The 206,951-nt window shown below is 46.1% G+C and overlaps 2 protein-coding genes and 1 long non-coding RNA gene across 4 annotated transcripts; 1 reads left to right on the forward strand and 2 right to left on the reverse strand.

Moving 5' to 3' along the window:
* Positions 1-7,727: 7,727 nt before the first annotated feature.
* On the reverse strand, positions 7,728-13,032 carry LOC129208345 (uncharacterized). Of its 2 annotated transcripts, none has more exons than XR_008577786.1 (6): positions 11,974-13,032; positions 11,763-11,892; positions 11,328-11,482; positions 10,091-10,542; positions 9,868-10,018; positions 7,728-9,604 (listed from the first exon to the last, which is right to left on the reverse strand). It is a non-coding gene; the product is annotated as an uncharacterized LOC129208345 (long non-coding RNA). The 2 variants fall into 2 exon arrangements; XR_008577787.1 differs by having other exon boundaries at positions 9,860-10,018.
* Positions 13,033-19,950: 6,918 nt separating this feature from the next.
* On the reverse strand, positions 19,951-156,159 carry GALNT13 (polypeptide N-acetylgalactosaminyltransferase 13). Its single transcript, XM_054829171.1, has 13 exons — positions 155,349-156,159; positions 143,608-143,700; positions 142,645-142,892; positions 105,620-105,788; positions 85,777-85,943; positions 84,313-84,520; positions 82,593-82,763; positions 75,091-75,208; positions 66,247-66,427; positions 49,084-49,223; positions 44,981-45,079; positions 32,505-32,639; positions 19,951-21,512 (listed from the first exon to the last, which is right to left on the reverse strand). The coding sequence occupies exons 3-13, from the start codon at positions 142,784-142,786 to the stop codon at positions 21,372-21,374; spliced, it is 1,671 nt and encodes a 556-aa protein (XP_054685146.1). The 5' UTR covers positions 142,787-142,892; positions 143,608-143,700; positions 155,349-156,159; the 3' UTR covers positions 19,951-21,371.
* LOC129207837 (uncharacterized) lies at positions 155,563-188,221 on the forward strand. The gene is made up of 5 exons (XM_054829376.1): positions 155,563-155,638; positions 156,350-156,425; positions 171,062-171,179; positions 178,939-179,031; positions 187,934-188,221. Exons 1-5 carry the CDS (start codon positions 155,563-155,565, stop codon positions 188,219-188,221), a joined length of 651 nt encoding a protein of 216 aa, XP_054685351.1.
* Positions 188,222-206,951: the final 18,730 nt, after the last annotated feature.

Below are 206,951 nucleotides of genomic sequence, written 5' to 3' on the forward strand. Positions count from 1 at the left end.
TCAACGGGGAGATGAGCCAGCCTGCTGGCTTACCTCCGCCCTGGCCCGAGGGGCCGGGACTTCCTAAGCTGATTTTAAATCCGTGGAATTGAGTCTCTCAGCATTTCTTTGACCACAGGAGGAACTTTCACCTGGCTTGGTATGATGGCATAGCCACAGGAAGGTCTGTAAGCTCTCGGGAGCAACTAAACTGAGCAGGACGTGGGCACTCAGCCGTTAGAGACTTTAGGACTGTCGCAAAATCACTTGCAAATAAAATGGAAGAGAAAAAAAAAAAAAGCCTCTTTGCACGATCTCCACACAAATGAGGGGAATATAGTTTAGAATGTACCGATTTGTTGCAAGAATAGTTTTGGAGTATTATCTGCTGAGACAGCGCTTTTCATAAGAAGCATTTAGAAGAACACCACTGCAGTGAATAAGCTCACCTGCAAGACGGAGGGCGAATTGTTACCGAAACAGTCTTCAACTAAAGCGCCAGAGTTCTGCAAATCACGAGCTGATTCCTTTTTAAAATGCAATTTGCTCAAACGCAGGAAAAACGGGCCGATGCCCTCCAGCCTACGCTATATTAGCTGGCCTGACCTTTACTAGAACGATCCCCCCTTGCCTAAAAATCTGCGCGTCCCTATGGGAAGGCAGCGCTACCGTCTGCTTCCGACGGCCGGGCAAACGGCCAGAGCCACCCAGGGTGCTGCTCAGGCTCAACCCGGCAGCTGCAGAGCCGGACCCAGCGCCGGAGGGTCTGTACCCAAAGCCTGGCTGCCGCCCAGCGCCCGCAGCGCTAACGCGAAACCCTCGGATGCCAAGAGCGATAGTTAATGGGAATTTGAGAGCTGGTGCCAAAGCAAACAGGTAATTTATTTCTCTTCATTAATACTGCACTACAGGCCTAAATGGAAAGTAAACAGCTGAAAGTCGAACGCCGACAGACGAGAGCGTGCGACCAGCACCGCCGCTGCGCTCCGGACTGCTGGTCTTCATATCCCGAGTCCTGCACACCCGGCACGACTCTTCACACGTTAGCAGCTCTTTCCTTGGACGGGAAAGGCTTGCTGGAGCGGTGAATCCTTATCCGGGGATGGGGATGGCGAAGCCCCCGGTGACGAGCAGCTGGTCCCACGGGGAGGGATGCTCTGCTGTACCCCCTGCGTCCAGGGCGCTGCTGAGCTGCAGGGTCCTGCGCTGCTGAGCTGGCTTCCTCGGTAGGTAACACTGTTCTTCTGCTAAACTCTGCTGTTTTTTCAAAATTAAATCATTTAAAAGCCATTACTAGAGATGTTTTCATGCAATATTCATAAGACCACTTATCTCTGAATTCGCTGAAAGCAAAGCAAGTCACCTGCAACGGTTACATTAGCAGATTCCCTCAGCTTTAGTTTGACCTTCAAAATAAATTCCAGTGAATCATACCAGTGTGTATAAAGAATAAAATACGACTACAAAGCATAATTAATGCTCTGACTCCCATGAGGAAGAGTTAAAGGACCCTGGGCCCATGGAGGCCGTTTCTATTGCAACCAGGGGTGAGGTGATACAAAAGACAAATCCTGCTCCACCTCACTTGGCTCCTTCAACTTTTTTCTTTTGTTTACATTACACTGGGCTAAGCTACTTTAATTCTCATGCACATCCTATTTCTTTTTCCAGGTCCTAGGAAAGCACAATGGGAGTACCACAAAGGGAGTAAAATTGTCTTCACAGTCGTTTCTGACCATCTGAGTTGGATGGTCCAACTGATGCAGAAACCCCTTCAAACCAGGGAGGGTTGAACGTGCAAACTGTCCGATAGCCCTCGGCACCATCGGTCCCAGAGTCACCGCGCCTTGGGGAGACCCCGAGGGAGGAAGGGAAATGAAAACCAGCTATTTTGTTGCATGGACCCACACCATAAGTGAAGCCAGCCCACAGTGAGTCCATGCCTGGGTTTGTTCCAGAGTGCCCAGGGTTTGAGCTGAGTGGTGGGACTCCATCCTTCATCCATCCATCCATCCATCCATCCTTCATCCATCCATCCTTCATCCATCCTTCATCCATCCATCCATCCATCCATCCATCCATCCATCCATCCATCCTTCATCCATCCATCCACTCATCCCTCAGGGATGGTTTCACTCATTTACTCTCCAGAGACATATAATTCCTCTCTTTAATATTCAGGCTGTCTGTGCAAAGAGATAACACCTTTCAGACAAAACAAATGGCCACCAGCTGATATAGCGAGGCAGGAACGGGGAATGCGTGCACCGATCAGATGAGAGGATAACGGCTGTGAAAACCAAACGCCAGCCCCGAGGCCATCTATCCATCTGCACTGCTGACCACCGAGCAACGCACGCGCCTTGGGGGAAGGGGGTTCCTCACTCGCACGTCTTACCCGCCAGCCCAGGGACGTACTCTGGAAACCTCAAATTAACGTGTGCAACCACCTCCTTGGCTCTACCGGCTTTCTCTCACTAAATGTCTCCCTTTTCCTTTCAAACTTACTGAGAATATGGGGGTTAGGGGGGGGGGGTTGGTTTTGGTTTTATTTTTAACACGCTCAGATTTATGCATATTCACATTTATTCAAAACCTGCGTTACACGTTGAACTACTGACTCCAGGGTGAAACGCTCACCAGTTCAAGGGTTTTGGTCTGCCTGGGAAGGAGGACAAGAGACCACCGGTGGCCAGGACAGCTTTGCATTTTTTTAAAAGCCAGGCAACTTTACACTTGTACATACTAAGGATACTCTGCTGCACCATGGAGCCGCAGCCCTCCCAAACCGAGCTGAGCTCTTGGTGACTCATGACACAACAGCAAAGGACGTGTAGGACAGAGAGAGTGGAGAGGAGATGCAAAAAATAATAAAATAAAATAAAATAAAATAAAATAAAATAAAATAAAATAAAATAATACAAACCAAACCAAAACATAACAAAATATTAAAACTACAAACATGAAAAATCCTCCATCGCTTATCTTTGCTAATTAAATCCTCTAAGTCTGATTGGTGCCAGCACTGTTGCAAAATTTGGTTAGGGAAATGCTTGCCCTTTGGTATTGATCTTTTCCCAACCGTTGCTGCAGCGTCCGATTTCCGCCGTACCAAGCATGCTGGCAACGCTGCTTCCTCGCATCAAATTCAGTGCCACAGAGTTGTTCTGAACACAGCCGACCTTGTATTTTCTGCAGAATTATAACGACAGTCAGTATTTTTAAGTATCCTTTATTTATAAGTCCACTTGATGTTACACAGCGAGCAGTTTCATACTGGTCCACGGGGAGAGCTTAACTTTGCACGAGAGAGCATCTCATCACGACAGGCAACGGATTTGCTGGCACTTGTGGGCAACGAAGACAACCAGGGCAATTGAAAGATGGCCAAGGAGGTGGTAAATGGGGTCTTATCTTACATGAAGCTGTACAAGCAGAAATGCAAATTCTAATCCCCGCTGGTTTTCAGCCAAGTTAGTGGAAACTCTGCTTTCCCGTGGAGCGTGAGCCGAGCCAGGGGCTGGCCGGGGAAGGGGAACAGGAGGAGATGGGGTGGCAAGGCCAGGCAGCGCGGGTGGGAACGACGGCAACCCAGGGAAGCCTCGCTTCCTTAGGAAAACAGGCTGTAGAGAAATTCATAAATACTCACGTCAGACTTTGAACAACAGCCCAGTGTAGATGGCTTACTTTCCAGAGAGCAAACAATCTTCAGGAAAGAAGCTTTTGGTACATCATCACGTCAGCACAAAAATCACCTTACGCTCCTCGGGCCCCACAAAACGCTTCTATCCATCACAAACACAGAGGGTTGTCCCAGCACCCCACCTCCTGCACCTTCACGTCCAGACCTCACCCTCCCGCCACACTTCCAGCACCTTTCGTGCTCGTCGTGCCGCGCGGCCGCCAGAACCCGCTGCCACCGCCCCATCCATCCCGCTCCCGTGTGGCCGTCACCCAGGAGTGACAGCAGGGTTTGAGTTTAGTCCTACGTTTTCAGCATATGCAAATTACATAGCCAGCTTCAGTAACAGATTAAAAGGGCAATTCTGTCTCAGACAGATCTCATTAAATCCAGGGATAAAACGATAAATCTTCCCGCGACTTCAGCGAGACCAGCGCTGGGCCAACAGACCTCATTCAACAGGAAGCGAAAACCAGCACCCACGCTCCTTTAACTACAGCTTTACATCCAGAATTACGTGTAAATAGAAAGTAAACATATTAATGCGATCTTTTTTCTTGGGAACTGCATAGGGAAAAGGGGTACTTCAGCCTGTCAGGCGCACGAGCAGTGACGGGAATACTGCTCCGCGTTCTGCAAACCAAGGGTTACGCAACGAAGGAAGTCATTAAGCAATCGTCTCTCAGCTGCTGCTCAGCCTGGGGAGGCATATTGCCTTTGGCACGCCTGCATTCCCCAGCAGCGCTTTCGCACACGTGGAAGCCGCAGCCGGAGCGGCAGCGAGGGCGGTCAGGGACGGCGGAGGCTCCGGCAGCCCCGCCGCGGGGCAGGGAATGGCGATGCCCGCGCCAGCCCCCGTGGCCTCCTGCAGCGGCGCGCCGGGAGGGCTTTCCGGAGAACGCGGGAGTCTGCGCGGCTGCATCCGTGGAAGCGCGCTGTGTTTTGCTCCTGAAGGTAGCTGCTCACTGTTCTCTGTTATAGCCTCTGAGTAACTCAGAAGAGACCCGTGGTTAGCTGCTGAAGATGTGCACAAGTATTGATGGAAATAGCGACAGCAATCAGACGGGGCAGACAGCAAACCAAACCGACCGGGTTAAACTCCTCGAGGGGAGCTCAGCCACCCGGAGACGGGAGGGCAGCAGGCAGAGCAGGCTCGCCTCGGGAAAGGGAAACCCGCGAGAAGGGAAGAAAGAGCGTTCTGCTGCCACAACAAAGCCGCATTTGTGCAAAACATGCATGCCTCTTTGCTTGTACGTGCTTATAATCCTCCTTTTTATTCAAAACGTTCCCTCTGAGGCAGCACCAAGGGATTAGGATCCATTTCTATTTTTAGGAGAGACAATAACGATGACATTGTTAATACGCATACAAAGTCTTAATTTACCTAAGGCACGCCTCTTGTTTCCTTGCCTTATCACAATCATACTAGACGCATGAAGCATTATCAGGGGCCTAGCCAGTACATCGTATAAAATAACAAAAAGAAATGTAATAATGCAAAAAACATTTAAAAATCAAACCTTGTCAACATTACAAAGCCACGACGGGGACGTCGAGGGCTGCTCCCAAGCTGTTACTCCACGGAGATGAGGCAGAACTGCGAACGCCCCGTGCGACAGCTCCCTGGAAGGCAAACACAGGGTGTGCACACGTGCACACGTACGTAAATAAAAATGCGTCAGGAGAAGGGAAATAAAGGAAAAGTCTATTGGCATGCTAGGAGCTTGCGCGTGAGTTAAAGCTGGCTTTGGAGACAGCTCCTGTCGTATCGAACATATAACAGATCAAAAGAGGAAAAATCACCTCCCAGCTTCTGCTTCAGCTTCTCTCCCCGTCACCAAGCGCAGGCGTCCGTCACTCTCACTCGGGCGTTCGGCACGTTTTTCCTGAAACTCATCCCTCCAGCTACCAAGAGAGCCTCCAGTCGCGTGCCTCCTTATAAACACGTTAGTGGCGTCTGCATCTCTTACTCCTTAATTTACCAGATGTCACTGTATCGTCTTGCCGCCTGTGTAAGCAGGGGCAGCCCGAGGTTGGCTGGGTGCTCGGCCAGCACACGGGGAGCCCCTCACCTTGGCCTCGGGCAGCCCACAGCGCTGCGAGCGAGAAGTAATGGCCACGGGGATGAAAATGGTGATTGCAGAGGAGTCGCCCAAGGGACAGATTAACTGCAGGAAAGCCTGCGAGGTGCCGATCTTGCCGATCGGCGAGAATCAGCGGCAGCCCGGGCGAGTTTTGGCAGCTAATGGCTTTTAACGCTGGCGACAGCGGCAGGAGGGAGCGGAGCAGGGGAGAGGTACCAGCACCACGGAAACCAAACCCAAAGGACACGTCAGCGGGAGCAACGTTCTGCAAACCTGGCGCTTACCCAACCTTCGGGAGGGCACAGCGCAACGCCCCCCGTGCCCCAGCAGTCATCTCACACCTAAAACGCTGTGTAAAGCCAGTTTCTCCTAAGAGAGGGTGTTTGGCCTCCAGAGCCCTTCCTGCCAACCCGTGCTTCCGCACCGTGATGCTCCCAAGCACTGCAAGGCCATTTTCGGGAGGTGACCCCCCCTGACCATCCATTCCCTGCGAGGTGCTGGCGGGGGACCGGTGCCCGAGCAGCGTGGGGAAGGAAGCCAGCGCCGGGGCTGGCAGCGTTAGAAATAGCGACCGGTGTCACTTTTGGGTCTTTTTACAGTTAATGAACATAATCCATCAGTGTCTAGATAAACCTTCCCACGCCTCGCCTGTTCTCAGCCGGTCCACTAACATTTTCGAAGTTAGGACTGCGCTAAATCTATTTCCCAAACAAGATCTCCAAGAGCGACCCTCAGCCGAGGAAAAGCCCCAAATCCGCGTGGTGCTAAATCCTGAGCTAAACCCAGCGCAGCTCTGAACGCCCCCTGCTCCTGCTCGTGGCCAGTGACCAACGCATCCGATGAGTAATGCACTGCGAGCAAACCGGAGACAACTGCTAGCTACTCAAGGATCGACTGCAAACAAGCAAATAGTTTGGGTGACTTCAGCAATTTTATTTCCTAAAAGTGATTGCCTTGCCTCTAGGAGGGACTGGGTTTATTCGTGCTGGAGGCAGAGGTGAGCAGGACAGAGCCGTGGAGGTGAGCAGGACAGCGCTTTAGCACGTGTCGCTTCGTTAGGGGAACCCCAAGGTCTGACCGAGCATCACGGCGGGCAGACGTCCTACAGCCGCAGGACGGGGGGTGGCGGAGGGTCCCCAGTGAACCCATCTGTGGGAGGAGAGGGAGCTCCCCCGGGCACCTGGCATCGCCACGAGAGCATCAATGCTCCTTGCCCTGCCACCCCAGGAAGGTTTCTTGCAGCGCTGCCTGGAGCAGAGGCCGCCTGCCCCGGCGCTGCCCGGCACTCACCGCACGCCGGCTCGCAGCCGGTGCAATGGAGCGGCCGTGCGCAAGGAGCTCCCGTCTCCCTGAAATCGCCCACGCAGGACCGCAGTGGGAACCCTCGCTCCGCGCTGGGAAAGCCGTGTTAGGTGCAGCCCCAGGCTGCCGTACGTGAGGATGCTGCGAAGGGCCGTGGTAACTCACGCACGGCAGCAAAGCGGGGGCACCCGCAGCCGGGGAGATGCTTACGAGCCAAAATGGATAAAAATCAGCTAGATGATTGGCTTCAATTAATTAATGGCTTATCAATGGTCCTGAGAGGACCCGGGATCACAGGCTCATAGCCACTGCCTGGTTGGGCTTTCTGCTGCTTTACAATTTCATACGCTGGCCAGTATCAGCTGAGTTTCTGCTCCCCAGCGCCCCGCGGTAGCTCTCCCACCACCCCCCCGCCTCGTGCCTTCGCCCACTCTTAGCCCCGGATTTCTACTCGAGGCATCTGCGGCCGCAAAGAGACCGCAATGGCTCCGAAAGGGGCGCGTGGCCTGGGGAAGAGAGACGTGCGTGTGCACGTGCGTGTGCACGCTGGGCGTTCCCTTTAGGCCGGTGTGCTTTGCGGCAGGACGCGGGCTGCAGCGTACGAACCTGGAGAAGAAGTTTCCACCCAGCGGTGCCTGCGGGAGCGCAGCCCCATGCAGCATCCCCTCTCCCCGGCTCCTGGAGCAGCGCTGGGTTTTCACTCTCTTCTCTCAAAAGCGCTTACCGAGCTGGCAGAGGTTCAAAGGCGAGAGATAAAAGTGACCAACAGACGGGTGTTCTGATCAGCCTGGTTCTGATCTTATTTCTACGAGCCGTTTATTGGTGTAATTACGTGCACTTTAGCTGTTCCCGTACCACGCCTCGCTTGCTTTGGCATTAAGGACTGATATCAGCGTGAGCGTGGTGAGACTGGGATGAAGCACCCAGCTTGTCCGAGTCTTGCGGGGGAGACGACCGTGAGACCCCAGATTACAGAATGCAGGAGGATGGAAAGATCTGAGCCAGCCCCGCAGCCCTGAGGAGCTCACGCAGAAAGGGTAACCACCACCATCTACAATGTTAAATGCAGGTGCGTAACGATACCAGTAAAGGCTAGCGTCGCTTTCCACAATATAGCTATATCTATATCATCTGTTTTATACATAATCTCTTTATCATGTCCATTTTATTTAATAATAAATCATATTCCATATTCCCCGACAGAATGAAGAGCGCCATCGGTGAAGCAGAATTCATTAAGGTGAAAAAAATCAATCTTGATTCACAAGGATGATCAATAGCTATATGGATATCAGGAATATATAGCATTAAATATGCTGTAACAATGGTATCTTTTAGAGGAAATACAGTTTGTGCACTAGGATGTGTGCTACGTGGAAGTTCCCTTTCTCACCTGTACCTAATGCAGGATTTCTGAGACACTGATGGAGTGATTTCTTACACCCATGGGAAGAAGGAAGAGCTCAATTAGCAGAGTTTTCTCTTTTTCCTTTTAGCTTAAAATTAAGAGTAAGCACTGAAATGCAAAAGCACAAGGAAAGGAACACGTACTTTGTTAGCTCCTTTTGGTACTCATAACTTCAGAGCTTTCAAAACCATTTGTTCGGTTGTTCTGAATGCATAGGATGTAAATCCTGCCCTGCTTGCTGCTGCTGCATCTATGAAATGCCAAAAATTTGTTACCGTACTTCAAAGAGGAATGATTTAAAATACGTTTTTCTCACATTTCAAACGTGTTCTAGAAACGCATAGTTCACATTACAGCTCCTGGGATTTCATAATCACAATAAATTTTCATTCCTGCATCCGCAGGTTTGATTAAAAGCAAGGAAGTCAGGACCCGCTATTTCCCCTGCTGGGGAGGCAGCCGACGGTACGAACAGAAAACGTTCCAGAAGTAGCAAACAACCCTCAAGCCCGGCTCCTTCCCTCTTGAAGAACGAAAAGGAAGAAACCCAAGGTCATACACAATATTCTTTCTAGCCGCTCCGCGCAGCGGGCTCTGCGAAGGGCTGAGGAGCCGTAACCGTTCCCAAAGCCTCTTGTCACGGCCGCTGCGTAAAGCAGCCCCCGGGGACGGGGCTGACGGGAGATGCTGGAGGAGCTTTTGTGCTGCTGTGGGAACCGCCGTGCAGCTGAAGCGGGACCGACGTCGCTGCCCCCCGCCCGCGGCCCCAGCCTCCCCAGGACCGCGGACACACGGAGCGTTCCGCCTCGTCTCGCCCACGCCTCCCTCCCCGAGGTCTGCTGGCAGAGGCGGAGCAGCGTGCCCAGCGCAGCCGGGTACCCGCGTCCCCCCCAGCGCCCTTCCACCCGGGACGCGCTCAGCCAGCAGCGCTGGTACCGCAGCCTGGCTCGTGTCTCTGGAAACGTGGTGCTGAGCGAGGAGGCCAGGGACAGCACCGAGGTCAGGCTGGGGGTACCTGCTCACGCACGGGGAGCTCAGCGCCGCCCAGGGACACCTGTGACATCACTTGCTCTTCTGCTGCGATTCCCGTGCTGGACGCCGGCTCCTTTGACGTGTTTGTGCTAAATTGTCAGAAGAAATTACAGCCAGCTTTGGAGGTTAAAAAAAAAAAAAAAGGTAGCGTTGGGTCTCGGTTGTTCTCCCCATGGGGAACCTCGCCGTCACGCGGAGGTGCCAGCCCCGGGGTCCCACTGCCCCCCTGCCCCCCAGGGACCCCGCACACACACCACCCACCCCCTTCCTCCAGACCCCTGTATAAGGGTTTAACAAAACCATGCGTTTAAAGCCAGGGGAATTAAAAAAGGACATTTGCAGACAAATAGCCTCAAAGATTCAGTAATTTACTTTCTCACTTGGGAGGCTTTCATGCCCGCTGGTCCAGGTTTCGGTGTCGCTCGCCCCGAGAGCTGGCTCTAGCGTGACCGAGGTCGCACTCCTGACGTCAAAGGCACTTTATTACGCAGTCGCAGCTCTAACCGCTGCTGTTTGGGGAACAACACTGAGCTGTTGAGAAACAACTAGCATCATCATAAAAGCTGACAAAAACCGTATGGCTTTACCAAAATATAAACTTACCTACGCAGGGCAAGCTGCACTTGAGCTGTTCGAGGGGTGTTGCACATTCATAGGGGTTTCCTGCCCCGTGAGATTCCTTTTCGATACAGAAAAGATCCTTCGGTGGAGAGGAGCCCCATCCAGCCCTAGGGGTGAGGTTACAACCCACGCGCTGCTTCGCAAGACCGCCCTTCTGCAGCCAAATCCTGCCAGAGCCCCGCCTGGCGCGTCGAAGTCCCGCACCAGCTCTTGCACGGGGAGACGGAGGCCCGGGGCATCTCACGAACCTCGACGCGCGTTTACTTGCAGGAGAGTGGCAAGGGTCCAGCGAGAGGTACCCGCTTCTCCACCCCAGCCCCAAGCGGAGGCGTTTGAAGTGCGATGATGACAAACACTGCTGTTTGCACGTCTCAATTCCATCCTGTCTTAGGCGGTGAAGAAACGCCAGGGTATTACAAAACCCCCACCAGATTCTGTAAGATTAAGCACACGACCCCTCTGCGAACGAGATTTCCCATTGAATATTACTTTCCAATACATTTCACATCCTAAAGACTGCAATTTACCGGGATATAAATCTGATAATAGTCTTCATTAAGCAATATTGTAAGGATTAAGAGGTTAATGAACATGTCACTAATCCTTCCAAGTAGCTAGCCATCCTAATCTCTTCTTTATACATGACACGTATAAAGAAAAGAGATTTAAAAAAAAAATCTCAAAACGAACTCGCTAATCTTAACAATGTGGCAGTACCTTGCGCTTTCTCCCCTTTGTAACAACAATATAAAAGGTTACGAGCTGTAACTCTGTGAAGAGCAGATGTTCTTTCTTTTCCTGGACTGAAAACATCTTCAGGCAAGCTTTAGCCTGAAGCAATTTGCAACAGGGCCATTAGAATCTGCTCAAAAATAGCATCGGTTAAATATACAGACATATATGTACACATACACATATATAGAGGCATACAGATAATCTATATCTATATGCACATTTATTAGAGACAGAGAGCTCTATCAGGTGATCCAATTCATCTACTCAACAAATTTAAAGCTCCCTGCAGTATATTTTTCCAGCCCAGTTTTCAAAGCCTTTCCATATTTTTGGCCAGAAGATGATGCCATTCTACAAAACTCACCAGGCGTTTTCCAACCTTCGCACCTCCTCAGTATTTTTTTTTCCCTTTTCTCAACATTTTCTGTATTTCTGTCTTTTTCCATATGCCCAGCAGGTACAGAGAACTGAGTGAAGCACTTACCTGGTAAAATGGGCTTTTCAGCTTCCCTGGAGAGCGCCTCGCCCCCTCGCTGCAGCCACGGAGCCTTCTCCACGGTGTGGTGGGACGCTTTCATATTTCCAAATTAACCCACGTCACCTGATGATCCAGCAGCTCTGCTGCTTCTTGGGTTTGGCCTGCGTCACAGAAAGGTATTTCAGAATTAGAGAAGTGGTAAATAAACCAAAGCATGCTCTTATTCACGGACTACGCAAAATGTTATGTTCGCGGTTTTTGGCTAGAAATCATTGAAGTAGAGATAAAATATGCGGTTGTAATTAGCGTATTTTTTAACGTCCTGCTTGGGCACGTGAAGACTCGGATTTTTGGTGACAACGTAATGAGCAGAGACAGATACTGATTTTTTCGGGGGGGGGGGGAAAAACCGTAACGTGTGGGAGCGGAGGCAGGACTTACAAACGTAGTGAAACCCAGGTGTGCAACGCTGTCCGGCAGCAGGAACGTCCCATGCAGGCACGATGCCACCTCCTACCCGCTGCAGCGTGGCAGAGCACACGAAAGGCCGAGAGTGAAATGGTCTTCACTTCTGAAGGAAATCAACGGTAAGTACAGCTCCCTGGGGAAGAACAGCAATTTGGGACAAATAAGCCACGTCCCTCTTTCTTACCAAGGTCCTGTGTTTTCAAGGTTTTGCCTCGTGCAGGATGAAGAGCGATGCTCTGGCCTCTCCCCGGCTGCCGGCTGGGTCCTGGCGCGGTCTCAGCACAAGGCACCACGAGAGATTAAAGACACGGCAAATACGAAGGCTAATCTAATGAGACACCTTTCCGTCACCTTTAATTACGCGATTGTTTAACATCCACCGCGGAGCACGTTGGGACGGTGCTGGGAGATCTTTCTGTTCCAAGCGCGAAGCTCAGCAAACTCGGGGAGCAGAAACCTCCGCGGCCGCTCCTCAGCCAGCCCCTGCTCCGCGGCGGCGAGGGCGGGGGGACGGGCGCACCCCTCCTCCGACACGCTGCAGCACCCAAACGCTGCGGCATCAGCCCGTGCCACGCCGGGAGGGAACGGGGCGAGACCCCCGCTCCTGTTCGAGGGGCCCCCAAAATACCTCCCGGTACTGCGGGAAATTGTGTCTATTCTTCCTGATTTGGGGAAAAGAAACTTTGAATACCAGAATTTTGACAATTGAGTGCTCAGGGTTTAAACTAAGCGCTGTTTAAAAGAGACCGCGGTTCCCATTTCGTGTCTGAAATCCGGATCTTGGACCTCAACGCTGCCCAGACACTCTGGACCAGGGAGATGGGAAGCAGTCCTCAGAAGATGCTGAGCAGGTTTATCCTCTGCCCACGGACAAAAATACCTCATTGTCTGTTTGGAGAGCAACAAACCGCAACGCTGCACGAGCGAGGGGTCAGAAACGCTCCTCTGGCGCTGGCAAGCCCCGGTGCCGGCGGTTCCCTGCTGACGTGCGGAGCAGCAGTGGCTGACCTGTGCACAGCTCCCCCCCCCCAAATTCAGCTATTTCCCTGCAGAAATTAGCACGCAGCCTCTCTGTTTTGGAGAACAATCTGTCATTACTCAACGCCGTATGTTCCTGGCCACGACACAGCTCTCCGGTGATACCGCGCGTCCTGCAGCGCCATCGCTCCTCGCTGGTATTGCGTCTCGAGCCTCCCACTCTTCTCTGGGCAACCTGTGCCAGGGCCTCACCGGGAAGAATTTCTTCCCACGATCTCCTCTCCATCTCCCCCCCTTCCCCTGGTCCTGCACTCCCTGCCCTCGCCAACAGGTCCTCTCCAGCGTGCAGCACGCACGTCCTTCTCGGAGAAGGAACCCCCACGCTCTCCAAGGCAGCCTCTCGCTTGGGAAACGGGGTGCGCGGATTCGAATGAGGTCCCTCGGGGTGCCCCCACCGTGCGGCTGCTGGGGACACAGGGGACGTCCCCCGACCCCGCACCCCGGGGGTGGGCGCGGGCACCTCGCCGGGGCTGGAAGAGCTGCAGGATTGGGTAAAGGCACGCGTTTACAGGCAGGCACGCACGCACGCGGAAAAAATGCGCGGGGGGGCTGCAATGCTCTGCTAGCTCCTGCCCAGCCTCTCCGGGCTCACGTCGTTATTTCAAGTTGATCAATTAAAGACATAACGCTGACAACACTGAGCAGCTGCAATAAGCAGTAAGTTGCTAGCAAGAGCAGCTTTTTGTTGGTAATAAACCCAGCCTCCCTTGACACCACTTTTGGAGGCTTTTTTTACAGGCTCGTACAAGTCGGACGGGACCTCGGGAAGTCGCTGAGTCTAACCTCCTGCTCGCCCTGGATTTATCTCCCTCTACATTTTTATACCCTAGGTGAGAAGATTTGTGGGTTTAATAATACAAAATTTGGTATAATCCTTGCCAAGTAGGAAAATTAAAACGCTTTTCAGTAATAGCACCCCACCAAAGCGACCTGACCCGATTTCCAGCTACCCCGGACCGCCGGTACGCGCGAGTTCTGCCTGAAGCCCACCGGGTGCTGCGTGTGCCTGCAGGGTAAGCAACAGGCTTTGGAGCAAACCCAATAAATACTGACACCAGCAGGAAAAAACCTGTTAGCAAACTTAGATGCACGTGCCTGTCGGGAACTAACCTCTATTACTCTTCTGCTACTAAGTCCTCTCTTGTTCGCATTGTGCGGCGACCGGACCGAGCCGGGGGGGTCTGCCAGGGGCGGGAGAGCTTGGCCGTGGGCATGGAGAGCAGAAAGGGGACGGGATGGGGCACTGAAATCCCCCCCGGGGCTGCGGTGCCCCTGCCTGTCCCCAGACACATCTCCTAAAGATGCTCTGGCGTCTCACCTCATCTCCAGCTCATCGGCAGAAACAGGTGAAACGCACAAATACACTTCTTACAGCTCCTCGCACGTCCAAATCCATAGAAAGGTCATAAAGTCAGTATCTGCCCCTTAAATGTGAGGGTTCTCACCAAAATTAGGACCTTAATATGCACAGGGCAGAACACGTTACTCCATTTTGCTTTGTAACTGAAGCCGACAAATATCAATCTTATTTGAAACGCGATGTTCCCTGGGCTGGAGGCTGAATTCCACTTTTTGTTTTCCTCCCAGCACTTCCTGGGACTTCAACACACAAAACTTAAATAATTCTCGTAGCGAGAGAAAGGGCTTGGAACCAGTACGAAACGTCCGTTCAGCCGGGAGCGAGACTCGTGGCGCTTGTCGCTGACCCACCGCAGACTTGTCGGGGGGACGACCCGCTCGCAGGAGTTTGCTCCGTCACCGTGGCTCTGCTTCCCGCGCCATCGCAACTCCCCGGTGGAAGCACCACGCCAACGCCCCCGTTCCCTCAGCGTGCTGTCTGGGTCCGTTTATACTGCGAGGGGTAACGGTTAAAGGAAAAACTGCGCAGTTCCAGTGAAAGCAGGGCTGCAGAGCAGCAATTCCATCCGTCCAGGTGAGACTCAAGCCTTGCGGCAGACACAGCCCTGCAGACCACGAGGGCGATATCTTACCGCGATAACGGCAGAGCTGACCGGAATTGTTCCTGTTCAACGCCTGGCACCTTCGAGTAGATAAAATACGCTGGCTGTGCAGGGCTGACCCTATTACTGATGCACTCCTAGCCAACGAAACGCCCGCCGTTATCAGCGTTTGTGGCAAAAAGAGGCAAACCCATACGGGCCAGCCTCCTCCGCAGACCCTGGACTCCCTCGCCCTGCCCCAGCTCAGTGGGCGTCCGTCCTCACGAGAGCCTGGGCCATCGCACGGGCAGTCAAGGCAAGTTCTGCACCGACGTCCCCTTTTAACAACATACCTGTGCCGCCGACTTACTGCCAACGAGCTTTGTAGCTGAGCTTGGATTTAACGAACGCTGCCAGCCGAGGGGGCTGCGGGGACCCCCCCGCGTTCCCCGGAGCGGGGAACCCTTGCTCTTTCTCGGCAGCTCGCCTGATTTTCCAGCAGAAGAAAGCCCGGCTGCCGACACGCACCTTGCGGCGGTGCCGGTGGTGCCTCCCAGTGCCATTTGGTGGTGCCTCCCAGTGCCATTTGCTCTCCTTTTCTCTGCTGGTTTCTTGGAAATTAAAAAAAAAAATGGTTAAAATCTACAGCGCTTGGAGATACGTTTCACTTTTCCATCATCTCTGGTGCGGTGACCGGCGGTACCCCGACAGACCGTGGGTACACCCGACTGTACACAGGCTTTCCTCCCGCTGCCTCCCCAGCCCCGCTCCGGGGGGGGGTCCCGGGGCGAGCAAGGGCACCCCACGAGCAGCCCCAAAGCGAAGAACCGTGGTGCTGCCGAGCGCTCCGGCAATTCATCAGCTGCCCAGAAGGTCCCAGGGTGCGAGGCCGTGAGGGTGCACATTATGCGGGAATAACGAGCTGCAACGTGGAGAGATTAATCTAATTAACTCACAAATCTGAACTTCTTGTATCTGCTTGACTTCATATTCCCTGCAAAGAAAATGCTTCATCTGCGTGTGGGGGGGGCGGCTCCACAAAACCCTTAAACAGAGTTCAAAAGGAGAGAAGAACACGTACCGTTTTTAAGGAAAATGAGATGTAGGTTGTTCCCCTCACTGTAATTTCAGCTCTACAATCAGTCCTAATTATTAACATCTCTGGGAAATGCAAAAAAAAGAGAAAAATACCTCTATGTCTGCATTCATTACTCACAAATACATTATTTTATGATTCATTTAAACGATTCACATACTATAATTAACATGAGCTCTACAGTTAATTGCATCTTTGCAAAACAGTTTAATAATCAGAGTAGAAACTTAACAGTCATTTTTTTAATCGCATCTATGCGATGAATGTTTTATATACACTGCAGCTCGTCAGAAACAAATACACAAATACATATTTCTCTGAAGACAACCTGAAGCACGTAAACCTCGATAAAAAGGATTTAATTTTTCTTCTCTGTAGTTGCATGAGCGAGGATGATACTCTGGAAGGGCATCAGCTTGTTAAATGAGACATTAACTGGTAGCACTTCCGTAAATTAGTTGATCAAAGGACACTGTAACAGCACAGAAGGCTGAATTAGGAAATTAAAATTGCTATTATAAAAAAATATCTTTTTTATCACCTTCACTGCTATCATTTCTTTGTCAGTAACTCTAAAGTAATGCAGATGAAGGCTACATTATCTTCTACCACTTGTAACACTCTGAGCACTTTGCTTAAGTCTTTGTAGGGCTAGTAACAAAAAGCCTCCATTTGTGCAGCAATTAACAGAAAAATCTGAAATAATTCAACACTGGCACACTATTATCTGTGCTACAACTTCTCAGCAACCACATCCACTACAGCGCCGACACGAACTGATCTCTCCCTCTGTGTCTCCTGAGGGTTAATTTTCATTTGCGTTTATAGATCCTTTGTTTTTAAAATACTCTCCCCACCCCCGCTTCTTACCAGCACTCCTCCAGCCGCTTCAGGATTCAAGATGCCACTAAAAAAAAAAAAAAAAAAAAGAATCCCCCAGCCCCCCAAGCAAGAGAAAAAGAGGAGAAAAGCTCCGTTACTGACAGCCCCCGTTACCTCCCTGCAGAACCAGACCCTGCATTTCCTTGCAGCTCTGCGACGGGGGCGAACGCGACACGACGGCCCGTCCCCTGCCCCGCCGCGGGGAGAACCGAAGCAGTATTTCTCTGGAAACTACTCCCTTCCCACTGCGTTATTCTCTTTTTTTCCCCCAAACGCGGGCGGTTAACGCAGCCTTCGGGCAATATCTAGCGCAGCAGGGCAAAATCCCGGGGTTCAAGCGTGAGCCGCGGACCCTGCCGCGCTTCCCCAGGCTGGGTGTTCCGGCGTGACGATGCTCTCCGAGGGGGGTTGGAAAATTGAGCCTGAAACGCCAGCGGAGGGTCAGCCACAGCCGCCCGCGTCGACCTGCCCGGCTGCACTCGCGTGCGGCCACCTCTCCATCCCTCGCATCACCGCGGGAACAGCTCTTCTGCTGTCTCCGAAGTTCTGCGTGTAAATAAAGGATCTACGAGTATAGGGGGTGTAGTGCAAAGTCCGGATTTTTTTTACCATATAAAAAGGAAGTACGTACAGAAAAAGACGAACGCACCAGGAGAAAACTAAACCAGTGTATTTTAATTCTACAAAAGTGTATAAATATTTAAATGTACAGCAAAGAGTGCCAGTGTACCATTTAATAACCGTTATAACATTTTAAATGCGTAATTCTTTATCCACAACCTACTTTTATAAATTTAATTTAAATTTGTGTTCCCGGCACTTATCCAGGAGCCTCTGTAAGCGTCTCCTCCACACCACCACACCCCAGGCTTTTTTTCCTGCTCTGGAAAATACCAAGCAGAATTCCAACATTTTTCAAATAACCCTTTTTATTATCTCAGAGCACCGCGGCCTTTTCGCAAGGCACCGCTTACCGAGCTGTCCCGAGTAGGTGCTCGCAGAGGAGAAATAAGTTCAAAGGAAGCGGGGGTGCAGCAATGGTTCTGGCTGGACGTTACTACACGTTGGAGAGGAAGCAGGGACACAGAAAGCCACGGAAGCAAGAAAACACATCCCTGGTGCTCGTTCAGCACCGTCGGCCATACAGCAGCTTGTAGTTACTAGCAGGTTACGTGTGGTGTAGTCTCAGCAGCCGTGTGAGCTGCGGGGACGGGGGCAGGCGTGCGGCTACCCCGAGCAGTGCAAACTGTGTCGGTGCTGCCCAGCTGCCCTCACCTCCCAAACCGTCCCCATCCTCTCACAGCTCCGGCCTGAGAGCCGCCTCGTGCCAGGCTCAGCCCAGCACCCGATGCAGCCCGAGGGCGTGGGATCGGGGAAGATCTCTGCTTTCAAATAAAAAAAATAAAAAAAAATCAGAACATGGAGTTTTGCAGCTTTTCTTCAACGCGCTATTCGTACTGGAGAGCAACGAATGAGCCAGCCCTCCTAGCGATGGGAAACACGCATCCGCAGAGAAACCCACCCGCACCGCTCCAAACGCCCGTTTCAGCTGGGGGCTGTACCTGGCCTCCCCGACCTCCGCGGGTCGCGGAAGGTGCCAGGAGACCAAAAGCCACGCGGCGTTTTGCAGCGTTTGTGGTTCAACTCACTCTCCGAAACGTTCGCTTCGCTGATGCCACCCAGCATTACAGCTCGCTCTCACGGCATCAAAGCCCTTCTTAACAAACGGGAGAACCAGCAACGCTTTTCCAGGGAAAGCAACAAATATTCAGCGTTTGCAAGGTTCTTCGTATTTTAAACACGTGGTGCAAATAGCAGTCAATCCTCCCGACACCTTTCTGACATATTTCTAAATGGGGAAACAAAGATCAACCGATGGTTTTCGGCTAGGCTCCGTTTGCGGGTCCTGAACTTCAGGCACTGACCACCAGAGGCAGCCGACTGAGCCATTTTAAATGATTTTAGCCCAAAAGACTTGTCAAGGCAACGCCTGAATTCAGTGGCCGGAGGAAGGGCTGGGGCGCAGCAGCTTGCGTTCACTCGCTACACCCCACCACTGATGGTCCCCGACGCCGTACCGGCATTTAAGGCGCCCTCGCCATCACCACCTCACTCTCCGTAAACGAGGTTTTGTGTGAAATTCCTCCGGAACGAGACTCGCGGGGTTTCTGCATCCTTACCGAGGAGGTAAAGCCAGGATCCGGCCCCTCCAAGCCCAGGGAAATACTCACCGCGACTGAAGTTAAACAGGTACTGCAGCGCTTCCTCCTGGGGCTGAGCATTATCTCTAGACGCCAGCGTGCCGAAGACCTACAGCAACACTTCTCCGGCCGCGAGGGATGCGCGTACTCGCTCCTAAGCGAGCACAACCCAACGCGGAGGCATTTCCCATCTCTTCTCCCCCAGGCTGGGACGCAGCAGTGCGGGCACCCACCGTACCCAAACGCTGCGAGCTCGCTGGCTTAGCCAAGGGATTATACGCTTTACGATAAGGTTAACCTTTATAGCAATTCTAAGGAGAAAAACATTCTTTTCTTCATCTGTTTGTGAGATCGCACCTGAAGCCTAGAGAGCCGCACGCCGGCTGCTCCCTGCCATCGCCTTCCGGCAGCGACACTAAGAAAAGCCCCCGGTCGGAACAGGGCGGCGGGGGAGGCTCGGCAGCCTTCGCCCTCGGCAGCCACGTGGCAGGTGACGCCGCCCGCCACCCTCTCCTGATGCTCCTGGATGCCGTCGGACCTTCCACACCATTTACTTCTGCAAGGACGTGCAAAAGCCAAGTGCCTGGATGCGTCATCCACCAGCGCGAGTGGCTGCTCACGTGGCAAAAGCCCTCGGACGGGAGATGAAGGAACGATTTAGTAATTGTTTTCTGCATGGAGGTTGGCGTTTAAATCTGTTCATGATGTTTGCATGCTCTTTCTGTGAGGTGGAATGACGGCCTTCTCCTGTTTTGCTAGCTTTTAAGCCACGTTGTGTACTTTTGTGGTGATTTGGAGAGGAGAACTGGAAGTGTTTGACCCTACTTTGAGCTTCCACTCTGAGTGAATCCGTGATACTCCAGCTCCCACGCATGCACAGCAATCACTTTTCCAATTTAATATCCTTCTATTTTTCATTTAATGATGTGTATCAAGAAAATATGGTCTATAAATTTATAATACATACATATATATGACACTATTAATCCATAACGACCAGAGCTTTATACAGAAAATATTGTCGTTTTTTAATGGCCTAGTGCATAAACAGACCTTTTGCAGAATTGTGAGTGAAATAAAGGGAACCCATCTGACCGCTTACCCGCGCTGTACCACGTGGCTGCTGCCGCCCCGTGATTTAGGGCTCTTGAACCCTCCAGGCAATGGGAAGTTACAGATTACTGCCGAAACCCCAGCCCGTCGCGCAGCAGATGCATTTTGGGGAGCGCGTGCCGCTGGGGTCACCACGAGAAACGTCACCAATACGTATAGGAAACGCCACCCGTACGTATAGGACCCTTCCACGCGTCGCGCCGCGGGCCGGCGCGGCATCAGTTCCTGCGATGCCTCCGACACGACTGCATGCCATCAGCATGTTTTTAATAACCACGCTAACAAAATGATTAAGCCACGACATTATTAAAAATCTAAATAAGCATCTGTCATTGCTATCGAAGCAAGAACACCTGGAGCCAGAACTCAGAGTCGATCCAGTTTCACCCTCTGGGCGTAGGGGATCCACGGATGAAGCTCCCGTCTGTGCCTGATGCAGGATGCAGTGTTATATACTAACGCTTAAGGGTGGCAGCTATAGGGATCGTGGTCAGAGCAACTCGCAGTCTCCGGCGGTCTCAGGGTTTGGTACCTCCACCTGCACCCCCCTGCAGCTCCCCAGGTGCCAGCCCCAGCCGGTTCTCTTCCCATCGCAGAGGACACTTCAATCTGAGCTGGTCTGAGCGACTCACGCGCGTCATTCCTCCTTCTTAACGCTGTTCCCACGTCTTTTGCCGTTGCCTCATTTGATTTAATTTCAATTTCTGAGTGCAGTCTTTGCTCACTTTTGCTGCTTTTCCAAACACCGGATCTCATTTGTCTCCCAGCACAAAGCACGAAGCTTTTGCTCTGACTGGTGACTTTGCTACTCAGCGCGGTTCTGCACCGAGTCCCACTCGACACGAGAACAGCAAATATCCCCACCGCGTGCCGGGACAGACCAGCACCAACACATCCAGCTCAGGAGATGCCTGCCAGGATGGTTCCCAGTGCCACTGAGTGTCATAAGGCATTCTGTACCGGGTCACTTCTCGGCAGTGGTGCGCGACAGGCAGAACACCCTCCATCCCAACCTCTTTGCTGTAGGGTTCATAGAGGTTTCCCTGGAACCTTTTCTGAGCACGTTTGTGTTGACAACAGCACGTGTTTTGACATTCATAGGCTCAGACGAGCTGCTTTGGAACAGTCACAGGCTTCGAAGGGGCACGTGGAGACCCGCCTCATCAAGGAACAGCCCCCGTGACTTTGCTCTGACAGTTGGGATTTGGAGAGGGCTTCAGCACCGCTGGCCTCAGCAAGGAGGAGGGGAGGAGGAAGAGGAGGAGGAGGAGGAGGAGGACATCCCAGCCGAGGCAGCGGGTCTGCGCCGACTTCAGGCACCCAGGGTCATGTTGCGCAGCAGCCACTGCTGGGAACGGCCGTCACCGCACTCCCTCATGGTGGGAACCATCTTGTCCTCCTCCGACGGCTCATCCAGACACTGGTTGCTGTTGACGTGCCTCAGGGTGAGCTTCTGCAATAGAGAAGGGTAAGAGCTGCAGCAAGATAGTTACTGCTGAGAACCAGTGAATGCGTTTTCGGTCTTATTTCAGTATTATGCTAGGCACTACACAAGGCACGAGACAGGTACTCATCCCTGGCCGTCCCTCGTACGGCTCTACGGGACCTCTCCCACGCTGCTTGCTGCTCCACGGGGTGCCCAGCTCACCTCCTCACGCGTGGCCAGGCAGCCCGGGGGGCCTCTGCTGAACCCAGCAGCAAATAAACGCAACAGAAATAAAAAAGCACAAAATAAGTGCAAAGAAATATTATTTGAAAGCAACAGTATTTTGGATTAAGGACCTTAGACTCCAGCAACCTGAACACACGTGCGCACCAGACCAGTGGAAATACGTTTGCTAAGTATTATGTGAACAGCAGCAACACACAGATGAAAACTCCTCTGTTTCCCATACATATTTTCTTACTTTGGGACACTTTTCTATTCCTACTACATGACACCCTATTTCTGAGGAATGGGAGAGCCGGAAAGGGACAACAGGAAATAGAACTTATTTTGAAGAAATAAATCATCTTCTGCTGAAAGCATTGGGAGAACACGTTCACAAAGAGCTCCAGGAAAGTTAAACACGGAGTTGTGCACTTGGATAAAACAAGCAGGCACATTCGCAGCTGAGCAGCGGGTGTTCTCTCCATCACTCCTCCGGGGTTGATCTAGGGGTTTTACACACAAAATCACAGCAATTAAGCACACAGCTTAAGCACCCTTGCTACGAAGCGTTGCATTTACCGATTTCCTATTTCCTAGAAGGTCTTTTGGTTCCTGAAGAAAGAATTAGAACCGTATTATATGCAAACCTGCGCACGCCCCTGGATGCACGTTAGGTCAGCGGCTGTACGCCTGCGACAGAGCTGCGTAACTCCCCCCAAACAGGCAGGGCCTCTGAGACCAAGAGCTGTGCTCAGAGGCTTCGGTTCCCTGCGCAGACCCGCTCCTCCTCTCCGCGGTGTCTGCTAGTGCAGACGTCTGCTGCCCGCTGCCGGACCTGCACCGGCTTCGCTGCCCACGGGACTGTACGGACTCTGTCCTTCCACTGCTTTTAAAAACAGCCACGCAACCCACACAGGAAGGTTTAAAACACTCCAGGTAAAGCGGCCAAAGAAGGTCTGAGGTGCTGTACAGCAGCTCCCTAGGGACTGGAACCCTGCCCCTGCAAGAACGACCAAGGGAATAATTGATTTTAGGACCGAAGTCCTGTTTGCAGATCCTCCGCTGGAGCAGAGACCGATGTCATGTCAATCCCCCCGCAAAGGAACAACCGGGGAACAAGGATGGGCGGCAAAATTCTGCAGCCTGGGGAGGAAGGATGAATCCACCGACAGCAGCCTTGGAGCAGCAGCACTGCTGAGCTCTCCTTCAGGAGAGCAGCTACGGGGCGGTGGAGGCTGCTTGCTCCCTCGCACACACCTGCGAGTATAAGTACTACAGTAAAATAAAAACAATACTACTGTCACTGAAGTTATGCAAATAAGCAGTCATTTTAGGAACGAGTGTCTCTGATGCGGTCTCAATGCTAATAAATATCATTTCTGTATCTTCATAAAAAAAAAAAGAAAAAGACTGTTAATTTGGTGTTTCAACTCAACTGCTGGGAAATGCTGACCCTGCCAACAAGCGATGCGGTTTTATTATCCAAACACATACCTGCGCTACCGCACTGTAGAATTTTAGGCTGCAGTTCATACCGGATTGCCATGTCACATATTAACACTCCTAATTTGTATTATGAATATTCTTTCAATAGCTCCTCCCCAGAGATTCACTGCTCGGTTTACAACAAACTATTACGCAATTCTCAAAGAAAAGCCTGCAGATATTGTAACAAATCACCGAGGGGCCATTTGATATGCATTCAATGATGAATGTAAGGCTTTTTTTCCTCTAATTATGAGAGGAAAGAATTAGTAGTGCTAACAGAAGTAGCTTGTTTACTAAATAGCACTGCTCAAAGCATCACTGATTCTTCACTTACATTGTTTTAAGTGCAATTAAGCTGCTATCATTTTCTACTATAACCAGAAATGCAAACAAGTCTAAAAATGCTGCTGCTGCCTTCATCAGCTGTTCCCTTTTATTCAGTGCATAATTTCATGCTAGACTACCGTATCATTGGGATTTTCAACTGTCTCATACATTTTTTTCTTTCTGTGTTCTATCATTATTTATGCTATTACAAAAAAGGTCTCGTTTGCTTGGAAAACAATTAATTACTAGGCGATACGATACTCATACAAGCCAGGCTAAAATTTCTGTTTTACTCAAACGTGAGAACAGAGGCACGGGTGCAGAGCTAGCTGTACAGACACGCAGATGCACAGGAGCGAGCTACGTAGTTTCCTGCTTACCAAATGTATGCAAATGATAGCTCTGATGAGCGAAGGCTCTGAACGCGTTACGGCACAACGACGGAGCACAGATCCTTTACTCTGCGGTCATTATAGATATCAGCAATATCGGCAACCGTGGTAGTTCTGTTTGAGAAAGTGACTTTTGCCAGTGAAAGGCACCAGCAAAATGTTGTTCGCAGCAGAAGAGGTACTCGGAAAATGAGAAAAAGCCGTTCCTGGAAACAGGCTCTGTGAGGAGTGCTTGAGCAGGGCAGGGCGTCCCCCGGGATCGGCTCTGTGGGCTGCGATGCACAGGCTGAAACTCTGCGCCGCCTGCCAAGACCCTCCCGCTTCAGGGGTCTGCCACTAACGAGAGAGGCTTTCACCCGATTCCAACTCAGAGATGAAGGGAAAAGCGTTCGACTGGGGAGCAGGTAAGAAATGAGAGCAAACCCCAGCTCGTATCCCTGGGCGCGCGCTGCCCCATCGCCATCCGTGACGTTACCCAGCCAAACTGGCCAGGACAGAACCACGGTGGTGGGCACAATCTTTTGATTCCTTCAAGGGTTAATGTTTCACAATTACCTGTTGACGATTTGAAATTATCTGTGACTGATTACTCTAGGATTGAAATATGTAAAATTGGGAATTTTCAAAGTGAACATTTCTGAAAAATATTACACAATTGGCATTATTTGTGTGTCTTGGAATAGGGACCGAATCTTCAGCTAGTGCAGACAGTAACGATCACGTTGATGTCAATAGGTCAAGGCAGTTGAATTCACCTAAAATTAGTTATAATTAATAGTAACTACTACTAACTAACATGAAACATATATATTATCAAATATCTATATAACCATCTAAGAAAGCAAGAAAGGACCTCATTTGAGTTTAACAGGCAGAGAATGGAGAAGCATTTTTCTGGGAATAGCTGAAATCATTACATGTTATCTTTGCTTTTTAATACCAACCTCCAACCGTTCGTTAAAGGAAATAGTCAGTGGGGCTGTAAAAAATGTTTCTAAAGACTTCCAGCCTTGTGTAGTTTCTTAGCATCCATGTTTGCAAGGGGCTGCCATCGCAAGCCTCCACGGTGGGACCGTGGGTGCCATCCTCTATCCTGCTTAGGGTCAGGCACGACTGGGTGATTATATGAAGAAATGTATGGGTCTGCGTGACAGAAAAATGGTAAAAGTAAACAAAACCGGCAAAGACAAAGACAAACGAAGGAAAAAGCAACAGAGTGTTTGATGAGACATCCCCAGCAGTGAACCAGCTAAAGCAGAGAGCCCTCTTCTGGGAACATCTAAAGGATAACTGTGCCTCTGAAGACGCCGGGGGCAAACCGTAGGCAAATTGTGTTAGCTTACGCCGTCCCCCCCCATACATACATGGGAGTATTCATGAACTCAGCTTTAGTTTCACAGAAACTGTCCTCACTGCTCTGCTCTGAGGGACCGCTCCTCACGAGACCCATCCCCTTTACAGTTTCAGTTCTGTTCCTGTCCTAAACATCCTGAAGCTTACTCGGGCATTAATAAATTAAAAATACGAGAAATTAAACATTTACATATAAGGAGAGAAGAATTTTTTTGCCAAGCACAATTTCAGCTCTTCCTTCCCCGTGCCACGCCAGGCAGACAGAGATGGAGGGGAGCTTTTATCTCCCTGAATTCCTGCAGCGCTACCCCATCGCCTCGGGTACCCCATCGCTCCTCCCGCATCCCGCCCTGGCTGCTGCCCCCTCGCCCGCTCCTGCTCTGCGGCTTTGGCTTGGTAAGGGAAAAAATAACGTACTTATAAAGAGGCCACTAAAAATATCAAGAACAAATGTCCTTATAAAGTCACTTTGAGTAACCAGCGCCAACATCAATGCTTGTTTTGGTTTCATTATGTATTATTGCTTCGTGTTCACTCCTGTCTGCTCTTCTTTTTAAGGGAAAACAGAGGTACATAAAGAAATAAATTTGAAATGTAACAATCTCTCTATATTATTAATGTTTATATTATATTAAATGCCTGAATTTAGTAGATTCTTCACATGGGTATAAATAGTACTAAGCATTGTTTTGCTAACCTGACCAGACTCTTTTCTCTGGTACTTTCTAAGAAGGTAATAAAAAAAACCCTGCAATGTTTTCCCTACTCATTTTTAAAGGACTAAGTCCTTTCAAGTACATAGTAATAAGACCACAATTTATAGCTATATTCAGATTATTGGCCATAATCTCTTAGGGTAGAAGTTACTTTGATTACACCACGGCCAGCTGGTCCCATATGAGAAACAGTCACAAAGTCCGTAATTGCCTGAAGGATGCAGCCCAGTAGCTGAGATACGGATGCTGCAAGGTGTACTGACATTATTACCTTCTTAGACAGCCACGATTAGTAAAAGGAGCAAAGGGGCCAAGCGATCTCGTGCTTCCATTGCTGTCGATTTTCTAGAGGCAGTGCAGCCTCGCTGATTTACGTACGTTAAACTCGTGGTCTGGTACTTGGATCTGACACGATGTCCCCGAGTGACCAGGCTGGCACATACATTCTGTGTATAGCACTGGCAGCCCGAGACTGTACAGCGACTATTGGAATAACTAAGGTTTGGCGTGTCGGAGTAGTACCTACGGAAAGGCACTAAGTCACGTCGCGTTTACACAGCACTGCTAGAGGAGCGAGCAAGATGCGCTATTCTAGGGTTTGGTGCAGGGGTTGTGGTTGTTACCAGACTTACCTCAAAGCTATATTCCCATTTACCAGCGTACTGATGGGGGGGAAGAAAGGAAATTGGGTCAAACAGTGACTCGAGAAACATTTCTGAAGACCCTCATCTCTCCGCGAATGCAAATTCAACAGCTGTACACAGACACCGTGTTTAGTGACAACAGTAAGTATGCAAGATGAAACCCTGACGTCATTATTCATGCATGATGAAATGAAACTATTTTCTATCAGACACTGACAGCCTCATTTTTTCCCACGTGTTACACGTCATCAGATTTCATCACACCGCACATTCAGAAATTTGCCTGGACGCCACTGGGTGACATGATGGGAGCCGCCAGGTACACAAGCACAAACCCGGACACGCTCCGCACGGCTCCCGACCTCAACCCGAGGGATCTCTTTGGCACCGAACGCCAGCCGTACGGAACTCCCGCAAAAACACCTCCACCAAGACCAGTGCCCCAGTACAGGGGGAAAAGAAACGCACAAAACTGCTTAGCAAAATCGGAAAAATTAGTTCCGTTAGATAAGCAAGATGACACGCTGAGGGAGCAACTCTGGCTCCAGCCCATCATAATTCCTGGAGCTTTTTCTGCTGATCCACCACCTCGTTTCCAACCCCCATTCCAAAGCAAACAGCGTTTATGCATTACAAATATGTTATAAAGACATGCTGATAGGAAGCCTTTGAAAGCTGGGAAATTCTAACTTGGCACGTCCCATCGATACCGCTGATTTAGGGACCTGCCCTTGCAAGGTAATGGGCAGCTTGAGAAAGGGCCAGGAATCTTAATGTGCTGCTCAAGAAGTAGGAAAGAAAAGCATTAAAATTCAATAATGGAAGGTGATGGATTAAAAAAAAAAAAAAAGAGAAGAAAAAAAAAGAATGTCCTGTCAAGATGTAAAAACATTCAGAAAAAAAAAAATGTTTAAAAATGCTGCAACCTGCGAGTGCCTGAAGTGTTAAAAGCCATTTTGCATTCGACATGGAGAGAGGAGCTGCGGAGGCTGGGGCGCCCTTCCCGACACAGCCGCGGGGGTGAGCTGAGGCTGAAGCTCGCTGCTGCTCCTGGTGACAGCAGGTTTATGTACTTAGCGTTCCCTCAAAGCCAGGCTATACCATCAACGTCTCGTGCTAGAAGGGCTTCTTTTTAGACCATATAAATACTATGTACCAACACTGGACTCTCTTTTTTTCTTCCACAAGTAGTATCTAAAGTAAGCTATCCTAGCGGGTAAAGACAAAGAGGCAGCGCAGTGAAAACAGTGATGGAATCGAAGGTTTGGCAACCCCCCGCAACGCACGGGGCCAGACCCGGCAGCCCCGGAGCCGCAGCCAGCGCCCGCCACGCTTTAGGCAAAATGCAAACCAGAATGATGGAATGATCTATTTGAATAACAAAAAAAAAAAAAATCACTTCTTGATTGCAAATGATTTTGTCTCAACATGGATTTCCATCTTACGTAGGCATTAAAAGAGAATGCTTTATTTGATTCTTTCAATTTTGGGCTTTGCAAAAGAAAAAACCAACCCCTTCAATCTCCTTTTTAAGCTCGATTCAAAATATTTTCCATATTGCAGATGAAATAACAAGCAAGCAACAGGTTACTGACAGAAAGTTACTCGAATAGCTTTCCCTCCTACGCCAACCCTCTCCATCAGCCCAGTGACTGGTTTCTAGCTGTGCCCGTCACTCGGCACGGACACGGCCGAGCTGCCACCGGAGCCACGGCACATCCCTCCTGCCCGCGGCAGCTCCCAGACCGTACCGCGTGACTTAGCGGAAACTGCTCGCGGCAGAAAAGCAGGACTCGTGCCACATCGTTTTCAGTAAGTTTTTTGATGCGGACGGGAAGCATTTCTGTGTTTCTATTCTATTGTCCTATCACTACGCAGAAAGTTCATAAAACTAATTTTTAAGTTTTTTTCAGGGAAAGACTCAAGAATAAGTTAGCTCTCTGACCATTCATCTAGTTACGTGACACGACCACAATCCCGGCAAATACCAACTTAAATGTTTGTTTTCTTCCAGGTGAGAGCAATCATCTGGGAATTAGGATGTTCCTTCCATAATGTGCGATTCACCTACCTTTTTTAATTTTTAAAACAACGTTCTCTTCTTCCAGGATGTTTTTCAGCGACAAGACCCGTGGCAATCTGCTAAAATTTAGTATCTCCTCATTAAGCTTTTGCTTAACGAAAAAGTAATTAAACTCAGTTCTGCAGTGTTTTGGGGTTTCCCACGAGGCGTACAAACCCCGACAAGTACTGCGTTGTTTATGGGCTATGAAGACACCGGCATCGTTTTAACTCCGTAAGACGTAACGCAAAATGCTCTGCTTCCATGCGATAACCCTGCTGCCACGCAGTGACCAACCGATCTGTCATCTCAGTTATCAGCCGATTGATTCATCTCAGTTATCAGCTGATAATCCAACAGGATCATCGCAATCTGAAGCGACGCAATTCACACGGGCAGACTTTTTGAAGGGGTGAGGCACTTTGGAAAGCCTTACTACACACCTGTACGCCTGCCTGACCCAATTTTGACCCAAAATACAAATGTCAATTCTTGTCCTCTCCCCCAGCAAGCGATTTTCTGTTCTGACAAACCGACTGACACCTTTTGATCGCTATTTTCTTCCGTTCGTTCAAGTTAACTTTGCATCTCAAGCGCACGTAAAAATGTATTAATAATTCCGAGTGTTAAAAGCATTTCGCACAAATCCAGACACTTTTGGTACGAGAAAATGAGAAAAGGGGCTTTTTGAATAGCCTGCTTCAAACCTATTAAATCTGATACTTTCACAAACATGTATGAAACTGATATTTACCTCTTACCACCACAAAATCTTCCCAGCTCCTTGTTTATTGTTGAAAAAATAAAAATGCTAGGAAAATCTTACAGAACTGTAATATTATTAAGGTACATGTAAATTCTTTAAAAAGACTTTCTGTGATTTTTAGTATATTATCTATTTAAATACCTCAATTTAAACTAAACTAGAGCATTCTAGAAAATTTAATAACAGTATGTAAATCAAAGAAAATTGTCTGAAAATCTCTATTGAGAAATCCCTTTTTATGATTCTTTACATCTCTCTCTGTCCCCCCAGATGTGCCCAAGGCACTGCTCTCCATTACCAAGCCTCAAGGCCTAATCACCTTTAACCGGAGCAGGGATGTGGTCTGTAACCACCGCGCGACACCCAGAAATCTCCTTAATTCAAGTTCTGAATAACAAAAGCAATGTAAAACTGAGAGCAGTTTCGCTGGAAAAACAAATGAATGGATAAAAGGGATTCAGGCAGCGTGCTGCAACTGCTTCTCTGGAAAAAAATTAATTAAAATTATCACAAGCCTGTTGCTTTCTCAGGAAGAAATACTGCATATTGTGATATGTATACATATATATACGCACACCGCCTATAGGTATGTATCTGGAGGCTTCCTGCAACACTCGGACATCACCAGGCAGCAAAGCGAAGGGGAGCAGGGCTCAGCACCGCGGCATGGTGCCCCCCCGCTCGGCCAGTTAATAGACTCATAAATAGAAGATAAATACCAATGCTGTCATCAAAGGGAAGCTTGCAAGCCGAGTCTGAACGTTTACAGGGTAAAACTGTTAACAAAGCGATTCCTGTCAATAAATGGAAAGGTAGGTAATGCTGTGGGCTCTGGTTTAGACGTAGAATAAACAGCAAACCGTTGTCTCAGAGATCCCTTATATAAAAAAAAAAATGGTGTATTTCTTTTTTATGAGCTCCACCTAATGGTTGATTTTGTTTTTACACAGCTACTTAGAAATTTGCCATCATGGATCTCTTATGCTAAACTTAAGAGAAAAAAGACGGCATGTTTCCAGTGTTAAAGGTAAAGGAGAGTGAATTTGGTTGGAAGAAATTTAGCTTTCCATGCAAAAGGCGAAAGCAGCTATTTCTATGAAATGTTGGAAATACTTTTTAAAAGACGACACGTCTCTTAAATACATCAGTATTTTTCTAGCTTTGCAGTGCCAACGCTAATCTGGCTTTTCTAAACCAGCAGAGCCGGGTAAGCGCAGACCGTGGGGCAGCCGGTGTTAAAGCCCTGCTCCAAGGGGAGATTCCTTTTCAGTTGCCTGCACCCAAAATATTCAAAGGAATGCGACAGTATAATATTCTTTTAATCAGGAAAGATTGCTCTTTATGCTTCTGGTAGAGAAAAAGGCTGTGGTGAGGACCCTTGCCTCGGGCCGCGTGCAGGGCGATGGAACAGCCGCCGATGCTTGGGCAAGGTGAGAAAGAGCGAGAGCAGCCCCCGCGCGCGGAGTCCAGCGCAGAGCAGAGACACAGCCTTGCTTTCTGCGCTGGTTGTGTTAGCTAGGACGGGGCTGTAGAAGCTTAAAAATAATATTAAAAACATGCATTTTTAAAATTAGTATTTATTCAATATTCAAAATCTATCCTTTAAGGCATTGCTGAAGTAAGCTTGAAATATTCCAGCTCAATAGTCTGACAACCTGGTATTTTAAGGTGTTACAGCTGAAAACCGATCTGTGCACACCGGTGGGCAGAGGATGCTACTGCTGTGCTACGAGCAGGAGGCGAAAGGGCATCTGCCTCAGCGGGTGTCAGACCAGACAGACCCCCCATGAGCTCTCCAAACTTCACCCAAAAGCCTCCCTGGGCCCAAGCAGAGACCTGCCTGGACGTGCTCGGGGCACCCGAGCACAAGGAGACATCGCTGCCGGCACAGGCTGGGTGCACCGTGCCCGCTGGGTTTGGGGACGTGTCATTTCCTACGGAGAAATTTAAACCTGCGACACCCACTCCTGGTCCTCGGCCACCGGTCAGCACTACGCTCCTTAGCTTCCCTTTCAAACAACCTCAAACTGATTAAAAATCGATTATCATCTGCTTGCAGGAACAAAACCAAGGAGGATATAAGATCTGAAATCCCAGGTGTTAAGTGCAGGCATGAACATCCTCAACACCACCTAACAATTATCAAAACATGCATGCAGTTTGTGTGAGAAGAAAAAGAATCTTTACTAAAGAGAAAAATGGTTTAAATTCACATGTTAAACTCAAGAATGGATCAAACGTTACCAAATAAGTTGCACCTCAACAGTAAGTATCGTCATCGTTGTTCTACTCGGCAGTTCGGTGGCAGGATCACATGCTTTTGTCTTACCATAACATGTTAGAAAGGCCCTACCCTGAAGAAAATGCTAATACCTCTGTGTGACTTTCACTGTGCAAAACTGCACATTCACATTTCAAAGCAAAAGCTTAAACCGAATGTTTTAATTTTCATCTGCTGTTTCTTGCCTCATTTAAAAAGAAGAATTATTCGGCCATAAAATCGTGAGATATTTGCACATAATTTGTAATAATTTCACAACCTCTCTATAAGCTATCCAATTTCGTCAGCCTGCGCCCTCTCAAAGCCCAGGAAAAGCCACCTTCCATCCCATGGCAGCGTCAAACGGAACAGGGGATGGGGATACGGAAAATGGTTAAGCACAATTTATAATCCAGAGTCAATAAGAGCCAGCAGAAATAAACTGGAAAAACTGTAACTGAAAAACAAATAAATCTTGTTTTCTACTTCATTGGTATAAAAAAAGCAGAATACTTCTTTAAGTTTGTAAGAATGCAAGACAACGCCAGCTACTAGAAATGGGCTTTTTTAAACTATAATTGACTTTTTCACCCCTCTAAAAATCAGATTTGTTGGAAACTGAATTTAAAACCCGGAGATGAGCTGAATTACTGTGCAGTGCCGAGCCCGTGCTCGGGCAGCCCGTGCCACAAGCTCCCCGCCCCGTGCCACACCGCGGCCGGTAAGCCCAGACTCGTGGCTGCGGGTGCCCGGCAAGCACGGGTGCTCTCCCTGGCGCCGCGGTACCTCGGCATCGTACTCCCAGAGCTGGTTCCCCCTCATGTGGTGGCACTTGAGCATGATGACGGGGCCGTTCAGCCTCGAGACGTCCAGGCACAAGTCGTCCGTCCGGATCTCTTTGTCAGCAGTGTAAGAAAACACCTGGAAAGAGAAAACCATTGCAGTGACAAAGAATTAGCAAAAGTCCTAACCCATGGCTGATTCCGAATATACAGAATTTTTACTCCAGCGGAGCAGAACTAGGTTCTTCTCCAAATATTGAAGTGGTGCCTTGGATTTCACGAGGGTTTCATGCAGGTCTCTCCACTGGTGAATGTCTGTTGTATGTAAGAGAAGGAATATCATGTTTAGGAAAAGAAATTTTATGGGACTGAGCCCAGGAACCACCCAGGCACACACTCAGTTTTAACTCCTGGGAATCCTACAGAAGCATGTGATTGTGGTGGCTGGCTTCAGGAGAACTATCACAGACCTTTTAATACAACAGACAAACCGAGCCCATCATTGGAAGAATCCAAACTTGCCTAAACTAAGTCTTCCTCCTAGTATCTGCCTTAACTTTGGGTACCAAGGATGATCTATGTGAAAGATTCACATACGTGAATATTTCAGAAATACGGTGTCTCTCAATCAAATTAGGAAATAAATGAAGACACAAGAGAATATTTCACAACAAACTCCTCTCAAACCAGTTATAAGTTTCAGAGGATCTGTATTGCTCCATGCTTTCCTTGCAGAAAACCCTTTTCTTAGCAAAAAGTGAATTATTTCTGTTCTCTGGTCCCCCCTCCTCAGCCTGTCCAGCAGGATCCTCCACCCCACTGCAAGGAGCAGCTGGTCTGCTGCTGGGGCTCACACCGCCGTGGAAATAGGAGCATGAGAAAATCCACGGTTAATAAAATAATGTCAAGACCACGACAAATGATGGAATTATGATGTCCCATTCAGGTTTTGATGGGTATAAATATGTACCTACATTTGCAATGGAGGAACAGTCCTGTCAATAATACGCAAAACATTCATTTTTGTGGCAATGCTTAAATTAACAAAGACTTATCATCAAAGCACAGACAAATACAGCATGTGGACATACTCCTCAACTACTCGGTGGCTTCCGAGTTCCTTTACAACCTATTCCTCTTGTAAAAGGACTACAGTATAATTAAGAGAGCTGAGACTGAGATCTGAACCACAAATAACACAGTGCCCCAGGGGATGTGGATCCACTGAGACTTCCAGCAAAACATTAAACTGCACTCAAGGAAGAAGAATCAATCGAGCATCAAACAAAAACTTCATCAGTGGATTAACGAGAGGGTGGGAGACACCACGTCCCTTGGGAACACGATGTTTGGCAGTGCTGCTCTAGGACAGGTAACTCTCCCCACGTAACTCTCACAAGCCATCTGCTGCACAAAGCAGCCAAGGGAATAAAGGCAAAGGGTTTGAGGCTGGAGGTTCAGCCCAGTCTTTCAGAGCAATCACGGAGTACGAAACCAGGTCCAGATCGAAGCCAGAGAGCAAGAGCTGCTCGGATCGGCAGTTCTCCCATTTTCCAAATTTCTTATTCACCGCCTGCCAGCCACTTGTCTGGGTGAAAATCTGGGATCCAAAGGGACGGCAAAGCACCAGCCGCCCTTTGCATTTATTGATCCAGTGATAAATCCCTGAGATCAAATCTGAGGGTCTCAAAGCGTTGCTTTCACTTGAAAACACATCGGCCACAGGCCAATACTCAGCAAGAGAGATGTTTAAACATCAACCTGCCAGTGCTCTGCCGAGATCGCACCCCGAAGCACGCTGTCCTTTTGGAAGAAGGTGAAATGGGTCCACGGCACATCAAAAATGCCACTTTGTGTTCATATGGATATTTTCTACATTTTCCCTCCCCACTTTTATATGTTCAAAGCCTTAAAAAGCCCACCCCATATAACCTCAGCTGAGGTGCTGGAAACTCCGTATACGTACGAGGTCGCTCGGTTACGTTCTGTAAGTATTTAGAGAAGAGAATTTATAGGTGAGGGCTGACCAACGAGGAGACACGGGTGTCATTTTGAAAAGCAGCTTCAACCACGTCCATCTCCAGCAAATCTCAGCAAGAACTAAAGCATTCACAGGTACTCGAGCATGTTAAACGCATGGCAGGAGAAGCAGATTTTTCAGATTTTCAAATTTGTACAAGCTGTCACACTCATGCACTTCCCAAGTTTCAGTTTGTGTCCTGAATCTGTGTGGTTTTTCCCAACTGTCCTTTTTTATAGTAAGATGTTTGCCTACACCTTGTCCCCGGTAAGTAAAAAACAAACACTGATGAAAAAGGTCTACGTTTGATCAGACCGATGACCGGGTTTTTTTGTAGAGGTCCAACAGATGTATGCTCTCTTGATCGGACGAGCTGACATGAGCACATCAGGCTAAGTTCATGGAAGTGCATAAGGTTACAAAAAAAAAAAAATCAGGATCATTTGTGAAGTTTCATCAAAAATTGTACAAGAACAGTCCAAGTTCTGGACCAAACTCAAGTCTGAAGGTTTTATAAAAAATTATTCAACTGTTTACGACCTTCTCATTTATATTAACATCTGAAAATTCTTCTCAAAATAAAACAATATAACAACAAAATCAACCTTTTTCAATCATTCCTCAAGACTTCTGAAAATCCCCTTCCAGTACACTGTTTTGAAATTATTTTTGGAATAATAAGCACAGAAGTCAAGGAGGAAGAAAATTTGGGAGAAATTAATAGACTACCTAAAATAGGTCCAAAAGACTATTGGCACTATAACATTAAGCTGCGATCTCTATAAATATCTCTATAAATATGTACCTATTTGTTGGGAGGGATATAGATCTCTCCCATAGACATTTTTATTTCATTTATAAGTAAAACACGCCCTATGTGTCCAGCAGTGCTACTCATACTAAGCGCACTGCTCAGTATTCAGACTCCCAAGTGTCGCGTCCTTAAAATTATCCATGGTCAAAACTATCCTACGGCTGGATCGGGGAGAGGAAGATGCCACGTAGTCGAGGTGCTGAAGACCTGGGCTGAAACAACCATTATTCAAACCCAGATACTGTAATAACATTCAGCTACCAAGCTACCATAATTAATATTCAACCAAAAAACTTTTTTGGGAGGGCTTCGGTTTTTCCTTTAAACAGCTTCAGCCAAAAATCTTTCTTACTTGTAGAATACTGGACTTATTTGCCTGCTCTCATGCCAGAACTGGAACAAGAAACACAGGCAAGTAATCTAATAACCTGAAAATCACAGATATAATTTGTAGCACAAACTATCTCTCGCTCGAAGTAGCAGTTTGGGTTCAAGAATCACTCCGATGACTATACCGTACAGATATTTCATCTCTTCCAATGTTCATTATTAAGAGATTTATCCACTACCATTTATCCTGAAGCGACTTCTAATTTTCAACTTATTTGTGTCGGTTTTTTACAATGAACATAGTGGCATCAGGCATTTTCTTCTAGTCTCAGAGAGATGTTTTTAGCCTCAGAGACATGTTTTCTTCTGTGTTTTACAGAAAGCAAATACTTATATTTTGAAATGTATTTCCATTTGCATATTTCTTTTTCCTCTCATCTTTGATAATTGCCATACAGTGTTCCATTATATCTTTTGAAAGAATAAGTGATGTCTGAATTAACAACCACAGAAGATGGGTTTGAAAAACACGCCGTCTTAAGGAAGAAAAATGAATGCTAATTAAGACGACGTAAAATTATCAGGCTAGCTTTTTGCTACCATCCATATTAATTATAGATATAATTATATTAATGACATAAAAATAGAGGGTGAAGAACAACATGTTGCATTTCATAGCTAATTAAATAGCGTATTTCACACCACACATTGCAGCGCAAGACAGGAGAGGACCTCCCGAGCAGGAGCCCAGTCTGCTGCGGCCGTAAGCGCCCACGTGTTGGGGACGCGACCGACCTCCCCGCTGAGCGGCGGCGGGGAGCACAGGCTGAATAAAGTTCTGTCCGGTCTTCCCTTGCTTTTCTTCCGCAGCTGTCCCCAAGGGCTGGTGGCTCTCGCCGTGGCCAGCCTTCCCCTGCAGCCGCGGGAGCTTTGGGTCTGGCCGGAGCAGAGCGGTCCTGCCGGGCAGGAGAAGGGGATGCTCCATCACCACGAGCAAGTTCCTGGGCAGGAGCTGCTCCCCCAGACCCGCGGGTGTTTGCCGGGTTGCTTAATCCCAATTCATTTTCCAAAAGGGGTTCGAGTAGTCCCTAACGCATGTGAGGTAGATACTAGTAAAGCAGACACTAATAAAGTCTCCAGAATGACAAAATACAAAATATTGTCACAACCCGTGCAGCACTTTCCTATACGGACACAGAAATACTTTCACGCCCTTCTGCTTTTCGTGGAGCTGATCAAAACAAAAAGGAACCACGTGTTTTCCACCAACACCTTGGCTTTCATAATGCTTGCAATCCTGATAGAGACAGATTTACTGCCTATGCGCAGCAGCAGGTTTTTATAGGAGTTACTGTACTGTGTATTTATTTTTGCTAATATCCTTTATGAATGCATTTCCATACAGCAGGTTTAGAGGCAGAAGTAAGCCCTATAAAGCCAAAGGTCCATTAAAGCCAACCCCTGAGACTGAGCCATCGGCCAGACTGAACTGAGGGACACTGATAACTTCATTACTACTTTCACAGAAAAAGCAGCTAACGAAGTATTCCTCCTGATAAAAGTCTGAGAAACTAATCAGTTTGTTCAGCACCAACAAAACGCCAAGCAACATCATGAACTGGAAATCAGTTGAGCGGTCTACACAAATCGGTAGCTATTTTTATATATACTTATATATATATATATATTTGGGCTGCAACAGCCCACGGCCCGAATTTTCCTTTGCCATTATCTGGTTGTCCTTTTCTTTGGAAAACAGTTAGTCAGGGTGTTTTGTCAACTCATAAGAGGTTTAATACTGAGAATACTGTTCATAAACCCTTATTTTATGCTTCATTATGTGGAACTAAATCTTAAGGATGCATCTGTACAATCGAGGCAGAAGTCCACCATGCAACAAAGACAGTTATAAACTGGACATGACTAAGGACAGAGAAATCTAATTTATTCTGACAACCACTTTAATTATCTACGGAACTCCCAAAGGGAAATTTCGAATTCACCTTCCCTAATGGAATTAAAATATTCTAATAAAGGCTGCAAGGAAAGCACTTTTCCTCTCCTCCTGAAGTTGTTTACACATTAAATGTTGAAAGTCACCTTAGGCAAAACAGGTGAATTGAAGCCGATTCCCCTGCCACCCAACAAAGATCCAGGTCTCGCCAGGTAAGTCACTTTTGGGGGCAAGGACTTGCATATTTTGCCTCTTCCCTGACATCTTGCCTTTCCCAAGGTCACTTAAGCATTTTAGCACCTGAACCGATCCAGAACTGCCACGTGGAAAAGGCACCTCACGACTCAGTCTCAGCATTTCCACCAAAGAGGACTTTTTGGAAGATGGGTGTTCAACAGGCAAGTCCATCCCCTATCAGAGAACAACTACACTAACTCTTTGGAGGAAAAAATACCCAGTTCTGACACTCCACTATGCAAAGAACAGCTCTTTAGGAAAAGAAAAAAATAAAATAAAATCTGATTTCCATTCCTGCTTGTGTAGTATGCAATCTAATCATACGAGAAGAAACGCACGCGTGCTTTCTTCACCTCCCCAGAAGCTCCTGTAGCATCCAGCCCTGCTGGGGCCTGGATGCTCATTAGGCTGACTTGGGTGGAGAGGAGCAATTGCTGTGGCTACAGTCCTTCAGAGCTCCAGCCCTTCATCCGGAGCCTTTGGGATGGGCCGTAGCCAGCCCTGGTTTAATTCCAGCTGATTTATAGAACAGGTTTTAGGTTTTGCTACTCCAACAGTTTCTTTTCACCCTGAAGGAAGAGATTTAAACTAAACCCAACAAACCCACCAAGACAGTGGGTCCCACAGGAGGACATTAAATCTGATCAAGGGTCAACCTTCAGTTTATTAGATGACCTGAAGACGTGCCCAGCTTGGAGCCCCCGAATAGCTCATGGGTTTCCCTGCGGCCCCTCCGGCAGTAGGGATCAGATTTATTTCTAAAGAAGAGGTTATGCCGAGACCTGTAACGCCGTGAAAGCGACAGTCGTACGAACCAGTGAATGGTACAGACACCGCCAAGCCAGAACCGGCTTTCGCATCTTGGAAAGTTCATATAAAACTTGTTTTCAGCCTCTAACCACCAGTGCCAAGAATTCATTTATCCCGGTGCTCAGCCCACGGAGAGAAACACTGTAATTCAGAGCGATTCACCGTAATCCAGAGAAACACTGTAATTACCACCAGCTACCACAGATCGAAGTCACTAGTCAGAACTATACTAAATGGGCAACGTAATACAAATAAAATAAAATAGAAGAAAAGAAAACCGGCTGGCAGCATCTCCTGGGGACACGCACAGTACCAGCAGCAGGGATCTGAGGAAACACCCCGGTTTAGCGAGGTTTGCGAGGGCTGCCGAGGAACTCGGGTTAGCGCAGTCAGACCACGGCACTGGGAAACAGGCTGGCGCCAGCCCTTTGTGCAAAGCGCGAGCACACTCTGTGCCCGGGGCGAGCACACCTTTGTGCAAAGCACGAGCACACCTTTGTGCAAAGCGCGAGCACACCTCCCTGATATTCAAACCTTTGCCTTCCACCGCAGAATCCTTTGTCCTTTTCAAAACCACTGTTGTTCTATCTGGATTTCAGATGCATTTAACATTTTGCACAGAAACAAAAAAACCCCTGATTTTTTGGGTCCACAGGGGTGGGGGATTGTGGGGGTTTTGTGTGTGTCTGTGTTTTGTTTTGACTTGGTGGAGTTTTTTTGGGTTTTGGTGGTTTTTCTTCCCCAGATAGCCATCACTTCATAAAGGATGGCTCCCTACACACCTACAACAAGAAGCTGTCGTTGCTTCCAGGATCTCATGGTGTTCATTACGCCGTGCCAAATTCACATGCCTTAGAGCAGGTACAGCAAACACTCAGATTCTGCACTTTATCTGCCCAGGCTTCATTACCGCAAGGTTACACATCTAATGTTAGCCTCCCCGCATTCCCCGGTGACCATTTCTGCCAATTTAAAGCAGCAGCAATTCAGTGTTTCCATAGACTCTATAAAGAAGGCATTATTCCTATTCTGACTGTGCTAAATAAGAGATACTATTATTTAACGTGCAGGCATGGCTCCTTTGTTCCCCATTAATCACAGTTATTTTAACGGTGCTGAAGATCACCCAGGGCTCCTTTGTGCTGCATCCCGAGCAAATCCAGAGTATTAGACAGTTTCAGCCCCAAAGGTTCATCACCTCAACCCATAAGAATGATGTAAGTCTGCAAGGGGAATCATATATCAGCAAAATAGACTAACAAAATATAAGCAATAACTAGTTTTATTCATAATGGGTCTGTTCAGAAGATGAAAAGCTACACAGAAAGTCAAGTTAGGGAAAACGGGAGATTGCACAAGTTGGAAAAGGCAGAAAGAGCTCAGAAGGGCTAAGTCGCTTTCTGGTGATCACTCAGGAAATCTAGTATTTACCCAAGATACCACAAGTAACAAATCCAAGCACTGAACTCCAAGTCTGCAATGGGTGCCGTGTCTCCTTATCCAGCGAGCTCTCTAAGGAGAGACTGGAGATTATTGGGTTCCAGATCAGCTGCACGAGTACTGCTCAACTCCTCTTTTCTGCGGAACTTCTATCCGTCGCACAAATAAACGTCCAATTGTCACTAAACTAGCGGATTTGTTCTGTTCAATCCTGTACATAAAATGCTTTTAGATAACTTACTGAACAGTAAGTCGATAACGAGCTCACTAAAAATGTAAAACGTGACTCCTGCATTAGTGTTCCGTGGCCAAAGTGCCAGCTGTGATCGGATGGCTCTGCCGGCATCAACAGCAAGTTCACTTCAATCGCCTGTCGTCCGGTACCCAGGGCACGCCTGCCTCTCCTTCGCATCTGGCAGCGGTATTAACAGAGGAAAAAGGACTCGTTATAACCTCCTGAAAACGGAGGCCTTCCGTTACAGAAACGTCTCACGAGTCAGGCAGCTCACGCATTTCCATCCATTCCCAGCCGTAAGCAAGTTATCATAGCGTACCGATAAATTCTTACAAAGCGAGAGATTATAAATTATTTTTCTACATACCACTACACAGAAAGCGCTCGTGTTTGGAAGGCATTTGAAAATATACACATTTAGTCTGAATGGGGAAAAAACGGAAACTCTATGAAACAGAATAGTTTCTGAAAGACCCATTCTGTAGAGCTAACTGGGGAAAACCCAACCCGCTAACAACCCCTATTGTGTGTGCTGGGGTTCTTTTTGGACTGTGAGTACTGAGCCTGAATTTTCTGTATAAAAGATCACCAGAAGGGAGCCACGTTCCCTTGCACATCTACACAGACACACCGTTCAAACGTTACGGGCTCGCCCTCCAACAGCTGCCCCAGGTAAGCTCCTACCCAGCAAACCCTGGCTGATGCAATTCCACCGTCCCTCAAACTGAGAACTGACAAAACACTCCCCATCCTGCGGGAACCACAATGGCCCTTCCAAAAATTCCTAAATCCTTCTCCCATGCAGAACTGCCACGCAGACACGATGCCATCAGCCTGGGCAGCCAGTAAACGAGGCCAGGAGCTCCAACCTGCCCAGGGAGAGGTTTTGCATGAAGCAACATTCCCTCCGTGCTCAGGGAATTGGGGCAGGCTGTAAAATTGCGGAAAATGCCCCAGACGTGGCCTCTGCCGGGGCTCTGAGCGCCCGCCGGGATCCTGCTGAGAAACAGCCACACCACTGCTGACGCTCCGCTCTTCTTATCGGTATGGAAAAACCAGCATGGTATTTACCTGGAGGAAACATCTCAGAAGGAACAAGCAGCCCCTTTCAGCTACTGCTCTCATCAGCCTCAGGCTTGCAGCCACCTTCGCACCCACCAGCCTCCTCGCTGGGGAAACACAGGGAGCGCGCCCCAACAACGGAGCTGACCTCCGCGCCGCTAACCGAGAGCTCCTGCCGCTCCGGATTGCCCACGGCTGCTCTCTCGGGCACAGCGAGACCAAACCGAGAAGCAGATGGCAGCGCACGATGGCACAGCTCACCCGGCGAAGCAGGGAGCACCGCGGGACCCTTCCCAGGGCTTTGCGGCCGTGTGCCCACAACCACGGTGTGCTTGCTTCTTTCCTGGTGATTTTTTTCCTGACAAAAAGCAGGTTCACCACTGTACCTGGAGCAACTGAAGCTCCAGACGGGAGAAAAGGCATAGGGTGCTAAAGAGAAAATTAATAAGCAATTGCGATGTGTTTGCTGTTTCGTTTGCTCTGCAGCAGCCGAGAGGAGAGCGGCTGCTGTCCCCCGCTCTGCCCCTGCAGCACACCTCCAGTGCAACCGTCAGCCTGCACGAATCCCCAGCCCTTCTTCTTAATCCTATCCCCCTCCTGCCCGCGTGGGATCCTGTGATCTGCTTATTGGTGTGAACATTGGCCCGACGCTCCCGGTAACTGCAGAAACGGACAGCATTCCCATGGTAACGCGGTAGAAGCCTAACCGGTGTGCCCATCCGGATGGCTGTAGGCAGGAGAAACAAACCACTGCTTCACCCTCTACCAGGCCACCCAAAGGAACGAGTTTCCTCTAAAATACTGCAAAACCAGAAGTCAGTTGTGGGGAAAAAAAAAAAGTGTGAGATTGATGGGTCATCCCCTCTGTCTGAGGCTGGAAAGGAGGATAATAGGGGTTTTTTTTCCACAATTCACACATGGTCAGGGCTTTCTTTAAGCAGGTACCTTCCTCCTGAAGAACATCACTACAGAAGTAACACACTGCCCAGGAGACATATGCACAGCGCTGGTACTCCAGCCACTAAAGCCATATCCCCACCGTAGCTCATCTGAGGACAGGCTTTGCTTTTTTTCTTTTTTCTATATAAAGCAAAGCAAACAGTTCTAAGATTGTATTTGACTGTATTAGGAGATTTGTGGCTTTTCTTTTAAAGATCCTTAGCAGCCACCAGGTCCTAACTGAGTTAGGATACTCTGAAATACCCATGGCCAACATAACAACAAATCCTCCCCAGTTTTATACTCTGAAAACAATTCTCAAATAAAGAACCTCAGTTAATGTATTTCATTTTTCTTAATTTCTGGAAGAAATTCTTATTTTTTAGAATCTTGTCATCTTTAAGTCCTTTAAAACACTTCAATAGCTGCGAGATATTTGCCTCTGCCTCAAGCTGGATCGCGCCGATGCATCTTGCTCGGCTCTAATGAGCTAGGTATTATTCTTGCTTCGTTTTCATTCTGCAGTACTTTTGTTCCTCAGCTATTTCTGTAACCACACAGTCCCCCCACCCCCAGCATCCACACGTCTCATTAGAACAGAATTTAATAAAGATAACTTGTAATGGGAGTTGTGCGTGAGCACTAAAGGATGACTAATGTTCTGCATGTAGGTCAGGTATTCCTACCAAACCCCAGCAGATGACGGGTACCGCTCTTTGCTCACGCAAGGGCACGGCCGTGGAGCCTCTGCGTCCTGCAGGTGCACACAACAGCTGGGTCTCTGCTTTCTGGCTGATGGGAGAGGTATAGAGGAGACTGCAACCAAAGTTTCTTTGGGTTTGAACTAGGTTAGGAAGGCTCAGAAAGAATGGCTATATTTAATAGCAGTTAGGGTTTCTATAGGAGACATGGTCCATATAGATATTCACAACCCATGTGTCCATCTCAGAGCCTTACAGTCCTAACCTCACACCTGGTACTTCAGAGGAACTGAGGGCTTGGAGACGTGACAGTCGTCTGGGATTCTTCTCCTCTCTCAAGAAAAAGAGAAAGGTCTTCCCACCATGTACAGAAAGAAGGGGAAACACGCCAAACGCCCAAGGTGTAAAGAGAATCTTCAACCTTGGTCATATGCAGTCTTGTTAAAACACTAACACTTCCATCTCCGAAGGCAAGTTTGGAAAGATAGCAAAGTTTGGGATAAATACGATGGACAACCTTACCTCTGAAAGAAACACAGGAACTCGCTCTCAGGTCCTGCATCTTCTCATCTGTTTTTAGCAGGAACAGCCACCCTCCCCAAGCATTGCCCTGTAGGTATATGGGCAAAGCCCCTCCTGGGGAGAGATGCCAGCACTAACTTAAGGTCTAACTGAGGGAGCTGAATGAAGGGACCTGGAGTCTTTACTTTGAGAAAGCCACCGGAATTAAGGGGAAGAAGAGAAGAAAGGTTTTCCAAAGGAAAAACAACTCGGAAAGTAGAGAAACAAGGCTAAACTACATTCAGGAAGCTGAAAATAAAAGGAGGAGATTGCAGCGAGTTCTGACGAATTTCCGGGTCAGATCAGCGATGGGGGGATGGAGACGGTGCGGGAGCATCCCGCCTGCGCACGCCATCTCTGGTGCACCGCGGCAGGCAGCAGCAGCGCACGCCCCCCGTCCTGCAGCCGTACCTCCCTGAGTCACATCCCCTAATTAGAGGTTGATATTGCAAACCCCAGCTAAACCCCAATGAAGCAGCTCTGCTAACTTGAATCCGAGGCATCAGAACACGCAAAGTTTGCTGTTATTCAGGCAGAGCGCACGTACAGTCAGCAGTGGTACAATGAGCTGAACGATTGCCTCTTACCTTTTCACTCCTTTCAAACATACCCAAGACACAAGTGAGACACCCCACGCCCCCACTATCTGAATTTCCACTCATGAAAAAAGCTCAACCCGCAGGAATATTCTGCAGGTTTATTTTTCACATACACATTTTGGAAACAGATGAATTCAGCCACAAGTCACGCCAATTCTTACTCGTTTCATTTTTAAAAAGATTTTTCCCCCCCAATGCCAAAAAATAAATTCGAATTCATGATCTAATTTTCTGATGTTAGCATCTGAAACTTTAAATGCATTTCTCTGCACTCTGAACAGCAGGAATATATTCAATATATTCACTTGGATACTTTGCTGGACCTATGGATATGTACCAGTATGTTTTCAAAATTCGCAGCTGTTCCTCGAGCAAACAGCTTTCTGAGTACTCCTAAAAGCTCAAAATCTCAAATATTTTGGAACTTTCATTAATATCATTGCTAATTGCTGCTGTTGATTTTTACAGTGAACCAAGACACCTCCATCAGAGCCGCAGTGAGGGAGGACAGCTGAGGGGACCCCTTTTTGTCCTGACACCCGCAGCGCGTCCCACCGAGCCCCCGCCGTCCCTCCTGGCTCAGCCCCCCCCAGGACCCCCCATTTTCTGCAGCAGGAGGAACCATGGGCAGGTGAAGCTGCAGCTCCTGCATCGCTCTGGGGGAATTCAAATCCATCTTTCCTGATAGCTGTTGTGCCCGTGGTTACACAGCAGCAGATGGAAGCAATTATTGTACAAATAATACTTTTTTTCCCCCCTATTTTTTATTTTACCTTACCTGATTTCCTCCCATGCCGTGGCAGTTGAAAATGCCCACTTTTTCATTTTCCTTGCGGCCCATGTTGTCTAAACACTGGTTGGTTTCAACGTTCCTGATCTGAAGAAAGAGAGAGATGAAAATATTCCTTAAAAAAAAATCCTGTAAATGTCTTATTTGTGCGGAAAAAAATACGTCACTGTAAGAGAAAGTACATTATCCGTGCATTCAACCGTATGAATATATTTTAACTTGCAATTTGTAAATATGTCACACTCCCAAAAGAAAATGAAAATAATTACAAAGAGTGTAATGAGATTTTAAATTACATATTAAATCTAAGCATGAACAGCGTTCAAGGAAGATCTCATTCGATGCCCTGCTTTGTTTTGTTTAACAAGCAGGAGGCACTTTTACTTCTAAACAATGCAAAACTAACGGCTCGCCCAAGAGAGGCACTTTTATTTTCTCCCAGCAGGGCTGACTCCACTCCAAGAGAGAAAAACTGAGTCGGAGCAGCGCCTGGCGTCTGACTCGTTCAGGGCAGAGGCTGCTGGACGGCTTTGTGACCAAACACGTGCTTCTTACAAGTTCTGAAATAAAACATTCCCCTCGGAATCTGCCCATCCTCAGAGAAGACCACACACACTTAGTGCACATCTCTGCTTAAACAAACCATTTTGACGTAATTTGTGCGCAGCGCGGCGAGAAGGAGGCGGCTTTACAAGCACATCGCCTGCGACACAGGCTGCGATGACGCGGTGAGCTCCCTCCAGCCACGCTCAGCTCGTGCAATTGTGGCCAAAGACCATCGGGGCAAGAAGCCAGGAGGAGCAGCAGTACCAGAGCATCGCTCCCCAGAACGTATGTTTAGAACATACATTTATCCAGGAGAACGGCTGAGTACAAAAGCCATCAACCAGCTTCAGCTGCACGCGAGAGGAGATGCCACGGTCCCCCCGAAGCTCTCCTGCACCGCGGTCTCCACGACAGCGTGTGCATTCAGCCTGCCCAAAGCCCCGCACGTGCACGTGGCACCTTTCCTGTCAGCCCCCCCACGCCTCTGTCAGCGCAGCGGTACGAACACCGCTCCCCCCGCTCCCAGCAGCACGGGCTGATTTTAACTTGGGCAAAGCAAAAACACATCTCCGCGTTCCCTCATTCCTTTGGCAAAACCGTTGTGAAACCCTGTAACGTGAAATATTTCCATGGCGCTTAGCGCAGCTCCCAGCCGCCTGCACCCCCCGTGCCACCCGCCGAGGCGCAGCAGCCAACCACGGCCACCAGCCTGGCCTTAACGCGGCAAGGCAAGCAAAACGAGACGGAGCAATCCGATTAACGACGCTGGGGAAGAGTGGCTCAGCAAAGCCCACGTGGTCTCTTCTTAATCCGCTCTAACGTCGTTAACCACACGGACAGAAGTCGCCCTGCCTCGTGCTGGTGAGCCATCTCCCAGAGGCTCGTGCTCCAAACCCTTAATCCCCCCGGAGCTGCCGAGGTGCGGAGAGAGGCCGCGGCCACCCGGTCTGATGCCCCCTGATAACCGCACTGCTGGCTTCCACCGTTTCCAGCGGCTTGTAAACCAACCGGCCCTTCTTCAGAGCCCAGCAAACGGCTTCACGTGGCTGCGGCAGTACGGGGCTCGCTGCCCTAACTCGCTGCACGTGGTCACGACCAGCTGGAGCAGAAACGCTGCAGCTCAGGGGGGACGAGGCAGCTCATGGACAACCCTCCTCCTCCTCCTCCTCTCCCTGCTCTCCTCCAGCACGTGCCCCTCTGCTGACCACCAAAGCCACTGCAGGACCTAAACTCTGTCTGAATGATTAGCTCAAATGGTGATCCCAGCCTTTTTTCCTAATTCACCTTTTTGAAGAAATAGAGCTTCGAAGAAGTAGAGTACCAAGAAAGGTAATTTTTTTTTGCAATCTCTTGATTCATTAAAACAGAAGACTAAAACAAAAAGTGACTTGAAAACTCACCTATGATTATTATGTCTCGGGTTTAAAAAATAATTTTTGTCTTGCATTTATTTTGTGTTCACTTTCAATGTTACACGATTAAAATGTAAAAAAGAATATCCAGTATTCACCACATTTTGCACATTTAATGCCCATTCTTTTGTCCATCTAGGACATTCAAATCTAATATAGTCACTGTATATAAGTTATGTTCTAACTGAATGGAAAATTTGGTTGCAAATAAAGGCTTGGCAATCTTCAGGATCTGCCTATTAAGTGCACAATGAATAAACTTTATAAGCTACTAACAAACCTCAGCTCCATACAACTCCACATTTTTGAAATTTCGTTTTAAAACTACGCACTTCATTTATAAAAGCAACAGGCATGTATAAATTAGTTGTGCAAGAGCCAAATAAAATCCAAATTAAAATGTAATACAATGCTGACTATTATTTCCAACATGTGCGAGTGGACCATGCATGGACATTGTCCGAATTTAGGACAAAAGGCAACAGCCTCAAGCTGTGCCAGGGGAGGTTCAGGTTGGATATTAGGAAAGATTTCTTCACTGAAAGGGCTGTCAAGCACTGGAACAGGCTGCCCAGAGAAGTGGTTGATGCAGCACTTAGGGACGTGGTTTAGTGGTGGGCTTGGCAGTGCTGGGTTTAGGGTTGGACCTGATGATCTTAAAGGTCTTTTCCAACCAAAATGATTCTATGATTCTATTCCATGATTTAAATCACACCTGCACTGTCTTGCAGGAGGCCATAGGTAAATTAAGGATGATTATCCCCAATCTGTCAAAATTATTTGCTCTTTATCACTGTTTATGCTAGAAAAGAACACAATACGCACTTGCACAGTATAAATGCGAGGCTCAATGTTGAACACTTGTTACATTTAGATTGCACTGCATTAGAGAATAATTTTCCCGGATTTATTATCCAATCTGGTTCTTAGCAGCCAGCAAACCCACGGCTCCCACCCGAGGGCTGCTGAGCACGGTTTTCTCTCCGACTGGAGCGGAGGAGCAGGTCACCTCCCGACCGAGCCCCTCAACGCACAGCGCAGCCCGCACCGGGTGCGGCACGTGTGGACTGATGATCTTGGCTGCACCGAGAAGTCAGATGGGGAAAAAGAGAGGAAAATGACACACTTCCGATGTTTTAAAAATTGTCCAATTACTGCTGATGGTGGTACCTGAGCTCTAGGTCTAACAATCCACTTTACCGCTCAACTGGCAGTCAGCAGCTGTAATAGTCAAGTATGAGTTTTAATTCATAGATCCTGCCTGAACTGCTGTTTCCATAGAAACTGAGGCTGTGTTGGTAAAAATAAGGTGTTTTAATAACTATTTTATTACTTTCTCATACTTTTATTTTCCAGTCTGACAATATCGTACAAAACCTTATTATTTGACACTTGTTAGGTGAGTTCTTTCCTTGCTGTAAAACTACATTTCACCTCATTTTGTCATAGTTAAACTGGAAAACCTACTGTGGCTTTTAGTTTTCACTCCAATTGCAAGTTTCAATAGTAAATTACTTTCCTGGATGTAAAAGCCATTTGCTCATTTGATTGCTATTCTATTTGTAGCTATCTTTACATCAAACCATTCAAGAGCTTTTAAAAGTCAGCGCAGGTATAACTCAATAGAATATTTTTAACAGTGAATTATCTGAATTTTAAAGAGACTTCAGTTCTTGGTGGTACTGGAATCACCAGGTTATTAGGAATGTCTGTGATGCTCAGCTCCAGGCAGCCTTGCTGGGAACCACAGCATCAGTGAACAAACACATTTCTTGAAAAGAAAAAAAAGTAAAAAAGCTTTTTCTACTCTACGTGTAACTGATATGCGATGATGGAAAGTTTCCTTCCACTACTGCATGTTATGTAATATTCGTCACAAACCTCACTTTTCCAATATTCTACTCAATTGAAAAGAGAAATTTTTAATGGTGAACATACACAGTCAGAATAGCAATACCCCTTATGAAAGATTTAGAGAAAAAATAACCTGCTCAAAATAAAGGATAAAAAAGATACAGGGAAGGCACACAAGCACTTTTTTCCTTTCTCCAAAACCACTTCATCTTCTTAGAGATGCCTCCATGTGCACCACGTACTTATTGTTCTCATTTAGCCAAAGGAAATGGTTCGTACCTCACCGAGCGAGTAATAGCGCCGTGGAATCTGGGAGTCGGGATAGATGTTTTCCAAGTACCATGAGAAGGGTTTACACTTCAAGTTTTCTCTTAGAGCTTTTCTGACGGATACATCGCCATAATCCACCTTAACGACACCTGGAATTGTTAAGAGAACGGATGATCAAAGCACAGTTTTTGTAAAGCTCAAAGCATAACTCACGGATCCTTCTCCAGTTGTCGTGATTTCCTTTTTATCAATATCCACTTGCTGGAATTATGGTACAGCATACGTGAACGTATGTGCAGCTGCTACACTATAGAGCTTTACAGGCATTAAATAATTAATTTAGCAAATTGAAATGCTTGGAAAATTACGTTTCTTCTTTTCAGATAATTTATCAATCCGGAAAGGCAGGACCACTGAACTCCTTGATTTCTTCGTATTACAAAATATGAAAGAAAGGAAAACCATATCTGTTCACATTTTTACAAACCATTTTTCCAAAGCATCTTGCTGTTTTCCAGCACTCTGTTCTGAGAGAACCATGTCAGACGAGGCATGGCTATTTTGCTCATGTCATCTAGATCACCCCTCGGGTGAGTTCACCGCAAAGGACACGTTCTCCACCATTACTCCTAACAGGGGCAGATGTCACATCATGCCACAGCTAAATTGTCACCGTGTCCGGCAGTGCCGTTCCTACTGCTAGCCTATACGTCAGAGAGCGGAGCCAGCAGCATCCCGCTGGCCATCAGGAGCGGTGCGTGGGCCACAAGCCAGAAATACGGGTCATGAAGAGAGGAAAAACCCCACAACAACAATCAAGGAGAGGGGAAATCAGTTAGAGTCCCCCCGTACAGCGTATACCCACGCCGTACAGCGTATACCCACGCCGTACAGCGTAACGCACTCGCCCCGCGCCGGGTCCAGCTCCGGCAGAGGGGATGTCCCCAGCACCGAAGGGCAGCAGAGGTGAGCGCTGCTGGAGACCCGACCAGCACACACCAGCCCACGGCTGCCCAGCACACCTTCCCCACCGCACCCTGGGAAGAAACCCATCACGCTGAGAAGAAATGTCGGACATCGAATTTTAGAGCCAAAGAAAGGGAGACTTCATACATTCAACTTCTCAACCTTCTGCATGAAGAAAGTGTAACAGGAAAATGCCATTTCCTCTCACCACGGAAACTGGTTACCTCTTACCCAGCTGACTTTTGCAGGTGTGTGCATGACTTTCAGAGTTTAAAATAATATTGAACCAGCAACCCAGAACATCCTTTTCAATGCCAACGTACTCCAGGAAGGGGACAGATCAGGAGGGAACTGTGCGCAGAACCCCAGCCTGGTTTGGGTTGGAAGGGACCTCCCAGCCCATCCAGTGCCGCCCCTGCCATAGGCAGGGACACCCTCCACTAGCCCAGGTTGCCCAAAGCCCCATCCAACCTGGCCTTGAACACTGCCAGGGAGGGGAAGTGAGGCATCACAGATAGAAACAAAGACCAGTCTCAAGGTGCTCGGCCAACTTAGAAACATAAAATTGTTTTGGTTAGAAAAGACCTGTAAGATCATCAAGTCCAACCGTTAACCCAGCACTGCCAGACCAACCACTAATCCATGTCCTGCAGCACCACATCTACACGTCTTCTAAAGACCTCCAGGGATGGTGACACCACCGCTTCCTTGGGGTAACTTGAGTTAAAACAGATAACCAAAAACCAAAAAGCAGGTCAAATATGCTCTGTAGCCTACTTTAATTTCAGACAAGAACTACAGTCCAAAGAAACAGTGGCAGACAAAGCACTAGCAACTGCCAGCACTCAGCTGAAATAGTTTGAAAGACACTCTAGACTTATATCTGAAATGCACGCTGCGTTTCCATCATCTTCTGTTTTCCATTATTTATGGGATCTTATTTTGAAATTATCACAGAGGTGAAGCTCCAAGGCTATCAGCATATTCTGCTATGAAATCATGCCCTAAAGCACAATACGGTACCAATTTTTAAAGAAATTCAGTACACAACAACAGTAAAACAATTAATTAACAAAAAAATTAACTTATTTTGGATAACCACTCTTATCCACATTTCCAAATCTCTACTGGTTACGTCTTTAACAAATTATGTTTACATATCATTATGTAATTGTAGGATATGATGTCATTCTAGATAATTAACTAAAATACAGGATACTCTGCAAATTATTGCTACAGGATAAAATCAGGGTTGGTGCTCCTGGGAAGCACTTCACCCTCACCACAGTGGCTGGGCACGACTGATGCTCCGGATCAGCAAAACCTCCTCAGAAACCAAATGTTCTTGGTTGGTGCCAAGAAATTAAGTGGCATTAGGAAAGCATGAAATTTTAAACTTCAGTAAACAGAAGAACTCAAATAAAACCTTCAATCATAACCCATATAGAGAACTTAAACCATAATAACTGAGGGGATGGCAGAAAAGTGAAGACAAATCAAATCCAGGTGCCAGGAGCCTTTGTCTGCTCAGCAGCTCTCAGAACATCTTCTGGGCTACAGTGTGCTCAGTGAGGCATTTGGGGAGGTTTTATAAAATTCCTAAAGTACTCCAAGATTCCCCCCCCCGCCCCGCAAGAAACAGAGGTAATTTATCAGCTGTTCTGCAATCAAGGAGTTTCATTTGACTCTGTTTAGGGGAAGGAAAGTATCAAAAGGTCGGTATTACAGTTGTTGTTTAATATTTTATTTTTTCAAATGGCAATTTTCTCTAAGTACAGCTCCTGCAGTCACTACTTTAACTTACACTACCCAAAACACCTAGGTGCCTAACCCCTCTGCTTCCACTACGGAGCATCTTACGGCTGTTCTGTTGCTCTGCGCCTATCTGTATCCCCCCAAAGGACCGCAGGGAACAGGCACCGAAGGGCACACGCCTCTGCGTCTGGTCAGGCAGGAACATGACTGTGGCACGAGTTTTGCCGCAGAGTATTTGTACGTACCGGTGGTGGAAGACCAAGAACACCTGCCTGACTTCGAAAGCTAGCTGTGCAATGAGTGCTACACAGGACTGAGCTGAAAACATCTTTGCTTTCAGAAAAAAAGAGACTTTATTAAAAATAAAAATTACGTTTTCTGGGCAAGGGGAAGTGGGGGTCTGTGATTGCTGCCTCTTCTGGAGGAAGAGATGTGCATTACTGCTATTATTTGTGCTACTCAATCTTTACCTACGATTAAGCTAATCTTCCTCATGGGAAGGCAGTGGAAGTGTTTGGAGAAAAGCAGTATCTGTGTTTCGCAGTGCTTTGTACTGTGGGGATCTGAAGAAGCTGAACACGAGGAAAAAGGATATTAACGCTGTTATAGCCTGAGATCGCAAACAACACAGCCTTCCCCCACCGCACGCACACGCTTTGGTATTTGAGTTACAAACCAAATCAGAAACGCCATCTCGCAATGAAAATACCCTGTGGACTCACCAAACACCTTGTTCCTATATTTTGCTTTACAATTCTTACAGGGATTTCTATTTCCACACTTGGTTCAGCTCTGCTGGGACAGAAAAAGCAAGAAACCTTTTTCCACTCAATCTGACTCAACTTCATACTTGAGTTTTCTGTAGTTAAACAAACTCCAGAAAGGTGAACTCCAGTTTTGCATTTATCAAAACTTAGCAGTAGAGATGGGGAGTCTTTGGTGGGTTTGGCACGCTCACCTCACGGGGTAGGTTTAACTTAAGGCTCTTCGGGTCTTGGGATCCCACCAGCACGGTGGTGCCCCAAGTCTCTGGCATCAGTCTGCCCTTCAGTTCAAGCTGTCTCTTCCCTTTCTCTCCACGGGGTCCTCATACGCCCCCCCACTACCACCCTGACAGGTTCTCCCTTCCCAAAGCTCCTCTACCACATATTGTCTTCAAGCAAGGACCTCATTTGTATGGCTCTCCAGTAAACCTTTATATTCCCTTCTGCTCAATTTAAAACCAAACTATTATGAATCAATACCTATTTATTGTCACTACTTGCTAAATAAATCGATGGGACACAGAGGAAATATAGAAATAATTAACGACTAATAAGTCTGCTTATGCTTAAATAAGAAAGCGTAAGTAAAATGTCCTTGGGTGCAAAAAAGAAATGAAACGTCACAAAAAGCTACGTGAAGTGTAGCATGCAAATGAATGGATTAAAAATACCTCAGGAAAGAAGCAGATTGTTTTAACAGAGCAGCAGGTATGTTCCAAGTAGAACAAATCAAACGGCTGCAGCATCGCATTACACCTGCAATTTTCCTAATGAGCATGTCCTGCAAATTGCCACACAAGGACAGTGTTTCAAAACTGGCTAACCGTGCCATCCCTGCACAACAAGACATCAATTCATGATGACAAAGATGAAAAAAATAATTCACCTGGAATGAAACAGAAATTGCAGAACTGAGAATAATTTTCTTTGTGTAAGCATAACAATTTGAACACTTAATCCAAATCAGGCTTTTGCTATCCTTCACTGACTCGAGAAGCCTCAGAGAAAACTGGTGTTTGATTGAGCCGATATTCCAGCGCACTCAAAGGGCGAGCAACGCGACCAGGGAAGCCGGTCTATGCACATCCCTCTGTGATTCAGTTCTGAAAACCTGCATCGCGTTGCTCGGTAGCCAGCTCGTTATCCGAGGTGCCCCCTTTAAATGAGAAAGCTAAGAACCAAGTCAGTGACCACCGGGAACCTCCAGCCATGGAGACTGTTTAGTTTGATTTTTTGCTTTTTTTTTTTTTTACTGCCAAAGCAGCGTTCAAAAATGATATTATGTTTCAGAGGATTAAAGATGGCAAAGTGCTAAATTAAAAATGAGTTTGCAACACCAGGATGCCTGGTATGGCACATGTTACAGAGACGCAATGAGAACGCTTGCTAATAAATTTGGAAAAATACCAGTTTCTGTCTCTGCCTGGTTCAACCGGTGCCTGGAAGGATGCTTCTCTCCAGCACGCTCTGCTGCCTGTTCCCTCAAGCTTGGGAAACTCGTGTACTGGTAACCAGGGGCTTACAGTCTGCGTCGTCGCTTTGCCGATGCGAGAGAAGCGATCCATCCCTCCCAGCTGCCCCAGACGACGGCTGAACACCAGGCAGCTCTGGCAGGGTTTACCAGCTCCTTACAGTGCCATTCAGAAAATAACACACGTAATGCTGTATGCTTCTAAAATCCAGGGACTTGTATGTTATATCTGTATCAAACCCAGACATATTAATTGATAACACATGCATTTGCTCATTAGCCAAAACATTAAGTTCTTGACATGTCTTATTTGTATTGCCAAAACACACATGTAACTCATTAAAAAGTAAAACAAACAAAAAAATGTGCTAACAAAAAAAAAACCCACCACCCACCCTCGCCCCTATTCCTGAGAAGTCCTATATCAATTCATGAGTGATCCAAGGTAAATATAGGTAGTGGCTTTGTAATATAAAACATGGTATGGAATGAAGCTTCTGAGCTTTTCATGGGAAAAGATAGATATAGATATATGGTGGGAGAAAATAAGCTTACAATTTCTAACATAAAAAAATCCTGTCACTCCAGAAAATGAGCTAATATTGTCAATATTTATGCAAATAAAGCTTTGCATGATAGCATGTTACACTTTTAAAGCTTTTTTTATGGCAAAGGATTAAGACTTTAAATGTTGGTTTACCCTATAAACATACCTGTAACGTATGATACTTATTTTCAAGAGAAAGACAGAGGCTAATTAACTCTTACATTGCCAGTTGTGTCCAGACGCTAAAGAAACACTTATCGATCTTACCGAAATAGATATCAATGGGAACATTGGATGGTATTAATCCTGCATTAAGATGTTTCTCCATCCATATCTCAGGAAAGCTTCTAAAGGAAGGCGGTGTTGAAAAGAAACCTCTGACTTTAGCTTTAAATTTTTACTCTTTGGTGTTGAGTGTCAAGTAGCAAAATCACTGAGGTACCAGAAGAATTTTGACAGTGAAAACGTTTTTCCTGTGAAAAACACAAACCCCTGCTACATTACAGCTCTTCTTTGGCACAAAAAATATGGAAAATTAAGTGTTCCTGGGAAGTGGCATCTTTTTTAATAACGTGTAAGAGTAACAGGAGCAAAACCTGCGCTACTGGGACTAGAGCAAGGCCAGAGCTGATTTAAGTTACAAGAGTGTGCATGTAAAAAAAAAAAAAAAAAATTTTTTTTTTTGTAGCTGGAAAAATTCCCCAACACCTTCATAAAAGACCATTGGATTTGTGCTGTTTTCAAATTTAACCATTTGTATCCCCTTGACACTCATGGCGTTAGGACTAGACAAGTGGCTGAGCCATCAATCTCTATTCCGTAGGTACCTGACGAGCCTCATTTGGAAGGTCCATGCAACACTAAACCACAGGATTGTTTCCCAATTATCATCAGGGTGATAACTTCAGAGATAAAATACAAAGCCAGCCTCCCTCCCCAATATATTCACATATATGTTTTGTATTACCAGGTGTTTTAATATTGGGCACGGTATGCAGCATCCATGAGCATATTATTTTTCCTACTCTGTTTCTATTACATGTGAAGTAATGAACGTTTTCTTTCTACTCTTCCCTATCAGCTGAAAAGCTACATTAGGTCATTAGAGATTTGTAACACGCCCCACAACGGATACCTTCAGCCAAAAATAAGCTAAGGCAGCCCTGGCTGGCTGGCAATGATCTGCCAACCCACTCTTTACGCTCCCTTTTATTACAAATTTAATAAAATGCTCTTTGCAAATATCAGTGCTATAAATGACACAAAAGATAAACCAGGAATTTGATCAGTCTCGATTCGTGTATGTTAATTACACGGGAGCACTTCTGTGTTTGTTGATCTACAAATGTCACCTTTCCTCTGCAAAAACCCCAAGGATATCCACCACAGAGGGATCCCATCTGGGAAGAATGGCTTAAACAGGGGTTTGGGCTCCCTGTTCACTGCAGCTTTAGCTTAGGGCAGCATTAACGAGTCAAGACCTTTGGAACAACTGCCAGACAGGAAAACCCAAATTCCCACGCCCCCTCTCGTAAGTACCTTTGAATTAAATCAAGATAGATGACCCCAAAACCTAAGTCAAACACCATTAATTCTCAAGGCAGTCGCTGGTTTCAATAACGCAGCGTCCAGCTGAACACTGGGGTGCTGCACGTCGAACACTGGGGTGCTGCACGTCCTGCCCTTTCTTCCTACAGACGCTCCGCGTGGGAAAGCATCCAGGGTGCCAGGAAAGCCCTGGGGGAAGGGGGCTGGTAGGTGGGAGATGGGTACCTGCCGGGGGAAGCAGGGGTAACCTCTTTGAAATTCCAGCGCTGCATAAGGGGAAGGCTGCTGCCGTACCTGCCCGCTGGTCCCGACCCGTGGCAGCCACATTCAAAACACCAGCATGGATTCGCTCCGCTCCCCCTTCCCCGTACCCTTTTGAAACCAAGGTCAAGTTTGTTATTATTAAACCCCAGAGTTTAATAACACCAGCCAAATCTTCATTCAAGCGGGGACAGCAGGACCTCCCTGGACGTTCCGAGCGCCCGCCCCACCGTCCTCCCATCCCTGCAGCATCCCCCTCCGCACAGCACAGGCACGCAGCCTCGGGCACAGCCCCCAGCTCTGGCACCGCTCTCACCTACGTGTGCAAAAAACCTATCTGTGTACATACAGACACGTGTAGTTTTTACTTTAGAAGTTAGAAAAACAGTGAATAACACTATAAAGGTAAGTATCTTGCAATACAATTGCTTTTGTTCACTATTGGTTTTGGCTGTTTTTCCTATCAGAGAAACGCAATAAGCAAGGACTATCGGTATGATTCACATTTTCAACATTAGTGTCAAATATAACCAAACAACAGAAAAAGGGGTTTTCGATTCAGGAAGCAACAGCTTAGGTGCCCCCGCACTGCGTTTCCTCCTAGAGGTACCCCAGCACGGCCCGTACGAGTGGACTCTTACACATACAGAGTCAAAGAACATTTTTGGCACTGAGGAGTGCCCAGAGGAACGCCTTCGCATCTGTCTGGGGCAGAACTAATTCCTAGCCCGAGACTGACCGTGAGAAATTTCATCCCCCGTTCATGATGCGTTCAGCCCTACAGCTGAATTTGGTTGAGTAAGGAACCAAGACAGGACCTTTGGTAACTATGATGCTGGGAAAGTTGTATGAAATTTTGTACTTGCTTGCTTTTTTTTTTTTCTCCTTTCTTTTTTCCCTCTCGTTTTTCGTTTTTTCCTTTTTTATCCCTAGCACACGCATTCGCATCCGTGGCAGACACGGGAGGACCAGCTCAATGCTGCCGTGCAGCGTTTTTCTCCCCTGGAAAATCCTCCTCGCTCTGGGCGAGCACTTTCCTACTGAGCTCTCGTGCAGGTGCCCAGGGCAGCCACGTGCATTTCATAATGGCACTGGTTAAACGAACTTATTTTGGAACTAGTGCACTTGTACCTCTGGCAGTCCTCTAGCACCAAAATGCTAAACAGGTAAGGGAACAGTGAAAATGTTTATCAAGAGCTCTTACTTCCTAAATTGATAGAGTCATTATCAACTTAATTATGTAATTACACTTGAAAGGAGGATTGCACATCATCTGCTGAGTAAATCCAAGTAAAACACAAGCACTTATCTTGTAATCCCAAATTAAAACTATAAAGTACCATATTTAAATTCTCAACAAGGCTTTAAACAAAGTGCTCAAAAAATAACATAACTTTGCATTTCAGCCTTACTTTAACAGACTAGGTAGGACATGGGAATTGAATACTAGCTGATTATTAAGAAGATAAAGTGGTTGAGCAATGCACTAAGTGTACAAACTGAACTACTACGTGCATTATCTTTTTCAGCTGACACTGCAAACGCAGGCCTGCTCCGAGCATGTAATTTTTCCACTCAATGATTAGATACAGTATTTTAATGCATAAAGTGCCATAACTGCCTACATTTAGGAATACGCAGGCTGAGCGGAACGAGATACGCTGCAACAATTTGACAAAGATGTGAACAAGGCTGCTAGGAATAGCGTGCTGGGTGCCTGGAACAGGCGGAGAGGGTACGTACATTCAAATCCATCTGGGTACACAGACGTATGTGCTTACATGTGTTGGAAACAATAAAATAAAACGCACGTTTTTGCATATGAGAGAGAAGGGTGTTGGTATAACAGTGAAGAACTCCCTGGTGTGTAATCCTGCACTGTTGATTTGCACCAATTACACTGAGAATTTAATGGATGATAGTGAAAATAATGGAAAGCTGACTGCTAAACATACTAGCAGAGATTAGTTAGTATTAAGCTATTAGGTTTTTTCTGAGTGATGCCAATAAGAGATGGCTACAGAGGGAAGGAGAGAGAACTGCTGAAAACAAAGGGCGATGCGGCACTTGGCTTCGCAGCTGGCGTTGCACCGGGCATGGCGTGCCTCACCGGGGTGAGGTCGGCCATCCTGCTTTTTGGGTGCTGTGCAGTCCCCGGGAGCCAGGGAAGAATGCTTTTTGCGGTCACAAAGTTGCAAGGACCTGTAGGGATCGAGGAGGAAAGTCTCACCTTCAGCTCAGTTACCGGCATCACTTTAACCTCATCAGAAACGAGACGGCTGCAGAGCGCTGCGGACGCCAGCTGTAACCTGGGCAATATGCAGCAGCTTCTCCGCTTCTCAGAACAAATTCATACATTTCTTTTCTTTCATAAGAAAGGGACTTCCTTTAATCCCCGTGGAAGTCAATCCAGCATTTCTGAGATTTTTTTAAACTCTCCTGAATCACTCGGCTCTCTCAGCTTCAGGCTGCAATCCCGCTGCAGGCTCCCGCCAAGTATAACGCAAGCCCCCTTGTCAAACGCAGTATTTATAGTAAACCAGAAAGGTAAGCGTTCCTCACCACCGTTATATCTTTTGGGATCCTACTCTCAGTTTGCAAGCCCGGCCCAGCCTCAGCAAACCAAGCTTTCAGAGCCCTGCTCCAGGCAGAGAGCAAAGCCGCTCTCCCCTCCAAAACACACCGTGAAAATAAACTGCGCTGTTTCCCCACACACCAATGCCAAATGACACAAAGAGAGTATTTTTTTCCACAAGAACTGCTCCTCTCACCAGGTGACAAATTAAGCCTTTTTTTTCAACTCAAAATATTATGCACAGAATTTAATCTAGACAGTTTTCTCTCTTCTTTTTTTTTTTTTTTTAAATCTCGGTTGGGTATATTAACGATTCTGGTTCCTAACTCATCTGAGCACGTGGCACGAACAAACAAGCAACACAGGATGGCCAAATTCAAGGGCAGCAGAAATAAAAGATTTTGTTCTTACCCACACACAACTTCCACAAAGACGGGGGAAGGCAGCGATTTTAAATATGTCTAAGACTTCCACTCTTCTTCAGCAGAGTTACATTTTCACAAGCAGCCAGCCTCAAGAAAACAATTCATAACTGGATTGATCAAGACTTTTACCTTGAAATATAATTACTAGGTGTGCAGCCCAATTATGCCAAGGATATATTTAACACAATGCCACTGTGAACAACCATTGGTTCCTCTTTCTCTTAGGGCATCATCTAAGAAATCAAATTAATCGGGTCCCAGAGGAGAAGAGGGTAGATGAGCGTGCCGTGACAGATAATAGCTTCAGAGACCTAATTACCAAAAGGCAACTTGCTTTGTTCTCTAACAGAATTATCTAGAGATCTGTATTTTTCAGATTAATAAACTAAGAGAAATGCGTGCCAGTAAAAAGGATGAAAAAGCAGCTTAAGAATATTGGGAACAATTTCTGACATTTAGAAATGACCTATTAAAAAAAGAAATCTATCTCCTGTGCGCTTTTATTGAGAAGATTTTTCAGTTAAAATGTTAACAACTTTATTTTCTAAAACCTCTAAGTACCTTTCTTCTCCATTTCCTTCTTAATGCTGGGGAACATCATCATAACATTTTAATCATCAGCTGATATCGCATATTCGTAAATAACTTCAAAAAAGATCAGAAAATGTAAAGGAGACCTTTATGGAAATTCTTTCCAGTGACTGAAACAGCAACAGACATCAAGATTTGAATTAAACAAATCCTCTCCTGCCAATATTACCATTACTGACCCAATTTCACCCTGTTTCAATAAAATTTTGTCCGTAGGCTCTATATTTGAATTTTGTATCAAAATCTGGTGCAAATATGCAAATGCATAACTGCGTATAGAAGAGGGAGCACATTTAGAAGCCCTAAACTTCTGCTGGTCTGTGCTCATTCCAGACGTGAATAGCAGCTTTGCTCATAGAAAGACAAGTAATAACCTAACAATAAATACAAAACGTGCACTGGCATTTCACCCTAACTTTTCTAATAAAAAGAAACAGTTTCATTAAAACTTGTCGTGACAAAAAACCCGAATCATTTTATCCTGCGTTGGCTCCGGAGTTGTACCTATACCTAACAACTGCAAGCAACGACCTGGAAATTATTAACTCGCACCACAGAGCTGAGGTTTGGAAGAACTCAAGCTGAGCCATCCCGACCAAGCACACGTCTTGTGTGCGCCCTTTGCGTGCCAAAAGCTCCCCGGAGCCGTTTGCCATCGCTGGGCTAACGCGTTTGAAGGTGGGATGCCGGTCCCACCGGGATGCTCCTGGGCAAGGAGCTCCCCAAGGCTTCGTGGAGACCAAAGGGTGAAGCCCATCAGGTGGGACAGGGAAGGAATGGGGTCAGGACCGCAGCACCATTCAGCAGACAGGATGATCCCCCTGCCTGGCTCAGGGGCTGACGAGAAGGGCAGACGTGGTAATTTATGGCCTTACGAGGGGCTCAGCGATTGCGCGAGGGCTCCTCAAGGGACGCCCGGCATAACCCCAACGTTGTGCTGCAAGCCACCGCCAGTGTACAGAGCAATTGAAATCGGTTGAAAACACGGTCGCCTTCCTCCCCCTCCCCAGGCAGCAGAATCCACACGTATTTAAACGCTGGCAAGATAAACCCCTTCCGCTTCATCTAACTGAGGTCTTATTTTTATCAGCAGAAGCCAAAGGCACGCTCAAACCCGGCTACCCTGGGCGCAGAGGGAAAGTCGCCCTGTACAGTCCTGCCCCTAGAGCTGACATACTGCAGGGTGGGTTTGATTTCTTACTATCTCCCCACCTTTTCGGATGCAAACTGCGTTTTTAGAGCCACCTTGGCATCACACCGGTATAAAAGAAAGGGAAAAAGGACCCCAGCCCTCTGCCAACCCAGGGAAATGTTGATAGGGGAATTGATAGAGAAATGTCCTCCCTAGGAGGAAGGAGGAAAATGATGTCTCCGCCAGCAGCTTTTCCTTCCCAAAGGGCTGACTCTGGGAAGCGGTGTTTGCAAGGCATGGTATCCCACTGGATGTCAGACTGCTGAAAAATGGTTCGTTAAAGACAGCCTTGCACTGCTATCTGTGCTTAAGAGCCTAAATTATAATGGCCTACGGCTAGAATCAGTCTTTTCAATGAGAGAAGGGATGTCTTCTTACCTCGGAAACCAGCTGATGAAACGCAGGCTAGCAAGTCTAATATTGGACATCCAAGTTAAAAAATGTTGCTGACAAAATCCTCCCCCGCTGCGTGCTGAGACCTAGGAAATTGTAAAGGTAGCCGCAAAACTGAGTATCCAAAGTGATTTTAGAAGCTCCTCCCTAATGTAACAGGAAATAACGTGTACTTCCTGTCCAAGATACAAGTGATAACGAGGAAACTTCAAAATGCACATTCATTTGATCTCTTACATGGCAGGTGCTCTTCTAGATAGAGCTTCACAAAGGCTTCTGCCGTCAAAAACGCATCTGCATGTTTCCAAACATCCATACTGGGCACTTTCTACCCAGCTGAACCACGGGATACTGGCCAGTTCAGAGGATGACACATTGGTATTCCCCCCTCCTCCAAACCTGGAGAGCATCCCTCCCTCCCTCCCCTTGGCTGAAGATGGCCACACCAAGTAACGCCCCAGGACAGCAGCATCACACGGATAGGTTCAGGCTGGAACCAGCAGCAGAAAGGATTAAGGTCCTGAGTTACATCATCCAACATGCTCCTCATCATCCACTTTTGAAACTAAATCTCAGATTGAAAATACGCACATCTGCAGCGGTATGACTTCATCGCTCAAATTCCATGGCATTCTGCAGCGAGTGCACTCCGACAGCTGGAAATAGGTATTTCTTGTTGCCGCTTTCCTGAGCTTCATTTTCTTCTAATTGGGTGGTTCCAAATTGATCTACTGCATTGGAGGTCTGACGTGTCAAACCAGGGAGGGGCATTGCTCTGGGTTTTACAGATGTGCTGGAGAAACAGTCAAGCTGGTCAAAGGTAGGCTTAAATTAGATATATTTTTTCCATGGCCTTTTTATTTTTATTTCTACATCTACAACCAAATTTAACCTTTTGCTGAGCACTAAATTCCTCGCTCCAACAACTCGGAATATCTCAGCAGAAATTCTGTGGAAAAAAGGATTAAAAAACCCTCAAAACCTATAGGGGAGTCCTGCTGTAACTGAAGGGACTCTTGCTTGGAAGATCCCAAAACAAAAAGAAAAGCAACGGAAGAGAGAGGGGACGGGGAAAAAGAGTTCTGATCCAGGATTTGGAGTTTCGCATTTGGGAATTTTAAAATTAAACCATGACCAGTTTGGGAGCATTTTTAAACTGAAATATTAACACATTTTAGAAAACTACACAGCAGCAATTTCATCTGGAGCTCTTTTTGAAACTGGATTTTTTTAAAGCACTCCACCATGCATACAACTATTCTAGTCACCTTTAAATGCATTTTGCTAATATCTCATTTAAAACGTATTGTATTTTAAATAGTCCTTAGTATGATATTTTTAGAGCTTGAGCTCATCTAAATGCTTTAAAGCAACTAACTCCTAATCAGCCTGGAAAAACTTGCTGTCAAGGCAGAATATAAAAGCACAGAGCGCACACTGCATTCTTCACATACGCTGTGTGGTGAATATACACTGTTAGTACGTGCATGCGTCACACTCGTAACAAAATGCACGCTTTCAGGGTGAATTATTAGAAACGTATTTAGTTCAACACAAGTGCAATGGGAACTTGGTATTAGGAGACTGCTCAAAAAAAGAGCTTAAGGGACAATTCAAGAATGGCTAATCCCATGGGGTATATTTATGGTTTGAACTTGGCCATCTTACATGGGTTGTGAATTCACTTTTATATCATATTAGACAGTCATTTGTCAGCATCGTATTTAGTTTTTCCAATTTTTTCCCGTTCCTCTTGCAGGAGAACAGAGATTAATTACGTTAGAAACAGTCAACCACAGTTTCTGTCATGCACCCTATTCCTTCAGCATTAATTGGGCAGATGTAATTACCGATTACAAAGGGACACAATCCTGCCTGCCTTGCACGAAGTTCCACTTCCATCTTTAAGAAGACCCTGTCAATGTGGTGGTTTTTCCCTCACGGTATGTTTATCCTCCGCATTTTGTTCAATCCAGTACAAGTGAAACCCACAGCGCACTCCCACGAGACGTGGCACGTGGGGTCCGTATAGTCAGCGCTGCAGGCGATGGCAAACAGCAGCAGCTTTACTAGCAGACCTGTTCCTCCCGACGACGGCACAGCTCATCCTCGCAGCCACTCAGGAGAACCACAGACAGCAGAGGACGAACAGGATCGGAAGGTACCGATGGCTTCTGGAGCCCTGCTCTCCAGCAATCCCCCTGCCACCCGTACGAAGGTGGAGAGGGATGGTGGGTCACTTCATCGGCTACTTTGGCCGCTACCAGTCCTGAAGTCAGGAATGCTTAGTCTTCTTCCATCCCTCCTACCGGATCAAGAAACCTTTCTTCATGGGCTGCTCCCTGGAGAGGACAGGCTCTCTTTTTCCAGAGGAGACCAAGCGTTCCCCCCTAGACATTCCACTCTGAGCCCCGCTGCCAGAGCGCCACGAGAAGATGCACCCCAGAAGGTATTACATGAACGCTTCCCAGAAACGCTGGGTGCCAACCCAAACCTCTGGCCTATGGGGACCACCAGTCTGTCAACATTTTTTTAAAGATTTCTTTCATGCTTGCATCTTTTGGTTATATGCACATTTATATACATTTATATTTAGTGTCTATGCAAGGTACAGATATACAAATATCTTTTTTACACCATTATCGGGGCACTTAAGATGCACATGGACTTTTTGTTATGGTGCTTTAAATTTTTTGGCTTGATAAGGATTTTCCAGGACAGACTCAGAATATTTTATGAGCACATACTGTGACAGCCACAGGACACGTACGATAACCCACGCACGTTTTCCAACTTCACAGCTTGTGATTACATGTTGGCACCTGGTGATTGACTGAGATGTCCTGAACCCCTGGAAAAATCAAAGCACCAGAAGAGCTTGTGGAAACAAGCAGGTTTGCAGTCGGAATGGCCTGAGATATAATAACAGTAAATTGTGCTGGAGATGAAACACAAAACTCATACGGATAATAATACGGTCCAGGGTTTACTTCTTGGCGATAGTGAAAATTTAAACTGATTCTGTTGCTCCAGAATTTAAATTGGAAGAAAGTTTAAAGATGGACGAATGGGAAGATAATACACAATAAAAAAGTAACAATAGCTTACATAGTCTATGGCTACTCTCTACTGCAGGCATTTTAAGTAATAATTTATAAATACTATGAAAAATATATTTATAAATACTATGAAAGTATAAAGACCATGAAAAATAACTGGCTTTCATACGTGAGACGTAGTATGATCTGGCTTTTGAGCTGAAGCATTTTAGTTTTTATTAACTGTATAATTTTGAGGTATCGGTAAAACTGTTTGGAGTAAATAAAACCACCCAGAATACTTTTCCATTTTATATACAAATCTTTAAAAGAAAATTAACATTATAAAGAATATTAACCTTATTTTTTTGTTTATTTCAGCCAAATCAAATTAAATAAACCTACTGGTCCTGATTTATAGAAAGAAAAAGCTTAGCTCAAAATGCCTGCGTTGGGAGGTTGGCTGTGACTGAGGGACTGCTTGAAATACCGGTGCAGAACAGCCTTTATACTAGAGAGCCAGAACTCAAGGTACATACTCTTTTTTTTCCTGACCATGGCGACTCATTACAGGTTTTGATTCTCATGTTTGTTCAGGGAAAAAAAAAGGTCTAAACAAAACTATACGTTTGATAAAAATGGAATTGTCTCCAAGTCTAATTTTTCCCATGAACAGGTCAGTTTTAAATGACGAAAGTAAAAGCATGAAAACTGTGTAAGACTTGGGGGCAGTTATTACATTATTCTACAGACCAAGATTTATTTAAGAGTTATCTCCATGAAGTAAACCTCAGAGAGAGGCCTCAGAGAGCGGCATGGACACTAACGAAACCCTGGCATCCCACTCCATTTTTAATGTATCTACTCCATTAAGCTCACTCATACAGAAGCCGTAATTATCTTCAGATAAAAATGTCCCCAGCTTTAATACAACAACATTAGGGTTTTTTCATCAAAATATTTACCCACAAGATAACCCTTAACAACTGTTCTAAGATCAAATAAGAAAATGTCTTATCTCATATAACTGTGTGTGATACATGTGATTACATAATTTGTACATGCTGCGTGCGCTATACTGAAATATAAATGAAAATCATCAATAAAAAGGAAGAGGAATCTGTATGTTTACAAGAGCGTTTCTCCTGAGGACTGATGCTGGGCAGTGGTGGGGCAGAAGGACGTGGTGAAGGAACATCACGGCACCAAGCCCTGTGCTCCAAAGGGTTCCTGCTGTCCCCGCCATGACCCAGAGCACCGCTGCTGTCGCTCCCATTGACACCTTCTGCAGGGACCTTCAGGAATCTTAAGGACAATCTGGCCAAATTCCACAATGGGTCAGAGAGCCTTCCTACCTGGTTGCAAACTAACATTATGAGAACAGCGTTCTGAGATAAAACCTTATGGTCTTTGGGCGAGGTGGAGCCTTAACCAACACTTTTACCTTGGGAATAGACTACAGAAGGTTTGGACACATGGAAAGGACGTTCCCTTGAATTTTGAATGCACTTTTGCTGTTACAGCTCAACTCTTCGTACATACACACGCATACATGTCTACACTTACCTGTACGCACCTTACATTTATACTTTCCTCTTTTCAGGCAGCTTTACAAATCGTAATATGATCAGAAAAGAACTTCTTACCTGGGGAAATTATATAGAAGAAGTCCTTAAACTCATCCATCCACACCTCAGCCAGCCTCCTGTTGTTCTTGTTGATGACGTGTCCAGTGCCGCCAGGGAAGGTGTAAGGTGTTGCCTTTCGGAAAACGTGGCCGACGTGCGAGCAGGTGACAATCTCAAGGGAGCCGCCGCACTGCCAAATCTGAAATTAAAACATGCAGAAAACGTTGACCAAACCAAACACAAACCACACCGAGTTTATAGCAGGAGGGACTCTGACAGACAGGCTAGCAACTCAACAGGGAATTTCAAGCAAAAGTTGAAGGGAAATAGCAGGGGCACAGCTCTTGGTAGCAATGGAAGTGCACAGACCTTAGTGCAACGTGAAAGCTTGTGTGAACAGTTCACCTGGTCCTGTGTCCTTACTGCATGAACACACACAAACCATCGTCTTGGAAAGGTGTCATGCTATAGTGGACTAAGGGTAGGGTATGGATGTCACCTGTGCATTTGAATCTTCCAGGATTTCAAAATATTTAAAGAAACAGAGAAGAACTCTTACTTTTATATCTATCTTTTTTTTTTTTTTCAAAGCAGAATCCTGTTCATGACCATCCCAAGTAAAGGCACAGCACATCTTGGTTGACATCCCAGACAGCAATAGAAAGCAGCAAGCACAGGTACTTTGAACACCACAGAAGTGAAACACAGATGCAAAAAGGATGTTCTCTGGTTCATATGCTGGTGAGTACCATGATCAACTCAAAAAACAAAAAAAAAAAAGAAAAAAGCTATAGACAAAGAAGAGAATTTGATGAGCTTCTAAATGCAAACTGTCCCTTTCCACTGCTGGAGCCAATCTATACTCTCAGGTAAGCGCAGTGCCTTCACTAAGACTGCGCAGGTATAAAAAAAAAAAAATATGATATAATCCCGGACTTTAACCCCTGCTGTTAGAAGAAGTAACATATTTTTCTGTCGGATCACTAGTCCTGCCCTGACAGACATCAGTTTGTGTATTAACGCTGTTCTGCAATCTCCCATCTTTCCAGGCTCTGAAAAGAACTAGAAAAGAAACTAAGGCAAGCTGAAGGTCCAAGTTTGCAGGACCGGAGGCCTAACATCAGCAGAGGGCGAACAACAGCGGCTAACGAAGATTTCCACCGGATGGTAACAGGGTTACAGAGCTTTGCTGTTCTGCCAGACAATATCGAGTCCTGGGGATTCACTCGTCACTAAGGTTCACTGACATTTCTGGCACCCACAAAGGCATCACCAACTGCCCGGTTCTTTAGTTAGGCTCGTCCCACCCGTTGCTTTAGTCTCCTCCTAAGCAGCCAGCAGGACTCAAATTTACAATACCTCCTGGTATTAAAACAGGGAGTTTAAGAAGCGCTGGGTGTTTTAAACAGGAACACTGGTACAGTCTTGTAATTAGAGCTCCTCACCACAGACTTAAGTTACCATAGTAACTTAATGCAGATTTTATTTAATTAGGGCTAAATCCTTTTATATAATTTCATTAGTATGCTAAGTGATGTACTCTGTTGGGATAAGCAATGACAACATCAAAATATTCTTGTGTTTAACATCTTGTGTTTTGCAGCTCAGTGACAACCAGTCAGCTCAGGTGCAACTTCAAGCTGATGGATGCCAAGGACCCCGCGGCCGTACCGACAGGGGAGCGCGATTCAAACCGCAGCACGCGCTCCTGGTGTGTACAGCGCAACCCGGGGGGAACTCACTGGACAGGACAGCAGTGAGCATGTGCAATTGTAGGTGTGCTTTAACCCACGGTCTCCCCGCCTCCGACTACTCTCCGTGGCAAGAAATTCCTCCCACACTACCATTTTTTTTTTAAAACGTGTGTTTCTGTACGTTTTTTTAAGCAGATTTTTGGCTGTCCTTGGTACAATCTGCTATTACAGTTGTCATAGGAATTGCAGAGGAACCTGCGCTCTGTTCAGAAGAAAAGGACATTTATCTTTTCAGTATTATTAAAAAAGCAAACCGACATTCCTGAATATTCCCTGGTAAAATGACTACTTTCCAAAAGTTCACTGAATGGCTAAGGATGGTGGGATTCCAGAGATCTGATCACCACACAGACAAGATACACTACAGTAACGCATTTCATCGCTCTCCATCCCAGCCCCGGGGAATGCCAGAATGGTCCCTGGCACCGCGCTGCTGAAGAGCTCTTTGTAGACGACACCTCAATTCAGGTAATTCCATACCTGCCAGCAGCTTCTTCCTGACACTGCTGCTAAATTTTACTGCAGTCTTTTTCATTTTAACATTCATTATATTTTTTTTTAATCCAGAAAACTTTCCAGGGAACTAATTTACTTGATCTTGGGAATCAGATATTTCCAATGAATGGTATCTTTCCTTCACCCTGCCTAGTTTTTTACAACCTAGTTTTTTACAACATGGCCACGATTTTATGAATTATTGCTTTACTACAGCCCTTCTAGTCATCTCTTTCCAGAAAGAGAGCCACAAATGGAGCCACCGCCTCACCCCAGACTACTGCAGCGAGACTTTCTGCCCACCAAACCCTGCAAACCTCCGCAAACAGGTGGGGACTGCAGCCCCTCGCTCAGCAATATTCCAGTTTACTGACCTCCCACACGTCGTAACAGGCAATAAGGGCCCTGACGGCGACTAAAAGCACCGAGGGACTAAAGACAGCCAGATTGCAAATATTCCTGTACAAGACTGATGTATGTCATTTAAAAAAAAAAAACAAAAAAACAAACCAAAAACCTAACTCTAATTTGCACATTGAATTATTTATAAACCAGTCACTGTCACATCATAATTTTTAAGGTTGAAGGTGTCTTCCTTTGATTCTCCTCTGAAGTTTAACCCCTCTCCTTCCACCTGACTGAATTCCCCAAAATCAGATATTCTTCCAACCGTGGTACTTCAATCCTACAAGTCCCTCGGTGCATCTTCCAACCCAGCACGTCCCACAGGTTTGTTTCCCACCTTTCGCAAGAAAGGTATTTAGTAAAAATAAACCAATCCAGCCGCGACTGTCCAGTGAAGAAGCCCCAACGGTGACCCGTCCCCAGGCTGCGACCTCATCCTTCAGCACTGCCCATTCGCCCACCCGCCAGCTCACATTTATCTCCACCTTCTCCTGACTCAGGAGGTAATTCCCAGAGAGCCCCTCACTGAAATCTGCCACATCCCCTTGCTCTGGAAAAGGAGCTGTCAAAGCCAGCATGTTATCATTTACCTTCTATAGAGCCAGGCGAGACTAACCCACGCTCTGTTTATCTTTTTGCTTACCGATATGAATTCATTCAAAATTTGGGGTAAGACACTGCACGCCATGGAATTAAAACCAAGGCTTGTATTTGCCTACATAATTTATCCCTTTTTAAACATAGGCATTAATTATTTAGAACTACCTTTGATTTCACGGACATTTTAAAACCATTCCTATTATTGCATAAAACGAGGGCGTTAAACTCCATCTGATCTCTGTGCAGCCTGCTGTCAGGATTTTTTTTTTCTCTTCCACCATTTTTGAACACTAAGTCAAAGTCAGTTCCTGCAGAACTCGGAGGTCAATCAGCAATATTTAAGGCTCATAATAATTTGTATGCAAATAAAAATAAAACAACTTCAAGGCTTTACTACAAATCTTAAAATAAGTAGAAAAAAATACTCCTGTAGGAGTAGGGCTTCTTTGGGTACACGTGTGTGTTTATTGATGATGCTGTAAGATTAAACATCTCATGTATATGCATGGATCAAAGCTATGGTAAAAAAAATCCCCAAAGATTACTGCAGTCGTAAGCAAGTAAAGTAAGTTAACATGTAATCACTATGCAGTGATGCGAAAGTAACAATTAGGAAAAAAAAAAATCCCCAAAACTCTAATACCAAAGATCTCTATAATGAAATCAACTGAACTGGTGTATCTTGCGTATTTTCCCTATAGAAACATAAGAATCCTGACATACAGAAAAATTAATGCAGTCCAAAGAAAGGGAAAAACGTTGTATGCTTTAAACGTAAGCACACAAACATAATTTTGAGTACATTTGTGAGCAAATTGTGCTCCTAGAATTAGTTAATGTAGCCAAACAGCTAAGGAATATTGAAAAGCAGAGAGATAGATTTTTAATCTGTTTGCCAGGTGATTAGGGATTTACATACCCCAAATTCCACTCACCAACATGCAGAATTAATTTCAATGTCACAGTGTACTTCTGAAAATAATCCCACACGCACGCGACCTTCCCAGCCTCGCTGGGAGTTACACGCCGTCGTGCCCGTAATTACACGGCGCCGGTCTTCCCGTCATCCAGATCAGCGATCCCGCGAAAACCCTTCACTCGAACATGTTTATCTGCTCTCTTACACCTATAATTTTGCAGCTGGAAGTTGAGACCTCGCATACAGTCAGGCTGAAAAATTGCTTATTAATACCCTTTGCGCATAGCTGGCGAAGCTTCGTCGCTAGCCTTCGGCCTCATCAGTATTTACAGCAAGAGAGCAGCGGCCGTGGGACGTTACTCCTGGTCCGTGCCGGGGGGCTGCGGCTTGGCCGTGCCCGTTTCCTCGCACCGAGACTTGTTGCACGATGCGGTGGCCTGTAATAGCTATATTAGAGGGGCTATAATAGCAGTATCTCTATAGATCAGCTACTACGCTAAGGTACAAGGGAATTAAACATCCTCGCTCCTCCTTCATTTACTGTAAGATTTCCTACAACAGTAAAACCAGAAATTTCAGAGGCTGAGAACAACGTATTAATCCATCACGCTACTTGAGAGATACACATGGAAGCATTTGCACACCCTCTTCTGCACTTCTAACAGCTGCCAGAAAACCAAAAGTAAACAGCATCTCATTCCTCTTAGAGTACACACTTGCTTTCTCTAGCGTTGCGTTGGCCTATTTGGATTATTCTGAAAAATAATCTTTTTGTTTTGTTTTCTGACGGACAGATTATTTTTAATACCCTTTCCAAAGCTTTATGAGCTCCATTCTGACCACCAAGTTTTCAGGGCATTCCCTGATTGGGGAAAAAACACTTACAGCATTTAACAGGAAATTAAAAATGTGTAAGGAATTCTATAAATAAAAATATGGTAAATATTTATGAATAAATGGGGTTTTCATAAATGAGATTCCTGCCAGGATGATGATGATGATGATTATTTTCCCAGTTGCCATTATGAAAAGACATCCTCCAAAAGGCGTCAGTAAAGCAAGGAGCAGCAGCACAGCTAAAAGATGAAATACTGATTTACCCAGAAATACGGGAAGTTGTACACAGCCGCACACATCCCCACGCTAAAGGGCACTTCATAACAGGTTTTGAGGATGCAGGGATGAACAAGACGGGGCGGGGGGGGGGGTTGGTTTTGTTTTCTGAATACCAGACCAACACCAAAGCTAGCCCGCTCCTGCCTGATGATAAAAACACGCAATGCACCAAGAGCCCTCTGGCTGACTCCCATCAGTCACTTTCCAGAACAAGGCTTAGTCTCCGTGTTTTCCTGACTGCAACGAGGCATTCTGGAATCTCGCCGGCTAATTGCAGCTTTGCAAGGCAGCTGCTGGCAGAACCTCCCCAGCCCCTGGGCACTCTCTGCTACCAATTTTCTGCAGCTGTTTTACATCAGGTGGGGATTTAGAATCACAGAATATCCTGAGTTGGAAGGGACCCATGAGGATCATCGAGTCCAACTCCTGGCCCCACACAGGCCCAGCCGAATCAGAGCATATGACTGAGAGCGTTAGCCAGACACTTCCTGAACTCAGTCAAGCTCGGTGCTGTGACCACTTCCCTGGGGAGCCTGTTCCAGTGCCTGACCACCCTCTCAGTGAAGAACCTTTGCCTGATATCCAACCTAAACCTCCCCCATCGCAGCTTCATGCCATTCCCTCAGGTTCTATCACTGGTCAGCAGAGGGAGGAGATCAGCGCTTGCCCTCTCGCTCCCCCTCGTGAGGGAGCTGCTGCAGGCCGTGGTGAGGCCTCCCCTCAGTCTCCTCTTCTCTAGGCTGAACAAACCAAGGGACTTCAGCCTCTCCTCATAAGTCTTCCCCTCTAGACCCTTCACCACCTTTGCTGCCCTCCTTTGGACACTCTCCAATAGTTTTATGTCCTTTTTGTACCGTGGCGCCCAAACCTGCACGCAGCACTCGAGGTGAGGCCGCACCAGCGCAGAGTGGGACAATCCCTTCCCCAGACCGGCTAGCGATGCAGCCCAGGGTACGGCTGGCCTTCCTGGCAGCCTGGGCACGCTGTCTGGATTCAGAGGCCTCTGTATTTTATTGCCCCAGCCGTACCTGAGGTACTCGGCTATTCGGTGGGTTTTCTTCACAGACGAGGGCTCTATACACCAGGAAGGAGCAGGGCAGGGCTGCCGGGCATTGCCGGGGTAATCTCCCGGCACTGGAAGCGCATCGTTGCATTTCTGTTCTTCACGCCGTGCCCTCTTACCAGGCCGATGCACGTGTGCCAGGCTGGTAACGCTTCTTGAACTTTAAGCAGGAGATTCTTCCAAAGACATAAAATGACATTCTCTAGTATGACGCCCAAAGAGTTCTGCAGAAAATTCACGCACTTCCATTCCTTGCTTCCCCCGCCTCAGTCTTAATGAGTAAAACGAGAATAACGGCAGAGCTTTTATCACCAGGGCTTTCTGCGGAGAGCATGGCTACTGTTGGTCTTTGTCGTTCCACAAATTCTAATTTAAAGCTGACACTAGGATCTCAAACAGTATTCTCATAAAATTTATATAAGTTAAGCCCATTGCTGGCTTACATAAACATTGAATAGAACTCAAGTCCAGTTTGAAACAGGACTCAATAAATAATTATTTAGGGGGAAAAAAAAAAAAAGACCAACAAAACCTCAAAGTATTTTTTTTATAGATATATTTTTTTTTTTTTTACATGAATTTTGGAAGTGCCCAGGAAGCAGAACCAGCAAAACCGTCCCAAAGGCAGAGGTATCAGCTCCACCTGCACTACACGCGGCCGCAAACCCCAAATCATCCCGACCGGGAGCTGGCTGCCCCACGCCACGAACCCCGGCAGGTTTCCCACGCCGCTGCCACGAGCCAGAGCAGAACAGCACTAGACGAAGACAGAACAGCACCGTTAGATTGCTAAACTCCTCAGGAAAGGTTTGCAAAATATATTAGCATTATTCGAGCAAGAGTATGCATTAAGAATATCCTATTTAGGGCATTTCTTTGGCGTATGCTGGAAGCTGAATGCACGCTCACACGCTGCTCTCAGCAGAAGATCAAATGCTTTCTGCCAAAATGAATCTATTATGGCAGGGAGCAGGAAAAGGCCGTGGAATTGTAAATTATTTTATTCTGCTGCATTTACAAGGCCCGACAGAAAAATGATCAGTATTTGTGTCTTTGTTAACAAAAATAGCCACTGCCAAAAGGAGCCCACAGAAAATCACCTTCCGTATATTCTCCAGTACGGACTCTTGACAAAAATCACCTTGTTTTGTCCCCATGTATCGGAGTTGGCTTTTCAGGGATTATCATTTTTATGATGAAAACCCGGTGTTCTTCCAAAAAGAGCGCTACACATTTTAGACTCTTCCCTAGCGAGAACAGGATCTTTCCGCAGTAATGACTCAAAACGGGTCCTGAACAAGCTCTTCTGTAAGCGATACAGAACGCCGGCAATAACAAACAGCCCCGAAATCACACACTCTGATACTCGGTGAAACATGAACAGTGGTGATGTGCAGATTTAGTCGGCGAGAGGCAGGTATTTAATGCTTTAAAGCCATGCTAGGCAGGCTCTGCTCCGTGGGCCACTTCTAAAGATGAGAAAAACAAGCCTACTAACAGCCTTAAGGTAAAAATAAGCTTCTATATAGGGGCCTACATACATCCGAGGAATATTCTTAGGGGTCTATATACCAAAAAATGTTGAAATCCACTGAATTAAAACATTAAGGGTCAGGAGAAGTCATTCGAGCCTTCTATCACAGGAAAGTGAGCAATTATAGAAAATGGCCTGAAAATGCTTTCAATTTCTCAGGTGATCTTTAGAAATACTTGCTTCACAAAAATCTTCAAGTAGTTTCAGTCAATAGAAAACAGTCTACCAGCCCTGGTTGAAGACAAAAGATGGGGAGGGAAGGAGAGAAGGATATCCCTGTGATGCGCTATGGGTACTAGGTAGGTAACCCAGGGTTTATTTTGCATACTCACTTAAAGTGCATAAATTATGGTACATCAGAGATGTTCAAAGTCATTTTCAACATCCTTTCTAACAATTACTTATCAAAGGCTCAATTTTCCAATTTTCCTTTATGTCTAAATGACAATTACTAAATGCAATTCCCTCAAAGAGATTTGATTCTTGCCATGGGCAACGCACCTATCCCCAGCAGAAATACAGGCAACTTTTCTGCAGGATGTGAGATTTCTCTGCGAGCTTGGTTCTCACACAGAATAAAAATCCCAGCCAGAACTTGCAAGTTCGTGATGACATACACTTTCAAACACTTCTATTAAAACATAGATTTAAATTATTTTTTTTAAACTATATACATTTGTATCTTGTTTTTGTCATTAGCATTTGCACTAGCTCACAGAAAGCCTCATTTCTTTATAAAAAGAACAGTATTGCTAAAACAGGTATTATTTTGAAAGTTTAAAACTTTCCAAATGGTAATAAAATGTTTCATGCAGTAAAAAGGACCAAAATACGAGGCACCCCCACACATCTTGAGAATTTAAATTAACCCGTGACTTGCATGACAGCTAAAAGCAGAAGCACCCTGTCCCCAGCGCGGGAACTGTTACAGCACAACTGTGTTTGTCGACAGAAAATGAAGGAAAACGGCAATTACCCTAAAAGACATTTCAAGATTCTCGCCACCCCAGATATCCATTCCTGCATCGTAAGTTCCTATCTCTTCAAAGTAGTTTCTGTCAATAGAAAATAGGCCACCAGCCATAGTAGGGGTCCTAGTTGAAAACAAACAGAAAAAAAAAAAGAGGAAAAAGAAAAGAAAAGAAAAAATACCTTTTGAAAGACACTGTGGAATTTATCACGTGACACTACAGTACATTTCACTACCTCAGACATTTTGACTATAAATATATTCTATGCACAGCAACTTAAACATAAACTACTAACAGTAGTAACGCGGTTTCGGCTGCATGCTCTGCGCCTGCCCCTCGGGCAGAGCTCCCCCGAAGCCGAGGAGAGCGCTGCCCAAGTGAGACCTGCAGCGTTGCTTCCTACCCGCGAAATCACATTCCCATAGGTTATTTCAGGAGCATTGTAATGGTAAAGTGGATGGAATTTTGGCCTTCTGCATCCAGAACAGCAGTTTAAATCCAATCCGAAATGCTTAGTGAAGAGAGTTTAATGCCTTGGCTTTGCCTTTGAGGGAGACTAAATGTGCATAAAATTACCAGGCATAATCTCTCTTAACAGGATTATAAATCCTTACAACAGGCAAATCCAGTCAGAGTGCAACTTCCTTTGTGTAAAGATGTCCTATTTCCCTGTAAATATCTGCTCTACGGTTTTTTCCCAGCATTTAAAGCCTACGTGAGATGGAAAAGGCTCGCCCCACTTACAGCATCCCAGCTCTGCGGTAGCACACCCACGCACACCCACCGAGGCACAGCCCTCTGGCAAGGGGCACGGCGCCCACGGGCTTTGCCGGTGAGCAGCTCCGGGCACATTACCCATAGCTGGGGACCAAGCCTTGCCGGTCACAGATCAGGCGTGTTTCTGTCCTCGGCTTCACAAACAACTGCACAGTGGGCGAGACTGGATTTTGAAAATGCATAACCTAGCGCCAGCTCAATGCGTACAAGCGCAGACACGCACACCAGTAACCACGGTCTGTCTGCAAAGGATTCGGTCACAAAGCTGAACTCGTTCATTCAGTTACTTTATTTAGTAAACTGCTTGGAACATCCCACACTCCGTGCAGCAGCCTCTGCTCCCTGCCTCTGCGCAAGCGCAGCATTTCCAGCACCAGCACTCCTGCCCAGCTTCCACGAGAGCTCCTGTGCTTGGACACAGCCCTACGCAAACAGTGATGACATGAAGCGAGTTCCTAGAATTTGTCCCAAAACCAGAAAGCGGGTCACACGTAACGCAGGGGAAAGCTGGAAGAGGGGCTTCACCGGTGCTCCCGCCTGGGGCAGAGCATCGCTCGGGCACCTCTCAGATCTTCCTTGAGTAGCTTTTGTATGTGCTACACGCAACTTGAATTAGCTAATGCACACCCCTATTTGCACCTGCAATTGCCGTGTTACGTTACGGTCAGTGTGGGTGTTACACACAGAGCGCAGGTGCTCAGGGACCGTGGGCACGGTGCTGTGCTGGCACTGACACAGCCCTGGCAGGAAGGAGTCCTCACTCACTCTCAAACTCGACAAACCCAGGGAATTTGCCTGCTGCGCAACCACTTCCCCTTCTGCCAGAGCCAACTATCATTACTCCCAGAAAAAAAAAAAAAAAAGCACAGTTTAGCGATGAAATACCACCGGACCCTGACTTTTCCAACACCTCATTTCTATTTTTCTCCCTGTGCTCTCAGCGCTGAAAGCTCAGCTAATTATCTGTCTGTCATCCGGACAGGGCTAAACCTTCCCAGGTTTCAAGGCCGCTTTGTGGCCCTCAGCCTTGCTGGGTTTCTGCCACAGACGGTGCTGCTGGCCCCCGACCCGCACTGCGGCGAGCGGAGCAGCTGGGGACGGCCGGGCGGTGAGACCCTCCGCATGACCGCTATCATGACGTTAAACACCATCGAGCGCGGGGAGCACAAAACAGAGCCGCCTGAAATCCTTCTTAATTGAACTGGTTTTGCGCCAGATGGTTACCAGTGCAAAAATACTATATTTAGAAGAAATTTCTATCATCGATTACCTAGAAACTCTGTAAGTCTGTGCAAAGCTGCTTACACTGATACGGAAAGCCGTGCCCGTACTGGGTTGACTCACCTGCCTGGCCGCTGGCCCAGTTCCCACAGGACTCCCAGCAACTCACCAACACTCTGATGAGCCGGTGCCCGGCTCTGCGGGAGCAAACCTCCGCTCCCACCCCCAGTAGCCTCACTGAAGGGGTCCCGCTGGTTTCAGACAAATAACATCATCCCCATCCTCTGTCTGCAACAGAAACCCTCCTCCTCTGCCTCCCCTCCCTTCCTCCTGCTCCTCCTCTCATTTCTTTCCCTGGAGGAAGGCAGTCTTTGCTTGAATTGTATGACATTTCCCATTTTTTGCAAAGATTCAGTCTTAAGCAATTTTTAAATGATGCAACTGAATTGCACAGACAGATCTGGACTCTTCTGAAAAGTCATCAGCAACTGTTTATGAAAAACAGCGTTTCCCTAATAACTCACTGGAATGAGAAGTGCTGGGTTTCACGCTGTAAAACGTAAGTAACTACGCACCAGTATGTGCCACGGATTCTCACAGAGCTGACCCGCAGCAGGCAGGACTATTCCCTGTTACGTGAATTTGATGTTACACAAACAGACCTGCAGAGCGCTCCCTGTAAAACCAGCTGAAACAGTAATATTAGCAAGAGTAAGGTTCCTCCAGTTCCTTTCTCAGCTTTGTGCCTTTTAGCTATATTTTGCTACTTGGAGTCATACTAACAACTACAGTAATGTGTTATGATTAACTCTAATCATCATTCAAACCCACTTTTAATTTTATTTTGGAGATAACGTCTGCTTCTTGTTTCTGCCGTTATTAGGAGCAAGCAGGATTCCCGTTCCCGTACCGGCATGGACTTCCCACAACAAAAAGGCACCGCCGGGGAGGGAAAGCGAGGAGGGGCTGGCACGGAGCCGCTCCCGAGGGGACCCCAGACCCTGGCGGGGACGCTCAGGTCGGGTCCCCCAGGGCAGGAGCTGCCCAAAGCCATGGAACGTCACCTCACCCCGCATCCTCCAACCTGCCCAAGGGGTCCAACTGCCACAACGGCAGCATCACTGACGAACACCCCCGCTATCTGTACGGCTTGCAATAAGGTTTTTACACCAGTTTCAAACACATCATCCAGGCAGTATTAATTGTAGTCAATTCTGAGTTTAATCAGCCATCATAAGAAGGTAAAGACAAGATGCTCCTAATACTTGATTTGTATTTTTCCTCTCAATAACGAATTTATACTTGAGAAAAGATTTTCTGGAACAATTTTTTTTTTTTTTTTTAGTATTTATAATGCTAGCCTGGAGCGTCTTCAGCTTAAAAAACTGAAGGGCAAGTATGGAAATAGCCATAGAAATGTGCTGTGCAGAGACTGTAAATGCCCAGCACGGAAACACTTTATGTTTTTAATACTGTAGATGTAAGAAGACAAGATGCTTGTAAACTGACCTTAGCACAGACAAGTTTTCTATTGCCGCAGGAAAATTCACAGAAGGAGAAATGAGTTCACTTAAAGCCAAAGGATGTTCTGCAAAGCACAAATACTGTGCAAGGATCTTTCAGTGGAAAAAGAAGAATTAAAGGTTTAGCAAGACCACTGGCTTTAGCTGGCACTACCCAGGAGCGTTCACCACTGAACCAGACCAGACCTGAGGAGGACCCGCACTGCCCAGAGCTCTCCGCCTTCCTAATGCCCAGATCTACCCACAGCCCCCGATCAGCCACGGGAAGCTTTAGCTTTAACCTGCTCCACACCTCTGCACAGGGCAACAACCATCCAGGTTTTGCTCCCCAAGAGCCCTCTGGGACCAGCGATGGGCTTTGTGCTTAAAATAACACACTTTGACAAGGTCTAACTGTTTACAAAGCTGGAGGTTACTCCGGTGACAGTGGAAGTTACAGCATTTACTCTAGGTGGAAACAAGATAAAATCCCGAGGTGCGTCAGAACAGCAATGGATAGCCTCTGCTATTCAAACCGAAGAAAATACCTGTTGACACAAGTCCTGGGGGGTTGTTGTCCCTGGGAGTAAGGAACATAGCCCTAAAGCATCACCTGGAAGCCCCTGCACGCCCCACGGCTCAGCTAACATCTGCACTCAAAGCCACAGGTCAGATCTGATTTCTGAAAACAAATAGGTTTCAACTGATCCTAATGAACCCCACCGAATGAAATATTTGTCTTGAACAGCTCTGTCTCCAGGAACAATCTTTTCTGCAGGGATTTCTTCTGAACGTCCCTTTCCTGTTCTCACTTTATAGTTTCAGTCCTAGCAAGGACACATCATGAACTGAAAGCTCCCTGATCTTACTTTTGCTTCTGATCATTGCACGTGTAAAAAAATTCTAATTCCTTTAAAAAAAAAAAAAAAACAAACCCCAAGAAATCCCAGTATCTGATGACCACCGAGTTCTATCCTGTGCTCCCCCAGGATGGGGAGCGCTGAGAGGTGGCACGACCTGCTGCCCAGGACAACTCCCCATCGCTAGCGCTGCCCACCTTCATCCACCACCTTCACACTGGAAAGGCTTTTGCTACCTTCACAAAACCTGCGACTCCTTGGGGGACAGTTACCATTTCAGACTGTTCTGGGAAAGGTTACGCTATCGTGGTGTTAGCTGACCTGAGAGAAAACTGGATGAAGGAAGAAGAGAAGGAGAACAAGAGAAGGGACGTCAGACTGAGGTTTAAGGACCAGAAGAAGAAATGAAGGGGCAAAAGCAGTAGGGACTACTGCTAAAAATACGAGAAACACTCTAACTTTTCCAATGGATGTCAGTAAGAAAGCTCTTTTACAGCTCTACTGCATGACAATTAGCTGTGGGGTTCTAATATCAGTCACTGAATTAATTAACCTTTCCCACTAAATCTAGAGATTCCAACAAAGGCGGATCTTTGACTCAAATACCCAACTTAGGAATTTAACAGGCAAACAAGCCTGCAGTGTTTCGCATCCACCAACTAGAAAGAACCAGGCACCTTCTTGTGAGAGCACAGCACCTTCCACCTTCGCCTTCCTTGGGGTTAATGGTCACAGCCCGTGCGATGCCTGAACGCTGTTCATGCTGGCTAGCAAGCTCTAATCAGTCAGCTATCCTGACCTTCTCCATAAAAATTCGATAATACAAATTATACATAAATAATAAGTTGTGTATAAAATAATTCATCGTTTGAGAAGGTATGCGTTATGATTTTAAATCTAAAAAGCAAAGGTAGGAATTTATCAGTGTTATTATGGAAGACAAATATTTTGAGTGAAACTTTTGTCAGTTACATGGATTGCTAATGTAACAAAAAGCAGAATTCGAGTGCAACGGTTATATTATGTATACATGCAAAGAAACATGTAAGCCAACGATGTTTATATAGTCCATACTTATTCCATTGATCACAAAGAAAAAATATGAATACAGACATATTTGATCTACATGAGACTGAAAAAATGCGGAAAGCAACATGGAACAAAAAAAAAACCCAATGAACTCACCATTTTGTTTCTAAATTTTTGGTATGGGTTAGGCTTTTGTTTATTTTTATCCCCCCATTTTTTGAATATTCAGGTGGCAGCAGCTGCCAAAATGATTCTTCATTTAGGTGGAATATTATACTCGTTCTCTTTGGATGCAGAATTTGCGATTGCATTTCTGAGACCTGAGGGCTGCTGGACCGCGGCAGTCCTGGGACTGCTCTGGATAAGCATTTGCAATACCAGCTAGCTGCACGCCGACAGCTCCTGCTGACTTGTTGATGGTGTTTCCTGCAGGAAAGCCGTTAGACCTGGGCTGCTCCCGTCGGCTCAAAGGGGAAATGAAAGAGGGAACACCTTCTTCTGGCACGGAAGAGGCTGAAACATCTCCCTGTGTGCTCAGAAAGGGCACCTCTCCGTCTCAGAGCTGGCACTTCGGTCTTAAGGCGGCACAGAAACATCCCCCAGAGCCACCTCTCCACAGCATTTGTGTGAAAGTGATAATTATGGGGCACGTGGCACCTGGCATTACCCTCTGGCTCCTCCACCCACGCTCTGCTCACTAACATCCGGGAGAATCCCAAAAATCCCAGCTAAGAGCTAGTGGGGGAAAAAAGAAAACAGAAAAAGCTATTTTGCCTTTGTAGTAATTTTAAGAGTCAATTACATGTCTGATTCTGGATTAACTTTAAGTACTATTCCATTTCAAGATAAGGAAATAAGAGCTCGGATTTGCATTTCTTTGAAAAGTCCCTGTGTCTGTGCACGGATTCGGCACGGGAGAAACAGGACAAACAGCGCACAGCGAGTGATGCGGCGTGAGGCTGTGCAGCTCGTTAGGATAATTAACTCTACCGATTTTAATGCACACCTCAGCTTTAATGAAGGAGCTGCTGGCGGGCTTCACAGCCGAGTGATAACATTTGAGCTCACGAGAAAGGCAGTGCTATTGCCTCGAGACCAGCTCCAGCCCCCCGGCTAACGCCAGGGTCGGCTCCTGCCCCTGGGCACCCTGCTCGCTTTGCCGGAGAACCAAAGCTGAAAAACCCAGCCCTTCCCTGACTCCAGGCTTTCCAGGACAACCAGTGACAGACTGGGGACATCTTCTGGCACGAGGGATTTTGGAAGGCTTTTCTTCGCCCACCCACTGCCTTACCTGGAAGTGTTTCGCAAAGCTGTGCTGCTGTCCCCTGAGTTGGCTCTCCCTTTATCTGCCTGTTGCGCACAATCGGGGCTATGCAGGACTGGAATTCTCTCCACTTCATCATGTCTCTCAGACAGGTTTGAAACCATTACATCCACTTATGAAAGCTTTTTTTTAATTTTACTTTTTTTTTTAACTTTTTATGAAGACCACAGAAGCTATTAGAGCTGAGCAAATAACCCACTGCAAGTAATTTATTCAATTTGTTCTGTTTCAGCTTCATTTAATTTTTTTCCTAGAGGTTTTGTTACAGTCTGTGGTTTGAGCAATTAAATGAAAGAGGTCAGGACGTTCTCTTAGATCATTTTTGAGTCAGTGTGCATAGTCACCAATTTTATTTTCTAGGCAATAAAAGCATGCATTTTAAGTGCAAGCCATCATAACCAAATCCTCGGGTTCGGTGTTCCAAAAACGTGTATTTCAGAAAGATGTTCTAATATTTGCCTTAAATTATGAAAAACCCATAACATCTGTAAACACGAGGTTGACAGGCTATTTGCAGAAAACAAACGTAGAGGGAACTTAAAAAGCAGGTGAGATTTTGAATCACTGAGTGTCGAACAGAAGATATAAATGAGTTTTCTCAGCTCTGATAACTACATTGCAGCATTAAGGACAGGTCAGATTCTGGTCTTCTCTACCCTGAACCGTGTGCCACGACTACCTGCCGTGCGTTCTCCGATACCGCAGCAAAAGCTTGGGTATCGGGCATTATTCTCTCCATAAACGAGCACGCAGTGCAGCCAAATGCCGCAGGACTCTCGCTGCAGCCTCCTTACCTCACAGGCAAGGTCCTGTCTCCTTTCCTCCTGTCCATCTCCCTCTGGGGAACCGGATACCAGCGGAAGTTGAGTTTCCAGTTAAACCCTCCGTAAGTCATGTCTGACCCGGCCATGTATTCAAACGTGTCATCGCTGATCACGTCAATGATTGGGCAGACAACAGTTTTCCTGTCAGAAAGAAAATCAGCTTTTTTAAAACACAAGCACTTTTCACGTCAGTGTGCCGAATATCCCGTTGCTTTATTCTGAGGCTCCTCTGCACAAATCCCCCCCAGCAGCACTCTGTGCAGGACTGCTCCTGCCCTGCTCTCCGCAGCTTTTGGGACACACGGACTCCTCGCTGCGCTCCCGAGAGCTGGAAGCTGCAACCTGGGGCTGCCAAATCCTCCCCGAAAGGCAGGAGAGACCCAGCAGTGTGAACTACCCGTACTGAGAAACTCTCCTCGCTGTTCCTTGCACCCTTCTACGACCGGCAGTGTCAGGGTGAACACCACGAAGGCTATTTTTGCTCAGGGCTCGAGCAGTGCTGGTTTTATCACAAATACACGTATCTCTTGCAGAGCACTCGCAACACCTTTCATAAATGGGAATAATTCCCATCTCGGATGTGTGCGCTTCGGCTGGTGCTGCCCACGTGTGCGGGGCTGCTCCTCCATCCAGCGGAGCAAGGACCTCGGCTGCTGCAGCGCTGCCAGGGAGGAGAGCACAGGCTTTGGGTCTCACTTGCAGAGTCTTTATGCACAAAAAAGGGGAAAATTGCATCATCTACTAAAAAGAAAAAAGGGGGGCGAAAAAAGAAAAGAAAAAAGGGGGGCGAAAAAAGAAAAGAAAAAAGGGGGGCGAAAAAAGAAAAGAAAAAAGGGGGGCGAAAAAAGAAAAGAAAAAAGGGGGGCGAAAAAAGAAAAGAAAAAAGGGGGGCGAAAAAAGAAAAGAAAAAAGGGGGGCGAAAAAAGAAAAGAAAAAAGGGGGGCGAAAAAAGAAAAGAAAACAGGGGGGCGAAAAAAGAAAAGAAAAAAGGGGGGCGAAAAAAGAAAAGAAAAAAGGGGGGCGAAAAAAGAAAAGAAAAAAGGGGGGCGAAAAAAGAAAAGAAAAAAGGGGGGGCGAAAAAAGAAAAGAAAAAAGGGGGGCGAAAAAAGAAAAGAAAAAAGGGGGGCGAAAAAAGAAAAGAAAAAAGGGGGGCGAAAAAAGAAAAGAAAAAAGGGGGGCGAAAAAAGAAAAGAAAAAAGGGGGGCGAAAAAAGAAAAGAAAAAAGGGGGGCGAAAAAAGAAAAGAAAAAAGGGGGGCGAAAAAAGAAAAGAAAAAAGGGGGGCGAAAAAAGAAAAGAAAAAAGGGGGGCGAAAAAAGAAAAGTGCAAATTTCACAGAGCATTGGAGATCCCATTGAGAAAGAGTCATGCCTGGTAGAAAGAAGGGTGAAGGATGGCCATGAGGGTGGGAGACACCTAAACCTTGCGTGAGTAAATGGCACAAGTCACTATCGTTACTGGCGTTATTATTCTTACTGTCAACAACAACCCTGTCGTAAGAATCAAAAGCTTACCATATATTTATCTAGAAATCAGATTTTAATACAAATATTAGAGAATACCGTATCTTGCTGGTAAAAAAAATAAATTAAAGCAAAGTCTCCATTTTCAGATCAATTTCTGAGCTGTACACTGAAACCAAGGAAGAGCCTGGGGGCAGGAGGTCCCCCGCGCCCGCAGAGCCACCCTTACCTGTCCTCCTTTACGCGGGCCAGCAGCGGCTCCAGCCAGCCCAGGGTGCACTCGCAGTGCGCGTCCAGGAAGGTGATCACCTGCCCCGTGGAGGCTGCTGCCCCGCGGAGCCGCGCGCGGATCAGTCCCGACCTCTGCTCCATCCGGATGATTTTTACGGAGACTTCCAGATTTTTCACGTAATTCTCTAACGAGGCCTTCAAAAATTCTGCCAGAGATAATTGGGGAAAAAAAAAAAAAACACCCACCAAACAAAAACCAGAATATAAACATTATTTTTAGCTAGGTTCAGCAACTACTGAGGACTCCAAATATAACTGCAGGGTTTATGCGTCACGCTCAGCCCTCCAAGGACTGCCATGCGCCAACGCTGCCGTAACGCAGGAGATGCATTTTGACATATTTAGAGTTTTTCTGAAGAGGGAGAGCTGAGCTATGGCCCTTCACACCAGCATTCTGTTCAGCGCAGCCACGCGGAAACCAACCCGTACATACACACACGCTGCCGGAGCGGCTCGGGAAAATGTCACAGAAATTTTAAATAAGTCCTTGAAATAAAGCAGCAATCAATAGTGAGTGCAAAATGATTACACTTTTGCTAATTTGTCTACAGATAAATACAAATACGGTGATTTTTGATGAATTTCACCATTTGAGTCCTTTAGGAATCCAAAATTTTGCTTTTAGGAAAAATTGTAATTACTTGGGCTAAAGTCTTCTTCCACTGCCTGGGACAGAGAAACATTAAGCAGGGAAATCCAGGAGAGCAGTGAGAGTTCAGTTAATGCCATGTGGGGCAGAAATAAAGGACGACTTAGCTTGCATCCTCTGTCCCTTGAACAGTCGCAACTATATGTCCTATTTATATACAATAAATACGTTATATACATTTAGCTACTCCAGGAAGAGTTATCATTCCATTGGTTCCATGTATAGAATGTAATGCAATTTCTTTTCCAGGTAATATCAGTTTTGTATGCACATAGTTTTCTTTCTAAACTCTATTTAAAAAAACAAACAACAACAACAACAACACCACGACGAAGAAAAAAGCCAAGACCAAAAGAAACGAAGCACAAATACAGGAAACGCAAGGGAAGTGGCTCAGTCGGGACACCCAGGAAAACCCGAAACACAGACCAGGGGTTTTTGAGAGACAGCAAGAGAGAGACAGCGAGTGATGTGAACAGGAACTGTCTTTTACAGTAACGCAAAATGCTAAACCGCAGTGCAAAACAGCACGAACGGAATTCCGGCTAGGAGCCCATACACACAACTTACTACCTGATAACCTTCACCTCTGCTGCTACCTGCAGGCTCACTTACACCGCCCATACCTACAAGAGCCCAGCAGCCATCGGAGATGCTTGGCGAGAGGGAGCCACGCTTCTCAACCCCTTCTGCAGGATGCTGAAACGCGGTGCTAAACCGACGCGCGGAACGGACCCCCCTGCCCAGACCCACCTCTCTCGCTGGCATCGTCCACCAGGATGATTTCAGAAAGCAAGCGGTGTGGCGAGCGATTTATAACGCTGTACACAGTCCGGAGCAGAGTACTCCAGGCTTCGTTGTGAAACACAATCACGACGCTCGTGTTGGGCAGGTCGTCGGGGTAGACTTTGGTCTTGCACCTGCCAAAAAATACAGCAAATACACACAAGGAAAGGGGGGGTTAAGTTTTAAGCAAATTTTAAAGAGCTCTACCAAGGGCCATGGAGCCTGTTGAGCAGGATACATGTGAACCGGTTACTGATCTCCTCAAGCTCCCAAAGCAGAAGCCCGAAGGCAGAGGGAACTTCAAATTCTGTTTTCTTGCTAAGAAAACACAGCGGAGTATCCAGGGGAAGGTGCACTGCCACATTGTGGTGGGTTGACCCTGGCTGGAGGCCAGGTGCCCACCAGAGCCGCTCTCTCACTCCCCTCATTCACCAAACAGGGGAGAAAAGGCATAACGAAATGCTTGTGGGTCGAGATAAGGACAGGGAGAGATCACTCACTAATTGTTGTCACGAGCAAAACAGACCGAACTTAGAGAGGGAATTCATCTGATTTATTACTAGGCAAAACAGAGTAGAGGAATGAGAAATAAAATCAACTCTTAAAACACCTCTCCCCACCCCTCCCATCTTCCCGGGCTCAACTTCACTCCCGGCTTCAACCTCCCCCCCCTCAGCGGCACAGGGGGACGGGGAGTGGGGGTTACGGTCAGTTCATCTCACGGTGTTTCTGCCGCTTCTTCATCCTCAGGGGGAGGACTCCTCTCATCGTTCCCCTGCTCCAGCATGGAGTCCCTCTCACGGGGTGCAGACCTTCAGGAGCAAACTGCTCCAGCGTGGGGTCCCCCCCACGGGGTCACAAGTCCTGCCAGCAAACCTGCCCTGGCGTGGGCTCCCCTCTTCACGGGTCCAACGGTCCGGCCTGGAACTTGCTCCAGCGTGGGCTTCCCACAGGCCACAGCCTCCTTCAGGTGCCTCCCCCTGCTCCGGCGTGGGGTCCTCCACAGGCTGCAGGTGGAATCGCTACACCCCCTCATCCTTCCTCCACGGGCTGCAGGGGGAATCTCTACACCCCCTCATCCTTCCTCCACGGGCTGCAGGGGGAATCTCTACACCCCCTCATCCTTCCTCCACGGGCTGCAGGTGGAATCTCTACACCCCCTCATCCTTCCTCCACGGGCTGCAGGTGGAATCTCTACACCCCCTCATCCTTCCTCCACGGGCTGCAGGTGGAATCTCTACACCCCCTCATCCTTCCTCCATGGGCTGCAGGTGGAATCTCTACACCCCCTCATCCTTCCTCCATGGGCTGCAGGGGGAATCTCTACACCCCCTCATCCTTCCTCCATGGGCTGCAGGGGGAATCTCTACACCCCCTCATCCTTCCTCCATGGGCTGCAGGGGGACAGCCTGCTTCACCATGGCCTTCACCACGGGCTGCAGGGGGATCTCTGCTCCGGCACCTGGAGCACCTCCTGCCCCTCCTTCTGCACTGACCTTGGTGTCTGCAGAGTTTCTTACATCTTCTCACTCCTCTCTCCGGCTGCAAAAGCTCTCTCTCTAAGTGTTTTTCTTCTTCTTAAATATGTTATCACAGAGGCGCTGATGGGCTTGGCCTTGGCCAGCGGCGGGTCCGTCTTGGAGCCGGCTGGCATTGGCTCTATCAGACACAGGGAGAGCTTCTAGCAGCTTCTCACAGAAGCCACCCCTGTAGCCCCCCCGCTACCAAAACCTTGCCACACAAACCCAACACACACGTTCACAGCTCCCTCGGACCCTCGCTCCTGCTTGGTACCCCAAGAAATCGGTGTCAACATGCCCCGACATGGCACACAGAAACTCTTAGCTGCACGCAGGACATGGGGCCATTGATATCAAGTGGATCGAGCAGTTACAGTTAGGTCAAATAAGTCTTTTATTGTGACAGATCCCAAATTCTACAGTTTGAAGCAGGCCGGCATCTGAGACCTTCCTGTCTTGGGTGGTCTCTCAAGAAGAAGAAAAAAATTACTACTGTCTAGAACACTCCATATGCCCATTCAATGGAAGAACGAGAGGTCAATAATTTCACCTGTTCCTGGAAAATGTAGAAATTAAGGCAAAGTGAGCAACAGATAGCAAACCTTGCTGATTTTGCTATTAAAAAATTAAAGCTATTTGCAAAAGACAACCCAAAACGCTGCATATTTGTTCCAGATCTTGGACACATTTCAAAATACAAACTCACCTACATCAGCCTGTCAACACAGGTCAAGTCAGGTCACTTAAACACACCTAGTATGGATTCTGAACTACTGTTGCTTAAAATAATTTGCACTTTTTTGGTATTTCACTACTGTATGATTTTCTGGCTCTACTGTTCCCACTGTGACCCCGGTCCGGGAAAGCCCTTCCAGAAGGGACAGGTGAATGTGTACGTACGCACAGCAGCAGCGGCACACATGCACTAGCAAATTAAACCATAGAAAGTGAGAAGAAATTACACTGAGCTTCTTCGTGCACCTTCTTTGCAATACCACAAATTTGAAGCTTCACTGAACAATTCTAAATTAGCAAGTTATTTGTGTCCACGTGGAGACCAGTGACAAGCACCGTTCCTCAGGGTCGGTACTGAGACCAGCGCTGTTTAACACCTTTGAGACATGGGCAGCAGGATCGAGTGCACCCTCAGCAAGTTTGCCGATGACACCAAGCTGTGTGGTGGGTCAACACGCTGGAGGGAAGGGATGCCATCCAGAGGGACCTGGACAGGCTGGAGAGGTGGGACCACACGAACTGCGTGAAGTTCAACAAGGCCAAATGCAAGGTCCCGCACGTGGGTCCAGGCAATCCCAAGCACAGCTACAGGCTGGATCGAGAATGGATGGAGAGCAGCCCTGAGGAGAAGGACTTGGGGGAGTGTTGGGGGACGAGAAGCTCAACATGAGCCAGCAATGTGCACTTCCAGCCCAGAAAGCCAACCGTGTCCTGGGCTGCATCCCCAGCAGGTCGAGGGAGGGGATTCTGCCCCTCTGCTCCACTCTGGTGAGACCCCCCTGCAGTGCTGTGTCCAGCTCAGGGGTCCCCAGGACAAGAAGGACACGGAGCTGTTGGAGCGAGTCCAGAGGAGGCCACGGAGATGATGCAAGGGCTGGAGCACCTCTGCTATGGAGACAGGCTGAGAGAGTTGGGGTTGTTCAGCCTGGAGAAGGGAAGGCTGCAGGGAGACCTTAGAGCCCCTTCCAGTCCCTGCAGGGGCTCCAGGAAAGCTGGAGAGGGGCTGGTGACAAGGGCAGGGAGTGACAGGCCAAGGGGAATGGCCTGAAGCTGCAGGAGGGGAGATGGAGATGGGATGTGAGGCAGAAATCCTTCCCTGTGAGGGTGCTGAGGCCCTGGCACAGGGTGCCCAGAGAAGCTGTGGCTGCCCCTGGCTCCCTGGCAGTGTTCAAGGCCAGGTTGGATGGGGCTTTGGGCAACCTGGGCTAGTGGAGGGTGTCCCTGCCCATGGCAGGGGGTGGAACTGGGTGGGCTTTGAGGTCCCTTCCCACCCAAACCAGGCTGTCATTGTATCATTTCCGTACCCTCTGTTCTCTGACTGTGACACAGCCATGGCCTATCACTTCTGTCTGTGTTACCTGAAAAACACACCAGCCAACGCAGCGCTTGTGCGGGAGCAGCCTCCTCCTTACGGAAAAGTTCTCTATGGGGCCAAGAGAGCAAACGAATAAGGGTCCTGAAGAAAAGTCAGCTTGTCCACACAGTTCTTTCTTCAACATCATCTACCATAACAAAACTCTCTTTAACCTCTTCTTCTGCCTCACTGACATTTAAAGAAAAATAAATAAAACAACATTGTGACCACAGCTTTCAAAGCACAAGGCGAGGAGAGAACACAGAATATCACCGATTTCTGTGGCACAGGTACAAGGTTCGCAGTGTACATATACGTACACAATGACATATATATGTACACACATCTATATGTAATATGTGGATAGATATACACGTGTAAGGCATTCATAACTAGACCTGACAGCAGAAAGTCTGATGCCAATAGTGACTATATATACATATATATATAAAAATATATGCACATACGTCTTGACATCGATTTGTTGAGGACCACTGAAGTTTGCTGGTAGCCATTCCACCTTCACGACTTGAGGTATCTAATTAATTATACCACTACCCATCAATTACAAGTTAGATTCCAGAGTTTGGACAAACAAATCAAAGTCCTTCACTAGTAATCACCCGTGACGACACCCTCTGTTTACCCAGAGGTGTCTGCAGAGGGTGAGCCCAGCAGGACAGCATGTCCAGCAAAAGGACATTTTGAATTTATTTCTTTCCAAGGCACAGTAAGATTTTTCCCCAGACACATAACTTCCCTTGGAAGGTGTCTCGTATCTGAAAGTCAGATATCGAAGACTGAAGAACACACAGGCTCAGTTTTACAAAGCTCAGCACTGTTTATGTTCCGAGTTGTTTTCCAGAGCTTAACATTCTATTCCAAAGTATATACAAAGCTGGAATAAATTCTCCTTGTCCCTTATTTCACAACGGTCATTTTAATTACATTAAAAAGAGATAAAATTTTGGCGATTGGAAAAGAAGTACTACACAAGACTATGCTTTACAATATTCAGAAATGCACGTCAGTAGTGAAATGAGACAAGAAGAAAAGGCTATTTCCTTGGTTGCAGTTTAACACTGATTTTGCAGTGCACATGGAATATAAAGGAACAGCATGTTTCTCAGCATGTAGTATTTGCCAGGATCTTCAGTGTTTTCACTCTCATTACTCTCCAAGGCATCTTACGGTACCCGGAGAAGGTAGGGGCCGGATGAGCTGAGGACGCTCACGAAGAGGTCGCGTGTCCTGTGTTTTGCAGCAGACCGACCAATCTAAATGACTGTAAATCTGGTCATAAAAATCCATGAACAGCATCTTTACTACATGTCCTTCTTCAAAATTTCCACAATGACCCTACATCAGATACTGTACCATAAAGCAAGAAATTTTTATTCTTTTTATTACATTTGTCTCTAGCCAGAGCAAAAGACTCTGCTGCACGTCCCTCCTTAGTTTCACAGACAATTACATGGTGGGATTATCCTCTGTGGAGGAGGATTATTCCATTCCAAACCAGTTCATTCCGTAGGCCTGCCACGTATAGTTCCCCAGGTACACCAAGCGATGCGCGGGGATTTGCCAATACCACATCTGCTCATCACAGACTAAAGTCGCTTTTTCTAATTTGGGTCATTTGATTTCAGCAGAAAATGTAAATGCTGGTAGTCTGTCTATAGTATAGCATTCGATCATTGCGCACCCCTAGTTTATTAGACGTTATTGCAGCACTTAGCCCGGCAAGGGGAACGTTTAGTCCAGTCTGGATGGCAAGCTGTGCCCTGTGCCGAGCTCCACAACACACAGAAAACCAGCGAGCCAGACAAGCAGACAGGCACTCCAACAGGAGCAGCTCCACAGCAAATTTAACTGTTTTTCTGCTTTCTGGGAGTTTCTGGAAACCTATCTACACTAGCGAAGAGTTGGTTCTGCAAAACAGAGGCTGAGGGCAAGACGTTAACTAGGCACCAGCACTGTGAACAACAGGCACTCGCAATCCCAGCTGAGGCTCCAGTAATGAGATCTGTGGAGATTTTTAGGTATTTTTTGGGTTGTTTACATTTGTGTTTTAGCTATCACACAGGTACAAGCTCTTGGGCTCCCTGTAAAGCCATGAGACCACATAGATTATGACAAGCTCAGTTATTTGGGCAATATGCTGATTCTGGCCACTTTGGTTGCAGGACAAACACCAGGTGTCATGGGACAGCAATATGTTAACCTCACCTTCAAGACCAGGAACATCTCAGGGCAGAAACTCAAGGCTCATTGCAGCATTTCCTAGCAAACAGCAACGGCACTGCTCCACGGGGAACCTGCCGCGTCCGGCTCGGTAGTTGAAGACAAGGGAGATGAAGGAAGGAGGCACAGAGCTGAAATACCGCCTCTGGATTGGGAAGGTTATGCTTTTACCAACGTGCCTTTGTTCTCTGGTGGAAGCGAGACATTGATTCGTTTTCATTAAACTCACTCAAAGCAATTTTCGTGAGCATTTGGTTCACTTTAAAAGTTAAACAACAAAGATCAGTAATAATACGACCATACAGTGGGTGTATAATCACTATTCCTGCTCTTAAAGCAATTCCCATTGCCATTTACAAGATGCGCAATGGAAAACAATCACAATCTGTACAAACGTGACTAATTTGTACCCTGCTCCCCCACCTCGCTCCAAACCCGATGCTCATTACACCTCTTCACGGGCTGATTCACCCCACCAAGCTGCCCCCAAGCCCACCTCTCGGCCAGTTTTTCTGCACCGTCAGCGAAGGAATGCAGCGCACAGATGGCCGGGAGGTGCTCGAGATGGTGCAAGACCAGAAGGGCACGGTCGGGAGAGATGCGGTGTACCGAAACCTCCCCTTCCCCGCCACAACGAGCTGCTGCGTGCCAACGGAGCTCTCGCTCCTCTGCTTCCCTCAACGACTGCGGCTCCCGCTGCAGGTCAGCTCCTGCATCCCTGCTACGTCCCATGGTACCTACCCAGGGACCACCTTCTGGGCTAAGTACCTTGGTGGAGCACATCCTGCAGAGGGGTGACGTCCCCAGGCCGGGGGCTCACGGCGCCCCATGCCCGTCCCCGGGAAGGCTCCGTGGCCGCCCATTTCCATTGTGCCCTTGCAGCACGCCCACCCCGGGGTGTCAGCCCCAGACAGACGCCCGCCCCACACTCTGCTCGCTGCAAAGCGTTTATCAGTGCACGGAAGATAAACACCTCTCACGCCCCTTTACCGAAACGAGGACAGTGACTCACGCCACATTTCTTCTAATTCAAAAATACACCACGCGCTGAAGAAGCGATAAATAAGTCATCTGCTACTCACAGGCTATCAAAGACAAGGACTCCCTCTCCGCCGCCCCTGCACTATTTGCAATGCATACTGATCGTTCAACATACACCGACACTGGAAATACTTTCCCAGAAACATGGGTTTTTCTCACGCAGTCATCAGATGTTACTTTATGAATACACATGAAGTAAATACAGCTGTTTAAATGTGAGAAAAACACATTTTCCAAGATAATAACATGGAAACAGAGTGAGACTCTACCTATTTACCATCCTTCCCATCGGCTGTGTGCAAATTATGTAAGTGCGAAGGGTCGCACTGTGATTTTACCCTTTCCAGAACTGTGTTGAAGCTCTCCAGGAAGCAACTCAAGGCAAAAGATCATGCATGAAAAGTATTTCGAGGGGAAAATGAGAATATAACCGTTATATACAATTTATTATCTAGTATTTTTTATATGATGCATTTGGGAACATATAGAACTGCATTAAATATTTGCAGTTTCTATGACTTGAGAGATTTTCACAATTATTTAGCCATTACCTTTCATTGCTTGGCTCTAGTGAAAACACAGAGGATTAACACCCATAAAGAAAAGGCTGGTAACGCAGATCACTGGTTTGGTCCCGCTGTGCGACCAGACTTACTGCACGCTCAGGCACTGGAACCAGTCTGTTGCAGGACCGGGACCTCTGCTGAGGGGTGTGCAAGGGCAGAACGACGTGCCCCATGGGCTTCGCTCCCACGCGCGGCCAGGCAGGCGCGTCGTAGGGGAGGTTCAGAGCCACGTTAGGGTAAGAGAAACATGGAACGGCCTGGAAATCAAGTGCAACGGAGGAGCCGTTGGTCAGGATACCGAGAGGGGATGCCGAATTGCAGGTGTAGGCAGACCAAGACACTGGGAAGAGGGCAGGCTGCAGTAACTGGAGACGGTGGAACTGAAGGGCAGAGATGGGACGAGAACAGGCGTGAACGCACCGCTCCCCAGCCCCAAATTAATAACCCCTTGACTTGCCACACACTGCATCTCTGCCTCTGCTTTTAATTCATGTTTACGGTCTGATTAATATTACATGTGCAACAGTGGCAGTATAGTTATTTGAGCGTCTAATGTATATGGGGTTATATATATTTATGTAAGCATGTATGTGGATAGTTTGATTTATCTATGCATACATAAAGAACTACAAATATGCACATATGAATCCTTAACACATCTCTGTGGGATAGTAAGGTCTCTCTCCTCACAGAAAGGTATTTTCTATTTATGATGAACCATGTTCTTGAACAGACTGATGCAATACGATATTCCCTGGAACCATGATTTCCAGCCTTGTTAAGTAGCTATGACTGTGCAAAAGCATTAATATGTACAGTAAGTAGACAACATCTCAAACGTAAGCAAGCTTAGTGACATGCGATTCTCTTTTCGCACTTGTTTCTGTTTTGCTGCTTAGCTCCTGTCTCTTTCTCCGTTGAACTCTTGCATTTTAAAATCAGTCCAGTTTAAAAACCTTCTACATTACATCACAACCTGCTGCCGTAGTTCTTTCCGGCTAATATGATCATCCTGAATATTTCCTATGCCTCACCAACTCCCGGCTGAGAGCGGAACACGGTGCGGGGAGGTGATTCGGGAGGGCTGCTGGACACAGCAGAGCTTTTCCGTCCGCCCCAGGGCGGCGTGGCTGGGGAGTGGGGCACGCACCTACTTCTTCCTATGTGCAGCTCACCGCAGCAACGATCCCAGCGCATCACATTTCCTGAGCTCTAAGCACTGACATCGGCTAATGCAACCACAAACCCCCCTCGGGTCCAAGGCAGCCACCGTCCCTCGTACCCGCACCCCGCCTCCACCGTCAGCGGTTAGGCACGGTGCAAGGTCACAGCTCATAAACGGGAAGCAGCATCAAGGCGCGAGGAAAGCTCGCTCCTCATTTCACAGTGCTGCACATAAAGACCCATAGCAAAGCGTGGTGTAAGCAGCAGTGATGAATTTACCGTTATGCACCAATATCCTCTGCAAAAGTGCCTGTTAAAAATGCCAACACTGCAGTTAAGCAAACTGTCAAAACACCAGAAGCTATAAAGCAAATGAAATCAATTTATCTTTTCATAGGTATAATTACCTTCCAGTGAACTTTATACCTTGCCGTTGTTTTAGCGTCTTAATTTAGCATCACATCCACATGTGTTATTTTTGAAGAATGCTCAAGTAATTTTACAGAAAATGGAAGAGTTCACCTTTAAACAGCTTATCGCATGGACGGAAACAACTCCATGGATGTAACTGTGTTCTTATTTGGAACAATATCTCACATGCCGATTCTTCGAAAAAACGTTTACCAGGTCTCAAATGAGCTGCAGGAAAGTCAAGTACTTACAGGACAAGTTACAGACAAAATTTTGAACGTCGGGCGCTCGGTCCCCAGCGGCAGAGCTGGCAGGGCAGCAGCTGGAGGCAGGGCGGTGCGGGAGCGCTGCGCCACGAAGACAACCTCAGCTGGAGCACGGGAGTGGTGGGTGTTGGACAACCTTAACTGTGCCCTGATGCCTCCGAGCTCAGGGACTTCCTCCTGAGAGCTGTCCCAGAGACAAAGCACTCCAGCTCAGCTATACCACGCTGTCAAAAGCCTTCCAAAATTAGATGTTTTCTCTGCAAAGCAAATGGAGTGATGACCGGAAAGGATCAGGGACCGGACAAGGGTAGACCCCGCCGCACCACTGGTCATTGCCTGTCACCATCCTTCATCCTCCTTCCCCCTGCCAGCACCTTCCAATGAAAACAGATGGCAAGATACCGCCTGGAAAAGATTATGAAACTGCTTGTCATGACAGACTACTTCTGGGTTATTTTGGTGTTTGAATCTCGCAGCTGATGGCTGGCGTGGCTTAGCTGCTTTGTAGCGCTGCATTTCCCGTGACACTCCGCTCCCACGGCAATTCAAAACCCCGAGGCTGCCAACTCAAGAAAAACACCTTTCCCCTCCCAGAAAGCTCCGCAGAATCCCGCAGCGACACCGGTTTTGCCATAGGACAAACCACAGCTCAAGGCGCAGGAAGAAGCCGTCCCTGGGACCTTGCACGCGCCGTCCCCGTGCAGCCACGTGCCTTCCTGCCCCGCGAGGCACGTCTCCAGCAGTCAGCCCCATCTCCTGAGCCCCTGGGTGCCCTCAAGAAACACTCAGGAACAGCCCAAGAGCTCCCCATCAGCACCCATCACCAACGTGAGCATCTTGGGCATCTCCCCTGCGTTCCCTCACTCCACTTCTCCAACGTCACCCCACAGCTTCGCGGTGCGAGAGCTGGAATTCAGGCGTACCTCTTGTTCCGGTGAGATGCAGAAAGCCTGAAACCCGCCATTTCTCACTACCCCCTGAGAGCACACGTCAGCGTGCACGGTCTTGGGGCTCGGGTTTTATCCACCGTTGCAGAGATGGACACAGCGCTGCTCAGTGAAGCTGGCAGCCAGTCATGTTTCCTTACCTCCCTCTAGACCCCGCCACCGCTGCGGTCAGATACCTCACCAGGTGCCAAACCGTATCAGTGAGTATTGATTACACGCCAAGGCTCGTTATCATGCTTTATTCTATGCTAATAGCACAGATTATTTGTGCTCTGCTGTGTGCCTCCGAGAGCGCACTTGTATATCGTGTTATTCCGGCGGGATAGCTTTGGTATTCTCAGAAACACTCCAAGTATTTCCGTCCTACTCTAATCTTGAACAGGATTTAAAACCAGAAGGAAAGGTGCACTCAATTTTTAAAAATATTCCAGCAAAACAACAGCATGGTCAATGTCCAGTAGCAACAGAAGGCCTTTTCTGGTTTCCCTCCACAAAGAACGGCAACAAAATCCCCATCTCTCTGCCAGCACGGCTGTGGAACCCGGGCACCTGCCGTGGAGCCAGAGCAGCCCGGCGTGACACCGGCCGCCAGACCCTTCCGGACACCCCGCAGCCCCCTCCCAGGCCAGCACCACTACGGACAACCCCACCGGGAGAACACTTCCATGTCACAAACCCTCCCTTCAAACTGGTGATTGTGCCCCGTGCACATCACCAGCACTTGGTTCGGGTTCTGGTTTCGCTGTCTAAAAAAATCCCACGTTGGAGTGTAAGTGAACTACCCCCAGTAAGGCGTAATTTATTTCTAGAGTAAGCGATAACCCCTGCACCACCAGAACCCTACTGCCTGAAAGAGTCTCCTCCAACCTACTTTAAATAAAATCCATGAGTTACTTCAGGAAATCGAAAGCACGAAAATGAACTATATAGTATGGTATTATGAAACGAAGGAAAGACTTGAGCGTTGGAATTCCCTGCCAGAAGAGCATTAATTTAAGCTCGACCGGTTGTGTCCCCACTCTGCCACCGCCACGCGTGGCTCTGGGCTCTGCAGGGGCTGCAGAAGAGCCCGTGTCCGACGGCTCCAGGGAGCACCGTCGCTCTCCGCCCAGAGAAATAACGTGTTATCCCCCAACAGACTCCGCTGCAGCATTTCAGTGCGCGCAGCTTTCAACCCGACTTTCAATAAACCCACTTAGATGGCACCAGATCACGTTTTAAACTGAAATTAATGCAAATGAAAGGTAAATAAAAAAAATAATTGAACTGGAATTTATTTTGCTGAGAGGAAAGTAGAACTGTAACTACATTGTCTTACTGAATTTTACTGTATCAAAATACTGCAAAGCTAACTAGTTTTTATAGCCAGCAGATGATAGATGTGAAAATAGCCTACAAAAATTGTTCTCTGGTGTTTCATTACAGAGTATAAATAGGTTTGCACTTTGTAGGAGCAAAGACCCTTCACTCACACCTTCGGCTATCACTGTTGGTAAAGCTTTGGGTATCGCCTTGAATATCAACTCTTCCTCGGGGGTTTCCAACCCCAAACTCCATTTTAATGCTTTAGAAGTTACTTCAGCAGTCATTTGCTAAACGCTCAAAGTTCCTTTTATGTTTGACGGAGAACACAATGATACAGCGTCGTATTATTAAAAGCAAACAACAAAGCGTAGAGGGGACTATTTCTTTTTCAGAGGATGTCCCTTTGTACTCTCTCCACTTTTTCCAACAAAAACCAAAAGACTTGTAATGGAAATTACAGATCACATAAGGCTTTCTTTGATGGTTTTTTATCATTAACATTATTCCATTTCCAGTGCCATTTTTTATTATTTCATCACTGAATCTTCCTTGCAATTCGCCAAGATAACCTCAAACTTCTCCTACTTGCTAAAATATTTTTCAAAATATTTTTGCAAATATTAACTTTGAATGCCCAAGTCTCTCACTCACATCTGCAATCAAGTAGAGAAGAAACAAGGAAGTAATTTTCCCATGCTTCTGCTTTCACACCGCTCTGGAGCCTCAGTGAAGGGCCAAAATTCTGCAGATCACTGCTCCTGTGCTCTCCTCCACGCACACCCACCTTCTGTCCCAACGAACGGCCGGTCAGCTCGTTTGCTAAATTCACGAGGATTAGCACTGTAGTACAAAGCAAGTCAAGAGCTGTAAGGCAGAGAAAAACTGAACCACGATGCGTAATGCTCTGCCCGCCCATGCTCACTGCTCAGCTGCCTGCAGAAATGAGCTCGCGTTGCTGATCTGGCTGCAGAAGCATCATCTACCCGGCTGCAAGGCTGAGATGGCATTTGCTTGTCTCACTGCCCCTCCTTTGGAAAAACAGAAATAAAAAAGGATAACGACATGGTTTATTCATTAAGGACTCTTGTTTTAGTAAAGAAACTGTGGTTAGTTTGTTTCTGGCTGCTGAATATGATTTTGCAGGCTCTTCTCGCTTCCCAGTTGAATCTGGACAGTCATTCCCACGTTCCCCTTTCAGGCACATACAAAGGCTGAATTTCGTTCCTCGCACCAAGTGGTAGGGCCAACAGCAGCAATCACAGCAACCACCCGTTTCTGAGCCTTGACTTGCCAGGCAAAGGGGCTGGCTCTACACGAAGGAAGCAATTTCACGCTCCAACAGCCTTGCACTATGAAATCAGCAAATTGAGTTACAGCCGCATCACGGGGGGCACTCTGCTGCCAGCGAGGGTCAGGATCCGCCTGCGGGTACACGGGGAGCTGCCCCGGGATGAGCGGCCGAGGGAAAAACAGAACCGATACAAGAGTGGTTTAACAGAAATACGCATCCTTTGTGTTTAAATACCACAGATTTCCCCAAAGCGCACCCTACACGAGGACTAAATACCTACGAGTTTAACCTATCGTTGTTACAGTATTGAGGGTATACCCGGGAAAACTAGGAACGCGCTTATCCTTGCAGTGTGGATAACCTTGGCGTACTTTAAAACTGTGAAACAGCCATATGTTTTTAAAAGATAAAGAAGCCGTGCAAATCAAAATCTTCAATTAAGCACCCTCACCATCCCCATTTTCAAAGGTCTGGGGGAAAGGTGCATGCCAGCTGTCCTGCAGGCTCCCTGGGAAGGAGGTGAGATCCCATCAGGGCTGGCTTCCAAAGCAGCCTGAAAATTCACTACTAGGGAAAAAAAAAAAAGAAAAAAAAGAAAAAAGAAAAAAAAGAAAAAAAAGAAAAAAAAAAAGAGAGAGCAATACGTGCCAAACACCACTGATGTTATCCTTTCTTTTATATGAACTGTTTAAGCATTTACTAGTATTCAAAGTCACTTGAAGCCATAAATAAAGGAAATAAAAATTTCTTCTTTAGATCAATTTTTCTATAAATAAAATCATTTTTTATACTTAGTATAATGTATATACTTTACCGCCTCATATTAACTGCCCTACTCCAAAGCAGACTAGAGACCACATGAAACAGCATGCCAACATGTAGGTAGGTTTATCTGTCTGGAAGTCAAAGTCTTTGGAAGTTCTCTGAATGAAGGACATCCTCAAAGATTCTTGTGCATGAATGTCTACATTCATGCCTGCAAACGTCTACAAGTGCGTGCCAGTACTAAGTATAAAGAACTAACCTGGCACTTACCCAACCGCCAGACGCAATCCCTTCTCCCTACCAGCATTTCTGCTCCTTTGCTACCCCCTCCAGATGTGGAGAAGTTTAATCCATCTCCAGGTTGAGAGCAAGCCACTTCCATTTCAATGAGTTGTACAAGTGTTCCTCTACTGAGCATTCACGTTTTCTTCTCTTCTTACACATGGGTGCTTTGCTGATGGCGTTTGAACCCAACACCATCCCTTTGCACCCGCGGCTGTTCTGCCACACACACACAGGCTTCACTTGGCGCACACGTGTACGTATAGATAATATTCTTACCTACGCCTTGCTCATTCCTAGTTCAGACCACGAATAAGTAACTGCCAATCTGATTGAGTAACGTGAAGAGCAGCATTTCTTGCTGCACAGTAACGGTGTAAAGCAAAGCAAGCTGCCGGTCTGTCCTGAGCGTGGCTCCCGGCAGCGACCCAAAGTCCACCTGTGAAGACAAGGTCCAGCAGGTCTGGAGCAGAGACCAGGGGTTTCCTTGCGCCAGTTAGCCTCTATCAAAGCTACGACAGCAGCACATCCTGAATTTCGGGAGCCACCCTGCGTGTAAGAATCTCGTGGCGGTTGCTATCGCTTTGGCAGTTTGCGGGTTTCACAATTAGAAGTCCGTCGGACGGCAAGGCGGTAAAGGAAGGGCCGTAAGGATTTCCTGAGTTACAGCTGACCTTATGAGGCTTCAGTGGGCATGGCCACAACACGAGCCATGAATAAAACACCTGGTACGTTACTGTGGTTCATCACATTGCCTTCAGAAACACCAGCTACCAAATGGTGAGAAAAGATATTCTAAGCGGAATTTCCCCAAACATACCCAGGTGCTCCACAGCGAGGACACGCTTTGCAAACGCCCACTTACGTTTATCAGGAAACGTGACCAACAAGATCTGCTCTCCCTTCCGGAGCTCAGCTAAGCTGATTTGAATCGAGGCGTACTCTCGAGAGAGGTGCTGCCTGTGCTCCAGCTACCAGTGCTAACAGGGGCCAGCGTGACGCGGCTACAACAGCGCTGAGAGCAAGAACAGAATCAAACCCCGACTTCTACAGGAGAAACAGCAACACATTTTAATTGTTCCTTTTGTTAGATGAGAGTACAGATGAAAGACTCACAAAACCAGTTTAGAAGCCATCTGTTGACTCATGAGCATATTTTTCTCATTGCCAGAGAATTACTTTTCCTTTTTTTTCATCTTAACAGCCTTTAGCTAATTTCTACGTAGGGAATTGGCTTTGATCTCATACAGATTACCTGTATGCACTTTCTCTCCCTACTGGCAGTCACCCTGGGTGGTTTCCCCCCCAACGAGAAAGAATAATTTCTAAACTGTCATTTCAAAGTAATTGCTAGCCAAAACTAATTACTGATTTCTCCCTGAGCTTTCTTGTTCATGGGCGGGTGATAGTTTCTCTAAGCGTAACTGTATATACACAGTCAAATCTTTAAAAATAAATTAGCTTTTAATTATATGAAGCTGTAAGCAGATAAACCTGGCAACAAAGGAACTCGTACGTACTTTAACCACCACAACTGAGAGCTGGGAAAAGAACTAATACAACCCTTTCTGGTGCAAGACAAATGCATTCGATGCGAACATCACAAAATAAAGCAATTTATCCTCGCTTATCAGGGCTAAATTGCACAAAGAACAAACAGTGGTCTCACCAAAAAAAAAAAAAACCAAAACACCTACTCAAAGCTTCCTGCTGCGTTAACACTGAGTTGGAGGCACCAAAGGATTTTCACAGATGTTTCACAACAGAAATTTGCACCAGCAGTGGCTGCCACTTCTACGCTACGTCTTCCAGAGCCTGTTCCCCACCCTGGGACCACACGCCAAGGCTTTTGCTTTGAAGAAGCCAACACAAAACTATGGCACCGAGTTTAAGCTGCGATTGCTATTCAGAAAATCGTAATGAGAGTTTGTTTCTGATCAGAAATGCATGCCCGTAAGCACATATACACACACACAAAGACAACGCAACGGCTAACTTCAACCTATATTTCAATGATAAGAAAATCCAATTATAATGGTTTAGCAATTTGTAGAATAGCACTTGCAACCTCACTCATCCAGAAAAGATTGAAGATGGATTTCTTCCCTTGCCGGAGAAAATACTTGGAAATAAAATTAAACATTTCTATGTTGAATTAAATTGGGTTTAAAGTTTAATCAATAACTACTTCAAATTAGACCTGACACTGATTAAAACCTTCAAGTCGGTCATTGCCAACAGAACTCAGGCAATCGAGGGACATCCTCTGGTACACAACACCAGACGTAAGGGGAAGCAAGTTAAACTGCTGGTCACGTTCATCAGCCGGAACCACAACGTGAACCGAGAGGCGCGGATGCCGTGGGATTCAGCCATACTGTTTCGTTACAGCGACCGGAGGAGGATTCTGTGGTGTCCCAGTGAGAGAACTCATTCCTATGCAAGTCAGAGCAAACGCTCATCGACTTTGGAGGCCGGGGCATCACCTGGGGTCTACTCACACCATCGCTGTTTGGGGAAGGACGAGACGAGAGACAGGCGCCGTATTTCACAAAACTGTAAAGGGAATTTCTCATCAGCCAGAAACCGACCCAGCCTTCCCCATCTTCCGGCAGCTCATAAAATGAAACTTTATTTTTTAGAAATCTAACATTTTTCCTTAAGAAAAAAATCTCCCTCATCTTACAAACACAAGCACTGCGGTTGCAGTGTAAATCCAGAATTAGCTCGCAGTCATCAAACAATGAATCAGAAACAAAAAGTCGGAACAGGTTTCAGGAGCTCTTTCATGTGCTAACGTCAAAAAACCCGAGATTCTCTCACATTTTTCCCCCCCTTCAATATGTGTTTCTTATTCAGCCTCTGATGCCATTTACACCCCCTGCCCCGTTTGCCACAGCACTGCTTTGATCATTTGGAGGTACCAGAGCAGCAACGCTCCCAAACAGCAAGAGCCTGGGCACTCACTGCCGCCGTGGGATACGAGAACCGAGCTGTGGAGGAGAGTGAAAACGACTGACGAACGTCTTTGATCCTTACTCCAAGTTTGCACACTGTCGACTGACTCCCAGAAGTACACGCAAACCCCTGTGTAGACAGCGGCAGCCTTAGCAAAGCAAGAGAAACCTGTACACCCACCTCAAGAGGACGGGATAAAATTGCCCCCGTGCACAAAAAGCACAGCCAGGATCGAGGAGGGAAAAGGAATGAGGAAGGTCAGAACAGGAACAGAATGGGAATGGTTTAATTTTATACATATACGATATGTATTTTCCATACAGTATGTATAAAATAGATTACAATATACATACACACCCCACAACAACGAAAAAGCTACCGTGTTAGCGTACTACTTCCCTTTCACTGCTCTCTTCCCAATGGATTTGCCAAGAAACGGATGGTAGCATAACTGAAGAATGAATTTCTAGAACAACACGTTACAACAAGACTCTTTCTCTTGGGCTGTCTGTTTCTTATCGGAATTCTTACGTCTATTTGTAGACGTTCATTTGTGACATGGACATAATAACACACAAATCTAAATAATTCTAGTAAAGATATAAAGGCAGTGGGAAACCTCACCAGGAGACACCACTTTGCATTTAGGGCTAGACCACAGCTGGAAGTCATAAAACCTGCTCAGCGCAGGACTAGTGGGGAAGCTGAGGTTTTGCTTTCATCGAAGACAGGGTGTGGGAAGTCAAACACATCGCTTTTGGTGTACAGCAGAGACTAGACACCCCTGGGAGCAGGAAGAGGACATCACCGAGAAAAAGGCAATCAGCCACTTTTCCAACGTCTCAACCTTAAACCAGGCCAAGACTGGGAGTCGCTGCATGTGCCAGGGACGCCTCCCGCACGGCTGCTCTGGAGCAGCAGAGCTCAGCACTTTGCCGTCGTCTGGGCTCCCCCGGCCCCAGGGACCCCGCGCAGTCCGGCGGCACAGGGACCCTTAACTGCTCGCGCAGGCAGCCGGAGCGGAGACCGCGATGTAATGGCATGGCGTACGTTCAGAGAAACGCAAAAACACCACTTACAGGCAGCGGAACACGCGATAGATGCAATAAAAAGGTCAAGCCATGCCAAGAGTGAATTAGTCCTGTATAAATGCCCTGCACTCCTTTAATCCTCGGCGTTGCTGCAGAAACAGAGAACAGCTCGGCCGCTTCCCAGCGCACAGTCTGCAAATAACGGGGCGACGCGGAGCTCCCTGGGGCTGATCCCGTCCCTGGGGGCTGCCCCACTGCAGCCACAGCCTGCCCACGTCCCGCTCCCCTTCTGCCATCCCCCCACAATTCGTCACCCTTACCCCAAGCACCTCCCAGCAAAATTTCATCTCTCTGGCCTCCAGTTTGCTGCTGCATTTAGTGCAATACACTGACTGAGTACATTTACACCGTGATAACGTTGATCTTTTCCTCAGCTCGTGATTACTCGTAACACAGCAGTATCCACAGCTACACAGGTTATTACAAATTTCCCACTATGTCCAGCAAGAACATTTGTTTTGGTTTGGTTTTTTTGGGGTTTGTTTTTTTTTTTTTTCCTTCTAATCATCTAATTTTGCCACAGAAAACTTCCTGGCCTCTGAAAGAAAAGCTTCCCTTTATAATGTAAGTTAGACACCCAGTGCAAGTCAGATGCCTTTGTCCCCCATGTCAATAAAAATATGTCTGTCTGTCATACGCTAAATATATTAACCATAAAATCATACTCTTCCTTAATAGCAAAGCATTATAAATTGGCTTTCAGAACAATTTAGTACTCCCTAAAGACAGAATATGTACAGAAAGCATCGGTCTGAAGAGGAAAATGAGAAAAGAAAATTATTGTTTTTCTAAATCCCATAATACTTTCTGTCTTTTCAACAAAGAATATGAAACTTCACCAAGGAAATGCAGTTAGACAGATTTCTCTCAGTATTAAATAGCTCATCTCCCGTTGACTGAGCAAACCCATTAAATTGAGCATTTTACCTGTTTTTCCAACCTCCGCGCTTGCTCACAGGCAAAGGAGAAAGCTCTCCAAGACGGACCGAGGGGCTTTGCACGTGCCCCCCTTGCTCTAGTGGGTGCAACGCACGGGGCTGGTTTCTCCGTGGGCCGCAAAGGCTGCTCGGGAGAGGAGCACTAACGCTGACCTGACCCTTCCCGGGCGGATTCCTGCGAGCTGGGCCAGCTGCCGGGAGCATCGCGGTGGAGAAAACAATTAGGGAACCCCCCGCCCGGCGGTGCCAGCCTCGCACCCTCCTCGCTCCCCGGGACGGCTGCGGGACGCCCCGTGCCCGCTGGAACCACGTCAACGCCGAAGGCGGCTCCGCCAGCTCGTCGCGAGCGCCCTCCCACCCTCGCAAAGGGCAAGCGCCGAAGGACAAAGAAGCGAGGAGCAATGAAGCTTTTCCCACGCTTCCGTTTCGTGAGATAGGTCCTTGCTGGCAACGAGCTGAGGTGGTGCTTTACGGAAACCTGGCATCTCCAAACCACAAACGGTTGTGCTGTGGAGAAGCATCTCCTACAGTGGTGGTGAGCAAGGTCTATCGTTAAAGTAACACTTCTACTTCTATTGAAATAAAGAAATAAAGTTTTCCCTGAAGAAAAAAAAAAAGAAATATTTAAATTATTGCAGGTGGGCATTTCATTACATACTGCAATGTGAACCGATTGCTCTAAATTGACAATCTTTCCGCTGTTCAAAAGAAAAATTGTGCAGGATAACAACATTTGCGATGCAGTAACACTTCTCCTAAGAAAGTTTGCATTAGACGCCAAATCTAGAACCGGTAACCCCTGGCATTTTCATATAGCTTCCTCAGGCAATCATTGCTAATTAGGCCTGCTAATTACCCTCTGGGCAGGGGGTATCTCGCGCCTGGAAGGTGGGGGGAGGCGGGCGCAGCCCGTGCCCGGCGGGGACACTCACCCGTCCAGCCTCACGTCGGGCAAACTGCGGTTCAGGGCGATCAGGTCGCTGGCCATGAGGTTAAACTGGTTGATTTTAAACAGCTCTTTCATCTTCTCCTGGTCGTCCTTCGGAATGAGCACAGCCTTTCCCATCTCTCCAGGTCCTTCTTGGTTTCGGGAAATAACGGCTGTAACGCAAAATGGCAAAAGGCAATTTTTAGTATGTGGGTATCGGTTTGATTCCTCACCAAGAGGGATCTGCAATTTTTTGGTATTCAACAAGCAATGTTGAAAAAAAAAAAAAAACCAAAAAAACAATAAAAACCACATCACAATGCTCCACCATGAGGTTTTATAAATTCAGATCCAGATAGAAATATCTGGCTCCTTTCTAAGAGGATTAAAAAACCCAGATTTGGTCACTTGCAGCTTTTGGTTGCATCACACCAGCAGTAAATGACTCTCAAGAGATTTACACCAGGATTACAGAGCACACCACCAGATTCTCTGTGAGATTCTGCAGACAGAAAAGGTTTGGAAAACACTTCTATAACTCTTGAAAATATATGTATATATGAAAATATACATGTATATTAAACTAATTCTAACCAACTGCTTTTTCTTTTTTAATTTAGTTTTAACTACCAGGCATGTGATAGCATAATCCCATCCCTGTGAGTAAATAAATCAATTCATCTGCAGTAACAAAAAAAAAAAAAATCCATCCTGAAAACAATAGTATCCCAGCCCTGCCAGAGTATCCTTTACATATTATCAGAGAGTAGTTTTGAGAAGTATTTGTACAGCCAATTCTGAATTTTAAGGAAAATCATAGTATCATCTCACACAAGCCCAGAGACAGAACCAAGACACAGACTGCCTTTTCAGGAAATAGTATACGAGAAGAAAGGAAACATCCCACGTATAGAAATAATTACAATCACTACTCCACAGCAAAAGCCCACCAAAACCCACCAGGATCACCGTCGGTTCCTCCTCCGACCTCAACGTGCAGCTAAGCAAAGAGACCAATTTCCCTCCCAGCTGCCTACGACTCAGACGCTGTATCGACCAACGGGACAAGGAACACCGGAATTTTTAACTACTTTTACATTCACGCTTTAAATTAATTAATACTGATGAATTTGTCTTTAGCAATAAGCAGAGCCGATCCCTCCCGTGCCTGCAGCCCCAATGCTCGGGGCGACCCCCAGCTGGGCACTCGGGTGCCACCGCCAACAGTGCCCTCCTGTCTTAACGAAGGCGCCGAGCAGCCTTGGGTTCGTTGGTCTGCCATCCCATTGTTTTCATCTTTAGCTTCAAAATTACTTTGAAATAGTTAATGCTTAGTATCTTGAAAGACTGTCGCTTATGAAGGCTTCTCTACTAGCTGAAGAGCAATTAAATCTTTTCTTTTTGCAACCAAAAAAATAAAATGCTAGAAGAATAAACTCTTTTCTACAAAATGCACAGTGACTTTTTAATGAAAAAAAAAAAAAATTATTTTTCCAAGCAAATCAGACATCAGGGCTCACAAGAACAACCGATCATAAATTTACATAAAAGGCTTTTTAAAAATAAATATTAAAGACGTCGGGCGTAGAAATTTTGTTTCTGCAGTTGCAGTTTATGCTTCGGTTGAGCAAAGCACATTTTACAGTGTTACATGATACACTTTTTATCCTTCCCTTTCGTCAGAACCAGCACCTTCACGCGCTGCAACAGGCAGAAATGATTAGCTTTCGCCGTGATTACATGCCAAGACGTAATTGCTCTCAGACAGATGCTGAAATCCTACACGCGGCGCCTCTGAAGCGCTCCGACGGGATTTCCTAAGCACGGGCTCCGTGGTCAACAGGCGCTGGGGTCAGCATCCTCCTCCCGCGGCTGCACGGGCTGCGGCACCGCACCAGCGCCCAACGCGTGCTGGAGATGCGGGCAGAAACCCGTCTGCCCCTCTCAGCTGGCTTTGGGAAAGGGGCGACTGACAGGCGGAATTTTCTCTTAGAGCATACATCTCAGTCGAAAGCATTCAGAAACCCCACCGGAAAGGCATGAGGAGGAGGTAGCCGTGCTGTGCTTGTAGCTGCCTCTCGGCGCAACGTGCGCCCACGGAACTCCTCGGGAACCTGCACTGCATGCGTACACACACAATTATCCGTTATATATGCTATTAAATTCCTCTCGGAACATTTCATAAGGTATATTTATGTAACGCGTAATATGAACATAAAATATTTGGGATTAATGGCTAGTAATTAAACTCTGCTATATCATCACTTTCCAGAGAGACATGGAGACTCCTCCAAGACTGCAATTTGAAAAGCTAGTCCCTCCAGCTGCAAATTTGGTTTATGGGAATAAATTCTGCCTCTTTTTTGCTGGGAGAGGCAGAGGGCACAAATTTATCTAAAGAGCAGCAGGGAGCAGGAAGAAAAAGAGTCAGCATGAACCAGGGCGGAAGCACAGAAAGAAACCTGGCCGATGGCTTGCTCCCCGAGGAACGCAGCGTAAATGGAAAGGAAGGAGTTCCTCAGAAAAGGGATGAATGTCTCTGAGCAGGAAAAGGAGCGAGGAGAAGGTGAAGGAAGCTTGTCCTTGCGGTATCCTTCAGTCTGACCATCTTTTAGAAGAGGAATTCTTTGTGTTTCCGCCTCCAAAGCTGTATTTAAGGGTCCCTACTAGCTCTGAGGACAAGAAGAATTTAGCAACCCATTATTAGCACAGTCGTTATTACGACAGTAAATCTGCACATGCCTCTCCTTGTAGTAAGCCGGATGTCCAAAACGCATCTCCCTAAAACGCGTGGAATACTGACAGCGAAGGGTTTCGTACTCGAAGCCCAGCTCTTGGGAAGGCAGCTGCAGAGGATGCTACACCTCAGTGTAAACTCCCTGCCAATGCATTACAAGTCCCAGCTCCGCGGCAGCGCACCGTCACAGGGACTCGGATTAAACTCACCCTGAAAACTTCTGTTTATTCTGCTTGAAAGCATGAGTTATCTATTCCTTCATCTGAAAAACTAATTTCGTGACAAGATTCTATGTTCTTCTATTGTTTACTAAGGCCCATCAAGATAGAACTTCCAAGAGATTTTCCTGTCCCAAAGTTTATTATAAAACTCATCAGAAATTTCCTAAGCAGCCTTTCCACTCTCACGGTTTTATTCAAAGCAAAGTATTATCAGATTACATTTCAATCACAGCTTACGCATATCTCTGACGGAGAGACCTATTTAATTCTGCCACGGTTAAAATGCAGCAACCTCAGCCGATTAAATCTTTAGAGAAGACGCACACGGTTTATGAATTACCAACCACATACACACCAGCATCTTCAGAGGCGTAACTGCAGCCGTACCCAGGAACATCTCTTCTTGCGTTCTCTCTCCCATATTTGAATAAACAAGATTTGAGCCCCGAGACTCTCTAAGAAACAGTTCTCGGCTGCCTCACACCCAGCAGACGCAAAGCACACAACGATCCAACCAGATCCAAGTTAGGAAAAATAACACTTTCCATTTTCCAGACAATATGTAAAATATTAAAATAAGAACCAAGTACACGTCACAATACCGGAGATGGCAGGAACATTTAGCAAATGAAGATTCTTTTGCAAATACTCCATGTGACCAAACTTTTCACAGAAAATTGAATTTTTGCTAGCACTGACTAGATCTGAGAATCTAAAGATGATGTCAAAAGTTTTCTAACACCAGGTATGTCACCAAAGTTGGCTTTCTAAATGCACAAAGCCACTATAAATATTGCTACTGAACGATCTGTTATTTATCCAAACCAAACCAAACAATTTTTATTGTTTTTCCAAATATTGATGTTGTCTTTTCACCAACTGTTTATGTTCTGCTTCACCCTCTCTCTCGGAAGCACAGCACACTTCAGTAGGACAGCATGCTACTTCACACTGATCAGAATATTTTATGAAATACCAAATTTGTACTCAAGTTTCCATACCAAAATCTTTATGTAAAACACATATATACATGCACACTCTTCAATCAGAGAACATAAACATAACACAGAATCCCCCCATCTAGAGGGTAAAAACCAACAACAACAAATCTGGGGTTTAAGTATTCAGAACGTATGAACGGAAAGAGGCACCAATCAGTGAATGCACGCTGCTGATTACGAATTATCCACCTGCACTGGTGTTGATGAGCTAAACTGAGCATAGCAGGCCATCTTCCTTCTTCAAAAATATCACGTAGAATTTACTGTCAAAACCACCTTTTCTACATAGCTTTGATACTGCTTTTCCATAGCATGGTGAAGGTCATTGGCTTTGAATGACTCGGAGCGAGTAACTCCATCCCTCCGCAGCGGCAACGGCAAGTCCAGTCTCACAAACAGGGGCTGCCCAGATGTTCCTAAAAATCACACAAATCGTCCAACTAGGAAAGGTCTAAGATTTTCCAATCCTTGTTGCCTCCAGGTTTTTTCCCTGATGGAAGGCGGCGATTCACCCCAAAGCTGTGCATCCCCGTCAGGAGCATCCCTTCCAAACCCACCGTAAAAGCCAGTGCTGGCACGGTTCGAAGGACTTAGACTCACCTCCGGGCTCCTATTTTAACAAACTTGCAACGGAGACCCGAGGGGGGATGCAGGGATAGCCACGATCCTTGAAGCCAGTGTGGAAGAAGCTCTATACAAACGTTACCTGGCTGGCTATCAAGGAGCTTATTAGCTTGTTAGCTTATTAGCATGTCTGATCCATAAATAGTTTGGGAGTGCTTCTGCTGCTTGTAAGTTGAAAGTTTTAGTGAATACTAAAAAAAGCTAAACAAAAAGGAAACAAAAACCACTGACTCATCTGTTATTTGCTTTTTCTTTGTGTAAAAAAAACCCAAAGCCAACCCACCTCACTCCTTATCAGGCTTTCCTCTAGCTGGTACACTTGTACAATACTTCGACATCACACGTCACTCCGCTATTTCTGCCTCCCTCGGTGATCTGGCCTTGCTGATGCGTCTCCGTGGGCTTGTGCTGGTCTTTCACACCGTCCCTGGTAATTTGATCAAGTTTTTATTTACTGTACGATACCTTCCTGAGCTTCAGGGACACAGGTGCTGGCAATTGTGTCTCATGCTGTTCCTCACCTCGTTCCTAAGCGCCCGGGCAGGTTTTGACCACGCGTACAGCAAAAGCCTCCGGAACTCGTTTGCGTTTGACTTGCTTTACATGAAATCTTACCCAAAAAGCGCTGTTTGAGGCGTTCACCCACCAGCACATCTCAGCTCCTCGGTGATCCCTCGGGCAGTGTGGGAGGACCCACAAACTGAGAGCCCAGTAATCTGCTGGCAAAGGGCACGAGGAGAGCCCCTCCTGCCAGCGACGGTCCCCGAGGCATTCTGGCACTAACAGCCTGTACAACGTAAATACGATTCTTTCGAGTTTAGGAATCCTGAAATCAGGGAATCGGCCCCTTCCCAGAAGGAAGAAGGGCCCCTCCGTGTGTCCATGGCGGGGGGATGCTGGGGATAAGGGGGTACCAGACAGACAGCAGCGTGGGCGGCACGTGGATTCGGGGAGCTGGGGAGCATCCCCACCCCCAGCACGGGCACCTGGACACAGACCTCCAACACCTGGCTCAAAACCAGCCCCAGTGAGAGAGGGGACGTATGAAAAACCCACGAGGATTTACAGGCTGAAGCAACTGGGAAAGTGACTTTTGTATACCAGATCAATTCACTTTTATGAAAACTTAATTACAATACTGTATTTTGATTCATACTCAAGATTTCCAGCTTGCCTGGATTTTTTTTTTCCTTGACCATATTGCCCTTCGCAGAGTGAAGTGAGTCTCAGTCCGTCGTTAACAGCTTTTTGCCGGCTCTGTAAACATGAACGTTTCGTAAGGTATCTCTGACACAGCCCTAAATATGTTTTAGTGAGTTTACAAATAATGTCTTAATCCTCAGCAGCCATCACAGCTCATTAAGTATCTTTCCTGTACACTAGTTACATGAGATGATGCTAAGCCAAAACAATTATTTTTTAGATATCTGCAATACTTAAGGGAATACTCCGTTACCGGGGAAAGATGAAGAAACTGAAATACTCCAAAACTGCCAAGGTCAGGTTTGTCACGGCCCTGTCCTTCCCCAGAGATACCTCGGCTGAGGAGCAGGGAGCAGAACCAACACCTGGAGGAGCCGCTGAGGTCTGGTGCTCTCCACACGGCATTTCCTCGGTGCTCCCTTGACAAAGCACGCGATGGCTTGTGCTTTAGCAGAGATGCTCTGTCACGTGTGCCTTGAAGGCAGAAATGGTTCCAGTAACGTGATTTTTTTTTAAAGAAGCTCCTTAGAGTCACAGCTCGAGTAATTTGGGTACCAACATCAGGAAAGCTTTTGGCTTTCAGCACGGATGAGTCGGGGCAACACGGACTGCGGATCTGAAAGACGCCCGTCCATCCCGACACATGGGGACGAGCTTGAGAGGCACACAAGGGTCCAGCAACAAGGCAGGACAAAAATGCTGTCATGCACATATGTAATCACCTCCATGCACATGCATGTGTTTATACACATATGTACAGACACACATCCAAAACGGCAAACAAAGCCAAGAGCAGGACGGCTGCATGCAGCTGCCATCACCTCCGTCCCACTGCTGCTGCAGCGACACACACACCTCGCTTCTGCTGTCCTCACACGTTGCGTTAGCTCAATCTTCTGATGTTAAGAATTCACACTGTGGAAACCTTAACAAAATAGAGACCTAGGTTCCTCTTCTCCTCTGTAAATCACGTTGATAAATGAACTCGAAATTGCAGTCTACTTGTCATTGCGTAAATGTAAGATGAAAGAAAGAGAGAAAGAAGAATAGGGATGGAAGCGGATCTCAGAAGGTCACCTAAGCTTCCCACACACCACAGGACACAGTTAACTGGACTTAAAACACCCACAGCATAAGTTGGTTGTTGTATTTTGTTTTTTTTTTTTTTTTAAATTATTTGGTTTGAAGCCTCTGAAGAGAGAGTTTTTACAACCTTTCAAGGAAACCTAGATGAAACGCAAGCAACAATGTTAGTGAACTATACTTGTACCTTGACACACCTGAGGAAATCCAAGAGTTTTCATGAGCTAAACACATACAAACTGGAGAAGTGATGCTCTTTAAGATATTCACGGGTTGAGCAGAGGTGGATGAAGTCCGAGGTGTGTGTGGGGAACTGAGCAAAGATCTCAGCTAAAGCTGGAGAACCAAAGCCACGGAGGAGGTCAGGCTTCTCCTGGCCAAAGCCAAAGGCTGTGCTCACGATTCAGCACACAAATTAAGAAAAACTTGTCAAGTAATTCACAACAGAAGTAGAAATAACATAGGAATAAACAGTATCAACAGCAGAACTGATTAGATGAAGTGTCTTCAGTCCTCTTCCAGTTATCAACATTATAATTTGGTAAACCCAAACCAAAACCCTTTCTTTGGTTTGTGCCCATCTAGGAAAAGCTTCCAATAAATCACGAGACGACAAATGCTTTCCTAGACCAGGACAAAGGTCTGTCTGGCTTAGTATGCTGCCTCAGAGCAACTAGTAGAACGTGGCAGAAAAGACGAGCCACAGGCTTTAACATAATTCTTCCAGAGGTTTCCCTTTGCCGAGGCGGGGGCCGTTCCACGGATCACCATCAGCACGCAAACTCCCTTTTTAAATCCGTTTCTCTTTTTGACAAGGAGCTGCATGACTTACCTGAGCACTGTTGGCAAGCCAAAAGCGTCCCTTTATTTGCTTTGGATTTGCCAGCTCACATTTTCATTGGCTTTTACCCTGGGAGACACGGTGAATCCCCAATCAACCTCCTCTGCCTATTTACGCCTTCACAAATGCTCGGTTTATCCTTCTTTCCTTACCGCTTTTCCAAGCGGTAGAATTATTTAATTTAGTCTCTCTCCACAGAGACGTCAAACGGTACCTGAAATCATCCTTGCCTGCCTGTCTGAACCACTGGCTTCACTCAATGAAATCAGTGCGCAAAAAAAAAAAGCTTTTGTCCTTCAAGGGCATAAATTCATATGCTTTCAGCAAAGCAAACGAGGCTGCTTTAATTTGCAGCAGAACACTACTTCTGTGATTATCTTTGAAGATCTTGAAACCAAAGCAATCTACAACTCTCTGCAGACTTCTACACCCTGGCACACTTGTGTAATTTCCAAAGGAGCTGTATACACTTAACGCTTTTTGGAGGAGGCATCTGTATGCGCCTCACGCTGCTTCAGTTAACTCTATTTAACAGTTGCAACTAAGAAGGAGCAGTGATTCAGCAGTTTTGCTTGTTATCTTACTGAAGCGGATTTCAAATATTTTTGAAGTGTGCTTTTTTAAAAAAAAAAATAAAATACGTCTATCAAAAATAGCTTTACCTCCAAGCACAAGAATTAACAGCTCATCTCTTCAATGACCATCTTGGTGCACGCTGGGATAATGGAACTGACATGAAGCATGCCCACAAAGGATAAAAATGCTATTTTTCCAGCATTCTGCCTGCAGACATTTTTCATCATCTGTCAGCGGAGATAGGCCTCCTTTGGAAATGAAAACAACCCCCTCACAAGGGCTTATTAGAAGTGCTGAGGTCTGTGGCAGAGCGGATAATAAAAAGCACAAAATTCAAGATAAAGAAGGTGGAGGGGGGAAAAGCAGAGCCCAACAGATTTCAAAGCATTCAATTTATTTAACAACCCAGCCACGGCACTGCGCAGGGACTGTTGCACAAATGCGCCTGGCAACACTCGGAAGATGTACGGACTCATCACCTGTGCTTTTTTTCGGTTGTTCTTCCACCCCAAATGTTCACCTTCCTTGCTTAGACTTCAACTGCAACGCCTGCACTTTGCCTTCGAGTAACAGACAATGCCGCAAAGGCGACGACGCTGCTGCGGGGCAGCGGGGTCCATCCCCCCAGGGCTGGGTCCCCCCTGCACACCCACCTACACCCCAAAAACCTGCTGGTCTCTTTGGTGTCCCTGCACGCAGAAAGACAGGGAACAGCAGCTAAAGGGGTGTAAGGCACGTGCAATTACCATCTGCCCGATACGGAAAGCCTTCTCAGACATCCCTGTACACAGAATAAATACGTAGAAGATCATTTACCAATAAGCTATTCACATTTTATCTCAATAAATGATAACCTGTCGCTACTCGTGATGAAAAATTAATTTCACAGATGAACTTTTGATCGAGACGGGAATACATAAATTAAAAAGGCAGCAGCGTAACGGGGACTCGGGCAGCAGGCAGGGCTGGCTCCTGCCTCTCCCGCTGCCCAGCCGCTGCCTCCAGCAGCGCAGGCGCCCAGACGCAGCTTATGCATTATGCAGCTCCTCATTATCACTGATTTATATTTTCCTACAACACTAATACGAGGCATAAAATCAATCGTTCTTGTCTCATTCTTGGAGGAACGTTACGCAGACCCGCGGACGGGTCTCTGGGACGCTGGGCGCTATCTCCAGCTGCGCACGGCAGCTGAAAAGGCAGAGCCCTCACGCAGGGGGGTGCACCCCGAGCTCAGCCCCGCTCCGCTGCCCGGGCACCCACCGGGGATGAAATGTGACTGCAAGTGTCTCCTCCCTCCGGCGAGGAGGTGCCGTGGCTCCGTTATGTGCAGTTTGACACCATTTTGCAAATTCTAGGAGCTTTCTACTCCCCCAGCCTGCCGGCCCCGGCCACCAGCACTAGGGCAAACCAGGAGCCCGGCCGCAGGCCACACCACGCTGCATTTTCACACGGAGCGGGCCCTGCAGCCGCAGCGTGCCTATCCGAGGGCTCAGGGACGCCTGTCCACACACCGCAACCTGTGGTAATCCCAGCCACGGAGGCGGCTGCCACTCACGATGAAAAGTGGCGGCAGATGCCGAAGTGCAGCCTACAGACCCCACGGCGTCCAGGGGCTCCCCACGGCGTCCAGGGGCTCCCCACGGCGTCCCCCCCTGCATCTCACTGGAGGTGTCCCTCACACCAACAACCCCATCGCTTTAAAAACAACAGCAGTGTGTACGTCCCTATCAGATCTATCTACACACGGTTCACAACCTTATTTTCTAAATAACACAATCTTATTTTCCAAACAACAATGATTTGTTATTACTGAAACTACTGTTGGTGCAGTTCCACACAGGAGAATTGCAGGTTTTCAACTCTTAACTCGTCCCGAATGTGACAGAGCATTAGCTTTTGGGTTTTTTGTTTCTCTTCTTAACAAAAAGTTGTCATACAGTATTGAATAACTTCCTGGGGGTTTCTCCTACTGGCAAATGACGTTCGGGGGTAAAAGACCACCTCAGCAGCTGCTCAAGGCCCCGAAATGCTGCTCGGGGTCTTTTCATTTGTGCTTTCCATAAGGCAGCTGGCAGGTAACAACTCCATCTCTCCAATGGTTTTGCTTGAGCCGCCGGCTCGTAGCTGTGCGGTCTGCGCCGGAGCCCTGCAGCGACGGGGATGCACAGCACCATCCAGCTGGGACCCAGGGAAAGCCATCAGACCTTCGCTCTGACGTCAGACAGAAAAGCACGCTGAAGCTAAGGAACAGTCCCGCTCCGTCACCCAAAGCACGCGTCCAGTTTCAGTGACCGGGAGTAGTGCGACGCGGTGGGATACGTCATAACCTCCATCACTGCTATTTTATATTTCTGCGTGCATCACGATCTGAATCACGGCACCCTTTGGCAGCCTGCTACACAGAAGGCTGCGGTTTTGGGGGGGGTTTGGTTGCTTGGTTTGGTTTTTAAACCCGAATCTTGAAAAGCAATTCTCTCACGGTTGCATCTCTATAGTGGATATAAGAATCTCAATATAAACCTGATATTTATGCCGTAAACTCCGTACAAAATCCAATAAACTAAGGGATCAATTCGCAGCCCTTTGCCATTTACATGATGTATCTCTGCTGCTCAGAACTACGCACAGACTTATCTTAATCCAGAACATAAAGAATTCTAATTTTAATTATATGGTAACAATAAATCCTGTAAAGTTGTCATAAACATCATTAAATAGATCATTTACTTCATAGTATTTCTCAACATAAGAGTTCCATGATTCCGAAGGAAAAAAAAAATGTTGCTTTCCAATGCTAAAAACATCAGAACTCATTGTAACTTCTGCCATACATTTTTTTAGGGTTTTTGCTACACATGCTGTGTAGAGACACAACAGCCTACACTGACTCTGCTACTGATAGCCTCAAGGCAGAATGCCTGAAGAGGTACAAGGAGGTCTGGAGTGAGAGAAAAAAACTGAACATCAGATTTTTAAAAAAAAATACCATTTAGGATGGATGTGAAGTCTACTTACGGATACTGGCTGACCATTTTTAAGAGAGGAGATCTGAAGGGAGGCATCTTCTCACCAAAAAATACATCCACTCCTGAACATTCTTCATAAATTCCTGAGAACCGACCCCGCAGTTCGACGCTGCAATCTAAAGTTAAAAGGTCTCCACAGTTCCCAGCCTGGTTTAATATACTGCAGGAAGAGCTACTGCTAGATTCTGCTAAAAGTACAAAGTCTCATTAAATCCCCTACTAGCTCAATGCAGTTCAGAAACATAACTGCTCTTTTCAGCAAACCAGCTGGACTAGAAAGGTAGGAAGTCATTGAGCTGAGCACTCAAACTGTTTTCAAGAGGATAAAACTAATTATCCACCCTAGCCCATTCCCTTCCAAATATCTAATCAGTTACTAAACAGTATCTTCACAAATGTGACAATGAAAGGCTCATATCTTTTTTTAAAAATATATAGCATCTCTGGGTATTGATTGCTTTAATTTCCCATGATAATGAACTTCAAGGCAAAGTAGAGAACGAAGCAACGTGAAAGCCTGGATATTAGGTGCTCACCAGACTTCAGCAGGCTGAGCCAAGGTGTGGGGAAACCTTAGCCTCTGTAAAATCGCAATAGTTATGTTATGAGCCCTGAAAGAAGAAACTCTAAATACATTACTCCCAAACACGTTCTCCACTGGCTTCGCTGTACTCCAGTTTCATGAGCAAAAGGAGCAGAAGTTGTCTCCGAGCAGGAATGAGAGGGAGTAACGTCCCTGACTGCAGGACTACAGCAATTAAAGCTGGATGAGAGGAACTGATTCTGAAGCATGACTTTAACCACTTTTGAGGCATCCCATGCAAAAGGTGCTAACCACAAAGTTAGAGAAAAAGGACACACTGAAATGCCACGTGAAAAATATCAGAACTGCAGACCTGTGGTAACACACATACACACACAGCATACACACACACCCCCCATACATAATATGGGTGTATTGTGCCCAGCATATAAAGAGAAAGTTAAAACATAAAACATGCAACTCTAAGGGCCAGGGGCCCTAAGAATAAGTCATATCGTAATTGCAATTTAGGAGAAAATCACTTTAACGGGGGTACACGGAGAACTTGTGTGAATTGTCTTTCGTAAAGCAAACAATCCTCCCTTTAAAAATCTCTAAAAGAAGACCAGAAGTGTGCTGGGTAATGCCAGAAGTAGTTTGTAAAATATTAAAAGGCATTTTATACATATGAATGTGTAATTTAAGTTTCATAAAACATTTTAGATTTACTACGTCCAAATAATTTTTTCTATTTTGTTTTTTTTTTTTTTTTTAAGGTGGCATCTGCTTTAGAATTGAAACCAGAAATGTTTTGCTCTTCCAGTTAATAAGAAAAGGCCATGGACTACGACAAGCCACCCGATGCTCTGCTGCCCCGCACCGAGTGCTGCTCACCAGCATGGTACCCACTCGAGGACAGAGCCAAAAGTGTTTCCTGCGCAAAACTAACCATTCTTCCAAGAAACTGCGTCCTACGTGCAAACACCGGATGGTTTAATTAAAGCTCTTCATGCATTTTTAATTGCTGAAACAGATTAAAGAACAAAAGAGCCTGTTTATAAAAGACAAATTCAGCCAGGTTGATCGCACGTATACGGGATACCAGGGATGATCAATACAGCACTGTATTTTTATGAAGAGCTCGCTATCTAATAAACCGTACTTCATGGGCACATTCTCTTTAGATAAATCAAGAGCTGTTAGAAGAAAATAATTGCATAAAACCATTTTAAAAGTAATTTGTCATTAACAATGCACTTCTCTTAAATTTGCCTACAGTTTATATTGAAAGCTTAGTTTTCTCTGGAATATAATCCTTCCCAAAAGATGTTCCTGGAGGAGAAAATAGTATAACTAAAGACATGGCTGTAAATGTACTGAGGTTCCTTGTTCAACTGCAGACACTGAGCGAGAAGCTTGGCTTGAGTAATGAAAGTCAGAAGAACTGTAAGAGAAACGGCTCCAATGGAATTGGGACAATATCACAGCTAATGGCTTCCAGCTTGCAACATATTTCAATGGAAAACCAGAACTGTAAAATGAAAAAAAACCAAATTGTGTAATTAAATTAGGCAGTACTTGTCCTGTCACTATTTCCCAGCTGAACCTACATGAAATTTTGTTGAGAACCATTTTCTTTTCTATCCTGAGAAGAGACACTTTCTGCCAATTCCTGCCACGTATTAATTGTTCTTGCAGAATCTGCACTAAATCTGCACAACAAAGTCGGGAAATTCATTACACTAAGTAATTGCTAGGATGAATGCACTCGCATTAAAACCATGATCATTCTAAAATTAGCTTGCATTTTACCACCTCTTCCTTCGCTGGAAGAGCAAAGTAGCATCAGGACATCACTGCGAGTCAGGAACATTGTAGTTTTTCATTTAAATTAATCCCTGAGCAGTCCATCTCCTGCCAGTGAGGCTGGCAGCACAGCCCCCAGGCCAGCAGGAAAGGCAGGAAAAAAAAAAAGGAAATTTGCAGCGCAAGAGCAGACTTACCTAATTGCTCTCGCCATTATTTATTCCCCTTTTTATTGCAATACATCAACTGCCCTGCTTTAAACATGCCCGTGGATTCTGCTCGATGCAGAGATTTCACACCACAATGGTGGGTGACGTGCCAGCGCAGCGCGGGCATGCCACCACGTTGGGTTTCATCTCCCATGGCCAGGCTGGAAACATCTCCTCCTGTAAAGATGGGGCAGGAGACACTATTCACATGAGTTTCAGGCATAGGGGGAAAAAGAAATTAATAAAAATCAAGTCCTAAATTCTACCAGGGTTTGCACCAAACTCATCTCTCCCTGCAGAGGAGTGATCCCACGTGGGCAAGCAGCTCAAGAGGACAATGGAGCAGGACATAGGGAGAAACACTTCTCATCCTACACCTCAGAGAAACACCTGGACTTGAGAGGTCCGGACACACAGGAGCAAGGTGTTTGGACTCCCCGTAGCACTTCAACTGCACGAAAATATTAGTACAGGTAACACCGTCATCACTTATTTAGATGCAGGAGACAGAAGAACTCGCTGCGAGCTTAGCAAGTGCCCGTTGCTACTTCAGCATAACTGCCCGCTGTACAAAGCTATCCTTTGCTTCTCATTTATTTCTAAAATATAGATGAGAAGAATTTAAAGTTTAGCATTAGCCACAAAAATGGCCAGACAGCAGACATGGAAAATATGCCTGCTCTGGGCTCTTGCCTAAGTTTAACAGGTGATGAATTTCAGGAAGACAAATCCTCCTTTCTCAAGCTCTAGAACCTCCCTCACTGTGATATTAGATGAGCATCATCTTTTTTAAAAAGGTACTTTTCCTATATTTATGACAAAACATCTTCCAGTGCTCTACTGAAACAAGTTAAGCATGACATTATGCCTTACACTTGCACACACTTTCTGTGCCCAACTGTAATAAAGATTAACATTTCGGAATAGAGTAACATGGACCACTCTCTCCTGAGGCTGGAAGAAAGTACCAAACTGCCTCCTAAATTAAAAACTTTGAGATTTACACCTTCTTTCCCATTCCCATTTCGTATCTGAGCAGGGAAAGGGCCTTCCCATTCCACTTGCAGAGTCTGGGTTTTCAGAACATAAATTTATTATTAGTTCCAGCATGCACAAAAGATACAAGTTTGTCCACGGGCAAAAAAAAAAAAAAGAAATCCAAGACTTCTTATGAGGGGATCAGACAGTGATATTTAGATCTAATTAATAATAGACAGGAAAATAAGTTGGGGCAGGATTAATCTAATTTGAATTTAGCCATCAGAGGTTGAGAAAGCCTTCCCCAATTGCCGGAGAGGGAAGGGCACGTCCCAGGGGCACCTCCATCTCCCTGGGGTAAGGGCGGCCAGTCCAAGCGGGTGTCTCGGCGAGGGGCAGCGATGCTTCTGGGATGCGTTAGAGCCCTTAAAAGGATCAAGTGCTAAGCTGCAATTCCACTTGTGTCACCTTCCAGCAGACATGTCCCTGTTGGATACGACAGGAATAGCAAGGCAGGGTGCTTACTGCCCCACAAGTGGTGGCACTGGTGGTCCCAGCCCATGGCCACCACCCAGGCACCCTGACCCACCACCCCCAGGGAGGATCACGAGACACCGGAGTAGCGACGATTTGTATTTGATGACTGACTTCAGTCTGCCAATTGATTTTAAAACCTTAAAAGCAATTCCTCAGCACATATATCATAGAATCCCAGCCTGGTTTGGGTTGGAAGGGACCTTTGAAGATCATCTAGTCCAACCCCCTGCCACGGGCAGGGACACCCTCCACTAGCCCAGGTTGCCCAAAGCCCCATCCCACCTGGCCTTGAACACTGCCAGGGAGCCAGGGGCAGCCACAGCTTCTCTGGGCACCCTGTGCCAGGGCCTCAGCACCCTCACAGGGAAGGATTTCTGCCTCACATCTCATCTCCATCTCCCCTCCTGCAGCTTCAGGCCATTCCCCTTGGCCTGTCACTCCCTGCCCTTGTCACCAGCCCCTCTCCAGCTTTCCTGGAGCCCCTGCAGGGACTGGAAGGGACTCTAAGGTCTCCCCAGAGCCTTCTCTTCTCCAGGCTGAACAACCCCAACTCTCTCAGCCTGTCTCCATAGCAGAGGTGCTCCAGCCCTCGGATCATCTTGGTGGCCCTTCTAATCTATAATATATAATCTTGTTTAATGAGAACGAATCGGCTGCCTAAACACACCCAAAAAAGAGATTCTTGTCAATTGGTTTTACTTCCAATAACCTTACTGTAACAATGACTGGGGAGAGGGAAGAATTTTCATTAGACCAGCTGAAAGATGGACCTTTCTCAGGTCAGCTCTGCGTGCTGGGAGGGCTTGCCCTTCTCCCTTCAGCTACACCAACCGAGTACCAAAAGACAGGCTACCCTTCCTTACAGGCTTGTCTCTCATGTAAGAGCCTTTGACCACGAGGGTTACGCTCACCTGGGCATCCCTGGGGTGGGCACAAGCACCAGCACTTGCTGCATCAAAACTTGCAATAAAGGGGCATGTACAAATTTCAAAACATACCAACAAATCAGAGGTAAAATAAAAGAGTAATAGACCTCTAATGAAAAGCATTAAGAAAAAACTTTTTATATATATATATAAAATCATAGCCAAAGAAGATTTGAAATATTACAGTGGCAAAGACTCAGACAGCCAGAAGAGGGACAGGAAACGTGCTGTCAACAAAAACGAGTTTGTAAAACGCGAAAATAGAAACCCAGTAGTCAAAGATGATCGGATCTCAGACAAAATGAACCCAAAAGCAAAGAGGGTTTCAGAGTCAAGGAATTAGCGTGAGTGTGCATGTGTGTGGGCAAGCAAAGACGACGACATTTCTATGCAAACTCAGTTTAATTATGTTTTAAACATGTGCTTCTAGAACTCAGTAAAGTCTATTTTCAGCACAGCATGAAGTCTGCGGGAAAACAGACAGACTGCATTTAGAGGATACATAAATATGTTTATTCTTCTGAAGAGGTTTTGTGGGGGTGTGACATCTTGTGTGTGTTTCAGCAGTTATGTATGGCTGCAACAGATGAGAAAATTGTCAATTTTGTAAAGCATTAGCTAAATTAATGGATGTGTTAGCTTCATCATTATGGTAGCGTATAGTACAGGGTCTAAAGGTTAAAAGACTTCACACAAATTTATACCCGTCAGCTCCACAAACTACAGTAAGGAGTAACTAACGCACACAGAGCACAACAAAGAGTAATTACTGGTGTTCCCTGAAAAGAACCCATTTAGGAACAAACATTTCCAACAAAGGGAAAAAATACCGACCAAGGCTGTGATACCCAGGGGACTTCACAGACACAGCAAAACCAAGCACAAAGGGGCTTGGATTCTTCCTGTGGCACCAAGGAGCTACGAAGGCTCGTGTCTAAAGGTTTCACATAGCAATAAGGAAAACACAAAGGTTGAAAACGAAATTAATTTAGCTACTATTTGTTTAATCAGAAGGCTAACCTTTTTTTCCTCACAGCTAGATGTAAACACAGCATGCTGAATGAGAGGAAAAGGACCCTCTGTCCTGCTTGGCATCCTTGTGAAGAGCAGAGCTCGGCCCCCCAACGAGCGGCCCCGCTCCTGCCCCACAACACTCGCTGCACCACCCCTCTCTAGAGGGCATCCCTCCCCAGGGATCATCAGGTGATGTGATGCTCCTAACCCTTTGCTCTCAGAAAACACTCCGCACGTCCGCACGCCCCAGATCCCAGAGCTCTGCCTGGCTGCCGAGGAGCTGCACGAGTTCATACGAAACACGGCGCGTCAGCCGGGGCTCAGGAACCCGGGGCTGGGGGGATGCACTGTTATGGAGTGTGCTTCACCCTCCCCTCCCAGCACAGGCTTCTCTCGGGGTCCCAAGGTGCAGAACACCCCAATTCAGTAGCCGTGCTTTGCCCTGGCCTCCCACTCTTCTCCTGCACCTTGCCAGAGGACAGGCTGGACAGAGGGCACAAAGCCTGACTTCTGCACAGCCAGAAGAGACTCACGAAGTTATGGTCCTTTCCTCCTCTCTTCTGAAACGCAGACCGGCTCTACGACCCACCAGGCTCTTTTCACATCGTGACACAAATATCAAGGAATACACACGTCAGAGTTGTGTGCCAGAAAGAAATTTTTTTTTTTTTTTCCTAACAGCTTGTCTTTTTTTTTTTCCCAACCTTCTCCCCACATAACCTGGTGACTACATTAGGTTATAATAATTAATCCCGTCACGATTTAGCAAAGACAAGGAGCCCCTAACTGATCAACAGAAGGTCCAGGTGCTGCAGAACTAGACGATAAGCAGATCAGAAGAGCGTCTCCCCAGAGCAGCGCATCCCCATCCATCCGTCCCCGGGCCACCTCGGCACGCTGCAGACCCGAGTGCACTCCTGCTCTCCGCGCCTATCATGGGCAGCCCCAGCAGCAATTAAAGGAGGCGAGCGGCTGACAGCAGCCCTCTACAAGGTGGAATTAATTACGAGATGATCATTGGGGAATTCCCAGAAGTACTTTCATGAATCTCATTACCAGCCGCTTGGTTTGCAGGACAAAACACAAGTTTTATGTTTACAAGGCAGCGTTTTCGAGAGCGAACGCTGGGTCTGCCATGACCCTTTCTGTGGTGGTCCCTCCTACGCCGGGCGGTGACGTGGGCAGCACTTCTCCGTCAGCAGGCCTCCAGAAGGCGCGGACAGAGTAAATAAACTAAGAGATCGCATTTGGACCCCTCCTACTCGCTCAGCTTAAAGACAAGCAGATAAAAGCCTTGCATGCCCACCACCCTGCACCGAATGTTCACAGAAGACATCCTACCCCAAATAACCCCCCGAGATGGCTCCTTCTCCCCATCTCAGCTTTGCGCCTTTGCCTGGAATAGACGCACGACTGCGCAATAGCCGAATTGTACAAACAAGTGAGGAGGTTTCCATTACAGCGCAGACTTCTCATGCACACTGAGGAACTGTGCTTGTCCCCAAACTTCGCCCATCAGGCACGAACTCAGTTTTAACCAGCAAAGACAAAACCCAAGAGGTGACTAGGGTGAATTGACTGCAATCCTGCCCCTGCGCTCAAAGGCAGCGAGTCCTGCTGCCAGATCTTACCACTAGTTCTGCTGCTCTCGAGCTGGGCTTCATGTGTTATTGATATGATTTTCTTAGAAACGTACAACCTGCTCTAGGTGATGCTGCTTTTGCAGGGGGTTGGACTAGATGATCTCCAGAGGTCCCTTCCAACCCCCCACCAGTCTGTGACCCTTCGTATATTTACATCGCTCCAACATAAGGAGGACCAAGTACTATGGACTAAGCGTATGTTCCAGAACACGACCACAGAACCACCCAATAAATGCATACCCTGACGAATCTGCAAACTTGCTTTTGTAACTTGCTGACAAGCCACTCGAGTCACCTCCTGAAGAGATTCTACCGTCATGGGAGAAGACTTTCATCCACAAGTCCAATGCTTCTGAAAGCTTTTTAGATAGAGTCTCCTCCTCCAAGATTTTCTCCTGCTTCCCTTGACAGAGGGCTTTGAAGTGTGATGCATCTACATGAAGAACAGTCTCTGGTGCTTGGACTGGTGTTGAACAACAGGGATTACAGCCAGAGAAGTCCTACAATCGTACCTGGGAAGCCAGGTGACAGTGTCACAACCCAGGGGGCCTGGGAATAGCATAGAAGGACATAAGTGTGTCAGCTTACCTCATCTGCACACCTACAGCTTTGCTGATCCCGGGTGCTTTCAGGCAGTTTGAAAGATCAAAGCTCCTGCCTTCACAGACGTCGATCAGCATGCTGTAGCGGTACTGGTGACGCCAGTGAAAGATTTCCTTTCCATTCCCACCATTCCACCCGCAAGTTTAACTTCGATCACAAGAGTTTCAACTTTTCCTATAAGCCCACCAAAAGAAATCTTAAGTTTCACCCTCAAACGCGTACCAAAGCACTGAGCTTGCTGGGAGCAGGTGGGATGGGATAGTACCAGACCTGCACCCGCTCTGCATCCTTCTAACCCAGAATTTCTGCTGTAACAGCAAGGACTTCACGTAATCCAGCCTGTACATCAATGCCACCCTTAATTACGGAAAGATAACAGCAAAAGGCATTTTTAATAATAGGTGTGTGTACAGGTATTTGCGAGCCAAAATTAAGATTTACAAGTTAAACTGATGGCAGCATTTACCTATTTAGACTGTTTCAAGAAGTTGTTTTAACTGTACCCTGTGTGATAATTAGGAAGGTTTCTTCTTTCTTTTTCCACATTTATGGTATAACAATTCTGACTATAAAAGCAGCGGGAATCTGAAAATACAGAATTGGGAGCTCCAGACTGTCACCAAATGCCTGATACTTTCCCTTGTTGTAGGTCTCCTTGGTATAATAATTCACATTAGCAATTACACTTTCATTCTGGCAGCAGGTTTTAATTATACCTTACAATGTTAGCAAAGAAATAGACTTAACTCCTACTCTTAAAAACACCCAGCAATTTTAGTTCATTTTAGAAATGGCCATCTCTTCGTTGTTTACAAAAAGCAACTGAAATTCTCCAGGAAGAGAAGTCCTAATCTCTTTGAAGCTTATTACTTTCTCATCATACCATTTTCCCATTTGGTTGGCCTATAAAGTGTTCTTCTATCATGATTTTCCTCCTCCTTTTCCATTTTTCCTCTGACGTCAGAAGAGTCTGGGAGCCACAGAGAATTACAAACGGAAGGTAAGGTTTTAAGATTCGTTGTCTACACTACTAACTGAAAGAATACACATTCACCACACTTACTGAATGAATAATTTTAATACATTTTAATGACTATTTTATTTTATAACTCCTTGTACCGCAGACTAGCATTAACAAACAATACACCAAGGCCAGTTTAGTTTAGCAGTTAAATTTGAGATCTGCTTGTGGGGAAGCAGTTCTTGTCTCTGAGACTTACTCTGCCATCACACCATAGCATTTAACGCAAGATAAACAGCATTTACTATTGTAGCATCTGCTTTGCCGAATGTGTGGTTCACGGCTCTGAGGCTGTTGGGGTTTTTTTGCTTTTTCTCTTTTTTAAGTACACACCCTCATAATGTCAGAACAACTTCTGTGTCTGCAGAAAGTCACAAACATTCCCAAAACAAAACTATTTCAAGCATAACCATTTAATTAAAGATGGCATAACCAGCAGCTAAAAGACAATTTAAGAAATCCCCACTGTAGAGATAGCATCATGCTTTCCTTTAGTAGCTTCAAAACTGCAGCAAGTAACATATAAGAAAAACTATGTGTGTTTTCTGTAAGAAAAAAAAATTATCTACAGGTAGACTCAAGCTTCCTAGCAACTGTCAACATACAATTAAAAAAAAATTCAACCACCCAAACCAAAGCAAAAGAAAATTATATCCAAAAAACAACTCAGCAAAACCTATCTCCCTGCTTTCATTTTTGGAGGTGTATTAATGCCTCCAGCACCCTTCTCCTCCCACTCAGTAGGGCTCACAAGGAAAATGAATTGTCACAGCTCAGCATCTGTAACAGAGCAACCTAATTACTCATTCTTAAAACAAGAGAACTAAGGGATTCTTCAAGTACAGCAAATATTATATATAAATATAAATGTTTTTTACACAGCATATATTTCAATTTCATTGTCTTGTCATGTAATAAGGATTAAAGTACCTAACGCTCAGGACCGTACAGATACCTAAATAATGAATACCATCAGATACAGTATCCTTGAGGAAATTAAATTAAATGCTTGAATGAAACCTTTATCAGCGATACAGATCTTTAACCTTCAAAACAGAAACAGACCTTTGAGGAATGAAAACAACAAAAAGCCAACCAAAGCCTCTTCCTACCCCATTTTTTCCTCAGTGTAGCTGTTTTTTCCTCGGTCAAGGAGACAACCCAACACCTCACCCTGGAGCACCCCAAGGCAAGAGCATCAGTCCAGAAAGCGCGGCATGTCCCACTGACCCATCCTGCCCGGAACAGGCGGTGCTCAGCCGGGAACAGCCACGGCTGATGGCAAAACAGGCCACACAACACCCGCCAGCCCTTCGCCCGAGGCTGCGAGCACACCCGTACCAACCACCAGATCTGCCCGTAGCAGAGTCGTGGCACATTCGACTCAGAATTATGACTTCCACCGAGTAGCAAAATGAGGCAAATTGACATTTTATGAAGTTTAAAATAGGATAATTTAATACAGTTAAAATTTAAGACTAACAAAAGTGGAACCAACTGCTGAACCCGCCAGCACTAAGTCCCAATACACCGTATTTAAACTTATGATTTCCACCGGAGTAGCAAATAAGGGAGATTGCCGCTATATAAAGTCTAAAATGAGAACTTAACATGGTAAATTATTCCTAAACCATGAAAGACTGACAAGTTTTTATTACAAAGAGCTCTTATCACTTAATGGAGAAAGTCTTTTACGATTAAAGTTTTATTTGGTTTTCAGATATCAACATTAAAAAAGAACATTGTTCTTGTAATTCAACACATTCTGGAGAGCAGAATTATCTCAGTGCAAGAGCCTATGATACTTACAGCTGAATTCACCAGAATAATTATGCAGGATGTCGTATTACAGAGGTCTACATGGTTTTGGTTAGTTTTTTGGTGGCGGCTGGTGGGGCTTTTGGCAGGTTAAGTGTTGCTTGTCACAGTCCCTATGCACTTGCATTGACCTCAGTGGAGCCAAGACAGAATCAGCCTCATGCAGGCTCCACAATACAAACTTGGACTAAGCAGTCTCATCGTTTTTGCCGAGGTCCTGCAACGTAAAGTATAAAGAACTGAAGAGCCATCCACTGTAAGTAAACAGCATTAATTTATTTCATGACTATCTTTGAGCACTCTTTGCTCTTCATAAATATTCTCAATATTTTGTCCTCATAAATTCCTTCATTTCCCTCATCTACCAGAGGGTCCACATGCACATAGACCTGGAATAAAACCTGACCTACTTCGGAACAGCTTTAAAAAGAGGCTTCTCGGTGAGTGAAGAGAAGCTCTTGGCTCCTCGGGGAGCACCTGGGGACAGTGCTCCCCAATACCTGGGGACAGTGCTCCTGCCCGAGCTGCCTCCTCCCGCCTCAACGCGCTGACCAACAAACTGCCACGCAGCCAGACGCTCTCGCGCCGCGACTACAGGCAAGCAGAGTGTCACCGATTTCATGCCAGGCATCACTTCCTATGCTAATTAGATGAGTTGAATCAACGGAGTAAAAGCATGATAAAATAAACCAGGAAAGAATACGAGCAAAGCAATATATATACAGATATATAGATAGCTCTCTAATACTTAACGTGGTGTCCCACACACAAGAGGATCATTGTATCCCAGCTAATTCCACTGTGTCCCAAGTAACATTCTGGAATTTAACGGACCGACCCATGAAGAACTACCTGCATGATAACAGCGTAATACTCCTAAGTGGTGCATCTCACAGGTTTCATAGTAAGTATTCTACGCAATAGGACTACGTTTGCCATTTCCTACAGGAAAATCTAGACAAGCTAGAATCACCATACAAAAGTGATTTATTTTGCCTAAAACTGGGAAAGAGAGGGGAAAAAAATAATCAAGTTTCATCATTATTTTTGGTGTATTAAAAAAGAATGCAAAGCAATGTTAATCTGATGCAGCCTTAGACTGTTACAGTTTCTATGCAAACCGTACACACGCTCGTGTCTAAATGCTTTAAGTGCCCAGGTAAAATAATTAATTAATTATCCACATCTAAAAGGAAATGACACTCCAACAGAAATGCCTTAGTGATTTGTTTAGCAACAGGGAAAAAACCACCCAGAACCACCCCCCCCAAACACATTACGCTCCTGTTCAAACATATTCACTAAAGTGAAAATACCCCAAACCCCATGAGGCTCAAAGCACTCACCTAGCAACAGCTCCTTGAAAGCAAGTCTCAGTACAGTTTTATAGACACTCTCTGAAAAACATCCAGCATAGTTTTTATAGCAAGGGTCCAAAGAGAAGTCCTCTGCACAGACCTCTCTCATGGCAATGGCAAACATTTGTAAACAATAACTTTTAATTAGTTATGAAAAAAATGAGAACTCAACACAGGCTTTCAACCATTTAATCACTGCCCAATGCCAAAACGTGTTAGAAATTCAGTTCTAATAGAAGAAAACCGATGCTAAGCATAAATGTGACTTTACATTTCTGAAAGCAGAATGCTCCTTTACAAAATAAAACATATACCTTTTAACTACACACAAGTCTTTCATACCTTAAGACATTCTATAACATACTACAGTGAATGTATCCTTCAGCATCACGTATCCAAATTTGTTGCTGACCATCATAGTTTCACCACATAATTTGACAAGCTGCTGTTTAAATTAATATAAAATAACATTTTCCAGATTTTTTCTTTCGTATCTTATAGTGCTGTAGTCAAACTACAAGTAGGCATTCTGCATATAAAAATATTCTCCAGAGGATTAGCCTTAAAATTATCTAACATTTAAGAGCAAGCTGTGCAAACCACAGAAGAGGAAGTTACTGAAAAGCCAAGCCAAATGTTTCCAGGAGTAATTCCACCAGTTTCAGACAGCACATGGACAGCTTTCTGCAAGTTCCTGCCTCTCACGGAAGGGAGGTGTAGAACACTCAGCATACTCCCCCTTCGATCAGAAAATGCACAGAGCACACTAATTCCACCAACGCAGTTCTAGCTTTATGCGTAAGGAAACTGAAAATGCTAGTATTGATTGGCAAAATCTTATTAAAAAGGGGAAAAGTTGTGAATTAGAGATCAGCTTTATACGTATTCCCACAAGCCTACATGCAAAGCTTTAGCTATAATTGAATTCTATTTCTTAATTTGCACCTTTAAGGCTGCTAGACTGACCTACCAAACTTATATTGGAATTCCTCTGGAAAGGTTGCTTCACTGGTCCAATTTTGGTAAACCTTAATGTGAATACTACCTCCTCTCGACGAAAGGCAGACCTTGCTGCACTATTTTCTCTCTCTGTGGTGAGGATTAGTACAAGTGCTAACACAGGAACAAGGAACAGAAGACTCGTTGCACACGTTGACGCGTGCACAAGCGTGTACAAAGCTCCTCTCTGGGGAGCAACTCTGCCAGGGGCTAACGCATGCCTTCAGTTTTCACCCACTCTGCCAAAATACTCCCACTTCCAAAGCACTACTATAGTTTTTTGGGTTTGGGGTGTTTTGTTTTGTTGGGGTTTTTTTTGCACGTAGATCATCCCTGGAGGTAGGAAAAGGCTGTTTCTGTCCCAGGTAATGCCAGGCGCCCTACGAGAGGCTTCGGTCCTGCCACCACGATCCAAACAGGCTCCGGGCAGCGGGGAACCGGCAGCGCCTCTGGCACGGAGTGAGAGCTGGAACTGCACCGGGTCAGGTCAGAACACAGCCTGCTGCAACAAGCTAAACTCAATCTCATGTAAAAAAAAAAATTGTAAAAAGGGAAGAGAAAGGAAGAAAACGTTGGGCAGATACGCTTGGCGTTACAGGGCAGGAAATTGAGCACTTTAGGAGTTAAATGCTTCCAGTTTACTTCCAACATTAATAGAGCCCGAACAATAAAGTCATACAACGCAACAAGATGAATTTCCACATTAAAAAAAACTACAGGAGTATATCATCTTTAATTAAACCCAGCCAGTATTTATAGTGAAAAAAGTTTCAGATAGGTCAAGACAGACAGCTTGGACAGAGACCAGTACGCGAGGTGTAGTGAAGGACAGCAGCTCGTCAGCCTGCATTCACTGATCCCCTCGGCGTGCGGGTTAAAAAAGAAGAATATAAACCTCCACAGTGGTGGGACACTACTGAAAGCAATGTGCGACATACTGCTAGAGCACTCTACTTTTTTAAAAGGAAAAAAAATCCACAAGCGTAATAGAAAATGTGCAAAGAAGCTTTAATTATGAACTGGGGTTTTTTGAACATTTGCATTAACAGTTCTACGTGCTTGTATATGAATCAGGGAAAACCAAAATACCTATCCATACGCTTGCAGATAGTTTATTCAAACTGTTTAAGAATTAACTGCCCTTTTATACATTTGATTTTGCTGTTCAGCGTCAGAAAAGCTTTTAGCTATTTAGACTAGAACTCAGTACGGAGGTGCCAAAAGCCACACCACTTCGATGCAGAAATTCCCTCTAATGCGGTGGTGTACCTGTGCCAGACAACTTAGTCGAGAAATGCCTCCGAGTTCCCCTCTCACTGAACGCCCTGTTAGCCAAATCCTCGCGGCAAATGACACCTTTGTGCCACTAGCCGTTGGCACGCCAGAAAGGGCACAAAACGCCAGACGGTATTATTAATCTCACTCATGCGACCCTATTTTTCTGCACAGCAACTCCACGGTAAGAACCTGGTTTGGTTGGTTTGTTTGAATACAGAGTAGAATCCCAAGGACAGGATGACACTGGAATGAATTTCACTCTGATTCTTCAGTCTTTATTATGCAAATGAACGCTCACTTTAGCTTGTCAGCTTTGGCAATCAAGGCCCTGGAGAGTGTCTGTAGCTAAAAACTGTCATTACAGTGCACACAAATACTCTGCGTGACATCTACTAAAAAAGGCTCAAAGGATGGCATTCAGATATATAAACAATCACGGCTTTACAATAGATATTATCATCTCTAATTATTCTTCGAATTCCATACTGCACTAATACTGAAAAAAATTTTAAAGTATTTCTTAGTGATAAAACCAATTACTATTTATTTCAAAAGTTCTCCCAAAATTCCCTATCATTCTGCTTCAGGAAAAAAAAAATAGCAACACTCATAAAAGTGCTGGCCTAAAGCTAGCATAAACCCCATTTCTCTTCCTTTGCAAAACGGAAGAGTTGCAGCAGACGAGAACCTAGCTTGCTGTATCACTCATTCTGTACACCTTCCCAGGAATTCTGATTTCTCTCGTCTTTTGCTGTATTTGTTGTAAAACCTATACAGAACTCATTCAAGGTGAAAAACTACTCTGCTGCGCTGAAGTTTCAAACGCTAAGGAAGAGATTCAAATATATGTGTAATTAGTTGAACAATTTAAAGATTATTTAAAATTGGATGAAGAAGGGCTGATGGCAGCCCGAGCGTCACGTTTTTAAGGCTCAATCCCTGCAAACAGACTTGCCTATCCTGACGCTATTTGCAGAGCGTTCCTGAAATCACTGAAGCTTCATTCACAGTGTGGAAGTGTGGCGACAATAACAAGAGAGGAATCATTATTTTTAGATAATATCCATTATATAAGCTTCTGATGATAGAAGGACATGAGGTTTTCATGAACCCTTCTTAGTTTTCAAACTGTTTTCTCCTGAAGTATTGATTGTCAATAAATCTTGCAAGCAAGCAGGTCTGAATGGTGACAGGTACTTTGCAAAAAGAAAAGGTAGTGCCCGAGTAGAATTTCCAGTAATCTTACGATTCATCTGCTGGACATAAAGAGTAAAACAGAAAACCTAAAAACCTCCAAACCAGCTGGAAAGCACATTCTGCCACTGCTAAAGGAAAGCAGATTTCTAGAATTTTGGGTTTCTGTTAATCCTCGTAAGAATGACTAAGTTTCTTGACACAGTTAGAAAACCAGCTTCCTTCTTCTGCCTTGCGATACAAACAATTTACATATCTTGCTATCAGAATAACTGAGAAAAGTGTTAGTTATAACACAAAACCAAACCACTCCTACACCGTGCACGTGTATACACCATGTAAGCACAAGCATCCCTGGCCACTCATCATTTGAAACTGGCTGTCTCAAATAAAAATTGCTAAGTGCAAAGTATCTACGTCTAGAAGCAATGATACATTTTTCTGCTTATCTTGCATATTCACCTAGCAGTAATATTGTTTCCCTTCAAGTATTTTCAATTTTTTCCAGGTTCCTGGGTTTGTATTTAAAATTTTGTATTATACCCACACCATTAAAACCACTAATATTTATCAATCTATCAGGGAAAGCAAATTGTCACCATTTGCGTGAAAACTATTTTTCTCTTGTACTATTAGACACAAAAATTTAAGCTGTTACTGGAAAAATGCATACATTTATTACATATATGCAGCCCCAACCAGCAAGACATGTCCACGTCTATACTTCATTCGTGACCTCGCCTTGACAAACATCCCTGGTGCCAAGATGAAGTAATGAAACAAAACCATGAAAAGTTTAACCGGAAACACAAAGACGGGTGAAATAAGTGTAACGGGATACCAGAGGGTACAACCTGCTAAGCCATACCTGCTGAGGAGGTGCAGGTGAGCCTCTGATGCCCTGGGCTCCTGCCACCTGGAAGACTCCAGAGAAGCTTACGAGGACAGCTGGAAAGTACCTGGACACCAGGGAGAATATTGTCAACGTGACAGTTTTTACACTGCAAAACTGTGTAGAATATTCAGGAGAAAAAGCAGAAATAACCAGCCAAAGCCACCCACAGTTTATATCCTTCTCACTTCAAAGGTGAGGTGTCACATAAAATTAATGATATTTTATTCATACCCTTAGGATACAGGATAGACCCGCGCAAGTTTTTCACACCAACAATTTACTTCCAAAACATCAACCAAAAAGCTATAAAGAATCATTAGAAAAGCCTTAATGTATCAGAAAGCAAAACAAAACACATTTTAGCAAAGACTGCAGGGACTGACAACAGCAAGTTTCTGGACAGCTTTAAAGCGCAGTTCTACCAGACGCTACGCTAGAGTTGGCCAACTCCTGGCAGCAAGAGAGAACCTAAGCTCAATTACATCACTACCACGTCATTTTTCTGTCAGCTACAACAGATAGAAAGCACTTCTGACATCTTCCAGTATCTCTGTGCTTACTGTCAACAAGGTAAGAGCGCAGTTTTCAATATCCACCGAACAATCCCACTAGGTATTTGTACACCACAACTCAAATCACGATTCAGCTCAGAAGACCGGACACGGTTCAGATACTACAGCAGGGCTTTGCGGTATACAAAAATGCTGAGATAGGTTTTCATACTGCAAACCTGGGTTTTTAAGTTGCATCTACTTATTAGAACAAGTACAGTACGCTTCACACCTGGAAATAAGTCACAATGTTTTCCTCAAGAGCATCTCTAAGATATTCACGTTGGTTTCTAACACAACGCCTGTTTAGCTAGATAAATGCTGACGATAAGGAAGATATTATGAATGTCAGCAAAGTATAATCAAGGTAGTATTGTTCATTCCTGCCAACCTTTGATTGACAGATTTTCCTATTATTTGGAAAGGTATCATAGACTTTACTTCATTTTAACCACACAACTACTAACAATATTTCAAAAATAAGCAATGACATTTTTTTCCCTTGCCAAATTTTTGGTGAAGTTGTTACACTAAATTCTTAAGCAGTATAAAAACAATGGAAAAAAAATCATAAACCTTTCTGGTGGTATGGAACCTCTCATGGGGTGGGAGAGAAGGGAGGATGAGCGAGAGGGCAGGACCTTCACTAGACTTTTGGCTGAGCAACTTCTATAGCTTAAGCATGTAAGTACACGTACGTGATGTACTGTGTATAGTGTATGATACATATACACACACACAGGATATATACACACTCTACAAGTTCATTCTCACATCATTGTTCAGATTTTTTCATTAAGTATTTCTTAAATACTTTCAACAATAAACCTTGAGATAAATCCTACCTGTACAAAAATAATTAGGAAACCCACGCAAAAACGTGAAAACCATACTTTGTGCAGCCAGACTTCCACGGGAGCTGGCAGACCTGGGAGAAAACATCCTTTCCATCCCGCTCTGCCTTTATGGCAACGTACTGCACGCAATAGCCAACGCCGTTCTCTGCCTGTCAGGATGATCACGCACGATTTCAACAAACCACCCCACGTTTCGGTCAGGGGGTGTTTGTCTGCTAGGGTTTGTGGTTTGGGTTTTTAAACTGGATCCCCTGAGGAAGAGTCCTTGTATTTCTCCGTGCCAGAAGCAGGAGCTGTTTCCTGGTTATGGCACCGAGAACCTCGTTCTTCTAATACTGCCGGCCTTTCCTAAAAGCAGTACGGATGGGAAGCATAGCCAGGAGATCTGAAATGACTGAGATACACTTGCTGGGTTTTGAGGAAATTTTTTTCCCCTTCTTCAGAGAGAAAAGGTAATTTAGTATCTGCCAGCATTTTCACTTGCTTCGTGCAATACCCACAGGCGCAGAGAGAGACCACGCACGTTGCATTCGGCACACAACGAGCAGTGTCACAGAAACACATTTCAGAGACACTAATCATAGCTTCAAACCCCCTCATTTACCGAGACCCATTCCACAGCAGAGTCCTTCATTCCGCCAAGGCAGCTCGGCAGTCATTCGTCTAATGTCCAGTATTTAAAATGCCTCACGCTAAAGCTAATGGGAATTCATGGAAGGACGTTGCCACAGTAAGAAATACCTGCAGTTTGTCCTCGGACGGGAGCCCACAGCGCGCTGGAAACCGTGACGTTCTCTGGCTGGAGCTCGGATGTTCAGTGAGCACCACATCTCCCAGTAAGGCAGCTTCTGTTTGTTTTATTTATTATTATTTTTAAGTTTGCAATCAGAAAAAGACATTTGCTAGTTTTTCCTCTAAGCTTCAGAAGTGTTTATCTTCTTGAACTGTGCGATGAAGATCTATAAGTGAATTTAATGTGTTGTCACAATACCCACATCAGCACTTTCAATTTGATTTGTCAACAAATTTGTGACAAGATTTCAGTGCAATGTACACACTCATCCATCCATCTATTAAATCTTCATGGTATGCTATTAAAAATTTTTGCTACCATTGTTATTGCAGAGAGTCCAATGCATACAGTAATATGACAGATAAACATGTTACTATGGAAACCACCAAAATGAATGCCTTATTTTCTAAACTTGGCCATAACCCCAAACTTCTATTACAGCCTCCAAATGTTTCATTCACTTGCTTTATATGATCATAACGCAGACCTTTTCTTTTTTAAAAAAATACATAATACATTACAGAATTTGAATAAGCAAACCTTCCTCTTCTACTGAGTTTCCTTCAAAATAGCATTTTAATAATTTCTACTGATTTTACAACAAATCCTTTTTGTAGCACTTGAGAATATAGTTAACAACACAGAAACAAAAATCTGCATAACAGCACTAGACATCAAAATAATATTAAAGATTCGTCACCACTTCATGACTATCTAAGACACACACTGACATTACAAAGCTGCGTTAAAAGCATTATTCACGTTGCAAAGACAAGCCCTCAAAACTACAATTTCATCTCATTACTCGTATACACTTATTTTAATTAACCACACTTTCTTTACAATTACTGTTTTGATCACAGCACATGCTCCCCATTTTATTCTTCGGAGAGCAATATTTCACTTCCCCCAAGCTCACTGCATGTTTTACTCTTAATCTGGACAGAAAGCTGCCAACAGCAACTGCCTTCAACGACAGCTTTCTGCACAGAGAACACAAAATTTAACTAACACCTTTGAATTTAAAATGAAAGATTAGAGGGGTTTTCTCTGCAGTAAATTCCTTTTCCATTTCAAGTTCCTTAACCGTGAACGAAGGAAAAACAGTCAAACAAATGCACAAACCCCCCGCTTTGCCTCCAGGACGTGTTCTTCCCAACGAGATGCCTCGGGAGGAACGAGCATCCTCGCTCTCCCAGCTGCTGCACGGGCACAACAAACCAAACACCCTCGGGGCACGGCAGAAATTCAGGGGGCGATACGATTCTCGAACAGCATCTGAGCGGATGGATGGAAGGCCACACCACCCGGGACAGAGATCCTGTGGGCACTCCGAAGTACCCTAACTAGTGGGAAATGAAAATAAAAGCTTAACTGACACGACGCCAGGCTGTCAAATCGCCTCGGCTGAGAAACGGTCTGTAGCGTTTTTGCCACACAGCACGAGCTGACAAGGGGAGCGCACGGGACGGGGATCCCGAACCCCTCGCGTGGCGGCAGAGGGCGAACAAGATGTACAGGCTTCTGGGACAGAGCTCTGCCGAGCGGCATGCCGGGCTCTGCAGATGCCCGCTTTTTTTTCCCCAAAAGTGCTGGCCTTGCAATGTTCAGGCCACCTTATTAGGCACATTATGACATCACTGGGGGCAGCTGGCTTTCTTATGATGTGTGTAGGCAAATATCTACAGCTTCAGTAATACACACCATTAGTGGATTTGTTTCAAGATGTAAAACCCTTCCCAGCTTTTTGGGATTACACACTGGATTTTTCTTCAAAAGCACTTCATTTGTGCATTCGGAGAACAAGTCCTCCGGAGTTAATAAGAATGTATTTACTGCTTCTGTTGCCTTCCAGCAATCTTGTGATTGTAAAGAGAAAGCTCAAGACATGTTTTAAATAAAAGGACCATGGCTTCAGCTTTTACATACCATACCTTCTTCATGAGATCTCTTTTAGTCTCACAGCTTGGAATGTAAGTATGATGTAAATATTTCCCTCACTGTAAGCTCATTGTGCTGAGTAAACTGACTTTGTGCATTAAAAAAAAAAACTTCCACTTTTAATAAAAATAAGACTGTTTCCTCAAGCAGACCTGAAAGCATCCCGTCCTCCCAGTCATGAGCATTGTATGTTTCAGAAGAAACATCTGCCAGGAATATTAGCTCGAGTGTGGTTAGTTCACACCATTTCGCCCATCCAACCCACATACCCTGAACAAGATGAGATACAGTCCCACACACACCTCGAGAACCGGCTTTTCCAAAAGTAACGGACCTGTGCTTGAGAAAGGGCTGAAACAGAGCTGTCATTAACCCCAGCACGGAACGGGACCAAGCTGGACAGTCCTCACCTGGCAGCCAGACAAGAAACACACGCTGCACCGACACGGCACAGAACAGCCGCAATGCCTGACAAACCACGGGCGCTTTTCTCCCGCGTGATGCTGAATCCAGGACCGGCTCAGGCTGCAGCAAGGGTTCCTTCAAGAGGTGATGCAAAGCATTATGAATGCTCACACACTTCAGAAACGGAGCACGGGCCACACGGTGCCTCCCATCGCTTTGCTCAGTGCCACGCTCCTGAAGCCCTCGGGCACACGCCCTGCAGGGTAAGCGTTACGGGGGGTCTGGAGTTCGGGGCTTGGTTTGGACTGGCCAACTTGTTCCTTCCCTTCAAAGCCCTGCCTAAGCAAACTGCTGCCTGGTGCACCTTAGCTCTCCATGCTTTAAATCCACAAGTCAGCTTTGGCTCCTGCTTTTGCGGGAAGGGCCACAGCGACAGGAAGGAAAAAGAGAGGACCCCCTCTGTCCCCAGCCTGCTCTCTCCTATCAGGAGCACTGCTAAGTGCTGCCCTGGCCCCTTTTCCACTACACAAGATGCATTTTATTTCTGTCTGGGGAGGAGTTAGACCCAGCTTCTACTTCATGTGATGCTATTCCTAAAACCTTACCTCTCTTTAGCCCTCTGAAATGGTTTAGGCATGGTCAGACCTACTCTAAACCTCCTGAAACTCAAAGCAAAACCCAAGCCTCCAGGGAAATCTCTATGCTTTTGTGCAGCTTGCTGCAAGACGCAAGGAGCCTCTGGGAGCGGGAAGGGACTGGCGGTCCTGTTTCTTCCCAAGAGCCTGTTTGATGCACGTCCTGGGAACTCGCCCCTCTGTCCTCCCAAAGGTTGCCCAAACAGCCCTGCGTTGGGGCACCCCGAGGTACGTCCAGACACCTACACAAGCGTCAGGAGAAGGAGCAGTGGCACCGCTCACCCCTCCGGCTGTGGGCCCTACGCGGAGGAGGCAGAACGGCTGACCCACGGATGGAGTTCCACACGTGCCATGGATACACAGATGGCTGAAAGGATGCCCAATATTAATTTCCTTCCGAAGTAGGACGGGAGTTGAAGAAGTAAGTGTTGTTTCTTTCAACAACGGCACAAAAATAGATGCAAGTAAAGATGACTTGACTGAAAGCCAGCTCGGGGTTGATTAGGATAACACTCGCAAGTTGTGAAGCGATGCCACTAACCCAGCTCAGTGACAGCCCATTTTGCTAACACGCAGCTTTTGTGCTCGTCACTGGTACACTTAAAGATGTGCAGCGAGACATCAGAGGGGGATTTCTGACAGCTGCGTTCCTCTCTGGACTGTCACCGCTCACAATCCAACATCTCCTGTAAAGCTGGCTTTATGAAACACGTAAAATGCAACAATTACGACTGAAAAGGCATGGCAAATCTACCCCTTTCACCTCTAAACACACCAGTCCTCAGAAGCTGAATCCTTCCTCTCTAATTAATGATGAGGGTGATGGACCAAATGACTCCAAATACTGGATTACCATGTCCCATTTAAATTTCTATTAGTATATTGATTCTTGTTGTGTCTTTTTTTACTATCCTTGTGGAAATACTGTAATTACGTTGCCTTTTACTTTTACAGATAATCTGCAGTCTCAATTAGAGGTATTCAGAGACTGACAAACACACTATTACTAAGACAAAGGTGATGGTACCCATGCAGGTACTTTACAGCAAAAAGCAGCCCTACACTTCATTTCCATCATAATAGCTCACAGCACTTACTGTAAAGAGGCTTTAGTAGTCTGCTGGATTGGAAGCTACACAAGTTTAAAAACATTTTTAATTACTCCACTAGTTTTGGGGGAAATAAATGAAGAGATTTTGCTAAGTCTCCATAACAAAGTAAAAAATTACTCTGGACTTTTTTTTATTGTCAAATATGCATACTGACATGGCAATACATACAGCCATCTCTATAACAAGAAATACTTAGGACATTGGAAAAACCCAAGAGTCAGACAAATTAACTTTGAATTTAGTGGACTGGAATACAAGTTTTTTTGCAATTATTAATGCAAGTCTTTGTTTAGTGAATCAACATCCCTCATCTACTAAACAGCATTTTCCTAAAACCAAAGTCTTTTAAATGAGAATGTTCAGCAACCCTGGTTTACTAGAATTGTCGTAATTTAACTCCATGCATCACCACGCAGAGTGGAGGAACCAGTGAAGGACACATTTTTAACCTGACAGTCTTGGCTTCCCCCCCAACACCCTTTTTAAACAACCGATCAAAAGTTTAAGGATAAAGTACACTAATTCTGCTTTGTCTTGCACTGTTCCTTTGTGGCAGAAGCCTTCTAGAATTTCAGCAGTCTCACAAAAAAGAGATGCAATCAACTTCCAATAAAACTGTGCTAGTGTCCCCAAACATTACATATTTTTTACAAAATTATGAAAGTGTATTATAATTAAATATTCTTCTGGGATCACAGTAAAATTTGCATCGTATACTACCAGACTCAATGTTTCTTTTGCCAGGCTTTCAAGTAGAAGTGTTACATATCCAATATAACTTGTTTCTCAAAACCGAGAGCAAGAAGAAGCAGCGTTGCTTTTAGAATTTCTGTGCAGAAACCTCATGTCTTTAACAGGCCCAATGCGTAGAGTTCAGTAAGTTGAACGTAAAAAGAAAGTCATTCCAAGTAGCCAAATGCAACAGAGTACTTCAAAATATAAGTCAAGTATTGCACAGTATTGTGCTGACAAAAAAAAAGTCAAAGAGGTGAATTCATACTTGCAAGCTTGACATTCTCATTTAAATTTGAGTGGTAGCAGTGAGGACGCGTTTACTTTTTTTTTTTAGCCTAGATTGATGTAAAAGTTGTTAATGTTCAAATAAAGTCTATCATTCTAATATTCAATCTTTTTCTTTACAAATTAACCAGTTACACAGCAAAAAATGCAACCAATTAAAGACATTTCATAAAATTTAATCAGTTTTGAGAACATTTCAATGCATACTTCAAAAGCAATCTATGATCACGTTTCTGCAGCTGACAGCATAGGTAAAAATGGGTTGTCCTATTCGCGACACGCCAGATTCTACCCTAATATTTCTTTAAAAATACAGTAATTCAATTACATAGGAAAAACCCACCTGTGACAACAAGCAGTATCCTTTTTGTTGGGAAACATAACTGAAGATTTTTATCTTCAATGTCATGTAGCTATTTACACAATTGGCAGGTCAAAGCGGAGTCTTCCGAATCCATTTTGAGCAAGGACTGCCATGTGACAAAGCCATCACTGAATGGTATTTTCATTTTGAATTATTGCAAAGTTATCAACTGAACTGAACCATAACCCCAAAGTGCTTTTAAGGGGACAGGAATGAATTATCCTGGACAAAACTGAGGATCAGTGTTTAACGTACATATGTGTTTATGATGAGAAGAACAGCCTTAGATTAGACACAGTTTTTGTCTGTTGTCAACAAAAATGTGTCACAAAAGCAGCTGCACTAGTTATAATGAATCTTGTTTCAATCCTATTAGACATGCAAAGTATCTTCCTTCTTCCGTATGCTGAACCTCAGCTCCTTAAGAGCAGGATGTGAATTCACAAGAAAAACCAAACGCCTCTATTTCATAAATCTCTGCTCCCCCTTCTTGTGAGTCTCCTGTAGACGTACAGCCCTCACGGCATTCGGGAGCCAACGTTACAGTTTCTGCAGGTTACTTTCAGGTCCGTTGCAAATCCTAAACCTCCACTTGTGTCTTTTGGGTGCGCAGGAGCACACAGCCTGTCCTACGAGTGACTGCTCAGGACACGAGCAACGACGAACTCAAACTTGTAGCTTCTCTCAAGGTTCAGTGTTCACGAGCTCCCCTTTAGTAAGTCACATTGCTAAAAGTATTTGGAGACAAGAATCTCTGCTCCACCTGCATTTGAGACTTGATCCTACTGTTTTCATCTGGTAGAGAGAATCTATTTTTTAAAACGATTGTTTCGGGCAGAGGGAAGAGTTTAAAAGCAAGTTTACAAGTAAGGATCTTTCACAAATGACAGGAGAATCATAGAGCATCAATTCTCTTGTAGGTCAAATGATTTCTGATAAAAGAGGTTCTTAATATGTTTACTTCAGGTTTCTCTTCCACGGATCAGAGACATTTTGTATTAGTTTTGCTGAAGAAAACACCCAAGACTCAGGCTTCATTATGGCAAAGGTCAAACACTAGGATAACTGAAACTAATTCAGAAACCACTAAAGCACTACAGACACAGAGTACTTCAGATCCTGGTATTTTGTCTGTTTGAATTGGAAAAATAATTTAGAAAGTACAGAGAAATACATATGAGGCCAAATACTGCAAAGACATGACCTTCGAAGGCAGCTTAGACTTGGTACTTACCCCTCAGAGCAGGCAGCAGAGACCTCTCTCTCTTGTCATCGCATTTATTACATTCACTAAAGTATAAAAGTAAGAAGACGTCCACAAGCACCCACATGAGAGAAGTGGCGAGGACCACCTTGCAGTAAACAAATCTCCTCATTGCTTTGCTCTGTTTCTAGCTCAAATGCTGAGGAAAGGCAGCAGTTGCTGAGATGTTCAAACTCCCACAGCTAAAATCCAACATGGAAGCAAAGACAAGCATCCCACTGCAAGTAAAGGAAAAAAAGTCCGAATTAGCTAACAAGCACACACAGTTTGAACTGAAAAAATTATACCAAAGTGCAGTGCGGAGATGCTTAAAGTATCTGTTTCCTTCCAGATATGCAGGTACTTTCTGTGTTCCAACCCAGCCTAAGGACATTTCTACCATCTTTCTATGAAGGCCAACCATTGTGACTTGCATGTCATGGCCAGTCTCTATAGCTGCCTTCATTTAGAAACACAAGTTGTTTTTTTTTTTATATATATATATATATATACACACACACACACAAAATCTCCATCCCTTTCATGTAATGTATATGTATCCCTTTCATGCAATGTAGGAAGTTCCCATAAAGATCACACAAAAAGACGACAAAGCAGCGCTAACAGGCAGTTCTGTTTGATAAAATGATGAATATTAGATATATTAACACAAAGAACAAAACTGAAATTTTCATTTTCCTCAAATAATGTGTTTATAACACTATTTTAAATACGGCTTCTGAACACTAAAAAGCAAATTAATTTTTATCTTGCAGAAAAATTTTGACCACCATCTTACTACCACCAAAAGTGCCTTGCAAAAGAATGCTTCAGTCACCCATCTACATGTTTAGGTTCTTGCTGGCAAGCACCAGTTCGGCCAACAAAAGCCTCGGTATCTACTCCCAAGGCAGATTTTAAGTTAGCTGACTGTATTTACAACCGTACGCTTACCATTAGAAGCTGCGTTCCACCGCGAGATGGGGAGTTCTGCTTCGGCCATGCTCCCAAAGCACGATCTTAGCACTGAACCGCTGGGTAACTTTCCTGAAGGAAAACAAAGAGAAGAAAGCCCTTACCGCTTGACTGTCTTTTCTAGACCATAAAGAAGCTTCTTATAATTACAAAAAAAAAAAACCCTCCTAAGTTTTGTCCGCATTTTAACCTCCCCCATCTTAATTAAATGTAATTTCATACATAATGACGTTAGTTCTGAGAAAGCCTCGCCTTTGCAATCCAGCAGCATCACACCTGGTAACTCCCTCTTGGCCCGGCTTTCTTACACCCTGCGGCACCCTCGCCACACCAGCTCACCACCCACGTTACCTCCCAGGGAGGGGAATCCCTGTTCCCCCCCAAATTATCTCCCACACTCACGTCAACTCCCACAGCACGCGGGGAGGCGAGAATGGGACAACCAGTCCGGTCTATCTCCTGGTTTAAGCAGCAGCACACCAGGTGAAAAACAGTGCCGAGGGGGCTTCCAAACAGGTCGTTTTCAATAGTTCCCAAATATAAGAAATGTACATTACACTTTAATTACACTTAATTTGAACCAGTGAGATGAAATTATTTAAATACAGTTTTTCAAATTATTCTCGAAGCGCTATTTTACTATGTAATCATTAATGAAGTTTTCCATCTGTCTTCAATAGCATCACAACCACTAGCTCTTCTTCTCGCTGAAGTGATTCACAGCCGGTTGATTTAAAATTTCTAGGGCTCAGGAATACTTGTTTCAGGTTAGCACAATTCATTTTTGTGCTAGTCAACAGGAACAGTTTAATTATAGGAAGAAAATTACAAGGGAAAAACAAGTTAACAGAGATCTTTATTAGGAAAAAGGAGAGGAGAAAACAGCTGAAGTGTTAACCCTCCCCACGCAGCCTCTGTCACCATGGTGGCTGTAATTTGCTTTTGTAGCGTTGAGCAGAATAGTTATTTGTTCAGCACCAGCTGAGATACAAAGGCACTTCCTCCCCAAGCTCTTAATAATACAGAAGAATTTTTGTCTTCATCGGTTTTTGTTTTAATATAAGCAAGCAAACCTCAGAAGCGTAGACGGGCGATTGGAAAAATCCCCTGTTCCCAAAGCTGTGCGGTTTTTAAAGAACTAGTCTGTACGGGAACCACCGCAGTCTGCTGCGATGCGTGAGCTAGCCGCGCAGCTCCCGGGTCTCTGAATAACGGCAGTGCAACAGGCTGTTAGAAAGTTAGCAGCAATAACGGCAAATGCCTTTTTTTTTTTTTTTTTTTTTTTTTACAATCATTAACCATTAGATTCGGTATTCCTCCCCTTTCTTAAAAGAGAGAAAAAAATAAATGCCACTTCAATCCTTCCCAGCCCAGCTAAGTCAGGCACTTCCACTCGGTGCACGCAGAGCATCTCCCTCCGGGGACAGGCAGCGCTGCGGAATGCCTTCGGCCTCAAGCTCTGACCGTTAATCCAGCCCTGGGTTGCCTTGCTACAAAAGCGAGGATTACCGGTGGCAAATAGCCAAGCTTACTCTTCATGTCCTATAAATACCATGGGGTTTTTTTTAAGGAAGAAATTAAATATTTTGTTGCCCAGAGAAGACCCACCAGCAGCTATCGTAACTCGGCAGCCGACACAGTCCCAGGCAGTTACTCTGCCAACGTAGGCACAAATGCCTGTAGGAAATCTGTCCTGCCCTTAAGTCCGAGGCAGCTGGGGACGTCTCCCATTTTTTCTTGGAACGCAAAATTCAAACTCACGCCACAAGAGCTATTTATTTGGGGTGGGAGGGAGCTTCCAGGGATGTGGGGCAGGAGACCCACTGAGGTGCCTGCTCACCACAACCAAACTGCAATATTAGCTTATTTCAATTAAGGTTTATTTGAACAAATAAAATAAGCAAAAATCCATGCATATTGAATTCCAAGTGGATACACATGCATCACTGAGATAGGCTGCTAATTGATCTTTTTTTCTTCAATCAAGTGCTTTAATTGAATTTGAAGAAAAAAAAAATCATCATTTCAGACAGAATTTTTTTTTTTTTAATAAAATGAAAGTTTGTAATTTGGATTCTTTCATTTCCATCTAGCTCTTTCAAGATGGAAGTATCTCCTCTCTCCCTTTCTTCCCCTTCCCCAAACCTCACACTTTCACAAAAAAATTCAGTCATTTTGACTAGCCAAGACAACATTTTTCAGCAAGCATTAGAAATAAAAAAAAATATATACACACACACACAAAGCTAGGGCTAGGTAAATAGGAGCAAGGTTCTCCTTCTGCAATTTGAGATAAAACATAAAACACAGAACAAAGAAATTTCATTGTGGTCCTGACCACCTCACACTGGTATCTGGACGCTTCTGCCAAAATCTCCCTGTTCCTCTCAATACACTTGTGGATTTGGAATGCTTTTCAGTCCCCGTAAATGCTTTATATTACAATTCCTTCAGAGATAATATTAATTAATATATCTTAAAAAAAAAATACCAGAGGCAAAGGTTTACACCAAGAACTAGATACAGAGGTTGCTAACCCAAAACCCAAACAAAGACAAGACAGCAGCGTGCCTTTGGCTGCCTTTCCAACATTCTTTGCAGTGAATAAGAAACTTAAGCGAAGACTTGTGGCTACGATAAGAATCACGTTAACCATTTTCTCCACCTTCCTCCCAAGCGCAGACACCACTGACCTGCTCACTCTGCACTTGGAGCAGAAGCCACCCGGGTACGAGCGCATGGTTTGAACACGTACTGCTCAATTCCTACCTCACAAGGAAGGCATCAGCTCTACGCCAAGAAGACCACTGACAGTTCAAGCACTCAAAAAACCCAAACCGACCAACCAAAAAACCCCACAATGAGCCAGAACTGGGTGATCCCCAGAGGTTGATTCTCTCCTCTTTGGCTCCAAATAAATACCTGTTTTTCTCCAAGGGCCAGGCTCTTCTGCCCAGCTCAGTCTCCTCCCTCCTAGCCTGGCTCTCCTCCTGCCTGTGCTCAAGTCAAGGGGCTCCTTCCAGGTTTCCTCAGCACCGCCCGCAGCAAAACCTGCGCAGGACACCAGGCAGGCACTGCTGGCAGCTGGGGTGCCAACAGCCACAAGTGGAAGAACTTCAACACAACCACCGTCTCCAGCCACGTCAGCTCGTCTCATAACCAACACCTCCTCCCTCCAGACCTCAGAAGAGATGAAGCTTCTCCAAGAATAGGGCAAGGTGTTTGGTTTTGTTTTGTTTTTTTTTTTTTTTTTTTTTTTTTTTTACTAAAGTAGAGTAACAAGGTTTTCAGGAAGAGGAAGGTAAATATGCTGGGGTTTTGAGCTACAACTTCTAAGAATAAAGCTAATTTGAAAACTGAATCCAGCAGCAAAGCAGCAAGGGAAATTCCTGCCCCAAAAACCTGCAGTGTGGCAGTGTTATAAGCAATAAAAACAGGGTTTTATAATAGAAAACAGAATGCAAATTTAGAAGTCATCTGCATTGCCAGCTTTTCCTAAAACTGCCACAGTAAAATGCTGTGGTAAGAGAACGTTATGGAGGTTGCAAATCCAAGCTCTGAAAAACTGGCAGAATTAAAAGATAGCTGCAAAACCTTGACTTGCCTTTCTCATCTACTAAAAAAACCCCCATCTGCAGAGCCCACTGAGTGCAGACAGCAGTTCAGATTTGGTAAAACAAAGCAATTGTTCAGGATTTCTTCTTGTAACTCACCATACGGCCCCATGCCTTATTTACTTCATACCAGCCAAGCCATGCACAGAATGAACAATATTTAAGTTTTCTCAGGGGCTCAAAGCATTCATCACTACTCTATCCAGTTGCCTCAAAAGCTTTTAATTCACTTTCACAATATCTCTGCGAGATAAAAAAAAATATTTTCCCCTCTGTTAGAAACAATGGGAGCACAGACTGAGGCCAAGACTTTGACAAGCATTCACCCGTTTTGCTCCCCTGGTGACGTTCCTGGAGTCACACCGTTCTACGCGTGACATGCGGCCCACGTTAGTGCATCGATGCAACAAAACCCCCAATTCTTGAGCAGTATTTTCCTACTAGGAGCTGGTCCCTTTCCAGCGCTAGGTCTCACCTGCCTGGATCCCTCCAAGCCACCCCCAGACCTCCGAGGTCTGTAAGCAATATGCATAATCTCCGTGTCTTGTGATTTAATGGACTAAAAAGTATTAAAACTGCAAATATGCTGCACGTAAAAATTTCATCCGAGGCATTAACAGAAAACTTCTAGCCTGAGCAACACCTTTCCAAAGCACCAAGCATGGCTTTTTGTAACACGCCTGTTGATTACCTTGATCTGGGCTCCTCTGAGGAGCATCCACCTGTTTCACAGACCAGTGGTTTCCTCCAACTGCTTTTTGCCTTCACATTTATTAGTGAGACTTGTGGCAATTTCAGGTTCTGCTGTGGACTTGAGAGATGTAAATTGCAGGAAAATGAGGGTGGGGGTAAAAGGAAGTCCAACACAGTGGCTCTTCAAGCACTACACACAAAAACTATGTTCAGAAGAAAATAGACTTTTCCACACATTTTCAAATGGCCAGTTTCTGTAAATCAGTGTGAACGCATCCTTGAACAGCCCCTGAATCTGTTGCCACTCTTAAGGCTCAATATGAATTAAGTGACTTAACCTGTGAGCCAGACAGAAATAGACTGTTTACAAAAGTTCCTCCAATGAAAATCAGAAGAATTGCCCAATTTATCACTCAGCACTTTTACTGATTTAATACAGAAACACAGTTAGAATCTTGGAGTCCATCTACATCCTAGACTTGTGATTACATTTTCCAAATTAATACCAAAACTACTCTGATCTCGGTCTGATCTCCCAGACCTGGGAGACTGCAACCTGTGCAAAGCAACTTGTGTTAGCCATCTATACTCCCAGGAACACCAGAACTGACTGATGGTGTCTAGATGCTTAGATAAGAAAGGATACAAACTGCAAAATATTATTATTATGAAAGTCTTGTTTCAAAACAAAACAGTCAATTTCTTGTGGAATGAAATCTAAAATACAGCTGAACATCATTTTTCAAGTCAACATTGATCATAATGTTAGCTGTAAAAGCTTGATGAAGTGCCTGCAGGAGCTAGGGCCTGATAAAAATGCAGCTTCATCTACCATGTACTATAGGAACACGTACAGGACATGTGGAGAAACACTGCGCCTCCTCCCTTTGCCAGATGTGGCCACATCTGCATGCATGTACAGTGTGCTGCAGCACAGCATCAGGCAGCAGTTGCTTAGCAACTGGGGGGGGCTGCTCCCCTGGGTACCAGGCTCTGCCGAAAGCCCCCCAGCTGCCCAGCCGCTCCCCTGTTTCCCATCGCTCACCAGACACAGCATGGGTAACTCGGCACGCCAGCCTGGCTTCCCAGACTGCAGGGAGCTTTGGGGCTTGTTCCCGGGGAGGGGAAGGGATTCGTTTCCTCTCCTGCCGCCTGGTTCCCAGCTCCCTCAGCCACCCCCAGCAGCTGACGTGGGCCAGGCTGGCGGCAGAGGGGATGCGCTGGGCAGTGCCGAGGGGGATAACGAAACAGCCAGGAATCCCACCGGCACCGTGAAGCCTGTCCTGCCGGAGAAGGAAAAGGAGGCCTGCTTCTGCCTCCTGGTCAGCATGCACTGAAACCAGTTCTGCCGTGTGCCAGAAGAGCTGTAACCAACAGGACGGTGACAGCAGCAGAGGAACAGAAAACACAGCAAGATATGCCCCAGCGATACCGGCACCGCCACTGCAGCGGCTTGCTGTCTCGGAGGCCAAGGGATAGAGCTGGGTTTCCAAATCACATCACGGTTATTACTGCAGTTAAGTAGCACACGTCATGGGTGCAGCGCTTCACAGTTGAAAAACAGAATCAAAAATGCCTATTGCTGATAATCTGTTATTTGTATGGGCGGTTTACAGTACAGGTTTGATTAAATACCACTGTATACAGCTGCACATTTCCACAGAGACTGTTTCCCCAACACCTCTGCACAGCACCAAGCTACAAACAGAACTCCTCCTCTCCTCCTTTACATCCCTCTAAATTAACAGTATTGAGGGGGAAAAAAGATGCTGCTGCTGGGTGGGGAAGGGGGCAGAAAAGTGCCCTGCTTGACCTTTGGGGTCCGTATCCATTCCTGTGCATGGCCTTCAGGCAGCAGGCACGTTAGAAAGAGTAAGTGGATGGAGTTACATTACTGTTATGACTCCAGTGGTAATTTCTTGCCTTTTCATTATTTAATCGAGGCATGCTGCATTTTCTAGTGAATCTGTTATTTGTCATGTAGACCATCCTTTTAACGTATGTAAGTTAACACCTCAGTCAGCACTGAAATTTATCCCGTTTGACATGTCTATATGTTAGCGGGCACCTCAATTCACAGCCTTTCAAGTGCTCCTCTTGTACATACTTGAAAGAGTTTCTTTCAAAGGCTAAAGGCAAAGAAACAGAAGCCTTCGGATGGCCAGAGATACCGTGATGATACCGACCACAAGAGTACTATCTATGAGAATACCAGATCATTTTATGAACCAGTTAACTCAGACACGTTAAATTACTGCCATTGACAAATCCTTGTTACAATGCAACATTTGACACTCAAGTGATGTACATATTACTGAACACTGAGCTCACGATACTAGCAGAACACTTAATTTTTTGAAAGTGAATGCAACTCAGTGGTAAAAGCATCCATAAAGGCCTCTAGTAAAGCAGTGTTTCAACCTTTCAGAACTGATCTACAGCACGCATCTGCTCTGTCAGAGCCAGTTGGATCCGACTTCTGCAAAAGACTGATAGGTCAGCTGGAGAGCAATCAGAAGTTTGCTGGAAGAAATTCCCAAGCAGAAATAAGAGCTATCACAAATGTCTTTTTCACACCTAAGGAAGGCAGAGCAGAGTTCAGCTCATCTGAAATCTAAAATTTCCAGCCTTCACCTCTAATAAATCAAGGAATGAATGCTACTGTTGCTCGTAGCTTTCCTGTGATTCACTGAAGCTGCAGGAGTAAAGGCAGACAACAATATTTAAGTGCCAGTCACAGAAAGATTTGGCATTATTTTTTTTGTTAATATCTGCTGCAGAATCAGAGTCCAATGCAGGCGGTACTGCACCGAATGGCAATTAGCCAAAACCAAAACTCCATCAAAACATAACTGCATCCGTGCATACTAGCACCGGGGTATCATGGAACATGATCTAACAAGCTAACATCCACCACTTAAGCTTTGGGTAAAGTTTGCTACATTGCATTATAAATTAAATTTATCAGAGCTGCTATGAGAGCAATTATCATAAAAAAACCTGAAGAGGCAGACTTGCTTTAAAAACCATTAAGGTTTGCAACTCTATGTTTCTAAGGTATGCCTTAATTTTAAAATAAACACTTTGAAAATATATTTTGCCCACAAGAATGTTGTGACTAGATTGATCTAACCAAACCTTGATATATGCTACACTCTCCAAAAGCCATGAATCATCATTTAATACCATAAGCAGTTTATTAATTCATGCACAGCTATCTGAAGAACTTATAATGCTAGAACTATCAATCCCCAAGATCGATACAGGAAGCTCTTTCACATTTAGTAAGCAAGGGAAAAAAAGTCAGGTATCTCTAGTTAGAGCTATCCAGTGTTCTGTGTTTTAAGAATTAGTTTCTATCCCTCTCTCCTTTCCTGAAATAGGCTGCTTGACATTTAAAAATAGACCTATTCTTCATTTTAAAATGCATTTCCGTGACTCAGAAATTAAAGTGGAAAAGGCTTATTAACTCATCTAACCAAACTTCTTTGTAATAAAAGTCTACCCTTTATTTTGCTTTGTTCAGACAAGAGTCAGGCAATGACTAGCACCAGTTTCTCCCAGAATTTACACCTCAAAGCACTGTATCCCCAACATCCAAAAAAGAAAAGCTTTTTGTGTTCAGAGCCACCTCACTATAAGCTACTTAGCTTGCAAATGATGCCAAATTTGTGAAGAATTTATCTGCGTTTACTCTCTCCTTTAAAGTCCATGCCTTCAGACACTAACTCTGTACTAAACCCAGCTATTTCTACCAATATGTTGGCACAAGGCACTAAAAATGTAAAGCCAACTAAGAAAAAAAAAGACCCTAAAAGAATATGGGCATAAACTCAATATCCAAATACCATAAGACAATTCTAGGTGCTATTATGCATTGGAAGCTCACAGAAGAAGTGCAAAGTCCTCCTCTCAGTCTTTTTCCACATTCTTTCCCCAAAGCACAGCCCATAACCTACAGATAAAAACAAATCTGAGAACTTTGGTTCCAACCTCACAGGTTTCTGCTTGCCTTGACAGTCAGACATGGCATCTCCTCCCTCTAACCCCCCTGGACCACCCCCCCAGGTGACGGCAAGCATCTCCTCGCTAGCTGCTGCACGACCTTGTCACAGCTAATTAGTAGACTAACCCGACTATATTTATTCTGTTTGCAGATGGTGGGTGCTCTCCCACATACCAGTGAAATTAAAAGTAACAAGTACTTGAGTGGTATTGACAACTCTGACAGATACCACCCAGGACGAGTCTTCTCGCTCTTCAAACCAGAAGGAAATGCTGGAGCAAGCCCGGCAGCAACACAGCGACCAGGGGAAAAGCTATGGGACAAGCATCCGAGGAAGAACACAGCCCAAGCAGCTGCAGCCATGTACCAAGGATTTCCCCACGAACAAATGTGTGGCTTGCCAGCACAGATGCCACATGCCCCATGGAGACCTAGAACCAGCTGCCCAGCCATCCCAGCCGTGCCGATGCACTCCTTACCAACATTACACTAACACCAACAAAGAACTAAACACTCACATTGCACCAATCCCGCTGATCAAGCGGACAAAGATATTTGTGCGTGAAGATAATACTACAAACCCAAAACTTTAAACAGCTGGAACCAGAGCGTCACCAAAGACATAACCACTGCCTTCTGTAAGACAGTCCAGCACAAGTTCCGTTCGTAGGAGCGACTCCTTACTACTCTGCACCGCCAGAAATCGCCTGGACGTGGGCCTGCCTGCATGCAGGTCAAGGCTCAGCACCGTGCAGTCCTAGTGCAGAAGGGTCAGAGCACAGCGCACAGCAGTAGTCCCTGAAGATCAGTTGAGCAAAGAGCGACCGTAAGGCATGCCTGCTCACATGGGCTGGGAGGGCATGCTCGCCAAGGAATGCCAGCAGTAATGGAAAACGTCTACTTTTGAGAAGAGAAGGACCTGTTGATTCTTTTTTTCTACATACCAAGGCCACAGGAACTCATTTATAACGGTGGGAAATCAGAACTCCCTCACTTCTGCCAATCCAACAGAACAGTCTTGAATAAAAGCAAAAAGTTTGTGAATGCTAAAAAGGCTATTTCTGACAACCCATAACTTGTCACGTCATACTTACTCTAACTTAAGACCGATCATCACAAAAGTAGTAGAATATGCACTGTCCACTTTTTTTTAAAGTCATCTCAAAGTTTTTGAGGAAAGCAGGTTTGTTAGAGTGCACAGCTGTTGCTGTACTGGATTTAAAAAAAACAAACCCTGTTTTCCTACCTTCATAGAAGTGATGTATAGGCAAATGGAACTCTGTTCTCCCATATTTTCAGGACAATTATTCTCTTGAATTCACCCGCTACTTTACAAAACCCACTACAACTGTCTCTTACATAGAAAAAAAATATTAGAAGGTTTCTTATTTCCAAATGATCCTGCTTTTCTTCTTTGGCCTTAATTTTTCTGTCACCTGACAGGGAGGTTAGGTAGCTCACCACTGTATTTTGCCTCAACCCAAAACAACTGCACTTAACATTACAAGGACAGTAACACAGCCCGATTCTGCACATTCCCAAATACAAACTGGTCGCAAGCTTTTGCTACGGCTGATAAGGAATGTGTTTACAACTTATCCTCCACTAGGAATAGGGTTCTTGGGGGTACGGATGGTGGGACCAGATAGGTCACCTCTCTGCGTCATGAAGATTACAGAAGAATCATCGCATTTTCCAGGGTAGGCGGGAAGCAGGTGCTAACAGACACAAATCCCAGAACCACGTAGGCTTACATCCTCCCCTTCAGTCTTCATTTCTGCATGAAAGGCATAGTTGTTTACACTCGTATTTTCTTACAGCTCATCCGCAGTCAGACAGGAGCGCGGGAGTCTGGCTTCCCACCCTGTTCCACCAGCATCAGCATCTCCCGATAGTGCACACTCGTCTTCGGGAACTTGCAAACACTAATCACTCGTGTATGAGCACAGAGACAGGGAGATACAGCACATGCCTTGTTTCTTTGAATGATGCTTCAGTGAAGAAAGCACTTCTAAGCCTCAATAAAAAATAACTCCAGGGGAATCTAAATTTATGCCGTATTACACTGTTTAATGCCATCCAAACCCACTCTTTATAAACAACAAGAATCCTAAAGCATTTGTAGTAACGAGTCTCACTAAAGATTATCTAATGATAAAGTACCACTTTTCAAGTTGTATCTTTTTTTTTTAACCGTCCTCATTAGCAGCCTTAGCACCGCTGCACGGTTTTACTGATGAACGCAGAACATCAAGATCACCGGTAATCAACCAAGGGCACAGCAGAGGAAAATTAAAGAAAGACTACTTGAAAAAAACAATACGAGCTTTAAGGCCTCATCTCTTTCCTCAGAGCCCAGTAGCCATCAGCCAGTTAAAGTAATCTTTGGCTCTTGTTTTACCTCTGCGTAATTCTGAGCATGCCTTAATCCCTCCTTAACCTTTTACTATTTCCAGTCACCCAGGAGCATCCAAACAAATATTCAGCCCATTCTCATTTTGCAACAAAGTAGAATTAACGTGAGCTCTAGCAGCTCTTTTTTTTTTCTTTACTATTTCAGATCGATAAAATCTCTTATCAAAAGCTGCAAAATAAACTTCATTTTCTGTTCGCTCGGAAGAAGTTTTTAGCCCATTCTCGGGAAAACAGCCGGCATCCTAACTTTGTAACGTTCCGAAGGAAAAAAAAAAAAAAAAAAAAACACCAAAAAAACCTGGCTTCCAAAGAGCCGTGCCAAACCTCATCGACACCGGGCTTTGGCTGCCGACAGCCACACGAAGCAAAGACAAGCGGCTGGCAAAACCCCGAGCCGAGCCGTGCCGTTCCGCACTGCCGGGAGCCAGCCCGGAGACCTACGGCCGCAACCGGCAGCCCCAGACGCCGTTCCAGCTCTCCCGTAAATACGCTTCCAGTGCCACTCGCATCTTTTCTCGCAACCTCTAAAAGCGGGGACAGCATCAGTTCATCAGGGAGAAAACTGCAAGCCAGGACTCGGATTTAATCAGTTTGTCGCACGTCGCCGTTTAGAGCCGGTGCTTCAGGTCAGGCTTATCCCCGCTTAAAAAGGTCTCTACCCCGTAAAAACCTGTCTGGCATTAGCGGGGAAGGCGGCGCGGATGGGATAAGGACGGCTTTATCCGTGAAACGCCTCACGGCGCTCCGCATCCCCGGTTCCAGCGGCAGCACCCCGGCCCCGGCAACCCCCGGTCCTCCCCCCGGCCCCGGGATGGCGGCTCGCCCGCGGACCCTCCGCCAACGCCGCGCACTGAAAGTTGACAAACGAGCCGGGGGTGAGGTGAAGGAGGGGGGCGACCCCCGCTCCTTGCGGGCACCGCGCTCGGGTCGGCGGCGCCGGGACCCGTCCCGCCCCACCGGGGCCCCACCGGCCGGACCCCCGCCCCGCTTACCTGCGGTGGGACGCCCGGCCCCGCGCTCAGCAGCGCCGCCGCCCGTCCGGGGCAGAGCGCGACACCGCTGCCCTCCTCCTCCTCATGGCCGCCGAGGCGAGGCGAAGCGAGGCGGGACAGCGGCCCCAGAGCTGGGCTCGGCTCCGCGCCGCTGCCTCGCCAGGTCGGTGGCCGCGCGTCGTCAGCCGCCGCCTCTCCTCCGCCGCGCCGCCCAATGGCTGCGGCAGCGCAGGCAGCGCCCGGCTCCCGCGATACTTGGGGTCGGCCCGGCGGAGCGGGGACGCGGCGAGGTGGGTGTCCCCGCAGCGGGCGCGGAGCCGTCTCGGCCGGGTGGGGAAGGAGGGAGAGGCGGGCAGGTGTGGGAAGGCGGCTCCTCCTTACAAATAGCGGCTGCCGGGAGGGGGCGGGAGGCGGCGGCCCGGCGGGCGGGGGAGGTGGCGGGAAGGGGCGCTGAGGGGAGCGGGCGGTGCCGCCAGGTCTCCGCCGTGAAGCGATCTCGCCACGGGCGGCCCTCCCTCCCGTTTCGGGTGGGATCCTGGAGAAAATGAACGCCCTCCCGCAGGGCAGCACGGCCGGTCTCTAACCAGCTGCCGGAGCCGGGCGGCGGCTCCCCCCGGCAGGCTGCCGCTGTGGGGGCGGGAGGGAGGGGAGCGCCGGTCTCCGCCGTGCCCACCCCAGGCCGTCCGGCCCCCTCAGCTGTGCGCGCTGGTAGCCGGGCGGTCACCGGCGGATGGAAGCGCGGAGAAAACGGGGCAAACCCCACGAGAATAGAGGCGATCCCTCAATTGTATGAACGTCATGAAATGCGATTGTAGTCAGGTCAGTCACCAGGTAAGGCGAGGGCAGAAAGCCGTGGAGCCAGGCAGTTGGGGCAACTCCAGTGAGCTCTTGGTCGGGTCCGGGTCCTGGGCGAGGGGCAGCTGTCCGAAGCTGAGGTACCAGGTCACCGGTTCGGCACGTTGTTACAGGTGACAATTGTTAATGCTTTCTCCATTTCCCAGGTTCCCCCGTTACTCCAGGAGTGCCCAGGCACCCAGCCACCCTTACCCTCTGGCCCTGGTCGCAGGAGAACCTATGGTAAGTTATGGTTACGTGTCGAATGTCAACATGTTGTATTTCTCCATTCAAAAAAAAAAAAGATAAAAAATCCATGAATCGTTGTTGAAACATGTGCCCCAAACCAGATGTATTTCACCATTCTTCAGGTAAAATTCAGAGGAGGCTTCTGCCACCCCACCCAAAGATTCTTTACATCCTAGCAGGGGAGTGCTCCCATGCACGTACAGTTAGGATGTTTTATAAGTCATTGCCCACAGATCTTAGAGGCCCTACCTCTTGTATCACAAGTGGCAGTATGTTTTCAGCATTGGCTGAAATTTCATTACATTTGTGAGGGAAACCTCACTCATTAGAAAAGGAAAGCAAAACAAAAAAGCTATTTGTCCTGTTTATGTGACCAGCCAGGTAAGGATCACATAGACCGTAACTTTTTTCTCAATGGGTAGCAGATAAAAGGTCTGGGAAGTTTTGCATTTTGCTCTAGCAGGTGGATGTCAGTGCACTCCTTTCCCCTCTTCCAGACTCTGCGTGACCAGACTTGGCAACGCTGACACAAAGTGAAAAAGTCCTGACTTAGAACATTTTATTGTCAGTTGAATAATACCTTTTTTGACACTGAAAACTAACTGCATAAACTAGCTGCTTTGATATAAGGATGAGAAATCTCTTGGCACTTTGTATTTCTTGTTCCCCTTGCAAAACAGTTAATAAAAGCAGGATGTTCTAAGATAACATTGAAATAAATGATTTGATGGCCTTTGTTTCTCTTCTCAAAACATACCAAAGGATCACTCAGAATTTTTTAACACCTCTTCAGGGTACAAGGTCTGTTCAGCATATGTATTATATAGCCTTTAAAGAAAGTATTAAATGATTCCTATTAAATGATTTCCAGTGCAAGACTGGAAATCCACAGTTGTGTGGTTCTCTGAGGATGAGCAGCTCAATTTCTCTGCATTGCAGCTTTTTATCTCTAACCTCGCACGGGCGTTGTAAGCATTAATTGGTTCCTCTAAAGTATGTTAAGATGCAGAAATGGATGTTGCTTGTGTAAGTGCAAAGTAGTCTTTCTCTGTTCATTTTTAATATTAATAGTAGGATGTTAGTTCACATTTTCCTACTTGGAGCAATCATGGTAGAAGAAAATAACAATCCACGGAGTTTGGCACCCTTAAAACCATCCTTTCCCTCAAAAGTAATGAATGCAAAAGGAACAGCAAAATTCAGTGCCTGCATTATTCAGTCAGCCCCAAGGCCATGTTAGATTCTGGGCAATGCCACCTGTTTGAAAGAGCAGTGTAAAAATACTTCAGAGCAGATTTGTCTCCTGGAAGGACTTTTTTTTGCCACCAGACTAGTAACCATGCACTGTCACAGAGCAGAAGCGATCACTTCTCTGTATAGTTTTCCTTTTAGGTCATACAATAGACAACTGCTATCTTTATTCATGAAAATAACAAACCTGAAAATGTTACTAGGATACTTACTTTCAACAAGCTCCTGACAGTGAACTGCACAGATTTTTAAAGTAGTGTATAAAAGGTCAGTTTCTGTGTCAAATTATTTTCTACTTCATTTTTCCCTAGTTGTTCAGAACTAGATTCTTCTGTAATAGCGGTTATTTCCTGTGTGCATACCAAGACCTTCTGTCTTTGGCATTGTCTTTGTCCCACTGTTAAGGACGTTGATGATTCTCAGTTCCAGATGATTTCAGTACAAGTGGGGTGTATTGAGGAACCCTGTGTCAGTCATGTTAGTGGTTCTGCAGTAACCTATCCGGTCTGTCTGATACTATTTTCTGCTTATCTTTTTATATATTATGCCCAAATGATACACAAGGCCAAGGAAAGACTTTTCTCCAAACTTAGGTTATATGGCATTACATAGTATTAGTGTCCCTTTTAGAATAATGTATTCCTGACAATTTAAGAATGCAAAATAAAGCCACAGAGGTACAGGAATGACTAAAACGTGCAAGGGTAGATATACATACTTGAAATATATGGCTTGTGTAACAGTGTGGTGTTTGCACCAAAGCATCTGTTTTATAATTTACCATGGGTGGGCCGCGTGCTGGTAACCATGACGAAAGGAATCCCATTTTTCAGGAAAAAAAATCTGTAATACCTATGGTGTGATGGTAAAGGGCACGTAAGAGAAGAATGGACATACTTGATTGAATCAGAGGCAGTGATCTGGAGTGGGTGTTTGGAAATCAGTATAAGTAGCAGCAAAAATATCGAATAATTCTCTCAGCAATCTGTGTTTCCAGCAATTAGCAGTGTGGTGTTTCCAGTGGGGAGGGTGGGTGGGGGCTGCGTTCAGACTATCACATTTAACATCTATTTATAGATCTTCTATGAATTTCTCATAACATCTATTTTAATCTGTTTTGACTTTCGGTTTCAACAACAGCTTGAGCCATAGAGTTCCAAGATTAATTATGCATTTTGTATAAAAGTACCTCAACTTCACCTCATTAGCCGTAATGCTGCTTGATATTCTTACTGGTGGTCTTCCATTCACGAATTCTGAGACCCGGTGGCCAATCACTGTTAATATACCTCTTATGACATCTGTGATTTCACAGACTTCAGTCTTGCTTCTCCCTTAGCCTTTAACAGGCAGAAGAAAAGCCGAGGTCACTTCAGTTTCCCCTGTACAAACGCCACTCCACACCTCCATCATCCTCATCTTTCTCTATGCTTTTTTGTGGGCTTTTTTCTACTAGAGCTTTTGTTTTTCCCTCCCAGAGAAAATAGGAATATAGACCGTCCTTTTGCTTTCCAGATACATAAGCAGTATCACAGCCAGACTGGTTATCAGTAGGTTGATTGTGTGACCTGCATAAGTTCATGTCTGCAAAGCTTTTACAGGCCGGAATTGGATAGAGCTGAAATAAAACCAGCGCTTTTTCTTGGCAAGTACTTCTAAATATTGTGTTGCATTATTTAAAATGTATATAGTGTTGTGCCAAAAATGTTTTCCTAGCTCTACTGGAATATCTACCGTGACCTTCTAACCAATCTGTCATGCCAGAAGGTAACCTTTTTTTTTTTTCTGGCAGGTGAGGTTGGAGAAAAGAATTTATGTATATTTATTTCCTAGAACAGATCCTTTGACTTGTGTATGATCTTATGCAGAAAGGAAAACAACACTGAAGGAAGAAGCCAATTTTTTCCATCTGAACTTTACATCAATAATTACACAACATGTAGAACTCTTTCCTACCGCCTAATAGAAATAAAGTGGGCTGATAGATAACAGACAGACAGTTATTGCATGTATACTGCCTTTCAGTGTAATTCATTTATTATTTTTTAGGTAATAGCAGCCTATACTGTTCTACTTACTCAATTTTATTGCTTTTGCTTTATTACTTTTTCAAATGCAGAACCACAGGTAAACCAAATGTAACTATTCATCAAACCCATGAAGTATCATTTACAACATTAAAGCAATCACAGCTAATGCATCAGTTAATCCCATACCTCCTCTGACGGAGACATCCTGTATGACTACACAGCCTGGTTTTACCATCTGAAAAGAAATTGGATAACCTTTGAGATAAATTTTCCTGCCCTGTATGAGAAGGTTGAAATACCCTTGCATTTAAATACTCCCTCTATGTCTTGAACACAAATCTTAGAGCTTTTTTAAAGCAGGGTATGACACTTAGTCCACTCATCTGATATAGTAGGTGTGTGTAATGATAAATTACATACATTTGGCAGTAGTTCAGTTACTTCAGACTTTAGTTTCTTCAGGACTCTTAGACAAATGTCATCTGGGCTTTGTGATTTAATTTCCTTTTTTCCTGCACATCTCAGTAACTGCCTGTGTCTTGCCTTCCTTATTTATAAAGGGTATACCTCGGGCTGCTTCTTGCTAGTCCTGTCTTTGCAGAATCCTTTCCCTCTGCTTCTGTTATCTTAATTAAAGAATAGATTATGTTTCTCTGGTAATGGAAGTGAAGTAAGGGCATTAGCATTAATACTGCTCCATGTTTTGCTTCTTATTTAGATGCACCAGTCTGCTTCAAATTTAAAAAGATGAGTAAGATCAGTAAAACATACATAGAACTGAGTCTAAACCTTTACACTGGATTTGAGTCTCCTCCCACAGCTATGGACCCGGAAAGAATCTCAAACCTCAGGGAGCTCTGTTTCAGGTCCAGTGAGAAGCCGATGTTGAACACCCTGAGGTCTGTATTTACTTGGTGAACCAGCCTGTCTTGGAGATGGTACAGAGAGTTTCTTCTCGTGGTTCCCTGAATGTAACAGCCTGCTGTTTGACTATGTGCGTACTGGAATTGGCACTCAAATCTCTGCTCAGTACTGGTTACTGACGGTGAAAATAATATTCCGGAATTGTTTCCCATTTGAAGGTGGGTATTATCAAAAGGACATGGGCACTTTTGGATGCAGAGCGCTTACGATGCAAGAAAATATTTGGAAAAATCCTTTTTGCTCCGAATGCAAAACACTGTTATCCAGATGCATCTATATTTGGCATTACCAGAGAATTAATTTTGTCATCAACCTATTTCTTCATATTTGATAAAATTTCATTTCAGAAATAAAGGATTTATAGCTTACTTTCCCTCAATGCACATTATCATTTATATAACTGACAGCTTCAGTTGTTAAAAGCAGTACATGAGGTTTTTTCCAATAAAGGGCTCACATCTTTCTGACATTTATTACAAGTTTATTACTTCTATACCCTTCTCAGTGAAGCTGTTTCATTCATTGTGGGAGTGTCTGAAGTACAGATTTTTCATTACCTGTGACTTACCATTAATTTTAGGCCAGAAGTGGTTTCATTTTGACTGGTTGTTAAAAACAGGAAGGGCATAAAAACACATGAAGTCAATTAAGCTAAGAAAACTCATTTGCGATGGAAGGGGAAAGTTAAGGTACTTTTTTCCCCAGGTGATACGTCTTCCTTCTCAGAGTAGAGAGAAGGTGGGTTAGTCACTCTCTTGATTTACTTTAGAATAAAAATCACCGCCTAGAAGATTGAGTGAACGGGTTATGTGATAGAGTTTTTTGACTTCTGTATCACCATTGTGGTGATTATATTAAGACAATAGAGTCCTTAATGGAGTGCTTAATTGAGAAGCATCCTTTGTCCCAGATAGATAGTAAATCAAATTCTAAAGGACATTTCTCTATCTGCACACGGATGGTAAAATCAACTGTGTATTCACCTGTGGAGGAAGAGGCCATCCCATGCCAGTTGGTCTCAGCACCAGAGAGTGGTCAAGTTTAATGTACTAATGCAGATGGAGCCTTAAGGAGCCTTCCTCCAAGTCCTACGTTCATGGTAAAGATCCTCAAAAATCAGTATACGTAACTGCTTCTGTTGGGGGACCACAGTTGCAATCCTAGCCCCTTACAGCACGGAGCTGAGCTAGTTTAATAAATTTTCCTTTATGCAGGACAGGATCTGGTCCTCTGTCTAGAAATGCATCAAATTTCCATATTTGCAACATTTGCTTTGGATTCTCAATAATGTTTGAGGTGCCAGAGAAAGATCTGCCACCTCACCAAACCTCAGTAACAATTTTGATGGTGTCTACTCTAATAGAATTTCTCTAGCTTGTTCTTAGTAAAACCTGTATGATAAATGAAGACATAATTTCAGTAAAACTCAATTTGCTTTGTCAATACAATTTATATTTCCCCTTCAAATGATCTCCTTTTTTAAAATTAAAACTTCTGTTACTAGCGTTATCCTATCAATTATTTTGGGGTTTTTTTTCCCTTAATCTCTGCTTCCAATCTCCATCTGCATGAAAGGCAAATTGTACTTCAAAATCTTATGTTGAAACAATGCTTTATGAATATTGGAAGTCATGTAGCTTTCTTATTAGAAATAAAAAGTGTCTTGAATTCACACCATAAAACTGCCTTTGGGATTTCAGCACGTGTTCTCTTAGAAACCTCAGAGACGTTGATCAGAGACATTACTGTCTTTTTGGTCTCAACTCAGAGGAAAAATAATGTGTTACAAACTCAGTTAGGGTTCTTGAAAAATAAAGTAAAACCGTTAGAAATGGCAGTCTTTAATAGAAAACACAAAATGACAACAGGAGTGTGATCTAGCTACGTGCGGGTCATGCTTGAAACAACTCATAAGCCACAAGAGAAATAATTCACACCGGGAAAAGGGAGCTTGGCAAACCCAGGCACATCTGAGTTACTCCCTTGGCAGTGAATGAGGAAGTTTATCTTCCTTGGAGACGGCAGTGGCCTAATGTAGTCATCTGTATTATTTTTCTTATTTTTGTTTCATGTCTGTAATTGCATAGCTGTATCTCGGAAGTAAAATGAGCATTCTTTTTCAAATCAAGATCACCCTTCCTTTAACCGTGAACCAAACGATACTCTAAATGCACTTGCTGCTGAGGAGAAAAAGGGTATTAATGGGCAGGTGAATGCTAGATTATAACTGGGCGATGTTTTGGGCTGGTGCTGCCTAGAAGGTGCCCTTTTGCCTGGTCTAGTAGACTTTTTCTGAGCATCTTTTTTCAGTTGGACTTTGCACAATACTCGGAGGACGTGGTTGCCGGCTGCCTCCTTTCAACCCAGCGGGGCAGTGCATAAATTATTTATCAAGGGTGTGGAAGACCTGTAAATAATTATCAGCTCTGCTCAAGGAGGCCTGAATTGCTATGCCTGGTCTCCCAGGTGTGAGCTGCATGCAGACGCTCTGCCGGTGAGCAAGGTCTATGGGGCGTTTCAGAGCTGAGCTTTTTCAGCCGTCCCTGCTTGTGCAGCTCCACGTTGTAGGAATTGGTCTATTCCCAGCCTCAGGAGGAGGCAGGTTAGCTCTGTGCTGCAGGCGGAGGGACACAAGGGTCGAGAAACCCCACTTCTGCATGCTGCCGTTGCACGTGGTGTGCTGCAGCACGGATTTGGCCAGCGAGAGGGTGGCAGTCTCTGTGCTGCATCCCCCCCGTGTCCCCGGACGTGCCAGCAATGGACAGTAATTTCATACCACTTCCAGTGAGCCAAGTCCCTGCTCTGAAGGCTATTTAACAGGAGAAAATTAAACATTGATTGGAGGCAGGCTTAGGACCCAACTATCCACATCACCCTACCTTCTTTCTGGCCCAGTTAATACTTAATGATTCTGTACAAAGTGATACGGCTTTAATAGGATGGACGGAGAGAAATTTCCTTCCTGCCTCGTTAGGCAGCAGTCTCCCCAGCTCTCCCAGGAAATGGGAGCTGCTGGTTGAAGTTCTCTTAGGCACGGGAGGAAATTAAATCCAAGTCCTCGCATCCTGCGTGGGCACTGCGGCCGCTGAACCGGGACTATGCCAGAGGCCCCGGTGGTACCTCCTCTCCCTGCCAAAGGCGCACCACCAAATACTTCATGAAACTCGCAGCAAATTCTCCGCTGTGTCGTGTATAAGCATGTTAGTATGTGCTAAACATTGCATTCTTAATTTCTAGACTAATATTCATGGAGTGTGTTTTGAGAGAGCTACAGCAATATTTTAATCAGAATTATTCACCTGAAGTAGCTGTTAGATATTTATGGCATTAATTCAGGCTTAATGGCTTTCTGCCTAGGGAAATCTTTCATTTTAATAACACATAGATCACATCCAACGGTGACCTCATTCATATTTGGAAAACAGATATTCTACATACAGTGTTTTCTAGGGGTTAGTCTTACTTCTGTCGGTAACTACTGCCACATTTTAAATGAGATATCACATTTTCATATGTATAATAGCAGCCAACAATCTTTTTGGCTCAAAAATAAACTGTGAATGTTCTCACACATAAATGAACAGTCATTACCCGTTGTGGTGTAAATGCCGTGTCTCACAACACACTTGCGTTTAGTCCATTTAAATGCAGAGGGGTTTGGCCTTGGTACCTACAACAATAACAGAAATACTACTTGTAAAGAAATAAAACGTGCTATTAAAGGAGAAACTAGTTTTCCCTTTGTACGTACTTTTTCCAAATGTTTTCCTGAGGCATTACCCAAACGTCATTTGTATTGCTTGCAGAATTTCCCGTGCTAAGAAATGCATTAATTTGGTTTAATTTTGCAAGGCATTCTATGAATCCATCTGAAACCATGCAGTTCATTGAAATCTTTCTTGTGGTGGGAAGATGCCACCCACACCTTGGGAGAGCATCTGCTGTGTTGTAGTCAGCCTCCAAGTAACATTCAAACCTGGAAGTGGCTTAATTGCCTCCTTCAGTGCTGCTGTCAACATTTCATGCCTGCCAGCACGTACTAGGTTGGTCTCAACCATTAACTTTTTCCTACCTCGGCTGAGGTTTGTAACTCCACCCAAAGAAATGGTATAGCTTTCTCCTGCTTTTCTGCGTGCACTGAAAAGTACAATGTGTTTATGTGTAGGTTCACTCATGCTGAGCAGCAGGTAGCTAAGAATGAGTTAAATTTCAAGTATAGTGGCGTACTGTGGGTTAAAATAAATCTTGAGTCTGCATAATAAAAGGATTAAAAAAAAGTTGAGTTCTGTGACAGTGCTAATTTGTGAACAGCTGCACAATTCTAAGCTTATTTATTTCAGACTTTCCAATAGAATTATGAGTGCTCTAGTGGCTGAGAGGGAAAAACCTTTCTAATTAAGTTCTTACAAACAGGGTGCATTATTTACAACTAAGAATCAGTTAGTTTCAGATTTTTTCTTCCTATTCATCAATTAATTAAAGTCAGAGAACAGTTTCAACATACTCCCATCATCTGAAATTGTTCTATTTTTTATGTCAACATAAAGCAGCATATAAATTGTTTACAAACTTCTCCTTGTTAGGAATACTTCAGAGAATTTGAAACCCCAGATTGAATACTTGCTCTATCCATAGAAGTATACCTCGGGTTCTTCTAACCGCTCCCAATTTACATTCTTAAAATGCTACAGACACAGCATGTAGGGTTGGCGCCAGGCTGTGTTCAGCTGGCACCTCCAAACACCAGCAAAAGCTACTGTAATTCCAGGGAACGCGTTCGGAGAGAAGCTAGCTGTGCCGGCATGGAGTCAGGCCAAACTCAGTGGGTTTCTTGGGTTTTGTGGTGTAGAGGGCTTTGTGGAACGGTGCCACTCCTCTGCTCGCTCGCCTCCTCCGGTTAGGTTTTTGTGCTGCTGGAGTCTTACTCTCGAAATCTGAGGCCCTTCTGGGGTTTTTATTCCAGTTGTTCCTTCCTTTGAAGGTGAATCTTTCTGTTTTTCACTGACATTGCAGAATCTCAAGGTGTTTTTTTCTTTTCTCTGGTATCAGCCCCGTCAATATTTTCCTTCCTGCAGTCATTAGACTCCCACTACAGCCAATTAGTCCTGGCCGTGTTCTTTTGGGTGATCAGTTCTGATTGGAAAGAATGTTGTTTGCATCTGAACTCAAAATATGATTTCCTACCGCAAAGCTGTAATGTCGTTCATTCATCTTTAATGCTTTTGGTCAATTTGTCTTTTTTTTGGGAGGCAGCATAGACATTTATACATGAAGAAGCAAAATAACCCAATCTGATCACATTACTCTGTGCTTACCAAAATGAAAATGCTAGTAGAGGAAATGCTCTCAAATGTCTCTGAATATGTCACAGGTAATTTAATATTTCATTTCCCATAATTTTTGCAAGCCTTTTGCATCATATGCGTCCTGTTGTCAAATTCCTTCGTCTCTCCCCAGCTGCTCTGCCAATTAGAAGAACACTGCATGTTATGACAGAAATTTAGGAAGACGTCTTCCACAAATATCATTCCTTATTTGATTTTTGAGATTAGCATTTCACACCATGTCCTTATAAACTTACTTTCTCTTTTCCCAGTCCTTGAAGGCTATTGACATTTTCTCTCTTTTTTCTCAATATTCCTTTTTTTTTTTTTTTCATTTTGTAAAGGGAAAATATTAATATGATTTGTGGTACCTCTGATTTCCCTATTTCATATCTCTGAAAAATAATTATCTCTTGGAAAATGTATTGATTTGAAAGAAAATTATTCCAGTCCTCTTTGAATTTCATCGTGGTGTTTTCTTTTACTGACTGACTTAAAGATTTTTTTTTAGCTTGCACACGAAAGTAGATAATTTGTTAAAATACAACACCGTAGTCGTACCGATCAAGTTTCTCTCTTTGTCTTCTTTTGTCTCCCAAGTATATCCTCTCTTATGTCTGCACAGTTTGACAACTGTATTTAAAATTTATTTCTGCTTTTCTTTTTTTTATTCTATGACTGCATGATTTCAACACAAATAAATCCTAATTCGACCTCTGGTTAAACTCATCTTCTGATTGACAGGAGAAGGTCTTCAGGTAGCAAGGGTACCTGAGGAAACTCGTAACACACTGACTGTGTTAGGATTCTTAACCGCTACGCTCAGGAAGTTTGTGATGCTATCCACAATAAATTCTTTCCTTTCTCTAACTTTCCCATTATATGCTTCTGAGTTTCAATCGAAATTTTGTTTTCATTCTGTTTGCTCATATGCACACCTATTGTAAAGTAAAATTTCTTTTCCCTTTTCTTGACTCGGGCTGGTGAAGTCCATTTTTCTCCTGACCTGCTTACCCTTGTACTTTCTTGTGCAGAAAAGAGACTCTGTCACGTGGCTGAGAACAGCATTTAGATATGAGTGTCCAGAGGAAGCACCTCGTAGGCAGCATACCATCTGCACGTAGGAAAATGCAAGCTGATATTTCACTGATTGAATTTCATTTACAAAAAATTATTTGTTCACCCAAATATCTGGAGCAATCTTCAGATCATCACCCTCACAAACGATTTTGCTGAGCCATTTGTGACAATTAATGTTAAAGATAAATATTACAAGAATAATTTTAAAATGTGTACTTTTAGTTTTAAATTTCCACCCAGGAATAAGATATTTTTCTTAACTGAAGACGGGAGGAGTTACAGAGGTGTGCCAGTCATGGACAGTGTTTTAGTAAAAGACTAATTAAAGACTCAATATGCCAGTTTTAGCTATTTAATATATAACTATGTTTCCAATACTATACTGATTTTGTAATGGATTTTCACATCTTAAGAATGTCTATTTAGCAGGAGACAAAAAAGCAACTGATTTATTTGTGGAAAGAAGCTACGATGTCTTTATTGAGTCTAGTGTAGAGTTTTAGTAGGATAGCAGTTAACTTGCCAGTTTTGTTTCTGAAACTTTTCCAAGTGTTTAATGTTTACACAATAGACCTCAGTAAACCAAAACATTTTATTACAAACCAACAAATCATTAAGAAATACTCAAAGCAGCAGGAGGATGAACAATTCCTTTTTTTCTGTATGCTTTACAACAGGACGGAACTACAGAGGTTAGAGGTTATCATGCCAACAGCACGAGAGATGTGGCACAGATATTTTTTTCTTTCAAAGCTGCATAAGTAATAAACTCTGGTGGTTAAAGTGTAGGATGTAACAGATGAGCTAAGAGAGAATGCAAAGATCAGACAGTCAAAGATATAAAAACTAATTATCTCAGAAGCAGGCAAGTTGCAAGAGAGCGAGGGGATAGGCTTAGCCACAAGGGTATAAAGAAAGTAATTTTGTAGGATAAAGACGCTCTTGAAAAGCTCAAGTATTTATCTGTACAGGTTTTTATTATAGAAGAAACTGGAGAAATATCTTTTCTTTAAACGTAACAAAGATAGACTATCACAGTCAGAGAAGCATCAAAAGTGAAAAAGCAGAGGTCAGCTCAACTGGCCAAATTAAAGTGCTACGTAACTCCATGGCCAAATAAGACTTTGCTAAGAGATCTGCAAGCACCTAGGGAATTACAGATAGAAAAGTGGGTAATAAAACCTGAAATATTAATTAAAGATAATGCTGTAAAACAGCTACGCTTTATACTTGAAAGCCGCTGCCCATATCACCTTGTTCACATCAAATACTTCTCACATGAAAACTTTTCTCACACATCAGCAAAACAGGTGCTAGTAAAGAATATCCAGATTAGCTTGGGTTTTTCAGGAGACAGCAAAATTCTTCAAAAGCATCCAAGAGACTAATCAAAGGGATAAAGACTGCCTCAGAGGGAAAGAGTAAGAGATCTTTAGGTATTTAAGTAAGCAAAGCAATTTAGCAGAATGGCAGACCAAATTCAGTTGGTAAATGCAACATGTTCTGAAAAGTGTAGCCTGGACATCAATGAATCCTTAAGTATTATTCTCAGAAAAAAGACCTGGATGCCATTGTGCTCCGGTCTCTGATATACTCCAACTAATACTCAGTATTACTGTGACACACAATATTAAATCTTTAAAAATACAACAGAGTGAGCAGAATGGTCGGGGGTAGAGAGCACAACTAGAAAGAAAACCGGCACATGCAGACACAGTGAACTCTTCAGCCTAGAGCCCACGTCATCTGCAAGGAGGCGTGTTCAAAATACATCTATAGCAAAGCAGAGACAGGCAGGGATCTTCCCGTGGTACTTGTGCTGGTTTCATCTCTTAAAGAAGGCCCAAAGACATTTTGAAAAAAGGAACGTTAGGTGAAAGCTGTGTCGCAAAACTGCGTGAAATGAACGTGAGTGAATGAGCACGTGTTTAACCTCTTCCACCAACACTCATTTAAAATACCACATTTGAAGTGGTCGGATAATACAAATCAAAAGTAAGTGTTGTCCAAATCTTGGATCATGCTTCAAAAACTGGTGTTACTAAGGACTGATTAGTAATTAGCTAGGCTTGTCTCCAGCTATAAACAAACTCTTCACTTTTGTTGCTTTCCTTGATATAAACATCAACTCAGTAGAAACTGTAGCATACCCAAAGCTCAGTTAAGATCATCATCTACAAACCAAACGAGAGTTTGTTTCCTTCATCTGCATACTGAGGGTAACATTCATCTATTCCGTTGAACAATTAAAGCTTAGGAGGATGCGATTATCAAGCGTGGTACAGAGATTGTCTAAGGTTGTAGAGAACGTGAGCAAAGCCTAGGAAGAAGATTTACAGAAAGGATACTGGATGAGCACCGAGTTTACATTCTTGGTTTACCCTTCATCTCGTGAAAGGTTGATAGCTCCCAAATTGGTTGGCATTCGAGTGACGGACTTAACGGCCATCTGTTTAGGGACTCACTATTTACTTATCTCAACTTATCTCAGCTATATGGATGTATGCCAGAAACAAAAAGGTTTGCGATTAACTTATAAGAGAAGCAGAGGGTTTTTTAGCTATACAGTATTCAATTTAAAGGTCTTTCCAATAACCTTTTCACATGAGAGAATAAAATCAAGCAAGTCCATCTCTTCAGCAAGGATGTGGCACGTATGTTTTAGGTTAAAACGTATCTTTGGACGTGGATGATGCGCGTTACAATCCCTGATTGTAATACGCCTCCAAATCGCCAGTAATACCAATCCCTAAGTTGCACAGTACAACCCCACACTGAAAGTTTACACAGAGAATCACCAACATACATTTGCAATTAATGAAGCGTAAAGTGAATTATTCAGATTCTCAGAACTCCTCAGGTGATACCACCATACATGCAGCTTCTTGGAGGTTTTTTCAATCCTTATTCTGTACTTTGCCCCCCAGGGCTGGGGGAAGGTACAGACTGCAATTACCTGTGTTAGGAAACAAAGCCAGAACACCAAACTAATGATTTGAACGCAAGTGACAACCGTGCTTTTCCTCCACGTACACCAGATACTATACAGCTACTCAGGATCTGACTCCTAGCCAGGAACTAATTTGAAAGCGTAGTACCAAAGGGACATCTGGACCTGTGTTGGTCTGTGGGCACAGCCTCATCTCTTCCCTTCGACCGGCACCTCCCTGGGTCTCTCTAACCCTCGTTATAGCTCACCTTGGCTACAGCACGTCAGACTGAAGTCTTCATCCAAAGGCAGCTCAGACCTAATGGGTAAGCCTGGCTCCTCACGCCCTGGTCCTAATGGCCCTATAGACCACGCAAGCCAAAGGCAAGGTACCAAGCAGAGGGGGACAGCGTAAGGTTTTGTGTTTTCTGACCGCTGGTGTCAGAGTTATCAAGCTTCTTTTTCCTAAAAGTAAGTTTTCTCCAAACAGAATTCAGCCAAAAGTAAGGTTTATATTTTCAACGCCTTTATTTAGAAAGTGAAATATGGAAGAGAGGAGCTAAAAAAAGTACTACCAGCAGTGATAAAGTGACAACTAAAATAACGATAGTCAGGGACACACTACTATATTTAAATTCAGTGAAACAGTTCTTGCTGATCATTTTGACTGGTGCCTGCTTTCTGTGCCTTGCTGGAGAACACGAGTGCTTACAAATTGCTTCCTTTATGCATATGGAGTGTTTCTTGCTTGTTTGTTCAGCCTGTTATGTTTGTCTGAAGTACTTGTGCTCCAGCATATTCTAGCCTCATGACTGCAGTGCCATGGTTATGGTTGAGAAGGCATTTAATTCTAATTCTGTGTTTTCAGGAGCTTAACATATGCTAAACAAATTACATTTTGGACGCAAATTTCTGTGCCTGTGCTGAACCCAGAGATGAGCTACCTGTTACGTCCAAACTCTGCTACAGCTGGGGTGGCTGAGAAATGTTTATTCCCTGCATTTTGAAAGCATTTACGGAAATATTTTTGCCTGTTGGAATGCATCCTTTTTAGTCATCTGAACTTAAGGCGTGACACTTTTTAATTTGCAGTGCTGCCGGTGTACGTGAAAACATATCTGACTGCAAAGCGCAGGGGGATTTGCAGAAGGCACAAAAGAGTGGTGCATCTCCACCCTGCAGTTCCAGGCTCTGCAACGCACGTGCACAGGTCTGTGTGCCCATAACGTGGCGTTTTCACAAATTCTAGCGGCATGATTCAACTCAACTGCTGCAACTCAACCCTTCATCCTTCCCTTAGCAAAACAAGTGCGCTGAGGAAAGCCAGAGCAGAAGTTAGGGGGCTGTGCAGAGGCCTCACTGCCGTTCCTCACATTTCCATAGATTTCCCAGGCAGCCCTGCCCGGCCATTTGGCAGGAGGTGGAAGGGTGGCCCACAAAGCTGGCTTAGGAAACGGAGGGAGAAGAGCTCTAGCAAAACGTATTTCAGAGCACTTTGATTGTCTACAGAAAAAGTCTAGGAACATGAGTCCCTGTGGGCCCCAGTTGACCTTTGTGAACGCTCTCCTTAAGTACTTTTTCCTCATCTGTAAGACGGAGGCAATATCTGAACCCCAGGGATGCAAGAGTAAATACAAGAAGAGATTTTAAGCGGTCATTATGCAGTGTTACATACATATATGCTATTCCAACAGACATTGCCGGGACCTACTGCCCACCAACTTGTCTACAACTTTGCCATCAGATAATATGTCAAAGGTGTAAGAATGTAATTTAGTCTGCATACTGTGCCCATTCAGACCCTGGATTCATTTCCGACTCTGCCTACAGCTAAGATTTGATTTCACATAGAGTGGGATAACAAAAAAAATGCTGCATTGTAAAAGAGCCATAGACATACAAAGGGTCTGTTCAATTAAAATTGTTCTGTATATGGAAACTTCTTAGGTAGCTAATCACGAAGTTAAACTGTAAAGCAACGTAAGCGGAGAATCTGTGTAACAGTCATATTAGATATGTATGGACTACGTTATATGGAGAATATTAACGGGCTAGGAGTATAAAATGGGAGAATGCAAAGTGTCCTTTATTGCAGCGTATTTTGATAACGTGACAATGGGGAGTAGGACAGCTTAGCAAAACTGTTACCGACTCTGATAGTGCCTTGCTGAATCATTCGTCGATTCAAAAGAAAATAGCATTTTCTTGCAAAATGAATCTATTACATCCCTCTCATATTTAACTAGATGGAAATTAAGTTGAATAGTGAACAAAATGTAGACACTTCTTGATCTATTCAGTGGCTTCTGTGTCTGACTAAAAAAAAAGCTGAAAATCTTTTAATATGCTGCAAGAACACGTTTGGAGACTGATATTTCACTACTATCCTAGAAACAGCCAGCCAGTTGTTAGCCATTGTAAGCTAGATATTTATGAGAACGCTAAATACTGATAATTGTGTGTTGGTTCTTTGTTTTCTTCTATGCAAAGGTACTCGAGGAGACTCTTGAAAGGTATTTTACTGGATGTAAAATTAAAACTAGAGTGAGTCCCCAAATTATATGTCTGAAATCCTTAAGGGAAACGGAATGGAATAATAAAGAGGGAAATTTAATCATTTGAAGCCTGTTTGCATGTGGCACAGACTATGGATATGTTACAGAGTCACAGCTGTAGAAATTGGATGGACGGTAGCTTGGAGTCAATAGAAGTTACTGTATTTAGTCGTTAATTTTTTGTTAAATGTCAACAGAGGTTTTGAAAAATATACCTATTAAATCAAAACTTCCCAGAAAATACAAGAAAAGCAATACTGCAGATGTGAAACAATGTAGACGTTGATTTCCTATAAGTATACAACATATTGTTAAAAAAATTCATCACTAACTTAGTTTATTCTACATACTGTAGCCAGTAAGCTTTGTATTTATTGTTGTTTTTCTACAGTTCTGTAACAGTATATGTGTTTTTATAGCTATGGTGATAAACAACATGGAAATAGTCATAAGCATTTTCAAATAAGTATCTATCAGGATTTAATTTCGACAAAGCAGAAATTTTCAGAGCACTACAAGAATTTGGGGGTACTGCTCACTAATGTTTTTTTTTCTAAAACTAGTCGGAGAAGCCTTGCAGTTTGGGGTCATCTTGGCGTGTAGGACAAGCACACGTATCACGCAAGGTCTGCTCCCTGTCACAGCAATCCATGTAATCTCTCCAACACCACCGCAGTGGTAATTGCTCCTGAAGATACCACAGCCCAACTACATAACCATAAACTTACGCCTATGCAGAAGCACATGAAGTCATATTTGCATCACTTAAATAGGCACAAGTCATATGCACAGAAGAAAAAAATCAAAGAATAAACCTATTTAAGGTTATCCGTATCTAATACATATATGCACATATGCACAGGTATGTGCGTACACCTGTATATGCATATAAACTGATACGTTCATTTGGTATAAAATGGCAATGCAAAAATCAAGTTAAAAGCCAGAAATTTTCACTGAATTCCTGGAGTTCTTCAACATTTTTGTCAAAATACCAGCTTTTGAACAGAGCAAGAAAGCTTTAAAATGGGAGGCATTTTTACCAGCTTTTCTTGAGACATCTTGATGGATCTTATTCCTCCCCTAATATTACAAGTTGTACAAATGGCACCCACCTGATACAGATCAGAATGCTGGAAATCCCTCTCCAGATTTCCCTTTGCAGTTTTTCTGCAGGGGTTCACAGGGACAGAGAGCAGGAGGTCACGGACCTGCTGCCGCCCCATGCACGGTGCTCCACGCATAGCCTCATTTCTCCCCAGAGTAACCGTAGGTACCTTGTACCTTCGTGACACGAGGTGGTGTTGCCGCAAAATGGTCATGTTAGCCTAAGGGTGGAGAGTAAGCGGGTAGAAACATCTCCAGCTACTGAGCAATCGCAGAGAAACCAGGTTCAGTCCTCGGAGCAGATGGGCACACTTACTAATGGTGGTTCTGAAACAAGGGGCTTTTAGGGCTGTTGGCCAAGAAAGCATGGAATGTAAAGTTAAATTCACACACCAAAAAAATCTGATTTGGTTTCATGTCAAAAATCACATATAGTCACCAAATTGTGAATGATCTTATGTTTGACACCATAGGTTATTGCGGGTGAACAGTCCTGCACCAAAAGGCCTTGCAACCCAGTCGGATCCACTTCTTCTAAGCAAAAGCAATACATTTTTACTTAACTTGAAATATCAGAGAGATACAAACAGAAGAGGAATAAAAGGTTGGATGAATGCAGGCTGAAGGGAAAAAGAATAGAAGTAGGAGTAAACATTTTCATAAAGATGTGAGAGAAACCGAAGTGTAGGTAACAGTGGTAGCAAGGAAAAGAAAATAGAAGGCAAAGAAAAGACAGACGTGCTCTCCAGAGAGGAAGAGATAACTGGCCAGCAGAGAGAAACGGCACTGGGGAAGAAGAAGGTAGAGACAAGTGAAGGGAAAAAATGCACCTGATCTCCCAAAACCATGCCTTATCAGCCAGAGACAGAAGGGCTGTCTTTAGAAAAGAAACTCAGACATGAAGAAATCTCAGCGGGAGACAGAGAAATCTCCAAACGCCTAACCTAGATAGGAGAACTAAAACTGAACGTGAAGGAGTCAGAGCAGGAGACAACACAAATAAAGCTGAGAAAGAATTCCGCTGATCATTTCTCCTGACATTTTCAGTTGATGACTCGTACACTTGGGCTAGTATATGGTTTCCGGTATATTTTCTAAATCCTGCGTAACCTATGGCAGAGCATCTGGGTGGGAGGTGACAGACGACAGCACATCTTGGCGACCCCTTCGTAGTCCAGACTGTGAAATAAAATTAAGCTCTCAAACAACTTCAGATGCTCAGCATCCTTGTTGCTGGTAAATATTGATTAATTTGCAACACCTTTTAACAACTTGTCCAAAAAGTCTATGTTATAGCTAAAGTTTTATCAGTCTGTGTAAGCTTGGCCGTGTCAAAGAAAACAGAGCTAGCCATGTATGTATAGATAGATTCATACGTATAGATAGATTCCAAAGATCGTAGAATCATAGATCACTGAGGTTGGAAAAGACCCTTAAGATCATCGAGTCCAACCTTAATAAACAAACCATTTTTTAAGCATCTTCTTGATGAAACAGGTAGTTTCGTCAAGTGAAGTGCATCAGTCGCGTGATCCCAAGGCAGATGTTCTGCATCATGTTACGAATAGTGCCAGCCACATTCCCGAAGTTTTGTGACACGACTAAAGCACGTGCTCGGGATGTGATGGAGAGAAGTGTGAGAAGGGCACTCAGCCTCGCCATCAAACAGGACATCCTGGCCTCGGCATCTCGCACGGGAACAAGCACTTGAGTTTTGGGCAGGAGGGCTCAGTGCCACCCCTTCCACATCTGAGCAGTATAAAGGGTTATAAACACAATCCCAAAGAGGATGACCAAAGAACAGCAGAAATACTTCTCACCTTCTTTCCCAAATACAATACAGACGCAGTAGCACTGAGCGTGACCAGGAAGGATGGGTTAATAGGCAGGAGTGGAACATCTGAACCAGGAAACGTTTCATCAGAGAAGACGCAGAGCCGGGCTGCGCAAAGGGTGAAGCAATTACCGAAATGCCAGGGCCGCACAGCAAGCGAAAGCCGTAAGGATTTCCAAACTGAGTGGCTGGTTAAAAGGAGTGCTGCAGTTCTCTTGGAAAGCGTGCCCTTTGGGACAGCTGTCCTGGGGTCAGAGTGCAGCATCCAGGAGAGAGACTTTATAGCAAATGAGAAGTTCAAAATAATTTTCTTTGCCTGGATTTCAAACTACAGTCCAGCTGGCGTACGGTATTTCAAGCAGAGGCATGCTCCTACTATATATCCACGTATCTATTTCTAAAATAAGCCACCTTTCACATTCCCAGTCCTTTCTAAGCTCTAGCAGATGGACTTGATTAAAATAACATTGCTTTGCTTGGGAAATGGATACAACTATAAAAATGGGTGGTTTGGAGAAGTTATAATGCAAATAAATTTTTTGCAGTGGCTTAGAAAAATCCATTAGCTAAATATTTCTGCTGCTTCTGTTTTATAACCCATAAGCCATATTCTTACTAAAGAAACTATAAATTACTACATGAAATGCAATTACAGAGCATAGTGTTTGTGATACTGATTTGTGATCAGTAAAACAGGGCAATTCATCCTTCTGCAAGACAACCCAAACAATAATGGTAAAAATCTAACAGCTTTCAACAGTCACATATTTGTCAGAGGAGTGAATAATGTTCGAGAGACTCTTCTGCAAGATCAACAGAGTCACTTAAATCACACTGCATCTCTCATCCAGGAAAGCAGAAGTTCCCTCAAATCCCATCACTTTTTACTGAAGTCAAAGGAGTTCTCTGAATATTGAACACTAAAGCCATAAAACTTTAAAGATACACCTTTCCATGAAACCACATCTAGGTTAAAATTTGAAACGCTTCAGATCTCGCTTTCATATAGAAGAGGGATTTGGAAACGTGGGTTATAAAGTCAGCTACCAGTGAGATAATCTAATAAAGCAAAGGTTCAGTTAATGCCATTTACCTGAACTCTTGTGAGGAGGCTCCAAGGGATATTTTGCAGATTCTGAACTGTGCTCATGTGCATCAGCAAAGAGACCTTTTTAAAAAATACATTTAGAATGCCCTTGAAGTACCTTATTTTACGAATGTTAGCACAATGCATGTTTAAGATCAGCAACTTCAACTTGCTTGTTCACAAAGCTTTATAATAAAACTGAGAAAATATTTTCCAAGAGAAATGCAAATTCTTGCAGTAACTGATTAACTAAAACCAAGCAGATTATGCAGATTTTTTTTCATTAATCCAGAGCAAACCTGGTCAAGATTTCAAGATTTAAATTCAAAACTATATGACAGTTTGGCCATTAGTTTTTCTTGGAGAAAGATACAGAGGAAAAACTTTTTCAGGCAATGCCGTACTATGGATTGCTTGAATAGATTCACTGTGCAGCAAGGAATTTTGAACAAATCCGTGCATCCACGCCCTAGGAGGAGATCTGCATTTGCCAGACGTGTGTTTCGCCATGCCTTGTTTGACCCAGGTCAGCGGTACATGGGAACCGCTCCTCGCCACTTCCACAGCATTAAAAAGTTCTAAATACAGAGCTCAGTTCACTGGCTCTTAAAAAAACAAACAGCCTGCCTTCGTGAAGTAGGTCACTCCACGAGATGATCTTCTGCTGGAGGCATCCTCCTCCCCAGGAGCCTGAGCGAGATGCTACCGTCCATCGCGGAAGCTCAAGGCTGCGTGCTGCCTCTCCTGACCTCGGTGGTACATGAGAGCTTCTCTGACTTCGTGCTATTTTTGGAGTCAAGCATCTCGCTCGCTCCCCTGATAAAAGACCAGTTACGCTCAGCTTGCCTTGTCAGAGATCTGTGGGAACCATCTCCTTGGAGACTGCTTGAGCCCAAATCCAGGGGGCTTTAGCCCACCTGCCCTACCCGTTCTCCCCAGGTCACCACTTCAGTTCCTCGTCCCAGAGCTCCCTTGACCCCGTGTGCTGCCGTGGCCCTAACACGGGCTGGAAACGCTGGTTGTTGAGCCCCTGGGGCCATGTGCTCCGGCCTCCCCCGAGGTGTCCCCAGCGCCTGGCTGAGCCGTGGAAACCTCCCGAGCAGCCATCTACAACAACTCATTTGGGGGCTTTATTAACAAGAGCAAAAAGTTGGATTTATGTCAGCCAGTAAAATACGGTTGCATTAGCATGAAGTTTCATTAATCTAGAAACAAAACTAACTATAACAATGTCAAAGTTCTTTTCTCTATCTTGGCAGGTTAGTTTTTACAAATTTTTTTTTAATGGAAAATTTTAAAAAATGGTGGAGAGAGAGAGACATTTAAAGTGGCATTTGGTAGCACAATTTATAAATGAAAGCATATATTACCTGTCATACAAATGACTTTTTTCATTTACTGATCTACATAAAGCTAAATGTTTGTTTTGATAATTGGCCTTTGCACAGAAAAGGCATTAAGTCAGCAGTGGTGAATTATTTATGAGACCTACTTTAATGTGATTATTCTCTGAGGGCCTTAAAAAATAGTCTTGGGCATGGTGCTGTTTTTCATTAATTGCTGAGACAGTACAGGAGTCAAAGATCTGTGAGGTCATTTTTCCTTCTCATTTTTGCCCACCATGCCCCCAGGCATCAGCCTCCGACCACACCAGTTTGGGGCAAGGATCGCACTGGTGGTACTGGGAAGCGGCTCCCCTCCGGGGGAGGATGCGTTTCACACTGCCCACGAAAGCCTAACGCAGAGCCTCGCATCGAACCACGGCTCGCGGGTTCTCCAGGAGAAAGATGACAGCTTTTAAGGCGAAGGGAATCTCCCCACGTCCTCACCATAGCGCTGCAACTTCTGCTAGAAGACGCCGGGCTGGCACCGGCGCTCAGCCTCCTCGCCTGGCATCTTCACTGCTGCTACTTCGTGGCATCTAATATTTTAAATTAACTATTACTCCGCAGTGAGTTTGTTCTCTGAGCCGTAACCAAGTTATAATTACCGTTGCCAAGCATAAACACATCTGTAGAGCTGTGTACGTCTTCTGCATCCAGATTGTGTGTGCAAACCCCCCCCCAAAGATGAAAGGCAGAGAGATCCAGTTTAATTAGCACCTAAGAATGGAGAGACCAAAGGGTCCTTCAGTTCTGTCTCTTCTAAGGGGAGAGACAGGGGTTTATGCCAGAAAAATGGGGAGAAGGGACAGCAGCAGGGCTGTGGGGAGGGAGAGTGACTGAAATTTGTGAAATTAGGTAGTTTTTCATTGCGTTGGTTTACCTCAGGCCAAGCAGCATGCTGGTGGGCCACGATGCCACGTTTGGTGCAAGGCTGCCCGCGGATGCAGAATTTGGCCCCAAGTACAATTTGACCTTTTCTCTTTGTTCTTAAACTGCTACAGGGACACGCAGTGCCTTTCCCACTCTTCATCCCGGCTGCAGCTCTTGGGAAAACTCAGAACGATCCCGGTATTTGCACATCAGAAAGGCGGGAGGTAACAAACAGCGGTTTCGCAGGCTCCGTTTGCTCACTGCCGAGTGCCTGGCTCTGCTCTCCAATCTTTTTTATTTTTAAATTTGTATTGTCTTACTATGTTTTTGTGATTTTGGTCGCTTGGCTTTTGGCTTTGCAGTACTGTTTCCTTGGTTCTGTGCACGTAGCCAGTGCTGCACTGGCGTTTGGATAAAGTCTGGAAAAGCCAGGAAATTCACTGTGCACTCAGGATGCCATTTGTTCCAAAGAAAAATACATCATTCCTCAGAAATACAAAAGCACGGTTAATTGTACTTATTATACTAGCTCTGTACACATAGAACTGGAAACTACTCTCAGCTGTGGGTACAAATAACCCTAAAAAATTTTTGAAGAAATTAGAAACTGCCAGGAAACAGCAAAAAACTTAAACGTGCCAAATAACCTTCCCTTTTCACTTTTTGCGAGAAAATGCAATCTAACCTTAGGAGCTGCCAGGCAAAGAACAACTGCTCCTAGGTCAAAATGCTTATTAAAAATGATAAGTGAATTAAGACTTCGCAACGTTAAACAATGAGGTCTGTCATATGCATGCTGAAAGGGCTTGAGCTGCTGCAATTTTATCACGTTGGCTTGAAAAATGATAGCAAATGGCACAAGCTATTTTAAAGTCAACCTTTTAAGTGACTCTTAATAAAAATACATTTTTAATGTTAATTAAGAAGATGAAATAACTCAGACCATTCATTCTCTGGCTCCAAATCCTTGTTCAGAGGACCGCAGTTACTCACATAATTAAAACGTAGGTTGTGTTCTCTCATGTGTGTCCTTCTTCATATATGAATTTAAAATTAAAAACGCCCGTTCATTGTCCGAGTGTCCATGCCCAAATAAATCACTTGTCCCTCATTTGTTTTCAGGTAAGTGGGTTAGGTACAGAATAGGCTGAGGTTTGGACCAGAGAGGGAGGGGGGCGACGAGCAGCAGCGGGCAGGAAGCCTCGGTGTGTTCGGGGAGTCCCGAGCCCATGCCCTGTGATTTGCTCTTGAGATGCGATTTAACCCTTTTACAGAGATTGCAGCCAAGCATGCCAAAGGACCTTTATTTTCAGAATATTTTCGTCCCTTTTTCAGAAATATTTCAATCATTAGTATGAACGTCAGGCTTCCTTTCTCCATTTTACTGCAGATGCCATATTTCTGTTGCACTATACGGTGGAGCATGGAGAGTACCGAGGTTTTTTTCTAGATGACAGCTGTTCTGCACAGCAGGTTTCAGGGCCTCTGACACTGAACACCTTGTTTTCTGTAGTTCCCAGGCTAAAAATTTCGTAAAAGGCTTCAGGAAATTCAGCGTCTGAAAGGAGCTGATTCAGCCTCACCTGGGCTGGGAAATTTTATTGTAATTGCTTGTAAACTTCTCTGCAAAGACGTTTATTTTGCTCAGTTGTCACACACTAAAGGTGCCGGCCCTGACTCTGTACCAAGTTGCGTACGGTTTCGGTACAATCAGAAAGCCGCACTTAGACTCGCGCCTTAGCTCTGCCTTAGGGTGCAGCCAGAGCTGAACCAGAGCTGGAAGCGTTCAAAAGCAGCGATCCTTGGGCAGGGGTGGGAAAAAACGCGTCAAGGAATCAGCTCTGGCCTCGGCTGCAGCTCATGTGCGCGGGGCCGGGGCTGAGACCAGACCGACCCCGTTCTGCAGCGCTGCCTGGCTTGCCGGGGTAATTCCGTAGCCTTAGGAATAGGACCCGACGGGGGGGGAGAGCGGGCTCCCGCAGGAGAGCTGGGCGAGACTCCACAGCCTGCTAAGCAGATGTGCAAAACGAGCGTAAACTTGCCACTAGCTGCAAAATTTTATCTCTCTCGATGGGAATCCGCGTACATATGGTTGAACGTTATTAATACCCAGTTTTTCCAAGCTGTGAGTTTTATTCCTGGGTTTAGCATTTCCAGGTCTGTGCTCCGATTCCAGAGCCCTGTTTTAGTCCTCCTCAGCAAGGCTGCTTGTGCAGGGTTTGCACAGCTCCATGTTTATCTCCTGTGAGCGTAGTGTTTCTTCTCTCCAGGAAATTACCTAGTTATGATTTATCATACACAGATGAAAACAGCGATTCAGTGCGACGATAGCGACACATCAAAACAAACCCTGGAGCTGAACGAAGCGATGCTCCGTCTGACCACGCAGCTCTTTACGCGAAAGCCTTAGAAGAGCCCCGTGCTGCTGGAAGCAGCAGCAAAGATGCTCAGCCTAGAAATATGACCACTTACAAATCAAAGTTGATATGCAAATGAATGCATCAATTAATAAATGCTTGAATGGAATCTTAAAGGATTTTTCCCAGTTAGGTCCTCTTGCGCTCTTGCCTGTTTCTTTAGGAAGTTGGGGTGTGCCACGTGTCCTTATTTTACTATGTTTTAACAGAAAATGCTGAAAGTCTCACGGGGTAGTTTGAGGGGAGGTGTCCCGCGTAGTTTTAGAGTTCCTCTTAGAATAGGGTGTGCATATTAAAACTTCAAGGCAAGGGTATTCTTATCCCAGGGGTGACTGCTACATTCAAGGTTAACACCACAGACAGGCACCGCGCCAGTGCAGATTTCTATTTTGGAAGTCCTACGAGCCGTCTGCAGGCGCTTTCCCCGGGCGGCCGAGCCCTTTCCGCCGCTGCAGCGGGGACACGTGTTGCCCAGGAGTGGCTTTTCTCCAGGAAGGCTCCAGGGCTGATCCCAGCCGAAATAAGCTGTCCTGGCTTACCCGTACTGCCTCTCGTCACCCGCTTTGATGGATATACCTTGCGGGGTGACGTCTCGCCCTGCTTTTCAGCGCCCGCCGCCAGCCCGGCCCTTTGGAGCAGCATCCCTGTGGCGCCGGGCTGTGCATCTTTGCTTTACCACAGAGCCCAGGAGGACGGGACTGCCTCCCCCCGAGCCCCCCCAGTGCAGTCTGCCACTGGTTATACTGGTTAGGGGTCTGGTTGCATTTGGGGGAAGTAACAGCCTCTGGTTGCACGCAGAGGAACGCTCTCGTCTGGGCATTGAGCAAGCCAGCTGCCGTGCAGCACAGACGACAAAGAAACGCACAGGTTACATTTTAAATATGCTGTTTAAAAAGATTAAGTCTCCCTTGATGTAATTTTTCAAGTTCCAGCAGCACATAAGTGTTTGCAAATCCTGTGCCGAGGTCCTAGATTTTCTGTGTCCATAGTTAATATTTATTTCACCATGTCTGATGTTTTGCTTATCTGAGCATCTTCCTAATTTTTGTACCTCATTTCTTTATGCGAGCTGGTTACTCTTGAGCTTACAATATTTCTATGTACATTCTAAATTTACAAAGACAATGAAGAAGAATTAATGTTGTGGAAATCATCTCCTTTAGAGACTATTTCTGATAAAGACACTTTAGCATTTGTGCACGTCTTGCACAGCGTGATCCCTGTGTGGTACAGATGCTGCTGATCCTGGGAAGCAGGGAACATTAGATATTTCAGCGTTCGAGGAGAAGAGCCACCTCCACAGCCCTGACGCAAAAGGTCTTTCCGCGCACGCTGGCACGCTTTGGGATCCAGCTGCAAAGCAGCAGTGCCAGCTCCCGAAGCAGAGGCCCAGGTTGCTACACCGTCACCAGAAGGCAGCGAGATCCCTCGCCCTCAGGCGCTGAGTTACATTTTGAACCCCAGGCACTCATCTGTGCTTTCCTGGGGAACAGAGCGCGCAGGACGCGCGCTGCCCTGGGAGCCCACCGCCGCAGGCGAGGGCCGGCGCAGCCGCAGCAGCACGACGCACGGCTTTGCTTTCACAGCCTGATCCGCAGAGCGCGCAGCGCCAGGCTGCACAGTTAAAAGGGGGAGTTTGAAAGGTGTTCTCTTCCTGGATCGAAGACTGCTGCTCTCTGGTCACCTCCTCGGGTCCCCAAGCAACGCCTTGCTCCTCCGTCCTGTCCGTCGCGCTGGCAGAGCCCACTCCAGCATCTCTAACGCCGTCTCACGTCCTCCTCCAAAGGCTCCTTTTCCCTCACGCTCTGGGAAGCCCACCCTGCCGAACCTAAAACTACGAGACTACAAATTCACATTGCCTAACCATCGTAACAACAGCTTCTGCCCTGGTGAGTGCTACTGCCTATTAAAAAAATCCTTTTTTCACATTTATTCTGGAAGGAAATAACACAGGCAGTGGGGCTTTCAGGGTTATTTTTAAATCTGTCAGCCCTGAGACCTGCTGTTCATCTGACCCCGGGTTCTCACATGCCAACCCATCTCCAGAATATAAAATGCAATTTTTTTTTTTTTTTTTTTTCAAATTACACCCTCTGCATTGGGTGTAACCACTGCCACTCTGCACCTAAGCAAACCAGGACGAAATCTTGAGGGGAAAGAAGATAGCCTGCCCCTGGGAAAGGCTTCTCCCCTTTCCCTTCTTTTTCCCTTTTCTGCCCCAAAGGTGAATTTCCATCACAGCTGATGCACGCCAGCGGTTACCGAGCCTGCAAATACAGCTCAGCGCATGTGAGCCCACCCCAGCAGCCTCTGCGCAGCCCCCCGGCCCCAGGGGCTTTGCTGGCATCGGCCACCGAGCCCTTGTGAACGTGCCCAGAGCATCACTGCTAGAGCCACGGGTACCCAGCGTGGAGCAAACCCGTCCGAAACTGGGAGCAGAACAGCTATGTCACAGGACCTGCAATAATTAGCACCGCTGAATTGTGCGTGAGGATTAACCTGGGTAATTAGCGCAGGCACAGCATCACACTGGTACAGGACCTGAATTAATTAATTTGTTGGAGGGCAAGTCGCTCCTTGCACTCAGCGCTCCCCAGCTCCTTGTTCATCGGTGCCAGCCCGAGGTTCTCATGCAGTCGCCTCACTCTGCCACGTGGATGGTGTCTTCTTTTCCAAATACCAATTATTGCAAGACTCAAAATTTCTAGAAACCTTCAAGAGCTTCAGACACAAACCAAGAAATGGCCTTAGACCAGCACCAAAGTCAACACAAACCCCGAGCGAGAGCACAGAGGACAGATTCCCCTGCTCCAGCTCCACATTCCTGTTGTCTGCCTCCCCGTGATTCCCACAAAAGCCCGAGCAACTCAGTTTTATTGGAATAACAGCCACAAAAAGTATGTTTCAGATTGGCACCGGGCATATATATCCAACTGACAGCAAGTGCCAACCAGAGAGATGCTCTAACGTACGCGGTATCATTGCGTTCACAGAATTTGGTATAATAAACCAAAGAGATTTATGCTCCAGGTGGTCCTGCGCACGTCGAGCGAGCGAAAAGCAGCAGCAACAAGAGATGGAGCTGATCCGTCGGTGAAACAGCACAGCTCGTGTGTCAAATATTCCTGATCACTGCTAAGCGTAAATAAAAATTATTTTAAAATAACAGTGAATAAGCTAAAGAAAAGCCCGTGAGTTACTGTCGGAAGGGGAGCTAGCTGCAGTACGTGCTCAGTTTGCAGCGGATAGACGGGTCAAACCATGCACCGGGTCTCGGCATCCCCACGCCACTGGGGCTCTGCAGGAGCAAGGTCTCCAGCAGTCGATGGGAATGATTTATAAGCGTGCACCAGGCATCTGAGGTCTCCCAGGCTGCCCGGCTCCAGAGGCTGGCAGGTCAGAACAGAGATTTTTTTTTAAAAAAAAAAAAGTTCCATCTGGTTGTACTATGTGCTGCAGCCCAGGAAAACTTGGTTTTATGATAACAAAATCGCTGTTTCATCCATGGCAAACAAAGGAGTATTTGCAAGATCCGTTTTGGAAATGGTAGATCAGCAATTGATTGACTTTGTGCCTTTTTTTTTTCTTTTCCGAACAGACATAAGCAATAACCCACCACAGATCCAGCTTAGGGATTCTGTAAAATATTGTACTCAGAAATGTAATCTTTTTATGGGATTAGTATTTCCTATCTTTTGGGAAAAAAGAATATTTTTAGTGTAAAATACCCCACAAATGTCCGATTTCTCAGCATAAAACAATCAGACTTTTCAAACGAGGCAGTATTTTAGAGGGTTTTATTTCCTCTGCTTGGATCTGTTTCAACCAAATCTCTTCCAGAATATGATGTTTTCTGCTACTGGATATCCTTCATAGGATATTGCAAGTGTAAAATCATAAATTTAAAATAGGGGTTTTATTACTTTCAAGAACACAACTGACAAAACGCTCCAAAAAAAATGCTGCAATATCCACAAGGCCACGGTTGCTGGTTCCTGATTTCAGATCCCGATTTCCCAGCAGAGCCAAGAGAAATCGTGAGATGCTCCAGAGGGGGACTCGGAGCAGAACCTGAGCCCAACTCAGCCACGATACCCATTTTAATTTTACCTTTTCTAAACAGCAGCAAGTCAGAGATTGGGCTTTCTGGTGTGCAGCACAAATCGTTTAACTAATTATTCATTGACTGTCTCATCAATCCTGATTGAATTAACTGATAGGTGCAGCTTGAAGGCAGAAAGATAAGTAGCGAGGACACGATGCGGAGTGCTGCGAGCGTTGCAGAGATCAGTGACTGCAGCTTAATTCACCTGTGAGCTTTGATTGAGGCAGAGTAAGATACCAAAGAGAAAGGCCCAAGAGAAGGTACTTTGGTATTCTCTGCAGGCACGTACCAAAACCAGACGCCCTCATCAAAGGGAATCGGTAATTGTTATTTAAAGCGGGTGCATGCAAACCCAGAGCAGGTCCCTGCTGCGCTGCTGCTGGAAGGGCTGTCCCGGCAGCAATCCCGTACCCAGCGGGCACAGACTCTGCTCCGAGGGGCGCGGGACCGACGGCGGGGACAGGCTGTAACATGGGAAGCCCTGGCTGGAGATTCGGAAGCACGCATCAGCCGGAGGGCAGCCAAAATCGGGAACGGGACGGAGAGGACGTGGGATCTCCATGCTCAGAGACACCCAAGATTGCCTGGACTAGAGCAGAGCAGCCTGACCCGGCTGTCCTGGCCTTGGGCAGAGGTGGGACCAGAGACCGCCGAGGTGCCCACAAACCTCAACTCGTCTGTGCAGCGGCCGTGCGGCTCCGCAGCTGGCTGAGGTCCAGCAGTGCCGGTGCCACTGGGCTCCACATCACCTGCGGCAGCACCCACACCCTTCTGCGTCCCCATCTTACCCAGCATCGGCCTTCCGAAACACGGCACGAGCCGGTCGCTGGTCCTTTGCCCCCGGCACTGTTCACATCCACGCTCCCAGGAGCGGAGATGCAAACAGACGAGCCCGTAGCTCAGATAATTTTGATTATTTCCGTTCAGTAAATCAGGGAAACATCTCGGGTTAGAGTTGCATTAAGATTACAGGTTCTCCATGCCCAGAGGGTAAGCGCTGGGGGGAAGCCTGCTTGCGTGAAACTTGCCCCCATCCACGAGAGGTTCGAGTTGTGCAATGTTTCATAGGTGTTCAAAAGAGCAAGTCTACACCCGTGTGTAGCGTATCTCCTTTTCTTGGGCGTTTGTTCAGTCCCACTGTACACAGCCTGAGCCTTTGGGGGATCGTTTGCATCAACGTTTCCTACTTATGTTGCACATTTTTCTTGGTTATTTCACGTTTGCAGCATTCAATGGACTGGCTAAAAAAAATAAAATAACCTTGAGTAATTCATAAGGCGAATTATGAATTCCTGAGAGGTTTAAAGACCTGCGGCCTCTGCGCAGAGCCGTGGCCTTGACTGCAGCAGCAGGATGGACAACCCAGGGAGAGGTGACGTGCCTCCTAACGTCACTGGCAGGAGGCGGCTTAAAGCCAACGACCACCTTCTCCCGGGATTTAGCCTCCTGCACTTGTTAACTACTCCCATAGGTCAGCTGGGAATTTACAGTCTTATCTCTAGCTAAGCAAAGGCTTGGTGTTATTTCTACAAATCAAAGCAAAGCTGTGTAGCATAGCCCCCCAAAAACGAGAATCTTTCTGTGAAAAAACTCTAGAAGATGTGGGAATACTTTCCCCATTTTCTGGTTTCCCCCAAGATCCAGCATTGCTTTGGTGGGTCACGCTGGAACGTGGTTTGCAGCCTCATCTGCAATCCCGGTACGAGAGCTCACTTTTGCAGGACTCATTTCAGCCTGGAGCAAGCGGCACTTCTGTACCAGCCTGCCACACGGAACTTAGCGCGACTAAGCGTGATCGACAATTTCTTTTCAGGAAAGACTGGGAACAAGGCAGGCTAGGAGAATAAATTACTTCTCACCTAGCAAAGCCAGCTTCCCTGGGGCTGAGCAGCTCGTTAGCAAGGCCAAGCGTGGATGATGAAGCAGAAGTCAGCTGCCGACAGACATCCCCACCGCTTCATCATCAGAAATGCAAATGTTCCCACCTATAGGGCGGGACGGGCAAAAAAAAAATTGGAGTTTTCCCATACATTTTAATGAAAGGAGATTTATCTCTAACTCCAGCCCGACGCTCAGACCATCAATCGGCGGGTGATGGTGAGATCGATCCCCGTTCGACCTGGTGTGTGGTCAAACCGCTGAAAGATTTTCACGTTGACCTGCCAAAATGGGATCTGCATGGCCAGTGAGCTCGACAAAAGCTGATAAATGCAACCAAATTCTGTGATTCGCTGTGGGCTGGGTCCATCTGGAATTACTTGAAAGGGTCTTTGTCTTCTAATGCTTTAATTACAGTTATCCTTCATCTTCATTTGCTGCATTATTGTGCCACCATCCCGATGCTTACTAATACAGCTAATTTATAGCCAGCAAAATAGTAGCTCTAAAATTAGTAACCTGGTAGGAGAGAAGAGCTATAGCAAAAGTCTGTTTCCCGTGATCTTCCTTTCTAACACATCTCAGAAATCCCATGACATTCTGAACGCTTTCTGAGCCTCAGCGGAAGTCAGCGACAGTATTAGGATGACTTTGGAATAATTCTTGCTTGAATATACTAATTTTGCATTTGTTTCAGTCCTCTTACTCGCCTTCCCTTCCTCTCAGCTACCGCGACATGAGCCACAGACATTCCAGAAACCCCCCGATTTTCCCACCGGAGGAGATGATGGTGCTCAGCATCTCCGCTCCGCAGGCCAGGCTTTGCTGGTGCCACCCCAGGAAACCTTCCCTCTGCAGAAGGGAGAAGAGCTCTACCTCCTGAGACTGTTGAACGTCTTCAGGGCTGAACAGGTCAGTCCTAAGAACGTGACGATGAGGCACATAAACTGGGATTTTCTCAGCTTCACGTACAAACAACTTTCTCCGCACACCCAGAGTCAATCTAGTATTTAAGTCACAACGTAAGGTTTTACCTAGTGTCTCTAGAACTTCGCATCTTTACTAAAATAGAGCAGCATTCCCTTCTCCCTTGCTCATGTTTTATTGAAAAAGTAGGTTTCATTTCCCTTAAGCTATTTGCATATTCAAATAGGATTTCCAGAATAGCTGGTAAGATGAAGGTACGCATCCAGACAGAGTCACAAAGCTGCATGAATAGAAGACGCCCGCTCTGAGGTGCCACAGCCCAGCCAGAGACTCCTCACACAAACACACCCACCACGGGCAGCCACAGCAGGTGGGAATTCAGGAACTACACGTGTAAGGCAAACCATCACGGACCGATCGTAACCACCCCATAGGTACGGAGCAACGCGCCCACGGAGGACAGAATTTACACCAAAGCCACTGCAAAAGGACCTTTTTGCCCGTGTACTTGCATGCACCGCTGCTGGAAAATGCGGTTCCCTTGGCACTTGGGAAGTCTTGGGACATCAATCGTAAGAGAAAGGAGATGAGATATATATACACACACACACTGAGCTTATTACTCTGATATTCCCACCCATTTCATAGTAAAACACCACTTACCTTCATCAGTATTTTCCACCCGGCTACAGGCAGCACCACTCTGATTCCTTTTCACACACACACACACACCAGGAGAACAGCAGCTGAAAACACACTTCCATTTCCTTCTTTCACGCTTTTAGAATAGTGTGATGGAAGGGAAGGAAGGTCACAAAATCCTTAACTGATTTCATTTTAGGGCTAGAGCAATGTCGGCAAGATTAAATCCTCCTGACCGCAGCTGGGGAAGAAATCCCAAACAGCGAGGAAGGTGTGAAAAAGGGGTTATTAACTCCTGGTCTCGACGTAACTTCTGCTCCTGCTCCAAACGTGCTCCCGCTTTCAGCGAGTGCAACAATGTAAGTTGGGATGTGCAGGGTGAAGCGCACAGGGAATCGGGCACGAGAGCTACCCTGGTTTTAATGGGCATTTTGCGCCCGATTTCCTTCCCAGCATGTAGAAAGGTGAGTGTCAGAGGTAGCACACAACTGTTACACAACTTTCTTTTTTTTTCCTCTCTGTTTAGAAAGAAAAAAATTAAACACTGCTCCCTTTCCCAGGCTGAGCTGCATCCCCCAGTACTGAGCTCCAGAGCCTCGTTCAACGGGAGGGTCCAAAAAATGCTTTCCCTTATGGGCCAGCTGCCTTAACAGACTCTATATTTCTAGATCTAGCAGGTTTTATATAGCTAATATCTTACAGAAATTTTCCTTCAACACAGAAGACTGCTTGGGGTTCTGTGTAATGCTTGCAGTAAAATAATTGAGCCTAGAGTGAAAACATCATTAAAACCTGCTTGGGATTCAGGCAGAGAAATATAAAAATAGCAAGGCATCCTGTAGAAAGAAATGGAAAATGGTGGAAGACAGGAGGTGGTAAATACAGAGTCCATCATTAGAAAACGAAGATGCATCATGAGCAAATATCTGAAGAGGTAAAATAATTCTGAGAAACCAGTAATACTCCTCACTGTCCTCGAGAGGAAAAAAGCCAGCTTTCTCTGACCTCTCTTGGCAACGGGAGCATCCCCAAAAGGCTATCCTGAGAAAAGCACAGAAATTCCTGTGTCTCAGCCAAGAATATCCGCGTTAAAGACTTCCGGAACACAGAAAGTACGTACCAGCACAGTCGCTGCGATGCCCTGCGGTGAGCACTGCGGAGAACGGAGGACACCACCTCCGTCAGGTGCCAAAGACGTTACACAACAGCATGGCAAAAGCACCCGCGTTCTAAATTTCAAACTCCAAAGCACCTCTCTGCAAGCCCTAAGCGTGCTTTCACAGGGTCGTACGGACAGCCCCTCGTACGTACCCCATCAAACCTGCTGCCGAGCCCAGCGCCGCCCGAGAGGCCGCACGTTTCTGCCTCTGGTGCAGCGCCCGTTTAAAGGTGAGCGCGCCGGGTGGCTCTGCCCAGCCCTCCGGCATCGGCGGTGGGGGACAGAGCTGCTCCCCAGACAGCCAAACCGCCTACACAACACAGGGAGGGGAGAAAAACCACTGCAGGGGGTATCGTATAGCTGATATTATACATACGCGCAGCGGAACGGCGTAGACGGCGCTCGCAGGGATGCGGAGCCCAACGCCAGCAGCGCCGCCGTCCACGCGGCTGTGGTCGGCAGAAGCAGTCGTGGCGTTACCGGTCCCCTCTCGTACCGGCGTTGCACACCTTCATCAGCCTTAGGAAATTATGCTCCACAAACACTTTTTTTTTTTTTTTTTTTTTTTTAAACTGAGGAAAACGTGCATCCAAATACCACAGTGGCAGTGAAAGAAACCTCTCTCAGCACATTCTTTCCCCCGCTAGCTTTATACTGCTCAGGCCAAAGGTTTGTTTCTGTTCCTAAAAATCTCTCCGGTACCAATCCTACACAATCATGAAAGCTTTTCTTCCTGACGACCAGATCGCTTCAGCATCGTGATTTTAGATCAATAGTACTCACGTGACTGATAATTAGATACTAAATCTAATATAGTCCAAAAAACTTAAAGGCCGGGCACCAAATGCTGTGTGATTAAGTAAATATAAGAGAAATTGATTGCTCTTTTGTCTTACTCTATTGATCGCAGCGTGTTTTTATGGCATTTTTGTAGTCTGGCACTCTGTCTTCAAAGGAACGGCACAGAAGGTTTGTAAGTAGTTCTGCTATTAAAATACTTCAAAAAACAGTTCATGCTGCCACCCCAGACTACTAAAAAACTTGTCATATATCAATTCAGATGAGCTACAAGAGAACACACCAGCCCAGGATTCCTGTGAGCTGCGTAGCTGCGAAACGGCACCACGCGGACCCCGCACGTGCTGGGAAGGGAGAGCAGCGCCGGCTGGGAGGGGATGCTGAGCACCCTCAGGGGCAACAGGGACTGGGGACCACACGGGGCCGAGCACGAGCATCCTCACCTTCCCCGTCTGCAGCGGGCACGGGAAGGGCTGCGCCAGGTGAGACTCCAGCAAGTGGCTGGACCGAACGCATTGACCTCCTGGTGCCATCTCTGAACCTCCCCTTTAGCGATGCTCAGGGCACGGCGTGCACCCCGATTTCCTTCCTAAGGCTTTGTCAGATTAAAGCTTCACCAGCGCCACTTAAAAGGCTGCAAGCGTCGGGACAGAAAGCTGAGCTGCAGGCTGGCACGCAGAGGAGCGGGTGCTCTGAAAAGCAAGGACTTCACAAGCGAGCGATCTTCTGCTTGTGCCTGTCAGCTGGTTATGACAAGAATAATAAATATGATTTGGGGACAAATCCAATTGCAAAATAATCCCCAAGAGATACACAGGCAAAGTAAGAGAGATGCAAAGAACTTTGCTACAGGTATGCTCAGAAGAGGCTCTGGCCCCCATCTCAGTGCAATTCCTTTTTATAGCTATTTCTTATTTTACGTTGACAAATTTATTGTGAGAGCATGGAAAAACACATTGTTATGGTTTTATATTTCTTGCACATAGACACAAATCAAAAATCCCCATAGAAAGACTTTTCTATTGTATAGATTTTTTTTTTTTTTTAAGTTTCTTCATCAGGAAGAGCAGTTCAAGGACACTTAAAGGCAAGAGTCTTATTTACAGGCAAGCCCAGAGCCATACAGCTCCCTCCCAAACCCCACCAGGTTCAGAGCGGTTTAGAAGTGACATTTTGATCTAGTTTGCAGTCAAGCAAGGACTGACTGTGCTTCGTCGGCACTCGGGGGTCCCCTCACACTGGAGGGACCACCGGCACAAAAAGCAGCTGCAGGAAGCCAACGCCAAAACCTTCTGCCCGTCTCGGCACCAGCTTCAGGAAGAGGACAGCAAGTGTTGGGGGATGAACGTGGCCCGCAGCCCCGATGGACTGGATGGAGAGTACAGGCAGCGCTCAGACTCGGAGGTCCCAGTGTCAGAAGGAGCATGGAAACCAGTTTGGAGGCAAGGGAAGAGCTCAGGCACCTTGACTACAGCCACGCTGAGGAAGAAGCCACTGCCCCTCATTGCCCAGAGAAGCTGTGGCTGCCCCTGGCTCCCTGGCAGTGTTCAAGGCCAGGTTGGATGGGGCTTTGGGCAACCTGGGCTAGTGGAGGGTGTCCCTGCCCATGGCAGGGGTGGCACGGGGTGGGCTGGGAGGTCCCTGCCCACCCACACCAGGCTGGGGTTCTGTGACCCCAGCCCAGCCGCAGTGCCTGCGAGTTACCCTGACGTGCCTTGGCCATGTAAGACCAGTTTGCAGGTGCAGTCCTGCGGCAGCTCACGCTGCCAAGGCAGACAGCCCCAGAGCACGCCAGTGTCGACGCTGCACATCGGTGTCACTCATTTATCTCACCAAGGCCCCGGTTCACAGCCCAGACTGCCTGACCAGGGCAAGGCTGCTTCTGCTGAAAGCGGGCGATTTCTGCCTCCCCGGGACTAGAGCAGGGCAAGAGCTGCAGGGCTGGGCGCTCGAAGAGGACACGAAACAGCTCGGGAAGGGAGACAGATGCATGTGCTGGCAGCAAGGGCCATCCCGCCCTTTTCTATGCACTGAAGGCATTAGAGCCTACAGAGCACAGCTGAGTTACTGCTCTTCTGGGAACTGTAACCGCCGGTGCCAGTAATGCAGCGCTGGGGTTGGCCTGCAAATTCTGTCTCTCCCTCTCACGGTGCCATGGAGCTGGGCTGTTTGCCCTGTGCAGCACCCAAAGGTGGGGTGGGAGCTCTACCAGGTCCTTCTCTGCAACTGCTTCAGGCTCACGTTGAGCCCCAGGCAGGGTACCCACATCAACGAGATGCCTTGCAAGTTTATCATGTGCTGGGACCAGAAAGGACCAGAAGATGCATGCTGTACCAGACCTGGGCAGGGCAGCAGCCAGAAAACGTGTAAAGTTGTCTACTTTTTCCTCAACTTCCCTTTAGCACGTGTGGCTGCAGCTACTTCTTGCTTCCCATCTTCAAACCTGAGATGTTTTGGGGAAGATTGCTTCCTTTTGCTCTCTGTGCGGGGTCTAGCCCAGCGGGATCCGCTCGCCGGGACGCTCAGGCACAAGAGCAGCAAGAGCAATGCATTACACTCACACCAGGCGTCATTTGTTCGAAGCGTTAAATCATCGTAGGCAGCAGCCCTGAAGCGCAGAGGAGATCGGGCTGTGCCCTGCAGCACGGCGAGGAGCAGAAGGCTCAGCCTGGGGAGGGCTGCCGGAGCACCCCGCGTCGCCCAGCCATGCCCGAGGACTGGAAGGGAAGGAGCCGTGCCCCGGCGCTGCCTCAGCGCGAGCACACTGGGGCTGCTCAGTGTGTCCCCACATTTGGGGCAACGACCGGGGGTTTCCAGGCAGACCCACGCCCGCAGAACATCTGCAGCACCGACGATGCTATCTGCCCTCAGCTACGTATCTTGTCGCTGCAGAGGATGGAGCAGAGGCACCACAGGACCGGTCACAGCTCTGGGGTGCAGCTCAGCATCAGCCTCGGGTTCAGACACCCCACGGCAAAGCCACCCACCGGACCCGCCCTCCCCACGAGGGGCAGAGCCCACAGGGCCTGGCTGTGCCGGTCCCAACCCGACCCAGGGAAACAGGCGGTTGTGTGCAAGCCTTTCAGCCTCGAACACCACTAATCCTGTTCACACAGCACCTGGGCAGTTGTTTTCCTTTGCTCTCCTGCAGAAAACCCTGTAAGAGAAGGCGTCTGGAAAGGGCAGATCCCTGTACACTGGGTGGCAGCCGAAGGCAGACCCTGCCCCGCAGCACCCACGGACCCTGCCTCTCACAATGCCATCGTGTGAAAAGCACTTTCAGGAGGGAAGCATTCGTGCTTTCCACCCCAGTCACACAACACCTGAATATAAATCTTGCGTTCCCTGTGGTTAAAGGTGTCCGTGGGGCATGGGCAGAAGTGCCCAGTGAAGCCAGCTCCGCTCCTGGACAGCCCCGGCTGGGGCACGGCCGCACCACTGCCTCCAGCTCAGCCTCCAGCATCTCCGGTCCTGCCGCTGCCCCGAGGGAGGGGGATGGATGCACCGGCCCTGGCTTGCGGTGGCAGCTGGAGGAAAAGGCAAGCCAGCACATAAATGCTTTTTGACTCCAGGACTGCGCTGCGTCACTAGAGTGAGAACGCTAAATGGCAACTGGCTCCAGAGAAATTGATTATTTTTCTTTTTACAATTGGACAAAGAAACATTTTTATTGCCCTGTAAGCCTAATGGAATGGCATAAGGAATGCTTTCCAAGACTGCTTAAAAATTCTATTTTTTAAGACTAGGATTAACAACAACTCATTAAGTTGTGTTAAAGCGCTCAGCAGCTCTGATTTTCCTCCTTGGTAATTGAACAGTTTCTGTCCATTGTGCTGCTGTCCTCAGCGACGGGTTAATTTTCGCCTTGCTCTAACGGAGGGATGGCAGCAGGCTCGGCACACGTACCCGCCGCCAGCCGATTCGTGCGGCTATGCAGCTCCCTGGCCCCTGCGGGCACCCAGCGCTGCAAGAAATAGGCTTTCTCTGTAAAAAAAAAAAGTACATTTCTAGTCCTTCAAAAGATGCTTCATATTAAGCAATCGATAGAGTTGAAAAACAATAGTCCCTGACTTTTTCCTTCTATGCCCTGTAGAAAATCCCTACTCCCATCCGAGCTGAGGACGATGCCACAGCCAAGCTGCTGCAGAGGGAGAAGCTGGCACAGAGGAGGAGGACGACTCAGGTGCTGCCCCTTCCTCCCACCAACAGCAGCAGGGAGAGGCTCACAACACTCCTTTTAGCAGCCTCAGGCTTGTTTTAACAACTTCTAGTCTCCTTTCATATTTTCTTTTGTTTAGTGACAGATTCACGTAACAGGTTTTACCTTTAGCCCCGTGGGTTCCTGTGCATCAGTGGAGTACACGGCAGTGATTTCCTCTTCCTGAACTCAGTGTCCTCCACAGCTTACTAACTGCACAGAGTAGCTATACTATAAAACAAAGTATGGGCTTTTCTTAGGATTTTCCCATTTCAAAACTGCTAAGATATTGCTCTTTTAAATGAATAGTTTCTCTAAACATTAAAATATTGATAGACTCTTTCAGAAGACTGAGGTTTAGTCCAGTAGCAATAGTAATTTTTGTTAACCACAGACTCCACACGCAGAACTACCGTTAACTATATGACAAACGGATGATAAAAATTGCTGTTAAAGAGGTGACATTCGCTCCCTCTCATCTCACTGCCTCCCTCTGGCAGTGGAAATGAGCACAGTTTAAAAGGATAAGTCTTCAGACGGCTGTAAAGCAGCGTTGGACGGCTACGTAACGACCTTGGAGCCACTTACAGACCCAACGACACAAACGCAGAGCCAAGCTGCTGCCGGCACCGGGCTGGAGGCAGTCGCTCCCACGCCTCCCATCACGCCAACGTGCAGCGGCTCCAGGGCTCGGGCACAGACAGGCGCTTGGGGGGCAGAGCGCCCCGACGCATCAGCCCCACCGCTCCCCACCAAACGCCCTTCTGACACGCTCTGCCTGGAGCCCCCGGGGGCTCGGAAACATCTCTTTGCAGTGGAATTTGGTTTAAAGCATTATTTATACCGCCAGCCTCCACCAGCTCACTGGCTTCTCAGGACAAGCAGCATTTGGTGCACCCAGGCAGCTGCACGTATTTTAACCACATAATTTTTCATCCAAAAATACACCTGGCTCCAAAGAGATCTGCATTCTGTCAGTCCCTCGGGCCCCGATCTCCATTTCTCTCATCTGAAAAGCAGCCATCCCTTTCCACATCTCCTTCTGTGCACCTCCTATTGGAACTCAGTCACAGCACACCTACAGAACAGCGCTGATGGGATGCACCGTGGGTATTGGAACATCAGTAATCCCATATTTACCTAAACAGCCATCCTTGCCGAACGCGCTGTTGCACTAGAGCAGTGCCAGCCGTCCCTTTAACGAACCTACAGGGGATTTCAGTCATTATTTTTTACCCTGTCTACAAGTCCGACAGTTTATTTCTCCATATCTCTCCCCATATCACATCCCAGACCTCAGCAAGATCTGTTTGGGTCTCATGGCACCACCCAATATAATTAACACACTTAATTGCTTACTGCTCTTGATTTCAGGTGTTTCCTTGGAAACAGCTCTTTAACCAACACAGAGACATCCTCCAGAATGGATACAGGATTTAAAGCTATCACCCCAGAAAGCCAGTGGCCCCACAGCTCTGGATAACACACATCACCTGGAAGTTGCATCCACCTTCCTACAGATGCAATCAGTTCCTGGAAATTAAGAGCTGCAAGGGACACTGCAAAAGTCGCCCTTCATATTTCAAAATATTTAACTACAATATCCCTCCAAACACATCAGCCAGGGAGGCAGTTTTGCTTGAGCTTTCTGGTGGTTCAGAAGTGTCCAGCATTACTTTTCTTGACAAGCTGTTTCATCGCCAGACTAACTAAACAGATAAGGAGGATGCAGAATCAGGCGCTGCTCCTGCTTACCGTGACCTGCTGCTGGTGAACCCACCCAACGGCTTTCAGCAGCGATTCTCCAGAGAGCAGAAACGCGGGCTGTTATCCGAGTTTCAGTAGAGCGGTCTGTCAACGCTAGACGGCAATTAATCGCAAACGACGGAAGATGGGGCTTGGCCCAGCGTTGGCCAGAGTAACGACATGGGTTGCACCAACGGAGCAAGCACCGAGGAGCTGGAGGAAGGCTTTCCGCGGGGTCTGAGGATGGATTTTGAACTGATCTGACGTAGCAGCAGCAGACTGACAGCATTTGAGGGAAATCAGAGCAGGATTAGAAGTGTATCATACAGGCACGGATACCTCTGAACCTCACCGTGTTATAAAATGATAACGTGTCCTCTGTACTCTCAGGCTATGAGGTCGTGCCGTGAGGGTTTATTAGAAAGGTTTCTGTTAAAAGCCCAAAATCGAACAGCTTGAAAAGGCAGCAAGGAGGAAACACTACTTCACAATAATCAAACAATTCAACAAGTACTCTCAAGAAGAATGCCAAGCCCCCCACGACCATTTTACTGCAAACCCCTTATCTCTTGTTACGCAGAGCAATGCTGGATGCTAACACGAACGGGGGCTGGTTCCAGCTCAGAGCAGCCGCTGGGACTCTGACCTCCGGAGGTCCCTTCCCACCCAAGTTTGACATGAAAGCAGGGACAGGTCAGACAACATCTTCCATTTAAGAAAAAAATGTGCCCAGCCTTTGCCCGTAGTGAAACGTATATTCATGGAAAAAGCCTGTAACGTTAAATAAGAGCAGAGAAGCCCCACGCTGTGCCACAGACCCCCACCGCTGCCTGCATCTCCCCTGCAAGGGATCGCTAGGGCTGGCTGAGGCATAGTCCATAATATTTCTGAGTATCAATTTAAAGTGTAGATTTTTTTAAAAAATGAGCTGGTTTACAGTTAATGGCCTCTTGCTCATTAAAGCCAGCAGCCAGCACATGGATGGAGGGATGAGAGCAGGTGAAGCACGTGTGCCAGGATCACCTGGAGCCCATGGCGAGGGACAGGCTGCTCAGAGGGGGAGCAGAGCCCACACCTCCCCCATCGGGTGCATGAGCACGTGAAGAAAACGAAGCATCCCAGGTCTATTTTCAGACTCCAGTAAGTCCATCTTGGAGGGGAGGGATCGATCCGTGTGTCTGACGTACACACCCCCAGGCGTCGGAGTGGAACACACAGGGAAAACCCTGGGAGCAAAGCTCCAGGCTGCTGAATCAGCAAATACTCATTGCAGCGGCACGGGGCAGGATGGGGACGAGCATCAGTGCTCCAGCCTGAGCGGCAGCTGTGTGGTACAGACAGGGTAGGAACACAAGCAGCAGCTCACCCGAGCTGGCCAAGCTGTTACCGTCAAAACAAGACAGATCTCTGCCCCGCCACAGCTGGAAGGGACGTGGGAGATGCTCCCGGGCTGCCCCACCACGCGCGTCCCGCGGAGAGGGGCGTTCATCTCCCGCACGGCCGAGCCCTTTCCTGAAGGGCCCCGGAACCACGCGCCTCACTGCAGATACAACGCGCTCCTTACGGCTCGCGCCGCCTCTCTGAAGCCGGACTGAACGGCAGCGACACTGTGGAAACGAATCTGGTTTATCTCCGCGTGCAGCTGGAGACATCGCAGGGGGCATCAGGTGAGAGGGAAGGTCGGGGGGTGGCCAGAGGGGCAGCTCTGGAAGTCAGATTTGTGCTTCTATTCCCCCTCTGTGGGCGGCAGGTACTGGACATCTTTCTTACTGATTTACCACTTTGGGGAAAAAATACCACCCAAGAGTAAAAAATTAGTTTCAAATCAAAATATAAGGAGCCTATAAATATTGTGCAGCCAAATAAATGTGCAGATACAGGGCTGCACACACATGTCTGTACCAGCTAGTACCTGCTTTCTCCCCAAAACGCGACACCTGCCAGGCTCTTCTGAGCTGCGAAAGTACATTCTGAAGATGCTTGGTTTGAAGTTATTTACCTGAACTTGGAAAGCATATTGCTAGCAAACTAACACTGCGTGCCTTTGCACCCTGCAAGTGACGAGCGCTTGGTAAATGGGTTTTCTTTTGCTCCGAGTTAAAACAAGGGCAGAGGGGTTTGATGTTGCAGGGAGATGACGTACCCGCAGGCTCAGGCCCTGGCACTAAGCTGGGCTTTTATGGGACCGAGAGCATAATAGCACAGACGCACAGAGACAGTCCTGGATTTTAAGCACTCTGCAGAAGAAGAGGTAGCACATTCAAAGCTGCAGAAGTGCCTCTAGTGCCAGCACCACCAGCGAGACACTGCTACATCCAGCCCTGCTGCGACCCTCTGTAGAGCATCCCAGCATTTGCTGCGCCAACATCTGCTCCGAGTCAGGAGCAGCACTTCCCCGGCAGGTCTATCTTTCACTACGTTTTTCCAATGAGCTTTCAGAGTAGTTCTGATCTACGGGGCCGGGAGCCAGCCAAGCACGTAAACGCACGCCTGGAAACCCCCCCCCAGGACAAGCTGCCCCGCAGCCCACCCACCCACCCGCCACGGGTACTGGATGGCCCAGCTTCTGCAGGCTGCTGAAGTCCCTTTTAACCCCCCCTCTGGAAACACAAGCTACCACTGCAACCTGTAGGAGCAAATCGTGCATTTCAAATCTGAAGGCAATCAAAAACGTAGCACAGTCGTGGAGTCCCCAGAGCCGTCCATCAGTGAGCAATAAATTCATGCAGAAATACCTAGATCAGACAAACAAAGCCTTGGAACTATGAAAGTTTTGCAGAGTGTCTTCCCTTCTGAGCAGGCGTGCCCAAGGAACTCAAAACTGAACTTGGGGTTATGAAAAATAATCTTGAACGCAGATTGTCCCCTCGTATCACAAAGCCACTGCTGGCATGCCACACGCTTCAGTCTCACCACGGACAGGCCTGGAGTACAGCTGAGCTAGAGCTACACAGTCACCAGCAGATAAACTTATCACCTTGAGGATAAAAAAAATATATATATTTGGAATTCTCAGACACTTTAAAAGAGATAACTGTTTCCACAGAATCCAGTCCCAGCCCTAGAGAAGGTGCCAGGAGCCATCAGGGGTAGCTGATGGAGCAGTGCTGCCACGAGACAAGGCAACCCCGGTATGCGCCTCCACCCACGCCGCGGGGAAAACCTCAGCTCCAGCTAAAGAACCACGAAGTCGATAGAACAGTTAGAGGTGTGGTTCTCTGAACGAAACCTCTGAGTTTCAAAGCAAATAAAGCTCATACATCCTATGTACAATATCTTAAGTTAAACTGTTACGATTTTTAATTTCATGCTTTAATATTTTAGTCTTTCCATGCAGATATGATGTTCACAGGTAAAAAACCCATACAAAATAGCTTTTTCTTGCTGAGATGCACAGAAAGCTTCCTTTTTTCTAGAGCGCTGACCTGGTGTTTATGACAGCAATTCAAATGAAGTTAAAGCCAAGTACTTTTAGTCTCAAGACCTCAAGCACTATAAAATATTGTTTGCACATTATAACGTTTCTTTAAAAAGCACAAGATGTACATGTGTGTGGAGAACAGCCTGGGAAGAAAGGCAGTCACAGATCCAGGTTTGCATCAGCAATCCAGTGAAGGCAAGAGGTTTCTGCAAGCCCTAATTTCCATACTTCAGTCCCCATAAAATGCTTTTTCCATGTTACCTGGAAGTGGTGTTCAAACCCAGAGGGTGCGAGACAGGAGCACGGGTACTGGAAAAACTCCCTCCCCTCCTGCAAACGCTGCGTTACACTCAGAGTTGAAAACGTACCCCAGAGCAAAAAGCCCAGCACGTAACCTTTTATTTCCTTTTGCTTCTCTCACCCTTAAAACCCCGCGAGGTTATTCCTGTCGCTGACACAAGCTCCCGCACAGCTCAGCCCTCGACACCCACATGAGCCCCGTGCGCAGCTCCCCGGGGGGGCAGTTCAGTGGCCCAGAGGCATCAACATTTGCCACCCCCCTTGCCCAAGGGCCACCAGCACAGACCTGAGAGCGGCAGCCACGAGGGCTCCAGCAGGATTTCTGCTTTTTGCTGCCGGTTCACCTTTTGCAGTGACCGTCCTCCAGCAGTTACTCCTCTGCAACGTCTTTTCTACCACCCAACACTTGGTGCTGCCAGCTCCAACGCTCCCTAGCAGCTCTGCCTGCTCCAGCAGACCCCTCTGTGCTCACAGAGCTGCCAATTAAACCATTACATTCTTAATTGGGAGATTTCCCTGTAGCCAGCCAGCTCCCAGCCCCACTCCCTCCCACCAAGCCACCCAGGACCAGGCACTGCAGAACTGGGCTGAAGCAAGAGAAGACCCTTGAAAGCACAAAGACCCTCTCCCACCCCACTGCCCTCACTCAAAAAAAATAAATTAATTAAAATATATATGGCATACCTTTCATTTTATGTTGTCTTTTCAGGAGCAAGACCCCTTCTCTGGTATCTCCTGGGACAAGCAGCAGACTTGACCCCAGCTCAGAGCTCTGTTATATATAAGCCAGGCAGCACCCCCCCACACACACCCCACCCCTTGTTTTCACCCTTCCCCAGGGCTCTCCCCAGCCCAGGGTGGGGGCACCTTGACCTGATGACCAGGAGGTGGGAAGGGCTGATCCCTGCCAGCTGGCACCGCTTGCTTCATTCACACCTCCCAAAGCAAGGGATCACCTCGTCCTACGAACATGAGTTACCTCATTGCTTATGCATTTAAAAAGCAAACGACTACCATCCTATAGGGAGAGGAGCGTGATGGCTGTGGGCAGAGTAATGGGCTTTTTTATTTGCCCTTTATAAAAAATGCTGTTCATTAAAAAATGCCACCCTGTGAAGATAGACCAGAGTTTTGCTACATTATCCCATGATCTAAAGCATTTGGGGAGATTTAAAATATTAAGTAAAATATTGATTGCAGCCTGTACGGTCTGATAAATTGTACAGTAATTTGTAAGTACCAATCTGATAATATTAGCTTTAAAAAAATTGTTGATTAACATTGGTGGATATCTTCCCTTAAACAGAACTAACTCCTTCTCCAAAATGTGTTTCACGCTTGGCCTGCCACGAACACCTGAAAAAAGGTAGCGTCGTGTCCTGCCAGCTGAAAGCCTGATTTGCGTTGTATTCATTACGCTCTCGGAGGACGTTGTGCCTGCAAGCTGGGAATGTCGCATTCAGGGAGCAGGTTTTGTTCCCAGGGATCCTTCCTGCATTTGCGTACTTGCACGCTTGAGGTCTGCACAGAAATTAAACACGTGGGAGTGCAAACTAGCCCAGGAAAATAATGAATCCTTATGAAACAAAGGTAGAATTGAAACCTGGTATCGAAATTAAGTTAAATCACGCTACTATAAATTTTTGGAAAAAAGCACCACCGAGATGTGTCATTTTAAGGAAAGCAGCCTCTGAAGTTCTCTGACACCGGGGGCATTGCGAAGTGCCGTCTGTTAACAGCCGGGAAACAGATCTGCGTGTAATTGCTAATACCACGAGTGAGACACGCTGCTGCAAGGCGGGATACTGTCTGGATAAATACAGCGCCTGCGTCTGAGAGGTTCCAGCTGTTGCAAAAGCGCTGTACTAAACGACCTGCCATAGGTGGCTGACGGCGTCTCCCCAGGGATGGAGCCGGGGGCCAGCAGGCAGCCCCACGCCCGCGCGGGCAGGAGGATGCTGCGGAGGGGGTGTCCGTGCGGGTACCAACCGTCCCTGCCGCCGGGGCTGCCCTGCCTGGGCCACGCAGCGTCTGCAACGGCAATTAAAGCTGGTGCTGCCGCCGGCCAAGGCTTCTTGGAAATTATTTCTGCGTTTTGAATTGAGGCTTTTGGCCAGAAACCCGAGTCGTGCTCTGCTGTTTCCATCTGGATGAGAAAAAAAAAATTAATTAACACGCACCGCTCTTGGGGCAGCCTTGTGTCATTAAAAGCACAAAGTCCTGTTTCCCAGAACAGGATCGCAAGCAGCAGGTGGTTGTCCTGCCCTAAGCTGCTCAGCTCCGTGTTTTCAGCAAAGATTTTGCTGAAGAAACTGGGTTTCCCCTCTGGGCGGCACTGGCCAGATTCTGCACCCCCTTGCCCCAACCTGGGCAGTCTGGACCCGGGCCCAGGAGCTGATGGGGACCTGCCGAGCCTGATGCCCACACCTAGCAATCATATGCTTAAAAATAATTAACTCTTTTGACCAAAAGAAAGACAATTTTCTCCTCCTTAATTCTTACATTCACATTCCTGCATTTCAGCTTATTCAACTCTGTAATCAGCCAAAGGTTTTCCTGATTGAGCCTGAGGAAATTGGCTTAATTTAAAATAATTTTGTAGTGCTTATTGTAAGCTCCCTTTCAGAAATAATTTTATTAAAAATCACAGAATCGCAGAACCCCAGCCTGGTGTGGGTTGGAAGGGACCTCACAGCCCACCCAGTTCCAACCCCCTGCCACAGGCAGGGACACCCTCCACTAGCCCAGGTTGCCCAAAGCCCCATCCAACCTGGCCTTGAACACTGCCAGGGAGCCAGGGGCAGCCACAGCTTCTCTGGGCACCCTGTGCCAGGGCCTCAGCACCCTCACAGGGAAGGATTTCTGCCTCACATCCCATCTCCATCTCCCCTCCTGCAGCTTCAGGCCATTCCCCTTGGCCTGTCACTGCAGGCCCCGAAGCGGTTGAAGTCTTCCCTACAGGCCTTACACCTGAAGGACCAGCACTGCTGTGCACGTTGAAGAGTCTCCAAAAGCCATGTTTTAAGGAAGAAACATTTTAAATGCCTTTGCTGACCGAGAGCCGGTGTCCCGGATGAGAAAAGGGCTGCTGAAGTGCACTTCATCTTAAGGCAACTTGTAACGAACAGAGAAGTGCTGCACAGGATCTGCTTGAAGCCCTGGTGAAGCCCCATGGCTCCTCCGTCAGTCAGGTGGTGGATCTCCAACCCCTCGTGCTCAGCCGCGCAGGACAATGTCAGCTCCACGACCCCGTACCGCCTGCCGAGGCTTTGGAAACACGACTGCAGTCTCTTGAGTTTTAGCCTTCGCCGTGCTCACCCTGAGCCTTTGGAAGAAGAAGAAGAGGTGTCTCGTGGGCTTCTGCCTCCGTCCAAGGTCACCTTTAGCCGAGCCCCAGCGCTGGAGCACGCTGCCTTGCAGAGGAGATGTCTCCACCAGCCCAGCTCCAACCTGCATTGTTTGTTTGTGGCTTGGGTTTGTTTAAATATTTATTCCGGTGCCTAATGCATTTTTTCCAAAGCAATCTGTGAGGACAATAAATCCATATGGGACTTGAGTGAGAAAGAGCTGTGCCTGTGCAAGGTGAGGGTATCTCAGCAAGATACCCGGCCCATGCCACCACCCTCTCCTCGTGCGCAGTATGGGACAGGGACCCTTGAAATTTGCTCAGCGTGTCTTCACCGGGAATGCCAAAATAAGCCTCCCCTAGCCCTGGGGGGTGCATTTGCAAGGGGAGCAGGAGACACCCAAGGGCTTCCAGCAGCTCGGTCTCCCTGCAGAGCTGTTAGCACGGCCGCCTTTGACACGACGCAAGGTTCACACCGCATCGGCGTGTCACAGCACTTCTTGTCCGATGTTTTATACAAACCCAACAACATGGGAGGCTCCCGCCGCACGTGATGGCTCCCTGGAACCGATTTTTAAGTCCAGAGAGGGCACGGAAAGCCAGTGGCGTACCGGGGAACGCGTTAATGCGCGCTTCCCACGGGGTTCGTACAGAAGAGCACTTTTGTACCATGGAGATGTATTTCTCTGTGTCATGTCCATATCCAGTTTTTACAGCTGTCTCCCTCTTACTCACTAATTACCTCCATCCCAGTGGGCAGCCAAATTACGTGCCAAGATAGTTTAGAGTGAGTACAGAGTCTGTTGGCTTTATTCAGTGAAAAATAAGTCAATATATTAATTTACATAATTGCAATCTTTTGGGAACAAATTATCCTTTGCAGCACATCTGGCCAGGTGCTGTGACAGCCCCATCAAGCAGCGCCGGCAATAAAGGAGCTAATCCTTACAGGAAAATCACAGCAAGCACCTCGAGGAGACAAACCGCTGCTTCCCCACGGCTGGGATGTCTTCATCAGCCGCCCGGTCCAGCCGCAGGGAAGGTGGAGCTGCCAAACGTGAGCCTCGGGGCTGGGGCAGCAGCGGGACAGCAGAAGCCACTTCTCCGCTGCCATTCTGGCAGCCCAAAGCCGGACTTGGCGGCGATGCCACCAGCACCCTTGCACGCTGATCCTGGGCTTCACCCATCTCGGGGAGTGCTCCTAAGGAGCGTGCATCCCTCAGGGCGTGCAGCCCAGCAAACCACCTCGGGAGCCCGCAGCAGCCGCACTTGCATGTCCGCACACTCCAGATTTTAGACCCTATTAAATCGATCCACCATCCTTTACCCCAGTGACCACCAAGGACACGTGGGAAAGGTTCGAAGCTGCGCCAGGGCAGGTTCAGACGGGACATTAGGAAACATTTCTTTACCGAGAGGGTGGTCAAACCCCAGCCCAGGCTTCCTGGAGAGGTGGTCGATGCCCCAAGCCTGTCGGTGTTCAGGAGGCATTTGGACACTGCCCTTGACCTTGAACTTGGTCAGCCCTGCAGTGGTCAGGCCGTGGGACTGCAGGTCCCTTCCAACTGAGAAACCTCTATTCTCTATTCCATTCTGTTCTTTCTCTTCTCTTCTCTTCTCCATTGGCTGGCACCAGTGTGCCTCCGTTTTCTTTCAGCAGCTGTACCCCTGTTTGTATCATCCTCACTGCAAACCGAATCAAACTCTGCAAATTTATGAGATTGTTTTCCACGCTTTCATTATCAGTTATTGCACTTTTTATAACAGAACGGAGGAGACCGAAGCAGTGAATATTTATACGCCAAAGCCCGGAGGATGCTGTTGTGAGATATTAGCCCTGCAGTTGGTGTGGGTTCTCAGCTGGAGACCGGGATGGAAGAGGTACTGTTATGAGCCTTTCTTAAAATTAAAAAAAAAAAAAAGCTCATAAAAAGCACCTGTCTGTTCTCTTCATTAAGCTCGCCTGATGAAGGCCTTTGGGGAGCTGATCAACAGGAATATTTTTTCACATCTATGTAGAATAAATATACTTAAAATCAGTCACCAAATGAGAGTGTATTTATAGCTAATTACCAGTGGAATAGACCTGGAATGGAACAGAGTGCGTTTCATACATCCGTTGACTGGCATGTTTTATAAATACACAATTTCTCACTTCCTCCAATAAAGTAGTTTAAAAGACTGAATCTTGTTTTCATTGCCTTGATCGAAATAGAACAAATTAAGATAATAAGCAAAGTGAAAATGTAGAAAAAACAAGGGGGGGGGGAGGAGAAAAACCTCAAACGAGCAGTTTTCTAAATTTTCCCTGGGGAGATTCCCAAGCGTTGATGAGGCCCCGTAATTCCCAGGGTGAAGCGCGCTGGCTGCAAGGGGCTGCCGTCAGGTACGTGGCCGGCCGCTCGCCCGCCCTCCCGCTGCTGATGGGCTCTGCAGGAGCAAAGGCAAGTTGCTCTTAAGCACCGAATTGCACCCTGGTTATTACAGTCCCAAAGCATTGCATCTTATTGCGAGTCTGTTTCTAAAATAGCTTTTTTTCACAGGGTGATAATCGGAGTTATGAAACCCAGTGAGGCGCAGGACGGCAGCGAGGGAGCGAGGAGGGCTCGCTGCTGGGGGGCTTGTTTTGGGGGGGGCAAGGCAGGGCAGCCCTCCCTCACCTCTCAGCACTGCAGGTCTTTGCAGAAGTCACGGTAACAAGGCTCAGTTTCCTCTCGTCCCCTATCCTAAAGCTTTACACTAATAAACGAGGCAAGTTCTACCTCCAGCATCCATAGACACGGGGTTCAGTTAAGTCAAGTCCCAGCTGTACGGAGAGTGACACCGAGATAAACACGACCTGCTAGCCTGGACAGTGACTGATCTCCTGAGCGTCTTGTTGGATGCAAGGCAAGCCACGGGGACATTTGAGCCATCTAACCAAGGATCTCAGCTGTGCCTACGATGACCTGGCAAAGCAGGCAATGCTCCTTGGTGGCCCTCGGTGGTCCCCATGCTGGGGATGCAGAAGCACCCCTGTCTCAGAGCTCCCTTCCGCCGAGGAGCCGCCGCCTCTCCTCTGCTGTCCCTCCCCGCAGAGCGGGGCAGAGCGGGCACCTCTGCCAAGTGCTGCCGCACCCGGGAGTGGCCCTGCACCCCCATCACTTCCCTGCACTGGCTCCCCAAAGAAGCATCAGAACAAATTAACTATTCTCCCTCCTGGAAACT

The sequence above is a fragment of the Grus americana genome, chromosome 6 (genome assembly GCF_028858705.1).
Source record: "Grus americana isolate bGruAme1 chromosome 6, bGruAme1.mat, whole genome shotgun sequence".
Taxonomy (NCBI): Eukaryota; Metazoa; Chordata; class Aves; order Gruiformes; family Gruidae; genus Grus; species Grus americana.

Coding starts and splice junctions, on each gene's coding strand:
- GALNT13 (XM_054829171.1), bottom strand. CDS start 142,786: ATGAGGAGATTTGTTTACTGCAAGGTGGTCCTCGCCACTTCTCTCATG. Junction 85,944..105,619: donor CCCGACGTGAGGCTGGACGG/GTGAGTGTCCCC, acceptor ATTTTTTGGCAG/GTGCAAGACCAAAGTCTACC. Junction 75,209..82,592: donor GACAGGACCTTGCCTGTGAG/GTAAGGAGGCTG, acceptor GTTTTCAACTAG/GACCCCTACTATGGCTGGTG.
- LOC129207837 (XM_054829376.1), top strand. CDS start 155,563: ATGGCTGCGGCAGCGCAGGCAGCGCCCGGCTCCCGCGATACTTGGGGT. Junction 155,639..156,349: donor CGGAGCGGGGACGCGGCGAG/GTGGGTGTCCCC, acceptor TCCATTTCCCAG/GTTCCCCCGTTACTCCAGGA. Junction 171,180..178,938: donor TCTGCAACGCACGTGCACAG/GTCTGTGTGCCC, acceptor AAACTGCTACAG/GGACACGCAGTGCCTTTCCC.